General features: G+C 40.7%; 1 protein-coding gene across 3 annotated transcripts; it reads left to right on the top strand.

Moving 5' to 3' along the window:
• The first annotated feature begins 48,657 nt into the window (after nt 1-48,657).
• Nucleotides 48,658-275,991, top strand: SYNDIG1 (synapse differentiation inducing 1). 3 transcript variants are annotated; one of them, XM_075862937.1, is made up of 5 exons: nt 48,661-49,201; nt 153,077-153,643; nt 194,641-194,778; nt 248,611-248,716; nt 272,437-272,525. In XM_075862937.1, exons 2-4 carry the CDS (start codon nt 153,164-153,166, stop codon nt 248,680-248,682), a joined length of 690 nt encoding a protein of 229 aa, XP_075719052.1. In that variant the 5' UTR covers nt 48,661-49,201; nt 153,077-153,163; the 3' UTR covers nt 248,683-248,716; nt 272,437-272,525. The 3 variants fall into 3 exon arrangements, with proteins under 3 accessions (XP_075719049.1, XP_075719052.1, XP_075719051.1); XM_075862934.1 differs by lacking the exon at nt 248,611-248,716 and having other exon boundaries at nt 48,658-49,201; nt 272,437-275,991; XM_075862936.1 differs by lacking the exon at nt 272,437-272,525 and having other exon boundaries at nt 48,662-49,201; nt 248,611-251,040.
• The last annotated feature ends 12,367 nt before the right edge of the window (nt 275,992-288,358 follow it).

Raw genomic sequence — 288,358 nt, 5'->3', positions numbered from 1 at the left:
TAATACTACATTACTCTAATAATATTACATTACTATAATAATACTACATTATTAGAACAATACTACACTACTATAATAATACTACATTACTATAATAATACTACATTACTATAATGCTACATAACTATAACAATACTACATTACTATAATACTACATTACTATAATACTACATTACTCTAATAATATTACATTACTATAAGAATACTACATTACTATAACAATACTACATTACTATAATAATACTACATTACTATAACAATGCTACATTACTATAATAATGCTATATTACTATAACAATAATGCTACCATACTATAATAATACTACATTACTCTAATAAATATTACATTACTATTAAATATTTCATTTCTATAATAATAGCGCTAGGTTTAAACTTAACGGAAATTTGCAAAATTTCTCCACGTGCTTATTTCAACAATCCAGTTTTAAAGTTTAAGTGTCGCTAAATGCAGTCCGGTGGCTCAGTTGGCAGCGTTTGGCAGACACACAAATGTGAAGATTAGGCAGCCCCTTTTTAGATAGTGCCACAGAGCCCTGTGTATATAATGCCACAGTGCCCTCTGTAGATTCTACCACAGTGACCACTGTAGATACTGCCACAGTGCCTTCTGCAGATACTGCCACAGTGCCCTCTGTAGATAATGCCACCGTACCCTCTGTAGATAATGCCACTGTGCCCTCTGTAGATAATGCCACACACCCCTAGATAATGCCACAGTGTCCTCTGTAGATACTGCCACACACCTGTAGATAATGCCACAGTGCCCTCTGTAGATAATTCCACAGTGGCCTCTGTAGATACTGCCATAGTGCCCTCTGTAGATACTGCCACAGTGCCCTTTGTCCAATGTTGTATGTATCAAAACATGATACCAATCTACAGGTCGCCCTGCAAAAAATAATCCCTCACATGGCTCAATCGACGGAAAAATAAAAAAGATATGGCTCTATTAATAAAAAGTTTTTTGTTTTTTTTAATCAAATCGTTTTTTCCCTCGTAATAGCAGTTAAAGATGAAAAACTTTGGGGGCGTGGCTTGGCGCGCAAGGGGAGCAGTCGCATGACTTAGGAGCTCCGCTGTGGTCCCGTGCTATATTGATCCTGCTAGCATCCTAATCGTTCCCTTACCCTCACCATTACGTCCCAGAGATCCAGGCAGCAGTCGGGTGGTAGGAGCGGTGTTATGGGCCCCACGAGAGGCCAAACGGCCACGGAAAAGCTGCAGAGGGCCGGTGAGAAACCCAAGATGGCGGCCATGCTTCCCTGCAGCAGCGTTCAAAGGGCAGTGAGATACTTGGAGGGACGGCTTCCTCTTCAGCGGTGGTGGAGGAGACGGAGCCGGAACCTACCCCGTCTGAGGTGATGAATAAACTCCTGGCAGCCATATCAGAATGCAAGACCTCACTGACCGGTAAGATGGAGGAGGTGAAAATTGATATATCAGGCAGGATATGCAGGCCTTGAGAAAACGTGTGACGCATGTGAAAGATAGAGTGTCGGGGGTGGAAGACAGGACGGCGGCCATGCCACGTGCTATTTCTGACCTGGAATCCATGACTGAGCTTTTAAAACAGAAAAATAACGACCTGGAAAATAGGTTGCGCCAAAATAATATTCGGATAATTGGAATGCCTGAGAAGTTGGAGGGCGAATTTATATCTAAATGGCTGAAAGAGATATTGCCGGACGTACCTTATTCACAGGCTTTTGTGGTGGAAAGGGCGCACAGGGTGCCTGCAAGACCGCCCCCGCCTGGGGCCCCTCCGAGGCCGAAGCTGGCCCGTTTGCTCAATTGTAACGACAGGGATATGATCCTGCGTCACGCCCGCCGACTACAAGGGATTACATACAATGGCGTTGCTATCTCCATATTTCCAGATTTTTCTGCAGATCTACAGAAGCGTAGAGCTACGTTTATGGCTGTGAAAAGGAGGCTACGAGATCTTAATATACCATACTCCATGGCGTATCCTGCACGGCTGTGCGTAGTGGAAAACGACCGCTCTATCTTTTTCAATTCACCGGTGGAGGCAGACGACTGGGTGAGAGGAAGGAGATCGCCCCGCCGCGTGTGAGTGCTTTGGCCGGTGAGAATGAAACGTACCGGAATGTGAAGATGCCGTTGGATTACCTCCTGTATTGTACCAGATGTACGCCAATGCACCTGGTTTGTTTTTATTGCGCCCAAGGAAGGCTGCCACTGTTATGGTGCACCCAGGTTGGAGGATATACCCTGCAGTTTGATCGTTCTGGAGGCCTTGAAAGGGTTATTCTCATCCTTCTCATCTATAATGGATGGACTGCCAGGATCTGTCTTTCGGGGAGAGGAGAGCGCCAATCCGGTCTCACCTTGCTTGAGGAACTTATCCTGTACCGGAAAGGAGTGAGTCGGCTAGTGTGAAGAATGGGCCTCAGCTGAGGGAACTCGGGACTGATCCTGGTACCTGCCCGATACGCATTTTGTGGTTGATTACTGCTGATTTATGGCTTATACTGATGTTTGAGTCATAGCTATTCTCTGCAAGTTTTGGAAGAGGCTCATGATGTAATGTGGTATGTAGGGCTGCAGATAGGGAAAGATACTCTAATACTACCTAATGGCACGGGGCCTTCCCCGTTACTCTTTAGTGCCACAAGAAGGGCATGTTTCAGCAATGGCCTATGTGTCATCTTGCATTGTCGATGCAGTTCACTGTTTATGTGTTAGTTCTGTCGTTTTTGTTTTCAATGCCGTATGTAGGCGGAATTATACTCATTTATGAATGCAAATGTCTAAGGGATTGCATAGTACAACGAGGTGTGATAAAGGTCACTAGAGACCATATATTTGTCCTATCCGGGAGTCGGGAGACAACCTCTCTCCGATGTAGATTTAGTTTCCGGTACCGATATTGACGTCTATACCGATCATGTCATGGAACGTACGGGGCCTGGGCACTCCGCGGAAAAGGCCATGTTTGCATGTGTCCGTAAATTTAATCCTTCCATTATATGTATGCAAGAGACGCACTTAGTCCCAGATAAAGTAAGGTTATTACACAGGCCATGGATCCAATGGTCTTTTCACTCCTTTCATACGTCTTATTCCCAGGGGGTCTCTGTACTGGTTCACAAATCTCTAAGGTGGGAAGTGGTCAAAATTAATGTGGATAAAGAGGGCAGATATGTGTTTATATATGCATACATTGAAACTATACCCTTTGTATTACTGGGATTATATGTTCCGCCCCCGGCGAATGTACAAATTTTACATGCGGCGTCTGCATTTGCTGCTGCATATCAGTAGGCTACGGTACTGGGTCTGGGGGACCTCAATATGGTTTTGGATCCCAGTCATGATAGATTCAGGGGGGATGCAGACTCTGGCTCTGCGCCAGTGGCCCCGTCGTCGTTGAGCCTGCTGTTTCAGGAAATGGGATGGATGGATATATTCAGGTGTAGGCATCCAAATGCAAAAGTATACTCATGTCACTCTCTTGGTAGAAACTCTCTGTCCCGTATAGATTATATATTCGGGAATGCCCTAATGGTCCCTATGGTAACCGGTATGTCTTATGAGACTAGAGGGGTATCGGACCATTCTCCGGTGGTAGCATGTTTCAATCTTCCAGGGCCCGTGAGACCTGGCAACTGGAAAATTCACCCATTTTGGGTTACCCTGATAGGGCCGCAAGATCGCATACCGGATCAATTGGAGGTATTCCAAGACACTAATGGCTCGTGTGAGAATTTAAATATTTTGTGGAATACCCTAAAGGCCTATCTGAGAGGGTGCTTGCGATCTACAATATCTTATATAAAACGTGAAGCGGCGAGGGAAGAGGGTCAGTTGGCGCAGCAATGTAAAGCTCTGGAGGACGGCTACATAGCGAACCCCTCGGAGGCAAATAGGAATGCATGGCTAACGGTGGGCCGCAGATATTTATTATTGTTACAAGAAAGATAGGAAACTATTTTTTGCGAGGCAAACATACTTTGAATTGGGTAACAAATCTAGCAAATTGTTAGCTCATTTAATTCACCACAAATCCCAAAGTTCAGCTATACTAAAGATTAAGGATGATCAGGGACGTGACTTGAATGATACTCCCAGAATAGCGGCCCGTTTCACTCAATTCTACCGGGACTTATATTCCTCCCAGTCTGCATATGAATGGTCCGAGTGTATGACATATATGAATGACCTGAGCTTCCCGCAGCTTCATGAGGCAGGAAGGGACACTCTGGAACTAGACATTACGGGAGACGAGGTTATACAGGCGTTGAAGGATATGTCAAAGGGAAAGGCCTCTGGCACGGACGGGGTTCCACTGGAGGTGTACCTTCGTTATTCTGACCAGCTCATTCCCCCGCTCTGCTCCATGTATTCCACGCTCTGAGGGAGGGTAAACTGCCGGACAGTTTCTATGACGCCACGATTGTAGTTTTGCTAAAACCTGACAAAGACCCTAGTGAGTGTAGTTCTTACTGTCCTATCTCACTACTGAACCTTGATTACAAGCTACTCGCGAAGGTACTGGCAACTAGATTGAATGAAGTAATATTACAAATCATCCATCCGGACCAGGCGGGCTTTATGCTCGGGAGGTCCACTTCTGATAATATACGCAAGGTTCACATTTTAGCTAAAATTGGTGAGGCACTAAAGGAGGACTGGGCTATGGCATCCCTTGATGCGGCCAAGGCCTTCGATTCCGTTGAGTGGGCATATTTGTTTGAAACGCTACAGAGGTTTGGTTTTGGCCCGACTTTCATTAAATGGATAACAATTCTGTACAAAGATCCGAGGGCGCAAATTTTGATTAATGGAATAATGTCCCCTTATTGTCATCTACGTAGAGGTACCAGGCAGGGGTGCCCTCTCTCCCCGCTATTGTTTGCTGTAACTATCGAACCTTTGGCGATTCACATCAGAACGCACCCAGAATATCAGGGTATAGCGTTGGGGGGTAGGGAGGAGAGGATCAGCTTGTACGCGGATGATATGATATTGTACATGTCATACCCGAGGGATACTCTGGGGCTAGCTATTGAAGTCCTGAATCAGTTTGGAAGGTTTTCTGGTCTACATGTTAACTGGAACAAATCCTTTTTCATGCCTTTAAAGGTGGAGTGTTGGTCGGATGCTGAATATGGATTACAGATGGTGTCGTCATTCAAATATCTGGGCATTATTATAAACAGAGAACATAGGCAGGACCGAGTCACCAATATACTCCCTCTGCTGGAATACATTAGACTTAAATTTAGAGTGTGGGGTACCCTTCCATTGGCAGTGACGGGCCGAGTAAATTTAATTAAAATGGTTATTCTTCTAAAATGTTTGTATGTCCTAGAGCACGCCGCCACACCAGTATATAAGGCCTTTTTTAAATCCCTTCATGCCTTATTCCCAACCTTTATTTGGGGATCCAATAGATCCAAACTTAGTTTGTCTACCCTGCAGAGACCTAAGCACATGGGAGGGGTGGCACTACCGGACCTGTACATGTACTATCTAGCGGGGCAGCTGCGGTACTTACAGCTATGGACCGGGCCAGACCCGTTACCAACACGGGAACAACACTTTGCTGCGTATTTACAGCTCACACACCTATGGAAAGTTCTCCGGGAACCTATAAGGAACTGCTTCCAATACATAGGGTGGCAGTGCAGGCCTGGGTGGCTGCCAAACAAATTTACGCATATGCGGATATACAGGTGGACATGCCGCTGTGGGACAATACCCTTCTTCCTCATCTATTGGAACGGCAAGCTCCCCCTTTCTGGAGCGGATTTGAGGTGCACAATATTGGGGATGTTTATGTTAATGATGCCTTTAAGTCCTTTACACAAATGCAAGAGGACTTTCAAATCCCTAGAGAGAGTTTCTATAGATATTTGCAACTGCGACATGCTCTCACGATTCCCTCTGATTGGAGTTTTTAGATCACAGGGCCCACGCGGGTTGATCTCTGCTATTTACACTGCTCTTATACAAGCTAAATTGGCCAGTGTTTCGTTACCGGTGAAGGATAAGTGGGAGGGCTCGATACCGGATTTGACGGGGGAGGAATGGGCGGACATACTCTCATCCCCTCTCTCGGTCTCACCGGCGGCAAACAATAAAATGATTCAACTATCCATAGTTCATCAGAGCTATCTCACTCCGGTGAGACTGTATAGAATGGGCAGATACCCTAGCACTGAATGCCATAGATGCCGTTTTCCCAGATCTGATTTCTGGCATATGATTTGGGACTTTCCAATGGTGGCCTCCTTTTGGGGGGACGTGATAAAAATGGTTGAAGAAGTGGTGAGGCAGCCGGTCCCTCTTTCGCCTAAGGTCTGTCTATTTGGGGTGTTACCTGAAGATCAGTGGCCATACCACCTGCGAATACTTCTGTAAGAGGTATTGTTTATGGCAAGGAAAACCATTGCACTCAGGTGGATGGACCAGCGACCACCTAAGGTGACGAAATGGAAATCGCTGATCAACTCCATTATCCCATACGAGCAAGTTTTATATAAGAAAAGAGGGTGTATTAGTAAATTCTATAAAATATGGCAGATTTGGTGTGATTCACCATGCACTCTGTATACTCCGCACAGATTTGCTGATCTAAGGAACCATTTGTTGCAACCTTGACGAGAGCTGCTGGAATGACTGTAGTTATTTGCAGGACTTCTATATCTTGTTTGGAATAATGTACAGTGCCCGATGGGATGTCATTATTGCAGATTACTATGTGACCTACTATGTCATGACCTGTTACTATGTTACTATGTTCATGTAATGTACTATTGCCTAAATGTATTTCATTGCTGTTCTTTACCCAAGACATTTGTATTGTGACTTTTTTCAATAAAACGAGTTTAAAAAAAAAGATGAAAAACTTTACACCTGAAAAACCGCCATACTGCATGTTGCATTTGACAAAAAATTTCCACTAACCACAAAATTGCCTCAAAAATGGCACACATCAAAACAGTTATATGTAGTGCATTTTATATTTTACTATAGACTTTAAAGGGTTTGTCTGGTAGCCTTAGATTTTGTTGATCAGAGTTGTGAGGATTTGGAGTTGCAGATTTATTTGCACCAGGGGTTTAATCATTAACCGCTTCACTGCTTAAAGAGGCTCTGTCACCAGATTTTCAAACCCCTATCTCCTATTGCAGCAGATCGGCGCTGCAATGTAGATAACAGTAAAGTTTTTCTTTTTAAAAAACGAGCATTTTTGGCCAAGTTATAAGCATTTTTATATTTATGCAAATGAGCCTTTCTTATGGACAACTGGGCGTTTTTAATCTTATTTCCAACTGGGCTTGTATTGTGTTCGTTACATCTGGGTGTGTTTACTTGTTTTACTAGCTGGGTGTTGTGAATGGGAGAGTATGATGCTGACGAATCAACATCATCCACTTCTCTTCGTTACCACCCAGCTTCTGGCAGTGCACAGACACACAGCGTGTCCTCGCGAGATCACGCTGTGATCACTCACTTCCTCCCACAGGAACTTCATCGGGTCGGACGAGCGAGGACACCCAGATGTAACGAACACAATACACGCCCAGTTGGAAATAAGATTGAAAACGCCCAGTTGTCCATAAGAAAGGCTCATTTGCATAAATATAAAAATGCTCATAACTTGGCCAAAAATGCTCGTTTTTGAAAAAGAAAAACGTTACTGTTATCTACATTGCAGCGCCGATCACATGCAATAGGAGATAGGGGTTTGAAAATCTGGTGACAGAGCCTCTTTAAGACAACCAGGGGTTTAATAATTTACCCCTTCACCACCTTAGCCCTAGAGGAATGTCTCCATTAACCTCTTCCCTTACCTCAACAGCCAGGTATGTCACCATTAAAACGTTCATTAACCTAGACCACAAAGTATAGTCACTATTAAAACCTTTACTACCCTAGATGAAAATTAAACCCTAAAACCACTCAGTATTTTTTAGGGGTGTACGGTGGTATAATTTTGGAGTTGTATTGTAGTATTATATAAGAATTTGTTGCATTATTATATGGGAATATTACATTATAAGGAATATTTTTTTGATACTGCATTTTATTTGAATACTATATAGTGGTAGTATGTGGGCTGCATATGGAGTGTTATGTGGACAATGTATGGTAGTAGTATTTTCTATTTTATGGTGTTATTAATTTGGGCACTGAATGGCCGTATTTTTTGAACATTGTATAGAAATATGTTTTTGGGCATTGTAAGACAGTATTCATATGGGTACAAACGTCATATGTATCCCTGCTTTATATATGTATATACATATATATATATATATATATATATATATATATATATATATATATATATATATATATCATATGCCCTGGAGACAAGGATTTGCTAAAGTGGCAGAGGACATGGTGTGCCTGGTCTAATGTAAACCACCACATCAAACATGCAAGGTGCTCATTGATATTTTGAAGTTTTCCTCTAGCCGGGCAGGATGCCTATATTACCTGTTTCCTCAAATACATTGCTCTTGCATAACGTGTGAGTTTTATAATCATAAATATTTAAAATAAAAACACAAACTTTCAGAGCTGCTTTTAATACCAAAACTTAATGAACAAAAATACCCAGGAGACTGCTTGCCATATGTTTATTCTTCAATATCCAAGGAGATTGCTCTATCTGCATTTACTATTTATAATTTAATGAATCATCACAATAAATTTCCATTTACCAATGTTATAAATCTTTACTGTAATTAGAGTTCAGAACAAACAACAAATATAAATGATAAACAAGAATTTGGCACAGCAGGTTTTGTGTAGAAAAGCAGGGATCTAATATGGAAACTCTCCTTATGTACTATTGCTGTCAGTCTAATAAATTGTCTGTTAATATGTCTTAATGCAGAAGACTTTAATTGAGGGACAAACACAGGATGAATTCATAAAAGTTTTAATAAATCAACTCATTGAAGATCCCCAAGTGAGCATAAATTTTCTATGAAAAGAATAAAGAATCAGTATAGTTGCAGCAGATTCTTTCACAAAAGATGACACATTGTATATATTATGTTGTTACTTATTAAATATGTATCTCTCATTTTATTAAATATGTATCTCCCATGTTCAGTTCTCAAACGGTTAAATGTGTACATTACAAATTGCAGCCTTATGTGACTCAGTTTCAAGGGCGCTACATTGCTCTCAAAGGGTTTCATGATACTTTTTTCTCTATGTTTGAATATTAATCACTATCATAAGTAACAGGCCTTCAAATGCCAATCATACCAGCTAAGACGCGTTTGAGGCTCCATTAAGAGCTTCCATCTTGACGGAAACCCGACGGAGCCCATTAAAGTCAATGGGTTTCATTCGACGCCATTGGTATGCGTCATTACCTCAATAAGGTGCTGGTAGGTATCTCAGGTATCAGGAGCCATGCTGACTGCAGTGCATCCCACATTTGCTGGAGGGTGCGTGGGGGAGGATTCATAGAGTGAACAAGACGATTGAGGTGGTCCCACAGATGCTTAATTAGGTTCATATCTGGAGAATTAGATGGCCAGGGAAGTACTTGGAACTGTTGGTCGTGCTCTTCCAACCACTGTCGGACATTTCTAGCCGTGTGACATGTCGCATTGTCTTGCTGGAAGATTCCATCTGCCCCAGGGAAGACAAACAGCGTGTATGGCTGGACATGATCTACAACGATGGATTCATACACAAATGAGTTCAGAGTGCTTTCCACATGGATGAGTGGACCCAGAGAATGTCATGAAGAAATTCCCCAGACCATAAGGCTGCCATCAACAGTTTCTGTTCTTCCAGCAATTGTTGCAGGGTGTTTGTTCTCTGATGTTTCTCGTCTGACAGGCCAACGTCCATCCGTTCGATGAAGTAGAAAACTTGACTCATCAAAGAAGGCAACCCTTTGCCAATAATCGGTGGTCCACTTCCGATACAGCCGTGCAAATTGAAGCCTTTTTCTCCAATGAACATCCGTCTGCTTCGGAGCCCCATACGGTTTGCTGAACTGTTGTTTTAGACACACGTCTGGTAGCCCCGTGGTTGATTTTCATGGTGAGCTACTCCACTGTAGCGTGTCGTTCAGCCCTCATTCACCATCATAGCCGACATTCACCTCTCACATCAATGGCACGTGGTGAGAAAAGCGAAAATAGAGAGAGTTTATCTAGACACGTTTCAACCATAGTCCGTAAATTTTACTATGTATTTTTTAAAGTCACAATTTCTGGACACATTATCCACCTGCATACAAAAATGCAGAGACACGTCCGAGGTCTCTGCTCACTATTTTCATGTATGTCAACTTTGTATATCTTACTCCCATAGTCAAATCCCTGGGGCACCTTTAGTATTAGTATACAAATGTAAGGCAATCCTTAACTGAGGTAGAAACATCTACTTGACAGCCCACGTATCCTGGCAGCTAGCAATTCTTTTTACTCATTAAGACGGAGAGCATAGCCTTGGAGAAAACCTGTAAAATATGGTAGGACATGCAATTTTAAAATGATAACTATAGTGTTTTAATAGGATACCCTGAGACACACTTTTGCAAAGGTAACTAGAAATTTACTTCAATATTCATCCTTTGCATGTTTTCTTCTTTTAATCTTTTCCCTTTCCTATCTTATATTTCCAAAGCAAATTTAATTAGTAATACTTTTAAGAGTCACACTGTTCATCATTGTGAGCATTAAAGTGGAACTAAATCTAAAAATGAAATTTTACTGAGTAAATATGGCTTATTGGAATCACTTTCATCTAATAATATGTAAACTTACAATATTAAAGGTTTACTTGATGGACTATTCATACAAAGAAGGATTGGCTTTATTTATAGAAAACTAGGAAACTCCATTATCTCCATGTAAGGAGGGCCTCCGAGATAGTAAGGGCCAATGAAGGTGTGTTGTGGTACAAATACAGGAGAATTCTTGCAACTCAACTTTACTAGGTAGATGTTGAGGGCACAACTGGCCACAACACTTCTCAATACTAGGGGCACAGTACAGCGCCACAGCTCAGGCATCAGGATTTGGCACCTGCCCACACTGCCAAAGAACCAATACCTGGTTTAATAACCACAGTATCGCTGTGCTTTATTGGGCAGCAAACTCGCCTGATCTAAACCCCATAGAGTATTGTCAAGAGGAAGATGAGACACCAGACCCAACAATGCGTGTAAAGTGTATCTCCAGTTTGGAGGTGCAGTGCAGATATATATATCTGTACTCAGAAAGTTATGACTGTGTTATCTGTGGTGTTGCATAGGACTGCAGGTAACATCCACCACATTATCTATACTCAGAGAGTTATCACTGTGTGTTATATGTGGTGTTACATAGGACTGCAGGTAACATCTACTACATTATCTGTGTCACGTTGGGTTCGTGGACCCACAGGGCTATACCGCCTTGACCGTATGGCAGCTGGCCAACAGGGCACAGGTAACAGTCTATAGTTCGTATAGGGTACCTGTGGCAGCTTGGACAGTAGCAAGGAAGGATCGGCTGGGACTAGGCAGCAGGCAGATGTCAGGCGTGGTGTAGCAGGACAGGCGTGGTATCCAGCACAGCACGACTACAGCTCAGCACGGCACTTGACCAGGATAGCACGGGGTACAGGATACAGGTACGGGAAACACTCGGAACTGGAAAAGACTAGGAGACCATTTGCATAGACAAACTTCGGGTATGACAACAATGCTCAGGCATCGGAGGAAGGTGCTGGGCCCTTCTTATAGTCCAGGGTACTCATGGGCTAATTTGACATTAAAGTCCGGTGCGCACGCTGCCCCTTTAAGAGCGGGCACGAGCGTGCGCGCGCACCCTACGGGACCCGGCCAAGGGCGAGCGGAAGTGAGGAGACTGGGGCTAGCACTTGCAGACCGATGGCTGCGGCCGTCAGGAGGTGACTGAGCCTGACGGCCCGCGGCAATGGACATGTGGCATCCAGGGGGGGGCCCCGGTCAGGAGTTTGCTATGGGGCCCAGTCTTTCCTAGTTACGCCCCTGCATATATGCTTAATTGGTAAAACTCAAGCTCTGCTTCAATCCATTGTGAACGCAGCAGCCAAGTTGATCTTTATGTCTAGTGCTGATATTAACGCCTCTGCTTTATGTCGCTCATTACACTGGTTATAGAGTCATAGACTCTATTGAAAACAGCTCCAAAAACGGCCATAAAAAACGCAGCGAAAATGCTGCGAAATAAGCGAGTTGCTCAAAAAACGTCTGAAAATCACGGGCTGTTTTCCATTGTTTTTGCATGTGAATATACCTTAATACATCCTCTCTCTGCCACCTGCAGGACTTCTCCTGTGCTACACTTATTCTGTGTCCATGGTCCATACACAACTTGACATGGCCACAGATATTTCCACTCCACTCTACTATGTACTCAACCAGCTGCCCTTGAAGCATCACTTTGCCGTTTATATAATACTAGCTTTTATACCCGGCGTTGCTCGGGAGGTTGACTTACGGTATGGATAGAGTAAAAGCTCACTATTTAAATACCTCTCAGTATGAATTTAATTGCTACCTTTCGATATGAATTTAATTGCTAGAGAGTGTAAATAATGTTATTGGAGGCATAAAAGAAATGAAATGAAGCAATATTTTCTCATACACACGAACGTAAAAACGCCGTAATTACGGCCCATAATTATGGGCCCATAGACTTCTATTGGCCACGGGTACCTTCCTGTTTGGTTACGGGAAAGTGCCCGGGTCGTTGAAAAACATGTCCTATTTCAGGCCGTAATTATTCCATGGGCAGACCCATACAGGTCTATGGGGCTCCCGTAATTACGGGTGGCTACATGTGTGCACCCGTAATTACGGGAGCGTTGCTAGGCGACGTCAGGGGATAGTCACTGTCCAGGGTGCTGAAAGAGTTAACTGATCGGCAGTAACTCTTTCAGCACCCAGGACAGTGACTACCACTGGGGTTAAAAATATTAAAAGTTAACTTACCCAGAACTCCTGCTTCTTCCTCCAGTCCGGCCTCCCAGGATGACGTTTCATCCCATGTGACCGCTGCAGCCAATCACAGGCCAATCACAGGCTGCAGTGATCACATGGACTGCTTTTAAACCAATGAAAAATCGGGCTTCAAACAAACTTTTGAAAATATATATTGGTGGTGTCTCAGATACTGGCTGGGTGGTTGATTCATGCAGCAGCGAATGGAACTGGTCCCTGTGGACAAAATTAACACAATGTACTTCTTATGTCACTATTCCATTAAATTTACATTATAGGCTCTTATGGACCTCTGTCCTTTTGCCTTATTGTTTGTTAATTTATTTTGATTACTTATTATATTACTTGTTTGATACTTCCCCAAATGTAAAGCTATATAAAGGTTGTTATCATTTTTATCACTATTGTTATCAAAGGGATATCACTTGTAATGACTTTACACTATATACTTGACTTTTCTGAAATATATCCAATGATTCTTCCACCTTCTATCATTAAGAATTAGCATTATGTTGAAAAATCTCCTCTACAACAGTGCAGGAAATTGGCAAATTTTGCTATATGATAGAAATAAGTTAAAATAATTAAAAATATGCATGAATACATATAGAAAAATTAAAAGGCAATGTATCTTCAGAAAATTACATATTATTTAAATCAGGTTTTTATTTGAAACATATACATATATTTTGGTAGTTTTTCTTTTTATGTGACTAGCCACATAACAAAATCTTGAGATATTCCAGTTTTCACATTGGCCATAAGAGCAATTACAATAGGTTAACGTCCTGTTTTTTTATAGCTCACTTGTCAGCTTTCCTGTATGGACTGGGACAGAATGAGCAGAGTCATCTCATTATTATTAGAGAGCATGGGATTTAATGGCAGTTGTATTGTACTGCTGGAGGCCTAGATAAGACAAGATAGTAACAAAACTGCATTTAATAAATAGAATAAACATGTTATTTTTCTTCTACACACTTACGTCCAATTAATGAAAATTAAATACATGAGACATTCCTTTTAAATATTACTAATAGGTTAACAGCGTCATGATCTTAGGGAGGTAGATAAGAAGAGACGTCAGCTTCCACTAAATGAGAAATAAAAAATGTTTTTACATGACAACTAATTATATGCTAGAGGTCACTTTTCGGTTGCAGAAAATTGCTGTTACCTAAAAAGAAATGTAGATATATATATAGATATATGCTGTAGTATATACTGTAGTATCTATCTAAATAGATATATATCTATCTATATGTATAAATATATATAGATATAGATATCTATATATGTTGGCACAATAAAAAAAATGGTTGCATAAGTACACAGCCTTTAGGCTGAAATAAAAAAAAACACCTCTATCCAGTATACTCTGTTATTGACCTGTATGGAAAAAAACATTAAAGATATACATACGGTAAGATAATGGGGTTTCTAGTTTGATACTATAGAACAAGGTCAATATAGACTACTGTATTTTTTAAAGTAGGCTCTTGAGCTAAGCAGTATAATAAAACCAAATCATCATAACTGCACAGTCCTTAGATTCTCATAGACACAGATCTTAAAGTGACACTTTGACATAAATGCCATAGAAAACATATGTAATGCATTTTTCTGTAGATACAAAGCTTAAATTTGATGACTCACGCATAAAACTTGTAGTTCTTTCACAGAAAGCAATTTTCAGCAAGTACAAAGAAAATGACAGCACTGCTTGACTTATCGATGTCACTGCCAATTTATGGACATTCTATAAAATGCACTCATATTGTGAAGTTAACCTTATTATTACGATAATGTGTTGTTTTCTTTCATGGAAAAGTTATTTTACAAAGGACAATTATGAAAAACCAAACCATGCATTACCATTTAATCAAATGTAAGGAGTCCATGTGTAAATAAGATATTTGTTAAGCCTCTATATTATATTATGAGGTGACACATACAAAATTATGTACTATTATCGTACCAAAAAGCAGAAAGATGAATAAACTGGTAGCTAGGCTTTCCCTCACCTGCGGCAAAGATTCAGTTTAGTTCACTGGCAAAGCAGAGTAGTTTTTTGGTGACCCTTAAACACCCAGGGCACAGGCACTGCCAGCCCCCCCTAGGTATGCCCTTGCATCTTCCTAAGCACTATAGTGTTTTTGCATTGTTCCTGTACACAGATGCATAACGTGAAGCTCCTGGGCCCCAGTACAAAATCTGTAATGCCCCCCACCTCCAACTATCACAGGTGATTTATAATACAGATGTCTTCATATGTACGGTATTAGCGACCTTTAAGGCTCCCTCAGGCTCCAGGGCCTAAGTGCGACCGCAACATCTACACCACCTATAGTTACACTCCTGCCTGTACATACTTTCTAACACAAGATTTGTGTGATGCTGCGTGAGGTGGTGGAATGTGTGCGTCAGTCAGTCCCTTTGTCATCTTTCTCCTATCCTATTTGAAAGTTAATTTTTTCACAACCGTTTTCTCTCCCGTATGACATTTCACACAAAATACAGGGAAAGCTTACCTGGATGCTGATGTTATTTAATGCATTTGGCAGAGCAGTTGGAAACCAGGCAGAGGAGCTGGAGAGCAGGTCAGAGGCATACAGATGGGGTAGCATTCGGACAAGTTTAGGAGCAGCAGGCAACATCTTCAAGGGTGTTTCAACTCCGCTGCAGGGGCTACCAGTTTGTGGACCCCAGGATGGCTTCTAGTAGGCGGTGGCTAACTGAAAAATGGTCAGGCAAGCCGAGTTAATCAATAGTACCAGATCAGCAGACTCGTAATCCAGGAATGAAAACCAAAGATCAATAACACGGTTGGCGCAAATTAGAATGAGAAAGGCAGGCAAACAGCAGAATCCAAGAATCAAACGGGGGTCAAACACTGGAGAACAAACAAAATTTGAGCAAACACCAGAAAATCTGCAATAATGGCATGAAAATCAATGAATAACCTGCAAGTGGAGTGTAGTGACTGTAGTGACATCATCAGGCTGCAACTCATTGGCTCCTAGTGTTAGTGTTGACCAGGCGTTGTGACTCTGGCAGTGGCGGATCATCATTCAGGCGGCCACCTGGGGTCCGAGGCTTCCAGAGTGCCCATGGTTGCCCGAACCGCACATGATCGCACATGCCCCCTCATGCCCAGTGGCGTCGCTAGCACCGGAGGGGGCCCGGTGTTAGCGACAGCCACATTCACTTGTATTTGCGTCCGCAGGAGGCAGATACAAATGAATACTATAGGCTTGAGGCCACGATAGGCCTGCAGCCTATAAGGCACTGGGAAGACTCCCTGCGCAGGTCGGCATCATGACATCACTGCATCACGCTGGTCTGTGCATGCATCCCGCCCGGAGGATGTGTAGCGCTCCGTTCGTCACAGAAACGGGGCAAGGTAAGTACAATATTTTTTATTTGTTTTGTTTTTTTGGGGGGAAGCGCTGTGTAGCACTATATAAAAGGGGGGGAGCTGAGTAGCACTCTATGCAACGGAGGGGGAAGCGCTGTGTAGCACTATAAATAAGGGGGGAGGTCACTGTGTAGCCCTATATACAAGGGAGAGGGGAAGCGCTTTGTAGCACTATATACAAGGGAGGGGGAAGCACTGTGTAGCACTTTATACAAGTGAGGGGGAAGCGCTGTGTAGCACTATATACAAGGAGAGGAAGCACTGTATAGTACTATATACAAGGAGGGGAGCGCTGTGTATCTCTATATACATGGGGAAGCACTGTGTATCAATATATACAAGGGGGAGCGCTGTGTGACACTATATACAAGGGGGAAAGTACTGTATAACACTATATACAAGGGGGAAGCTCTGTGTAGCACTATATACAAGGGGGAGCGCTGTGTAGCACTATATACAAGGGGGAGCGCTGTGTGACACTATATACAAGGGGGCGCTGTGTAGCACTATATACAAGGGGGGAAGCGCTGTGTGACACTATATACAAGGGGGGAAATGCTGTTAGGCACTATATACAGGGGGCAGTGCTGTGTGGCACTATATACAAGGGGGGCGCTGTGTAGCACTATATACAAGGGGGGTGGAGTGTAGCACTATATACAAGGGAGGAACGCTGTGTGACACCATATAAAAAGAGGAGAAGCGCTATGTAGCACTATATATAAGGGGGGGAAGTGCTATGTCGCACAACTAACAAGTGGGAAGCACCGTGTAGCACTATATACAAGGGGAGAAGTGCTGTGTGTCACTATATACAAGGGGGAGGGCTGTGTGACACTATAAACAAGGGGGAGCGCTGTGTAACACTATATGCAATGGTGGTGAGCGCTGTGTAGCACTATATACAAGAAAGGGTAGCACTGAGTGGCACTATATACAAGGGGGAGCGCTGTGTGGCACTGTACACAAGGGGGAGCGCTGTGTGACACTATATACGAGGGGGGAAGCGCTGTGTTGCACTATATACAAGGGGGGAAGCACTGTGGTGAACTATATACAAGGGGGAGTGCTGTGTAGCGCTATATACAAGGGGGAGCACTGTGTGACACTATATACAAGGGGGCGTTGTGTAGCACTATATACAAGGGGGAACGCTGTGTGGCACTACAGTGAAGGAAATAAGTATTTGATCCCTTGCTGATTTTGTAAGTTTGCCCACTGTCAAAGTCATGAACAGTCTAGAATTTTTAGGCTAGGTTAATTTTACCAGTGAGAGATAGATTATATAAAAAAAAAAACTGAAAATCACATAGTAAAAATTATATATATTTATTTGCATTGTGCACAGAGAAATAAGTATTTGATCCCCTACCAACCATTAAGAGTTCAGCCTCCTCCAGACCAGTTACACACTCCAAATCAACTTGGTGCCTGCATTAAAGACAGCTGTCTTAAATGGTCACCTGTATAAAAGACTCCTGTCCACAGACTCAATTAATCAGTCTGACTCTAACCTCTACAACATGGGCAAGACCAAAGAGCTTTCTAAGGAGGTCAGGGACAAGATCATAGACCTGCACAAGGCTGGAATGGGCTATAAAACCATAAGTAAGACGCTGGGTGAGAAGGAGACAACTGTTTGTGCAATAGTAAGAAAATGGAAGACATACAAAATGACTGTCAATCGACATCGATCTGGGGCTCCATGCAAAATCTCACCTCGTGGGGTATCCTTGATCCTGAGGAAGGTGAGAGCTCAGCCGAAAACTACACGGGGGGAACTTGTTAATGATCTCAAGGCAGCTGGGACCATAGTCACCAAGAAAACCATTGGTAACACATTACACCGTAATGGATTAAAATCCTGAAGTGCCCGCAAGGTCCCCCTGCTCAAGAAGGCACATGTATAGGCCCGTCTGAAGTTTGCAAATGAACATCTGGATGATTCTGAGAGTGATTGGGAGAAGGTGCTGTGGTCAGATGAGACTAAAATTGAGCTCTTTGGCATTAACTCAACTCGCCGTGTTTGGAGGAAGAGAAATGCTGCCTATGACCCAAAGAACACCGTCCCCACTGTCAAGCATGGAGGTGGAAACATTATGTTTTGGGGGTGTTTATCTGCTAAGGGCACAGGACTACTTCACCGCATCAATGGGAGAATGGATGGAGCCATGTACCGTCAAATCCTGAGTGACAACCTCCTTCCCTCCACCAGGACATTAAAAATGGCTCGTGGCTGGGTCTTTCAGCACGACAATGACTCGAAACATACAGCCAGGGCAACAAAGGAGTGGATCAAAAAGAAGCACATTAAGGTCATGGAGTGGCCTAGCCAGTCTCCAGACCTTAATCCCATCGAAAACTTATGGAGGGAGCTGAAGATCCGAGTTGCCAAGCGACAGCCTCGAAATCTTAATGATTTACAGATGATCTGCAAAGAGGAGTGGGCCAAAATTCCATCTAACATGTGTGCAAACCTCATCATCAACTACAAAAGCTTGCCAACAAGGGTTTTACCACCAAGTATTAAGTCTTGTTTGCCAAAGGGATCAAATACTTATTTCTCTGTGCACAATGCAAATAAATATATATAATTTTGACTATGTGATTTTCTTTTTTTTTTTTTATATAATCTATCTCTCACTGGTAAAAGTAACCTAGCCTAAAAATTCTAGACTGTTCATGTCTTTGACAGTGGGCAAAGTTACAAAATCAGCAAGGGATCAAATACTTATTTCCTTCACTGTATATACAAGTAAGAGCGCCGTGTAGCACTATATACAATGGGGGTGAGCGCCGTGTAGCACTATATATAAGGGGGGGAGGTCACTGTGTAGCCCTATATACAAGGGAGGGAGAAGTGCTGTGTAGCACTATATACAAGGGAGAGGGGAAGCGCTTTGTAGCACTATATACAAGGGAGGGGGGAAGCACTGTGTAGCACTATATACAAGGAGGGGAGCGCTGTGTATCTCTATATACATGGGGAAGCACTGTGTAGCAATTTATACAATGGGGAGCGCTGTGTGACACTATATACAAGGGGGAAAGTACTGTATAACACTATATACAAGGGGGGAAGCGCTGTGTAGCACTATATACAAGGGGGAGCGCTGTGTAGCACTATATACAAGGGGAGCGCTTTGTGACACTATATACAAGGGGGCGCTGTGTAGCACTATATACAAGGGGGGAAGCGCTGTGTGACACTATATACAAGGGAGGAAATGCTGTTTGGCACTATATACAGGGGGCAGTGCTGTGTGGCACTATATACAAGGGGGGCGCTGTGTAGCACTATATACAAGGGGGCGGAGTGTAGCACTATATACAAGGGAGGAACGCTGTGTGATACTATATAAAAAGAGGAGAAGCGCTATGTAGCACTATATACAAATGGGGGAAGTGCTATGTCACACAATTTACAAGTGGGAAGCACCGTGTAGCACTATATACAAGGGGAGAAGCGCTGTGTGTCACTATATACAAGGGGGAGCGCTGTGTGACACTATAAACAAGGGGGAGCGCTGTGTAGCACTATATGCAATGGTGGTGAGCGCTGTGTAGCACTATATAAAAGAAAGGGTAGCACTGAGTGGCACTATATACAAGGGGGAGCGCTGTGTGGCACTGTACACATGGGGGAGCGCTGTGTAACACTATCTACGAGGGGGGAAGCGCTGTGTTGCACTATATACAAGGGGGGAAGCACTGTGGTGAACTATATACAAGGGGGAGTGTGGTGTAGCGCTATATACAAGGGGGAGCACTATGTGACACTATATACAAGGGGGCGCTGTGTAGCACTATATACAAGGGGGAGCGCTGTGTGACACTATATACAAGGCAAGAGCGCCGTGTAGCACTATATACAATAGAGGTGAGCGCCATCTAGCACTATATACAAGGAGGGTAGCGCTGTGTGGCACTATATACAAGGGGGAGCGCTGTGTAGCACTATATACAATGGGGGGAGCTGTGTAGCATAAACAAGGGGGAAGCTCTATGTAGCACTATATACAAGGGGGGAGGCACTGTGTGGCTCTATAAACAAGGGGGAAGCGCTGGGTGACACTATATACAAGGGGGAAGAGCTGTGTAGCACTACATACAAGGGGGAAGCGCTTTGTGACACTATATACAAGGGGGGAAGCTCTGTGTAGCACAATATACAAGGGGGTAGGCGCTATGTGGCTCTAGATACAAGGGGGAAGCACTGTGTGACACTATATACAAGAGGGGAAGCACTGTGTAGCACTATATACAAGGGGGAGTGCTTTGTGCCTGGATGGAGACGAAAAGAGGAAAACAAACTACTAGAATCTGAGACGTCGTCATCGGTGAGTCACTAGATTTATTGAGAATCTGTCACCTCTCCTGACTATAGGAAATCCTTGTATTTCATAAAAAGTCTTTGTGCAGTCCAGGACTGATAGACAAATTGGTGTTACCATTCACCTTGTCAGGAGGATGTGTCCCTGCACAATGTGATACTGTCAGTATTTAGGGACGCAGCCCTTTGACAAGGGGAATTGTAACACCCATTTGTTAATTTTTGCACAAAAGGTAGTGTTAACAATAGTTATGGCGCGGCAGGGCGGCGGTGGAGAAGGGGTCCCAAGTTTGGGTAACAGCCCAGAGCCTATGGTCTACTTAATCCGCCACTGGTCTCTGGCTGTGTGCGCTGTCTTCCCAGGTGTTGCTGTTCTCTGGGTAATGCAATGGTGATACTACATATTCCTGTTTCCCATTAGCAGCAGTGCGGTGGAGCAAGCCAACACATCCGTGACATTACAATCCAAAAGACCAAGTCTTCAATTTGAGTCCTAAGAGAACTTCATTTTGTCCATTCTAATGCTAGTGCATGTGACACACTTTATTTGTAAAAAGGATTGGGGCTAAAGGCCTTTTTACAAGGGTCAATTATCGGGTGCCCTGTGTCAACAGGGCAGCGATCAGCCGTTTGCTGGCTGATCGGATCTTTTATGCGGCGAGAAAAATGGTCACTGGTTGGCATTATATCTTCCTGCACAAGATGAAAATGTATGGGGAAAAATATTCTTATTAATGATCGCTCGTCCCCATACATTGTTTAACAGGCAGAATATCTGCTTTGTTTCTGACTAGGATGCTGCTTGCTACAGCAGAATATTACCCAACTAATCTGTCTGCAAAGATGCGCTCCAACCTTCTGTAGATCTCTTGTCAAAAATGTAGAGGATGAGTAGATGGACGCTGTTTTCTACAACACTGTTTTGTTCAGGAGCTTGCAGAAAAATTGCTATCATTTTGCTTTCTCCATTTTTCTAGGTTTAGTTTACTTTTTAGCACTGAGAATTCTTTCTTTACAAGGATGTCACGCTGCAGATCTCTCACATTAGTTTTCAATCTAAAAGCATCTTGTCAGATTTTCATCATTGGTTCCAGTTATATTTTGCCTTTTTTAGGATTGGATTTTTTTTTTTTTTTTTTTATAGTAGTTTTTATGTATCATTTTCTACAAGGGTTTGGACACAATTGAAATAGGATTTCCTTTAAGTTACATGTGAAGGCAGCATTCAGTAGGCCTCAGGACATACAAACAGATATACTAGTGGAGGCAAGGGTTTATACATTCCTACTAAAACGTAATCCTTAGGTAAAGAAATCAAATGTTCGCTTGAAGATCTTAGCTATGATAGACATTTCACCACACTTAACTGCAAGAAAAAGGAAGCTTTTCATCTCTAGCAGCGTCTGGATAAAGGGTCAGTGATCCTATTGTTGTCCTAAGGAAAGGTTGGATTTGAAAGCCTTTAGTAAATTTTAACTCAGCCCTTTAAGGACAGGATCACACACACAGTTTTGATGCAGTTTTTGATTCAGCTTTTGGCTAAGTTTTTTTTTTTTAGCCAAACACAGAAATAAACACCAAAGAAAGTAGATGCATCAGTCTTTTCTTTATACCTTTACTTCATTTTGGATCCACTTCTGGCTTTTGCTAAAAAAAAACCCTGATCCAAACACTGTCAAAAAACTGCATCAAAACTGTGTGTGTGATCCTGTCCTTAACCAAGCTAACCTTTATTTTCTATTCTGTGTTTGAGAGATCCTCTATCCCGTACTTGTTTTTTGATCAAAAAGAAATATAGGATCTTATCCAATTCTATTTGGATACACGAGAGCAGATTTCCCAAACATAATGTGCAAAGGGTCTAATGGTACTACTTAGCATTACATGTACCCTGCAATCCCTAAAAAAGGTGTCTCTATAGTCAGTCAAATGATATTGTGATATTTTGGGGATTTTATTTATGTATTTATTAAATGTTATGTATTACACTAGTTTACTTTTCAGTAATTTCGTTTTTCAAGCAGACCTACTGTAAGTGAAGGGTTTATCTAGGGAGGAAATGCGTTAACTTTTTTGTACAGTAAAGAATAGATTGAAATTTGCCATTATTTATCCGGCTTTAGCCAGCATATCTGAAATAGATATCTCCAATGGCACTGTCTATCCTTTTGAGGACTTTATTAAAAAAAAAATATATGCCTCTGTTCACTAGGCTAAATTTGTAATACGCTGAAAACATCATATTTCTGACTACTGAAATTTTTTTCCTGAAATACCTCTTGGAAATTGCAGATGAATGTTCTCAACCTGTTCTGATTTCTTCTCTGTAATCTGTCTCACTGTTGTGCTGGTTGACTAGGGGTGTGAATGGCCTTATCTCTCTCCATCTCCTTTTACTATAGAAAGTGGTAAGTGCACCCTTCTAGCCTATTTTATTGTCCCTCCTCTATCTCCGTTGTTCTCTTTGCTTCTTTTGATGTGTTTGCAGGCAGCCAAGTGACCAGACACTATACTCTCCCCCGGACTCCTTAAAGTGGATTGGTCTGAGGACAGCATAAAGAAGTAACATACGCTCTGATTTCAGAGTGCAGTCACTTATTAGTAAATGTTAAAGGCTATGTACACCTTTAAAATCGTGTTGTTTTTTTAAAGTGTGATTGGAGCAACTTTCAAAATACTTCTTATTAAAAACTATTTTTACTTTTTGAGATGCAGCTGCTTTGTATCCTCTAGACAGAGCAGCTGTATCTTGCACTAAGACCTGAATCCGTTAGGTCAGCGGCACTGACGGGTTCAGTGTCAGTGGGTCCTGTGTGTCCATGACACGCATGATCCACCTGTAATCGATCACATCTAAGTTACGAACAGAGACACGCAGGACCCGCTGTCACTGAACCCATCAGTCCCGCGGATAGACTTTTATTTTAAAAAAAAAGCAACAATTTCAAAGTTGTACATAGCCTTTAAGTAGTATAGGAGAATTTAGAACCTATACTTGTGGTGCGCGGCCAGTGACACAATTATGAGTCAATTTATATTTAGAGATTCACGATTCATATAGTTAATGTTTAGTAGTTTTAGAAAAATTAAGAACTAATATTTGCTGCGCACGGCCAGCACCGCAAGTATCAGTTCAAGTAAATTCATATATTTTCTCTCGCCTTCCAGCCACCGATTGACACTTTTCTCCCTATGTACAGTAATAGGAAAGAAAGTGTCAATCAGCGTTTGGAGGCCGGGAAAAATATATGAATTTACTTGAAATGATACTTGCGGTGCTGGCCGAGCACAGCAAATACTAGTTTGGAATTTTTCCTAAAACTGCTAAACATTAACTAATAAGCGACAGCACTTGATCCACAGTCCTGTAATGTTAAGAAAATAGAAACTAAGACAGCACTCCTTGTCAACGATCCCTTATTCACCAAACCGCTTCAGAAAAGCTGCTGTGTAACCTGGAACGCCGCATGGGTGAATAAAGGCCTTAGTTTCCCTTAGTCAGCAATGGCACTCAAACTGGTCGTGTAATGGCAGGAGGAAGGTGAAGGGAAAGTGAGCCCTAATCTACCCACCGCCCTGTCCCTGCCTACTTGCAACGACCCGCCCTAGGCGACGGGGTACAACTGGGCGGCGGTCCCTACGCTGTCTAAGTGCACGGGAGAACAAACAGGGGACACGCAAGGGAAGGGGCAGTAGCCCACGGAACGCCGCGAGGAAACGGAGCGGTGAATGAGTAGTCAGGACCAGGATGAAGTGGAGTATACCAACGTGAGCACGGAGAAGGAAGCAAGCCAGGGGCAAAGCGAAGCAGGTTAAGCGGAACTGCAGCAAGGCAGAAGCACGGCAGAAGCAGGCTGGAGCAAGCAGCAGTGGGGCCAGGAATCCAGAAGAATTACAAGCACTGAGGAAGAGAACACGGCAGGTAATAAAGGACAGGGGGCGGAGCTAACTCCGACTGACCAGGCCGCGATAGGCTCTCTCACTCCTGAGCCTGCCACCCTGGTTGGTGGGAGACGGTGTCAGTCTAACAGGTCTGGCCTCAGGTGTGGATTGATTAATCCCAGGAGTATACCTAGACGTAGTACCTGGCAGATCCCTAACAGTACTCCCCCTTTTATGAGGGGCCACCGGACCCTTACTAAGAGGACCCGGTTTAGTAGGGAAGAGAAGGTGGAACCTCCTGATCAATACCCCAGCGTGAACATCACGGGCAGGTACCCAAGTCCTCTCCTCCGGCCCGTATCCTCTCCAATGGACCAGGTACTGGAGGGAGCCCTGGACCATCCTACTGTCCATAATCTTGGCCACCTCGAATTCCACCCCCTCAGGGGTGAGAACGGGAACAGGAGGTTTCCTCGAGGGGGACCAGGACGGGGAGCAGCGTTTAAGGAGGGAGGCATGGAAGACGTCATGTATGCGAAAGGATGGGGGCAGCTCCAGACGGAAGGATACAGGGTTGAGGACTTCAATGATCTTATAAGGTCCAATAAATCGGGGAGCAAACTTCCTGGACGGGACCTTAAGGCGCAAATTCCTGGACGACAACCAGACCAAATCCCAGACGACAAACAGGGGGTTAGCAGAACGTCTACTATCAGCCTGAATCTTTTGTGCGCTCTGGGACGCCTCTAGGTTCTTCTGAACCTGGGCCCAGACTGTGCACAGTTCCCGATGAACATCCTCTACCTCAGGATTATTGGAACAACCAGGGGAAACGGAGGAGAACCTTGGGTTAAACCCGAAATTACAGAAAAACGGGGAGACCCCTGACGAGTTACTGACCCGGTTATTCAGGGAAAATTCAGCAAGGGGAAGGAATGAGACCCAATCGAATTGACAGTCAGAGATGAAACACCTTAAATATTGTTCCAGGGATTGGTTAGTCCTTTCCGTTTGGCCATTAGTTTCGGGATGGAAGGCGGAGGAGAAGGACAGATCAATCTCCAACTTTTTACAAAAAGCTCTCCAAAATAAGGAAACAAATTGTACCCCTCTGTCAGAAACGATATTGACTGGGGCCCCATGGAGACGCAGGATGTGTTTCACAAACAAAGAAGCTAACGTCTTGGCGTTAGGTAGCTTCTTAAGGGGCACAAAGTGGCACATCTTGCTGAAGCGGTCTACTACCACCCACACCACCGACTTGCCCTGAGATGGGGGCAAATCGGTGATAAAATCCATGGAGATATGGGTCCAAGGTCTCTGGGGAATGGGCAAGGAACGTAGTAGGCCCGCAGGTCGGGACCAAGGGGTTTTGGACCTAGCGCAAACCTCACAAGCGGCGACGTAAGCCCTAACGTCTTTAGGCAACCCAGGCCACCAATAGTTTCTGGTAATGAGGTGTTTGGTGCCCAAGATGCCAGGATGACCAGATAGAGCGGAGTCATGGTTTTCCCTGAGTACCCTTAGCCGGTATTGCAGGGGAACAAACAGTTTGTCCTCAGGGACGTTCCCGGGAGCTGAACCCTGATCAGCCGCAATATCAGAAGCTAAATCAGAATCCGTGGCAGAAACGATTATACCAGGGGGTAAAATACAAGCAGGATCCTTCTCGGAAGGAGGATTGGCCATGAAACTACGTGACAGAGCATCAGCCTTAATATTCTTGGACCCAGCCCTATAGGTAACCAAGAAATTAAATCTGGTAAAGAATAGTGCCCACCGAGCTTGTCTAGGATTAAGCCTCCGGGCCGATTCTAGGAAAACCAGATTCTTGTGATCCGTAAGGACCGTTACCTGGTGTCTGGCCCCCTCCAGGAAATGCCGCCACTCTTCAAAAGCCCATTTAATGGCTAGAAGTTCGCGGTTGCCAATATCATAGTTACTCTCCGTGGGTGAAAACTTCCTAGAGAAGTAAGCACAGGGGCGGAGATGGGTGAGGGAGCTGGTACCCTGGGACAAGACGGCCCCCACTCCCACCTCGGATGCGTCAACCTCCACAATAAATGGCTCCTCCTGGTTGGGCTGAATCAGCAAGGGGACCGAGATAAAGCACTTCTTGAGGGTCTCAAAGGCCTGGACGGCCTCAGGGGGCCAATGGAGGACATCAGCACCCTTGCGAGTAAGGTCCGTAAGAGGCTTAGCGACGACCGAGAAGTTGGCAATAAATCTCCTGTAATAGTTGGCGAACCCTAAAAAACACTGTAACGCCTTAATAAAGTACCTGGCAGATCCCTAACAGGTCGTCTGCTGTTATACCTATCTGTACTAAGAAACGACTAGTTGTGTGTTGTAATTTTTTTTTTAATGTGCAATACCTGTTTGTCGGAATGATTCTTGAATCCTCCCCTGACCCCTTTAGTCGAGGAGTTGTTGACGACCCCACAAGGCTGTCAGTTTTTTTTTAAATACTGGACCCCGCTAGTCCAGCACTTATAACAATGCCTTGTTTAAATCACTCAGATCGCTCAATTTCCCATTCTAATGTGGATTCATATTGAAACTGATCCATGGAATTTATGCTGGACAAAAATGGCACTCAGTATACATGTGCTGAAGGCAGTCAGGAAGAAAAATACAGGGTTGGGGTGTATTAAGGGGGGTTAAAGGGTAACTAAACGTCTACAAACTCCTGACATGTCATAGTGACATGTCATAAGCATTGATTGGTGGGGGCCTGAGCACAGAGACCCACACCAATCGCTAAAACCAAGCGGCAGAAGTGCTCATGTGAGCGCTCAGCCGCTTAGTTTCTGTTCGGCTTTTTCCGGAAAGCCGATGTATCGGAGTACGTGCTCATAGACTTTCTATTGAGCCTATACACCGATACATTGATTTCCGAAAAAGGCCGAACAGAAACGAAGCTCGTGAGTGCTCACACGAGCGCTTCTGCCACTTCATTTTAGCGATTGGTGGGGACCCCCACTAATCAAAACTTCTGACATGTCACTATGACACGTCAGAAGTTTGTTGAACGTTTAGTTACCCTTTAACGTTTTTATTTGCTTGCAATAAAAAGAAACTAAACCTAGAGAAAATTCTATCTATATTGCTGTGCAGTTGAATGCAATCTGTTATTGATTGTACACAGCCATTTCAGTCTAAGAAGAGGCTAACAGGTTGTGTTTTACAATGGAGACATTTTGAAAAATGTCTACTCCAATAATCTCCTATTTATATCAAATTTCTCTAGTTCTGCAAACCTCCAGGAAAATGTACATATGTGTCTAACCTTACCTTGAATTTGGTTAAGGACTCAATTTATCATGAAACAAATTCAATACAAAATCACGACATGCTAGCAAAACCCTCGATAGTCTGCAATTCACATCACAACCACTGGGTGGCCACACATAGAGACATATAGAATAGACATCTTGTGACAGAATATGGCAAAATCATGTGTTTTCTTTTTCAAAGCTGCTCATCTCGCACTACACGTCTCAGGATATGTTGAGATGAGAGGAAAAGGTAAAGAAGGACACATCTGTACATATTTGTGAATGATATTAGCAGCTCTTTTTATAAGCTGCACTTTTATAAGCTTTTTCTATAAGATTTGTGCTCCTTTAATTTTGTGCTCATAAAATATAAATAACAATTCTGCTTTTTAGCTTGTAAATATGCACATAAATAGAAATGTCATAATATATTCCTCTGATTTCTGTTTTCTATAGAAAAAGTTTAAAGAAATACTCAACTGCCTTCTAGACCCATTAGCCAAGCTTGTGATGCTGATTGCTGGAGGGTCATCTCAGAAACATAGCAGGAACCCGTATTTTATTGATTACCATTCTATTTCAGTGGTTCCTTAATGAGCAGCGAACGTATGCATTTCACGGCTTGTTTATTCCACAAATGCTGACTCAAAATTACACTGCTGATTATGCTTGGAAGTCGATGTAATGATAACGCCATAATAAGTGTAATAATAGCTCTTTTCATCGTAAAAACAGAGAAGGGTCAATGCCCGAATGTCAGAGAAAGCAAGTTGTATAATATTATTCTCATGAAGTGGTCTAGTGTCTTTTTCGATGGACATATGACGAGACAGTTGTATGATGGGTAGCTTAAGTTACACAACTACAATTCAGTTTCGCCTATATTAATAAGGGACATTGCTTGCTTAGGGTTTTCAAAAATGTATTTATAAGCTCTGTCACACTAGCGTCGTGGCTTCTGTAAAAGATGGATACCGTCAAATCCAATGGGGTCCGTTACAGTTGTTACAGTTACAGTTTGTGTATCTTTGATTACAAAAATAGCATTTTAGACTGCGCTATTCATTTCATCAAAAATACCAGGAAGCCGACGGAACTCCCGATGGGTCCCATTAAACCAAGTGTATATAGAACATTAACCCCTTTCCATCGTAAACAATTTTCAGATTTTCATTTTAATTTTTTCCTCCCCACCTTCCAAAAGCCATCATTTTTTTATTTTTCCGTCGATATAGTCCTATGGGAGCTTGATTTTTGTGAAACGAGTTGTAGTTTTTCGTAGCGCCATTTATTGTGCCATATAATGTATTAGGTAACGGGGGGAAAATTATTTGTGGGGTGGAAAATGAAAAAACAACAGCGATTCCTCCATTGTTTTTTGCACTTTTAACAGAATTCACTGTGCAATTAAAACAACATGTTAACTTTATTCTGTGGGTCAATACGATTACGATGATACCAAATATATATAGATTTTTTCTATATTTTACTACTTTTAGGCTGGATTCACACGACCATGTTACGTCCGTAATGGACGGAACGTATTTCGGGCGCAAGTCCCGGACCGAACACACTGCAGGGAGCCGGGTTCCTAGCATCATAGTTATGTACGACGCTAGGAGTCCCTGCCTCGCTGCCGGACATCTGTCCTGTACTGTAATCATGTTTTCAGTACGGGACAGTTGTCCGGCAGCGAGGCAGGGACTCCTAGCGTCGTACATAACTATGATGCTAGGAGCCCGGCTCCCTGCACTGTATTCGGTCCGGGACTTCCATTATGGACAGTGGCGGATTAAGTAAACCATGGGCCCTGGGCTGTTCCACAAGCTTGGGCCCCCTTGTCCACCACCGCCCTGCCACGTCATGTCTATATTAAACACCACCTTTCTGTGTGAGCATTGACAAATGAGTGCTACGATTCCCCTTGTCAAAGGGCTGTGTCCCTACACACTGACAGTCTTCAACCATCGCTGACAGTATCACACTGTGTAGGGACACATCCTCCTGACAAGGGGAATGGTAACACACATTTGTCTATTAGTCCTGGGTACACAAAGACTTTATGTGGAATACAAGGATTTCCGATAACAGACATGTCAGGAGAGGTGACAGATAAATGCAATGACTCACAGGTGATGTCTTCACTGATAGGTCGTTCTCTTTTCTTCTCCATCTGACACAGACCGCTATGGCGACTTCTCCTGATGACTGCAGTTTCCTGATGAGAAATCTTTTCCCCTTGATTCTGTAGCCATTTTCAGCGTCTATAGCAACATAAAAATTCAGACATAAACACCATAAATTGTCTTATACCCCAGACCCCTAAGCAAATTAAGACCCAGGCCCATACATTAACTCAAATCAATAAATTCAGTCCCCAAGAGGTAACTAAACTTTTAAAAAACATTTGGCGTGTCATAGTGAGAGTGATATGTCAGAAGTTTTGATTGATGGGGGTCCCAGCATTGAGACCACCACCGATCACTAAAACAAAGCAGCAGGAGTGCTCGGGTGAGCGCTGTTCCACTTAATTTCTGATTGTCTTTCCTCGTCGCGGTGTACGGACTCATAGACTTTCTGTTGTGCCCATAGACCGCATGCTCGGCTATCAGAGGAAAGACGATCAGAAACAAAGTGGCTCCTCACTCACCTGAGCGCTTCTGCCACTTTGTTTCAGCCATTGGTGGGGTCTCAGTGCCCGGACCCCCACCGATTAGAACATTTGACATGTCACTATGACATGTAATTTTTTTTAAAAAGTTTCGTTAGTTACCCTTTAAGCAGTCAGACACCCCTCCCCAGTGCATCTGACTGACTGCTGAGTGCCCTATGGGAGGGTCTAAGTGTCTGACACTTAGGGCGGATTTACACGAGCGTGTGCGTTTTGCGCACACAAAAAATGCGGCGTTTTGCGCGCGCAAAAGGCACTTAACAGCTCCGTGTGTCATCACCATATGATGCGCAGCTGCGTGCCTTTCGCGCACCCGCCATCATTATGACACTCTGTTTGTATGTTTGTAGCACCTGGTGCTTTTCTGTTTGCAATCATAGTTTTACTGCTGTTGAGCAAATCACGCACGTCCCACGGAGGTGCCTCCGTGTGGCATGCGTGATTTTCACGCATTCATTGACTTCAATGGGTGCGTGATGCGCAAAAAACGCAGAAATATAGGACATGTCGTCAGTTTTACGCAGCAGACTCACGCTGCGCAAAAATCACTGACAGTCTGCACTGCCCCATATACTTGCATAGGTCCGTGCGAGGCGCGTGAAAAGCACGCGCGTTGCACGGACAAATTACACGTTCGTGTAAATCCGCCCTTATGGCTCTTGGGGGGGGGGGAAGGAGTTATTCCCCTATAGAACCCTGAACAGTCAATCAAACGCTCTGACCCCCCCCTGCAGAATAATAACTACTGAGGGCTCCATGGGGGAGATTATACTGCAGGGGGGGGTTCTGAGCATCTGACTTACTGCAGAGGGCTCTATGGGTGGGAAATTATTTTGCACACAAAAAATGTGAGATTAAACACCCTATATACAATTCACATGAACACCACACACTATATATTCAAACCACACACACTATATAGACTTACATTATAGACACTATAAACACGGCACACACTATATACACAGCACACACTATATACACAGCACACACTATATACACAGCACACACTATATAGACTTACATTATGACACTATATACACAGCACACACTATATAGACTTACATTATGACACACACACACACACACACACACACACACTACATAGACTTACATTATAGACACTATATACACAGCACACACTATATTCACAGCACACACTATATAGACTTACATTATGACACACACACACACTACATAGACTTACATTATAGACACTATATACACAGCACACACTATATAGACTTACATTATGACACACACACACACACACACACACACACACTACATAGACTTACATTATAGACACTATATACACAGCACACACTATATACACAGCACACACTATATACACAGCACACACTATATACACAGCACACACTATATACACAGCACACACTATATAGACTTACATTATGACACTATATACACAGCACACACTATATAGACTTACATTATGACACACACACACACACACACACACTACATAGACTTACATTATAGACACTATATACACAGCACACACTATATAGACTTACATTAAAGGGGTTGTCCGAGATATATTTTTATTTAAAAGTTAAACACACAATACACACATTAACTATTCCCTAATATACTTACCTGTGCAATCTTGCTTCTGTTCTCCGTTCTGGCAGCTCTTTTCTGCCGATCACATGTCTTCTGACGTCACGTTTTCTTCCTCCTCCACTGTCGTGTCGTGTCCCGATCACATGGTCTCGCCCCAGCGAGACCTCGGATGGGACACGACACGTCACTGGAGATGTGTCGTTTCTGCGGGTGCCCGCCCAGCCTATGCAGCTTTTTTTCACTGTGAGCGCGCCTATGCGTGTTCACAGTGAAAAAAGTGAAGAGGGACGGCACCCGCGGACTAGAGAGGTACAGTGACCTCTGTACTTTTAGTTCTTCCCCTATCAAAGCCTACACATAGTAGGCTTTGATAGGGGATCAGACAACTCGATGCAGTACACGGGTCGCATGCAGCCCTTGAGGCTGTTATCTGCGGCCCGCGGGACACCGTTGCGCCGTAGCACCGAGCAGGCCCAAGGAGGAGCCGCACTACGCTATTATAGGCTCTGCTACGATGTCAGGAGTCCCGGAGCAGAGCGTATAATATTAAACTGTAAAAGATCTTCTGGGGTCCTGTATCTAAGCCTACATTGTTAGGCTTAGATACAGTGGCTAAAAAAAATTGTCACACATGGAGCCTGTATCTAAGCCTAACACAATGTATGCTTAGATACAGGACCCCAGATGACATTCTTTTTATTCCTGTATAAGATTTGTGTTTTGGGGCCCTGTATCTAAGCCTAACATGTATTCTTAGATACATGGCCCATGTGTGACACTGTCTGCTTGGGTAATGTATCTAAGGCTACCTTGTGGTAGGCTTAGATACATGGTCAAACAGACAGTATCACACATGAGCAGTGTATCTAAGCATCACTTTTTTTTTCTTAGTTATGTGTTTTTTACAGTTCAAGGACTACTTCAATGACACCCTTTTTTATTTTTAATAAAATCGTTAACCAGTGTTGTGTGTGTTATTTCATTACAATATTTTTTCTATGTCCTCATTTAGTTTAAAATGTATTACTAGTTCATTACTGTCTAACAGCGTCCATTAGTAAGGCTTCATGCACACGAGCGTGTGTATTTTACACGCGTGAAAAACTTGCGTCAATCATGTCTGTGTGTGTGCGTTACGGCGGATTTACACGAACGTGCTATACGTCCGTGCAACCCGCGTGGTTTTCACGCGGGTCGCACGGACCTATGCAAGTCTATGGGGGCATGCAGACTGTCCGTGAGTTTTGCCCAGCGTAAGTACGCTACGTAAAACTCGCGACATGTTCTATATTTCTGCGTTTTTCGAGCATCACGCACCCATTGAAGTCAATGGGTGCGTAAAAATCACGCGCACCACACAGAAGCACTTCCGTGGGACACGCGTGATTCACGCAACAGCAGTAAAAAGTATGAATGTAAACAGGAAAGCACCACATGCTTTTCTGTTTACAAACATCCAAACGTAGTGTCATAATGATGGTGGCTGCGCGAAAAGCACGCAGCTGCGCACCATATGAACATGACACGGAGCTGTCAAGTGCATTTTGTGCACGCAAAACGCCACTGTATTTGCGTGCGCAAAACGCACACGCTCGTGTAAATCCGCCCTTATGCATCAGTGTGCTTTTCGATTGTCATGTGTTATTCACGCACTCACAAAGCCAGCACATTTTTTTCATCTAACAAATTGTGTAAATCACGCACCAAACACGTGTGTGCGGTGCGTGGTTTTCACGCATGCATTGACTTCAATGTGAGTGTAGGTGCAGGATAACGCACCAATAGAGGACATGCAGTATGTTTCACGCAGCGGACTCTCGCTGCGTGAAAAGTCACGCATGTGTCAACGGCCCCATTGAAATAAATGGGTCGCGTGTGTTGTGCGTTTTTTCAAAGCACAGCACACGGACGTGATTCACGCTTGTGTAAATCGTGCCTAAGGCCCCATTCTCAACAGGGTGAATCTCGCCCGTGTGCTGATTGTGAAAACCACGCACAGCACACGCGACCCATTATTTTAAATTGGCCTGTTTTCATATGCGTTTCTCACGGGCGTCAATCTTACACGCAAGTGTGCATGAGGCATAAGACGGGGCTGGACGAACGCAAAAAAAGCCGCAAACAACGCCGCAAAAAACAATAAAAAAACAACGCCAAAAAGGCTACGATAAACGCGGGGAAAAACATTAAAAAAAAAACGTGAAAAAAACAGCAAACAAAGAGGCAAAGAACGCCACGAAAAACGACAGGGAAAACGCCACGAAAGACGCAACGAAAAACGCAGAAATAAAAAACCCCCCAAAAATACGCGAAAAGCGTAGAAAAAAAGGCTATGATAAACGACACGCAAAACGACGAAAAAAATATAGTGGAAAATGACGCGAAAAAAGCCGCAAACAAAGAGGCAAAGAAGGCTGCGAAAAAAAACGGGGAAAACCACACGAAAGACGCAACGAAAAACGCATAAAAAATTTCCGACAACAACGACGCAAAAAAAGAAACGATAAACGACGCGAAAAAAAGGATACGATAAACGAAACGGAAAACACATTCAAAAACATCGCAAAAAAAGACGCAAACAAACAAGCAAAAAACGCCAAGATAAAGTAAGCGAACAACGCCCCGAAAAAAATCGGCAAAGAAAAACGCAAACAGCGCACAAAAAACGCCGGGAAAAACGACGCAAAAAACAGCGTGCAGGGAGAGGTAAATCTGCCGCAATCTTCAAGACGGAATTTTGAGGCAGATATTGTTCCTGCCAAAAAACTCTGTGTGAACATAGCCTTAGTGGAGAGAGACATGAGATAGAGGAGGGCGGACAAGGGTTAGGGTATGTTCACACGAGGGCGTCCGTAACGGCTGAAATTACGGGGATGTTTCAGCCTGAAAACATCACCGTAATTTCAGCCATAACGGCATGTGCAGGCGCTTGAACGCCGCGTCCATTAGGGGCGTAATTGGCGCTGCTATTCATTGGAGTCAATGAGTAATGGCTCCAATTATGCCCAAAGAAGTGACAGGTCACTTCTTTGACGCGGGCGTCTATTTACGCGCCGTCATTTGACAGCGGCGCATAAATATACGCCTCGTGTGAACAGACAAACGTCTGCCCATTGCTTTCAATGGGCAGATGTTTGTCAACGCTATTGAGGCGCTATTTTCGGACGTAATTCGGGGCAAAAACGCCCGAATTATGTCCGTAATTAGTGCGTGTGAACATACCCTTAGGGTAGACACGAAGAGGTGAAAAGAGAAATAAAACATAAATGTGAAAAACATAATGGGGGGGAGAACATTTGCTCATCATCCTTCAAGAATGTCATCAAGAAGACAAGTGCAGTGAAGGAGGTCAGCGGGAGGAGCAAGGACAGCTCACATGAACTCTTGGAAGGTACGTGCACGCTCATTGCAGCCTGCAATGAGCGTGCACGTGAAAAAAGTTTCATCACAAGGAAAGATCAACAAACCAGAGCTGAACTGCATGTAAACAAACTGTGCTGAATTCAAAGAAGAAATGTGTTAAGTAGAATTTTTTTAAAAAATAATGCTTTATTTAGGTTGTCTGTATAAGGGGTAATGTATGACAGAGTTTTTGAAAAAATGTTGGGATCTCGGACAACCCCTTTAACTAACACACACACACTTACCAGTCTCTTCCTCTGCGGTGCTTGTCTCTGGCAGCCTCCAGGACCTTAATCATGTGACTGTGACGTCACCACAGGTCCTTCACCCTCTAGTTTCAGTTTTGCCGTTATCAGGCAGCTGCTGGAGGTTTAGACAGGAGGGACAGTGCACAGCAGCACAGAGGAGCAGACTGTCAGGGAGACTCCAGCACCTGCCCATCACAATCTCTGACAGTCTGCTCTCTACAGCTGATGTGCTGTGCCCCTGTTCCCTGGCCGTAATTGACTCCCCCTGCACATTCCCCCCGCCTCTAGAATGCGGCCGGCAGCAGCAGCCCTGGAGAGTTTTGTTTCACTTGTGTGCGGTGTGGGAAGCTATGGGCCCCCCTGCAAGCCTTGGGCCCCGGGCGACCGCCCGAAACGCCCATATGGGGATCCGCCACTGGTAACATGGTCGTGCGAATCCAGCCTTACAAATAAAAATCTAAGTGTAAAAAAATAACATTTATTTTGTGTCGCCAAATTCCGAGAGCCATAACTTTTTTATTTTCCCGGCGATTAACTGGTATGAGGGCTTATTTTTTGCGGGATAAGCTGTAGTTTTTAATGCTACCATTTTGGGGTACATGCAACATTTTGATCACTTTTAATTCCATATTTTTGTGGGAGATGAGGTGACCAAAAAATAGAGATTCTGGTGTTTAAATTTTTTTTTTTTTTTAGGCCGTACACCGTGCGGGTTCAATTATTATATATTGTAATAGTTCAGACTTTTACGGAGGTGGTGATACTAATTAAGTTTATGTATTTATTTTTTTACAATGCTTTAGGGGGAAAATGGAAAAAGGCTTTTTTTTTTAACTTTTAATATTTTTATTTTTTTACATAAAAAACCCCTTTATTTTATTTCATCCAGTGATTGTTGGATTGCTTGCACTATATAATGCAATACTAATGTATTGCAGTATATCGTCTTTCTGACAGGCTTAGGGCTTAATAGGAGTACAAAGATGTGAGACCTGGGGGCCTCCATTAGGCCCCCAGGCAGCCATAGCAACCATCGCCACCCCACGATTCCATTGCAGGGGGGAGCGATGAGCTGCTAAAGGGGGTCGCCCCCCTCTTTCTAATGATTTAAATGCTGAGGACGCTATTGATCGCGGCATTTAACGGGCTAAATGTGCGGGATCACCGACACCCGACACCCGCATTGTATGGGGCGGGCTCACAGATCCCATTAATGCAAGTGTGAACAGAGCCTTAAACAGTGATTTCCTTCCACTCTCCAGCTATTGGGAAACTATAATCTCCCACCATGCCCTTTCAGTCTGTATTTTCCCCCCAACAAGCCCCATTAATGTAAGTGTGAACATGCCCTGATATCTGGGTGGTGTAGTTTCCTAAGGTTCACACAACCTATTTTCAGACGTAATGGAGGCGTTTTACACCTCGAATTACTTCTGAAAAAAACGGCTCCAATACGTCGGCAAACATCTGCCCATGACTTTCAATGGGCTTTACGATGTACTGTGCCGACGACCTGTCATTTTACGCGTCGCTGTCAAAAGATGGCGCGTAAAATTACAGCCTCGTCAAAAGAAGTGCAGGACACTTCTTGGGACGTAATTGGAGCCGTTTTTCATTGACTCCAATGAAGAACAGCTCCAAATTACGTCCGTAAAAGATGCCCCCGCAAAACTCGAGTACATGCAATTACGTCTGAAATTCAGGAGCTGTTTTCTCCTGAAAACAGCTCTGTAATTTCAGACGTAATTGCAGTTATCGTGTGCACATACCCTAACTGTTGGAGAGCCAAAAGTTGGAGACCACTGATGTAAATGTGTTCACAACTGCGTTAATTTTTCCGTTATGCTGTTTCATCATATCAACAGCATAATGAAAATAAAAAATATGCCAGATCCATAAAATGATGGACACCAACAGCAACATTGGAAGTCATTGACTTTAACGGGTTCTGTCAAATTTCCATCATGGTTAACGGAATTTTGCGAAAAATTTATGAATACTGCACTATATGTCCGGCCAATATGACGGAATCTACAAAAGAGGCTCCTAACAGAGCCTACAAAATAGATGTGAACTAATCAAAAATATATGAAATAACAATTGCAAAATATGAGAAAATATTTCCATACATTTTGCTAATAATCATTCCACTTTCTATGTTTTTTTGGACCTTTTAGGAGACCTGAGTAGTATTCCACCTGTCTGCAGAAGTGGTAGGAGGGTATGTTCACACACGGGAAGATGACGATTAAATTATGTCTTATATTGTGTAAATTCAAAGTAAATGAAATAAATAAAGCAGACTTTGTAGATGACATAAAAACCTAAAATATATTCCAAAAAAAGGTAGATTCTTTATGTCTGCTTCTGCAACATTCTATATTTTGAGAGAATATGACTTTCTGGCTAGACCAGCAGCTCTGCCGCCCTCTTAAACTCAGATGAATGAAGAAGCCATTTGAAAAGACAGCGGCCCTGTCACACAAAGCTGATGCAGCATGTGCAGTTTTTTTTAGCAAGCAGTAAAGAAAAGTAGAGATAAGCGAATAGCTGAGTTTAAGTACATCATTAAAAGAAATTTAAATAACCCACTTAAAGTGAACTAATTTTCAATTCGGAACATTTCCGCTTTCTTTATCTAAAGGCTTTAAGATCTATAAGATTGGGAAACTGAAAAGACTATGAAACTCTTCACCATTTGATTGACAGGTCATGTGCACATTTTGATGGCTTGCAATGATCAAGTAGGATTCCGCACTTCCATACAGCTCCCTATCCATGTGCATAAGCCTTAGGCCTCATGCCCACCTCAGTTTTTTTCATCAGGGTGCTATCCGGTTTTTTTTAACCGATAGCACCCTAACACATTCATTTCAATGGGGCCATGTACACTTCCGTTGTTTTAACGGAACCGTGCGGCCATTCCGTCAAAAATAGGACAGGTCTCAGCCTTTTCATTGATTTGGTCTGTGAAACAACGGACTGCGCACGAAAGCCATCCGTGTGCGGTCCGTGTTTCACGGAACCGTCATTAGCGGGCGTACAACGACCGACGGAATTGTGCATGAGGCTTTAAAGAGGAGCTGTCATCTCTCCTGTCATGTCTGTTTTTGTAAATACTTGTATTCCCCATGAAATAACAATTCTGGAGCATCTCGTCTTAGAACTTTGCATTGTGCAGCTCCTTGGTTATTCTTTTTAGAAATGTATTGACATCTGGGTGTTACCATTCCCCTTGCCAAAGGGGTGTGTCCCTACAAAGTCTTCACATGCTGAGTAAAAAAACGTCTGAAAATACGGAGCTGTTTTCAGGCGTAAACAGCTCCTGATTTTCAAACGTTTTTGTAGCAACTTGCGTTTTTCGCTGCGTATTTTACGGCCGTTAGTGGAGCTGTTTTTCAATGGAGTCGATGAAAAACGCCTCCAAAAACGTCCCAAGAAGTGACATGCACTTCTTTTGAGTGGGCATTTTTTCCGCGCCATATTTTGACAGCGATGCGTAAAATTACACCTCGTGGGAACAGAACACCGTAAAACCCATTGAAAGCAATGGGCAGATGTTTGTAGGCATAATGTAGCCGTTTTTCCAGGCATAATTCGAGGTGTAAAACGCCCGAATTATGTCTGAAAACACTGCGTGTGAACATACCCTTAGACTGATTGGAAAATGGAAGGGTATGTTCAGACGGAGTGTTTTCAGGCGTATTTCGGGGCGTTTACGCCTCGAAAAACGCCTGAAAAAATAGAAGCAGAACGCCTCCAAACATCTGCCCATTGATTTCAATGGGAAATACTGCGTTCTGTTCCAACGGGGCGTTTTTTTTTACGCCTCGTTTTCCAAAAACGGCACGTAAAAAGAAACCCGCGAAAAAGAAGTGCATATCACTTCTTGGGACATTTTTTGAGCCATTTTTCATTGACTCTATAGAAAAATGGCTCCAAAAACGGCCGTAAAAAAACGCAGCGAAAATCGCAAGTGGCTTAAAAAACTTCTGAAAATTAGGAGCTGTTTTCCCTTGAAAACAGCTTTGTATTTTCAGACGTTTTTGGTTAAGCGTGTGAACATACCCTAAGGCCTGATTTAGACGAGCGTGTGCATTCTGCGCACACAAAAAACGCAGCGTTTTGCGTGCGCAAAAGGCACTTAACAGCTCTGTGTGTCATCAGCGTATGATGTGCGGCTGCGAGATTTTCTTGCAGCCGCCATCATTATGACACTCCGTTCGGATGTTTGTAAACAGAAAAGCACGTGGTGCTTTTCTGTTTACATTCAGAGTTTGACAGCTGTTGCGCGAATCACGCAGTTCGCACGGAAGTGCTTCCGTGCGGCATGTGTGGTTTTCACGCACCCATTGACTTCAATGGGTGAGTGATGCGCGAACAGCGCACAAAGATAGGACATATCGTGAGTTTTTTTCAGCGGACTCACGCTGAGCAAAACTCACGGACTGTCTGCATGCCCCCATAGACTAATATAGGTGCGTACGACACAAGTGAAAAGCACGAGCGTCGCACACACATATATCACGCTCGTGTAAACGAGGCCTTAGTCTGTGTAGGGACACACCCCAACTGGTAACCCCCAGTTGTCAATTTATTCCTAAATTTGAAGGAGGAATAACAGAGGAACGGTGCAACACTGATTTATAAGCAAAGATGCTCTAGAAACATTATTTTATGGGGAAATAAAGTGTTTACTAAAACAGACATGTCAGAAGAGGTCCTCTTTAATGTTAACTGATCTGGCATACTTCTGGAGCAGAAACACTGTCCGCAACGCTGCCTATTCCGCTTCAGAAGTCACTGACTTCATTGTATCCATATATGGACAGTGAAGTCAGGAACTTCTCCTGTAGCGGAATCCCCAATCTCCTGCCACAGCAAAAAAATACCCTCCTCCTCCTCACATACACTGTGGGGAGGAGGAGGAGAGAGCGAGCGACGGAAGAGACGGCCGACACTCGGAATATATTCGAGTGATGGCCGTGTATTACCCGGCCCCATAGACTTCTATGGGAGGCGGGCAGCCGGGAGAACAGCCGAAAATAGGGCATGTCCCATTTTTTCCCCGGGCCATCAAAAAATCAGTTGTGTGAATAGCCCCATTTGGGGTCTATTGTTCCTACTGCGGCCGTGTGACAGACATTATTTGAACGGCCATCATACGGCCGGGAAACCCTGTCGTGTGAATAGGGCCTAAGAAGAATGAACCAATGATATGCTGTGGGATTTGTAAATATTATTGTTCTACAGGTCTACTCATTATAAGGCCTTGTTCCCACTGAGTTTTTTGAAGGCAGATTTTGATCTGCCTGCACGCCGTTTGCCGCGTTTTTTGCGGTGCTTTTCGCTCGCGCCCATTGACCGCCACGGGTTAAAATGCCACGAAAAATACGCTTTCTCTGCCTCCCATTGATGTCAATGGGAGGTCAGAGACGTAAACGCATGAAGATAGGGCATGTCGTTTCTTTTTCCCGCGAGCGTTCTTTTCCGCTCGCGGGAGGCATTTTCGGACGTTTTTGTCGCGTTTTCCCACGCGGTTTTCGCGTCAAAAGTGTTTAAACTCCGTGTGAACAGGGCCTAACAGATGAATAAACAAAGAGAACAAAAACCTGTCCTGCAAATCAAGTAATAATAAATAATATCAGCGGAGTAAGTAGGTACAGGTATAGGTGAAAATGTTCTTACTGAATTCCCGTTAAGGTGGCCATAGATCTATTTCCACTCAATATAAGCAAATCAGCATGCAGGAGAATGTACACAGTGCCACATAGCAGAAAAATATAAAATATGGGCCCTCTGCAGTAGTGCTGCTTCATATCCTTATATTTATCATCTGTGGAGAGGAGGGCATTTCATACAGGAAGACCCAGCTCATAGGAAAAGGGCATAGGGCTTATCTCTATGGGCCCCACAGCAGACAGGCCCTTGATTTACTGAATAAGAATTAAGGTATGTTCACATGCGAAACAAAAAACGGACCCATTCACTTTAGCGGGTGAATCGGGTCCGTGAAAAATTATCCGTGTCTCCGATCTGTGGAAAGATAGAACATGTTCTTTCTTTCCTCGGATCACTGACCGGACTCGGACGGCGCACACGGTCGTGTGCATGAGGCGTTAGGGCACTTTAAGGGCAGATTTACACAAGCGTGTGCGTTTTTGCGCATGCAAAAAATGCTGCGTTTTGCGTGCGCAAAAGGCACTTAACAGCTCCGTGAGTCGTCACATAGGATGCGCGGCTGCGTGATTTTCGTGCAGCCGCCATCATTATGACACTCTGTTTGGATGTTTATAAACAGAAAAGCACGTGGTGCTTTTCTGTTTGCAAACATACTTTTAACTGCTGTTGCGCGAATCACGCGCGTCCCACGGAAGTGCATAACTATGATGCTAGGAGCCCGGCTCCCTGCAGTGTGTTCGGTCCGGGACTTGCGGCCGAAATACGTTCCGTCCATTACGGACGTAATGTGCTCGTGTGAATCCAGCCTTAAACTATATAATTAAAAACTCATTTAATAGCACCAATAATTGTACAAGCTATCTGTGTGTATTCTGCCTATAGGGAAGAGTATGGTGACATTATCATTAACCTATATGCTACAATGTAAGGCTATGTTCACACAGGGCATAAACGCTGTGTAAAGATACACAGCGTATCCGCCCTGGCGCCAGCAGCCAATTCCAGCCGAAAAAACGCACCAAATTGTGGTGCAGTTTTTCATCCAAAATGTCCGCTGCGGAAAACTGCACATTTAAGAAAAACAAAAAAACACATACTTAACCAATGACATCCTGCAGACCGGCCTCCTGAGATGACGTTTTATTCCATGTTACCGCTGCAGCCAATCAAAGGCTGCAGTGGGCACATGGGATAAAACGTCATCTATGGAGGTCGGCCTGGATGAAGAAGCACAGAATTCTGGGTAAGTATAAGATTTTTTTTTTACTAAGTTGCGTTCTTTTGCAGTGGAATCGTAGCTTTTCCGCCACAAAAACATGAAATATCTGCTATTTGTTGTGGGTTTTACCTCCCCATTAAATTCAAAGGGGAAAACCTGCTACACAAAAGCGATTACGCAAATACAATTGACATTCTGCGGACTAAAGAACTGCACCGCAGGTCAATTTCTGAGCAGTTTTTCTTATTATTTATGCAGCGTGTGGATGAGATTTGATCAAATCTCAGACTCTGCTGCTACTGTATTATGCTGCGGTTTTTCCGCAACTAAATCCGTTTTCAGTATTTACGCTACGTGTGAACTTACCCTAACATTTAGAGGATCCCTATAAAATTTATTGTAATACGTAAAGTATATGAACGCAGTATAGTGTAGATGGGTATCACAGGAATGGTAGCATGTTAAATGCAATGCATTTTTGACCAATTTTGAAATAAATAATAAAAGTAAACATAAGATAAAGTTGCCCGCACTGTGTATCACTGCAGAATTTTCTGAAGATCCTCAAATAAACAGTTTTGTAAACATTTTACAGAGAATAGAGGGGCTAATTTCCCCTTGATTTCTTCCATTTTCAAGTAGCAGACTGTTGAGGGGCAAGGCATAGCGAAAAATGGGGCACAGTGCTTCTGGTCTCTTATTGCATACAGAGCAGTGGGGAGAGGCTTTTACTGCAGCCAGTTGTCTCAAAGCTACGCACAAGATTGTGAGAAGGAGGAGGGGGTGGGGGGAATGATTTCTGGGACATATATAGAAGAAATCTTTATATATTTCTCCCTTTTTTATTGCAATATAAGTCAGAATATGATTAAAGAGGAGGAAGATTCAAAGAGGAGGCAATTTTAATATTGTTTATTTTCTATATTTAACGTTTTTAAAAGCAGTTTTTTTTGTTTTTTTTTACAATGTGGTTTTACTAAATAAAAATTATGCTTATTACGAAAATAACTGATGATTTGGCAAGAAAGTTTACAAATTAGGCTTTGTTCAGATCTGCATTGGGACTCTGTTCATGGGTTCTGTCTGACCATTCCGTCTGACCATTCCGTCAGGGGAACCAACGAACGGAATCCAAATGGAAACCATAGGTTTCCGTTTGCATCACTATTGATTTCAATGGTGACGGATCACGAGCAAATGATTTCCATTTGTCACCGCTGTGTAAGGGTTTCCATCGTTTTGACGGAATCAATGCCGTAGTTGTCTGCTCTATTGATTCCATTAAAACGACGGAACCCTAAAACAACGGTGACAAACAGAAACCATTGGCACTGGATCTGTCACCATTGAAACCTATGGTTTCCGTTTGATTCAGTTTGGATTCTGTTCATGGAAATCTCTTTAATATTTTATTTTACATAACTGACTGCTCTGCGTCCATGGTTTATTAATAATAATAATAATAATAATAATAAAAACATCACTATGTTGATCATCAAAGTTTTTAAAGCCCTTCCTCCCCATCTTACAATTGTTTCTGTGATGTGTCCTCCCTATCCTCTCCAAATTACAATTGTCGCAGATTTTAGTATTTATTTATTTTAAGGATATTTCTCACATTTCCCTATGAAAAAAAAGCATCATAAACCAAATGTAAATTGCTATAGAATATGTCAGCGCTATATAAATGATTATAAACAGTTTGTGTCTAGTGATAGGCAAATGGAAGGTTGTAGGGAATATAAATTCCTCTGGGCTTCCCTGGTCTGACTCTCATAATACTGTATATTAGGACATTGATATTCATGCAGGTCCTTAGTAAGCCCGTTGTAAGCTGAAAGTATAGTCAATGTTGTTTTCCTTCAAATTGATTATTCACTTATATAATAATTTCTTGGCTTTTTTGACACTGATCAACTGGGGAAAAGGAATAAATCTTTAATGTATATTTTTACAACCAAACAACATTTTACAGTCTCTCTATTGATGTATTCCACATAGGAAGTCTCTGTAAATACATTACATTACTTAGCGTGTACTGATCCCGAGTTACATCTTATATTACAGTCCAGAGCTGCATTCACAATTCCGCTACATTGTTGTCATTACAACAAACATGACAAGAAAGGCCCCATGCACCTGACCGTAGATTTCATCCGTAATTGCGGACTGTAATTTACGGTCCGCAGTTACAGACCCATTCATTTCTATTGACCACTGACACCTTTCCGTATATTTGCGGGAAGGTGTCCGGGCCATAGAAAGCCTCCGCAAAAGACAGGACATGTCCTATCTTTTGCTTTTTACGGACCGTGCTCCCATACTTTATATGGGAGCACGGGCCGAAAATGCGGGTGGCTGCACGCATCCACCGGCCATGCCGTAATCACGGACCGTGATTACGGGCACGTCCGTGCGCATGAGGCCTAACAGTTTAGCTGAGCCATTCCTCCAAACTTTTGAACTCGGAAAAGAGGGACATTTTAAGCCACGCCCCTAATCACGCCCAATATCCCGCATAAACACATCAAATCACGGCCAGATCCTTCTGCAAATAACAAGCGCACATTGTCACTGCGGATCTCTAGACTGTCTGGATATCACCAATATTAGGGATCAGGTTATATCGTCTTTATGTTACTTTTCCTATCTTGAGTATAACATTTGCTCATCACGGCAGCAGCTGCAGGACAAACCAAAAGGCTGAGAACAATGAAAGACCCTGTGGTGAATGACTTTTCAATTGACAGGTAGCAGAGTTACATGATGGGGATTTTTTTTTTCCAGTTGTGTAAATCTGCTACCGGTCAATGAAAAAAATCATCCACCAGAGCCCCCCTGTAGATTAATCCACACACAGCCCCCTGTACATAGCGCCAGACAGCCCACATGTAGATAGCTCCACACACAGCCCCCCTGTAGATAGCTCCACACACAGCCCCCCTGTAGATAGCTCCACACACAGCCCCCTGTAGATAGCTACACACACATCCCCCTGTACATAGCGCCAGACAGCCCACATGTAGATAGCTCCACACACAGCCCCCCTGTAGATAGCTCCACACACAGCCCCCCTGTAGATAGCTCCACACACAGCCCCCCTGTAGATAGCTACACACACAGCCCCCTGTACATAGCGCCAGACAGCCCACATGTAGATAGCTCCACACACAGCCCCCTGTAGATAGCTCCACACACAGCCCCCCTGTAGATAGCTACACACACATCCCCCTGTAGATAGTGCCAGACACAGCCCCCCTGTAGATAGCGCCAGATACAGTCCCCCTGTAGATAGCTCCAGATACAGCCCCCCTGTAGATAGCTCCAGATACAGACCCCTGTAGATAGCGTCAGACACAGCCCCCCTGTAGATAGCGCCAGACACAGCCTCCCTGTACATAGCACCTGATACAGCCCCCCTGTACATAGCGCCAGATACAGCCCCATCGGCTGATTTTGACCTGTTTTGCATCTGTTTTTTCCCTGTCCGTTTTAAAATCGGATGAATTTCATTTAAATTTGTTGCCACACACAGCCCTCTGTAGATTATGCCACAGCCCCCTGGTAGGTAATGCCACACAGCCCCCTGTAGGTAATGCTACCCAGCCCCCTGTAGGTAACGCCACCCAGCCCACTGCAGGTAATGCCACCCAGCCCCCTGTAGGTAATGCCACCCAGCCCCCTGTAGGTTGCACCCATCCCCCCCGCCTTCCAGGAGAAGTCACTGACTTCAATGTCCATATATGGACAGTGTAGTCACTGACTTCTCCTGGAGAGGAATCCCCGGCCACAGGGTCGGGGATTCCGCTTCAGAAGTGAGTGACGTCACTGTGTCCATACATGGACAGTGTGATCACTCACTTCTGCAGCGGAATCCCCGGCCACAGGGTCGGGGATTCCGCTTCACAAGTGAGTGACGTCACTGTGTCCATATATGGACAGTGTAGTCACTCACTTCCCCTGTAGCAGAATCCACGGCCACAGGGTCGGGGATTCCGCTTCAGAAGTGAGTGACTTCGCTGTGTCCATATATGGACAGTGTAGTCACTCACCTCTCCTGTAGCGGAATCCCCAATTCCCGGCCGGGGATTGTGGATTCCGATTCATACAGGGAGCAAAAAAAGATCCTGGTCCTCACATGCACTCTGCACTGTGAGGAGGAGGAGAGAGAGCGCGAGCCACGGAAGACACGGCCGTCACTCGGGACACGTCACTCACCGTCAGAAGAAGGCAGGAGTCTTGCAGCGGCGTTCTCACTGGTGTCGATGCCGGTCCGGGAGTGAACCAGTCCAGTCACCTGACCGGTGAGGTCAGGTGACAGGCCAGGTGACAGGACTGGTCCACTCACGGGCCGGCATCGATCCCAGACAGAACACCGCCGCAGGACTCCTGCCTTCTTCTGATCGCTGCTGCAGTCAACAACGATCAGCTGTTCTAATGCAGCGCCCAGCGGGACATTTACAGACCACCTGGGACGGCGGGACAGCGGTGAGAAACCGGGACTGTCCTGCCGGATCCGGGACGGTTGGGAGGTATGGCTGAGCTTCTATATATAATGCATTGAGAAAATTACTGTACAGCATCTGGCGTAGAGACCACATTTTCCAGAATACAAATCACTAGTCTAGATCACCCTGTGCAAACATTGAGCCAGCATAGAATGCAGGGAGATTTCAGCTCTGAAGCCTGAATAATTGTGAATTCAACTCTGGGCTATAATACAGGCTGTAACTCAGGATCAGTATAAGATAAGTAATGCAATGTATTTACAAAGTTACTAAATGTCTTGTGTAGAATAATACTATATGTAAATCCTTAACTGGTGTTCAAAGATAAACAAACTCTTCAAGGTGAACCCAAGCATCCAGGCACCCAAAACAAATGCCCTGCCAGCCCCTCCCTAGCTAGGCTCTCGCTCAGATATAGTTTTTTTTCTTTATGATCTGTGTTCCTTTGAAAAAAATATATTTCTTGTAAATGGAAGTCTGTAGTCTGCTGATAGATTTGCAGGGAGTGGTAGATTTTTTATTATAATTATATTAATAAATTAGGGAATTTCCATTTTTATATTAATATTTATCTTTCAACATGTCATTGAGAAACGTCAGAAGATATGTCTGGGCTCTGAGACCCCAACCGATCTCTAGAACAAAGGGGCTGAAGAGCATTGTGCCCTTTCTCTGCTTCTTGGGGGGAGACGTTGTTGGGGCATCATATCCTCTAGTGATTGTTGGGGTTCTCAGCACCTGAATCCTCACTGATACCCTCTATGACAAATCAGAAGATACATTTTTGTGCACATTCCCTTTAAGTGTCAATCTACTTGCGCAATTACCCTTCAATTAGATTCATGTCAGCGCTAGGACATTTGTAGTGACCAGTGACAGGTAATCACAACATGAATGCTATTCCAAGTTTTGTGCCCAGACACCTCTGATAAAAATTCAGACAGATGGCAAACTGCCCACCTTAGAATACAAATTCTCATTCCCCAGATAATATGATTGGAAATGAGCAGTCAAGACAGTATTTATCTCATCCCAGATAAGGACAATGACAACTATTTTAAGTGGCCTCTTATATGCTGTAAAGTGCACTGGAGAAATGACAGCAGCAGAACAAGTCACCCTGACAATACATTCACCTCTCACAATGTGCACCTTCTCTATTGCGCCCTGCACACTATATACATGGGGATGATTCCTCCTGCTCTGATGAATTTATTTGCAGGACAGCAACATTAAAGGTGGAACGTGCAGTGACTGTGGAATCTCCTCCTGATCACTGGCAGCAGGGGCCACATACTGTAGACTATACATAATGCAGTGGCATAAAACACTTATGACAGAGATCACTGTATCCAAGGGTGAAATATCTCCCATTCTCTTTCACAAAGAGCAGGCGAATGAGATCAGTTGCAGACCAGCTCCCTTTAGGACCAAGAAGGATCCTCCTCCCTCCATGTCTGTCTACCTCTTCTGTGCAGAGGCTGTAAATTACTGTCAGCCTAGCAGTGGCTGCTGCCCTTATCTCCCACCTCATCCAGCCTCTCCCTCATTCTACACATTTATTTCTTCCTCCCTCTGCTGAGCTTTATGAAAAGATGCAAATGTATTAAACAGTCAAGCAGGCTGCTGCAGTAGAAAAGTTGGCCCCATCCACCTTGTATATCCCTATCCCATTCATTGCAGTTCGCAGTGAAGGATCTGCAAAGCCTTCTTTTTGGTGTGTATGGACCTCTCCCCTCCCACCTCTAGCCAGTTCAGGTTCATCCCCAGCTCTCGTTAGCTGCTGTGCATTGGGGTCCACTGCTGATCATTGCTGATCATTACTGATCGTTCCTGTGCATTTGGGCTGATTGCCGCATCCTCGACCAACAAGTCTAAGACTGACTCACATCACTTCCATGGATCGGATGGAGCAGCTAGTCCACAATTAGCAGAACTTTTATCACTGCTCGGAGGTGCTTCACCTTGCTAAGGTAAGGTCCCTTTTATTGAGTGGCCATTGAGACATTTACTTGCACTGTGACAATTGCTGGGGCACTGTATGCCCCATTGTACCTGTATGCTGCAGTCTACTTGTGATGGATCAGGGCTTCATGCTATTGACAATGCAGCACATAGGTTGTTTATTAGAGAGAAGTTAATATGCTGGCTGCATCTGTGCAGGGGAATGTAATGCCAGGCAGCTAGTAGCTAGAGGACTGTGGATCAATGTCTGTGACCACTCAGGATTCCCTCTATGTGACTATTGCAGGTTGTAAACAACATCACTGCATAAGGGTGTTACTACTTGGCTTTCATTGGCATCTATTATTATTTTACATACATGGTTACTTATTACAATAATAGATCTTTGGATTGTGGTTGAGTCATTATATATAGTAATATACAGTAACTATTACAGAACATTTTTTTTATTATACCCATAGGAAAACTTTTATGTTACAGTTGGGAAATGAACATTATTGAAGGATCAAAAATATGTCAATATATAATTCAGCTGTATTGTGAATGATTTTTTTATTTTTTTGGAAAGTAGTTTTTGAATAATGTAACAGTGGATAATCCAATGTGCACCTGTAGACTTAGTTACTGCAGGGATGGTGCAGGTGTCAGAATGGCTCCCCGAAATGAAGCTCCTTTTAACCGATTTAAATTTTCTGCTGCATTTTGTACCTTCTTAATTGTTGGGCTGTGATGTGCTTTCTCCGAAGTGTAATACTCAACCTAAGAAATCCTTCCTTGCACAGCAGGTTACAATGAGCTGGATTATAGTGTCATATACAGTAATGACTAATAGTAAAGTTTTGTACATTTCTTCTTTACTTTTTTAGATTTTAAGCTCCAATGGGCAAGGATTACTCCTGTTGCATTTCGGAAGTAATTTTGCTTTGATAATTGTACTATTAAATGTTTGTTTTTTGTTCTATTTTTGTGTTCTCTTTTATGTTTTGTAACATTGTACAGCATATGACGGTGCTGTATGAATAACATTTATGGATTCTCTATAAATAGACTGTGCACTTTATTCCTTACATTATGACATGTAAACTGTTTACTAACTCTGGTAACAATACAAAGAGTATATTATAATATCAGTAATATTTTTAAAGATAGGAAAATATATAAAACATATATAATAGTATAGAAATTCCTTCTGTATTTTGTGAGTGCTGCTATAACAATGGTTTAAGCTTCCAACATATTGCATGTTTTCAGAGGGTTTATGAAAATGTTAATGTGAGTTCTGATCTGTGGGGTGGGATTTCTACAATATATCTTTATTATACATAAAAAGAGGCATGTACAAAGGCACATTGTTCTTTTGCATAATTGCCTGTTACCCTATTTCTTGGAGAATGTCGACAATCTTCCCATGTTCCCGGGGGAAATCATTGTAACAAAATCCATTCACTCCATCATTTACTAGAAAGACAAACCTGCCACAATGTTTTGGGTTATGACAGCCATGTATGACTCTTTCTTGTGGGAAAGCTAGTTATGATGTAATCAACAATTTAAAGGCACTCCATGGCCACCATTATTTTCTGAATAAAAGAAAAATTAAATGTTCATAGTTCTTTCTCAAATCTCCCTCCTTTTTTCCTCCAAATTTCTAAAACTCAGCATGAAGAAAAGAGAATTCATATTTTTCCCCAAACTCACTCAATCCCCTTACCAGAACTATCAATTATTTAACGTCTCCACACTTTTCCCAGTCTCACAAGTCCAGGATAACCTTTTCAAAACGCACATCTAAGACCTTACCACCTCTTGATGCTGCCTCCACCTCAAAAACATTTCTTGATTTAATACTTTCCTCAACCTTAAAGAGGCTCTGTCACCACATTATAAGTGCCCTATCTTGTACATAATGTGATTGGCGCTGTAATGTAGATAACAGCAGTGGTTTTTATTTAGAAAAACTATCAATTTTCACCAAGTTATGGCCTATTTTAGATTTATGCTAATGACTTTCTTAATGCCCAACTGGGCGTGTTTTTACTTTTTGACCAAGTGGGCGTTGTACAGAGGAGTGTATGACGCTGACCAATCAGTGACTAATCAGCGTCATACACTTCTCTCCATTCATTTACTCAGCACATAGTGATCTTGCTAGATCAGTGTGTGCAGTCACTTACTCACACATTAACGTTACTGAAGTGTCCTGACAGTGAATAGACATCGCTTTCAGCCAGTACACATTGTTTATTCACAATCCCGACACTTCGGTAACGTTTGTGTGGGACTTAATGACAGCAAGCGTGATCTCGCGAGGATTAGGGGCCCGGTCGCTGTTGGGTCCGTTGCAACCCCTATAGCCATCTAAAACTCTTGCACCCCTCCAATCCAACCTCAACTCTGCTGCCTGATTTATCTACCTCTCCACTCATTCCACGTCTGCCTCTCCCTCTGCCGATCCCTTCACTGGCTACCCATTGCCCAGCAAATTCAGTTTAAAATATTAATGATTTTCTCCAACATTTCTCCTGTACATCCCCCATATTCTCTACCCCAACACATCAGACTCTCTCCCACCATCGAAACCTTCAAAAGCAACCTAAAAACTCTTACAATCTTCAAAAACCCTGCCATCACTACACTACCGGATAAACAGCTTGCACTCCAGTCTACCGTCTCGTTCCCCTTTTCCTCGTAGATTGTTAGCTGTTTCTAATAGGGTCACCTCTCCTTCTCTACCAGTCTGTCATTCACGAAGTTCAGGTGTATTGTACTTATATTTATTTTCGCATGTTGTGTACTTTATATGAACAGCACTCTGGATATGATGGAGCATTAAAATGAATAATAATAAGGGATATCTGGTATACAAAGCCATTTTCAAATATCCTAACAAATTCTGAGTTAATTTAACTATTATTAGCCAGAGTGGAGAGCGGTTACAAAGAGCATTTCTTGCTTTAAAAGCCCTGGCACATCCAAGCATAACACAGGTAGGCTATGGATTTCTTTAGGCATTGTGTAATGCTTAATTTGTCCTGTGGTGGCACTGCATGGGAAATGTACACTTGCTGCTGGTTCCCCCTAGAGATTACAACTGATCGCTGTGGATCCTAGCAGTGGGACACCCTGGGTTCTGCATATCAAACAAAAAGTGGATAACCCTCTGATGATGTAGAAAAACTGGATGAAATAACTATATTATTTTAAATGAAGGCATCATGCATAACAAACCTTAAAAATATCTGTGTATTGAATAGCACCTACTGAATGCTTCCCCTCTGAAGCTTGCACATGAGCGGTATATAAAGCAGCACGTCCCGCTCTGCTGATTTTCCAAGAGTGACAGGAACGACTTCACAACTTGCGATCAACCAAGAAAGACAAACTTCCTTTTGCCTCTATTAACTTAACGTTATTAAAACTTAGTGCTATTAAAAATCCTTATTTAAAGATATCTATCATGACAGATTACAAAATTTTGCTTAGAATACAGTGCTATTCGATATTTCTTCTCCACAGATTGTCTGGATTTTATAAGGTTGTATATTTCTGGTAAATTCTACACTAGTGTACAAAAAACCCATTACAGGGATTTCTGCCAGAGCACGACTCTAGTTATTTCCTTTAAAATGGTTTAAGTAAGTATTAAAAGGTTGTCTCCAAATGTATTTAGTCATGTATGACAAAACATTTCCAAAGGCAAACAGCACAGCAGACAATGGTTTATATACTTCAGATGTTACTCTTTACTCACAGCATTTAAAGGGAATCATCAGAAATTAACATATTGTTGAAGTTTGGGCTTTCACAAATTTTTCTCTGGGAGAGGGCGGCACCCCCATCCTGGAGACTGTATCCGTGTATTGAAACTTTTATTACCGTTCATTCCCATTCATTGCAGCTGGCATAAAGCACAGAATCCCTGCTGAACTCTCTATGAAAACAATGCAGGCAGAATGTGTGTGTTTCCAATATGGCCACCCCCAGGGAAGTTTGAATGAATGAATCTCAAAACTAAACTAAAAATTAAATACATGAGACATTCACTTTAATCCAAACTATAGCACCGAGCCATAGAATTTACTAAAAAAAAACAAAAAAACTAACATTTTCACATCCTATTTTAATGGTTTTATTTGTATAGAGAGCTGAAGATTATGCTGCAACATATTTCCATAAGTTTTCTGGATGGACTTATGTATTTTTGAATTTAAATGTAAAATAACATTGAGCAGTTACATGTGTAAAAGGGATAGAGACATAATGAGCACCACTAAGGGTCAAAGTACCGTAGTCTGAAATCTGTGGTCTATAGTTAAAGGGATTGTTTGGTTAAGAAAATCTATTTTCAAATCCCTTATTAGAGCATCATATATAATAGTATTTGAGGTTGAAAAAAGACATATAGTAAGTCCATCCAGTTCAGCCTATTAACCTGCAATGTAGATCCAGAGGAAGGCAAAAACTCCTATGAGGCAAAATACATTTTTCCTCATCTTAGGAAAAAAAATTCCGTCCCGACTCCAATAAGGCAATCAGAATAATTAGCTTGTAGTATACTCAAGAAAGAACTTCCTCTGGCAGAGATTTCCATAGTCTCACTGCACTTACAGTAAAGTATCCCCTTCTACAGTGAAGGAAATAAGTATTTGATCCCTTCCTGATTTTGTAAGTTTGCCCACTGTCAAAGACATGAACAGTCTAGTATTTTTAGGCTAGGTTAATTTTACCAGTGAGAGATAGATTATATAAAAAAAAAAAAAAAGAAAATCACATTGTCAAAATTATATATATTTATTTGCATTGTGCACAGAGAAATAAGTATTTGATCCCCTACCAACCATTAAGAGTTCAGCCTCCTCCAGACCAGTTACACGCTCCAAATCAACTTGGTGCCTGCATTTAAGACAGCTGTCTTAAATGGTCACCTGTATAAAAGACTCCTGTCCACAGACTCAATTAATCAGTCTGACTCTAACCTCTACAACATGGGCAAGACCAAAGAGCTTTCTAAGGATGTCAGGGACAAGATCATAGACCTGCACAAGGCTGGAATGGGCTACAAAACCATAAGTAAGACGCTGGGTGAGAAGGAGACAACTGTTGGTGCAATAGTAAGAAAATGGAAGACATACAAAATGACTGTCAATCGACATCGATCTGGGGCTCCATGCAAAATCTCACCTCGTGGGGTATCCTTGATCCTGAGGAAGGTGAGAGCTCAGCCGAAAACTACACGGGGGGAACTTGTTAATGATCTCAAGGCAGCTGGGACCACAGTCACCAAGAAAACCATTGGTAACACATTACGACGTAATGGATTAAAATCCTGCAGTGCCCGCAAGGTCCCCCTGCTCAAGAAAGCACATGTACAGGCCCGTCTGAAGTTTGCAAATGAACATCTGGATGATTCTGAGAGTGATTGGGAGAAGGTGCTGTGGTCAGATGAGACTAAAATTGAGCTCTTTGGCATTAACTCAACTCGCCGTGTTTGGAGGAAGAGAAATGCTGCCTATGACCCAAAGAACACCGTCCCCACTGTCAAGCATGGAGGTGGAAACATTATGTTTTGGGGGTGTTTCTCTGCTAAGGGCACAGGACTACTTCACCGCATCAATGGGAGAATGGATGGAGCCATGTACCGTCAAATCCTGAGTGACAACCTCCTTCCCTCCACCAGGACATTAAAAATGGCTCGTGGCTGGGTCTTCCAGCACGACAATGACCCGAAACTTACAGCCAAGGCAACAAAGGAGTGGCTCAAAAAGGAGCACATTAAGGTCATGGAGTGGCCTAGCCAGTATCCAGACCTTAATCCCATCGAAAACTTATGGAGGGAGCTGAAGATCCGAGTTGCCAAGCGACAGCCTCGAAATCTTAATGATTTACAGATGATCTGCAAAGAGGAGTGGGCCAAAATTCCATCTAACATGTGTGCAAACCTCATCATCAACTACAAAAACCGTCTGACTGCTGTGCTTGCCAACAAGGGTTTTGCCACCAAGTATTAAGTCTTGTTTGCCAAAGGGATAAAATAATTATTTCTCTGTGCACAATGCAAATAAATATATATAATTTTATATAATCTATCTCTCACTGGTAAAATTAACCTAGTCTAAAAATTCTAGACTGTTCATGTCTTTGACAGTTTGCAAACTTACAAAATCAGCAAGGGATCAAATACTTATTTCCTTCACTGTATGTTGGTGTAAAAACCTTCTTTCCTCTTGATTTAGAGGGTGCCGTTGTTAGGCCCTTTTCACACAGAGTTTTTTGCAGGCAGAAAAATATGCCTCAAAATTCGGTCTGGAAACGCCCGAATGTTGCTTCTTTGTCCCGCGAGCATTTTTTTCAGCTCGCGTGAAAAAAACGCCTCCGTCTCCCATTGATATCAATAAGGCTTTATTCAGACGAACGGGATATACGCGCGTGCAACCTATATTAGTCTATGGGGCCATGCAGACATGTGCGTGATTTTTACGCATCGTTGGTCCCTTGCGCAAAAGTCACGACATGTCCGTTCTTTGTGCGTTTTTCACGCATCACGCACCCATTGAAGTCAATGGGTGCGTGAAAACAACGCATGCCACACGGAAGCACTTCCGTACGCACAGCGTTTTTCATGCAACACTTGTTAACTCTATGTAAATGAGTTGAGACAACAGGTCCAAACAAGCAGCAACCAGGATGTGGATTTTCACTTGTTGGGCACATGCTTCATTTTCCCACCGACATCTGCTGCAATGCCTCATGCGTGTGATGTGGAGAAGATGATCTGCCTGATCCAGGAGAGGCCACTGTTGTGGGACACGTGTGCGGAGGCCTACCACGACCGCAGGGGCAAGGAGGTCACGTGGGATGAGGTCGCGCAGACCCTCTTCAGTGACGAGTGGGCTAAAGGCAACACACGAGACCGCAAGAGCATTGGTAAGTACATTGGTTTATCTATGCCCTGTAAAACCCACATGCTGTAGTGTATCCTTGTGTTAACATGTTCCCAATGGCCAACGTTACGGCTGTGTCCCAGCATCAGTCAGCTTGTAGATCATGTATATTGGTGTGTAAGGGAATGGCAACGTTTACAACAAGTGCATATTTCGGGTATGGCACCTGGTGACAGTAGCATTTTGTTGTTTTGTTCCATTCTACAGTTGATGATATAAAAACCCGGTGGAGAAGCTGCCGGGATCAATTCCGCCGTGAAAATGGCGCTAGAGGCCGCAGTGGTGATGGGGCCACAAAAAAGAGGCGATACATTTACACTCAGCAGCTAATGTTCCTGAAGGACATTATGGAAATGCGGCCGTAAGTAATGACTGTGCCTTGAAAACATGTCTGTGTTCACATGTCATGCCCCCATAATTGATGGTTTGTCCCTTGCGGCAATGTTACGAAGACGTGAACATTTTTGATTACAGATGCAGTGACAATCTTCTGGACACATAAGAGGAGCCTGCCCATGAGGAGGCGCAGGCGCCACCAGAAGAAAATCCTGTGCTGCCCTTAACCCCTGAGACGACAGCACCAGAACCTGCCCCACAGGCGTCTGGCCAACCCCAGGTGCCTCGTGACGTTCCGGCTGAAACCACCGCAGCAGGCAGGCGCAGGCAGATCGGATCCGCAGCTGCCCAAGTGGACTCCTGGGTACTTGAGTACCTGTGTCGCTGTGGCGACGAGGACGGCTGTGACGCTTTTGGCCGAAGCATTGCCCCGCTTCTCCGGCGAGTACCCACTGACTGTATGGTGCGCCTCCAAGGCACGATCCTCAGCCTCATCGACGCGGCCACACCTCCGAACAACCCACGCCAGAACTTCCAGGCAATGGAGCATTGGCGTGTATTGGCGGAGACAGCGGTGCCGTGCAATGCACCTGTCCCTTCTCAGGCTACCCCCCCTTGGCCCGGACAAACTTCCAATGCCCATTGCCGGCCCGCATGTCACCTGGTCCAGCGCCAATGCGGAACTGGCCTGTTCCAGCCTACAGCGGACCCATGGTAAACGTTCCACACGGTCCACATGTAGGCTACCACACGCAGCATCAGCACCACTATGCTGTTGAGGAACATCCTCGGCAGGGCCATGCGCAGCATAGTGGTGCTGAAATGGACAGCTACAACTCCCCACCCCACCATTATCAGGAGTTGTAGTGCCGGTGACGCCGCACAGTTTTGCTGCCTAATTTCGTCCTTATTTGGGCCAAGGTTTCCACATTGTGCATCATGTTGGTGCGTTTGTTTGTTGTTTTGTTGTCCTTTGTTTTAGGCTTTTTTTTTGGCCCCATTACCCAATAAAGTGTGGTTTTGTGGAGCAACCAAAGTTTCTGTGTTTCTCTCGATATATGTATTGTAACATGCTTTCCCAAACATGTCCCAAGGTAACGTTGCAACATGCTGCCCGTGGCCCAAGGTAGTTGCATGTCATTCTTGAGATCTTAGTTGATCTTTTGCGGTTTAGTTCGAAACAGCAACGACTTCTCCATCCGCGCTCCCAAAATCGCTGAGAAACCATCCAGCATAGCAGCACACGGCCCAGCGGAGTCGGCGCCATAATTTGGCTTTTAGACGTCAACAAGGCAAGAAACACAATAAACTCCCCAAAATATTTTGCAAGGTGCAAAAAGGATGAGAACATGTGCTCACATCCAGCAGGTGTTTGAGAAGGGTGCTTTTGTAGGCTGCCCTCTCCATTACTCCACGCTGCGTTTTATTTACACGCGTGAAAAACGCATTGCATACGCGCGTAAAAAACGCAGCCATGCAGCCATAACGCATGACACAGGCAACAACAACGCATGCAAAACGTCGCGTTTTTTACGCGCGCAAAAACGCAACGCTCGTGTGAATCCAGCCTAAGAGGCGATTTCGGACTTTTTTGCAGTGGTTTCCGCCTTATAGTTACAGTCCTGGGTATAAACAGATCATGATCAAAATCTCTCTATTGACCTTTCATATATTTATACATAGTTATAAGGTCACCCCTAAGCCGTCTTTTTTTTTTTTTTTTTTTAAACTAAACAACCTTCATTTTGATTACATTTAGTAATGGTGACCTGTATTTTCCCTTCCCAAGTGCATAACCTTACAATTACCAGTGTTTAGACCTCATTTGAGGTTTAAACCTTCTTTGCCCAAGCCTCCAACTTATCTAGCTCCATGTGTAATAGAATACTATACTCCTTTGTGTTAATTACTTTACACAGTTTATTATCATCAAAAATTTTAATTTTCCTGTGAAATCCCTCTCTAAAGTCATTAATAAATATCTTAAACAGAATGGGGCCCAGTACTAACCCCTGGTGTATCCCACTAGTAACGGGAGAATTATTAAAGGTGGGCTCCCTCATTTGAAATCTCAATTAATTATCTGGAAAAGAGAGAAGCTACAAAGAGCGTCCCTGTCTTTGGAGGGTCATTAATTTTGATGGACACCATGTAATACCTCATTTCCCCTCTGGTGTTGCTGTAGGGAAATGTTGTTCTGATGTTCATATAAGCTTTGATTGCGGTTCCTCTTTAATGCCTCTTTTAACAAGAGCAGTGAAGTAGTGATTGAAAGAAGAAGAGAGGGTGAATCATGTCTGTTTTCTTATAACCGTTTTGTATTATCAGAATATGATAATTTTATATGTTTTCCATTGCTTTGATATTTTATTATTTGGAATTCACAGTTTACCTATTACCCTCAATATCTTTGCTACAAAAACTTTGTAAAAACTTTTCTATAACAGGAGAAGTAATTTTCTGTTCACATCTATATCCCTCGTAGCATTCATCACATTTGACGTAAAAAAAATAGCCCAGCATGCAGTGCTGTTTTTCCAGTAAAATTACGGACACAACAACCGAATCTGGCGGACCACATAATAAGTTTATCGAGTACGTCAGCCGTTATTAGTGTCTGTCGTGCGACGGATCTGGCACTCTGTCATCAAAGAGCTGAAAAATGAAATTGACAAAGGCAAATATGAATTTAATTTAATTTACAATTTTCAAGTCCTCCCATTGGGGGGGGGGAGCGGGGGATTCTGGATAAAAAAAAACACAACGCTCTGCCTTTAAATTTTTTGAACAACCTATTGGACGACTGTGTCTGAACTGCTGATACTGTTTCAGGTGGTACGGGATATGACCGGCATTTACTATTAGTACAGTGCTTATTAAACTATGAGACGGCCCTCACTGATGAGGCACTTCCCAGTTGTTGGTGAGGCGCAGCTGGGGAGGCAGTTTTGACAGAAGGGATCATATATTGCACAGGCCTGTCTATGGTTTCACCAATCTCTGATTTAGACACATATCTGACTCCTTTTGTGCTTATTTTAATGTTATTCTGGGTACTGAGACACATTTTAAGATAAAATAGACTACAACGAATGGTGAGGCCTGCACACCATGTTCTAGCCGATGAGGCGCCAGTAAAGAAAGATTAATAAGCACTGCTTTAGTACATTCGAAAGGGAACAGTACTTTGTGTAGAAGGAAAAAAAATAGAACAAATAGGTGCTATATAGGTCTCATGTACTTGAAAAAGGGCTACTAGATCCTTGAAACCCGTTTTGTTTGGAGACTATTTATTTGTGAAATAAGGACCAACATCCTTTGACAATATGTCCTGGAAGTCTTGCCCCTGGGAGGTGTCTTTTTTTGCGGTGTATTGCAGATCTGGTCTCCTTTAAGGGCGGGTTCACACATGGCGGAATTCCACTTAAATTCCGCTGCGGACACTCCGCAGCGTTAATCCGCAGCGGAGCCGTTTCTCCATTGACTTTCACTTTAAATTAGCAGTGTTCGTTTACACGATGCGTACAATTCCGCTGCGGAGCATAGGCTGCGGAGCGGAATGTGGTGTCCGCAGCATGCTCTGTCTGTTGCGGAGCAGTGGCGGACTCATGGCGGAATTTCTCCATTGACTTCAATGGAGATTCAAAGTTCCGCAATGAAGTCCGCAGCTGTCATGCACATGTCATGTGTGCTGCGGATGCGTCTTGCTTTTTTAACTTGACATTTCTTCATTCTGGCTGGACCTATGTATTTCTAGGTCTACAGCCAGACTGAGGAAGTCAATGGGGCTCCCGTAATGACGGGAGCGTTGCTAGGAGACGTCTGTAAATAGTCACTGTCCAGGGTGCTGAAAGAGTTAAGCGATCGGCAGTAACTGTTTCTGCACCCGGGACAGTGACTACCGATCCCAATATAGATGTATCTGTAAAAAAAAATGAAGTTCCTACTTACCGAGAACTCCCTGTTTCTGTCTCCAGTCCGGCCTCCCAGGATGACGTTTCAGTGTAAGTGACGGCTGCAGCCAATCACAGGCCAAGCACAGGCTGCAGCGGTCACATGGACTGGCGCGTCATCCAGGGAGGTCGGGCTGGATGCCGAAGGAGGGACGCGTCATAAAGACAACGGGCGGTAAGTATGAATTTCTTTTACTATCACTAGGGAAAGTGCTGTCCCTTCTCTCTATCCTGCACTGATAGGGAGAAGGGAAGCACTTTTCCCGCAGTCCGCAGCAGCTAGTCCGCATCAATTTACTGCACATTTTGTGCAGATCCGCAGCCGTAATCCGCAACCCGGATTAGGTGCGGCATTGATGCGGACAGTTGCGGAGGAATTCCGCCATGTGTGGTCATGCCCTAATACAGATTCGGCAGGAGCCAGCGAGCCATACTACAGATACGTGGTAGGGTGACCCTGCATTGGGTACTGCTTGTGTGGAGGGGCTGAGGTGGAGGGAAATATTGAGTATTTATTCATACTATGAATAAAAATGCTAAAGATTCGGGGCTATTAAATGAATGATTTTCCATCCAATTGTTTTTATGCAGATCTTTTTTTATAGGAATGAGCAAAAAATGTAATTATAACTAAAAAAAAATTGATGTTTTTTTTTTTTTAGTTCTCCAAACAACAAATTACATACAATATTAAATATATCTTAGACCTGATGACTTACTTTAAAAATACAAGTCAGAATGGCTGTATTCTTTTTTTAAAGTTTCCCTGTCTGATATTAAAATGAACATTTTAGGAGTTCAGGACTTTATAGATAACACTGAAGAAGGTTTTTGAAGTATGTTAAAGATACTCTTATGTACTTCCTATGGCCTGCACAGAAGGATTTTTAAGGCGGCTTGACAACTTATCCTGTATGTGTCTGTAGACATGGGGAGCTGTCAATCACTGTGTGGGCGGGGGAAGCTGGTATTCGCTTTGGGTGATGGCAGCATTTGAACAGCTTTTAACATGCAAATACTGAATCAAATCCTAGGAAATTATATACCTCCTAGCTCAGCAGCTCCCGTTCTGTCCTTTGCTGGCCTTAGATAGGGTAGCATAGGAGACCTGACCAAGCCTACAGAATATATCGATGTAATTACTGTTTAGACCAGTATGAAAACAGTGGATGCCTTTAATACCCAGAAACATGTAAAAAAATTAAATATAGAATTCTAAATTTTTCAAAAAATGAAAAGTCGAATATCTTGCGGTTCTAAGTTGGGGTAGGGCATAGCTTTATATCTGTATCAGTTTAACACTATCAATAAGAAGTTGCAATCTGTTTATTTAATGTTAGTTAGGTAGACCTCCATTCACATTTACATTTAGGGAATATAGTTGAGGCATACGTTTGTTTTTTTTCAATTATATGACAATACAGTATCATACATCTGCCATTGACTTTCATTGTAAAATAATGTATACTAGAGCACAGGGGTGCACAATCTTTTCTGGTCCGAGTGCCACATTGTAAGATTGTACCATTTCCAAGGGTCACAATAAAACTGAATGGAGTATTCCCATCTGAGATATCAATAGCATATCGACAGTATATTCCATAAATGTCTGACAGGTTTTTGGATTCCCATCTATCGGAGAACACGGAAATAACTGATCGTTTCGCAACTCCCATAAACTGCAATGGAAGGAGCAGCATGCGTGGCCACTTTTTCCCCTCATCTCCTCCTCTCTGGAGTACTCAGCGTGGGATCAGAAGACCCCCATTCTCTCGCTATGAGTGTCACAGAGATGAAACCCCTATCTATCAGCTTTTTCAATACTGTTAACAAACATACAATTGTGATGAAACCCCTAACATGAGGCCTTACAGACTGCCAACGTACCAGAACAGGTTATTAGGCAGCATGCCACTTACGTTTGCAACCATATTCGAATAAAAGTTAGTTTCGTAGTGTTGTTAATGTAAATGTCAGACGAGCGACATTTACATTTACTGATACCACTAAGGATGATTTTTATCTAAGCACAGTCAATTTTGATCCACAATAAACTTTAGTTTTATTGTTGATATTTTTGTGCGTGTAGACTAGACTAATGATTAACACGTAGCTTAAGACATTAAGAAGAAATGTAATAATCCACCCTCATCCTAAAGCATACTTGTAATTCTCTCATAACTCTATTAGAATTTACATGGACATGGCGATTTTTGTTATCAGTTGTATTACTTCAGTTTATTGGAAAGACACCAGCCCAGACATGATAAGTCGATTTAATATGGAGAGAGTCATGCAAATGAAAAGATATACTCAGTAAAATTAATACATTCTTTTTCATTTGAGCATCAAACAGCAGGGCTTCAAAGGCATACTTATTGCTACATGCATTCGCCCGGGGTCACGTGTCACATTTACCATGAAGATGTCAAGCATGGGTAATTGATTATTTATTTACATAATTTTCATTGGATTATTTTTTATGGTTTCCGTAGCAGTAACGTATTTTTTAAAAGATGCAACCATACCCTTACACTGGATGGTTTTAATGAGACTGGTAATTGCTTGTCTCCCTGGCATTCCCCCGTCATTTTTCTACGTGGAAATATATTGTGCAAGCCATCGAATAAATATAGAGGAATGTAGAACTATACCATTGATGTTTGTAAGGGCTTCTTAATCTTTTTCTACTAGGGCCTCCCCAGCCTGAACATGGTGATGCCCCAACCTCACCAATGACCCCAATTTATTATACGACTTACAACTGAACCCAGTATTAATAAGCACAAAAGGAGTTAGTAATATTGCTAAACCAGAGATTGGTGCAGTCAGAGACCGGCCTGTGCAATATATAATGACTTCTGACAAAACTGCCTCCCTAGCTGCGCCTTTATCAACAACTGTGGGGCACCTCACTAGCGTGGTCCACCTCACAGTTTGGGAAATACTGTTTTAGAAGATTAAGGGGTAAATCACAGGCAGAATAAACAGGTGTCTATGAAAAGATTCTTGTTTTGGGGTTTTCCTTGCACATGTGAACCTCACTATTTATTAACATTGGGTCTATAGTCCAGATCTGTTACTCTAAGGGCATGTTCAGACGTGGCAGAATATTTCCGCTGCAAATGTTGGTGCAGATTTGGGGCAATTACACAACGAATCTGCATCAACATTTGCATATTTGACAGGTAATTCAGACGTTGCAGATATCACAGCGGACTTGCCACAGATTTCAGTTTTTGCATTGCAAAGGCTGAAATCCGCAGTGAAATTCCACTTCTTCTCCGTAATGTAATGAGCATGCTGCGGAGGGAAAAATCTGCAACGTCTGAACTAACTTTCCTAAAAATGTATAGAAAGAAATGAAAAAAACGGCTGCTGCAGAATTCCACTGCGGACTGTCTGCAGCGGAATTCAACAGCAATTCCGCCACGTCTGTATGTTCCCTAAGGAGACACATTCAGACGTGTCCGCAGTGGAATTCTGCAGTAGCCGTTTTTTACATTTGTTTCTATACATTTTTAGGAAACTTAGTTCAGATGTTGCGGAAAATAACTGTGCGGACATTAGGCTGCGGTGTAGAATTCCCCCTCCGCAGCAGGCTCATTATGTTGCGGAGAAGAAGAATTTCACTGCGGATTTCAGCCTTTGCAATGCAAAAACTGAAATCTGTGGCACGTCCGCTGTGATATCTGCAACGTCTGAATTACCTGTCAAATATGCAAATGTTGGTGCAGATTCGTTGCGTAATTGCCCCGAATCTGCACCATTTGCAGCGGAAATATTCTGCCACGTCTGAACATGGCCTTAGGCTTCCTTCTCACAGATTTTTTTTCGAGCGGTTTAAATTGAATTAAATAACTGTAACAGCTGTAAATGCATTTTTTTCTAGTGCTTTTGAAGTTCTACAGTATATAGAAGCGTAAAATGCCAGGAAAAAAACCGCCATGTCCAGAGTATGCTACATTTTGAAATAAAACTACACTGACCACAAAAACGCCAAAAAAAAAACAACAAAAAGCAGTGTATGTAGAGCTTTTATACAATTAATTATAGACTTTAATGTAACATCTGGCTGCACCAAAAAAAAACACTCAAGAAACGTGACAGAAAATGCAACAAAATTCTGTGTTAATCCAAAATTATGGTTACAATCACACTTGTGTTTTTTTGCTCTAGAACTGATGTGTTAAGATTAAAAACTGATTTCAAATTTAGGTCTTCTGGCATCCGTTTTCCAAGGGTGGCACATCCAGTTATTAGGTTCAAGGGGCCAATAGCTTTTTCACATGGGTGATATAGATTTTGAATAAATCTTTATCCTCACTAAATAGAATAATCATTTAAAAGCTATATTTTGAGTTTACTCATGTTGTCTTTTTCTTATATTAACCCCTTAAGAACACGAGCGAGCTGTAGTTTTTATAGATACCATTTTGGGATACATGCAACATTTTGATCACTTTCTATTAAAAAATTTTTGGAGAGCCAAAGTGACCAAAAAACAGCAATTTGGGTGTATATATACATATATATATATATATATATATATATATATATATATATATATATATATATAATTACTATTTTTTTACGCAGGTTAAATAATGCTATATTGAAATATGTTGGACTTTTACGGACGCGGCGATTCCAGTTATTTTAGCCTTTATATATTTTTTAACATTGCTTTAGGGAAAAAATTTTAAAAAAGTGTTGTTTTTTATTAGTCCCTCTAGAGTACTTGAAGCAGCGATCATTGGAACGCTTGCATGATATACTGCAATACCAATGTATTGCAGTATATGGCTATATTGACAGCCTCCTTTGAAGTCCTGCCAGAAGAGAACAAAGATGGCAGACCTAGGGTCCTTCATTAGGCCCCCAGGCTGCCATGATGACAAACGACACCTTGCCATTCCGTCATGGGGGGGTTGATGGCCCCTTGGAGGGGGCCGCTCCCCTGATTCTAATGATTTAAATGCTGCAGTCATAATTGACCGCGGCATTTAAGGGGTTAACGGGCGTAATCAAGAGCCGCCACCCGCTAAGTATGGAGCGAGCTCAATCTGTGAGCCCGCTCGATACTTCTCCTTAACGACTGTCACGTAGATGTACGTGGCATGTAGTTAAGGGGTTACAATTAGTTGGATGATCTGAAACATTTAAATCTGAGAAATTAGCAATAGAAAAAATGGAGGAGCTGAAACTTTTTCCACAGCACTGTACAGTTGTGAATGGTGTGGAGTGGGTCTGATTTGCGTCTTAAATGTTAAAAAGCATCTGTCACCAGACAGAGCCCAGCTTGTTAGGGTATCTGCACCCACCAAAACAATACTTGGGGGCCAATTAAATTGCCAATATGCAGACCAGACCCCCTTCGGCTAAATCCGAGATGGATCATACAGTTCCCACAAGTGATGATCATTTTAATGACATTTCACAGAAATAAAATGTTGGGGCTAAATACAGTGACCCTAACACTTTATGAAATATTACCTTCTATAAAAGGTATACAGATACATAAATTAAACCACGTAAATGCCTTTACTGCCGTGGCTTTAATGTTTCTTTTTAAAATTCAATGCCTTGCAATAAGATCGAAAAACAAAGCCAATGCACTGGACAGGCATGCTTACATTTTATAGAATAAAGTCTTGTTGTTTATCTTCAATTGCAACTTGAGTCCCATGGATTGGCATTCTTTTTGGTTGTGTCGCTGGAGTTGGTGCAACCTGGAGTCAAAATTGCATGGAAAATCCACAACTGGTGCTAAGAGATACAAGTGAATTGAGTGCCTTACAATAGGGGTAGTGGCTTAAAATGTGTACATTGTCTCTTTTGCACTGGAATATATCAAAAATATTGGGTAATGTGCAACATTTTCGAAGTTATGCCTTTTTTCTCTGCATGCACGTATATCAGTGGAATAAAATCAATAGCATATACTGTATAAACCAATATAATACATTCTATGTAAATCACAATTTTGATAAAACTAGGGTGAAACTCAATATTTATCCCAGCATGTACAAACACTAATCTCACCAGTTGAATATGAGCTCATGGGCGTCAAATTGGGCTTCCTGTCGACTTCATCCTCGGCTTCACAAATAAAGTATGCTATGTATCCATTTACCAAGTTCACCATTGGGCCCCTTAAGCTCAGTTAGTCTTGGTATCTGCTCAGGTCTGCCTAATGTTAACTTCAGTTCTGGCTCCCATCTCCATGCCCTGCTCAGAATGGTAAGTGCCATGCTGGCACATAAAGTCAATGTCGCCAGTGCAAGATGAATGTGCTGATGTTGAGTTCAATTCAGACTGACTGCCTGCCTGGCGGTCAGCTTTCATGTTTTTGAAGGGGGGACACACACCTATGTGTACTAAGTTATTTCTAGAACCAGGTATAAAACTCTGAGCTGTATTTGTTTCTAGATATACACAGCAAAACATTATCTCTCATGATTGTTCTGAAGGAAGAATAATAGCGTGCCCAAAGGATTTGGAAGCAGTGGCAGAGAATTGAAAGAGGCAACTACTGAGAATTATTTCTGCACAATAGGTGATTGAATGGGTAAAGTGAAGTGCAGGCATGTTTTTTTCCTTCTTTTTTTTTCCATTTGACCACTTTTTGTACTAGTCTGTTACATACTCTTTCCATGTATCTAACCTGCATTGAACAGAATATTGCTTGAATTAAATAATTTAACTAGAATTAAAGTGATGCTAGTAGATACCAAATTTCAAGTCTATTTTGATTTGTTACAGTATGCAGATTTATATGTCATATAGAGTCTGTCGAAATCTAGTTGAAAACCCCCTATGTGCACTCTCATGTCTGTCATCAGTAGTTGCCATTTGTAAATCCAATATCATTTAGGTCAAATAAGTCAGAAATAACTGAATAGAATAGTAAATAGTAAAATGGCATAGTAAAATACTTTTTCTTTAGGGGGAATGTTTTTTTATTACCTTGTTCACATTTGGCAGTAGTGGTGTGACAGAAATCCACACTAGTACTACATCTAAAAGCAGCAATTGGCAGCAACAATGTTTCTAGAATTTTTTTAAAATATACTTGCTAAACCCCTTGGATTGTCTGGGCGTTACCTAAAAAAAAGTTGGGGAGCTCACAGGCTCATAGAAGAGTAGGCTACCCAAAGCCAAGCCAAAGCCAAATCCTACCCAAATCCAAGAAAGATTTAACAATCAATAGCTGACCATCTTGCCAAACAGAACACTTCGTCAGTCTGAGAACACACTGGCTATTTTTATTTCCGCGTCAAAAAAAAGCGCCAAAAACCTCTGTGTGAACAGGGCATTAGATAGGGCAGAGGAACAAGGAATTTGGAACTTGGTAGGGAGGGGAGGTTTCTCAGAGCTGCCAGGAGCGATTTGATAGGTGATGATGTCATCCTCTAGTTCACAGGAAGTCAGACACTCAGGAGAAATGACCTCATGTCTACACATGAGAGCATGGTCTAGTCTGGTGGTCAGAGTGAGATCACATGACACAGTTGCCTGTAATGAAAGGGTTCAAAATGTAAAGATTCAACTGAGCTGGGAAGAAACAAATGACACTGCTAGAATATTGCTAGTGAGCTAGCATGATACCGTATGTGCAAAAAAAAATATGTTTTCATTTTCTTTAATCAGAAGATTTTCATCACAACATCTCTGCTAAGTCTTCTGGTTCTGGTCTTGTTAAAGTCAAATGCTGGCAGAATATCTAGATTATCAGATGCCGGATTAAATAAATGTCACTGTTATTCAAAATATCAAAACTATCATGGATATGCTGTATTGGGCAGGATTAAAATTGAGTGTATGGTAGACATATTCTACCAATTGTGAAGACTATTGCCTTGCAAAGTAAACTTTTCAGATGAGTTTACACGTAGCGTAAATACTGCAGATTTTACGAACGGATTTAGATGCGGAAAATCCGCAGCATGATGTAGTAGCAGCAGAGTGGATGAGATTTGAACAAATCTCATCCACACGCTGCGTAAGTGCCGAGCTGAAAAAACGCTCAGAAATTCACCTGTGGTGCGTTCTTTTTAATCCGCAGCATGTCATTGTATTTGCGTAATAGCTGCTTTCTTGTTGCTGGTTTCCAAAGTTGAATTGAATGGGAGGTAAAACACGCAGAAAAAAATATCAAATGTTGCGATTTATGCGGTGAAAAGCTGCGGTTCCACCGCAAAAATTGCAACTAATAAAAACCTAAACTTATACTTACCCAGAATTCTGTGCTTGTTCATTCAGGGCAGGCCTCCTGGGATGACGTTTTATTCCATGTGACCATTGCAGTCAATCACAGGCTGCAGTGGGCACACAGGATGAAACATCATCCCAGGAGGCCGGGCTGTACTATGTCAGAGGGTAAGTACGAATAAGTAAGTTCATTTTTTTTACGTGCAATTTCCTGCAGCGGACATTCCGGCCGAAAAACTGCACCACAATTTGGTGCGGTTTTTCGGCTGGAATTCCCTGCAGCGACCAAGGCTAGGGCTAAGTTCACACGTTCCATAAATATTGCAAGTTCACACGGGGCTAGGGCTAAGTTCACACGTAAAATAAACACTGCAAAATTTCTGACAAATATCATCCATACGCTGCGAAAAAAATTAGAAGAAAAGACATGCAGAACTGATTCTCAATCTGCAGCTTGAAAATTTATCTTGCAATAACGCTGCAGAATTTCCGCATGGAAATTCCGGATGGAAATTCTGCGGTATTTACGCTACCTGTAAACTTAGGGTATGTTCACACGTGGCAGATTTGTTGCAGAAATTTCTGCAACTGAAAATCAGTTGCATCTTCTATTTTTCGGCCAGATTCTAGTACTTTCCCCAAAGCGTTTAAAATAGTGGCTTCTCTGAAGTATGAGGTTGCCACGGTAACCAAAAACCCTGGGAATAATCACGTTGTGATCCTACAGTAAAAGCTCACGTAGATGGTTGTCGGCGTGTGATCTTCATGAGGTACATGGGTCAAACTCTGATGAATTGGAGTCATAAACCACATTGGACCCTGGAGACGTATGCATCACTTGTCATGGAAGACTAATATTTCACATGCACTAATATGATTATATCCTCCATTTTCGGCCTTAACATTGAAAAACATGCATTACGCCATTAGATTAATCACTATAATATAAAATACTTGCACCTGCTACAAAAGGAATATGGAGAAGAAAGGACAAATTGATCAAATTCTTTTATAGCCAGGTGCTCATGAGGGCGCAGAAAAGGAGGACGTCAAGGACAAGGTCCCGGCATTTACACTGCCATCATGCTCTACCAGCATAAAATTTAATTAAAGCAAAACCTGTATGGTTGATCACATTTTGAGGACAAGTTCACATGTGGTGGTGGTGAAGCAGCAGGAACGCAAACGTTTTAGGACCAATGCACACAGCCCTATTACAGCTTTGTAAAAGCGAGTTGTACGAAGCCGTAATATGGCACCTATAAAATTCCGATTCCATATGGAGACAAATTATATGGATTTCAACAAAAAGTATAATTGTGCCATGTTGCATTGTGCCATCAGATGGCATCCCCTAGAATAATTTCTCAATCCCTCCATTGCAGAAAATATCCAGAGTCCCATAAAAAATGAAAGGGATCCATCGGATGTTATGTTTTTATCAAAAATTTATCAAAAACATCAGTTCTCTCCTCTTTGGCTGTTTTACGTAGTCTCAGTCTGCCATAATCTGTGTGTTTTTTGTTTTTTTAATTAAAGAGGCTCTGTCACCACATTATAAGTGGCCTATATTGTACACGATGTGATCAGCGCTGTAATGTAGATTACAGCAGTGTTTTTTATTTAGAAAAACAATAAATTTTGACGGAGTTATGACCTATTATAGATTTATGCTAATGACTTTCTTAATGCCCAACTGGGCGTGTTTTTACTTTTTGATCAAGTGGGCATTGTGGAGAGAAGTGTATGACGCTGACCAATCAGTGACCAATCAGCGTCATACACTTCTCTCCATTCATTTATTCAGCACATACTGATCTTGCTAGATCATGATGTTCAATCACATACTCGCACATTAACGTTACTGAAGTGTCTTGAGAGTTAATAGACATCGCTTCCAGCCAGGACGCGATGTCTATTCACAATCCCCACACTTCGGTAACGTTTGTGTGTGACTTACAGCACAGCAAGCGTAATCTCGCGAGATCCCGCTGTAAATGACAACACATTTGCAACACATTTATTAAGAAGCGAACGCCTTTTAAAAAATGTGTTGCATCATTCGTCCGACCGTGCACCACAATTATGGTGCCACGACAGTGACCTTATATGCGACGCAGCACCCATCAGTTCTGAGTCACATACAACGTCCTGAGGCTGCCCGGCTTAAGGACCTTGTATGAGCTGCAGCATGCTGAGGAAGCTTGGGGAGACCATCAGTGGAGAAGAGGAGCGGTGCGCATTCTTTTTTTTTTACTATCCAATAATAGGGGGTAGTGTGACTGGGGGGTACAAAGCCCAGCACAGGCCTTTGTCTTTCTACACCGAACATAGAAAAATCTACTCTACTTGGAAGCTGGTGCAGATTTTCACTATCATTAACGCCAGTTTTCTGGTGTAAATTATAATAAAATTATCGGGCCGCTGTGGTCCTGCTCTCTTTTCACAAACTGGCTTGGGCGGAGTAAAAAGGCCAAAACTTTAGGGCCCTTTTGCGTTTTTCACCGCCAGAAAACTGACATAGAAAGATTGATAAATTCTCCCTATATGTTTGTAAAGTATAAAACAGACTTAAGAATAAGATTACCATAAAACCTAATTACCAAATCTAGTTGATGAATTTTATGAAGTGGCACGTTTCCATGATTCTTAATGGCCCCAGACTCCATAAATTGACAGTGTTGGACCTGAGGGATTTACTACACATTAGAAGAGTCCAAAACTCGTAGTCTTCTTAGTGTGCATGGTTATTTCTATATCTTTGTGCATCTCCATAAGCAAAGAGCTTCTGGACAATGTTTACTTCCCATTCTTAATGATCTATGTGAGGAGATATAGATATATACACACACACATATATATATATATATATATATATATATATATATACACACACATATATATATATATACACATGCACGCACGCACGCACGCACATCATGATCTATGCGAGGAGATATAGCTATACATGCACACACACGCGCACACGCACACGCGCACACGCACACGCGCACACACACCATGATCTATGTGAGGAGATATAGATATATATGCATATATGTATGTGCTGGGGTAGCTGCGACTTACAATTGTACCTCTGTCAATATGTCTATCACTCACCAGTCTCAAAAGCTTCCAAAAATCATTTACAAAGAATGACTAGAAAAACACTAAAGAAATAAGCTAAGAATCTAAGAAGTTTTTCTATAGTAACTGTTAAATTTGGTCAATTACTTATCATTTGCAATGCGCCAGAATGGAATAGAGTAATTTTCGATGATTGCATGTTATTTACTAAAGGTTAGAAAGCAACAATCTTCCCATTAACCCACTATTATGATGATGTTACTGTGTGTTGCATTACAAGTCTTTATACCAATGTGAGGTATATGTTTACAGCAACCATTATTCATGCATTCTTCATGATAAGGAAAATATTATTATTATTATTATTATTATTTTTAGAAAAAGAGAACGTAAATGGCAACATACAAAATACATAAATGTCCTACAATTACTACAATTGTTAAATAGATTTTTTTTAACATTTTGATGTTATCAGCCCTGGTTTGCTTCCTTGCAGTACTGGGATGGTGATTGTGACCAGTGCAACAGTTGCATGGAGTTTATATATTCTAAGCAGAATGTAAAAACTTGCGGCCCTCATCTATCCTTAAAATTAGTCCATTTATTCAGTCATATTAAAATACAGGCGTGGTGGATACAATCTGAATACATCGTGGTCGCAATGGTACTGCCCAGACAAAGTATACTTATACCTCACCTTAAAAGCACAATAAAAAAACTAAGAACAGACCCCTAGAAATTGACAGCAAGCAGTACACAGAATACATAACACAAATGACAATATCATAAATAAGAACTTAAATCATTTCAGTCATTCAAATCCAAGGGCCCTTCTGTCTCCCTCTTAAAAATCCATTGCTCCTCCCGTTGCAGTAAATAGGTACGTTTATCAAGGGAATCCGGGACATCGGTTGCCCGTTCAATAGCCGCAAAGCTTAATGTGCCGGGATTCCCCCTGTGAGCCTCCTGAAAGTGTTGAATGATTTTTGGGTATACATCATTAGTAAAAAGTGAGCGGATGTGCTCTCGGATTCTCCTATACAGGTAACGAGTAGTTTACCCTATCTATGAGAAGCCGCAAGGGCAGAAGGGGCTATAAACCACAAAGTCAGATCTACATGTGATAAAATCATGAATACAATATACGATCGCCCCAAACCTCAGCCATCCACTCTTATTTATATGTGTATATAAAAAAATTGGATAGCACTCCTGGTAGAGATGTTGAGGTGCTGTGAGGGTTCGGGTTTGGCAAACCCACAATAGTCATTCAGCAAATAACCCAAGCACTCAAACGTATGAATGAATAAGATTCGTTTAATTCTTGTATTATTTAATTTTCAATTTGTTCTTCCCTGAAATAAAACTTCACAAAATTTCAGTAATTGCTAACAAGCGATTGTAAATCTTCAGTGATTGCTGACAAGCGATTGTAAATCTCAGTGATTGCTGACAGACACACATGCAGAGCGTCTGGTAGACGCCTCGTTACACAGTTCCACAGCTCCATTCAGTTTAAGCGATTTTGAAAAAGGCCAGAGTTGGCCGAAATGTCGATTTACAATCGCTTGTCAGCAATCACTGAGATTTACAATCGCTTGTCAGCAATCACTGAAGATTTACAATCGCTTGTTAGCAATTACTGAAATTTTGTGAAGTTTTATTTCAGTGAAGAACAAACTGAAAATTAAATAATACAAGAATTAAACAAATCTTATTTATATGTGAACAGTAGGAGTAGTTTCCGCATTCGAAGTTACCCTGCGGTATGGCATCTTTCAACCAAGTATGACCACTCTTTTGGAATTTACCATTTACCCAATGATCTTTGAAATTTAGTGCGAAACTGACGTTTCCTATGTATCAAGTTCGTATCTACCAGGCCTGTATTTTAAAATGAATAAACTGAAAAAAAGGATTGATTTAAAAAATTGGTGAGTGCTGCAAGTTTCTACATTCTACTTTGCTTATGATTGACTATAACGTGCAGTTACTGAGCAACTAGAGGAATACTTATGGTCGATGTGTGCTGGTGGATTTTACTTCCTGTACAGTTTATATATTCTAGCCATGAATATATACACACTTAATAAATATTACTGTCGGGTTTTTTTCTTCATATAAAACACATTTTAAAGTTTTTTTTAGACTACTGCATGTGATAGACTTGTCCTAAAGGCGGTACTGCCATCTTATACATGCTATGCCATAAATGCATGACAGATGTGAGTCTCACCTCTAGTGATCCCTGTTTACCGTTTTCTCAAAAGAATTTAATGGAGACGAGGCTGCGCATGAAGTATATGGGCGTTATAAAAAAAGCTGAGCAAGCAGAGTTGCATTAATTTTTTTCAAGACAGTGGCCTCATAGAATCGGAGACTGGGGATCACGGGACTCCTCTTTTCCCTATCAGTGAGGGTCCCAGAGGTTACATCTGAGATGACATCTGAGGGATTGGAGTACAAAAATTGGTTAATAAAGAGTCGGCTGCAATCTCAGCCAATTAGAACAGGAAGAGTTGTCATTGTGAACCCTAAGACCTGTTCTTGACTTTAGTAAAATTGTGGCTCTGCAGGATCTGGCACACAATATTAATTTTTCGAAAATCAGTTACATATCTGGTAGATAAGTAAAGCTTGCCATAGACAGATGATGCCTCGCCGACATGGCTTCCGGCCATTCTAGGAACTTGTAATCCCTGATTGACTCATGATACCCGCAGGATAGTGAGGGTAGTTTCTTTATACTTTTTTGCATGTAAAGAGAAGGATCTTTTACATTGCCTAAAGATTTACAACATGTTAGCAGTCCCCTACATGATCCAATTTTTAACAATTAGTCATAATGGACAAAACGATCAGGACATCATACACAGTGTTCTCTCCTTCTGAGCTTCCACACGATAAAACCAAACTTAAAAGGGGTTTTCCGAGCTTATGAAAAACACAGAAAGGTACCTATGTGCTTCTGCATGGTCAGAAGATGATGCCACCGTAGCTCAGAAGTAGTTATTTTTTCATTTTTAATAACTTGCCCAGCTCTCTGCACCACTATTGTTTTCATTTTGCTAGTGCTTGCTATGGGTGGGATTACCATGTGAAGGACTACAGTTCTATTTTCACTGATTTAGGAATTAAAAATAAAATACATGTTTGGGTATGCATTAAAATATTGCCCCAGCGTTTAACTTCAAATTGTTTAACAGGTTCCCCATTGTAAAGTCCTGTTTGTTTGTACTCCAAACTGGAGACATGTTACCACTATGGCTGTTTAGTAGTAACAAGTCTCTGCTATAGGTTTACATGTTCTATGACCTTAACTAAAAGGAGACACCGTGAGAGGAAGTGTCCCTAATTTGGGTCTCTGCCCTATTTTCCCAGTATTATACACAACCTGGTATATAGCTGACTAGCTCACTTATTATTGAACTACCTCTATAGCTAGTCAACCTTTGGCTTAAAGAGGCTCTGTCACTAGTTTATAACTGCCCTATCTCCTACCTAATCTAATAGGCTCTTTAGAGTAGATAACAACAGTTTAAAAAAAAACAACGCTTATTTTTCACCAAGTTATGCTAATTTGTTCTAAATGCCCAACTGGGTGATTTTTTTTACTTTTCACCAGGTGGGCGTTGTAAAGAAAAGTGTATGATGCTGACCAATCAGAGTCATACACGTCTCTTCATTCATGCCGCAAGACGTGCTAAAAAACGGCCGAAAATGGCTCTCATTGATTTCTATGGGAGGCAAAGGCGTTTTTTTTCCCGAGGGGAAATACCGGGTCGCCGGAAAAAGAAGGGACATGCCCTATCTTCGGGCGTTTACGCCCCTGACCTCCCATTGACATCAATGGGAGACAGAGAAAGCGTATTTTGCGAAAATCGGCGCGCCAGCAAAGGAAAAACCGCCTCAAAATTCCAAACGGAATTTTGAGACAGATTTTCCTCCTGCAAAAAACTCTGTGTGAACCCAGCCTTAAAGAGCCCATTAGATCAGGTAGAAGATATTGCAGTTATAAACTGATGACAGAGCCACTTTAAAAAGGAGAGTGCTACATGAGCTACTACTTTGTCCTTATTACTGCAGAGGCGTAGTTAGGTTCTCCTGCACCCTGGGCAAAGATTCAGATTGGCGCCCCCCCCAACTTATTTTCCGACATCTCCTTCCCCCTACCAATCAATGAGATGTAATTTTTTTTTCACCATTTTTTTTAATGTAACTCAAGTATAAAAGCATTTCTACATTTTACAAGCGATATAGTTCTATAATGTAATTAACATAAAAATAAATTAAAAGAAAGTAAATTAAAGAGGCCACACACAGCCCCCTGTAGATAGCGCCACACAGCCCCTCTCTTGGAGATAGTGCCACACACAGCCCCCTGTAGATAGTGCCACACAAAGCCCCCCTTGTGGATAGTGCCACACACAGCCCGCCTCCCCCCTACTAGATAGCGGCACTTCCCCCCCCTTGTAGATAGTGCCACACACAGCCGGCTTCCCCCCTTGTAGATAGCGCCACACACAGCCGGCTTCCCCCCTTGTAGATAGCAGCACACTCCCCCTCCTTGTAGATAGTGCCACACACAGCCGGCTTCCCCCCTTGTAGATAGCAGCACACTCCCCCTCCTTGTAGCTAGTGCCACACACAGCCCGCTGCCCCTTTGTAAATAGCGCCACACTCCCCCCCTTGTAAATAGCGCCACACTCTCACCCCTTGTACTTAGCGCCACACTGTGAACATAGCGGTAAGCGGTAGCCTACCGCTACCACTCTCCGCACTGCCTGGTGTGACTTACCGGAGGAGCCGAGGAGGTCATGCGGCGCAGGCAGCGGCAGAGTTTCTTCTGACTAGGGTCGGTGACAGCCAGGGCCGGCCTTAGGTTGGATGGCGCCCTGTGCGGGACTCTCTATTGCCGCCCCCTACACAAACCAAAAATTAACCACATATATGGAGATGCTGGAACATATATACTGTACATAAATAAAGATAGATATTTACACATACAGGCATTCTGGAATACATACATACAGGTAAATATATAGACGTACAGTCACATATACGCACATACACCGGCAGATAAATACACAGACAGGGACATATACAAATACATAAAAGGCACAAAGACGCATTCACAAACAGACCCATAAATACCCACACAGGCACATATGTACACAGCACAGATAATGTAGTAGATGTTACCTGCAGTCCTATGTAACACCACAGATAACACAGAGATAACTCTCTAAATACAGATAGTAGTGTTACCTGCAGTCCTATGTAACACCACAGATAACACAGTGATAACTCTCTGAGTACAGATAATGTAGTAGCTGTTGCCTGCAGTCCTATGTAACACCACAGATAACACATTGTAGCAGAGCTGAGATTGTAATTTAGCACAATGTGTTATCTGTGGTGTTACATAGGACTGCAGGCAGCAGCTACTATATTATCTGTAATCAGAGTTATCACAGTGTTATCTGTGGTTTTACATAGGACTGCAGGTAACACTACTACATTATCTGTACTCAGAGAGTTATCACTGTGTTATCTGTGGTGTTACATAGGACTGCAGGTAAGAACTACTACATTATCTGTACTCAGAGAGTTATCACTGTGTGTGTTATCTGTGGTGTTACATAGGACTGCAGGTAACACTACTATCTGTATTTAGAGAGTTATCTCTGTGTTATCTGTGGTGTTACATAGGACTGCAGGTAACATCTACTACATTATCTGTACTGTGTAGCAGAGCTGAGATTGTAATTTAGCACACAGTACAGATAATGTAGTAGATGTTACCTGCAGTCCTATGTAATACCACCGATAACACAGAGATAACTCTCTGAGTGTGTGGGCGGAGCTTCCTCTCTGCTTCTCGTCGTGTGTGTAGAGCACAGAGTAGAGGCAGATGCTGCAGCACGGGAGTGGACCTGCCCCTGACCTGAGTCATCTGACCTCATGTCACTGACGTGAGGTCAGGTGACTGGACTGGTCCACTCCCTGGCCGTCACAGACCCCAGTCAGAACGCCGTAATGTCCTGGCTCTTCCTAAGCTGCTGCAGGTGTCCGACATACGGGGCGCCTATCAGCAGCGATCAGCTGCTCTTCGGCGCCTCCCCTTCCCTACAACCGGGTTGCACCCGGGGCACATGCCCCGCCTGCCCCCCCCCCCTAGCTATGCCCCTGATCACTGTCAAGCTTGAAAAAGGCTCTATTGAAGAGCTGAAATGTTACTGTTTTTGATTGATGGAATAAAGCACCTTTTCTAATTTTGCTCTTTGAGTGCTGCCTGCTTTTTGGAAAAATATATTTACATATAGAGATTTAAGAGCAAGCACAAGTGTGAAAGCCCTGATAAGGGCTCTGCTGTAGTACTCTCAAAAGCGATGTGCCGAGAACAGCCGAATAGGACAGCTCTCCGGCTACTTCCCATGCCCGGGAGCCGTTCCTATTCACTTCTATTGCAGAGGGGAATGGGAGGGGGAGGCTGGGCTGGGAGCTGAATAGGACAGCTCTTTGGCTACTTCACATGCCCAGGAGCCGCTTCTATTCATTTCTATTGTAAAGAAGAGAGGTGTCCGGGCCAGGAGTTTCTGCGCAAGCGAGATCAATGTGCACTCCTGAGAACCCGAACAGACAAATAGAAAGATACAGAGGCGCATCTGCGCAAGCACGACCGCTGCTGCAGGATCCTGGTGATGGTCGCATCTGTTGGAAACAGACAATATACAAAGGAGGGGGACATCAGATCCAAGAAGAGGAGTATATCAGAAACGGTGAAAAAAATAAGGTTACTTGCTAAGTTTGATTAATTTGCATGAGGAACCTATTGAAGTATGATCTTCAAGATGGGAATACCCCTTTAACACTAGGTGCACGTCATGTTACTGTATGTGAGACTGGCTTGCAGAGGCATTTCAGCTACAGACAGAACATTAGTAAGTGACTAATCTTACGTTAAACCATCTGCACATAACTTTTAAAGAACACAAAACCCCTTTAATAAACCTTTTTTATTTTAGTGAGGTTACCTCCTAATTATCAGTATTACTATGAAACCGCATTCGCTTATAAAAATAAATATACAGAGCATCTTTTACATCGCATATGAGACAATTCCAGGCAAAAGAAGCTACAGACATCTAGGCTAATTCTGTATTTATCTCCTTAGTTCACATGTTAAATCATTATTGTATATCACAAAAGAGTGCTTATTATGGAACTGTTTTTTTTGTCTGCATATATTCTGCTCATTGTATCGAAACATTTGAAAAGGTTTCTAAGATTTCCATTTTTATCACAGACAAACAGAAAAAATCCTTCCCATTTTACAAACACGCCTCATAGCAGACAGCCGCCACTTGAGCAGAAATGAAATTCAGAAGACCAGCATCTCATATATTACAGTAATTGGTTGCCACTAATCTACTTAATCAAGAATTTCATCACACAGGGAATGGATTGTTTGAGAGATAATGACTAGGATAGCAGTCCATTATCAAGAGAAAAGGACTCTCTTCTGCATTATAATTTAAATGCTGCAATTACATATCCTACTTAGTACACAGGCGAATGATGTAGCAATTTCAGTAAATATGTAAGGACACCTGTAAGCCCAAAGCGCTATAATGTGAATAGGAAATGTTTTGATTTTATTTTACGGTTTAAATTAATATACATGGTTGAATTGTAAAGAAAAGTTGTGATTACATTTCCAGAAACTTTAAGTGGATAGATACCAAGAGTCACTTACAAACCGCATACGTTCTATATTAGTTCAGGAAATAACTTTATAGTTACAACTCTTCTGGTTCTAGCCGTGAAAGTAAATGTGCATGAAGATTGTAAGTCGACTGCGCATTGATTCCGTCAAAACAACGGAATCCTTTAACAACGGTGACAAACGGAAACCATTAGCGAAGTTTCCGTTACCATTGAGATCAATGGTGATGCAAACAGAAGTTAAGGTTTCCGATTGCCTTTATATTGAGGGTTCTCTCGACGGAAAGCTCAGACGGAACCCCTCAACAAAAAGCAACGTTGATGTGAACAGGCCCTAAGATTAGAGAAAATGGTAATTTGGGCTTTGTCTAGTATTGCAGCTCATTCCCATTCACGTGATTGGTGCTGTGCTGCATTACCAAGTTTCTGGGGAAAAAAACACTGATCCATTTTTCTAATTTCTTATAAACATTTAATGGTTATCAGGTTCTTCTGACATCGTTTGTTACCTTTCAAATATTGATTGGTATTGTCAATTGGTGGTCATAATGGAGATAGACACTTCTTTTCTGTATTGTATGTATAGACAGTACAACAGGAGTGTACGTGCTTTATGGCAGCTAAAATTAATGAGTCAATTGACAAATGACAGATTATTACAGTCTACTGAGATGACTCTGCTTATTCTGTCCCAAGCTGACAAGTAAGGCTGTGTTCACGTCTGCGTTGGGGTCCCGTTCTGACGTTCCATCTGAGCTTTCCGTCAGAACGGGACTCTGAACAGACACAAACTGACACAGACGGAAACCAGAGGTTTCCGTTTCCATCACCATTTATTTCAATGATGACGGATCCGTTGCCCGTGGTTGCCTGAGCGTTGTTTGTATTTCCCATGTTAGTCTTAGCAAATGCTCCCTCAGTGTTATCCTGTTCCCAAGTGTTCCCGTGCCCTACTACCTGTTCCTGTATCCTGTGCTGTGTTGGTTTCTGAGCCCTACCGAGTGTTGGAGTCATGTTCTGCCATTGGTCACGCCTGCTGTCATACACCACATCTGGTGTCATCTGCCACGCCTGTTATCCTCTGCCACGTGTGTCATCCTCTGTTGTCAAAGGTCCATCTGTGCCTAGCCACTGCGACTTTCTGGACTATTCAGGTACCCTTGTGCTGGACTTTGTATTGATTGGGTACTCTGTTGTTTGGCTAGCTGCCTCCCCGGTGCGGTGCGGCCTAGTGGGTCCACATACCCACAGATCGTGACAATGATCATTCGCAATGTATAACATGCAATATTTTTTCAGTTTGATACCAAGTCCCTGAAATCCTGATAGTCCAATTAACACTTAATGTAGTCCCAGGATAAAGGTTAATATTATATCTTTGATGGCCTAATTTAATATCCAGCAGCAGTAGCAAAAAATAATTGTGTATCTTTGTTGAGTGGTTGGAAACCTCTTTAGAGTTGACATTAATTGACTTGTGCTGGATTTATGTAAACAGTTGGGGATTAGACCCTAGATTATATTTTATTTTTAATTACTATCTGCTGATCTGAAAGCTTTCATTTACTCAATTTACAATATAAGAATTCACTAACATTATGATTCAGGTCTACATTTGAGTTATATGTTTTGCTTTTTTCTTCTTAGAAAAGTATACTCAACTGTATTCAATAAACTATTTGCATTTAATGTCATTGTGAAAAAAATACAACATAGCATATATATTTATTGTCGGTATTGGACAGTGTAGCAGGCCATACTTTATTATATCAAAAGTATTCAGATGTTAAACTGTGATACATATGGCAAAAGACATTGGGGAAGATTTACTATTCAAAATGCGCTGGAATTCTGGCTCACATTAACCCTTTCCCTTGTGTCTACGGTCCTCAATGTTGCCCATTTATTTGTGCTTCTTTAAAAGAGCTTGAACAGCACATCTTAAAATGCCAGTCTGCATTGAAATCTTTGCCTGGGAGAGACCTTGCTGATGCAGTATAGTAGCTACCTTGTTTCTTGTTGCTGTGCTCAGTCTTGTCATGGTGGATCTGTGACATGAAACGGTCTTCCACAACCTAACCTTTGTAGCAGAGTTTGGCTGTCCCTCACCCAGTTTTAAGCCTCCTACACAGCTGTTTCTGTTACAGTTAATGACTGTGTTTCAACCTACATATGAAAATTATGATCATTATCACCTATTTGGTATAATTTGTTAATCATACACCTGACTATAATCCTACAAAATCCTTGACTTTGTACAATAATTGATGCTGTTTTGAAGGCAAAGGTTGGTCACACCAAATATTGATTTGATTTAGATTTTTCTTCTGTTCATTCACTTTGTATTTTGTTGATTGAAAAAAAACAAAACTATTAACACTTCTAATTTTTAAAGCATACATAAAAAGTGACAAAATAGCAAGTCCATACATAAAGTAATCTAATAAAAGTACTATACAATGTCTAAATAATACTGTTATACAAAGTAATGCTATGATTTATTGTGGTTGCATACCTCAATTGCCAGACCATCTATAGCTTGCTTTTTCAGCATGAGCGGCAGGTCGAACACATCTTAACCTTCTTAAAGTAAGAATCTCTTGTGATCCTCTGGATTGCACTGGAAACATGGTAAACAATGACAATAGGGAGGCCATAGAGTTCAGTTCTTTATCAATTTACCAATTAATGGAGCAGCAAAATCCATTCAGCAGTACTCAACAAAAGCCCATTAATATCAATAATGTTTTGCCTACAATGGTTTGTCAGAGATTTCCAGTAAATTTAAAGGAGTTGGCTCATTTGTAGAATATGGGAATATCCTACTGTACCTTTTTCTACTAAAGTGCTTCTCTTAGTACTAAAGCAGCATCAAGTCTGTATGAGTTACCAGGGTAACTATATGAATCGTTTCAGAAAAATAGCTTTTTAAAATTGCAGGAAAAATATGTAATGTGTAATGTATTCAGCCTACAAGACCCAAACATTGCACGATTTTACAACGCATTTTAATTTTAATGGCCTTGAGCTAAGGCAATAAAGGACAATTCTATCTGAAACATGAAAATGTATAAAGGTTACTGAATAGGCTGTCAAATAAATTGCATTTATTTCTTAATATATCTGCATGGAGGAAAATATAATGTATAGAGTTTATTATTTGTGACCTGCTTTTTAGGATGTGTTTTATTTAGGATATAAAGAACTCCAGCCAAATAAACATAAATGTTCATGACATTAGTTTAAGTTCCACAGTATTGCTCTTGCTTTCGTCTCCTCTTCATCCTCCCTTCCCTTGACACTGTAATGACTTTGGTTCTCTGCTAATATAAGTATGTTTGATCATGGAGATACTGACACTGTAAAACTAGAGATCCACAAGGGGCTATTGGATAGTACATTGGTATGAGGAAATGAACTGATCCTCACAGCACTTTGTCAGACTCTGTTTCTTGGGGTCATGTCGAATGAATCTGTACTTACAGTATATCTAATTTCACCACAAGTAAAAAGAGAATACAAAAGAATATAAAAAATTCATATCGTAATTAATTTTATATTTTTTCTATAGAAATTTCAAAGAAACAGTATTGACAAAATAAAGTTGTGGAAAAATTACATCATAGCGCACATTCAACACTACATGAAAACACAGAAAATAAAACAAATACAAGCGACAAAAGGGGGAGATAAGGGTGTGGTGCAGTAAAGCGTTCGTGGATGAGCTTCGCAATCCTATGTCTGAATATAAATCTTTACACTTAATAAAGCTGAAATATGACTGGAGCAATCCTGTCTCATAACCCATGTCAAGACATTACAATTCCTCTGAAGTCAGCCCAAGGCTTCCACATCATAAGGAAGTGGTAGTGAGTCCTGGGCCAGTTCCTCCATTCTAAAAATCTGGTCACATTTGTTTAGCCATTGAGATAAAGTAGGAAGCTCAGTAGACTTCCAATAGGTGGGAATAAGAATCCTTGCTGGAGCTAGTAGTATCAGCATCCGTTTTTGTGAGTTAGCACCCTTTACATTTGATAGAAGAAGACCTAATAGACCATAGACCTGTGGATGGGCTACATGACATGGGCAATTTAAACATATCAGAGATATTTTGGAGTATCTCTGACCAAATATATCTGATCGAAAGGTAGAACATTTGTGGCAAGACCACCAAATATGCATAAGATTTCCCATTATGGATAAACATCTCCAACACTTATAGCTAACCTTAGGATACATATTATGGAGTCTCATTGGGGTACCAACTACTGAGCACTCTGTACAAGTTTTCTTGCAATTTGACACATTTAGAGTAAGGTGCCAGTGTGCAAAGCTGTGAAAGCTTTTGCATGATCGGTTCAGAGGTCATTCCAAGGTCCTGTTCCCATAATTTAATGTAAGACAGGGTGAAAATAGGCCTTTCCTCAATCAATATGTGTGTAATTTTGAGACACACTTAGAAGGATGTGGTACCTGCAACACCAGTGTCTCAATGGCTGTGTTCTGGACAGTGACGTTCAAAAACTGGAGATTTTTACATAGGAAAGAAACAATAGAAACAATTTACATAGAAACAATATGGTAGTAATGAATAAACAGCAGATGGGAGAGTTTATGGATATGAGAGGTTTCCCTGTGGGATTTAATTGCCCCTTGATCCACTATTCTAGTCCAAGATGTATTTGTACCCCTAAGAGATGTAGGGATTGTTCGAGTAAAATGCGGTGAAGCATCGAATAGAACATCCAGTGATTGAATACACGGGGAAAGTGGCCGATTAAGTTTAGTCTGGAGGTTAAATAAATGCCAGGTCTGAATTGTGGCAGACATTATGGGAACAGTATAATGTAATTCTTTTATATTTTTCTCAAGGATAAATGGAATAGAATGTAATGGGACAGGGAAAATGTAATTCTCAATTTGTGTATCTAAATGGTCTGTCGATTGTCCAAGCTGCTGAATAATCTTAGTGCAGTGAATCAGCTTATAATAATTAAAAAGTCGGGAACGCAAATCCCTTCAGTTTTGGAGGTACAGATTAGAATCTTATATTCTATTCTGGGCTTGACTTTCCTCCAGATAAAATACATAACAATACTTTTAATAGTGTCGATAAAATATAGTGGCAATTTAATGGTCAGGGTCTGCATCGTATAAGGGAGTTTAGGAAGAATAACTGTTTTGATCAGAGTCTTCTTTCCAAGCCAGAAAGGAAAAGGAATATTCCAGGAGCCTAACAGCTTTTTGATCATGTTTGGGAAATGTTAAAAGTTCTCTTTAAATAAGAACCGGGTTTCTGCGTATACATTTATGCCTAAATATTTGTGCACATTGTTTTAACAAGGCAAAATATGAAAGAAAAATAGATGTTTATGGCAGAAGCATGACTTCATGCTCTGGCTTTAGTTTACCCTTCATCTTGTCCTGGAAATGAGAGTAATACATTTTCCTACAAAAACAATGAGAATGATGAGATATTCTGCAAAGAGATGAGATATTCTGCAAAGGAGCAGATAAGATGACTGTAAAGTTGAAAGAGAGATGAAATGTTCTGCGCAGGTTGGAAGAATATGTGACTTACTGCTAATGGGAAAATACAAATGTCCTAAAAAAGGGTACAATAAATTGTATAGCTGTCACGGTCTAGGGTCAGGATCAAAGTCCAGTTGCTGTAAAAGTTTAGGGTGGCAACAGGAAGAGGTCAGAAACAGTACACAGGAAGGCCAAGGACGATACACAGGCATCATCAATAGAGGGATTAGACAAAGCGTGGTCAGTATTTAGCCAGGGTTTGGTACACCGGTAAGCACAGCCATGTTGGTAAAGGAGACAGAAGCGTAGTCAATACTTAGCCAACGGTCGGTACACAAGTAATGGCAGCAGTAAGTCCCAGAGGATGGCAGCAAAGTAACCATAAGCTAGACTAAAGGCAGTAGGCACATCTGTCAAAAAGAAACATCTAAACATTTGTCAAAAAGGAAGAGCAAGGGCAAGGCTTATATAGGAAGACTAAAGGGCGGGGGTAATCTGCCAAACAAGGCAAGAATCAGGCAATAAATGTAATTATTGATGAAGAGGAATTAGTACCCATTACATGAAAGAAAAGTCATCTTGGCTACTGGCAGTCTGCACCATCATAAGGCAAAGTGAGTATTTTGTTAGGTCACCTCCCTTTCCTGACTGCAGGTGGACATTATTTTGGTAGGTATGCTGCACGACAATAAGTCGTTTTTATATTAGGCTGTATATTACGTGGGTGCTCTTAGTATTCAGGCCCTTTCACTTTTTTCACATTTCATTATGTTGAGGCCTTTTCCTCATTATTCTGCACTCAATACCCCATAATGACAAAGTGAAAACCGAATTTTTAGACATTTTTGCAAATTTATTAAAAATGAAAAACCCAAATTTTGCATGGACATAAGTATTCAGATCCTTTGCTGACACTTAAAATTTAGGTCTAGGGAATTTTACATATGTTACTAGAAGTTACTATCCGCATAGTTGTGATTCTTCTGTATAACAAGTCAGATATGGTTCAATAAATATCTATCTGCATTGTTCTGTACTTTTCCCCCTTCCTTCCCTTTCCCCTATTGTACATGCTATTATGTTTGTACACTTTTGTGTCCTTGTTCTTCTGCAATTGTATTGTTTTGACAAGTACCTGTATTTCCTGTAATATTCACAAGATATGTTAGAGATGCTCACAGGAATGTATGTAAATTCATCATGTTGCATATGGTATATTGTTTATTTCTTCTTGTCTGTACTTTTATTGAATAAAAACAGATTTGACAAAAAAAATAAATTAGTTATAGGGGCCTCCCATTTCTCTAGATCATCTTTGAAATGTTTCTACACCTTGATTGGAGTCCAACTGTGGTAAAATAATTTGATTGGACATAATTTGGAAATACACACCAATCCCCTGTCTATGTAAGGTCTCACAGCTGGCAATGCATATCTGAGCAAAAACCAAGCCATGAGGAGGAAAGAAGTGCTTGTAGAGCTCAGAGACAGGATTGTGTGAAGGCACAGATCTGGAGAAGGGTGCAAAAAAAATTCTGCTGCACTGAAAGATCCCAAGGGCACAGTGGTCCCCATAATTCTTAAATGGAAGAAGTTTGGGACAACAGGGACACTTCCTAGAACTGGCCGCTCCACCAAACGAAACAATCGGGGGAGAAGGGCCTTGTAAGAGAGGTGACCAAGAACCCAATGATCACTCTGGCTGAGCTCCAAAGATCCTGTGTGGAGATTTGGAGAAACTTCCAGAAGGTCAACTATCACTGCAGCACCCCACCAATCTGGGCTTTATGTCAGAGTGGCCAGAAAGAAGCCTCTCCTCAGTAAAAGACACATGAAAGCCCATCTGGAGTTTGCAAAAAAGCACCTAGCAACACTCAGACTATGAGAAACAAGATTCTGTGGTCTAATGAAACCAAAATGAAAGTTTTTGGCCTCAATTCTAAGCATCATGTCTGGAGGAAACCAGATACTACTCATCACCTGCCCAATACTATTCATACAGTGACGCATGGTGGTGGCAGCATCGTGATGTGGGGGTGTTTTTCAGCGGCTGGGACAGGGAGACTGGTCAGGGTTGAGGGAAATATGAATAGAGCAAAGTACAGAGATATTTTTAATGAAAACCTGATCCAAATTGCTCAGGACCACAGACTGGGCTGAAGGTTCACCTTCCAACAAGACAATGCACCTAAGCACACAGCCAGGAGTGGCTTAAGGACAACTGTGAATGACCTTGAGTGGCGCAGCCAGAGCCCTGACTTGAACCTAATTGAACATCTCTGGAGAGACCTGAAAATGGCTGCCCACCGACGGTCCCCATCCAACCTGACAACTTGAAAGGATCTGCAGAGAAGAAATCGCAGAAAATCCCCAAATCCAGGTGTGCAAACCTTGTGGCATCATAACCAAGAAGACTGGAGGCTGTTATCGCTGCCAAAGGTGCTTCAACTAAGTCCTGAGTAAAGGGTCTGAATACTTATGTCAATGCAATATTTTAGTTTTTCCTTTTCAATAAATTAGCAGAGATTACTAACATTCTGTTTCCACTTTGTCATTATGGGGTATTGAGTCCAGAATGATGGAGAAAAACTTTTTTTTTAATTTTTAGCACAAGGCTTCAACAAAACAAAATGTGAAAAATGTAAATGTTCTGCAGACTTTTCGAATGCATTGTATTGCTAGGCTATGGGGCCCCCACAGATTCTGAGAATGATTGAACTGTAGCGCTGAATTAGTGCTGCAGTCTTGTCACAGCAATGCCACTGACCTTCGGCTGTGCAGGGAGCTCCAGCATAGCCTCTTTTAAAGGGAATGTGTCGCTAGAAATGTTTTTTTTTTTTAGTTAAACAGTTAGTGTATAAATGATTAAACATTGTTCTAATTTTTTTAATTTTTTCACGAGTCAGGATATATTATAAATTAGATTCTGATTTATAACATTTCCCTGTGCTGGTCACTAGTGGGAGCAATTCCCAAAATTGCAGCATTGGCATGTGGTAAAGCAACCACATAGCTTTATGCTGCAAAATTTGAGAAGACACACTCGCTCTAGCGTCCTCAAACAATCCCCCCTCCTTTATCCTGGCTAGTGCCAGGAGAAAGGAGGGGATTGAATGTTCAAACCTCCTATACTGTGTGTCGCCATTTTTTGAGCGAACACACAGTGTAGTAGGCTTACATACAGTAGTAAACACACAGTAAAACACGAACAAACACAGACATAACTTACCTGCTCCTGCTGCCGCCACTCCCTCCCGTCCGTCCGCTCCGTCTGCTCCCTCCGTTCCTGGTGCTTGCTTCAGAACACATGTTCGGAAGCCGCGACCGGAAGTAGTCTTCTTACTGTGCGGCTGCGGCTTCCGGTCCACAAGAAAATGGCGCCGGATGACGCTCGGCCGAAGACCTTCCATTTGGACCGTGTGGGAGCGGCGCATGCGCCGTTCCCACACAGACGGCATACAGCATAGTGAACGGAACGGCTCCCGTTCGCATTCTCTATGGGGCTGTATGTGCCGTATTCCATGTCTGTATGTGTCGTTAATCGACACATACAGAGATGGAAAAAAAAATGGCAGCCCCCACAGAGAAGAAAAAGTTAGAAAATAAAAAAAAAGCAAAACACAAACACACAAATATTTTTTTTTTTTTAAATAAAACACTAAAAGCAAATTGATATAAATTTTTTTTGTTCGCGACACCCTTCCTTTAAGTAAATAAGGCAGTGCTGCAGTTCCCTGGACATCCTGTGACCGGGAGCGCTGTTGTGCAGATAAAATAACTTTCAAGGGGATACAGTGCTAAACTAGCGCTGTGGCACCTCAATTCTCAGGATCTTTGGGGGTCCCAGAGGTCGGACCCGCACCAATCAGAAAGTGGTGGCATAGCCTAGCAATATGCCATCACTTTCTAAGAAGGGAATGACCCTTTAACATGTGGTTTTTTTTTTAGTGTGATACAATGATTTTAATACAGGGCAGGAAACCCTTGGTCTTAGTAAACACTCTTCTCTTTTATGGTCTAAAAGCAAGCAGTAGACATGCTGTACTTATGTGAGCAACATGGAATATTTAGTGCACAAATGCTGCCCCAGTTTCAATTCTGTTCAGTAAATATATGCCAACTCTGCTTTCGAATAGGTATTATCGAAGAATAACCTTGCCGGTTGATTTAGGATTTTATTTGACATTAACACATTTCAAGTTAAAACTAATAAGGTTGTTCAAAGTAGCTACAGGATCTAATAAATGGTGCAAACAAATATGAGGATAATATTTCCTTTTATCACATTATACACAGAGCTTCATGGAAAAAAACTATGGAACAAACTTAATATTTTGTAGAGCAGACCCATCTGCTGAAGTATTAGGCGAATACAGGGAGCAGTTTAGAAGCCTCAGGTGCTCCACGGGACATTTGCCTTCCTCTTCACATAGGATGACGCACTACTGGCAAATTTATCCTGTGTTTGGAGGTCACAAGATTACCGGAAAATACCTGGGATTTCGAACCAAGGAAATAATGTTGAGTAAATGTATAAGTGGTCATCATTAGCTGGAGTATGATGGATAGATACATATACATTAGAAAAAAAGTTCACACTTTTGTATCATACTATAAATTCTATTTACTCAAGTGAATGAATAGCACCGGATGCTGCACTACTTCTCGCTTCTCGGGTTCTGGAGCTGTGGCTTGCACTTCTGGTCTTTCTTGTATTCATTGCTGTGCAGCATGTACGGCATAACTGATATACAAATTGCATGAGTTATGTCAATCACTTGTGTTAAAATACTGTGCGATGTTCTAAAGAACGGATAAAGATACCCTATGAAGTCATTACATATGGTAGTATTAATGGTTTGCCTCTGTCTGATGGTCAATAGCGCTCTCCCGAAAGTTCGGAGCTTCATTAGTTGAGAAAGGTATTTATCTTCTACTCTATACAAAAAACATCAATGTGTATTGGAACTGCGTATTTCAGCATCTTTATTGTATGTGGGTATTTTACGCGTACCTCCAATGTTGCATGTATGGTTTGCAGCTTGTAGATATAAACAAGAATATTTTCATTCATTGATGGCAAATAAAATCTTGAAATGGTGAGAAATGGAAAAACAAAATATATTAGAAAGTTGTAGAACTTTTTATCAATACAGTGATTTAAGCGTTATTTACATACAACCAGAATACTCATTTTTCATATTGAGCAATGACCTGCAAATATAGTGTAAACCTTCGTAAACTTTACAGGGATCTAATGCCAACCTCATGTACAAGTTCATTGCACAGCTTTTATGTCCACCCCAATCCTTATTTTTAATTCACACCATCCCATGCTATGAACAAACCCTCCCAATTTACCATAGAATAAGGACTTTATGCATTTCACAATGTTTCAGGAGAAAGGCTTTTCTAGAACTATAAGTTACCTGGGAATGAGACAGGTTTGGCGCAGAAACGCATTGCACTGGAATTAGTTGCGGGAAAATCCACAGCAAATACAGTAGCAGCAAAGTGGATGAGATAAAAGAAATCTCATCCACACACTTCGCAAATACTGAGCGGAAAAAAACTCTCCGAAATTGACCAGCGGAGCGGAATTTTATCCCACAGTATGTCAGTTGTATTTGTGTAAACGCTGCTTATTTGTTGAGGGTTTTCCAAATTGAATTCAATGGGGGGGTAAAACCCGCAACAAATAGCAGTTGTTGCGTTTTTTGCGGCAGCTATCAGGCTGGCTAAGTGCTGCAGTTTTCCACAGCGGACATTCCCGGCGGAAAATTGCACCACAGTTTGGTGCGGTTTTTCGCCCGGAATTCCCTTCGGCGCATAGGGCGGCTTTGCTGCGTGCTTTTACACAGCGTATCTGCCCCGTGTGAACTCAGCTTTAGGGTATGTTCACACACAAACTCAAAAACGTCTGAAAATACGGAGCTGTTTTTCTCAGCTTTTTTTTACGGCCGTTTTTGGAGCTGTTTTCAATAGAGTCTATGAAAAACGGCTCCAAAAACGTCCCAAGAAGTGACCTGCACTTCTTTTTCGTGGCCGTTTTTTTTATGCGGCCGTTTATCAAATTGGCCGCGCAAAAAAAACGGCCCATCGGAACAGAACGCAGTTTTTCCCAAATCAATGGACAGATGTTTGGAGGCATTCTGCTTCCGATTTTTCGGCCATTTTTCGACAGTTTACAGCCCGAAATACGGACGAAAATAGGCCATGTGAACATACCCTTAGGGCATGGCCAGACGTGGCGTATTTCTGCCGACACCGTCCGCATCAATACCGCACTTAATCTGCGCTGCAGATTCTGTTGCGGCTTTGCCTAAAATGTGCAGGAAATTGATGCGGATTAGCCGTTGTGTATTCAGGTGAAGAGTACTTCCGGCTGTCTTTTAAAACATTTCATCTGTCTGGCTATAGACCTAGAAATACATAGGTCCAGCCAAAATGAAGAAATGTTTTTTCTTAAAACCAATACGCAACGCAACACACATAAAATCTGCAGATTTCATTGCGGAATTTTCAATCTCCATTGAAGCCTATGGTCTGCAGCGGAGTTTTCCGTCACGTGTGCACGAACCTAACTAAAAAGCTGTGGAAACAAATGGAGAAAATGTCCGCTGCGGATTTCCGCAGCGCACTGGCCGCAGCGGCATTCCAGAGCAATTCTGCCACGTCTGGCCATGTCCTTACAGTATAGACGCTATTCAACTAGATCAATTCTCTGCCTGTTTCCTAGTTTTCCTACAGCAAAGCTGATTCAGGTCTGGGCTTTCCTTTTGCTAGTGAGACCCACCAAACTCTGAACAGGTGAATGTTCTTTTGCAGTAACTTTCTGAATCAAACTCTGAAAACCTTGACTGGGGAAGATATGGAATAAAAGGAGAAGCATGTCATGTCATTTACATTTCTCTGGAAGCTCCTTTTCCTTCAGTGGAAACACTCTAATTCTTCAAGTAGAAAGTTATTGTTTAAAAGCATTTAGCCTGACACAAATAGTCTCTAGATATCTTCAATTAATGTTGTTTTTGTGTTGCTTAATGATTTTTTCCAGGCAGAATTCCCAGTATTTCTGCTTTTGTTTCATTCATAGTTGTCTGAATTTAATTTAGGTGAGAAATTACGTTTAATAGATAAAAGAATTCATTAGAATTTAATTTGTAATGTCTATTATGTGTGAACTAAAGATTGCTTTTTATATAGATGTTATTTGAAGCTGCTATTTAAGTATCACAAGTCTGTTCTTGTTCACACAGTGCAGCTTTGATGCCATTTGATGCCCCTTTTTTCAGCCAAAACCAGCAAAGAAGTACAAGGGTGCACTCACACGAGGCGTATGTCCCCCGAATTTTCACAGAATAAAAATACACTGTGGAACAATCTAATGTACTGTATGTCAATGGGAAAAATATTCCACAATTTAGACAGATTTCTCTAGTTCTTGCGTTGCTGAATATCTTTCCAATAGGCTTACATTGTAATGCGTATGTGGAAATATGAAGAAAGTACGCCACGTGTGACTGCATGTCATTCCTTCTTTTAGGCTGGATTCACGCACATTTAGAGATTTACTCTGCAAAATGTGCCAGAATTCTGGTGAAAATTGCCCCAAAAAACTGGCGTGCATGCCATAACTGGCGTATTATGTGTTTTATACACTTTTCACACCTCTTTTGATAGTTTAAAAAAAGAGGCGCCATATAGCTGCAGACAGAGTGCCTACTGCCCACGTGTCAGTGCCATGTGGATACAGCCATAATATAGCACACATAGAAGTCCATAGCACCCTACTATACCTCCGTATGCCTCTAATTTTATACACCTCCGTAGTAATGATATGCAGGAACTCTATCTTGTGAAAGATGGAAGCAGTGCACTAGTGCCAGGTCACATACAGTTATTAACAATGCACTAGTGAAAAATTATATTTTGTATAAATAATATTCAATTTAAAAAGCCATTTCATCCAAAAAATAAAGCTGGCCATATATTATTAATCATAAATTAGAGCAAGTTTTAATAACATATATTTTTTTATTTTGTTCTTTTTTTTATTTTTCTCATTGAATTCAACGAGAGAGAGCTCCACATCTAGAGCCTTAAACCTAAATAACATATTGTGTAGTAAATGGAGAATCATATTTCCTCCTGACATACAACTAACATCTGGCTACTGTAGTGTATTGATTGAGTTGAGCCGCCATTTAACCCTTCAGTAATTAATATGAAGCTCCATACACTGGTGTCATATGATCTAAAAATTACCTCCCACAATTTATTTGTTAAAAAGTAGTAATAATTCTTATTCACCTTGGTTATTGATATCACAGTGTTGGACACGCTCCTTTAGAGTACGCTGGATTTAACAATGGAGATGTGAAGCAAAAAAGAACATTCTGATAAATATTCAAACCACACTTTCTATCTTGCATGATACAAGAAATGCTATGGTAACTGAGACTTGCAGTTTATCATTTGATTTACTGCTCCTACGTGATTCCCATTTGGTTATTGTTCTGCCTTCATTTACATATAATAGTGCATGTACGGTTATAGTCTATGTCGTGCTAACAAGGTAAACTATGTCACGATTCTTCCTGTACTTTCTTGGAAGACTTTGTAAGAACAAAGATACAATAATTAAGTATGTGTTACAGAACTATTTTAGTTCATTCGCCATTTCATCATGTCACTCGTATCCCACCCGTATTATACGGGCACGTTTTTGGCTGCAAAATTGCACTGCACTAATCGGCAGCCCTTCTCTCTACCAGTGCAGGATAGAGAGAAGGGGCAGCCCTTTTCGTAATAAAAGTAAAAGAAATTCATACTTACCCGGCCGTTGTCTTGGTGACGCGTCCCTCTCTTGACATCCAGTCCGACCTCCCTGGATGACGCGGCAGTCCATGTGACCGCTGCAGCCAGTGATTGGCCTGTGATTGGCTGCAGCGGTCACATGGGCTATAACGTCATCCCAGGAGGCCGGACTGGAGGAAGAAGCAGGGAGTTCTGGGTAAGTATGAACGTCTTTTTTTTTTACAGCTTTATCAATATTGTGATCGGTATTTACTGTAATTACGGGAGTTTTTACGGTCGTGTGCATGGGGCCTAAAGTAGTGTAGTTATGTTTAGATTCCCCCAATTCAATAATTTAGTGGGGAATTAATGCTGTGATCTGGGACAATTCTATTCTTTCTGCTACCTGAGACGTAATGGAAAATTACTCCCACACCCATCCCAAAAATGAAATGCCAGTCTCCATGGCCATATAAACATACTAGTCAATACCTAAGCATACGGATGTAGCCATCTTTATCTTGACTCTGAAAACTTGCTGCAGTGTGATATCACACAACAAAAGCCATTGAAAAGTCATTGAAAAAGTCAAGATAAGAGATCTAGCCACTGTTTATTTAATGCGTTAAAAGTCAAGGTAAAGATGGCTACATCTGTACTTACCTAATCCATACTAATGCGTTACCCCCTTATGGTTGTCTACCAGAAAATCAGAGACCTCCAATTTGCAACTCGAATCCATCGCTATCCAGGAGTAACAGCTGCTGGACGGTGAGCAGAGGAGTGGGCTATCTGAGATTGGCAGGTATTATAACCTGCGATCTAGAGCAGCCTAACCTTTCTATCATGGCTTACAGATCCGTGCCCTCCAAAACTCTAAAATGTAATAAGAAATAAGTTAACCCCTTTCCCACATTATATACAGTACATCTGTAAACTGCAGCAAATGCGCCTTTTTGAGTACTCCCCAGAGTCCTCATAACTGTGGCAGCCACAGTGCCGCCATAATAGTGCTTCCACTGTGGACCCCATAAGAGACAACTAGCACCCCCATTGTTCCAGTCAGTTATCCCATAAGTGATGGGCACAATATCCATACAAGTTCTAGTGCCCTAATGTCCCCATAACAGGGACATCATAGGGGATAGCAGAGGTTTCTTGACAGATCTGACACAGAACTCTTACTACTTCCACTGCATCCTTTGCTATCCCCTGTTGTTGAGATTTTAATTTAGGAAAGGGGGCCTCATGGATGATGCACCCCTTGGACTTGTTGGTATATGTAGTAACCGTAGTGTTTCAAATGATAGTCCAGAAAGTTCGTTGTTTACAAATATTTTTCAGCGCATTAATAGGTGTCCTGCACTTCTTTGACGCGGCTGTAATTTTATGCGCCGTCTTTTGACAGCAACGCGTAAAATTACAGCTCGTCTGCACAGACCATCGTAAGACCTATTGAAAGCAATGGGCAGATGTTTGCCGACGTATTGGAGCCGTCTTTTCAGGTGTAATTCGAGGCGTAAAATGCCTCCATTACGTCTGAAAAGAGGTCGTGTGAACATGCCCTTAATTTCTATAACACAGAACAGAAGGGAGTTATAATTGCCACGGTTTTACCATAAGATAAAGTCGCTTGAATTCAATGAAAAACATTATAGTCATTTACATAATAGAAGAAATCCCCCCGTATCCTCAGATTTACATTTCTATATGATAGTAATTGAAGAAAAGTGTATATATATATATATATATATATATATATATATATATATATATACTCTGTGAAGATTACAGCTGTGTTATTGAAGAAGACAGGCCAGCAAAAAGTAAAAGACATGTCCGTGCGGGATGGAGAGTGTGCTTAAAAAAGAAAACATGAAAGGTAGGATGAGAACTGTTTTATTTCTTCACCCTTGGCGGAATTTTAGCAGGTCATGTCACTCTGAAGTGGCGATACTTTTGTTTTCCGCCATCAGGGTTACCCTGTCACAGTGCTGCATTATAATGAGCTTTTTGTCCATTTACAATTTACTATAAGAAGAAATATGGAATATTTTCTGCTGAATAAGATGATGATGATTGTTTACAATTTATTTATCAATTAACCCCTTACTGCCCAACCTGCAAAAATTAACAAGCTAATGGAGTGGTTCCTCCTGTCAGTAGGCCATTAACCCCTTAAAGACCGCCCACCATCTTTTGACGGCAGGTGGTGCATGTGCTTATTCTACAGCGACGTCTTTTGGCACCAATGTAGAAGAGACTGAGGAGCGCTCCTCCTCTAAGCAGGAGCTGTAACTTACTGCTCCTGAACTTAGAGCAGCCTGCTGAATGCAGCTAGGATAAGAAAACATTCCGAACCCAGATTTTTAACCCTTTGATCTCCGTGGTCCGTGACCGCGGCATGATCAACGTGAACTCTCCTCTTTGAATGCGTCACCTGAAACCCGGTGACACGATCAAAAACCGCGAAATCCCTCTGCAGTCAGCCCTGGGGACCTAGAAAGGACCCCAGGGCTGTCTATTTAGTAAGCCTGCTTTAAGCGCACACTATTAGCTGCCCTAACAGAAGCCTGTGTCATAGAGACAGTGTAATATATCATACAAGAGTATGCGAATACATAAGTAAAGAATAAAAGCTGTAAATAAAGTTATTCCTTAATAGGATGTAAAACGAAAGTAACAGAAAAAACAAAGTCCCCACCCAAAAAAAATATATATTTTATTGCCTCTACATTACATAAAATCCAAAAAACCTACACGTATTCGGTATCTACATGACCGTAATAACCTGAAAAATTAATTTAACAGGTTATTTAGCGTGAAAAAGATAAAAAAAAATTCAGAGAATTACTTTTTCCTATAATCACACCGTAAAAATGTATTATATAACTTACACAGTGAAATTATTCTACCCCAAAATTGTGCAAAAAGGGACAAAAACTGAAAATGAGATGCTCATTAAAGAGGCTCTGTCACCAGATTCTCAAACCCCTATCTCCTATTGCATGTGATCGGCGCGGCAATGTAGATAACAGCAACGTTTTTATTTTTAAAAAAACTTTCATTTTTGGCCAAGTTATGAGCTATTTTATATTTATGCAAATGAGCTTTGAAATGGACAACTGGGCGTTTTTTTTTTCGTTATGTCCAACTGGGCATGTATTGTGTTTTTAACTGGGCGTGTTTATGTGTATGACGCTGACCAATCAGTGACCAGTCAGCGTCATACACTCCTCAACATCTGCACGCTCCTCTCCTGAAATATTCTGTGCTGCTGTGAACTCTGCTCTTACCATTACGTAGCTCTCAGTCTGTTACCTCTCACCCACCACCAATTAGTGACTACTCTAGGGACCACAACTTAGGAATATAACCAGTAAAGACCATTTAAACTTGCGGGGTTCTAGAGCAAAGAACAGGGAAAATCCTTAGACTTTGCTCCTCAGTTTAGCCTGTGCCAAACCAATTGCAGTATAAGAATCCACTTCTCCAGTCCGAGTCGATCTCTGACAGACTTGGTCCATCTATGTTTTAAATAGATGACCATCCATATTAATGACCGCCATGTAATACTACATTTCCCCTGCATCTGTATGGCCAGTCGATATTTTTATTGGGATCTGGGGAGCTGGACCTTATATTTAGGGCTGATCTTTAACAAAACAATCCCTCTAAATTAGCGTTGTTTAGATCAGTAGGGATCTGCAATGTAAATATAGTGGTAGAAGAAAATATTTCATGTATTTAAAAGAAGCTACTAAATGTGGAAATGTATTTTTGTCTAAGTGATAGTTGGCAGCATTTTTTCTTTCTTTTTTTTTTTTTGCCATATGTTGTTTCATTTTATTTTTCTGTTTGCGTTAACACTTTATCTGTCTCCAAAGACTTAGTTTGTATATATTTTCTGGAAATAAATTGTAGAACCAAGTGATGCAAAACACATTATCAGCAATTTCTCTGTCACATGAGGTGTGCTTTGTGCACTTCAAATAATATAAATCTATTTAAAGATCATATCCACATTTTATCCACAGCAGATGTATTTCAGAAGAATACACCAATAATGTACCGGATCAATTGTTTTTACAATACTTTTCCCTTTTGCCTCTTTGGTGCTGTTTACCATTCTATATGAAATGAGAACTCTACAGGTATCAGCACAACGTGCATGACCAATACAACTATCATGGTGGTATTAGAATTGCATTTCTGTACTATTCTCAAATGAACAGATGGAAAACCGGCATTCCAATACATTCCAATATGCCAATAGTACAGCTGCGTCTTTCCAAGTAGGACTATGTGTATAAAATGTCTCCTTGAAGTCCCCGCGATGGGTAGAATACAATGCTCTGTCAACAACAATGTAACACAATTTGGAAATAGTTTCACTCATGCTGCCACCACATTAAAAGGATATCTGGTGCCTCTTGAAGATATACTAATATGAAAAGGCCATTGGAAGTTCGGATATGTTCACATCTGTATCGGAGGCTTCATCAGGACCCACTATCACATTTTCCGCCACGTTTACAGGAAAAATAGCACATGGAACACAATATATTCCAGCAAAACGACGGATACCATGACAGAACCCGACAGACCCAGTTATAAATTAATGGGGTCCATCGTGCGTCGCTGGTGTCCGTAATGATGCAAATGATCCGGTGCTGCATAGTGGTTTCCGCTTTTAACAGAAACCATAGCGCAGTTGTGAATTAAGCCTAAGTGCACCTCTAGTCTGCAGTTGTGCTGCATTATACCTTAAGCACACTGTTTAGTGGAACTGGTACACACCATACTATATAATCATATCATATAATGCCAAAATATCACCATGCAGAGCCCAAATAATACTATTATATTAATACCCAAATAATACAGATACTGTTTGATTTTGAGTGCTAAAATGTTCTCACATAAAAGTTCCATTCAGTGCTCATATAATACTGCTATGCAGTGCCATAGTAAATTCACCATATAGTTCCAAAATGAATACTGAAATACGATGTTAAAACACTATTACAATTGTGTAGCTAAATAACAGTGTCATGCACTGTCCACATAATACCACCAAACAGTGTCCACATAGTGCCATACAGTCCCACATAATAATAACTTAAAGGGCTTAAAGGGAAAGTGTCAGCCACTGTATGCTGTCATATCTGTGCCTCTCTGGCAGCCTGTGTTCTATGTGTAAGGCCCCATGTACACGAACATGTTTTTTCGGACGCAATTCTGCAGGTGAATTGTGGTCCTATTCATTTCTATGGGTCCATGCACACGACCGTGGTTTCCATAGGTACATAGCCCAGGAACCCGGACCACAAAAAGATAGGACATGTCTTATTACGCCCGTGTTTTGCGGTCCAGGCTCATAGAAATGAATGCATGCGGTCATGTTCACAGCTTTCTCTTTATGCACAGTAATAGGGAGAAAGCTGTCAATCACGCTGCAACGAATAAACTGTAAGTTATACATAACTAAAATGCATTCACACATAAGTGACACACTGCTGAAATCAGCGTGACAGTCACTACTTTTTGCTGTCCTCGGGAAGGACAGCATAAATCGGATATGTTCCCTTTAAATAACAGGAGCATGCAGTGCCCATGTAACTTTGCAATACAGTGTCCAAATAATATTATACAGTGCCCAGGCTCCTATACATCTTATTTTTATTTGGGGATTTTATAATTTCACTCTCATGTTTCAGTGTATGGTGAGCTTTAAATTCAGGATGGCCAGCTGCAGACAAGCCTGGTTTTCTGCAATCAGTAGAGACAAAGGTTAAATTCACACATGCAAAATTTATTGCGGACGTTTTTGCTACTGTCCCATTCATCTGAAAGAAATCTATGCTGCAGAAACAACCCCATTAAAGGATGGGTGTCGCGAAAAAAAAATAATATTTATATTCATTTGCTTTTAGTGTTTTATTAAAATAAATTTTATTTATTTGTGTGTTTGTGTTTTACTTTTTTTTTTCTAACTTTTACTTCTCTATGGGGGCTGCCATTTTTTTTCATCTCTGTATGTGTCAATTAACGAGACATACAGAAATGGAATACAGCACATACATCCCCATAGAGAATGCGAACGGGAGCCGTTCGCATTCACTATGGTGTACGCCGTCTGTATGGGAACGGCGCATGTGCCGCTCCCACACAGTCCAAATGGAAGGTCTTCGGCCGAGCGACATCCGGCGCCATTTTCTTGTGGACCGGAAGCCGCGGCCGGACAGTAATATGACTACTTCCGGTCGCGGCTTCCGGACATGTGATTAGAAGCAAGCACTAGGAGCAGACGGACCGGCGGCAGCGGCGGCGGCAGGAGCAGGAGCAGGTAAGTTATGTCTGTGTATGTTCGTGTTTTAGTGTGTGATTACCACTGTATGTAAGCCTATTACACTGTGTATTCACTCAAAAAATGGCGGCACACAGTGTAGGAGGTTTGAACATTCAATCCCCTCCTTTCTCCTGGCACTAGCCAGGATAAAGGAGGGTGGATTGTTTGTGGACGCTAGAGCGAGTGTGTCTTCTCTAATTTTGCAGCATAAAGCAATGTGGTTGCTTTACCACATGCCAATGCTGCAATTTTTGGAATTGCTCCCTCTAGTGACCAGCACAGGGAAATGTTATAAATTAGAATTTAATTTATAATATTTCCTGACTTGTGAAACATTTTTAAAAATTAGAACAATGTCTAATCATGTATATAATAACTGTTTAACTAAAAAAAAAAATTTCTAGCGACACATTCCCTTTAAGATGTATGAAATTAGTCTTTCAGTCACAGAAGTCTCTGCAACGAATCTTCTGTGTGTTATAAAACCCTAATATTGGTGGCTTCTGGCAGCCAGATTACTAAGTCTATGCAGGGTGTTTGGAGCTCTGTATATAAAAAAAAATGGTATAAAGATATATTGAGAAAATAATAAGCACAGTCTTGAACCTAAAAATAACATGATGTTAAAAGGTGGAAATTGATTTTAAGATGACCCTGTGTTTGATTGAGGGGCTTTGGTCCCCTCTGGCCACAGATCCTCAGACACTACCATTTAGATGCCTAAATTCTCAGCCTTCCCTTACATGAAAGACAAATCAGAGGGTATTGTTTCAAGTTAATAATTTGACTTTAGGAGAATTTGCATTAAATATGAAATATGGTTAAAGTTGGGAACAGGTTTGTAGGAAGTATTACACACGTTACTGTCATATGCTAATAATGTTTTTAGAGAGAGAGATATCACAAGACCCGGTTAGGCTCTGTTTACATCTGTGTCAAAGGCTCCGCATGGAACATCGAGTGCAGATTCAAATTACGAGGCATGCAGCAGGGATGTTATTTATACATTAAAACGACGGAGCCCATTTCAAGTCAATGGGGTCTGCCATGTGCCTATGGTATCCATCATACAACTGCATTGCGTCCTGTACTACGTCCTGGTTTTCATTATAAATGGAAACCAGAAAGAAGATGTGAACTGAGTGTTACAGACTTTACATCAGTCATTTTATTTTTGGTGTTATATTATGTACTCCTCTTTATGCTGTAAAATAATGCAAGGTTGGATTATTACAAAGAGTCATTGAAAGTTCATTTTTACACAGTTCATTTTGTCTTACAAATATTTTTATAGATCTGCATTTCAAGCATCATATACTTTGGAGAAGCGCTGTAGGGTAGGTGACCTAACAAGATACAGACACACAATACACTCCAGCGGTCGGCTGAGCATCCGAAGCTAAGTGTTCACCTTCCCATGGCCTGTAAATTCAAATTACAGTGATGATTAAAGTAAATACTTTATTACTTTATATTTTAAAGTGCATCTCTAAACTTAGAGCTTCATCAGAAAGCTCTGTGGCTATTAACATTATATACTTAAAAGGGATAAATTATCAAAAAATTATCTTTTGTTTAAGTCAAGGTTTCATGTTAAACATCGTTTTTGGCCCTGACCTTTTTCTAATTTTCTTTGTCATTATGTGTATTCAAAAATGATCCTAAAATCTTGCAGTTTTCACTCTGGCCACTGAGCGTCACAATAGACTGACACTTCCTGTTCTGCATTGATCACGTCTCAGCAATTATCTCATTATTATCACAGGCAGGATTACAATAAAAGGTAACAGGATTACATTAAAAAGGTAACACCTATATATAGATAACACATGATCCAACATTGACAATTGGTGATGGACAAAGCTCCCCTCCAAGCCCTTCCTCCACAATTACTTCGGACAGGTCACAAAACATGTCTAGAAAACTCCTCCAGAGAAGTCAACGGGTTATCTCCAGACTACAGTTTCCTATGGTCAATGTGGCAGCTGTAAAGCATATCTCTAAACGCTGTCAACAGCAGCTCAGGCAAGTTGGCTGCCCACATAATCATGTACAGAAAATAGAATAGAAAAATCTACAAACAAAAAGTAAAAACAGATTACAAAAAAGATTATGCTTCAATATCTGGTTTTAATGATGAAAAAAATATTGGTGATATTATCCCTTTAAGCAATTGCCAGGCTTTTTTTTTTTGTCTCAAGGACCAGAGGCGGTTTTATTTTTTTCGTCTAGTGTTTTGCAAGACATATGCTTGTACTTTTTATTGATACTGTTTTGGGGTATGTATACGCTTGCATTTAATTACTTTTTTTTCTTCATCCCGTTCATCACTGGCCCAAAGGAAATGTATATATTTAAAGTTTAGGTTTTTACACACATGAAGATGCCAAATATTTTTTTTTCTTATGTTACATGCATTTTATGAAAATAAATATATATTTTATTTAAAATAAATGTGGTTCTTTTCTTTTTTATTTTATGTATGCAAAACTTAATTTGTATTTATTTTTGTCCCATATAGAGTCTTTAACATTCGGCTATATTCACAGTGGAAAAAAAATGGCCATTATAAACTGATCTACTGTCAGTTTTTCATGGCCATTTTGCATCAGTGTGTCTCCAAATTTTCATCCATTTCAAGTCCATCTTTTCATGGCCATTAACAAAATGGATGTATTTTATTTGTCAGGGTTTTTTTTGTCCAAACCCCCTGAAAACACCACAGTGCCCATGTAGATAGTGCTACAATGCCCCTATAGATAGTGCCACAGTGCCCACTGTACAGGGGTTGGATTCAAATTTTTAACAACCGATTCCCTGTTTTGCTGACAAAGACATACGCGCGGGGGTGGTGTGTCACGGTGTTTTGTGTTGTATTGCGCCATGGGAAATTATTATAATAGTCAAATAAAACGATTACAATATTCCATATACACCCTATATTAAAGTGGACTCTAAATAAAGAAATTCCCGTCCAGAACTGGATTGCCACACTGTGTATATAATTACATAAGCATACATACCTACCAACCTACCTACCCACACATTATATTAAACTCACCCATTACGTATAGACCTATTTGCGCACATTCAATATCCTAAGCATGCTCAGCACATTTAGTTAGGCTGTGCACTGTGAGCAGGGTGGAGGCAGTGTGGTGTGCACAGTAAGCCACGACAAATCTCCCGGCTAATTCACAGATAGGGTGCCAGAACCAAGCTCCGTACATAATACAACACCAGAAAAAAAGCTCAGTACATATCTACAGCATCAGAACCAAGCTCAGTACATAAATACAGCACCAAAACCAAGCTCCGTACATATATGGAATATTGTAATTGTTTTATTTGACTATTATACGTGTTCCTATTGCCTTGGTAATGTTTCTATACAGTACATAAATATAGCATCAGAACCAAGTTCAGTACATACTGTAAATACAGCACCAGAACAAAGCTCAGTACATATATACATCACGAGAACCAAGCTCAGTACATAAATGCAGCACCAGAACGAAGCTCAGTACATAAATTCAGAACCAGAACAAAGCTCAGTACATAAATACAGAACCAGAATCAGTTTAACCCCATATAATTTTGTACAACATAAAAATACAGCTCCCAGTATGGCCTGAACAATGGTCAGGATATGCTGGGAGTTGCTGTTTTACAAAAAAGTACAATACACCCATCATATCGCTGCAGATCATACAGTGACTACAGTACTGACCAGTAACATGGAGAATAAACATTTATATTTAGTGACTCACAGGTGATGTCTTCTCAGATTGGAGTCGTTCTTTTTCTCTTTACTTTTACATCTGGTCCAAATCTCCATACGCTACCTCCTGGCCATGACCCATTTCTGCATAGTTTGCCACCCAGATGTCTTCGGCTGCTCACTTTTCCAACGTTTCCGCACCTATAAATGAAAATAAAATTCTCATGGTGCCACTCTCTATGCCCCTGAATATAATACTATTATACACTGTGCTCCTGAATATAATAGTGCTACACACTGTGCCCCTGAATATAAAAGGTACCATATACTGTGCCCCTGAATATAATCGTACCATACACTATGCCCATGAATAAAATTGTGTCAAATGCTGTAAATTACCACACACACAGTGCCCCATGTAGATAGTGCCACTTACAATGTCCCCTGTAGATCGGGCCCCTCATAGGCCCGCCTTTAGATAGTACCCCTCAGAGAGCCGACTGTAGATGGTGTCTCTCATAGAACCCCCTGTACATAGTGCCCACTGTAAAGTTTGCTTTGGATAGTGCCCCCTTTAGAGACCCTTTTGATAGGGTCCCCGGTAGATAGTGCTCCATTTAGATAGTGCCCCCTGTAGTCTACAGGCTGTAAATAGTACCTCCTGTAGATAGTACTCCGTGTAGTCTCTTGTAGATAGGGCCCCTATAGAGTTCCGTGTAGATAACACCCCCTGTAGAGTCCCCTGTAGATTTTAGTAGTTAAGAGGTTTACTGTCGGGATCAAAGCTTTCTCCCATCTTGGTAGTTGCAGCAGGAGTACCCTGTGTATTTCAGTACAACTTCCACTGTCTAATCTCGCGGGTACACCGGCAGTCGCTGCGAGATCATCGTAATGAAAATGTTATAGTGACTGCTGCCCATTATATACATTTTGTCATGGGGTGGAAAGGTCTTAACGGGGCTATCCGAGTTATTTGAAACAAGGTCAATGTAGAAGGGATGTAAAAAAAAAAGAGCCATTGCTCAACTCATGAATTCCTGTCGTTTCAGCGCCGTCCCTTCCATTCCTCCCCGCCGCTGTGTATTGACAAAGCTGCAGCGATGATATACCCGTATACCCACATGATCGCTACAGCCAAGCACCGGCCTCAGCGATACTGTGCAGCTTACCCACTGGGGTCAGTACTTGGCTGCAGCGATCATGTGGGTATACAAACACACCATCACTGCAGCTATGTCAATACACAGTGGCAAGGAAAGACGGAAACAGCGGTGCTGGAATGATGGGGATCTGTGAGTTGAACAATGGCTCTTTTTTTTTTTGCATCCCTCCTACCTTGGCCAATTTTTTAAATAACTCGGAAAACCCCTTTAAACCCAAATAATAAAACAATATGCTAAAAGCACCTGGACTTCCTCTAGTGGTGGCTAAAAACAGCCAGAATTTAATCTTTAACTATGTAGGAAATTATCCACTCCAGTTCTCACAGAGAGAGGGATATCTCCAAATATTATAGCACATATCTATAGCCTTGCTAAATGAAAGTTTAAAGTGTTATTAAGGTTTTCACAGACTTGTCCTCTGCATGAACTTGCATATTCCATACTGTGAATTTCCATAAAATGTAACCATACTATTCATACTACTGTCAGTCTTTTTATTTTTAATGATACTTTGATTTTTATACACATTAGTACACTATTAATGGTACCCCTGGAGTAGAAATGTATGTCTACTCATTATACACCACAGTCATGAAACAGAAATTGAATGATCTTATTAGTCCACTTACTTGGCGGGTTTTTCTATAGCCATTTTTATAGCTTAACCGTCTTAATCAATCTTCATCAAGTCCACTCAAAAAAGTCACAATGTTTGCAATAAGATAGCAATGAAAACACGTCATAAGAGCTCTCGACATATAAAGTAGCAGGTGCATGATTGAATTAACAATGTATATTACTACAAAAAGACTTGTTAATGGACTATTTCATATACAACTTACCCAGCTTCTTCACAGATCTTCTTTCTGTTAAATTTTTGCTATTCCTTATTAAGGTACTCAGGCTTTGTGACTATTCTGTGCCAGATGCCGTGTTACATAGGAAAACATACACAGCCTATATACAGTATTCAGCCATAACTTTAAAAGCACTGGCAGGTGAAGTAGTTAACATTCATTAGCTGTCAGGTTTTGGGATATATGAAGCCGGGCTCACATGTTGCAATCAAAATGCGTTTGTTGCCGCGGACTGTGGTATAACCGCATCATTTTGCTGTAATTTTGAGAAAATTTCATTAAGAAAAACTAATTTTGACCACAACATGTGAACCCAGCTTCAGCAAATAAACATTCAGTTCTTGAAGCTGATGTGTTGGAAGCAGAAAAAATGGCCAAGCGACTTTGACAAGGGCCAAATTGTGATGGGTCAGAGCATCTAAAAAAAGGCAGGTGTTGTGGGGGTTCACGGTATTCAGTCGTTAATACCTACCAAAAGTGGCGCAAGTAAGGACAACCGATGAACTGGCAACGGGGTCATGGGGACCCAAGGCTCATTGATGCATGTGAGTAGCAAGGGCTAGCCCGTCTGGTCCGATACCGCAGAGGAGCTACTCTAGCCCAAATTTCTGAAAAAATTACTTATGAGTCTGATATAAAGATGTCAGAACACACAGTGCATTGCAGCTTTCATCGTGTGCAGTGGTGGAAGCAGGTGGCCTGGTCTCATGAATCACGTTCTCTTTTACATCATATGGATGCACAGGTGCATGTGCGTCGCGTTACCTGGGGAACAGATGGCACCAGGATGCACTATGGGAACAGCTACCAGTTAGGGCGGATTCAGACGAACGTGTTTTGCACCGCCCAGAGTGAAAAGAACGAGTCACCTCCCGTTGGGTAAGTATAGCCACATTAATATATTTAGAAAAATGCTCATAACTTTGCAAATAATAAACGTTATTGAAAAAAAAATCACTGTAGTTATCAGCTTCATATCGCCTATTAGATTAGTTAGGAGATTGGACATTAATAAACTGCTGACAGATCCTCTTTAATGTAGTTTACCCTTGATATGTATAAAATTTGTATAGCGTCTTTGACTCTCGTTAATAAAGGATTGGCCCGACTAGGACAACTGCTGTCCATATAGCCTATTAGGGCCTACGGTTGACATGTGTAGAGGCTCCACGTCAGGATTCCCTCTATTAGCCAGAGCAGATAACTGAAACTAAGCGTAAGAGTAAAAGAGTCTCCCACTCTGGAGGACTCAGTTGAGCCATGTACTACATTGGTGCCATAATTTGAATGCACACCATGTAATATCACATTTCTCCTGCAGTGGCTACAGGAAAAGTATACAGCCGTAGTTCAGCTGATCACCAGGAGGTCCTGATGGGACAAACACTTTATTTTTATTTTTTTTAAAAAGCAAACATGATATTCTAGTAGTAATTTAACCTGTATTTATCAAAATTTTAACTTGAAAAATAATTTTGGGATATTTTATCTAGTAACCATAATAAAATTAGTAAAAAAAAAAAAAGAACTGACTACATCAGTAATAAAGCTTTAAGACTAGATCATTGATGAACTTCCTACATAATTTGTCATCATCCATTCCGTAATAGATTTCCAATAATTCCATCTGCCGGTGAACTTTGTAGGATTGGACATTACTGGACTGTGACTAGAAGAGGAGTATATTACACTTGTCTGCATTTGTCTAAAGCTGGTGCTGCAGAAGGGCAATAAAAATGACAGATGATGATGTTGCGGCACTATACAGGGCCCAGGATTTACTGCAGAGTGTCTCATCATCTACTTTACAATATACTAAAAAATATATATGTCAAGTAACTTCTTTTCATGTCAAGTAAATTCATTGGAACTATCCTTACATTTTTTTTTCTATTTTCCAACTTCGTGACCTAAATACATTTTTTATTTCATGTTTATATTTGTTTATATATTTTGTGATGAGCTGTTTTACTTCAGGACTTTAAAAGGGGGCCTTGCTTTGTATCAGTAATTAGATTTTATTGTAATTAGTTGTATTATCGGTGCTGTACGTGAAGCCACGTTACCATGTGTATATCGACTAGCAGTCTTTATCGCTGGGTACGGCATTTTAAATGTAGGTTCTTTATAGATGCAAATATAGTTGCAATTCTCTTTTATAATGTAATTTGTCATTATTAAAATAACTGAAATACAGAAGAAGAGAAGGGCGTGCGAGGGTTATTTTAAGTATCCTTCCTGTGATGATTCTAATGCTCATAGCGTCCCCTGCAGAACAGGAGTAGTCATTGAAGCAGGAGACCCTTGTATTGCATTTAAATGCCCTTCAACTATATGTGTTAAAATTACATCCTAAGATCCCCATTTTTGTGCGTGTTTTTTACAAAGAACAGCAAAGAACCCTGGTAAAAACACCACGTGTGAACATACCCTAAGGCTTTATTCACACAATCGTATCCGATTTACATCCATATAAATGTCTGTGTTGCGTCAGTGTGGTTTTCGTGTGTTATCCTTTTTTCTCGTCCCTTTTTCTTCTTTGCAAGCACTTTTTCTTTTCTGCATTTCTTTGGCAACTGATCCGTTAAAAACATACAGCACATGGATGTTGTCTGTGTGCTGTCTGTTTTTTTCACGCAGCCATAGACTTTAATGAGCGAGTCTTATCCGCAAAAACGGACTAGAATAGGACATGCTGCTAGTTTCTTGCAACGGACAAACGCTCCGTGATAAAAAAAAACTAATGTGTGAATAGCCCTATTAAATTGCATGGGTCAATGTGCTGTCCATTGTCAAAATGGCCAACACACTGATGAGGTACATGTTCGTGTAAGTAAGCCCTGATTCTGATATTATGCCGGAATTAATACTGTAGTGTAGTTAAATGGCGCACTCACAGATGAAAAGAACCTGAAAACCTTACAAAAACGAAACCAGTTTGTAAATTGATCAATGTGTTTTTACGGAGGTTCTGCCTTAAATACATTGAAAATTATAAAGTCACTTTTTCTGGCACATTAAAATGTATCTGGAGAAGTAAGCGATTTTAAGCGACTCATTTATTAACAATACCTTCCATGTTTCTTAGTAGGAAACTGGCAGAAAACAACACATGGTCCGAACGAGTGTTGTTTTTTACCCCATGCCACATTTATAAAGAGGGCATGCACCCTGATGATAAATATGGCAATGGCTTCACAGAGGAGACCGGCACACCTCTCGCTCAGTGCACTTATATTATTTAATCTCCCCCAAAGTGTTCATTATTTTTGCACCAGACAGAGCTCTTACCCAGCACACAGAGAGGCAAATCTATGACATGAAATATATTCCAATCCCAGTACCTCTGAACATCACACACTAATATCTACCACCAGAAAAGTGACAGGTTCTTTTTAAAGTGACTCCAATTTTCAAAGGAGCGTACTATTCTATTAATGCTTGAGACATGCCTGTGACATGTAGCTATGGTGTGAATGTCATAGAAAATCCTCAAAGATATTTAGAAGAACATTTGGGGAGAAAGGTTTATATGTTTGTTGTCAGTGTTGGATATATGACAAGCTATTAACCCCATCCCGCAGTAGCCATATTTGTTTTTTTTATCTCTACCTTCCAAGAACCGTAATTTTTTTATTTTTGCCAATGAGGGCTTGTTTTTTGTCAGACAAGTTGTAGTTTTTAATGCCACCATTTAATGTACTGTATAATGTACTTATTTTGTAGGGTGGAATGGGAAAAAAAACCAGCAATTCCTCCATTGTTTTTTGGGTTTCATTCTTAGGACGTTCACCATGAGATGAAAATAGTATGTTAACTTTTTTCTACAGCGATACCAAATTTCTATAGATTTTTAATATGTTTTACTACTTTTCCAAAATAAAAACAAATTGTTCAAATTAAATTTGTTGCCAATTTCTAAATCCCATAACTTTTTTTTCATTTTCCCATCAATGGGGCTGTGTGATAGCTTATTTTTTGCAGGACAAGCCGTAGTTTTCAGTGGTTCCGGTTTGGGGTACATACAAATTTTTTATCACTTTTCATTCTAATTTTGGCATTTTTTAATTTTTGATGGCGTTCACCGTGTGGGATAAATAAAGTTATATTTTAATAGTTCAAAACGTAATGTTTTACTATAAATTTTATATATATATATATATATATATATATATATATATATATATATATATATATATTGTTGAAAACTTTATTAAACTTATTTCAACATCTTTTTTTAGTCCCACTAGGGGATTTGAACATGCGACCAATTGATTGCTCATGCAATACACGTATTGCCTTTTTCTGTACTCTCCTATCGAGCCTCTGGCAGGGCTTAATAATCAAGCACAGAAGGCAGACCTGTAAGCCTTAACTAGGCACCCAGCTGCCATGGCAATACAATACAATATACTGATTTACTTATGAATTGCGCTGTATAGTATTGCCTTCTCTTATAGTAGGGCTGACTTGGCAGATCTAGGCTGCCATCACAACATATCAGCACCATACCATTGCAGTACGGGGGGAGAGAGGTGATGGGGTGACAGAGGCAGCCCTCCTCCATTGTCTAACGGCTTAAATGCTACTCCAGGTAGTTAGAGCAGGGTGTATGCTATAATGTACAGCCAACACCAGCTGCGTATGGAGCGGGCTCAGTTCCTGAGCCCGCTACATACTTCCCCTTCTGACTTCTATCATACATTTACGGTGGATGCCGGGAATGGGCTAATGGCGCCTAAAAGTACAGGCTGCTGATTTAGTTCGACTTTACAGTAACTGCGCTTCAAACCTCTCTTTTTCTTTCTTGGGTTCATTGAGCTCCATTTCTACATTCCTTATAATTACAGTCACTGTGTATACATCCACAGCAAAATGCTCATCAGTCATGCAAATTATGTTAATGTGCGTCTCTCAAGAGAGATCAAACTAGAAACAGTAGTTAATTTAAGAACGATCTTCAGCTGCAAGGAAACCATTTGTCTTTACAGGTTAAGAGATGTTGTCAGGACATATTTCCAGAGTACGTTATACTCTTGTGAAGGTGAAGTAGTGATTTTCTAAACTATGAATAATAATTATTTTGATATATAGTATCCTTATACGTTTCCAGCTTGGAGCCACTTTGTTGCCAAGTAGCCATCTGCATTTACGTTGGAGAACGCTAGTTTTGGATAGTTTGCATCAGCCATCTGCCAGCCTCCAAATTTCATTTTAGAGATGACCTTCTCTATATTGAAATGGCAAAAGAGAAACAACTTATTGTAAAAATAAATTGTTACATAGTTTGTACGGTTGAAAAAAGACACGTCCATCAAGTTCAACCAAGGGATGGGAAAAGGGAAGTTAAACATTTCTACACATAGCAGCTAATATTTTTTTGTTCAAGGAAATTATTTAAGCCTTTTTTAAAGCCATTTACTGTCCATGCTGTGACCAGCTCCTGCGGTGACTATTCCATAGATTCACAGTTCTCACTGTAAAGAAGGCTTGTCGCCTCTGCAGGTTGAACCTCTTTTTTCTCCAGACGGAGGGAGTGCCCCCTTGTTTTTTGAGGGGGTTTCACATGGAACAGGATTTCACCATATTTTTTGTATGTGCCATCAATATATTTATATAAATTCATCATGTCCCCCCTTAGTCGTCTTTTTTCAAGGCTAAAAGGTTTAATTATTTTAATCTTTCCTCATAACTTAGATTCTCCATGCCCCTTATTAGCTTCGTAGCTCTTCTTTGTATTTTTTCTAACTCCAGGGCATCATTTCTATGAACTGGAGCCCAGAACTGGACTGCATATTCTAGATGAGGCCTCACTAATGCTTTGTAAAGTGGCAATAATATATCCCTGACCCGCGAGTCCATGCCTCTTTTAATACGAGACATATCTTACTGTCCTTAGTTGCAGCTGATTGACATTGCATGCTGTTATTTAGTTTATGATTTACAAGTACACCCAGATCCTTCTCAACAAGTGAATCCGCCAGTATAGCTCACCTAGGACATATGATGCATGCAGGTTGTTGGTACCCAGGTGCATAGCTTTACATTTATCTACGTTAAACTTTGTTTGCCAAGTGGACGCCCAAACACTTAGTTTGTTTAAATCCGCTTGCAATTCACGAACATCTTCCATAGACTGAACTATATTACATAGCTTGGTGTCATCTGCAAAAATAGAAATAATGCTATTAATCCCATCCTCTATATCATTAATAAATAAGTTGAATAATAGTGGTCCCAGCACGGAACCTTAGGGTACACGACATATAACCGGGGACCATTGAGAGTAGGAATCATTGACCACAACTCTCTGGATACGGTCCTTGAGCCAATTCTCAATACAATTACAAACTATACTTTCTAAACCTATAGTCCTTAATTTACCCATTAGACGTCTATGAGGGACAGTGTCAAATGCCTTTGCAAAGTCCAAAAACACTATATCCACAGCGGCCCTGTATATAGTCCCTCAATAGCCCCTCAAACATTTTCCCCACGATGGATGTTAAGTTTACTGGTCTATAATTACCCGAGGAAAACCTAGAGCCCTTTTTTAAAATAGGCACCACATTTGCCCTGCGCTCTATACCGGTCACTAGAGAATCTCTAAATATTATGAAGAGGGGGACAGAAATAACTGAACTAAGCTCTTTAAGAACTCTAGGGTGTAACCCATCTGGTCCCAGGCCTTGTGTACATTTATTTGATTTAATTTAGCTTGGACCATATCTACATTCATCCAATTCAGTATATCAACTGATATATTAACAGCACCGGCACCGGCTACATCAGCTGCTCTTTCTTCTGTTGTATTTACAGAGCTAAAGAACCCATTTAGTAACTCTGCCTTCTCTTGATCCCCTGTGACCAACTCCCCATTACCATTATCTAGGGGTCCTACATGTTCAGACTTTGGCTTTTTTGCATTTATATACTTGAAGAATTGTTTGGGATTTGTTTTACTGTCCTTGGCCACCTGCCTTTCATTTTGTATTTTTACTGATTTTATTACGCTCTTTATAATTTACAAAGGCTACAGATGTACCCTCAGATTTGTATTTTTTAAATGCCCTTTTTTTGTCATGTATTGCCCTTTTTACAGAAGGTGTAAGCAATGTGGGGTTTAATTTTAGTCGTTTATACTTGTTACCTATAGGAATAAATTTTGCACTATAATTACCCAAGGTAGGTTTGAAAATCTCCCATTTATCATTTGTTCTATTCACATAATCGACTCAAGTATATTATGGTATTACTGTCCTTTGCTATATTTTTTACATACTTAAAGAGGTATTACAGTTTCTTAAAATAGTTATTCTTTGTAAAAAAAAGACTCCCAGTTTTTGCCTTTGCATCTTATCAGCAACATACACTTACATATGCAGTTGGAAGAGTTGGACCTATGATAGTATTAGGACATGTCACTTTGCGTTTCCCCTGCACATTTGATGTAGGCATCGAAAGCTTCATTTGGCCCCGGTATATGTTTGGGATACTGTTATTGTGCTGGATAGAATAGCATAGCCGATTACACTATAACTTCCAGAGGTATTCTGCAACAAAAACGTATGCCACATCCGTTTCTTTTAATATGGAAGTATATGGGTGACGGATGCCTGTGATGGATGACTAACAATGGAATATGTCACCCATAGGCTATAGTGGTATCTGTTTAAAGGGAATCTGTTATCTATATTTTTTTCCTAATTAAAACCAGATAGTCAAAGATAAAAAAAATTGTAATCCGTTTTTTTTATTGTGGTTTTCTATTCTATTTTCTGTACATGATTATGGGGGCAGCCATCTTGCCTGAGCTGCTATAAACAGCATTTAGAGATATGCTTTACAGCAGCCACATTGACCATATGAACCTGTGAACAGGAGGGGACCCATTGACTTTTATGGGAGAGTTTTCTAGTAATGCTCTGTGACCTGTGCAGAGGTTATTGTGGAGGAAGGGATAGGAGGGGAGCTGTGTCCATCACCTATTGTCAATGGGGGATCCTGTGTTATCTGCATGCATGCAGGTTGTTGGTACCCAGGTGCATAGCTTTACATTTATCTACGTTAAACTAACTACGTTAGAGGTGTTACCTGTCATTATAATTCTGTCTGTGATGATAATGAGATGACTGCTGATGAATGATTGTAAGATAAATATTATAATGTACCTGTGGTCCCCCGTAAATCCTTGCTTTAACATCTTGGTAAAGTTACAATTGTCAGACCTGTTTGAGGTGTTGACACATATCTCCAATCAAACCCAATTCAAGCCAATTTTTCTGCATTACTAAGGCTTCGTTCACATCTACATTGATCCGGCAGGGATTACCGGAGACTTCCAGAGACAGTAGCGCAGAATGGTGCAGCAAGCTGCGCTATTGTGGTAAAATCATGGACACCTGGACGTAAAGCCGACGGAACCCATTGAAGTCAATGGGTTCCGTCGGCCGCCAGCAATATCCGTTGTGCAATAGAACCGTTGCTTCCGTTATTCCCTTGTTCTACTACTCTGGCGGAGCACAACAACGCAAAGAGTGTCACAACGCAGGTGTGTAAATAGCCTAAGTGATAATTACAGCTTATATATCATAGAACAGGGCAGGCACATATGTGTGTTGAATTAACCCTTAAACAATCCTACATCTAATGCTAAATTATAAATGCACCATTCCTATCTTGTTCCAGTCCATACAAACATGTTAAAGTACATTGTTATTTCCCTAACAACAAATATCAAAGGTCTCTGGAGCTACAAAGAGAATCAGTTACTGGATGTTCACAACATAGCTTAGAGCTTAGGAAGTCTTTTGAGGTTTAGAAAGATTGTATTGTGTTGATCCTAAACCTGCAACTGTTACAATTAATTCTTCGGTTTGATTTTCTAAACAATTTTGCTGCACTGCAGGGTGTTTCAGACCTTTAGTAAGTGCCCAGATCATCCTGAGGCAGCTTCAAGTGCAGTTCATGGAGGAACTTCTCCTTCTGCAGTCATATTACCATCTGTTTTATGATACCAAAAGAATTTGCTTTTTAAGTCATTTTAGTTTTAATCCTTTGTAGATATTTTAATGTTCATTTTTCTTTCTCTACATTAAGATGCGAGAATTAAACATCCAGCATATATTCAGTTAAATATTTGATACCACAGCATTTATTATGTTTACCTTGAAAACCCTCCTTCCTTCCTTCCTTCCTTCCTTCCTTCCTTCCTTCCTTCCTTCCTTCCTTCCTTCCGTCTGTCCTTCCTTTCTTCCTTCCTTCCTGTCTTCCTTCCTTCCTTTCGTCCTTCCTTCCTTCCGTCTGTCCTTCCTTCCTTCCTTCTTTCATTTTCTTCATTCCTTCCTCGTTAAATATCCACATTTCAAAATATGAGATATCCTTGGTCACATTAATAGTAGTTGAGATGTACAAAACTGAAGACAATCTCCTTCAAACAGTTTACCTCACATTTTACCGTGGATGCCCTCTTTTGATATGTACATTCTACTTCTCAGTTACCAGTTGCACAAAATATAATGTTGTAGCATTTATTCACTAATGCCACAGCCACCCCAATGTACAGTACATGCCAATAGTGGTTTGTGCTACATTTACCTAATTTGCATGTATAGGTGACAATGGGCTATTTACTAAATTTAAGAAAGCATAGTTTAAGAATGCAGATCATTTGGTTTTTAATAGCATGGATGCCCTAATAGACTGAACCTAATGGATGCATCTCCGCACAATAAACATCTTTCTGATGCAGGGACGTATTGTGGAGGGCTGCCAGGGCATGTTCTTAGGTGCTAGGTGCCAACAAGTCACTCTAGTTTGGCTAAGGTATTTAGATAGTCGGTTTAGGCCACAAAAAAACTCTTTGCCCGGGTGACTGAAAGCTTGGCTACTATTTTGCTCTAAAGTGCAATTTTGGAGAGGGGAGTGAAAGAAAGTGCATTCCCTGAACCTCCATAAGGAAGTCGTTCATTGAGTATAGATGCAGGCAAAAAGAAAAAGGCAGCACTTCCAAAACAAGTGGGAACTTTATTCACCCCATGCAACGTTTCAGTCCAACAGGACCTTCCTTATGCATGCTGAGAAAGGTCCTGTTGGACTGAAACGTCACATGGGGTGAATAAAGCTTCCACTTGTTTTGGAAGTGCTCCTTGCTTCTTGCCTAATCTAAGGGTCTTTGGATCAATTTCTGTTGAGGGGGTGCACCAATATCTTATCCAGTACTGTGATATTTTGTTTATTGAGTATAGATGCAGACACTTTGTTCTTTCTATTAAGCTATGTGCACACAGGGTGGATACGCTGCGTAAAAGTACAGGGAATTCTGGCCAAAAAACGGCACCAGATTGTCGTGCAGTTTTTCTGCCGGAATGTCCGCTGTGAAAAACAGCAGGTAAAAAAAGCCTATACTTACCCGTAGTCATGGCAACACGTCCCTTTGACGTCCTGCAGCCCGGCCTCCTGGAATGACGTTTCATCCTATGTGACTACTGCAGCCTGTGATTGACTGCAGCAGTCACATGGAATGAAACGTCATACCTGGAGGCCGGGCTGGACCCAGAAGCATAGAGATCTAGGTAAGTATATTCTTTTTTTTTTTTTTTTTAAATTGCGATTTTTGCAGTGGAATTGCAGCTTTTCCGCCACAAAAATCTCAACATCTGCTATTTGTTGTGGGTTTTACTTCCCCATTGAATTCAATGGGGAAAACCTGCAACAGAAAACAAGAGATTCCGCAGCATGTCAATTTATTATTCAAAATCCGCACCGCAGGTCAATTTATGAACGTTTTTTTCGGCTGATATTTCATTTCAGTGTATGGATGAGATTTGTTCAAATCTCATCCACTCTGCTGCTACTGTATTACGCTGCGGATTATCCACAATGAAATGCGTTTTTGTAAAATCCACAATATTTACGCTACGTGTGAACATACCCTTATAGAACCTTCCACATACCCTAAATTAATAGATTTTGTGTGGTGACGGAATCCAGATTTATTCTCTCTTTTTATTCACCCGTATCTTGTATTTTATTTTCAGCTGTTGTTTGGCATTGAGTGATGCTAACTAGTTTCCAATATACCAAAGCCTTTATCATGTTCAGTTTTTCCCATTTTTATTCAATTTAATGTATAGGCATGTATAATGTATTGATTTTTTTGTAATATTTCACAGTTAGGGTATGCGCACACACAAAATCAAAAACGTCTGAAAATACAGAGCTGTTTCAAAGGGAAAACAGCTCCTCATTTTCAGACTTTTTTTTTAGCAACTCGCATTTTTTGCGGCGTTTTTTATGGCCGTTTTTGGAGCTGTTTTTCTATAGAGTCAATAGAAAACTGCTTCAAAAAAGTCCCAAGAAGTGACATGCACTTCTTTTGCGCGGGCGTCTTTTCACGTGCCGTTTTTGGAAAACAGCCGAAAATAAGCCGTGTGAACTTACCCTCAAACTGAGTTGTTTTTTCATAATCAGATTTTTGTTTACAGATTTTCAAGTACAAAAGAAAAGAACAGATACATACAAATCAATATATACTAAGTAATTACAGTATTGAACTAGTACGATTATTCAAAAGAAGAGTATAAACAATGCAGCACACAAATCAGCACATCAGAGTATCTTGTTATCTTGGCAGCATGAGAAAATTCAATATAAATTATCCAAAGTAAGTAGAAAAGAATGAGGTAAGAATACCCAAATAATAAAAATAACATAAGTTAGAAAGAAATTAAGAATGAGTTTTAAGTATTCTATATAATGTTGTGTTATCAGTAGAGGGAAATCTTAAAAATGTACAAGTTTAGTGCTTACCCCTGACGTCAAAACTGCATTTGACATATAATGGAAGTTTAACCCCTTAATGACCGTGCCATTTTACACGTTGTTTTTTCAGGGTCGCATTCCAAGAGTCATAACTTTTTTTTTATTCGGTCGACATAGCCGTATAAGGGCTTTTTCTTTGCGGGACGAGTTGTATTTTGTAATTGTACCATTTTTAAATGCTTATAATATATTGATTAACTTTTATTAACTTTATTTTAGGAGAGAATTGAAAATAAGCAGCTATTCCAGCATTAATTTTCACGTTATAAATTTACGCCGTTTACTATGCAGCGTAAATAACATGTTAACTTTATTCTATGGGTCGGCACGATTACGGGGATACCAAATATGTAAAGGTTTTATATGTTTTCCTACGTTTGCACAATAAAAAGCCTTTTAGAAAAAAATTACTTGTTTCTGCATCGTCGCATTCCAAAAGCCGTAATTTTTTTATTTTTCCGTCGATGTGGCTGTATGTGGGCTTGATTTTTGCGGGCCAAGGTGTAGTTTTTATTAGTACTATTTTGGGGTACATAGGACTTATAGATGAACTTTTATTTAATTTTTTATGGGGGGAATGGGAGAAAAGAGAGAATTTTGCCATTGTTTTTTGCGTTTTGTTTGGACGCCGTTCATCCGGCGGTTTAATTAATGTGTTCATTTTATTGGTCAAGTTGTTACGATCGCGGGGATACCATATTTGTGCATGTGTTATTTGTTTTGAAACTTTTACTAAATAAAACCACTTTTTGGGCAAAAAAAGTAGTTTTATTTGATTTTGACTGTCATTTTTTTTAATTTTTTTTTCACAAACTTTATTTAACTGATTTACATTTTTTTTTAAGTCCCACCAGGGGACTTCACTATGCGATCTGCTGATCGCATATATAATGCTTTGGTATACTTAGTATACCAAAGCATTATTGCCTGTCAGTGTAAAGCTGACAGGCAATCTATTATGCCATGCCTCTGGCACGGCATGATAGGCATACAGCCAGGGCAGGCTTGGGGGTCTTTGTTAGACACCCGGTTGCCATGGCAACCCATTGGTGGCCGGAGATCGCATTCACGCATGTCAATAGATTTAAATGCTGCGGTCGCTATTGACTGCAGTATTTAATGGGTTAAACGGCTGAGATTGAAGAAATCTTCAATCTCGACAGTTGCAGTGGGAGCCCAGCTGTCAGTCACAGCTTCTGTGCCCACGCGATCTCCATCACGTACATGCACGTGGGAATGCACGAACAGGCTGCATTCCCCGACGTGCATGTACGTGAAAATGCAGGAAGGGGTTAAAGTGCACCTAACTTTTCAGGAGATTTTCAGAATAAGCTGGCATATGAGTGTACATGAGGAATAACACTATTTCTGGCCATTATATGACTTGTACATGACATTATTTAGCAGTTTTCCCCTCTGCAGGATCTATCTCGAATTGTTAGTTGTCTCTGAGCTAGTGGGCAGAGCATGATATCATGTCTTCTATACACTGCACACATAGAAGAGGAGAATCCTGCTCTTCTATCTCTATCTACCGCATATATATATATATAAATGCAGCGTGTGTTTACTGACTCACTCAATCTCTCACTCTCTCTTTCTGCTCTCTCCTCCTGCTCCCCCTACCCCCTCCATAGACTTGAATAGTAGGCATTGTAGTGACACACCCCCACCTTCTGAAGTCCATCAATTCTGCTCTGTAACCAAGGACAGACAATGCTTGTCATCAGGGGGTGGACAGCAGATTACAGGAAGGAAGACACCTAGTGGCAGCAACTTAAATCAGAATTTGCATGGATAAAAACAACAACATTTTAACAGCAAGTAAATTAAAAAGTTGTTTTATATCAGATGTACTATTAGATCAGCATAAGTTGTTTGAAAAGTTATCGCCCTATTACACCAGCCAATTGATCGGCTCTCGTTTGCTCCTGTCACAAGGAGCTATGTATGGGGACGAGCAGCTGTTACTCCGATCGCTCGTCCCCATACATTATTATAATTTCAGCAAGGTGTCTTCCTGTTTACACAGGTAGATGTGCTACCGACAACGATTATACTTCAGCTTTTTAAAACGATATGATCAGCAGATGATCGAGTGTTTGCTCGTTTATCTGCTGATCACTGCCCTGTTAACACAGGGCAATTATCGGAAACTAGCTTGTCTGCCTGATAATTCCCAAGTGTAAAAGGGCCTTCAGTGACCATTTAAAGACTCCTATTTGAGCAATTTAGCCATTATATTAAATTCATTTTCTCAATAAAGACATTGATGGTATTTGTCTTGGAAATGCCATCAGGATCTAATCAGTGGGGTCTGACTGCTGTGGCCCGACTGATTGCTAGAACAAATTGTCTGAGCCAAATGGGGCAAATAGCAGATGAAGTGGCTTAAAGCTCTCCTAGCGGCACTGCCTAGGGCCACTGCAATCATACTCCCAATCAACCAGGTATTGATGTCATAGCCTAGTCATATATCAGTAAAGTGTTCCTGTAAAGTTTTTAAACTTTTCATTGCTGTTTTCTATTTGAAAATATAAGCATATTCATAATGCAAAGTTATTACTGATATCCTATGGTTTTCCTCCTGTTGTCCTATCTTCACTTCTATCTCCTTCTGGTTTGCCTGCTGTTACTTGAGCTCTGCACGCTCGTTGTCAAGAAGAATCCATACCCAGCTCTAACAGATGCCGGATACGGATTCCAAGGAGAACAGATGCATCTTGGGAGCGTTGCAGGAAGCATGCATGCTCCCGATGCAGGCTTGTGTTAGTATAGAATAGCGGCTGTTGCCACTGAGAAACAGATATAGAAGCAGGAGCTTCTGAACGCTGATTGGATGTGCGTTTATAAACAGTCGCGCTCGGCAGCATCCCTTAGTTCACGTCAGGACCCGGAAGTAACTGCCCATTTACACAGCCAACTATAACTGAATGAACATCTATGGCTGGAAAAGGACTTTGTGGAAAACTACGAACAGGAGTAAGGTAGAAGCACAATTTATATAGCGTTAATTTGTATTTCCAAGTAGGATTAAGCTATGCATTTTATTCTTTATGGGCAAAACTTAGAAGGTACACTTTAATGTCTTTACTGAGACAACCCATTTCAAAGTGTCACACCTGGGATATGTGGACCGACTAGGCCGCTCCGCCGTAGCTGGCCAAACAACAGTCAATGAAAGTCTTTAGAACAAGAGCACCTGTATAGAAGTTCTGACAGACACGTGGCGTAGCAGACACTTTAGCGTAGCAGACTACTTGGCGAGGCAGATGACACTAGGCGTGGCAGATTATACTAGGCGTGGCAGTTGACACTAGGCATGGCAGATGACACTAGGCATGGCAGATGACACTAGGCGTGGCAAATGACACATGGCACAGAGGATGGACTCGACTCCAACACTAGACTTCGCTCAGGAACAAACAATTATTGGATACGGCATACAGGAAACAGGATACGGGAACACTGGGAACAGGATACACCTAAGGGACCATTTGCTAAACGAACATGGGTAGACACAACAATGCTCAGGCACAGGAAGGAGGGCAGAACAGATTTAAGTAGGGCAGGATGCACAGGGATAGGATAGGGAAGGTTATAGTGGTGCCCGCGCTGGCCCTTTAAGAGGTTACCAGGGCACGCGCGCGCATTCTAGGGGAGCGAGCCACGGGCGGGAGCAGTACATGCCGGCATCCCCGGGGAGGAGGGGGAAGACGCCGGCACAAAGGTAAACGATGCTGGCGGCTGCTGGAGGACGGCGGACAGCAGCGAACAGCGGCCACCAGCACTACACAAAGATACAGATGTACTGTAGTTCCATAACATTAATTAGCAAAATTCACTCACAGGCGAACCGACCAACACCTGTACTATTACCCAATATCCAGATAAAAGTCACAGCTGTATCTCAGCATACAGAATACATATATTAAATTGACTACAGAATCCAGGATTACATCATCATATAAATATTTGGCAAGGACATGGTGTCCGAGGCACAGTTTGCTCCGCCCACATCCCGACCTGCAAGAAGCCTGTGAGGAAAGAGATGTGAGTTCTCAGTCTGTCTGTTGTTTGTGCCTCTATTTGTCTGTGTGTCTGTGTTTGTGTGTGTATAAGTTCCAGTATGTGTGTATGTGTGTCTTTGTGTGTATGGGTGCCTATATATGTATCTGTACAGTTGCGTAGTTATAGGGGTCGCAACGGTCGCAGCCTGGTGGATTCTCCACCCATTGTGGGAACGGAGATTGGTAAGTAATTATGTTATTATTTTTCTTTCAGGTACGTACATATGGGGGCATTATACTGGGTATGGGAGGGGGGGCTCATATGGTAGCGGCTGAGGGGGCATTATACTATATGGGGGGCATTATACTGTATAGGACAGCAAAGGGGGGCATTATACTGTATGGGGGGCATTATATTGTATGGAACAGCTATGGGGGCATTATACTGCATGGGGCATTTTATTGTATGGGGCATTATACTGTATGTGGCAGCTATGGAGGGCATTATACTGTATGTGGGCATTATACTGTATGGGACAGCTATGGGGGGCATTATACTGTATGGGGGCATTATACTGTATGGGACAGCTATGAGGGGCTTTATGCCGTATGGGGGCATTATACTGTATGTGGCAGCTATGGAGGGCATTATACTGTATGTGGGCATTATACTGTATGGGACAGCTATGGGGGGCATTATACTGTATGGGGGCATTATACTGTATGGGACAGCTATGAGGGGCTTTATGGCGTATGGGGGCATTATACTGTATGTGGCAGCTATGGGGGGCATTATACTGTGTGGGGCATTATACAGTATGGGACAGCTATGGTGGGAATTATACTGTGTGGGGCATTATACTGTATAGGACAGCCATACTATACTGTATGGGGCAGCTGTGGAGGCATACTGTATGGGACATTATAGTGTATGGTGCAGCTATGGGGGCATTATACTGTATGGGACATTATAGTGTATGGTGCAGCTATGGGGGCATTATACTGTATGTGGCAGCTATGGGGGGGTATTATAATGTATGGGGGCATTATACTGTATGGGGCATCTATGGGTGGCAATATACTGTGGGGGCAGCTATGGTGGGCATTATACTGTGGGGGCAACTATGGGGGGTCATTATACTGTATGGGGGCAGCTATGAGGCATTATACTGTGGGGTCAGCTATGGGGAGCATTATACTCTGGAGGCATTTTTGGGGTCTGTCGGGCAAAGCGGCTGGGCATAGGCGTGCGCAGGGGTCTGGTGATGTTAGGGAGAGGTAGGGTTGCCCAAACTGAATTCTTGCACCAGGGCATATGAGTCTTTAGCTACGCCCCTGTATCTGTATGTGTATATATTTCTGTGTGTGCATCTACTACATTATCTGTACTCAGAGTTATCATTGTGTGTAGGGCTGGGCGATATTGGAAAAAAATAAAATCTAGATTTTTGTCAACCCTATGGACGATTTTTGATTTGATTCACAATTTTCTTATTTTTAGGAGTAATTAAGGAATTACTGTGCATGCTATTCCCTTATCTCAAAAAAAATACCAAGACACAATTATTTTACATAAGAGAATTGCAGGCATAGTTATCCAATAATATATATTGATTATCAGGATTGTCCCTTAGCTGCTACGTGTGATCACGCTCACTTATAAAAAGAACAATGCTGATAATCATCATATACAGTATATATTTGGCTCAGAGAATAAGAAGAGCAACTATGAGTGCAGAAGGACACCAGGAACAACGAGAAACCAATTCCCAAAACAAGGCAAAACCCTGAAGTAAGACAAGCCTGTAATGAACAACATCGTTCTCAAAGAGCACGATTATAAATAATTATCGTGTAACAGGTTTTCTATACTAGTAATCATATGACAGAAAAGGATTTGCCTAAAAAAAAATCCTCAAAAATCTTACCGTACCTTTTGTTTGAATTCAGCATGTCTGTAAACCATTTTATCTTCTAGCTTTTTTATTCTTATACTCCAAGAGATAATTCATAGACACAGGGCCAGCCTGAAGTTGGATGGCACCCTGTGTGGGATTTTCTATTGCTGCCCTCCACAAATAAAAAAATATCCACAATTATACACACGTACATACTGGAACATGAATACTGTACATACATAAAAACATATTTAGAGATACAGGCAAATATACAGTATACACCGTGTTCCAAATTATTATGCACATTGGATTTAAGTGTCATAAACATTTAATTATTCGTTTTTCAATTAAACTCATGGATGGTATTGTGTCTTAGGGCTCTTTGGATCATTGTAATCAATCTCAGACACCTGTGATAATTAGTTTACCAGGTGTGCCCAATCAAAGGAAAACTACTTAAGAAGGACGTTCCACATTATTAAGCAGGCCACAGGTTTCAAGCAATATGGGAAAGAAAAAGGATCTCTCTGCTGCCGAAAAGCGTGAATTAGTGCAATACCTTGGACAAGGTATGAAAACATTGGATATTTCAAGAAAACTTAAAGAAAACCATTGGTAACACATTACGCCGATATGGATTAAAATCCTGCAGTGCCCGCAAGGTCCCCCTGCTCAAGAAGGCACATGTACAGGCCCGTCTGAAGTTTGCAAATGAACATCTGGATGATTCTGAGAGTGATTGGTAGAAGGTGCTGTGGTCAGATGAGACTAAAATTGAGCTCTTTGGCAGTAACTCAACTCGCCGTGTTTGGAGGAAGAGAAATGCTGCCTATGACCCAAAGAACACCGTCCCCACTGTCAAGCATGGAGGTGGAAACATTATGTTTTGGGGGTGTTTCTCTGCTAAGGGCACAGGACTACTTCACCGCATCAATGGGAGAATGGATGGAGTCATGTACCGTCAAATCCTGAGTGACAACCTCCTTCCCTCCACCAGGACATTAAAAATGGCTCGTGGCTGGGTCTTCCAGCACGACAATGACCCGAAACATACAGCCAAGGCAACAAAGGAGTGGCTCAAAAAGAAGCACATTAAGGCCATGGAGTGGCCTAGCCAGTCTCCAGACCTTAATCCCATCAAAAACTTATGGAGGGAGCTGAAGATCCAAGTTGCCAAGCGACAGCCTCGAAATCTTAATGATTTACAGATGATCTGCAAAGAGGAGTGGGCCAAAATTCCATCTAACATGTGTGCAAACCTCAATATCAACTACAAAAAAACATCTGACTGCTGTGCTTGCCAACAAGGGTTTTGCCACCAAGTATTAAGTCTTGTTTGCCAAAGGGATCAAATACTTATTTCTCTGTGCACAATGCAAATAAATATATATAATTTTGACAATGTGATTTTCTGTTTTTTTTTTTAAATCTAATCTATCTCTCACTTGTAAAATTAACCTAGCCTAAAAATTCTAGACTGTTCATGTCTTTGACAGTGGGCAAACTTACAAAATCAGCAAGGGATCAAATACTTATTTCCTTCACTGTATGTCAGCATCTTATGTCAGCATCATACACTTCTATTCACAACGCCCAGCTAGTAAAACAAGTAAACACGCCCAGATGTTACAAACACAATACACGCCCAGTTGGAAATAAGAGAAAACACACTCCCAGTTGTCCATTAGAAAGGCTCATTTGCATAAATATAAAATTGCTCATAACTTGGCCAAAAATGATAGTTTTCTTTAAAAAAAAAAACACGTTACTGTTATCTACATTGCAGCGCCGATCACATGCAATAGGAGATAGGGATTTGATAATCTGGTGACAGAGCCTCTTTAAGCGTGATCATCGTACTGTGAAAAGATTTGTGGCTGATTCAGAGCACAGACGGGTTTGTTCAGATAAAGGCATAATGAGGAAGGTTTCTGCCAGACAAATTAATAGGATTAGGAGAACAGCTGCTAAATTGCCATTGCAAAACAGCAAACAGGTATTTGAAGCCGCTGGTGCCTGTGGAGTCCCGCGAACCTCAAGGTGTAGGATCCTCCAGAAGTTTGCAAGTGTGCATAAAGCTATTATTCAGCCACCCCTAAACAATGCTCACAAGCAGAAACGGTTGCAGTGGGCTCAGAAATACATGAAGACTAATTTTCAAACCGTGTTGTTTACTGATGAGTGCCGTGCAACCCTGGATGGTCCAGATGGATGGAGTAGTGGATGGTTGGTGAATGGCCACCATGTACCAACAAGGCTGTGACGTCAGCAAGGAGGTGGCGGAGTCATGTTTTGGGCTGGAATTATGGGGAGAGAGCTGGTAAGCCCCTTTAGGGTCCCTGATGGTGTGAAAATGACCTCTGCAAAGTACGTAGAGTTTATGGCTGACCACTTTCTTCCGTGGTACAAAAAGAAGAACCGTGCCTTCCGTAGCAAAATTATCTTCATGCATGACAATGCACCATCTCATGCTGCAAAGAATACCTCTGTGTCATTGGCTGCTATGGGCATAAAAGGAGAGAAACTCATGGTGTGGCCCCCATGTTCCCCTGACCTCAACCCTATTGAGAACCTTTGGAGTATCCTCAAGCAAAATATCTATGAGGGTGGGAGGCAGTTCACATCAAAACAGAAGCTCTGGAAAGCTATTCTGACATCCTGCAAAGATATTCAAGCAGAAACTGTCCAAATACTCACAAATTCAATGGATGCAAGAATTGTGACGGTGATATCAAAGAAGGGGTCCTATGTTAACATGTAACTTGGCCTGCTAAGTTTTTTTTGATTGAAAGAGCTTTTGATTTCTGTAAATATGACCTCCTGATGCTGCAATTTCAACAAATTACCATTTTAGTTCTCTTTACAACCTTTAAAATGTTTTGATCTCTGTTGTGCATAATAATGTGAAACAGTGCATTTTGAGTTTTTCACTTCTAAAAAAAAATCTGTTATCATTAGGAGATTTGTTCAATAAAATTTGCATTATACTCCAATGGTTGATGGCTTGAAGATTATGCTGACTGTCATTTGCATCGACTATTTAGGAAAATCAGCGAAAAATAACATTTGCATAATAATTTGGAACGCGGTGTATACACACATACACATAGGTAAATATATAGAGATACAGACATACACACACACACATACACACACATATATACACACGTATATACACACACATATACACAGACACACACACACACACACACACAAACATACACAAAGGCACATATATTGACATACAGGCAAATATATATACACACACAGTCACATATATATACAAGCACAGAGAAACATATATACACACACCCACACACACACACACACACACACACACACACACAAACACACACACACAGACCCATATATACCCACACAGGCACACATATACACAGTACAGATAATGTAGTAGATATTACCTGCAGTCCTATGTAACACCACAGATAACACACAGTCATAACTCTTTGAGTACAGATAATGTAGATGATGTTGCCTACAGTTCTATATAACACCACAGAGATCACACTCTGATAACTATACCCACACAGGCACACACACATATATATATACACACAGACAGACACACACACAGAAAAATATACACATACACAGAGACATATATACACATATATAGACACGCAGGCACACATAACATACACATACATACGCAGACACATATACACACCGACACACATAGGCACTTACCATCTCTTCTTGCTTACAGGCTCACAGGTTTCTTGCAGGGCAGGCTGTGGGTGGAGCTTTCTTCCCCTCTTGCAGTCTCTGCTTCCTCTGTGTGTGTAAGGAGGAGCAGAGGATATAGAGATCAAACGGCCTGCCCAGTGGCATGCAGGGAGGCTACAGCACCCACAGGTCACACACCCCTATGGCCGACCCTGAATAGACTTATAGGGCCTCCAAGTCTACTGTAAGGATATTTGGTTTACCAATATTCTATACAAAAGGCATCTTAGATACACTATGGGGATTGTGGATCAATAGTGTTATTTGAGGAAATATGGCTTTTCATTGCAGTGCAAATTGGCATAGGCAAATTGATACATAAACTCCAAAATTTGCAGCATTTGAATGAGAACTGCAAAATAGGTCGTACATTGTGGATATCATTGTAGATGAAAAAGATCCCTGTGACACAATGTCTAAACAAGTCTATTGCATCGTTCTCAGTAAATGTGTTTTTATCGCTAATATACTCAGGAGACTTCGGCTATTTAAATATTTATTACTTCCTACGTTTTAATTAAACTTTATGTTTAAGCTAAGTTCCTCCTGGAACTCGGCAGGCAATTTAATAGGATTGCTACTAATACAATAAAAATGTTTATTCGTTCACAATGATTTATTTTGCTTGTTCAGATCTTATAATTCCAATGTCACCAATTTATTACAATCTACTTTCCCATCCATAAATATTAATTTCCCTGTAGTTATTTATTAAATTGTTTTCATGTTCATTTACATTGATTAATATTAATTAATTTTAATTCCTGAATATTCAGACTTGTCAAATAAATGGCTACCCAGAGCTCTCTCTTGATCCAGTAATTTTTTTTTTTTTATTATTAATGTAGAGATGTTCTATGGTATTATTTGTGTGCTAAATGGGGGATATCTACCTGCAATATATCCCTTTACCTACAAAAACTGAAGCAAGAGAATGTCCTTCTTATGAATTACATTTGAGATTAGCAGCAAATGTAGCTAGAGACCAAATGCATTTTATTCAGTTAATACAGTTTGTATATTAATGTGAATTAAATGTAATTATTATTATAAGTAAATAACTAAATATACTTTATTGATGGTAGATTTGTACAAAATAAATCAACTTTTTCTTTCACATTTGTCTAGATTGTCCATTCAGGGCTTATGGTCACTTCTGTATTTCGGCTCCATTTTGTACTTTGCCTCCGTATTTCATACAGAGGCATACAGAGGATTTTTTCTTTGGATTCCATATAAATCTGACCTGGAGAAAAAAGTGGCAAGTTCCATCTGACACTGTATGTATGAAGGTATTCTCCCCTAGAAGCATTGCATCTCCCTATACACTGAGTCCGATGGATGGATAAACTGCCGTACAGGCTTCCTGCTACTGGGCATGAGCCCTAAGGAATTATTTTGAAAGGAAATCTGATGAATTTAGAACTTCAAGATAATAAAGTCAAAGAGATATTCCCATCTTAAAGCGGCTCTGTCACCACATTGGTGAAAATAGATCGTTTTTCTAAATAAAAACCACTGCTGTTACCTACATTACAGCGCCGATCTCATTATGTAAGAGATAGTGCACTTATAATGTGGTGACAGAGCCTCTTTAAGTAGTAATGGCATATCACTAGGATTACTTTCTGATTGGTGGGAGTCTTACTGCCCTGACCTAGAGCTGGGGAATTATGACCTAAATCAAAATCACGATTAATTTAACTTGTAACCTTGATTACGATTATTGAATGATTATTTAGGCCACACCCATTTTGCATGCCACTCCCCTGTTTGCATGCTACGCCATTGAATTAATATTTAGCCCCTAAGCCTGCTGTATACTACTGTATATAATATACCTATACACACAAGAAACATAGTATAAAGCCAAGTATATATCAAAAGAATAACAAACATTCATGTTAAAAACAGACATGTTAAAAAGGTACATGAGTGGAGAGACTCTATATGGTATGGACACAGGTAAATAGGAAAACCAGGTGTATAGTATATTAAAGTCCCTATATTGGGGACATATGAATGGGGCAATGTGTTATCGTATATAACGTTAGTTGTTTGAGTGCAGACTGTTTAGTTAAGGACATGAAAGTCCAGAGAGTAGTTTCTAGAGTAAAAGTACTCCTAACATTAATGTAACCCATTTTATGTATAATGCCCCCCATAGCTGCCACCACACAGTATAATGTCCCCCCTAACTGTCCTCCCCACCGTATAATGCCCACCATAACTGCCCTTCACACAGTATAATGCCCCATAACTGCCCTCCCCACAGTATAATGCCCCCAAAGCTTCCTCTACACAGTATAATTGCCCCTATAACTGCCCTCCACACAGTATAATGCCCCCATAGCTGACTCTACATAGTATAATGCCCCCATGGCTGACTTCCATACAGTATAATGCCCCCATAGCTGCACTGGACACAGTATAAAGTCCCTCATAGCCACCCCCACGCTGTATAATGCCCCCATAGCTGCCCCCAATAGTGAGTGATAAAAATAATAATATACATACTAACCTAACCCCGTTCCACTGACGAGTGGAGGAGATCCCTCTGTCCCTCTGATCTGTGGAGCTCAGCGCAGACAGGCGCGATGACGTCACTGCCTCGCGTCCAGCGATACATAGTGAATGGTAGAGCAGGGACCTTAAGATGCAGATACAGTTTAGACCGGAAGGAAATAATTGATAAAACTGAAATTCGCAAGATGACATTGATTAATTGCGCTGAGTTTTAATTTTGATTATTTTTTGAGTAATTGCCCTACCCTGACCCTCACCCATCATCAAATATTTTTCCTGACATTGTCACTCCCATCCACTGAATGCGCAGGGATTGTAACACGGCCCCATTAATTAAAAAAAAAAAAGGTGTGTTGAAATTCCCTATACAACATGCGGGCGGGACATGCAGTGTGCAGGTAAATTGTCGAAGGAGCTTCTGCCCCTTTGTACTCAGGATCAGCCAGGGTCCCGGAGGTTCGGACCCTCATCTATCATGAAGTGATGACATATCCTAATGCTTTGCCATCACTACTTCTGGTGCAATTACCCCTTTAATATAAGTTCCAACAATTCACCTGATAGAAATTGTTAAATAATAGGGCTATACGCCTGCTAGGGGTCTCTATATAAATATTGTGATATATATTGTGTCCTATTAAAACTCAAAAATAATCTATACCTCAAATTGATTAAAAATAAACTGACCCCGACTATCCTAACTTTGTAGGTAATTCTAGTGTGTTGTAAACATCCTTGACCTGGCATTCAGTAGGAATATATAATCTCTATTTCTTAAAGGGTAACTAAACTTTCAAAAAACTTCTGCCATGTCATAGTGAAATATCAGAAGATTTGATCGGTGGGGTTCTGAGCACTGAGATACCTGAGACTGAAGCGTCAGAATTGCGGGTGAGCGCTGAGCCGCTTAGTTTCTGATTGGCTTTTAGAAAGTCCATTAGCCCCCCTTTCCGAAAAAAACCAATCAGAAACTAAGCGGCTCAGAGAAATATTGTCTCCATTCTACTCTGATGTTCTGTGCCCTGTTTTCCCTCTTTTGATGTGTTTGAGATCCCTGATGATTTTAGTAGGGTCTATGACTTTCAGGATTGGAAAATGAATAGGGATGGCAGGAAAGATAAAAACACTGTATATTGTATATACGTCTTATATATACAAAGTAGTTAACTGCCAAAATTTACATTGAAAACTAGAGCAAGTTACTCACATACACAAAGATTTGGTAAAAAAGGAGTTAAGAAGAGTCATTGTTTAACAAGGATTTTTTGGCATTTATCAAGCAGACATGGCCAAAATGAGGGTAAGTCATGCTCTTGCATTGAGAATTCATCAAAGGAAGGTATATTCCTGTATATATTAAAAAGGGGTTATCCGGTTCTTTAAAATTGATGGATAATACTAATGATAGGCCATTAATATTAGATCTGTGGGGGTCTAACTCTCACACCCCCACTGATCAGCTGTGTAAAGGGACTGCGGTCTCTTTCATTGTATACACAGCTCCATACTGCAGAGCTCAGCACTTTGGCAGGAAGAAAGTTGTGCAAAATTCCTTTATACAAATATTCATTGGATGCAAATGAAAAGAAATCAATATGAAAATGACCACAGAGGAAGTGAACACTACTATATAACTGGAGGTCTTGGAGGGAGAATATAGATTGCTGTTGTTATCAATTATTTATGGAAATGGAAGAATTATTTGCAAACTATATTTGTTTCTAATACTAACAATAGTGGAACTAAACAGAATCATAAGAATCAATGACATATGTAGGATTTTAATGAAGGGTTTCACAGACATGGATATATAGTAATCTTAAATGTAAAAAGGAATCAGGACTATTTTACTTATATTTCTCAATAGATGAGGCTTGAAGAAAAGTTTTCTTTTTGAGCAGTGAACCATCATGGCTTTCTTGAACATATAAATGTTTGATGGGACTCGCATAAGGTTGTAGGCTCCATACAAGTTGAATTGATTGAGTTTCTCTAATATACATATAATAGTTGTGCCATGCATTGTATAGAGGAGCGTTGGCGCTAAATTAAATGTCAGCCAAATGCCTGTTAATTAGAAACTGCAAAATAATGGCTGACTGACATGTAATTCAGCTGCGCTGCTCTTCTACAAACTTTGCAGGTGGCATCTATAGCCAGTTGGCAGCTCCTTATAGGAGCTGTTGTTCTGTCGGTGATGAAATGGGGCATGGGGGGGTGGGTTAGTTTGATAATGCTAAGAATTAATATTTTCACATCATTAAGTACTTGTGTAGACTATTTCTTACTATGGAAGAAAAAACAAAACCGTATTCTGTTTTTGGACAACAGATAACTGGCCAAGTTATTTCTCATGGACTATTATACATTCTAAAGGCTTAGACATTTACAAATTTATTTTCTATGAGATGTAAATAATTGACATTTTAAATATTTCTCCTTAAAGAAAAATCTTGCAAAATATTCTGGTAATTTGGAGACACAGCCCATTACTATTTTTAGTTTAAAAAGGTATTTATTGGTATATGCTGTTAAGAATGGGTAACATATTACAAGGGAAAAACAATCCCCACGCAGGAGGATAAAATAAGAAGAGCGTATACCAAATAGGGATATTTATACAGGGAAAAAGGGATGTGGAGGGACAAAGGGAAAATGCATAGAAGTTAAACATTTGAGCTTTAAACTGAAAGAGTACATATTAGTCACATATGTGTGGAGGAAGTACCTTATCTCTTTAGGAGATCACTTACAATGTAATGGTATATTGGAATTCAGGTGAGTATGAAGAGGAAAGCCATGGGTCCCACACCGCCCGATAGAGGTGGAGCGAATCAGTTCTCACCGCCTCCAGCTTTTCAAGGATAGCGATACAATTAACTATATTAATAACCATAGAGAAATCAAGATCCATTGTACGCCACTTTGAGGCTATATAAATTCGAGCTGCCAGAAATATAAACTCGGCAAGTTTAAATTTGGAATTAGCCATTCTAGGAGGGATATTCCCCAATAAACACGTGGGTAGCCGTTTCGGGACATTAAACTGGCAGACATTGGATATTAAAGTACAGACATCTGTCCAGAACGTGGAGACTCGGGGGCAAGACCACCAAGTGTGATACATAGTAATCTCAAGGCCACAACCTCTAAAACAACTGGCCGAAACCGTGGGATAGATGGCGTGAAGCTTCGACGGGACATAATAGGCTCTATGGAGCAACTTCGTGGACGTCTCCACCAGTGATACCTGCCAACTGCCCCTACTTATCGTGTCACATCATTGTCTCCACTGTGCAGGGGTAAGCATGGTACCCATGTCCTCCTCCCATTTCAACATGTACGGCAATTTGGTATCAGGATGAGGAGTATTAAAGATACTATATAACATTGATAATAAACCCATTCTAGAAGGTGAATAAAGTAGCATTTTTTCAATAACAGTGTAGGATGTGCTAAATTGGGCCGGGAGTAACTTGTGCAAATAGGAGAACATCTGAATAGTCCTGTACCATTATTATTTTTAGGCCAGCATGTGAAATCTGGTTCTGCATATGAGGAGTGAACTGTAGCTGTGCACATCACAATATCATTAATGTAAACCCAGGATTTCCATTTTATAGCGCAATACTTTGGAAACTGTGAATTCATAAGGAGCATGTGAAAATGATGATTGGTTTAAGACATTTGTGGTCTTATAAATGTATAGTGGGACATTTATGATGTGAATGTATATAATTGCTGGCCCATAGTTTTGTTTATTTTTCAAGAACCTAAAGGAAAATATTAGGGAACTGTCTGAAGAGTAATTACCTACCCTAGCATTGTCCGAATACAGACTGTCCTATATCACAAAGGCATCTTGAAAAATTCTGTTGATGGATTACATCAGCTGGGACCTTAACCAAATGGTAAATCAAAGGGATCCATTAGACTTGTAGCTTGGAAATCTCCATGTGTGCATGTATTAATTTCCTATTGATTTCTATGGCTTCCCGAACAACATTAGCGTGAAAATCTATGAGAAAAAAGCTGAAGGGACATCATATTTAGATAAACACCTCGGACTCTTTCTTTTAGCAATTCAGTGAAGTCCCTTGCTAACAGATGAAAACTTCTGTCAGTATTAAATGTCAGAAGTTTAATAAAGCTGGAGGAACACTGTAATCCTTTTAGAATGAATAACTTCCTTTTTTTAACTTTCCCAAGTGAAATTTTCCTGTTATGTTTGTAACATATTAAGAAATAGACTATTTTGTGTAAAAAAAAAAAAAAAAGGGATATTACTTTACTGCGAAGCAGAAACGTAAACAGGATTTTTCAGATGTTCTAAGTTCAAAGTCCAAATAAATGACTGTTGTCGATCAAAGAAGGAATGGTCGTCCGTCCCCACCGTAACAACAGATTTACCATAATTCACACAAGTTTTGGCGTATAATCTTAATAAATTTGGCAAAGTAAATTAGTAAATTAGTTTAAAACTGGCGTTTAAAAACGCCAGTCTTAATATATTGCCCCCAAAGTGTTAAATGATAACATTCTTGTTGCCTTCAGCCACCACTAGGGGGAACTTAGGAGTTTATTGCATACATGCTATTATTTATATCACACCCACATATTCAGCAATGCTGTTGCTTGTGTACAAAAAGTTATTACATTAATTTTCTGAATTATGAGGAATTTATTTATCTGGAAGTTATACTGGAGAACTTGGCCTGGAAATTGCCATTTTGTTTTTTACAGATATAAAATGTTGCAAAAGAAAACCATTGTTCTTCATGTAAAATTCTCCACCATCCCATAGAGCAGGTGTTACCTGAAATGAGTTGTGGTTTTAGAACTCTATTTAACTTTAGACGAACTACACTATTATATTCCTCTTAGTATTAGGGTCACTTTCACAAAGTCGACTGTTTCTAGGAGTCTGAGCAAGATAATTTAACTGTGAAGTGTGGACGATTATCAGATTTTGGCGATCCAAAAACTTGGCAAATACATTAAACTCTTTTAAATCACTGAATCCGTATCAGTTGGATGTTCATTGGTGTATTAATAATGAAATTCATCCAGCCAGAATCTGTTTCAAGGGCACAAGCAATGTCTTGTGATAGATCATTTAGTATTACTCAGAAGACATGTAGTGTACACCAGCTTTTCCATCTTGTATATCCCAAGGTCATTCCAACCTGGAAACATATGCACACATATATGACCTTGCATTCCGCATTTTAATTATAGTAACATTTGTTTATTAAAAATCTGGTGGTTACTGAAGAGATTGGTAAAACTCTATAATTAAAACATGCAAATATATCTAGTGGTAAGTAAACCGTATAAATTGTTAACGGTGCAATTTAATAAAGTTGTAAAAATTTTTCTCTTATTTCTATCATTTTAAAAATAAGAAAGTTATTATAAATGTATGAATTTATTCCTGCTTTTTCTGGAATGTAAATTTGAATTGTGAGAATATTAGTGTCTTGTGTTTAACCCTGAAGTGTTTGAAATAGGTCACAGTAAGTTAAATCCAAAATAGTGTCAACATATCCTGGAGAACTTTCTACCACAGGGGTCAGTACCCCATTGATTCTGATCGACACGTCGTGGGTGCCGAGTAGATCAAGGGCAGGAGTTCAGTCAGTAATACTTTATACGTTTATTCTGCAATACTGACTGAACACTGTCTGGGTTGCTATTGTTGGAGCCGTAGGGGTTTGACGCTCTGATGCTACAGCAAAGGAACTTTATTTCAACATTGTGAGAAACTAGACATGGACCGCACATCCACAATATATACGTTGATCTGAGCCGCTAGGCATAATTTATAAACATGAACATGAGGTTCTTTGTTAACATTTTGATCAAACTTTATAAGCCCACTTGCCACTTCATGGCAACCTCTTTCAAAGTGGGTCCCTACTCTATCGCTTGCAGCACCGCATGGTGGCCACTGACATCGCAGCACCGCTCCTGCAGAGGGAGCAACCAAGAGGCCCAAAAGCACCCATGCTATCAGGCTGTGCCAAGCCTCCTTGGCTCTGGGCCACGTCCCCCCACATGTGCAGCACTACAGCAACAGACACCACCCCACAGCACCACAACATGTGAACAGATGGAATGAGCTCACCTTACCATGCGCCCCCAGTGGCCAACTGAGAGCACAAGCAAGAGCAGAAACTCTTGGATTCAGCTGAGCCAATCACAAGTAAGACAAGGTTTCTCATGAAAATCACAAGTAAGACAAAGTTTCCCATGAGAGTCTTAGGCTGGGTTCACACAACCTATTTTCAGACGTAAACGAGGCGTATTATGCCTTGTTTTACGTCTGAAAATACGGCTCCAATACGTCGGCAAACATCTGCCCATTCATTTGAATGGGTTTTCCCGACGTACTGTGCAGACGACCTGTCATTTACGCGTCGTCGTTTGATAGCTGTCAAAAGACGACGCGTAAAATTACAGCCTCGTCAAAAGAAGTGCAGGACACTTCTTGGGACGTTTTTGGAGCCGTTTTCTCATAGACTCTATTGAAAACAGCTCCAAAAACGGACAAAAAAACGGCACGAAAACGCCATGAAAACGGCGCGAAAAACGCAGTGAAAAACGTGAGTTGCTCAAAAAACGTCTGAAAATCAGGTGCTGTTTTCCCTTGAAAACAGCTCCATATTTTCAGACGTTTTTAGCTCAGCGTGTGAACATACCCTTACAGTTGCAGTTCTCAGTAACTTAGCTAAGGAAAGGTAAACACATAATTTCCCAGGCATCCCCAGTATGAGTTTGATTTTACAGGGAACAGATACTTCAAGCTATAAAATGGATTCTTCATACAAAATGGAGTCACATAAACACACCACTTTACTCACTTTCACAGTGGATCATGATAAATCTGCTTTACAGGCAGATTGAAAATATGGATGGGATATGGGTGTTACCCAGAGCCTGGTCAGTGACAGGCCTTTATTTCTTCTTATCTTATGGTAATTGTTGAGAAAAGTAATTTTGTGTATGGGTATTATTATCTAATCCATATTTAAAAATTTAAGGGGTTCTGTGAGGGTATGTTCACACGGCCAAATTTCAGACGTAAACGAGGCGTATTATGCCTCGTTTTACGTCTGAAAATAGGGCTGCAATACGTCGGCAAACATCTGCCCATTCATTTGAATGGGTTTGCCGACGTACTGTGCAGACGACCTGTTATTTACGAGTCGTCGTTTGACAGCTGTCAAACGACGACCCGTAAATTTACTGCCTCGGCAAAGAAGTGCAGGACACTTCTTTGCCGCGTAATTTGAGCCGTTCTTCATTGAAATCAATGAAGCACGGCTCAAGGTTTACGAGCGTCTCAGACGCCTCGTAAATTACGAGGAGGAGCTTTTACGTGTGAAACGAGGCAGCTGTTAACAGTCTGTCTTTTCACACGTAACTGCCTCTCAGCGTGTGAACATACCCTGAGATAGAAAACAATGGCTGTTTTATTTAAGAATCAGTACAACTTTGTCCATGAGGTGTGTTTCGTATTGCTACTCAGTCCTGTTCAAGTCAGCTGAAATACCAAACACAGCCTACAGACAAGAGTGTTCCCAGAAGAATGCAGCCATTTTTTTAATATCACGGAACCCCTTTAAGCTTTGATATAAACATATGAGACTTTTTTTCCTACAGGGAACATCCGCATCTTTATATCTTAAAAGTACAACTTCATTTAGCTTTGGTCGATTACACGAGAAAGACATTACAATCTCTGCGGGAATTCTTTACTATAATCTCTTTGGCATTCCCGTTGTTTCAATCATAAAATGTGCACACTGGATTAACTATGGATAGGGAAACTTTGATATATATATGTATGCTGACCACACTGACCTTTATCCTAGTATCACACATGAGAGCACTGGCGGCATATTGAATAAGGTAGGGAACATAATGTGAATCGGTACAGTGATAACTGTAATAGAAATTCCTACTGTTTTCTCATTTCCCACTAACTTCTATACAGAGGTTAACAAGTTGTGCTTATTGTTATAGGGCTGGTGTAATAGTGGGGTTCACTGGCTCGTGTCTCCCACTACTACTACCTCATTTATATCAGGGTCACTAACTAGGGTTATGCCGAGTTCCCCTACCTTTCTCTTGTATTAACGTCAATCTAATCACTTTGCTGCTAAGTAAGTGTATACAACTGTATAGTAAGTAAAAGTAATATTTATTAATACAAAGAGTAATCACACTTCGATATAAAACACCACACACAGAACACAGTAAATATTCACATTATAGTATCAGTGTATCCCAATACACATAATAACTTAATATGTACTAAGTACACAAATACTACACGTGCCACAGTACCAGTACAATATATTACAATACTATACTAACACCCACCCACTTAACTAAACATACATACAAGTTACAGTGTACTCATGCTTCTGTGACCCACCCCCACCTGGCTCTAACTATCCCCGTAACTACACAATAAGGGGCTGTAGGGAAAGAGAAAAGACAAAGGGTGTTGTAGCTGAGAGGGTTGCTGTCCAGGGCCTGTAGAGTGAGTTCAGGCCTGCATGATGGGTTACCTGGGAAGGAAAATGGTTAGGGGTTAGATATGGTAGAAAGGTTTGAGGGGAAGAAGGATAGGAGAGAAAGAGAGAGAGAAGGGGACAATACTTAGCGGTGCATGTGGTCCTAGGTTGGTGAGTCAGGAACAAGAGAGCTGTTGGTGTCTGGTGGGGGAGGCAGGAGCAAAAGAAGGATCAGCATGCCTGTTTCCCTTCTTATACCTTGTCCATGCACGTCTGTATGACATCACATGCTCATGCACGTGCAAAGGGGGGCATGGGACTGTTTATGGCTCCCCCCAAGGAATCTTATTATCTGGCGAGGAGGGGAGGGCAGGCAGTGGGAATGCATTGGATGTGTCCACTGTCTCCTCCCTCCTCCGGAGGCTGGAGATACACACCTATCTTTGGAGGAATATCTGCACTCACATGTGTATATATATATATATATATATATATATATATATATATATATATATATATAATACTTCCCTTTACACTTATGAAAGTTTTGAAAGACGCAATAGTCACCATGTACCCAGGGCCTATTTGTACCAATGCTATGAGGTGTAGACAGTGTAAGACTGGATTCACACATGCATTCTTTGGTGCAGTTTTCAATGCAAAAGAATTTAAATATACATCATTCCTTTACATATTTCCATCCTTACATGTTGGTTCCGAAATTTAGACTTGCTGCAGAAACTGCCTGACACCTTAATAATATAATAATATAAATAATATAATACATGTACGACGAATATGCGTTACACTAATATGGCACGTGCTGAGCCCGTCTCATATGTGGCTAGTGCTGGCTGTTTTATACAGCTATCACCCACCTGCAATGGGCGGAATTGGGTGTTTAACCCCTTGGATGTTGCGGTCAATAGTGACTGCAGCATCTGAATGATTAGACAGAGGGAGTGGGCTCTGTCCCCTAATTTGCCCTGGTTGACATTTCAGCCATTGGCCTAGTGAAGGCTTCCAGGTCTACCTTCTTTGCTTGATTATTAAGCTCTGCCAGAGGCAGGGCCTATTAGTAGAACACAGAAAAAGGCAATGCACTGCAATACATAAGTCTTGCAGTGTATTGCATGAGTAATCAATCGATTGCAGGGTAAAGTCCCCTAGGGAGGCTACAAAAATAAATAAATGTTTAATAAAAATGTATAAAAAAGTAAAATTCTAAAAAAAAACTTTTCTAATTTTTTAACAAAAACAATTAAGCAATAAAAAAATAAGCATATAGTGAAACCTCTCCAAAAGATCACTTCTTTGAGAAGACCACCCCCTTATCTAGACCTGATTTCCTAACATATTTTCACATCCAACCTACACTATGTTTCCACCTATCTTCTTTGAGAAGACCACCCCCAAAGAAGACCAATTTTCATGATTGGTGTGGTCTTTTGAATATAAAGCACTGCATGTTGCGCTATTCTTGCTGTCAAGACAATGAACACGACCCTGAAAGATCCCAGTGTAAGTTAATGTGTGCCATTGGTATTCAACAAATAACGGATTTGAAACTGAGTCGTTGCTTCCATTATAAACAGAAGCTACAACGCAGATGTTAACATTGTCTTAAAGAGGTGTACACTGTGACCCTCTGTTTATTTCACCTACTTTCCTTCCCATTTTCTGTATGCAGTTGGCAAGCAAATGGCTGTATGGCACCAGGTATGCAGAATAGGTGTCACATAGTAATATACATTCCAACTACATAAGGAGGACAAAGATAAGAGATGTCAGCACCGTAGATTTAAAGTCAGGCTGCAGCCAGGACCAGAACATTGCAGCTTTGGATAGATTTTAGCTCGTATAGGTATACAGTAAACCTATCAATCAATAGAAAGAGGGTTTCACCAGCAACATTATTCATTGAAAAATAAAATATATCAAATTCTCCTCCATAGTATCTGATAATGGTCAATTCAGTAAATCAATTTAAAAGAAGCCTTGATTACCTGTCCCGAAAACAGAGATATCACTAGTTATCCGTAGTGTATCTTCTTGATATGGAAATTAATATGAATGTACCGTAGTCAGATTTATGTTCCTTTACATAGAGTCAGATTGGCATCGTTCTCACAGTAGATTTTTTTTTTGCTTATCTGGATGAACAAAGCATGAAAATAATGATTAAGCTTTATGACCCTTTCAGGGAAAATCCAGTGAAAATGTTCTTCTGATCTTTTAAAGAAACATTGGAAAAGTTTAAGTTGTTAAAGTCAATTGTTGGGCCTCTTCTGATTTCCAGAATTAATGAGCACTCAAACCCTCTTAAAATTGAGATTTCTGTAACTGAAAATTTGCCAAATATTCCAAGCAGACTGTCAGTCACCCATCCCCCATCCCGCCTCACAATGCTTGCTCAGCTGTTTTTATAACTCCCATAGAACAGAATGGAGAGAGTCGCACACATGAGGTGGATATGCCGTGATATGCCATAAATATCTAATGTGGGAATAAACCTTCAATTTTTGCAGTTGGTGGTGGTCCAACCTCCCAGACATCACCAATGTTGTTAAGCAGGTTCAACTAGATGGATGTATAACTTTTTCAACCTTACTAACTACGCAACTACTGTATGTAATGTTATTTTCTCACACTTATCTATGCAATAACAAATTATTATTTTGACTGGCTACAACAAATAAACAGAACTGATAAAATCCCCATGTTAAATTGCGCTTTATCACCAGAAGTTCAGCAAAATGAAAACAGTGCTTGAGATTGTGCTGGGACTTCCCTGCTTGGAGAGAGAGACACATATCTGTTCATTCAGTAAAATAGCATTAAAATAAAGAAAATAAAAGTAATTTTGTACGGGGTTCAGATTACAGAAGATCTCATACATAATACATAGAAAGGTCTTTGCAAATAGTTTTTGAGTTTACTACCCAATTAATTATGTAGCATTAAACCTGGTTTTGTCTAGAAGTGCAAATTCTCTCCAAGTTTATTTGCAGCTTTTCCTTTGAGGACAGTAGCTGTTTGTATGAAGGACAGATACATTTATTTAATTATAGATCAACAATCTATTACATTGACGTTCGTTTGGCTGAATTATTATTAAAGGAAACAGTATTTTCGGAGGATCTTCTTTGAGAGTCTCTTGTAACTATTTCTGTCATACTGTAATCTCCTCAGTCGAAAAAGAGAGAATTTCTGTTGCCATTGTATTGATTTTGTTTGAGGCAAGAGTGAAGGAGGAAGTGGTTTTATTAATGTCAGGCACAGCTTTCGATAACATTGACAAACAGTGTAATGTTTCAACAGCTGAAGGGGATTGGATTTGTGTTCCCGAAGAAAGGTGCTTTTTTTCTATACGGTATCCTGGGCAGAAATAAGATATGAATAAAAGCAATGTGCATATCTATACTTGTATTGGTATTACCTCATGTTTGTAATATGTCATGCGTCCAGATTATTATCCCTAATTATCTATGATTCAGTATATCACATAAGGCTAGATGCTTATTAAAGTTGATCTATTCCGACCCAAAAAAGTAAGTACTAAATAAGGATTCAGGAACAGAGCCGGTTTTCTTTCCTTTTTTTTTTTGAGGTAAGTTGACAGTGAATATAATCATTTGAACACCATTCCAGTTTAAATATAGATATTTTACATTAAAGGTTGAGTAACTTTGTAAATACATTATGTTAGTTATCTTCCTGTATTATAGTCCAGAGCTGTGTACTGTTTTTTTGTATGCATTAGTTTATCAGCCATAACAAATTTGTGACCAGTGCAGTTTTCTTTTTGTATAATTTTTATACACTTTGCAGCAGACCTACTAATGCTATGTCATTTTTAACGTAAACTTAGACAAGGCAGTCAGAACATGTGCCAAATTAATGAAAGTTGTGCATGCTGTATGATCTAGTGCATCTAGCTAGACATGCAATTTATTAGTTGGCCGTTTACGACAGTTTTTATTTTTGCGACCAAATTTTTGCCCATTTTGTAGCATGTTGTTGCATTTTAAGCCACATCTTTTCTGCTAGACCACACTCTCTTTCCTGCTAAGCCACACCGCCTTTTGAAACATGTAGAATAAAGTATCTATAACAGTTAATAAATGTGCCACACAGGATGTGCGTCAGAATTGTGGTGCATTTTGAATAGGAAATCTGCCAAGTGTGTTTGCTTTTAGTTTGAAATGTATTTTTTTTAAATTATTTTTTTTCTAAATGTTTAATTCAGTGTAAGGGTATGTTCACACGGCAGCCTCCATTACGCCTGAAATTACGGAGCTGTTTTCAGGAGAAAACAGCTCCGGAATTTCAGACGTAATGGCATGTGCAGGCGTTTTTCGCTACGTCCATTACGGACATAATTGGAGCTGTTACGTCTCACGTCTTTTGACAGCGGCGCGTAAAAAAAATGACCGTCGGTACAGTACATCGTAAAACCCATTCAAATGAATGGGCAGATGTGTGCCGACGCTTTGGTGCCGTATTTTCGGACGTAATTCGAGGCTAAAACGCCCAAATTACGTCCGTAAATAGGGTGTGTGAACCCAGCCTAACTGGGTCTGGGCTAGCACTAGGGCAATAATTGCAGTGGGGATTTTTAGGAGATTGGTTATTTTATGTGTATTTTTTTATTTTATTTATTTTAGGATACTGGAACGGCTTAGACCCACATCATAATTGTACATTGGCGCAGGTTTACGGACAGAAATCTTCATTGTAAATATACAGCGGGCGGTCTTTAAACAATTAAATCTACCAGTGTTCCTTTTCGACAGAAATTGTTCTGGTTATTTACGTTCTGGGAAGTGCAGTCTTTACACCAGGCAAAATACAGTGGCCCAATACATTACAGGAGCTCCAGGATGTGTTTTAGGATAAGCCTACCAGTTGTTTCCAGTGACAACCAGCAGAATTGTGGCAAGTTATGCAATGCATTTATGAAAATACTTGCTACGTGGAATATATATACATTTACCTTCAAAGAATATATATATATATATATATATACACAGTATAGTGTATGTGTATATATATAGTTCACCAAAGACATGAACACAGCACTCCTTAAAACACTGTAAATCAGGCCAGACATACTCTTTAAATATTCTTTGAAAGTAAATGTGTTGTGTTGTTCACAAATTTTTATCTTCTTCTGTCATTGAGGCATGTTAGAAGATAATATCCTTGGGGTCTGAATGCTGAGGTTCCCACCAATCACTAGAAGAAAGGCAAGGCAGCTGAAGCATGGCCGCTCTGCAGTCCTTTCATTCAGGATTTCCATAAAAATCTGAGTACCCAAACCCCATCCTCTGACCTGTCTCTGAAGATAGTAAGATACAACTTTCCGTTTCTGCATCTACATGAAGTTTGCATGTTTAGTAACAGTAATTTATAGTATTTCTTATACTATAAAGTTGCTGATATTAACTGCACTGTTGTGCCCTAAAGTTCTTTGTTCAAATCCCAATAAGGACAACATATGTTTGGAGTTTGTATGTTCTCTCTATGTTTACATAGGTTTCCTACAAATTCTATAATTTTCGCATAACTTAAAAATCATACTGAGAGATTAATGGAATTTCTATGAAATTGGCCCTGAGGTGTCAGAGATAGGGAAATTAGATTTTTATCAAATTAGGAAATAGGGACTGATGCAAATAATTAATATGTTTGTGCCTCACTGTGGAATATGTTGGTGCTGTATAAGCGACTGAAAAAAAAATATTTTATATATACATAAATTGACTTTCTAATAGAAATATCTATTTACACTTAGAGTACAATTTCTGTGTTTAGAATATTTAATACTTTAATGCTCAAGGATTAAACTCTTGCTTGACTGGGTGAGCGTGGCTCATAAGTGAAGTATGTACGGTACCATAGTCAGGCCAAATTATGAAGAAAATAGCATTTTTCAGGTAACATTTCATTATACCACAGATTAAAAGCATTGATCCATTAAAAAGGTTTAAGTTCCCTTTTATGTGGACTTTATATTGGACATGCCTGCTGATCACGAGCTCTTCTGCATTATGAAAATATGAAAATCCTTTATGGGTCAAATATTCTTCACTCGCTCAACTATATAGAAATGAAATGATAGAAATGCAGCCAGTAATATGCTTTAATTATATACTCCGAGTCATAATGCCTCATTCATCAGCTAGTCACATGTTTGCTTTAGAACAATGTGAAGAATAAAATGACATTGAGTTAAGCTGTTTTCGTAGACAGTGTAATTTCTTGCAGTTTACTCCACGGTGACCTTCCGAAAAGAGTCATGCATCACTGGTTGGCTTAGCAAATATCCACATACAACAGACTGACAGCCTCATAAAAGTAAAAAAATATACCATGCATGTGATATATTAAGGATGGCAGAGAACAATTTAGGTAGCTTTTATTTTTAGATGTCTCTTTTTATTTTTAAAATATAATAAACGTCCGATTATCTGGAATGCTCAGGACAACCAGATGCCTGATTAGATTTTTTTGTAGCTTTATTATATAAAAAGGTAAAAAAAAAAGAAATACGTGAACCTTTTGATGTAAAGATCTAGCAAGACGATGGGTTAGTTCTTATAGTATGCTATTGCCCTGTAAGGAAAATTAAAGGTTACGCCAATGAAAAATATAAAAAACATCCATTAGATATGCCATTAATGTCTGATTGGTGAGGGCAGAACAAGCACCATAGACAGTTTGAATAATTATCTGCGTATGGGCTTGTTCTGAACCCTACATAGAGAGCAGCGCGTGTAAGAGCCCACTGCTGGCTGCCCTTCATAGCTTCTCATACACAGGACACGGTTCTGTACTCAGGGGAGGAGCCACTTCTAGCACTTCTCTGATTCTGCTCAGGGGAGGCCTCTATGTTTTTAAAGGGGCTATCTCACAAAAAAAATACTTTACTGACCGCTATTCATGGAAACAATTCTATTTGCACTACAATAGTTGTTTTAAATATTATTAATTTTTACCCTTTATGGGCTGTTCCTTCTGCAGAGCAGTGTCTGTGGGCAGGCAGCAGTGTGACTCCACTCCTACTACAACTCCCAGTAGTGCATTGCATATGACTCTCAGTAGTTCTCCATCGCATCGCAGTGCTGTCTTCCTTCACAGCCCACCGAGAAAAGTAATCCCTGTTCTTATACACCCCCTCCCCACCACGTATTCTGTACTTGGATAATATAAATTGTTAGAACCCACTGCTGACTGGCACACACAGTTCTTCTCTGCTTGTCAGAGTAGGAGAATGGAGCTGCACTGCGCATGTTCCGATTCTCCGCTGACAATTACGTAGGAGATTAAAGAGGGCACTGACCGATTCACATACAGTTATCGCATGCTTTATAGTGATAAAGCATACAATATAACGTAAAATAAAATGCTGAAATTGCTATTTCTTCTGCATGTGTACTGCATGTCTACGAATGTGTATTGCAAAATTTCACCAAAATAACGACCATTTGTCTCACACAAACAAGAGACCATACAGCTACATCTACATAAAAATAAAAAAGTCATTGCTGTAAGAATGTGGAAAGGCAAAACACAAAAAAACTCTTTTCGCTATCTGAACAAGTACAGCACCCAAATTTCCAACATAGAAAAGGGTTCAATTGGAAGCTTTGCAGTAGCCTCTCTCCTACTTAGGGTATGTTCACACGTGTTATTTTTGCCGCATTTTCTCCCGTTCTTTAAAAAAAAAAACACACGCACAAAAAAAGGGATTAGGAGCTCTGTGTCAGAGAAACAAAGCTCCAACCATTAAAAGATATGATATATTAAGATATTAATCAGCACAATATTTTTTTTAAAAATGTATTTTTAAAATTGTGTTCCAGGGTGGTCAATAGGCCATATGACTGGGTCCACATGTTGCGGTCAAAATGCAATATTTTCGGTGGACTGTACCAAAACTGTGACATTTCTCCCAGATTTTTTGCTAAATTTATTTAGACAGTGACGCGTGAACGCAGCCTTAATATACAACGTAAGAACTCAATACTTGGCGCTGTGGTTGCAAGAAGTACATGGTTTGTGCCCACATGATCACCCACGGTTGGGCACTACCCAGTGATCCCGTCCATTTAACCCTTGTGATGCCACGGTCAACAGCAATCGCAGCATTACAAGGAAAGGGAATCTCTATTATAGCTAATCGTCAGCCCCAGCAATTTTAAGGGACAACCCTGGGGGTCTAACAGCGGCCCCCCCCCCCAAGGCTGTCCTGTGTAGTCCCCTGTTAGGGCATGCCTGGGTTATGCCCCAACAGCTGCCTGGGAATTTTACAGTAATGCATTGGAATACATACGCATTCCAATGCATTATAATGAAAAACTTTTATTGTAAAGTAAAAGTTCCCTTATGGAACAATGAAAAGTTAAAAATAATAATTATACAAAATAAATATATCCCGAAATGAGAAAAACATACAGCAATGTAAAAAAATAATAATAATAATTTAAAATAAATAAAATAAATAAATAGAAACGTATGGCTTGCGGAATGAATTGAGGCAAAAGCATAAAAATCTGCATCCTCAAGGCTTTTTTTTAAAGCAGCCCCCAGCTTGGACAACCCCTTTAAGGGGTTAAAGTATACCTATATTTTATCCTTTTGATTGGCTTCTGTAAATGTATTACTTTTCCTTGCATGCATTTTGACAGAGAGAGAGAAAGAGAAAGAGACAGATTTCTGAAAACAATGTTAATGATTTTTCGTTTTCCATTTGCTACCACTCTTTGCTATTCTGAATGGCACTTTCTACAACGTGTCTGATGAAGTATCTGCCATAAAAGGTGTTGCTGTAACAGTAGTAAATGTCATAATGATATGCCCTCCACCTAGAAAATTAGCAAAATTTCAGTAAGCCTGCAGTGTCCACCACATTTGGGATTTTTGCCGTTCTCCTTTATGAAGGCATAGCACATAATGAGAGACTTATTTGCATTTTACGTTACAAATATATTGTAGACAAACATCTTTTCTTCTTTACAGTTCTTGACAGTATAATGATTTTAGAAAAATCTTGTAACATTTTTTCCTACGATGGACTTGCAGAAATTACATTACAGATATTAGCTGTAATCCTTAGTGGAAGCCAAACCTGAGTGCAAAAAAAGCTAATCCGCAAATTACTCGCTTATACACAATGCATCCTGCTGCACATTCAATGTAAATCTCTACTATTCAGAATGCAGAATATCAGTCATTAATTCTTGACAGCTACTTGAATAAAGGCTTTGAAAAGATAAAAATATCTAGTAGCATTTACTGTATAATAAAGTTCATGTATAAACAAAAATACTCTTTTGGCATTCTTTTTTTAATGAAGCTTAATAAGTAACGTGTACAATGTTGGTTATTATGTAATTACGGAAAATAATTATTTTGTTATACAGATTATACATTAATTTGGTAGGTTTTATGTAAATGAAAACATTAGTAATGTGTTAGCCATCTATCATTTTGTTTTATTATAGAATTACTGATGATCTTCATGTTTATGCCATTCATTATTCTAGTTATTAAAATAAAATATTAGTTTATAATAAGTAGTACATTATTCTGATAATATAGAAATGTGTAAATTCTGGAAAACCAAAAACTACACCCATTAGTATTCTAATGAGAGATTTTATAATACACTCCTCAACATTGAAATTGCAACACCAAGAAGAAACGCACAGGATTGATAGACATGTTAATGATATGCAAATGCTAAAAAAAATGGAAAAAAAATATTCCAAAATCTTTATTTATTTAGTATCGAGTGTGAGCGCCACGCACAGAAATACACGCACTTACACGCTTGGCATTCTATCAATGAGGTTACTAATGGTTGTCTTAGGAATGTTATGCCACGCTGAATGCACTTGGACACGCAAATCATCAAGATTGGCTGTTGGCAGCTCCTTTTGCAATTGCCGACCAATGACGTCCTAGATGTGCTCGATGGGAGACAAGTCTGGAGACGTTGTAGGCCAAGGTAGCACGAGCAACATCCGGCCTGGCATTGCAAAATGACTTCTTGGACACTTTGGAGAAATGGCAGTACCACTGGATCCACAACCAAATCAATGTAACACCGAGCTGTTAGTGTAGCTGAAATGAAGACTAGAGGGGTCTGGCTATCGTACATTATGCCACCCAACACCATAATCCCGGGAGTAGGACTCGTGTGACGTTCCCTTGTAAAGGCCTCTTTATAGCGTTTCCCACGTGGTCTCCAGAGCAATCTTCGGATATCATTGCATCCAAGACCAAAGCGGGACTCATCACTGAAGAGGCTAGACCTCCTTTCCAGCCTCCATTGCCGTCTTGCTGTGCACCATGATAGCCTTTAAGAGCGGTGGCGTGTGGTCAATAGTGGCCAGAACTTAGTTATTCGGCCAGAACTTACAGTAGTTATTCTGAAACAGACCTGTAAATCTCCTGCTATGACAGAGGTAAATAATAAAATGTTGCTCACCTGCAGCCACCACTAGAGGGAGCTTCAGAGCCTACTGCACAGTGTGTTATTATTGAGATCAATACCTAAACAGTATACAGTAATTTCCGAAACTCCCTCTAGTCGCAGCTCCAGGCAGCTAGAATTTTAACATCATATATATATATATATATTAGGCGAGGACGTGGTGTCCGAGGCACAGTTGAGTTATTTTTTTACTCAGCTCTCTCCTACCAATTACAACCAAACTCTATGAAATGCTTCAAAGCTAATTTCTCTCCTTCTTTCCAATTCCTTATTATTATTTCATTTCGACGATAGAAGCAACAACAACAGGTAAGTTTTACTGGACGAGGTGGACAATCGAGTTGAAGCGTAGGATTTTCGAGTGGGAGTGGTGGACAATCGAGTTGGAGCGTAGTATTTTTGGGTGGGAGTGGTCAAGTGGTGGATATTTGTGTTGAAGCGTAGGATTTTCAAATGGGAGTGGTCGAGTGGTGGATATTCGAGTAGGAGTGGTCGAATGGTGGATATTAGAGTGGGAATGGTCGAGTGGTGGATAAGAGCGGGAGGGGGGAAAGCCCGAAAAGGCTAATAAACGCCCAAAGAGGCTAATAAAATTCCAAAGAGGCTACACTTATATTTTTTTATTATATTTTTAAAAAATATTTAGCATCATTCCTTTTGCTAGCAAACCCGTTTAACGGGTTTACTATACTAGTTTAACTATTGGTCTTTTCAGGGTATTTGAAGCTCTGTTTTATAAAACAGAAATGAATCTGCACAGAAGTTTGGACCTATTTAGATTTAAAGAACAAAAGGGTGTTTAATGGTGGATACTCATTTTAAGTTTTGAGGTCTACATTGCAGTAAGTCTACATTGTTTTTTGTTGTGTATTTATATATAGGTGTATTTTATTTTGAATATACTATTTTGATCTACATCTGGCTGTTGAACTTAGGCTCTGTTCACATTTCATTTTTTCCCTATGCTTGGCGTATGCATCGGGAAAGATCCCGACGCATATGCTGAACACATCCATGTGCCCAATGCGCGTGGTGTATGCCAAAAGAGTGGGCATGCTTTTTTTTCACTGTATAGAAAAGTGTAGTCTTCTGCGCTTTCCTATACTGAGAAACCGTAAAAAAAATATATATATTGCAGAATTTTTTTACAATGTGAGTTAATGGGTGATGACATGAGATGTGAACAGAGCCTGGCCGTTTCTGGATTCTCCATTTTAACGCGTCAAATGCCAGGTAATTTCTCTTCAGGTGGGTAGATTCTAACTATCACACCTTTTATATTAGCGTTTCTACTTCATTTATTTCTTTTTGGTACGTGCTCAATAGTAATAATGATCGCATATTTTATTATTTTAAAGTGCATTTCATGTCCTCCTTTGAATGGACTTACATGCCTTTCATGGAGAAGATCATCTAGAGACCAGTTGAAATATTGTGAACAAAGCATGTACATTGCATTTTCCGTTCATGTTTAAAATGATTGTAATGAGTTCAGGCAGAGTCACCTTCGTCTTTACTTCTGTAAATGGTTTTAAACTTTTACTGTCTGTTGTTCCCAATCATTGTGCTCAGTAATGATGATAAAAGATCTTTAGATTTTTCTCCTTTTCTCTTTTAAGACAGTATTTATAATAATCTTCTCTCCGGGTTATTCGAAGAGTAATGATTAGATTCTTCTCCACCCTTTACAGTCTTACCATTTTCATCTGTAACACAATTTTCAAGTCAATTACTGTTTTATGGTTTATATGTTCAATTTATTTTCTAACTTTTACGAATTGAAAGTATAATACATTGAGAGGTCATTTTTCTGTAAGTACTAAGAATTTTTTACGATTATTGGCATTCATCTAAAATTAATTTGAAAACGTAAAATATCTGTACATAGTGTAGATTCCAATTATACTCATAATATTTACTAATGCTTATTCTCTATCCGGAACTACAGTATATTTACTGTGGCATTAGTAAACTAGTAGTAGAGAACTAGAAGGGTCTTGCAACAACTTGATGTAAAGCCATGTCCGTTGGCAACTGCTATATACGAGCAACATGTTGTCAATGGGCCACCACGTGGTGCTTTGTACTGTTAACTTTGTACCTTGTGGTGGATGCAGTTAAAAATGTATTGGGGTAGATTTACTATTTTACTACTTACTGTGAGTTTGGCAAGTCTGTGACAAGGTGGTCGCGTTTTAGTTTGATTTTCTATTTTGACACACGGATACATATAAATGAAGTGCATCGGGATATGTGCCTCTTTGCGCCAAAATGCAGTGAAACCTTATAGTCTCAGTTTAGACCACAAATCTGTTGGTTTATTTTGTGCCACACATTAGCGCCTAAAACATTCTTAAAACACTAAGAAATGTGGTTGCGGTTGGGAGGGTTAGAATCAGTTCACACGTTGCGTAAATACCGCGGATTTCCACAAAGGAATTCTTTGTGGAAAATCCGCAGCATAATACAGTAGCAGCAACGTGGATGAGATAGAACAAATCTCATCCACACGGTGCATAAATAGTGAGCGGAAGAACCGCTCATAAATTTACATGTGGTGCAGAGTTTTATTCTGCAGCAGGTCACATAAATTTGCGTAAACACTGATATTTGTTGCGGGTTTTCCCCATTGAATTCAATGGGGCGGTAAAACCCACAACAAATAGCAGTTGTTGCGGTTATTACGGCGTAATCGCAGCAATTTCACCTAAAAAGCGGAACTCAGAAAAAAAAATGTGAAAAAAATTATACTTAACCAGAAGTCTGTGTTCTTCCTCCAGCCCGGCCTTCTGGGATGACGTTTCATCCCATGTGACCTCTGCAGCAGCAGTCACATGGGATGAAACATCATCCCAGGAGGCCGGCCTAGGCGACATTAGAGTGTCGGCCTCCTGGGTTGACGTTTCGACCAATGTGACCGCCGCTGCAGCCAATCACAGGCTGCAGCAGTCTGCTGGGATGAAATCCTAGGAGGCTGGCCTGCTAGCAGGCTGGCTAAATGCTCAGCAGTTTTCCGCAGTGGACATTCTGGCTGAAAAACTGCACCACAGTTTGGTGCTGTTTTTCGCCTGAAATTCCCTGCGGCCATCGGAGCAGATACCAGATACCGCGGCCTGGTACCAAATGATCCACAGTCCGGTATTGGTCCGCGGCCCGGTGGTTGGGCCCCTTTACAAGCAGCAATGTGTAATTCCTCCACTGTTCCTCCCTATCACCCGAATTACTCTCGCTAGTAAAGGGATCAATTTGGGAATGGATATATATTATGGAATTGTTGAAATTACAATTACCTAATATACACGTGACAGATTCATCCACTAGTGGTTGTATCATGGAGACAACACCTTTTACAACTGATGCCGGACCGGTGATCAACTGTTCTAGCCAAGAAAAGCTGTAGCTGGCCATATATTTCCCCTACAGCGGCCACTGTTGGTGAAATAAATTATTACATGCTGGCCTTTAAATGGGTAGGATGAGTCAGCCAGATGAAGAGTCGTCTTTTTGTTAGCAGTTCTACCTTCCAGCTCATAGAGGGAGGTTCCTAAGCTGGGAACCACCCGCTATGATATCCATATGCCCTAATAGGCATATGATTAGGTGCTATATTATCAAGACAACCCCTTTCATTATTTACACCGAACTAGAAGAGACAACCGTAATCCTATTCCAAAAACAATCTTCAGATATATTGAAGCGGGGGGAGGGAATGTGATTTGTTTTTTAAGTGCCTTGTGATTGCATGGTTTGTATTATTTCAATTTAAATAAACAATAATCCAGACCATTGTGCAACTGGCGTAATTAAATTTGGCATTCTGATCAATGGAAGTTTTGAGTGTCAGCCAATCCATGAGCTAATGACTTGTGAGTCAGCCATCATAGTCACTGAGCAGGAATTACATATTCAGTGTCAAATTTTCAGGAAATTGAAGCCCATTTTTCAGTTAACTTCTTCTTATTGAATTAATATGGAAATACCCAGAGCACCATGATTATGGTCCATAGTTGCATGAATTATAAACTACTGAGTTGTAGACTACTGATTAAAATGCAGCATGCATTATCAGGCATAATGACTAAATTACACAGAATAGTCAGATTATTCAATTTGGATGTCGCTGGCTTGCATTTCTGTTTTTCTTACATCATTTATTTTTACTGTTTTTAGGAAAATAAAAGCCATTAGGCAAATGTGACCTGTATTTTCCTCTACAACGGGAGCTACAGAAGCAAGCAAAACACACAAACTCAAAATATGGATGGTTTAATTGAACAGAACAGTGTGCTTATGCATAATAAAATCACAGAGGCCGGGAAAAGAAATGGCTTAATCAACACAAGAAATTTAATGGCGGAAAATAAAGATGGAATGGTCTCTGTTTATCCAACTCCTCAATATCAGAGTCACATTGTTGGAAGTATTTCATCTCAGACTGGCAAAGACAACATAAAAAATGACCCTGTTCAGCAACTCTTGGATCCTAACATGCTACAACAGACTGTGGAGTCTCACTATCGCCCCAACATCATTCTGTATTCTGAGAATGTCTTACGCTCTTGGGGCGAGAATGTCAGCACTGAGTGTTGTGAAACCACCTTTATTGAAGATAGATCACCAACCAAAGACAGTCTTGACTACCCGGATAGCAAGTTCATTGACCTTTCCTCAGAAGATATCAAAATTCATACTCTTTCTTATGATGTAGAAGAAGAGGAGGAATTCCAAGAATTAGAGGTTAGTTTATACAATTAATTACTGGGGGGAAAAAAAAGTTATTTTGTCCTTAATGTTGGATTTAAATAATAGATAGACATTTAATTTGAAATTATTATAGACTTTACATATCATCTTATTAACCCTTGCATGAGTGAGGTGTTCTGCGCTTTAATACCCAGAGCAAATTGACACTTTTTGGAATTATGCTTTCTAACAATGATATAGGGATATTTTATTGTTTTTAGATCTTTTTGTTATTTTGTAGGTTTTATGGAGGGGAAAAATAGGCCTAAACAACAAATTATTTCACATTTTTCACATTCTGTTAAAAGTTAGTTGGTTAAGTTAATAATATTTACCCCAAAAATAACTTCTACCATCATAGCGATGCCAAATATGTGTACATTATTTATATAATAACATTGCTATAGTGTTGAGAACTAACACCCATTTGAGCAGATCATGCATGGGTATAACAAAGAATGGTGGCAGAGGAGAATTTTTGTATATTTGTGGTAACACATATTTTGTCTGTGCTTTTAATTTGTAGGGTTAAACTTTTTAAATGTTTTCATTGTTTTATTAGTTTTGTAATTTAATTGTTGTTTTTTAATATTTAGATGTTACTTCATTTATTTATTCTTAATTTAATATTAATGTATTTATTTTACATCAGTGGTTTAGCAGGGAAAACACGACCTGTGTGATCCCTGCATGTCCCCACATACAGACCACTGATAACAGTGGATATGAGGGACAATGACTGCCAGCCCATCTACCAACAAGGATCTCATCAGTATTGACATTAAATTTCCCAAATAAAAAGTCACAGAAATGAAAAAAGTTAGAAAAGCTTATATTTTAATAAATTGAACAAAGAGTTACTGGCATGTGCAGATACTTTCTTGGGATTGGTAGGGGTCCCAGTAGCTGAACACCTCATGATCAGGGTTTTACGATATTTCGTATTGCCATGTCTTAAATCTCTTATTTGTGAAAACCCCTTAAATTGTTATATGACTACAGTGTCGGATTGACATCCTTTGTGCCCATCAGAGGAAACTATTCTGAAGGCGTACTGTTAACACATAGGCCATATAATTAATAAAGTTATCTGTGATTCATACTATAAGAATTGCCCCGAGCAGCAAGTGATGGGCTTCATATCAGCCTTAAATAGGGCTGCCTTCTGCTGGGCCTATGGGGCCAATTAATGTGTCAGAAGCTGGGCCCAACGGAGAATCCTCTGGTACTCCGGTGGGCCTGTCTGACCCTGTATGAATATTATTCTTAAATCTGTTCTCAAAAATGTTGATTGTAAAATTTTGCCTCATAATTTAATGATCCATTAATAAATCATATATATTTCTAATTCTATAGCAAGATGTTTCAAATATATATTATTGAAAGGTATTGTAGTGCATTTATGCAATGGTTTACTAATCATCACACAAGAAAAAATAATCATGAACTAATTAATTATAGAAACAGTATAAGATGCAGCATTAGGAAATGTCACTTCGAGTTCTCATCATTCATCACTTATCTCTTGTCACACTTGTTTAACTTTGGTAATTTAGAATACTTAATTCTGACAGCAGAATCATTCCAAAAATGATCATCCAACAGTAGAATACACAATCTTTTACATGCTAAGCATCCTGATGCCATCCCAATGCTGCTGCACACCTTTACCTATTTTCTTATTATCTTCTGCAATTAGACATATTTAGAATATGCACGAGACCCTGTATAACGCTCGATGACGATAATTGCCCAGTGTAAATGTAATGACGGGGTAGGGAGACAGACAGGTGAGCCCTAATCTACCCGCCACTCAGTCCCTGCCTACTTGCACAGCCTGTCCTAGGTGACGGCGTACAACTGGGCGACAGTCCCTATGCTCAATATGTGCACGACAGACAAACAGACAAGGGTACACAGAAGCTAAGGGAAATGGGGCAGTTGCCCACGGCAACACCGTGAGCTACAAGAGTAGTGAACAAGCCGAGTCAAACCAGGAGTGTACGAGGTACAAAACGCAGAGCAGGAGAGTAGTCAGTAAAGCCAGGGTCAATATGAAGCAGAGGTCAATAGTACAAGCAGCAGCAGCAGCAGAGCCAGGAAACAGGCAGAATCACAGGCAAAGGAGGAGCAGGAAGTGAAGGTATAAATAGACAGAGGGCGGGAGCTAGCTCCGTCTGGCCAGGCTGTGACAGGCTCTCCCACTTCTCAGCCTCCCAGCCCGAGTGGTAGATGATCGAGTCACTCTATCAGACTTAGGAGCAGGTGCAGACTGATTAACCACGGGTGTCGACACAGAAGCTGTGTCTGGCAGATCCTTTACAGTACCCCCCCTTTTATGAGGGGCCACTGGACCCTTTCTAGGTGGACCTGGCTTATTGGGGAACCGAAGATGGAACCTCCTAAGCAATACCCCAGCGTGAACATACCGGGCGGGTACCCAAGTCCTCTCCTCAGGCCCGTATCCTCTCCAATGAACCAGGTACTGGAGGGAGCCTTGGACCATCCTGCTGTCCACAATCTTGGCCACCTCGAATTCTACCCCTTCAGGGGTGAGAACAGGGACAGGAGGTTTCCTCGAGGTAGCCAAGGACGGGGAGCAGCGTTTCAGGAGGGAGGCATGAAACACGTCGTGTATTCGAAAAGACGGGGGTAACTCCAGTCGGAAGGAGACAGGGTTAAGGACTTCAATGACCTTGTACGGCCCTATATACCGGGGAGCAAATTTTTTGGACGGGACTTTAAGGCGCAAATTTTTTGAAGACAGCCACACCAGATCCCCGACCACAAACAAGGGGTTAGCAGAACGTCTTCTATCTGCCTGAGTCTTTTGTATGCTCTGGGACGCCTCTAGGTTCTTCTGAACCTGGGCCCAGACTGTGCACAGTTCCCGATGAACGACATCTACCTCGGGATTGTTGGAACCACCAGGTGAAACGGAGGTGAACCGTGGATTAAACCCAAAATTACAGAAAAAGGGGGAGACATCTGACGAGTTACTGACCCGGTTATTAAGGGAAAATTTCAGCGAGGGAAATGAAGAAGACCCAATCATATTGACAGTCAGAGATAAAACACCTTAAATATTGTTCTAGAGACTGATTAGTCCTCTCATTTTGGCCATTAGTTTCAGGATGGAAGGCCGAGGAGAAGGACATATCAATCTCCAACTTTTTACAGAAGGCTCTCCAAAACAATGAAACAAATTGTACCCCTCTGTCAGAAATTATATTGACAGGAACCCCATGGAGACGCAGGATGTGTTTGACAAGCAAGGTAGCTAACTTCTTAGCATTGGGTAGTTTCTTGAGGGGCACAAAGTGGCACATCTTACTGAAGCGGTCTACTACAACCCACACCACCGACTTGCCTTGAGATGGAGAAAGATCGGTGATAAAATCCATGGAGATATGGGTCCAAGGTCTCTGGGGAATGGGCAAAGAACATAGTAAGCCCGCTGGTCGGGTCCTGGGAGTCTTGGACCTAGCACAAATTTCACAAGTGGCGACTTAGGCCTTAACGTCTTTAGGCAACCCAGGCCACCAATAGTTTCTGCCAATGAGGTGCTTGGTACCCAGTATGCCTGGATGACCAGATAGTGCAGAGTCATGATTTTCCCTGAGTACCCCTAGCCGGAATTGCAGGGGAACAAACAGCTTGTTCTCAGGAAGTCATATTTACTCTCAATGGGCGAGAACTTCCTGGAGAATTAGGCACAGGGACGGAGATGGGTGAGGGACCTGGTACGCTGGGACAAGACAGCACCCACTCCCACCTCGGAGGCGTCAACCTCCACGATGAATGGCTCCATTTGGTTAGGCTGAATCAGCACTGGGGCCGAGATAAAGCACTTCTTAAGGACCTAAAAAGCCTGGACCGCCTCTGGAGGCCAGTGGAGGAGATCAGCACCTTTGCGAGTAAGATCCGTAAGAGGCTTAGCGATGACCGAGAAGTTAGCAATAAATCTCCTGTAATAATTAGCAAACCCCAGGAAGCACTGTAACGCCTTCACGGAGGCTGGTTGGACCCATTCAGCCACAGCCTGAACCTTGGCAGGGTCCATGCGGAATTCATGAGGAGTGAGGATTTGACCCAAAAATGGTATCTCCTGCACCCCAAACACACATTTTTCGGTTTTAGCAAACAGTATGTTTTCCCGAAGGGCCTGGAGCACCTTCCTGACATGCTCAATGTGGGAGGACCAGTCCTTGGAAAACACAAGTATGTCATCAAGGTACACTACAAGAAATACTCGAAGGTAGTCTCTTAAAATCTAATTTATGAAATTCTGGAAGACGGCGGGAGCATTACACAACCCAAAGGGCATGACGAGGTATTCGAAATGACCTTCGGGCGTGTTAAACGCAGTCTTCCACTCATCCCCCTCTCTGATGCGGATAAGGTTATAAGCCTCCCGTAGATCAAACTTAGAGAACAATTGGGCCCCCTGAACCTGATTGAAGAGATCAGGAATCAAAGGAAGGGGATACTGGTTCCTTACAGTGACCTTATTCAAGTTTCGGTAATCGATGCACGGCCTAAGACCACCATCCTTCTTCCCTACGAAGAAGCCAGCACCTACCGGAGAAGTAGAGGGGCGAATGTAACCCTTGGCCAGGCATTCCTGGATATACTCTCTCATGGCTTAACGTTCGGGACAAGAGAGATTAAATATCCTACCCTTAGGGAGCTTAGCCCCTGGTACCAAATCGATAGCGCAATCGTATTCTCTATGAGGAGGTATCTCTTTGGAGGCCTTTTTAGAAAAAACATCAGCGAAGTCCTGAATAAACTCAGGTAGAATGTTCACCTCCTCAGGGAGAGAAATAAAATTAACAGAAAAACATGACGTCATGCATTCATTACCCCATTTGGTAAGATCCCCAGTATTCCAGTTAAACGTGGGATTATGCATCTGCAACCAGGGAAGGCCTAAAATCAAATCGGACGATAATCCCTGCATCACCAGCACAGAGCACTGCTCCAAATGCATGGAGCCAACAAGGAGTTCAAAAACAGGGGTATGCTGCGTAAAATAACCATTAGCAAGTGGAGTGGAGTCGATACCCACTACCGGGACAGGTTTAGGCAAATCAATCAATGGCATAGCTAGAGACATAGCAAATTCCACAGACATAATATTAGCAGAAGACCCTGAATCCACGAAGGCACTGCCGGTAGCAGACCTACCCTCAAAAGAAACCTAAAAGGGAAGCAAGATCTTATTAGGTTTCATATTTACGGGAAATACCTGTGCGCCCAAGTGACCTACCCGATGATCACTTAGGCGCGGAAGTTCTTCCGGCTGCTTATTCTTTCGCCTAGGACAGTTGTTCACTTGATGCTTGTCATCCCCACAGTAGAAGCAGAGACCATTCTTCCTGCGGAGCTCTCTACGTTGTTGGGGAGACACGGAGGCCCCGAGTTGCATTGGTTCATCCGAGTTTTGCGTGGAAGAACGAAGCAACGGAACCTCGGCAGCCATCATGGGGGAGCCAGAGGAGAAAGCACAAAAACGTTAAAGTCGTCGTTCCCTGAGACGTCGGTCAAGACGTACCGCTAAAGCCATAACCTGATCTAGAGAGTCAGAAGAGGGATAGCTAACTAACAGGTCTTTCAGGGCGTTCGACAGACCCAATCTAAACTGGCACCTCAAGGTAGGGTCATTCCACCGAGAAGCTACACACCACTTCCTAAAGTCAGAACAGTACTCCTCAATGGGTCTCTTACCCTGACGTAAGGTCACCAGCTGACTCTTAACAGAGGAAAGTTCAGGGGCGTCAGGAGCCAAGGAGAAGACCCATTCTTGGGGCCCGTCCTGGAGCCGGGACATAATTATACCCTCTCGCTGGCTCTCAGAACCTGAGGAGTGGGGCCTTAGATGGAAATAGAGCCTACAACTCTCCCGAAAAAAGTCTTCCGGTCCCCTGAGAACCGGTCAGGCAACTTGAGGTGAGGTTCAAGAGGTGAGGTGGGGGGCACTACCAGGGTAGCAACATGCTGGTTGTCCCTCTGAGCCAGGGCTTAGACCTGTAGGGAGAGGCCCTGCACTTGCTGAGCCAGGGTCTCAGGGGGTCCATAGTTGTGTCAGGGACCAGGGTAGAAAAGGTATATGGGCCTGTGATTATGTAATGACGGGGTAGGGAGACAGACAGGTGAGCCCTAATCTACCCGCCACTCAGTCCCTGCCTACTTGCACGGCCCGTCCTAGGCGACGGCGTACAACTGGGCGACGGTCCCTACGCTCAATATGTGCACGACAGACAAACAGACAAGGTTACACAGAAGCTAAGGGAAATGGGGCAGTTGCCCACGGCAACACCGTGAGCAACAAGGGTAGTGAACAAGCCGAGTCAAACCAGGAGTGTACGAGGTACCAAACGCAGAGCAGAAGAGTAGTCAGTAAAGCCAGGGTCAATATGAAGCAGAGGTCAATAGTACAAGCAGCAGCAGCAGAGCCAGGAAACAGGCAGAATCACTGGTAAAGAAAGGAGGAGCAGGAAATGAAGGTATAAATAGACAGAGGGCGGGAGCTAGCTCCGTCTGGCCAGGCTGTGACAGGCTCTCCCACTTCTCAGCCTCCCAGCCCGAGTGGTAGATGATCGAGTCACTCTATCAGACTTAGGAGCAGGTGCAGACTGATTAACCACGGGCGTCGACACAGAAGCTGTGTCTGGCAGATCCTTTACAGTAAACAGGGGAACAATCAGCAGATGAACGAGCTCGATCATCTTCTGATCGTATTGTTTTTAACTAATAATAAATAATTGTGTTTTTTTATATTTTCTATTACTGTTATATTTATTCTATCTAGTGCTCTCATTTTAATTTATGCTATCCATAAATTTATTTAAGTACACCCTATACATAAAATCCTTAATTGATTAAATGGTTTTATAGATTTGAGTATTTTAAGTTTAAATAGTTAAGAGCATTTTTACTCTAATTTTGTACTATATAATGTCTTAAAGGGAATTTATGTATTTATTTTTAGTTCCAAAAATTAGCTTTAGGAATATCATATAGAAAAGAAATTAACTGTAAGTGTAATGACCGGGGGGTAGGGAAACGGACAAGTGAGCCCTAATCTACCCGCCACTCTGTCCCTGCCTACTTGCAACGACCCGCCCTAGGCGACGGGGTACAACTGGGCGGCGGTCCCTGCACTCAGTAAGTGCACGACAAACACGACAAACATACAAGGGAATACAAGCAAGGGAAAGGGGCAGTTGCCCACGGCAACACCTTGAGCAACCAGAGTGGTGAACGAGCCGAGTCAAGCCAGGAGTGTGCGAGGTACCAAACGAAGAGCAGAAGAGTAGTCAGTAAGCCAGGGTCTGTATGGAGCAGGAACAAAATAGATGGAGCTGTAGCTGGGCCAGGAAACCACACGAAAAAGAATAACAAGCAAGGAGGAACAGGAAATGCAGGTATAAATAGACAGAGGGCGGGAGCTAGCTGAGTCTGGCCAGGCTGCGATAGGCTCTCCCACTCCTAAGCCTGCCAGCCTGAGTGGTGGAAGCTGGAGTCAGTCTCAGGGATGTAGATTCAGGTGCTGACTGATTAATTAAGGGAGTTAACCCCGAAGCTGTGCCTGGCAGATCCTTTACAGTAAGATATTTATTTTTAAATATGTTCCTGGGGCAGCCATCTTGAAGACACATCTAAGGCCTCATGCACACGGCCATGTCCGTAATCACAGCCCGCGATTGCGGGCATGGCCGGCCGCTGACACCCGTGGGCCGTATTTTTGCGCCATGCTCCCATACAAAGTATGGGACCACGGCCCGCAAAAAAACAAAAGTATGGCATTCTCCATACTTCCTGGCACGGTTCTACGGCACGGACACCATTCCGTAACGACACGGAAAGGTGACCGCGGCTAATAGAATCGGGCTGGTCCGTAATTGCGGACCGTATTTCCGTCCGCAATTACGGAGTTTTTTTATGGTCGTGTGCATGAGGCCTTATCTTCAATGCAGCAGGCTGTGAGAACTTTAAGGCAGCTGCAATAAATGAAAGTTAATGGTCAGAATTTTTGGCAAAAGACGCCTTAATAAATATAGGTGCTCAGTGGAAGGATTCTCCAGCCTGTAATATAATGCAAAGAAATCTACAGCACTTAATTTGCATTGCTAAACTGTCTGTTTTATTAGTCAAATAGTCACTTTTGAGAGCAGAATATTCAAATTATACACAGAATTCAGATACTTTCTCCATTTTACAGCTTTTTTGTTTGCCCCACACTTTTCTCAAGTAGTATCTATATCTAAAATAATGAGTATGATTAATAAGCTATACGGGCGCAAGGAAACCTTTAAAAAACATACAATGGTCTTATAGCATAGACCCTACTGGGATGTAGAGAGAATAAAGTCACATATGACATACATTAATAAATGTGTTACCCAATATAATGTTAAAGAAGTTGTCCAGTTTGGGGACTGTTTTTTCTACTGATGACCTATCCACAGGACAGGTCATCGTTATATGATCGGTGGGGGTCCGACTCCCAGACTCTGCATCGATTAGCTGTCCTGGCTGCATCCAGGTGCCTGAAGCTGTGCAGAGGTCGGAAGCAGAAGGCTGACCACTGCAGGAGGCTCCGAGAACTGCAGCTCTGCTTCTATTCACTTGAACTGGAGCAGAGTAGCAGTACTGCAGCACAGTCACTATACAGTGGTCAGAGCCTTCTGCTTCCGGCATCGACCCCTGCATAGCTTCCACTTTGCAATAATACCACTCACAGTTGATTGTGGAATATCTAGGAGAGAAGAAATTTTATGAACTGACTTGTTGAAATGTTGGTATCCTATTACAGTACCACACTTGATTACGGTGAGCTCCTTAGAACGACCTATTTTTTCACAAGTGGGTGTAAGGGCAGACTGCATGTCTTGGTGCTGATTTTATACACCTGTGAGAATGGGACTGAATAAAATACCTGAATTCAATTAATAAGAGGTATGTCCCAGTACTTTTTTCCATATAGTGTATGTGTATAGACTCTAGGTAATATACCCCAAAGAGTTTAATATCCTAAGTATGTATAGAAAAATAACAAGTCAACAAATAGTCATTTTCCTTAAAATAAATCAGATTTCCTTCAGTATTTTATAGGTTGTTTTTTAACCCCCTCCCGCTGCAGCCACTTTTGACCTTACTGACAGAGCCTTATTTTTCAAATCTGACGTGTCACCTTATGTCGTAAAAACTTTGGAATGCTTTGGAATCCGAGATTGTTTTCTCGTGACACATTGTACTTTAAGTTAGTGGTAAAATTTGGTCGATACTTTCAGTATTTAATTGTGAAAAACACCAACATTTTGGGAAAGATTGCAAAAATTAGCATTTTTCTAATTTTAAATGTATCTGCTTGTTAAACAGATAGTAATACCACACAAAATAGTTGCTAATTAACATTTCCCATATGTATACTTCATATTGGCATTGTTTTTTGAACATCCTTTTCGTTTTCTAGGACGTTACAAGGCTTAGAACTTCATCAGAAATTTCTCACATTTTCAAGAAAATGTCAAAAGGCTATTTTTACAGGGACCAGTTCAGTTGTGAAGTCGCTTTGAGGGGCTTATACAATACAAATCCCCCTAAATCACCCAATTTTAAAAACTGCACCCCTCAAAGGTTCAAAACAGCATTTAGAATGTTTCTTAACCCTTTAGGCGTTTCACAAGAATTAAAACAAAGTAGAGCCGAATTTTACAAATTTCATTTTTTTTGCAGAAATTCATATTTAATCCATTTTTTTCAGTAACATAGGGCTTTACCAGAGAAATATTTATTGCCCAGATTCTGCAGTTTTTAGAACTATCCCACATGTGGCCCTAGTGCGCTAATGGACTGAAACAGGCCTCAGAAGCAAAGGAGCACCGAGTGGATTTTGGGGCCTTCGTTTTATTGGAATATATTTTAGGCACCATGTCAGGTTTGAAGAGGTCTTGTGGTGCCAAAACAAAGGAAACACACCAAAAAAGACCCCATTTTGGAAACTGAAACTACACCCACAAGAAATTCATGTATGGGGTGTAGTGAGAATTTTGACTCCACAGGTGTTCCATAGAGTTTATTAGAATTATGAAGAATTAGACGTGAAAATGAAAAATATTTTTTTTTTCCAGAGTACAGAAATACCCCATATGTGGTCATACACTGCTGTTTGGGCACACAGCAGGGCTCAGAACTGAAGGAGCGCCATTTGGCTTTTGGAGTACAGATTTTGCTGTATTGGTTTATTGGCACCATGTCGCTTTTTCAAAGCCCCTAAGGTACCAGTACAGTGGAAACAACCCAAAAGTGACTCCATTTACAAAACTACTCCACTTGAGGAATTCATCTAGGGACGTAGTGAGCATTTTGACCCCACAGGTGTTTCATCAAATTTATTAGAATTAGGAAGTGAAAATAAAATTTTTTTATTTTCTTTAATAAGACGTAGCTTTAGCTAAAAAAAATTCATTTTCTCAACAAATAAAGGAAAAAAAGAACCTGAACGTTTGTAAAACAATTTCTCCAGAGTACAGAAATACCCCATATGTGGACATAAACTGCTGTTTGGGCACACAGTAGGGCTTGAAAGGGAAGGAGCGCCATTTGGCTTTTGGAGTGCAGATTTTGCCGGATTGTTTTCTGGGCGCTATGTCGCATTTGCAAAGCCCCTGTGGGACCAAAACAGTGGAAACACCCCAGAAGTTAGCCCATTTTTTTTAAACTACACCCCTCAGGGTATTCACCTAGGGGTGTAGCAAGCATGTTAACCCTGCAGGTGTTTTCCAGACATTAGCGTGCACTCGATGTTGCAGAGTGAAAATTTAAATTATTTTACATAGATATGCCAATTTGTGGTGCCCAGCTTGTACCACCATGAACAGACAGCTCTCTAATTATTATGCTGTGTTTCTCGGTTTTAGAAACACCCTACATGTGGCCCTAATCTTTTGCCTGGACATTCGACCAGGCTCAGGAGTGAAAGAGTAGCATGCAAAATTGAGGCCTAATTTGGGAACTTACAAAGTATTGGTTCACAATTGCAGAGGCTCTGATGTGAAATAATAAAAGAAACCCCTGAGAAGTGACCCTATTTTGGAAACTACACCCCTCAAGGCATTAATTAAGGAGTGTAATGAGCATTTTCACCCCACAGGTCTTTTCCATAAATGAATGTGCTGCGGATGGTGTAAAGTAAACATTTTAATTTTTCCCTACATATGCCATTTCAGTGGCAAATATGTTGTGCCCAGCTTGTGTCACTGGAGACACACAGCACAAAAAATGTAAAAGGGTTCTCCCGGGTATTGCGATGCCATATATGTGGAAGTAAACTGCTGTTTCGGGACACTGTAGCGGTCAGAAGGGAGGGAGCGCCATTTGGCTTTTGGAGCATGGATTTTGCTTGGTAGTAGTTTTGTTTGAGTATTGCTGGTGTTTCCGTTTATAATGTGGGGGTAGATGTAACCTGTGCGGAGTGCATCAGGACATAATAAGAGGGTATAATAATGGGGTAAAAAAACAATAAAATAATCCACAGATCTGTATTACAGTGTGGAGGAATCCTTTATGCACAGGTGAGTGTCGCACTGATAAATGGTGTACTTTTTGTTATCTCCATTTTGGTACACACTCTGCACCTTTGCAGTTTGGGGAATTTTGCTGGGAAAGTGTTGTCCTGGTATAATACGGGCACCCTCGCTTCCAGAAGATATGTTTGAGTCCTACCCTTCCTGGTTCCCTAATTTTAGGGTCTTGATAAATCGCTTTTTGAAACGGTAGAAATGTTCCCCTCGGACCTGCACAGCGGCATATTTTTTATTTCCTGACTTATTGGAGCCTTAACTCATTTTATTTTTTCATAGACATAGTGGTAAGAGGGATTTTTTTTGTGGGACGAGCTATATTTATTATTGGTACCATTTCAGGGTATATGTGACATTTTGATCGCTTTTTATCCTATTTTTTGGGAGCCAAGGTGACCAAAAAACAGCAATTCTGGCATAGTTTCTTATTTTTTTTACAGAATTCACCATGCGTTATAAATTACATGTTAACTTTACTCTGCGGGTCAATACGATTCCAGTGCTACCAAATTTATAAATTTATAGCGCTTTTTTATGTTTTACAACTTTTTGCACAACAAAATTACCTTTGTAAAAAGAATGTATTTTTTCTGTTGCCAAGTCGTGAGAACCATAACTTTAACATTTTTGAGTTGACAGAGCTGTATGAGGGCTTGTTTTTTGCGAGACAAGCTATAGTTTTTATAGGTATCATTTTTGGATAAGTGCAACTTTTTGATCGCTTTTTGTTCGGATTTTTGTAGGGCAAAGTGCCCAAAAACCAGAAACTCTGGCATTGTTTATTAGTTGTTTTTTTTACCGCGTTCACCGCGTGAAATAAATAACACAATATTTTTATATTTCAGGCCGTTACGGTCGTGACGATACAAAATACGTATGGTTTATTTATTTTTTTAAATAATAAAGGACTTGATAAGGAAAAAATGGCTTTGCGTTTGATTTTATTACTTGGAAATTTTACTGTATTTTTTTACAGCTTTTTTATTTACACTTTTTAGTCCCACTAGGAAACTTGAAGGTCTGAACAGTCTGATTTATTTTCTAATGTACCTATGTAGTGCAATGTATTAGATCTGTCAGTCGTTCACTGACAGCAAGCCGATTAGGCTCCACCTCCGTGTGGCACCTTATTGGCTTCCGTAATGGCAGACCAGGAGGTCATTGTTAGGCCTCTTGTTGCCAAAGCAGCAGTCGGCAGCCCTGTGATCGCATGCAGGTCTGCCGATTTGCTACCAACCGCTAAGATGCAGCGATCGCTTCCAATCGCTGCAATAAGGCGTTAATGGCAGGGATCGGGGGTAGCTCCGGTTCCTGCCATTATAGGAGGGTGTCAGCTGTAACATATAGCTGACACGCAGCTGATGACACTGGCTCAGCTTCTGAGCCCGCGCCATGTTGCCGTCGTCTACGGAAGCCTTTTAGGCCCCACCTCTGAGAGGGGCCTGGAAGACTTCTGTACCGGGCAGACCGGGAGGCCAGTATTAGGCCTCTGGTTGCCATTGCAGCCACCGGCACCCCGGCGACTTCATTGCCGGGGTGACGATTAGCTGCAAATACCTTAAATGCATCGATCGCTTTCGAACGTTGCATTTAAATGGTTAATGGCGGGGATCAGAGCTAACTTCAGTCCTCGCCATTACAGCAGGTTGTCCACCATTTGTCATATGGATATGGCAAATTGTGGGTTTCATTTCAGGATTAAACAATAGATGTAGAATTAGTCTGTAACTGTACAATTAGGAGAGGAAATGCTTATACTATCCCATGGTTCTCATCCAAAAATTAGCAATTGTGTTTAAACCTGCAGGGAATCTGAGAATTAAGGGCCTTTTACACAGACAGACAATCAGCCAGTGCAGCGAACGCCGATCAACGAGACATCGTTGATCGGCGCTCGTTTGCTCCTGTCACATGGAGCTATGGAGCTGGTCGTTACTCCGATCGCTCGTCCCCATACATTATCATCATGTTGGCAGCGCATCTCCCTGTTTACACAGGGAGACGTGCTGCCGACAACTAAAATATTTCACTTTTTTAAAACTATACGATCAGCAGATGATCGAGCGTTTGCTCGTTCATCTGCTGATCGTTCCCCTGTTTACACTGGGCAATTATCGTCAACGAGCATTATATGAACGCTAGTCTGCATGACAATTGCCCAGTGTAAAAGGGCCTTTACACTTCTGTTTTACTGCCAGATATTAAAGAGTGAATCACAGTTTTCCTATTGTCATTTGTTGAGTGGGACTTTTATGCTTTGGCTTCCAGGACTAGTGGAACACAGTGGTGCTGATAAACGTCTTCTTTGAAATGAATGATCATTGCAGGAGGGAAAGCCTTAGGCAAGTCTTTTCTATTGTACCGCAAAATGAAAAGGTTTGATATAGAGGTTTTTTTTTAGTATAGTACAATCAGCAACAGTACATTACATTGCTGGGACTATAGTAATAATCTGAAAACCAGTTACGACAGCCTTATTGAGCAAAGAGTTTTCGTTTTGGCATTAAAAATGTTGGTTTAATACTCTTAGAAGATGGAAAATCTTCTGGATTAAAGGGCAAGTGTATAGTTTAAGACTGGAAAGAGGAAAATAGACCATAGGGCCGTGAAAGAACGATAGACTTGAAATGGAAATTGAACTAGTGCTGAATATCATTTTTTCAACAACCATTAACTAAGAATAATCAAAGTACAGTGGGACAGATATACTAAGGTTGTTCAAGATTTAGACAGTGTAAATTAGACACGGTAGTCAGAAGTTGCGCTAAATTTGTCACAGTTATGCATGCTGTATAATAAATTTAGTGCATCTTGCTTGACCTGTTAGACACTTTTCTCCTCCTTATACCACCTTGTTCACTTTGGCCCATTTTAAGCCACACCCCTTTTCACTAAGCCAAACCTCCTGTTTCGAGAAACTTTTTAAAAGTGTCTAGTGAGGTGCAAACATCTATTCTTAACTTAGTCTAAAATGAAATGTGTCAAATTTGGCATACATTTCGCCACATTCTAGATACAGAAACAATAGTAAAACTGCCCTAGTATGTGCTGTATTAAAACCTTATAGTGCACAGTCGAGCAGTATCATTTTATATATTGTGTAGTATACCAATTTTTTTCACATTTTTAAAAAAAAATTAAGGTGTAGTCTGAGGGTGATTAAGTAATTGATATTCTAGTGTTTTTTGTTTTTTCTTTAGTTTTCATCTTAATGTAAATTATTTTTATTTAGATGTTTGTAACCTTTTATTTAATTTATATTACTAATTTTCTTATTTATTAACTTACTTTTGGTACTTTTTTAAACTTCAATTCTTTATACATTTTTCACTTCAGAAATACTGCTTTTAAAATCATAAAAAATTGATAACTGTAATAAACTTCTGACAGTTGTTTTTTTGATGGCAAAAACAAACGTAAACTGAATAAAAACCTATTGGACCCAATGATAAATCAATGGGATGCATCAGGATTTTTAAGATCCATTTGAAAATCCTTCATAGCTGTCATGGCTCCCTTTTCAAACAACTTATGCTAATCTAATAGTATACCTAATATAGAAAAAAGCTGCAATTTACTTCCTGTTAAAATTAAGTTGTTTTATCCGTGCAGATTCTGTGTGAAATTACTGCTACTAAGTGTCCCCCTTCCTATAATCTGCTGTCACCCCCTGACGTCAATCATTATCTGTGCCTGGTTACAGACGGGCTTTAGAAGGTTGGGGTGTGTCTCTTTACTGCCTGTCTATACAAGTCTATGAAGAGGGGAGGGGGAGCAGGTGGAGGAAACAGGAGTAGAGTGAAAAAGACATCGGCTACTGGTAAGATTTCTATGTCACCCCAGTGCTGGATTCTCAGCTACACTTCTCGTTATTACTGTATAATCTCCTCTATGCTGCTGCTCCCTCTATATATGTGATATATAGAGATGGGGAGGTTAATTCTCCTTTTCTGTGTGTGTTTTACATAGAAGACATGATAGTCATTAGGCTCCGCCCACTAGCTCAGAGACAACGGGGAATTAGAGATAGAGCATGCAGAGGGGAAAAGTGCTAAAAAAAAAAAAGCAGAATACATGTTATACAATGGCTAGAAATAGTGTTATTCCTCATGTACACACATGACAGCTTATTCTGAACATCACCTGAAAAGTTAGGTACGATTTAAGAATGAAAGCCGTAACACTAAGGGCCTGTTTACATCAGCATTTAGGTTCCGTTCATCTGTTCCGTTTAACCTTTCCGTCAGAGGAACAGAAAGCTGAACGGAAACTATCGCTTCCATTTGCATTACCATTGTTTTCAATGGTAATGCTTTCATTTCAGTTTGTTTTAGTTTGTTTCTCTTTCGCAAAGTTTCAGTTTTTTGCACAGAAACAATAGCGTAACTAAAACAAACTGAAATGGAAGCATTACCTTTGAAATCAAAGGTAAGCAAATGGAATCTATAGTTGCCGTTTGGCTTTCCGTTCATCTATTCCTCTGGCAGAAAAGTTAAACGGAACAGATGAATCTAACCAGAACACTGATGTGAACAGGCCTTAAAGTGAACAGAGCCCTATTTGGTTTAATCAAAAACAATGGAAGAATGAAAAACAGACATTTCCTTCCCTAGTCCCCTCCATTAGTTCAGTAATAATAGAAAAAAGATTTACTTACTTTCAAATACGCGCAGGGTCAACCTTAGGATAGATGGCGCCACGTGCAAAAAAAAAATTTGGGCGCCCCATCCCCATCATAAAAAAATTCCCCATAAAACAGTATAATGCCCTTTATAGTGCTCCCACACAATATAATGCCCCATTAGTGCCCCCCACAAAGTATAATGACACCTAAATGCCCACACAAAGTATATTGCCCCCACACAGTATTATGCCACTTTAGTGCCCCCATACAGTATAATGCCCCTTTAGTGCCCCCATACAGTATAATGCCTCCATTGCTGCCACATACAGTATAATAATAATATTTAATAATATAATATATTATAACCCCTTTGAGAACACAGTATTTTGTCCTCTAAGTGTGCCCGCACATTATATTGCCCCCGTAGTGCCACACACAGCATATTGCCCCCTGTAGTGGCCCCCACAAGGTATAATGTCCCCTAAGTTCCCCCACACAATATAATGCCTCTTTTAGTGCCACCACAGTATAATGCCCCCTTTAGTGCCCACACAATATAATGTCCCCAAGTGCCCCAACACAGTACAATGCCCCTTTTAGTGCCCACACATACTATAATGTGCCCCAAGTGCCCCCACACAGTATAATGCCACCTTTAGTGCCCCCACAAAGTATAATGTCCCTTTTTAGTGCTTCAACACAGCATTATGCCTTTTAGTGCACACCACAGTATAATGCCCTATTGTGACCCCCATATAATATAAAAAAATGCCCCCTTATGCCACCCCACACACAATATAATAGCCACCTTATGCCCCCACTGTCAGCAGTATAATTATGCCCACCCCACACAGTATACAGCCCCCCAACAGCCTCTTATAGCCCCACTGTGTAATTTAATAATTATGTATAAATAATCGCTGCCTTGCAGCCTGGAGGCCCTGGAACTTAGCGGTGGTTAATTTTACTCACCACTTGAACGGGTCGCTCCTGAGTCCTCCTCTGTTTTGGCCCCGGGGCTGCACTGTGAGACACAAGATGCATTGTCACGTGACACATCAGGACGCGAGCCAGGGGCATAACTAGGAAACACTGGGCCCCATAGAAAACTTTTGACTGGACCCCCCTCCCCTTACCTGGATGCCACACACAGCCTAGCCTGAGTGACACACACAGCCGCACCTGGGTGCCACACACAGCCTCGCATTGGTGCCACACACAGCCTCGCCTGGGTGCCACACACAGCCCCCCTTGTAGATTGTGCAATACAGCCCCCTGTAGATTCTGCCATACAGCCCCTGACCTCCCCCGTGTAGACAGTGGCATACAGCCCCCCACGTAGATAGTACCATACAGCCCCCCACCTCTCCCTTGTAGATAGTGCCATACAGCTCCCCCTTCCCCATTGTAGACAGTGCCATACAGCTCCCACTTCCCCCTTGAAGACAGTGCCATAAAGCCTCCCAATTCCCCCTTGTAGACAGTGCCCTCCAGCTCCCCCTTGTAGATATTGCTATAAAGCCTCCACCTCCCCCTTGTAGACAGTGCCATATAGCCCCACCACCCCCTTGTAGACAGTGCCATACAGCCTCCAACCTCCCCATTGTAGATAGTACCATACAGCTCCTCACCTCCCCCTTGTAGACAGTGTTATACAACCCCCCACCTCCCCTTGTAGATAGTGCCATACAGCCCTCCACGTCCCCCTTGTAGGCAGTGCTCCCCACCTCCCCCTTGTAAACAGTGCCATGCAGCCCCACACACCCCTTTGTAGACAGTGCTCTCGAAACAAATAAAAAAATTATACTCACCTCTACTCCACAGCATCCTCAACGCCTATAGGATCCTTACGTAGTCCAGTGTGATCCAGTGAAGTCATCATGCCGGTCTGTGCAGTGATCCTGTCCCTGTGCATGATAGGCTGCAGGCCGAACGTGGCCTGTAGCCTAGTAAATGGCAGAGCAGGGAGATACCGCCCGGCTCTGCTATAGTGTTGAATAGTATCTGCGTCCTAAGAATGCAGATACTATTGAATGTAGCGTCGCTACAGCTGTAGAAGCCATTGCGGGCCCCGTACCAGCCGATATGGCTGCTACGGCAGTATTTACGCCATGAGAGCAGAGAAGGAGTGCCCAAGCGGAAAGGCAGCTATAGAGTCAATGGGCTCAGGCACTTCAGAATCACTATCAGGGGAAGTGAGCCAGGCAGCGCCCCCTTCCACCTGCTGGAGTGATGCGCCATGTGTGATGGCACAAGTCACACACCCCAATGGTCACTTAGCAAACAATGTGGCTCCAAGATTTATCACAAACCCTAAGAGATTCTTCAATGTGAATAATCATACTTGAAAACGTCAAATTTTTACCAGTTTCCCTTTAACTGTTATTAGCAGAAGTAGAAATTAAAATCCTTTTTTAAGGGTCTCATTGGACAAAATATGTTTTTATTTTGTGGCTCCGAAATTCAGTGCAATGAGTGATCGTATGTTTTTTGTGCCTGTTTTGTATATTGTATATTTAATTAAATACAATAAAACCCATTTAATCTAATAATGATTGGGCCTAATCGATGGCATATTCTAATAAATATTCTGTATTGTTACACTGTTATAGAAATGTACTGTTGTTTATTTGTTATTGAAGCGAATATAAGTAAAATAATAGCATAAAAATATGATTACCACCTTGATTTTTAATAAATGAATCATTAATTGTGTAATTCTCTCACTGCATTCAAACAATGGAATAGGCATGGCATAGATGAAGAAATATAATGTAAAAATCCTAGTTACAAATATTTTGTTTCTATTCCTTTTAATTAATTTTTTTTTACTTAAAATTAATTGATATACAAAAAAAAACTCTGTTCTTGAAAATTGTAACTCACCCTCACCGGGAATATATGATGCACAGCTACAATCTTTATTCTTGCATCTGGATCATCTGAACACATACATTGTTACTTTATTAATGTAATGGTTTTATCAGTCATAAAAAATGCATAAACTGTATAATACGTCTTTTTACAGATTTGTAGCACATCAAGCAAAGGGAACCGTACAATTACAATATTTCCTTACCTATCCATGTGAGAACAAACCATTTGCAGGTTTTAGTTTCTTGTAATTTAATTGACAGTGCATAATGGCTTGATGTGCATGCCCTGTGAATTATGAAATATAATATCAACTAAATCAATTTTACTTTTCTTAAGGGCATTAGTCTCAGCTCCTGAGTAAACATGATTTGGTTTCCGTCCTGCAATGCGATCCCTGCAGTTTTATGTGAATATAAAAACATTTTATACCACAGAAATGCCCACACTGACCAGCAAGTATCCTACATTTTTTAAGCTAAATATCTTCTCACAGCGTGAAGACTCTTTAGAATACCTATTTATATTTCTTCTCAACACACACTTATTGAAATTTTAGTTTGTAAATAGTGGTAGAATAACCAGTTTCTAGTCCAGAAGACCATGGAGTGTTCATATGAATAATACATTAGGCCAGATACAGGGTCGAAATGGCCAACCAGTGTAATAAAAGGATCCTCCGGTGAGCCTAGGCTATGACACAATAATGTGCCCCTAATACAACAGAGACCAAACGTTCCAGCAGCTGCACTTGGAGCTGAATTTGGAGGCATTTATTTGCAACTAGGATGTATTTCTTATGGATTGTTTCAATAATAAGCTTTATTAGATCTTATTGATGATGTGTCCTGTGTGTGCAATGATAACAATAACGTTTACGATGCAGTTAAATGTGGACATGCACATGTCTATGTCTTGTAGATGTGGGGTAGGCCATAAGAATCACCACCTATGGTAGGCCCAAGGTACTCAAGTCCAAAACTGGACATATATAAAAACAGGTACGAACAAAAAGTGGAGGTATTCCCCATAGCAACCAGATAAGATCATATTCCATTGTATTATATCTTTAGTACAGTACCATTTCATTAAAACTATTATATGTGGCCTGGCATGCATAGTCCAGCAAATATGTATAGACAAAACTGCAAATTTGCAGATATTGGTAACGATAAAAATAAATTCATAATTGCATATCTAAAGCAGTTAGCAGTATATTTGCTATTTGCCCACAACTGCAACCAAACAGCAAAGTGTAATAAGTATATACTTTCAATCCCAGAATTTAGATATTTTTACTGTATCAGCACTAATTACAGTATATTACTGCTGCCACACCCTATTGTCAAGAATATGGATCTGAAACACCAGTTGAACTTTTGTTTCAATAGTTTTTTAAGGAGATACTGTACAAAATAAGCTATGCTCATGAGTACAATACACTGCAGTATAACATAAGACAACAATCCAGATCAGACAAGGATCTACTCAAGGCGATAAAGACTTCAATATAAAAGAGTGCATTCAGATATTTTTATTTTTGTCCAAAAAAACAGAGGATAAGAGGTGTTAGGGTATGTTCACACGGCCTATTTACGGACGTAAATCGGGCGTTTTTGCCCCGAATTACGCCCGAAAATAGCGCCTCAATAGCGCTGACAAACATCTGCCCATTAAAAGCAATGGGCAGACGTTTGTCTGTTCACACGAGGCGTATATTTACGCGCCGCTGTCAAATGACGGCACGTAAATTGACGCCCGCATAGAAGAAGTGACCTGTCACTTCTTTGGCCGTAATTGGAGCCGCTATTCATTGACTCCAATGAATAGCAGCGCTAATTACGGCCGTAATTGACGCGGCGTTCAAGCGCCTGCACATGCCGGTACGGCTGAAATTACGGGGATGTTTTCAGGCTGAAACATCCCCGTAATTTCAGCCGTTACGGACCCCCGCCGTGTGAACATACCCTTAACTGGTTCCCGACTGCTAGCTGTGTTTTTACAGTGTTTAGGACGCGAATACAATTGATTACTATTGCGCTTGGAAGACAGGAACTATCAGTTCCCACCTCGCCATTCGCCGCTGTAACAATGACGCGGTCAGTATGATGACATCATCACGCTAACTGCGCCATTACCCCTGGATGATGCTGCCTGGTTACTGACTAATGTATTGTCGCTGGAGGATAGCATGGGAACGGGGACAGGTGAGAATGTTTTTTTTATCTTTCTTCTGTGGGCAACATTGGGGTCAATATCTACAGCGGGCACTATCTATGCTGGGCAATATCTACAGGGGGGCATTGTGACTGGCACTATCTACAGCAGGCATTCAGACTGGTATTATTTAAAGGGGGCACTATCTACACTGGGCAATATCTACAGGGGGCATTGTGACTGGCACTATCTACAGGGGGGCATTGTGGCTGGAATTATCTACAGCGGGCATTGTGACTGCCATTATCTACAGGGGGCATTGTGACTGCCACTATCTACAGGGTGCACTGTGACTGGCATGTACAGGGGGCATTGTGACTGGTATTATCTACAGGGGGCATTGTCACTGGTGCTATCTACAGGGGGTTGTGTGACTGGCGCTATCTACAGGGGGCAGTGTGACTGGCATTATCTACAGAGGGCATTGTGACTGGCATTATCTACTGAGGGCATTGAGACTGGCCCTATCTACAGGGGGCAGTGTGACTGGCATTATCTACAGAGGGCAGTGTGACTGGCATTATCTACATTATCTACAGAGGGCATTGTGACTGGCATCGTCTACAGAGAGCAGTGTGACTGGCATTATCTACAGGGGGCATTGTGATTGGCATTATCTACAGAGGGCAGTGTGACTTGCATTATCTACAGGTGGCATTGTGACTGGCGCTATCTACAGGTGGCATTGTGACTGGCACTATCTACAGGTGGCATTGTGACTGGCGCTATCTACAGGGAGCATTGTTCATGTGTGTGGTGTTTTTATTTACAGTGTTTGACACAATTTAATTCATGGGGACAGTGTATGGTACTATTATATTCAGCGACAAAGTGTGTCACACTATTATATTCAGGGACGCAGTGTTTGATACTATATTATTCAGGGGCATACAGTGTGGCCCCATGAGAATTTTATCTTCGTTGATAGTTGCGGAAATGTTGGAAAAGTGAGGAGCCGAAGACATTGAAGCGACAAACCCTGCAGAAATGGGCTGTGGCCAGGAGAAGTCATCATAGAGGCCTGGACCGGATGAAGAAGAAAAGATAAAAAGAATGAAAAAAAAATCTGAGGCGTCACCTGTGAGTCACTCAATGTAAGTGTTTATTCTCCATGTGACTGATTAGTACTGTAGTCACTGTATGATCTTCAGCGAGATGATGGGTGTATTGTTCTTTTTTGTGAAACAACAACTCCCAGCATATCCAGCATATCCTAAACACAGGCTATACTGGGAGCTGTCGTTTTATGTTGAACAAACTAATATATGGCAGGGGTTAAACTGAATTTGAAAATGATGTCTGTACAGAGCTGTATTTGTGCTGATGCTGTATATATGTACTGAGCTTTATTCTGGGGCTGTGTATATGTACTGAGCTTTGTCCTGGTGCTGTATATATGTACTGAGCTTGGTTCTGATGCTGTATTTATGTACTAAGCTTGGTTCTGCCTGCGGCACATGGTACCCTTAATCCGCCCCTGACGCTGCATAATACACATTAAAATCTTATTACGTGGCTGATCAAATAACAATATTCTAGGCAATACTAGGCATTAGGGAACAAATTCACCAAGTTTGAGATTAGATTTTGGTGAGTTTGTGAGAAAAATAGAGGAACTGATTTTCCCATTGTATTCTAAAGAGTAGCAAATCAACAAAATAACAATACAAACATATTGCTTCGCTCACCAATTCCATCAGAATGTGAAAAAAAGCCTCTGTATGCCTTGATCTGAAATTGTGGGGAAATTGTGGTACATTATGAGCCCATAGAATTCTATAGATACTGTATTACATTTCCATACAATATAGCCTGTGCATGGACCATAATTGTGATCACAGGGGGCTTCCTACTGTAATCAACTTGACTCAGGAAGCTGCACAAGGTTGTAGTCCACATCAGACAAACCTTTTACAAAAAATAATTTCATTATACCTGTTTAATTTTGTAAATTAGTATTATATATATAGATTGCCTAGATACTTGAAGAAAGAGCATACCATTTAATTGGTTACATGTTCACTATTGTATCATGCAAGCATTTTGCATCCAGCAGATCATTATTTTTTTTTTTAAAGAGTGATTTTTAAAACAAAATATGACCTAATAATTTTATTATTATAATTGGACATGGCATCTTCTTGCTAAGGTAGTCTTGTCTGTAGTAGAAATGTGTGACATCCAGAAAACAATATCTGCTATAATGTGATGTATAATAATTCACTCACCAGTAATGTAACATCATACTTCTCATAATGGAAAGCATGAAATGAGAAGGAAAGACAATTTATGACCATAAAACAGCAAGACTGTGACTCTCAGGAGCATATCTGGGTAGCATACACATATCAGCTACTATAGTTTATACAGTTACCAGTACTCTCTGTTCAGTTACAGAACATGGCCTTTATAGGAAAATCACATTTAATATACTAGCTTAATTTTTACTCAATAATTAGTCAATTCTTTCATGAATTAATGAATGTGTATCCTAAATATAAACCTTCATAATATCAAAATCGAAACAATATTTTTCCTATTGGCGTACCTATGAGACTATGAAAGAAAAGGCAGCTGCATACATTGAAATTCCCTCATACAATTTTGTCTAAATGCTCCCTAGATTGCTATTGTAGGATTTCCCTTCAATGGTACTAAGAGCAGGAGCTAAAACCATGAAACCAACCCCAGACTATTAGTTTACAGTTGGCGCTATGTAATTTGGCAGGAATTGTACTCCTAGCATCTACCAAATCCAGACAGCCAGATGGTGAAGTGTGATTCATTACTCCAAATTATCACATTGTATTCCATGTTACCGTCTAGGTTTAGCCTTACTCAGGGCTTCAGAATAGACCTAAAGGAGTTTCCTAGATTTATGTAAATAAAATCTGTCCTCAGAATGCTGTTTTTCTATCAATCGTTATAGAGTCATATCATGAATATATTTTACTCTTTGTGATAGTGATTATTTCCCAGTAACTATCACTGTTATGATTTATAGATAAAATGCAAGACAAACTGTCTGCTGATAAATGTCCATTAGGGGCAACACCCTTGTCTGGTCCTCTTAGAATACAGGATTTAACAGTAAATTTGTCAATCATGTGACCTTACATACTCCGCTGAACTACACTGAATCTGATTGGTCAGAGCCCTCATTGCAGCTCCAGCCTTTAGACTCAATTACACACAAAGCCGACCCTTTAGACTCATTGACTTCAAAGTGAAAGTTGCTGAAAAATGGCAAAAAGATGCACTAAAAAAGTTAAAGAGATCATGTCCACAAGGGAATATATCATACACAAACACTGATTACACCCCCAATTGGTGAACTATATACTTTAATGACTGCATTAAAAAGTTATACAACTTTCTAATCTACCTTGTGTTTCAATTTTTTCACCATATCCAAGATGTCTGATTGCTGTAAGTGGATGAAAATATTCTTGATTCCATTCAGAGGCTGAACACCCATATCGAATCCTGTTTACAGCTGAGCTGGATAAAATTGGACCCTGTCTGGATAAAACTCTGTGAGCTAAATAACATGAACTTCAGACTAATACATTTAGCAAATATTGTAGCAGAGATTTGTGTCGCTATTGATGTTTTTAGCTGACAGAAGATTTCCTAGACTTGAGATCTGTAACATAAACTACATTAGACTAAGGCTGCATAGAAATTATTGGTCACCTGCGAATAAAATTGTTCCATCTACATGACCTCAATTTACTGATCTTACATGAAGAGTGGTCACAAACGTGCAACCAATTTATTTGTAAGAAATTGGAACCTGGAACCTCTTCTGCAGGATCAGTGTGGGTCCTAAATATTAGACCGTCACGATCAGACATTTATGACATATTGATTGAGATGGCAAAAATTTGAATTGCGGAAAAACCTCTTTAAGTAATGAATGGAAAAAACTGATCAGAAGAATAAATCCATTGTAAACTATCGTTCCATCTGATGTGATGTGAGACAATAGAATAGAAACATGAAACCAGATTCACAATGTGAGACTGCTATATAAGACATCCTATCTAGTAGTGACAATTGACAAGGCTCAGAAAAGGCACATTGTGTCATTTGCTCAATGTTTGATCCAGGGGGATCCAAATAAATAACTCTCCAGGATTGCTGTGCTTAGGACTCACAAAACATGTTCAGAAAGTCTTACAAGTGAAAGTGAGAAATAATAAAACTGTCAAAGTGACTGACTGCCAGTCAAACTGTCAGCCTAATTATTTCATTATGCGACATATGTTGTAGGCAGTTTTATAAACATCTGTTCTATGTTTCTAATTTAATTTTTAAGTAAATTTACTGCCCATTAAAACAAACACTTCAGACTCATGGATCATCTCCTAAGACTAACCACAAAGTCAATTTTAAATTGCAGATATGACATTGGAGTTGAGATTGGTCTGTTATTCTTGTTTTCGATAACTAAGAGCTTTATATTTTTACAAAGCTTATAGGGGTTCTCCGCTTTGGGTAATATCTACTTGTTAGTAGGGTCCCTTTGCAATAAACAAATTAAAGTGTCCCCCCTGCTGAGCCCCCAGCGATCATGTTTAATCTGTAGGGAAAACTTGGCGGTAAGTGTCCAATTTGCCTGGAGGGAAACTCCAACAGGAGAAATAAGCATTACACAGTGCCCATGAATAGGAGAAGGCTGTAGTACTGTGAACCAAGTGCTACAAGTGTGTCAGCGTTTGACAGTCTTAAGCAGTAAAGTGGAAGCAGCACTCACACAACCGCCATATCTCCTTCAAATCAACTGATCGGCGAGAGTGCCGAGAGTTGGATTCCCACTGATCAGATAATGATGGTCTATCCTAAAGATAAGCCATGAATTTTCTCTCTCCTGAAAACACCTTTAAATCCATTGGTTTTGTGTGTAATACAGGACAGTACAGCAGGTCCTCCAGAGCGATAGATGCTCTTTGTAACAGCTCTACACTCTGGCCAAGAGATGAAGATCCTGACCATCATTTGTTTATTCCTTTTTTGGCTCTACCTAAGGACAGATAATAACAGTAACTTGCCATAAAATTATGTAGGAATTTTTGCAATTTACAGCAATTTACCTCACTATACTGTCACTGTTTAATCCTGGCCTTATTTATACCTTGGCACTCAAGAGAATTTCAAAGACAAAATGAATGCAAATGTAGGCCCATCCTCACAGAAAGGTTCTTCACCCCTTCACTAAGCCATTTATATGAAACTTTTTAATAGCAGGTTTTGTTGTATATAGTTCTCAAACTAATATTAGGACACTAATGAGAAATTGTGCTGTAAATATGAAGCTAGTCCAAGATAAACCACATAATTGAGCTTTTTGGATCCATATTGAGTTTGATGTGTTGGGATAGTGAGTTCCAGAGTATGGGGGATGAACAGGAGAAATCTTGGAGACGAACATGTGAGGAGCCGATAAGAGAACAGAGAAGGAGGAGGTCTTGTGAGGAGCAGGTATTACATGTGAGGAGATATCAGGAGATTAGGGCAGATATGTTTGGAGGGGATAGATTGTGCACAGCTTTGTATGTCCATGTAGATGGTCAGATTTAAACTGGAGTATTGCGCCTTAATTTAATAGTCCATATTATGGGGATGATACACAAACTCCCTACGATTTTCCTAAACCAAACTTAGGCTTCTATAGTGATTTAGTAGAACTATGCTGTATGGACCGTAAAATTAATCTGAGACAGACCTATATCTGTAAATGAAAAAACTTTTTCAGGAAGGCGGGGGCTGGTGGTGCATGTGCCTCGGGTGTTAAATGTATGGAGTAATAGGGACATCCGCCAGCAGAAGCAGTGCTGGGACAGTGAAGAATGATGATTGGACCACTGAACTGCAAGTCATGTATGCACATCAGCACATGTATTGATTTGTATGTATTACTTTGTGGGGGCAGGGGCACCGAACTAAATCTTTGCCCTGGTGTAAAAATAAAAGCTTTGTTTTGTCATTGATGTTGGATATCGCAGGGGGCAATAACCTGGCCCTGCCGATTTCATAGACAGGATTATTTAACAAAATTATTTTTGTAGCTTTTTATATTATTAGGAATATTTGTCTTTATAATTAATTTATAATGGTGCAGTATTTTAAAAAAATTACTCGACCTTTAGCTTTATTTTTTGAACGTTTTATAGTATTACATTAAAGCTTTTAGTCATCCCTCCACCACTTCAACCACCTCTCTTGAAAAATTCAAAGAAATAAAACCACAACTTAGCTGTTGGCAGAACATAGTGTAATGTTTGATATTTTACGCTCGTAGGATTTGTCACAGTATTTATAAGTTTTGCAGTTTCTGTAAGAATCCAAACTGCACCACTAAGGGCCAGGGAGACAGAAAGATGTCAGAATGTTTTTTGAAAAGATGGAGTTTAGCATTTCCCAAACCTCATTGGGCTCATCCATTTTCTACACCAACGTGGATAAAGCAACTACTGACAGAAACAATGCACCAAACCATCAATCATTGCAAAGTAGCAGATTTCATTTGTAAGTAAAATCCTTATGTGCGGGTCAGAGTGACAACAAATAAAAAACGGTGACATGGCTTCCTGATTGATTGAAAGCATCAAATAGGAACAAGAAGCTTTACTTTCTTGTTTCGAGTGAAATGATGTTGCCGGTACAAAGCCAATAGAACCCAAAGTTGTCCCTGTGCTATGGATTTGAAGCAAGGAATTAGCCATCTGAAACAGAACACTATGCTTGATTAATGTGACTTTGCTTCAGCCTCATCCCGGAGGTTCTAGCTTTGAAATGCTATGTGATCTTTATATTCGTGCTTTGTGAACCCACATTGCATGGTTCATGAGTAAAGTTGATCAAAATATAATCTCCTGATGTAAAAAAAGGCACCAAACTCCCGAATCAGCATAGAAATTACTGATTGTCTATTGCTCTGGCCATGCCAGCCACATCACTAGCTGCAATAATACATCACAGAACATTGTTTAACTAAATCCAACTTCTAGAAAGGTAGAAAACAGATGTTTCAAGTTCACTTAGAATTCAATTACTTTGAGAGAATTTATTCTTCCACAATTATAGCAATGATATTGAATTAAATTTTGCATAAAGAAACATTGGTAAAACGAGTTTACTAGTTTATAGCTATATGCCATTTCATGCTTTGTAAAGATATTTGATCCTTAAAGGCTATGCACTTCTTTGAAATAATTTGTTTTAAATAAAAATGTCTATCAGTGTGATTGGGGCAACTTTCAAAATACTTTTTATCAAAATTATTTTTACTTTTTGAGATACAGCTGCTTTGTATTCTGTATGCAGAGCAGCTGTATTGTGCACTTATACCCGAATCCGTCAGTGTCAGCGGGTCCTGCGTGTCTCTGATTATGAACTTAGATGTGATGGATAACAGGTGGATCCTGCCTTTAAGGAGCAAATATCTTTACAAAGCATGAAATGGCATATAACTATAAACTAGTAAACTCATTTTACCAATGTTTCTTTATGCAAAATTGAATTCAATATCATTGTTATAATTGTGGAAGAATAAGTTCTCTAAAGTAATTGAATTCTAAATGAACTTGAAACATCTGTTTTCTACCTTCCTTGAAGTTGGATTTACTATAACATTGTTCTGTGATATATTATTGCATCTAGGGTCATAGCTGGGTTGGCAAGATCAATAGACAATCAGACATTTTTATAAAAAAAAATAAAAAATGATTTCAAAGGTGTACATAGTCTTTAACTTCTACTTCAGGGACTTTCACAAACAAGAGTCCCTAATATACTTATTTTATTCAATTTGCTTCATATATCTTCCGGAGCGATCTTATAATAAAGAAAGTCAGGAGTAGATTTCTGCCTTTGCCCTTTTACACCATCAGCGAAATACAGGTTGCTTTTTATGGCAGTTTGTACTTTGCCTACGGCACGGCAGACCAGGGACATATCTAAAGCAGGGCTGGTAGGTGTGTGGGTGCTAGGTGTTAGAGGGGCCAAAAAAACACTGACTTGAAAGTGAGCTGAATTTTTGCCCTGTTTTGAAGGAAAGCCTAGCTACGACTCTGCATCAGACACAGACTTTCATAAATGAACTGTAGTAAATGTAATCTCATAGCCAACCTCGCTCTTTTATTAAATAGAGTAGGAAACTCTGTTAAAATGGGCAAATCGGTTTATTGCTATGTGTTTAGATCCAAACATAGCTTATTCGAGCTTCACCAAAGATGACTCTTCACCCTATGACCCGATAAGTGAACTTTCTACCAGACTACAGACACATACTGTATGTGTAAAGGATCTGCCAGGCACAGCTTCGGGGTTAACTCCCAGAACTAATCAGTCAGCACCTGAGAATACATCCCTGAGACTGACTCCTGCTTCCACCATTCAGGCTGGCAGGCTTAGGAGTGGGAGAGCCTATCGTAACCTGGCCAGACTCAGCTAGCTCCCGCCCTCGGTCTATTTAAGCCTGCACTTCCTGTCCCTCGGTGCTTGTGATTTTTTCCTTGTGGTTTCCTGGCCCAGCTACAGCTCCTGCTATTTTTGATCCTGCTCCGTACAGACCCTGGCTTACCGACTACTCTTCTGCTTTTCGTTTTGTACCTCGCACACTCCTGGCTTGACTCGGCTCGTTCACCACTCTGGTTGCTCACGGTGTTGCCGTGGGCAACGGCCCCTTTTCCTTGCTTGTGTTCCTTTGTATGTTTGTCGTGTTTGTCGTGCACTTACTGAGCGCAGGGACCGCCGCCCAGTTGTACCCCGTCGCCTAGGGCGGGTCGTTGCAAGTAGGCAGGGACAGAGTGGCGGGTAGATTAGGGCTCAGTTGTCCGTCCCCCTACCCCCTGCCATTACATAATCACAAGCCCCTGCGGTCTTCCAGAATTTCATATATGAGATTTTGAGAAATTACCTGGGGATTTTTCTGGTAGTGTACCTTGATGACATACTGGTGTTTTCCAAGGACTGGTCCTCCCACATTGAGCATGTCAGGAAGGTGCTCCAGGTCCTTCGGGAAAACAAACTGTTTGCCAAAACCGAAAAATGTGTGTTTGGGGTACAGGAGATTCCATTTTTGGGTCAAATCCTCACTCCTCATGAATTCCGCATGGACCCCGCCAAGGTTCAGGCTGTGGCGGAATGGGTCCAACCTGCCTCCCTGAAGGCGTTACAGTGTTTTTTGGGGTTCGCTAATTATTACAGGAGATTTATTGCTAACTTCTCGGTCATCGCTAAGCCCCTTACGGACCTCACTCGCAAAGGTGCTGATCTCCTCCACTGGCCTCCTGAGGCTGTCCAGGCTTTTGAGGTCCTTAAGAAGTGCTTTGTCTCGGCCCCGGTGCTGGTTCAGCCCAACCAAATGGAGCCATTTATCGTGGAAGTTGACGCATCTGAGGTGGGAGTGGGGGCTGTCTAGTCCCAGGGTACCAGGTCCCTCACCCATCTCCGCCCCTGTGCCTACTTCTCCAGGAAGTTTTCGCCAACTGAAAGTAACTATGATATTGGCAACCGCGAACTCTTAGCCATTAAATGGGCATTTGAAGAGTGGCGCCACTTCCTGGAGGGGGCTAGGCACCAGGTAACGGTCCTTACCGACCACAAGAATCTGGTTTTCCTAGAATCTGCCCGGAGGCTAAACCCGAGACAAGCTCGATGGGCGTTATTTTTTACCAGATTCAATTTTTTGGTTACCTATAGGGCTGGGTCTAAAAATATTAAGGCTGATGCACTGTCGCGTAGCTTCATGGCCAGCCCTCCTTCGGAGGAAGATCCTGCTTGTATTTTGCCTCCAGGTATAATCATTTCCTCGATCGATTCTGATTTAGTCTCTGATATTGCTGCTGATCAAGGTGCAGCTCCCGGGAACCTTCCTGAGAACAAGCTGTTTGTTCCCCTGCAATTCCGGCTAAGGGTACTTAGGGAAAATCATGACTCCGCACTATCTGGCCATCCAGGCATCCTGGGTACCAAACACCTCATTTCCAGAAATTATTGGTGGCCTGGGTTGCCTAAAGACGTTAAGGCCTACGTCGCCGCTTGTGAGGTTTGTGCTAGGTCCAAGACTCCCAGGTCCCGACCAGCGGGCTTACTGCGTTTGTTGCCCATTCCCCAGAGACCTTGGACACATATCTCCATGGATTTTATCACCGATTTGCCTCCATCCCAAGGCAAGTCGGTGGTGTGGGTGGTGGTGGACCGCTTCAGTAAGATGTGCCACTTTGTGCCCCTCAAGAAACTACCCAACGCTAAAACGTTGGCTACCTTGTTTGTCAAACACATCCTGCGTCTCCATGGGGTCCCTGTCAATATTGTTTCGGACAGAGGGGTACAATTTGTTTCATTGTTTTGGAGAGCCTTCTGTATGAAGTTGGGGATTGATCTGTCCTTCTCCTCTGCCTTCCATCCTGAAACCAATGGCCAAACGGAGAGGACTAATCAATCTCTAGAACAATACTTAAGGTGTTTTGTCTCTGACTGTCAATTTGATTGGGTCTCTTTCATTCCCCTCGCCGAATTTTCCCTTAATAACCGGGTCAGTAACTCGTCAGGGGTCTCTCCTTTTTTTTGTAATTTTGGGTTTAATCCACGGTTCTCCTCCGTTTCACCTGGTAGTTCCAACAATCCCGAGGTAGAGGTCGTTCATCGGGAACTGTGCACAGTCTGGGCCCAGGTTCAGAAAAACCTAGAGGTGTCCCAGAGCGTACAAAAAACTCAGGCTGATAAAAAACGTTCTGATAACCCCCTGTTTATGGTCGGGGATCTGGTGTGGTTGTCGTCTAGGAACTTGCGTCTCAAGGTTCCGTCCAAGAAGTTTGCTCCCCGGTTTACTGGGCCGTATAAGGTCATTGAGGTCCTCAATCCTGTCTCCTTCCGGCTGGAGTTACCCCCGACTTTTCGGATACACGACGTGTTTCATGCCTCCCTCCTCAAACGCTGCTCCCCGTCCTTGGCTCCCTCGAGGAGACCTCCTGTTCCCATCCTCACCCCTGAGGGGGTGGAATTCGAGGTGGCCAGGATTGTGGACAGCAAGATGGTCCAAGGCTCCCTCCAGTACCTGGTCCATTGGAGAGGATACGGGCCCGAGGAGAGGACTTGGGTACCCGCCCGGGATGTTCACGCTGGGGTATTGGTCAGGAGGTTCCACCTGCGTTTCCCCAGTAAGCCAGGTCCACTTAGAAAGGGTCCGGTGGCCCCTCATAAAAGGGGGGGTACTGTAAAGGATCTGCCAGGCACAGCTTCGGGGTTAACTCCCAGAACTAATCAGTCAGCACCTGAGAATACATCCCTGAGACTGACTCCTGCTTCCACCATTCAGGCTGGCAGGCTTAGGAGTGGAAGAGCCTATCGTAACCTGGCCAGACTCAGCTAGCTCCCGCCCTCGGTCTATTTAAGCCTGCACTTCCTGTCCCTCGGTGCTTGTGATTCTTTTCTTGTGGTTTCCTGGCCCAGCTACAGCTCCTGCTATTTTTGATCCTGCTCCATACAGACCCTGGCTTACCGACTACTCTTCTGCTTTTCGTTTTGTACCTCGCACACTCCTGGCTTGACTCGGCTCGTTCACCACTCTGGTTGCTCACGGTGTTGCCGTGGGCAACGGCCCCTTTTCCTTGCTTGTGTTCCTTTGTATGTTTGTCGTGTTTGTCGTGCACTTACTGAGCGCAGGGACCGCCGCCCAGTTGTACCCCGTCGCCTAGGGCGGGTCGTTGCAAGTAGGCAGGGACAGAGTGGCGGGTAGATTAGGACTCACTTGTCCGTCTCCCTACCCCCTGCCATTACAGTATGCTAATACAGAGAATACTACATTATTTTAAAAAATTGATTATTGCAATTTAGTTGGACATTTCTAATATCAGTGCTTTATTAAATTACTTTGGCCAACATATATGTGAAAAATTAGCATTACATTTACTTTTTATTAGGGCAAAGTTTGGCACTGTGTTCGCTGTATGGCACTGGCACTGTATGTTGACAGTGGCTCTGTGGAAATAGTATGGCAATTTGTAGGCACATAATGTGTGAGCACATTATGGCGCTATATAAGCAATATTTTATTCTATGTTGCACATTAAGAAACTCTGCAAACTGTTGTGTGTGCACTGTATGGCCCAATTTTGCCATTTTATGGCATTGTATATATAGTATATTGCTACATATTGGGCCAAGTGTTACATCACTTGGGAACAGTTTAACACTATGTATGCTTCTTTTGGCTCTATGTGTGAAAAGCATTTCATTGTGAGTATTATTTGGTCTTAAAATCACTATATGATATTATCTGGACAAAGTATGAAACTCTGGGCACTGTATGGCCACTGTATGCACTATTTGTCTGGGTACTGTGTGGCACTATTCATCCAAGAACTGTATAGTACTGTGACAGTATGTACATATATTACAATGTGGTTTTCACCGGGGTGAGGGCAGTGTCTGTAAAAATTTGGCATGCAGCACATTGCACCTTTCATCTGTTATACAATTGGGAGGTATGCTTGATATTACAGCTCTGGTGTCATGAAAATGCAGTGTGATGCCCAAACCTAAATAAGCTGAAAGTGGCTTCATTTTAGTTTACAATTTTATATGCATGCAAAGGTTAAGGCTTCCTGATTGGGTTTACAAAGAGCATATACGGTATTTTTCGGACTATAAGACGCAATTTTTAGCAAGAATAAATCTTGCTAAAAAGTCCCCGCGTCGTATAGTCGGCAGTTAGGGGACTCGGCAGTGCCGGGCCCCCTGACCGTTCTTTACTTAACCCCTTCTTGACTTGTGCTGTGCCAGCACATCATGGAGTGGGGAGGGGATGATGTATGGAGCAGGCTCACACACTGGGACCCGCATCTATCTCTAGAACGGGGCCCCGTTCTATCTTACCCAGCTCCGCTGTCTTCTGGCCACTTCCTGCTTACATGGTCGAGTTACGTAAACAGAGTAACTCGCTGAGCTATGCAGTTTCCGTAACTCCCATAGAACTGAATAGTAGTTACGGAAACAGCGTAGCTCACATTCTACGCTGCCTCTGTAATTGCCATTCACTACTATGGAAGTTACAGAAACAGCATAGCTCAGCGAGTTACACTGTTGCCGTAACTCATCCATGTATTGCAGTGTATTATACCAGCGATTTAATGATCGCTGGTTCAAGTCCCCTAGGGGAACTAATAAAATGTGTAAATAAAAAAAAGTTAAATACATTTTCAGAAGTGTAAGGAAAATGTAAAAGTTAAAAAAAGAAAAACTTTTCCCATTTTTCCCCAAGCGCAATGTAAAAATAAAAAAATTGGTATCGCTGCATCCGTAAAAGTCCGAAACTATTACAATATAGCATTATTTGACTCACACAGTGAACGGTGTAAAAAAATAAATTTAAAAGCCCAGAATCTTTGTCTTTTGATCACCACAGCGCAAAAAAGAATGAAATGAAAGTGATAAAAAAATCGTATGTACCAAAAAAACGGTGCTAATAAAAACTACAACTCGTCCCACAAAAAATAAGCCCTCACACCGCTCAAATGATGGAAATATATAAGTTATGGCTTTCAGAATGTGGTGAAACGGAACAAATTATTTTTTTTAACCAATAGTTTTTTTCTTTATAAAAGAAGTAAAATATGAAATTTTTTCCTATTTTCTGTTGTCTAAAACCTGGGTGTGTCTTATAGTCAGGTGCGTCTTATAGTCCGAAAAATACGGTAGTTGGTGTGCTGACATATCTGAGGGGCAAGAGTGGGGACATATGATTATCTAAATGCTTCTGAAGCTAAAGTAATTTCCTAATATATTTATAAGGGTATTACTATACCTTTTATATTCTGCAAAGTAATTGTAAATTTGGGGCTTTTCATCCTTGCCATCATTCTCAGCATTTGTATTATTTTTTTATTTGTATTCTGCTTAGTTTTAATATTTAGAATATGTTCGTATACACTAAATAATAATATTTCAAAGGTCCTGTTCACATCACGGTTTGAGTCTACGTTTGGTGTGTATGTTTAATATACAGGCAAAATACATGCTTCTGCGTACGTTTTTTATGTATTACTTGAACGTTTAGGTATACGTTTGTGTACATTTTTACAATAAAAAAAACATACAATTTGGGTGTAAGTAAACACTTTATTTTTTTGGTGCCATTAGAGAGGTGTGGGTCATAGGGGAGAGATAAAACTTTTTATTTTATTCTACAAAAAAGGAATTCAAAATGTATACATTTAATGCATGCAAAGGTAAAGCCTTATGTTTGCATGCATCACCAATTGACTTCTTTGGAGGACACAATAGTGTGCTAGTCTGCGCTATTTCGTTCTCCAAATATACAGTGTCTTGGTATAACAGGCCAAACATAATCAAAAGTATACTTCTGTGGACTACATTTCGTCCATTAATGTCTACGTTTAGGAATACGTTTTAATATCGTTAGATCATATTCAAAAGTATACACTCATTTTAGAACAGAAACGTGATGTGAACAGGTCACAGCCATTGATGTGACAATTGAAACACTAGGTTTGACATATTGAATTGTTTTACTGAAGTTGCCAAAGACCATGTTACAGAGCTATCAATCATTCCATTCCTTCTAAAACTTCCATACTATGCTTGGCATCATATAAGACAACTAGTCTATGCCACAACTTTGTTAAGCAAAGCGCGGATTGACAGGCACTTAGTTTGATTGCTTTCCTATTGCTAAAACACAGTTTGCTACTTCAGTTTCCTGACTCATCACACATTCCAGATTTCACTGAATATCCTACCCATCTCGTCTGGCAGCTTTCTGATTCAGCTGCCTTTTCTAAATGTCTATAAAACGACAATATACTCACTTAAAGAAATATTCTGAAAACTCAAACATACCCCTCCCTCTCCCTGCATCAATCTTAAAGCCCTGTATTCAATTTTGACAGTGCCTTGAAATATCTCAACACATGGTAGATAACACAGCATTTGACAGCATATGATTGCAGGACTATTTATAGATTTAGCGAATATTATAATTAACATACAAGTTAATACATGGTGTGTGTGCATTCTGGGAGATTATAATAATCCCAATTCTTACTCCTTAAGAGTAAATACTCTTATAGGAGACTGTGCTGCCCTGGATTAAGTATATTCTAAACCACAAAAAAACAGAAAGCAAGGGTGAACATGCTACAGAGGCAACTCATTTAATTGCTATGTGGTCCTTGGAGAGAGTGGACCCAGCCCTTGTTGATTCCATTCTCTTTGCTACTGGGTGGTGTAGCAAAGTAATATTGTGTGGCAAACAAGTGGGTGGGGAAATGGCCCACATATTATGGAAAGGACATGAAGTGGGAGACAAACACCAGGCACACTTGCCCTTCTGTTCCAGTTGGCAAAACCAATCACCATAATGGAAGGCCATTTTGATCTTTTTTTATGGAATTCCCTGTTTTCTATGTACAGCACTGACAGGAAGTCATTTTTCTGAGTGAAAGCAAAGTATTCACTTATATATACTGGATTATTGCAGTCCGTCTTTTAAAGGGGTTTTGCAGGATTAGAAAAACATGGCTTCTTTCTTCCAAAAAGAGCGCCACACCTTTCCATGCATTGTGTCTGGTATAGCAGCTCAGCTTCATTGAAGTAAATGGGGCTGAGCTGAAATACTACACACAACCTGTGTAGAGGTGGGGTGTTGTTTTTTGGAAGAAAGCAGCCATGTTTTTCTAATCCCGGACGACCCCTTTAAGTAGCAAAGATTTCCTGTCCAGGAGGGAGCCTTAGGCTCAAGGTAACCAGGTCCTATAGGCATAGGCGTAACTATAGCGACTTCTCAGAGAGACTAAAGGAGCCAAGTCAAGGGCAGAAATGCAATTCCTTTTTGTGGGAAGAAGATATGGTGGGGGCTTTCCTCTATGAAGCATTGAAATATGAATTCTCCCTTGAGGAGAATATCTACAATGTGACATTGCTATCCATCACTGGATTGTTGCTCAAGTAAAAGTAGTTATTTTGCTATTTGCAGTAATACAGGTCAGGTTATTAGCTGTGGGGAAATAAGTTTAGGGAGCTCCTTGCTAAATTTACTATGGGCCTCCATAAATTTTAGTTTTGCCCTTTCTACACAGGTTTACATAGAAACCTAATTTTTAACTTTGCATACTGTACATGGCTAAGGATAGCCCAAAGGCAGCCCGAGCAGCTGATCGGTGCGGGGTCTGGGTGTCGGACCCCCACCGACCATATACTGATGACCTATCCTGTAGATAGGTCATCAGTATGAAAAACTGGTCTGTGCCTGGACAACCCTTTTAAAGCTTTTTAGTTTTATGTTAATTAGGCTTAATCACGGATATACTGATACACTTTGTGTTGTCTCGTCAATGCTCTGTGGACTAAACATCGTGGACTCCAAACTGATTCATTGTAGCAAACTAGCAGAGATTTGTGCAGCTGCTGCAAATGTATTTACACTCAACATTGAAATTGCAACACCAAGAAGGACTAGCCGTAAGGTTATGCAAATTGACGAATTAGCAGGTGTCTCTAAGATCTGCAAATGATCAAATTTTCAAGCACCTAGCTCCAATCTGTGGAATGCGGGAGGGGAATAAAAGCAGATTGAAAGCAAAGTCTTTTAGCCACATGAAGCCTCAAAAATTGTATCAAGTGGTGTGGGATGATTGTGTGATGCCTCCTGTACGTCGACGTGCAAGTTATCGCCATTTGTCGCAAACTTAGAACTGAGAGACCTTGGTTTATCACAGATAAACTACGGGCTTAGGCTGAGATATCCGCACTGTTCAACGTTGTGTGACCCGGAGGTTGGGAGAACAACAACGTACGGGAATGACAGCAAGAGGTGCGCGGAGGTGAACCTCTGCATAGATGGAATATCTGACTGGAAGAATGGCACATAGTGATCTATTCTGTACTGCAAGTAAAATTGGACATCACATCCCAAGCTTAGGGTGGCAACAATTATCAACAAAAGTATTTAGAAGGAGTTTGCATGGGGCTACGAGCCAGACGTCATGCTACAAGTTTTCCATTGACCACACGCCACTGCTCTCAAAGGCTATCATGGTGCACAGCAAGACGGCAATGGAGGCTGAAATGGGGGTCTATCCTCTTCAGCGATAAATCCCGCTTTTGTCTCAGAGGCAATAATAGCTCGAGATTGGAGACCATGTGGGCAATGCCATGAAGACCCCTTCACAAGAGAATGTCACACCGGTCCTACTCCTGGGATTATGGCGGGGGGGGGGCATAATGTACAGTAGACCAAACCCCTCTAGCCTTTATTTCAGGTAAACTAACAGCTCAGCGTTACATTGATTTGGTAATGGAACCAGTGGTACGGCCATTTCTCCAAAGTATCCTAGAAGCCATTTTTCCAACAGGACAACACCAGGCCGCATGTTGCTTGTGCTACTGTGAGCAGGCTGTGTGGCCTAAATGTGCTACCATGGCCTGCAGCGTCTCCAGACTTGTCTCCCTTCGAGCACATCTGGGACGTCATTGGTCGGCAATTGCAAAGGGAGCTGCCAGCAGCCAATCTTGATGATTTACGTGCCAAAGTGCATTCAGCGTTGCATAACATTCCTCAGACAACCATTAGTAACCTCATTGATAGGATTCCAAGGCGTGTAAGTGCGTGTATTTCAGCATCCGGTGCACTTTCTCGATACTGAATAAATCAAGATGTTTGGAATATTTTGTTTCCATTATTTTATCATTTGCATATCATTAACATGTCTATCGATCCTTTGATTTCCACAATTCCAAAACTTTTTCTTCTTGGTGTTGCAATTTCAATGTTGAGAAGTTCACAGAGCATTGGCAAGACTGGATACAATTGTAGCAAACCGTCAGCTAATAGCAGGATTGGCCTCAGCGTTGTTGTGCCGTACATTAAGGCATCACTACTTAAGGCCAGTGATTGGCTGCAGTGGTCACTTGGACATCAGGCATGTCATTGCTGACAGCAAAGTAAATAAAAACAGGCTGGGACCCCGGAGCATCAGTGCTAGATTAGCGGGGGAATTAATAGCTGAGTAATTGTTATTTTTTTATTTTATCACATTTCCTGCTATTAGTCTATTATTATTTTTTTAAACTCCCGGACAAACCCCTATAAGCTGTCAGATCCGCTTTAAGAAAACAGCCTGGGGCTATGTTTTGTTTGAAACAAGCACATTGTGAGTCACAGTTAGGGACGGTATATGACTAGTTAGAGAATCTAGTGGGTTTGGGAAGCTAAGACTGTAAGAACTACAGACCACAGAAGAAAATTATGAGACACTGACATGACAAAGGCAATTTGGCAGGGTACACCTCGTGAGTTAAACAGATTTGTAATAGTATAGTTGTATTCGTATTAGTGAAAAAAATAAAATGGGCAGTGTTTGTTTTCGATTATTATAGTCATGAAAAGCCACCCTTGGCTGATCTACTGGACTATATTAAAATTTGCATAGAACCAGTCCTGAGAGAACTATCACCATTGTTCATTAATGGACAGAAATGCAGCTCTTTATACTCTGGGGCTGAGCATTTTCCCCACTATATTCAGTTCTGGCACCACTGCAAAGTGTGCAATAAAAAAAAGACTACACAGTTTCGACAACTATGGTGAACTGTTTGCTTTCCATTAACCCATCTGGTTCTTTTTTTATTTGTCAAATCTCTTTTTATTCAAATTCTGCATATTGCACCGTCAACCAAATTAAAAGTAAACCATTGGAGTAGTACTCGCACATCCACTATTTTCAAATACAAAAAATCATTGGAAGTGACAATGCGGAATCAGTGACCCATGTGTTGTGGTTCTACCTAATTTTCTCCATAGCCGAGTTGTTTCTATTGGCATATTTGCTAGTAAAGAGGGGATCAAAGACATTGTCAGTAAGGGAGAGAGTTTTCTTTCTCCGCCTTGGATTGTAATTCCTGCCATGCGCGTACAATCCCTTTCATAATAAGGCTTGTGAGCTGTGGCCTCTAGTGGGGCGAGGGATGTGTCACTTAGAGTGAGCCATTTTGCTAAGTGTACAGCCTTGTAATAAGTATATATGTCGGGCAATGCAAGACCACCAATATTTTTCTTTTGGACCACATATAAATGGCTATTCTAGGTTTTCTATGATATCATGGAATCGGGAAAAGATTTGTTTAAACCTATAGAACTAACTCCTGCGAATGGCAATAGGTACTGTTTGCAAATTATATAGGATCATTGGGAGTAAATACGTAGCTAAAATAAGAAATAATTAAGAACTTTTTGGAATAGATTCTCGAGTAAACTAAGATGTAATCTACATGATATGAAAGCTATATAGCTTTGCCCAAAATGCCCCCTAAAGTTTTATCTAAATTACATTCCTGTCTTCCTCTCCTCAACTTCTCTTTTTATAAGCATAGATTTATTAGAGGTTACGAGACTGAGTTATATACCACCTATTCGAGGGCAGAAACATAAAAAATAATGCAAAACTCCCGTTGTTTCTCTACAATGGTCCGCATACAGAATTTCTCTCAAGACATGCAGTTTTCCAACACACTCTACAAAAACCTTATATACTGGATTGGTAAATTCCCAATGTGTGTTAGCACACTTATATTACACTTTTCGTGCATAATATGCTTTTACTTTCTATCTCTTTCTATCTCTTTAATACATTTGCTGTTTGTTGTTTGTGTTCATGTAGAGCGACTATTCAAGTGACACAGAAAGTGAAGACAACTTCTTAATGATGCCACCAAGAGACCATCTTGGCCTCAGTGTATTTTCCATGCTGTGCTGCTTCTGGCCTTTGGGGATTGCTGCCTTTTATTTGTCACATGAGGTAAGTGTGAGCCTGATGACAATCGTTAACACATACTTGTCAAATACTCTGAATAATGAATCTCTGGATTGTACTGTGTCTCCAATAATCCTTTTTTCTTGCTCTATCGGATTAGCTTTTTTACAGTGGGGCAGCTTTCTCAAGGATAAATTATTCATGCATAAAACATTATGCCTATGATTGTAAGCCAGTATGTTGGCAGCCTGGGAAGGTTTTAAGAACTTTGTAATAGGCTTGTTATTAATTTACATTATTACCTGCATTTTCTTCATTTGTAGTTCTCAAAGAAATCACTTAAGTCGTTTGTGTCCTCTGAATAGCCAAAGAATAATTACACTGAATAGTGAATGAATTGCTGTTGTGTTTCCAATTGCTTTGGTCTTATGAAGGGATTTGTATTTGTGAAATGGATAGCAATTATCTCCTCAGATATATATATACATATCCCTCTTTCTCTCTATGTATGTATATATCTGTATCTATATATATATATATATATATATATATATATATATATATATATATATATTTATAGTTATATACATACATCCCTCTCTATGTGTATATATATATATATATATATATATATATATATATACATGCACATGTGTATATGTATATGCACACACATTTATCAAGGTGCTAATATATTGACAATGTTGGCAAACCTATTTGCAGTAATTCCAGTTTTGCAGATGTTTTCTATTCTACCTGTCTGCTTTTAAAGATATTTAGAAGAAATTCCAACATACAACCTTTCTAGGTTTTTACCATAGCTGTGAATGGCTTAAAGGGCATTTCCCCTGTCCATACAGTGAAACTTCTCCCACAGGAGCTCAATAGGGTTGAGGTATGGCAGTTGTGCTGGCCAGTCCATCAAAGCAGCGCTGCAGTTCCCTGTTTCTTCACCATTTCGTTTTAGCACAGCTTAGAAGTAATGTATGTTTCCGATTTTCTCTCTGCCGTATGAGGAAATTTGCACCAATTAAATGCTGCCCACAGGGGATGACATGACGTTGATAAATTGACTGGTAAACTTTCTGGTTCATTATTACTTGGATTCTGTGTATATCTACCCCCTTAACATCAACAAAGCTGCCTCATATCATGACATTTCCTCTACTATACTGGACAGAAGGAATCAAGAATGCCTCGAACATCCTTTCGTTTGCTCTACATTTTACATGTTCTCCACTTTGATCCAAAAACATCAGCCTTAGAATGATCGGTCCATAATGCACTATTTAAGTCATCCATGGTCCAGTGTCTGTTATTTTGCCCACTATCCTTTTAACCTGCTTGCTTAGTTTACAACTTTTTACAACTCTGCTTGTAAGACCGTCACCACAAAGTTGTCTTTTTACCGGGCACACAGATATTTGGCCTGTGTTATTTAAGGAACCTGCTAGCACACAACCTATAAGGAATCTGTGTCTAAAACTGGAGACTCTGATATACTCTGTTTCTATCCGTGTTTTGTCCTCTCAGTCGACAGTAGTGGATATTAGGACATTGAAGTAATGGCTACTAAAGCTATGGCTTTTCAGTCATATGTCATATTATTTCAAGTCAACTTTTAAGTCAATGTAATATATAAAAGTGTCAAGTAATAACTAAAAAGGTGTTGCCTATGAAGGTGACAAGAACATAATGTACCTAGAGAAGCTGTCACATCTTTTCCCTAAAATGGTGGCAATGTAGAAAAGAGTCTCTTAACAAAGAAAAAAGGCCAGCTCAGTTTAGAAGGTTGAATCTGAATCCACTCCAATGCCTCATGATATAGTAGTTTGGGAACAAGCAAAACCTTTAGAATGATTCAGAAATAATTCTTTATTCTATGTAAATAACATTGACGTTGAATTGTTGGCAAGTAAATACCCTTTATAAAGTGTAGTCTCAATTGAGAGACTTTTGACTTGGAGGTGTGCAGATAAGTGAGCCCCTATCTTTTTGTCTTTTTTAATTAAAATGTAAATGTAATTTTGCCATTTTAACCATATATTAGTTGCAATGCAATCCAATGTTAACCAGCTCTGAGTGGAAGAGCTCTTTAACCCCTTAACGACCGTTAATACGCCTTTTCACGGCGGCTGTTAAGGGTACTTATGCCGGAGCACCGCCTTTTCACGGCGCTCTGACATAAGCCTGGCACGGGTGTCCTGTGCTGGCTAAAGTGGGTGCCGGGCAGTCTAAAGACAGCCGGAAACCTGCACTAACGGATGGGATCGATTTCAACATCGATCTTACCCGTTTAACCCCTTAAATGCAGTGCTCAATAGCGAGCGCCACATCCAAGTGGTTTTGGAGGGAGGGAGCTCCCTCTCTCACCCCATCGGCACCCTGCAATTGCAATCGCAGGGTGCCAATGACTTCTATGGCAGCCGAGGGCCTAACAAAGGCCCCCAGGTCTTCCTGTAGTGGATGCCTGCTAAGCCATGCCTGAGGCATGACCTAGCAGGTGCCTGTGAGTTTTACACTGACTGGGAATAATACGCAGCAATACAGAAGTATTGCAGTGTATTATAAAAGCGATCAGAGGATCGCATAGTGAAGTCCCCTAGTGGGACTAAAAATAAAGTTATCAAAAAGTTAAATAAAGTTAATAATAAATAAATAAAAATCCCAAATAAAAAAAATTAAAAACCCCCTTTATCCCTTATAAAATACTTTAATATGCAAAAACAATTAAAACATTACACATATTTTGTATTTCTGCATTTGTAACGACCCCACCTATAAAGCGATTATGTTATTTAACCCGCACGGTGAATGCCGTAAAAAATTAAATAAAAAGCAATGCCAGAATTGCTGTTTTCTGTTCATCCTTCCTTCAAACAAATGTGATAAAAAGTGATCAAAAAGTCTCATGTACTCCAAAATACACCAATAAAAACTAGAAGTCGTCCCACAAAAACCAAGCCCTCATACAGCTGCATCGGCGTAAAAATAAAACAATTATGGCTCTTAAACCATAGCGAAAGAAAAACAAATAATTTTGAAAAAAAAGTGTTTTTACTGTGTAAAAGTAGTAAAACATCCAAAATGTATAGAAATTTGGTATCGCCACAATCATAATGACCCACTGAATAAAGTTATTATGTTATTTATACCACACAGTAAACAGCGTAAATCTAAGACGCAAAAAAAGAGTGGCGAAATGTATGGTTTTTTTTCCATTACCCCTCCAAAAAAGTAAATAAAAGTTAATCAATAAAGTATATGTACCCCAAAATGTTGCTAGTAAAAAAAATGCAACTTGTCCCGCAAAAAACAAGACCTTATACAGCTATGTCGACGCAAAAATAAAAAAGTTATAGCTCTTGGAATGCGAAGATGGAAAAAGGCAAGAAATAGCTTGGTTATTAACCCCTTCACGCTCCTTGACGTACTATTACGTCATGGCAGCTCTATCGTTCGCGCTCCATGCCGTAATAGTACGTCTTGCAGTTAGAACAGCGGTGCGCGCGCCCGGCGCGTTCATGCGCTGTGATAGCTGCTGTTTCTGACAGCAGGCTATCACGGCATAATGGGACGGGACCATTTACTATGGTCCCGCCTCGCCGATCGCCGCTATTGGCTAGTCAGTGAGTAACTAGCCAATAGCAGCGATCGGTCTCATTCAGCACAGCAGTGCTCGAGCCCGGCGTTCCTGAGCTGTGATAGCTGCTGTTTCTGACAGCATGCTATCACAGCATAATGGGCCGGGACCATTTACTATGGTCCCGCCTCGCCGATCGCCGCTATTGGCTAGTCAGTGAGTAACTAGCCAATAGCAGCGATCATTCTCGTCACTTCCTCTCTCTGACCTCACATCCTGCTGCAACCGCCCTGAACGCCCTGTTGGAGTTAGCGAGGCGTTGAGATCGGTTGTGAGCAGAGAGTCAGAGAGAAAAGAAGTGAAAAAAAGTGAAAAAAAGTTTCTAAAACAACGTTTTTTTTGCTTCCCACCACCCCATCCACTACCCACTCCTGTTCCCTTCCTCTTTGAGTTCTACCCACGTTTTTTGGTCAGTGATCTCCTATCACTGACCACTTTTCAGTCTTCAGGACCACATTTCTTGGTCCCTGGGGATTTTTTTTTCATTTTTTTCTATATAAAACATAAAACAAAAAAAAAAATATAAAAAGAAAAAAAAGAAACAAAAAAAAATAGTTAGTTTAGCCAATTTTGAAAATTTAACTGGTTAGTTTAGTATTAGCCCCTTCCCGCTCCTTGACGTACTATTACGTCATGGCAGCTCTATCGTTCGCGCTCCATGCCGTAATAGTACGTCTTGCAGTTAGAACAGCGGTGCGCGCGCCCGGCGCGTTCATGCGCTGTGATAGCTGCTGTTTCTGACAGCAGGCTATCACGGCATAATGGGACGGGACCATTTACTATGGTCCCGCCTCGCCGATCGCCGCTATTGGCTAGTCAGTGAGTAACTAGCCAATAGCAGCGATCGGTCTCATTCAGCACAGCAGTGCTCGAGCCCGGCGTTCCTGAGCTGTGATAGCTGCTGTTTCTGACAGCATGCTATCACAGCATAATGGGCCGGGACCATTTACTATGGTCCCGCCTCGCCGATCGCCGCTATTGGCTAGTCAGTGAGTAACTAGCCAATAGCAGCGATCATTCTCGTCACTTCCTCTCTCTGACCTCACATCCTGCTGCAACCGCCCTGAACGCCCTGTTGGAGTTAGCGAGGCGTTGAGATCGGTTGTGAGCAGAGAGTCAGAGAGAAAAGAAGTGAAAAAAAGTGAAAAAAAGTTTCTAAAACAACGTTTTTTTTGCTTCCCACCACCCCATCCACTACCCACTCCTGTTCCCTTCCTCTTTGAGTTCTACCCACGTTTTTTGGTCAGTGATCTCCTATCACTGACCACTTTTCAGTCTTCAGGACCACATTTCTTGGTCCCTGGGGATTTTTTTTTTCATTTTTTTCTATATAAAACATAAAACAAAAAAAAAAATATAAAAAGAAAAAAAAGAAACAAAAAAAAATAGTTAGTTTAGCCAATTTTGAAAATTTAACTGGTTAGTTTAGTATTAGGGTTAGTTAGTGTCAGGGAACCGTCAAAAAGCGTAGTTAGGTATAGTGTCAGGGAATTTAGCGTCAGGAATCGGTCACCGTAGATAGGCTTAGCGTTAGGGATCCATCACCGTAGTTAGGTTTAGCGTCAGGGAAGCTCGGAATAATTAGATAGGTTTAGTGTCAGGCACCCGTCACCGTAGTTAGGTTTAGTGTCAGGGAAGCTTGAAATAATCTAGATAGGTTTAGTGTCAGGGAATCGTCGCCGTAGTTAGGTTTAGCGTTAGGGAAGTCCACATAAAATTTAGTTAGGTTTAGTGTTAGGAACCCTCGCCCTAGTTAGCTTTAGTGTCAGGGAAGTCCACTTGCTCTCTAAAAACAAAACACACATTTGTGCTAGTTGTGCTATCCTATTGCTCCCAGTTAGGGATTTATTTTTTTGCAGTATATAAATTTTGTCTTCGCACAACAAGCATGTCCCAACGGACATTTACTGCTGAAGAGGCGTATGCATTTCTGGCCTCCGACACAGACTCGTCGGATGGCGATACACTATTTTATTTGTCTACCTCCTCATCCAGCGATGAAGAGGAGGGACCCCCTAGGAGACGCCCCAGGACCACCACCATAGTAGAAATCCCTGAGAGAAGTGACCCCACAACAAGTGATACCCCTGAGCGAAGTGACCCCATTTGGACGCCCACACCAGACCATTATGAACCCCAAATCCCTGAGTACACGGGCAGCCCAGGCATCAAATTTAACACGGCAGGGTTCAGTGAGATGGACTTTTTCAAGTTCTTCTTCACTGATAACTTTATAGAGCTAATGGTCACCCAGACTAATTTATATGCCCAACAGTATATCACCAAGAACCCCAACTCATTTTATGCCCAATCCCAGAGGTGGACTCCTGTAAACGCAGCAGAGTTGGGCAAGTTCTGGGGACTGCTCTTGAACATGGGGCTTCTAAAAAAGCCATCCATTAGGACCTACTGGAGCACGGACATCCTATACCACACCCCGATGTACCGTATGGCCATGTCCAGGATGCGTTATGAGGCAATACTTCGCTTCCTACATTATGCCGATAATGAGCAGTGCCCACCCCGAGATGACCCCAGTTTTGACCGTTTATATAAACTGAGACCCCTATTAGACCATTTCAGTGCCCGGTTTGCCCAAGCATACACCCCCGAGAAGTGTATTTCCATTGATGAGTCCCTGGTACATTTTAAAGGGAGGCTTCAATTCCGCCAATACCTGCCAAGTAAGAGGGCAAGGTATGGCGTGAAGTTGTATAAGCTGTGCGAGAGTGCATCAGGGTATACATATAAATTCAGGATATATGAAGGGAAGGACAGCAGTATTCAGCCCCCAGAATGCCCCCCCTTACTGGGAATTAACGCAAAAATTGTGTGGGATTTGGTGCACCCACTGCTGGACCAGGGTTACCACCTCTACCTGGATAATTTTTATACCAGCGTCCCGCTCTTCAAGTGCCTCGCTTCCAGAAGGACTGCGGCATGCGGCACTGCTAGAAAAAATCTTAGAGGCCTCCCTAAAACACTGCTTGGGCAAACACTCAGAAGGGGTGAGAGCAGGGCACATTCTAGTAGCAACATATTGTGTGTCAAGTACAAGGACAAGAGAGATGTCCTTGTATTGACAACAATACATGGCCACACCAGTACCCATGTACCTGTACGAGGTACCAGTACAGAGACCCCCAAACCAGATTGCATCCTGGACTACAATAGGTACATGGGAGGGGTGGACTTGTCAGATCAAGTCCTGAAGCCCTACAGCGCTACGCGGAAATCGAGGGTGTGGTATAAGAAGCTGGCCGTGCACATCATACAGATGGCATTGTACAATGCGTACGTGCTACGTCGATGTGCAGGCCAGAGGGGAACTTTCCTGGAATTTCAAGAGGTGGTTATAAAGAACCTAATTTTTGGCGACCAGGAAGGAGGGGCACCCAGTACTTCTGGAAGCGAGGCCACACGCATCGTACCAGGGCAACACTTTCCAGGAGAAGTTCCCCAAACTGGCAAGAAGGGAAAAAGTCAAAAGAGGTGCAAAGTGTGCTATAAGAGGGGGATAAGGAAGGACACAACATACCAATGCGACACGTGTCCCGAAAAACCAGGGCTCTGTATGAAAGATTGTTTTAAAATTTACCATACATCCCTTGATTTTTAATTTACCCTGATGCACTCCGCACAGCTTATCCCCCTCATCTTTCCCTTTTGAGCCCTGCCATGTGCCCAAGCAGCAAATAACAGCCACATGTAGGGTATTGCCGTACCCGGGAGAACCCACATTACAATTTATGGGGTGTATGTCTCCGGTGGCACATGCTGGGCACAATATATCGGACACTGAAATGGCATATATGTATAGGAAATTGCAAATCTCACTTTGCACCATCTACTGCGCATTACCTTTTACACAATAACTGTTGGGTCAAAATGCTCACTACACTCTAGATGAATGTCTTAAGGGGTGTAGTTTTTAAAATGGGTTCACTTCTCGGGGGTTTCAACTGTACTGGTACCTCAGGGGTTCTGCCTACATGACTTAGCACCAGAAAAGCTCCAGTAGGCTAAATGGTGGTCCTTCCCTTCTGAGCCCTGTCGTGTGCCCAGGCAGCTAATAACAGCCACATGTAGGGTATTGCCGTACCCGGGAGAACCCACATTACAATTTATGGGGTGTATGTCTCCAGTGGCACATGCTGGGCACAATATATCAGACACTGAAATGGCATATATGCATAGGAAATTGCAAATCTCACTTTGCACCATCTGCTGCGCATTACCTTTTACACAATAACTGTGGGGTCAAAATGCTCACTACACCACTAGATGAATGTCTTAAGGGGTGTAGTTTTTAAAATGGGGTCACTTCTCGGGGGTTTCAACTGTACTGGTACCTCAGGGGTTCTGCCTACATGACTTAGCACCAGAAAAGCTCCAGTAGGCTAAATGGTGGTCCTTCCCTTCTGAGCCCTGTCGTGTGCCCAGGCAGCTAATAACAGCCACATGTAGGGTATTGCCGTACCCGGGAGAACCCACATTACAATTTATGGGGTGTATGTCTCCAGTGGCACATGCTGGGCACAATATATCAGACACTGAAATGGCATATATGCATAGGAAATTGCAAATCTCACTTTGCACCATCTGCTGCGCATTACCTTTTACACAATAACTGTGGGGTCAAAATGCTCACTACACCACTAGATGAATGTCTTAAGGGGTGTAGTTTTTAAAATGGGGTCACTTCTCGGGGGTTTCAACTGTACTGGTACCTCAGGGGTTCTGCCTACATGACTTAGCACCAGAAAAGCTCCAGTAGGCTAAATGGTGGTCCTTCCCTTCTGAGCCCTGTCGTGTGCCCAGGCAGCTAATAACAGCCACATGTAGGGTATTGCCGTACCCGGGAGAACCCACATTACAATTTATGGGGTGTATGTCTCCAGTGGCACATGCTGGGCACAATATATCAGACACTGAAATGGCATATATGCATAGGAAATTGCAAATCTCACTTTGCACCATCTGCTGCGCATTACCTTTTACACAATAACTGTGGGGTCAAAATGCTCACTACACCACTAGATGAATGTCTTAAGGGGTGTAGTTTTTAAAATGGGGTCACTTCTCGGGGGTTTCAACTGTACTGGTACCTCAGGGGTTCTGCCTACATGACTTAGCACCAGAAAAGCTCCAGTAGGCTAAATGGTGGTCCTTCCCTTCTGAGCCCTGTCGTGTGCCCAGGCAGCTAATAACAGCCACATGTAGGGTATTGCCGTACCCGGGAGAACCCACATTACAATTTATGGGGTGTATGTCTCCAGTGGCACATGCTGGGCACAATATATCAGACACTGAAATGGCATATATGCATAGGAAATTGCAAATCTCACTTTGCACCATCTGCTGCGCATTACCTTTTACACAATAACTGTGGGGTCAAAATGCTCACTACACCACTAGATGAATGTCTTAAGGGGTGTAGTTTTTAAAATGGGGTCACTTCTCGGGGGTTTCAACTGTACTGGTACCTCAGGGGTTCTGCCTACATGACTTAGCACCAGAAAAGCTCCAGTAGGCTAAATGGTGGTCCTTCCCTTCTGAGCCCTGTCGTGTGCCCAGGCAGCTAATAACAGCCACATGTAGGGTATTGCCGTACCCGGGAGAACCCACATTACAATTTATGGGGTGTATGTCTCCAGTGGCACATGCTGGGCACAATATATCAGACACTGAAATGGCATATATGCATAGGAAATTGCAAATCTCACTTTGCACCATCTGCTGCGCATTACCTTTTACACAATAACTGTGGGGTCAAAATGCTCACTACACCACTAGATGAATGTCTTAAGGGGTGTAGTTTTTAAAATGGGGTCACTTCTCGGGGGTTTCAACTGTACTGGTACCTCAGGGGTTCTGCCTACATGACTTAGCACCAGAAAAGCTCCAGTAGGCTAAATGGTGGTCCTTCCCTTCTGAGCCCTGTCGTGTGCCCAGGCAGCTAATAACAGCCACATGTAGGGTATTGCCGTACCCGGGAGAACCCACATTACAATTTATGGGGTGTATGTCTCCAGTGGCACATGCTGGGCACAATATATCAGACACTGAAATGGCATATATGCATAGGAAATTGCAAATCTCACTTTGCACCATCTGCTGCGCATTACCTTTTACACAATAACTGTGGGGTCAAAATGCTCACTACACCACTAGATGAATGTCTTAAGGGGTGTAGTTTTTAAAATGGGGTCACTTCTCGGGGGTTTCAACTGTACTGGTACCTCAGGGGTTCTGCCTACATGACTTAGCACCAGAAAAGCTCCAGTAGGCTAAATGGTGGTCCTTCCCTTCTGAGCCCTGTCGTGTGCCCAGTCAGCTAATAACAGCCACATGTAGGGTATTGCCGTACCCGGGAGAACCCACATTACAATTTATGGGGTGTATGTCTCCAGTGGCACATGCTGGGCACAATATATCAGACACTGAAATGGCATATATGCATAGGAAATTGCAAATCTCACTTTGCACCATCTGCTGCGCATTACCTTTTACACAATAACTGTGGGGTCAAAATGCTCACTACACCACTAGATGAATGTCTTAAGGGGTGTAGTTTTTAAAATGGGGTCACTTCTCGGGGGTTTTAACTGTACTGGTACCTCAGGGGCTTCTGCCTACATGACTTAGCACAAGAAAAGCTCCAGTAGGCCAAATGGTGGTCCTTTCCTTCTGAGTCCTCCCATGGGCCCAAACATCAGTTTATCACCACAAATGGGGTATTGCCGCACTCAGGACAAATTGGGCAACAAAATGGGGTGTTTTATTCCTTGTGAAAATAAGAAATTTTGAACAAAAATTACATCTTAATGGAAAAAAATATCATTTTTTTAATTCACAGCCCAATTCAAATAGGTGCTGTGAAAAAACGGTGTGGTCAAAATGATAACAACAACCATAAATGAATTCCTTGAGGGGTCTAGTTTCCAAAATGGGGTCACTTCTGGTGGGTTTCCATTGCTTTCATACCTCTGGGGCTCTGCAAATGCGACATGGAACCCGAAAACCAATCCAGCAAAATCTGGACTCCAACAAACACATAGCGCTCCTTTCCTTCTGAGTCCTCCCATGGGCCCAAACGGCAGTTTATCACCACAAATGGGGTATTGCCGCACTAAGGACAAATTGGGCAACAAAATGGGGTGTTTTATTCCTTGTGAAAATAAGAAATTTTGAACAAAAATTACATCTTAATGGAAAAAATATCATTTTTTTAATTTCACAGCCCAATTCAAATAGGTGCTGTGAAAAAACGGTGTGGTCAAAATGATAACAACAACCATAAATGAATTCCTTGAGGGGTCTAGTTTCCAAAATGGGGTCACTTCTGGTGGGTTTCCATTGCTTTCATACCTCAACACCTCTTCAAACCTGGCATGCTGCCTAAAATATATTCTAATAAAAAAGAGGCCTCAAAATGCACTAGGTGCTCCTTTGTTTCTGAGGCTTGTGTTTTATTCCACGAGCGCACTAGAGCCACATGTGGGACATTTCTAAAAACTGCAGAATCTGGACAATACATATTTAGTAGTATTTCTCTGGTAAAATCTTCTGTGTTACAGAAAAAAATGGAATAATATTGAAATTCAGCAAGAAAAATGAAATTTGCAAATTTCACCTCCACATTGCTTTAATTCCTGTGAAATGCCTGAAGGGTTAAAAAACTTTCTAAATGCTGTTTTGAATACTTTGAGGGGTCTAGTTTTTAAAATGGGGTGTTTTATGGGGGTTTCTAATACATAGGCCCCTCAAAGCCACTTCAGAACTCAAGAGGTACCTTAAAAAAAAGGCTTTTGAAATTTTCTTAAAAATATGAGAAATTGCTGTTTATGTTCTAAGCCTTGTAACGTCCAAGAAAAATAAAAGAATGTTAAAAAAACGATGCCAATCTAAAGTAGACATATGGGAAATGTGAACTAGTAACTATTTTGGGTGGTATAACCGTCTGTTTTACAAGCAGATGCATTTAAATTCTGAAAAATGCAATTTTTTCAAAATTTTCTCTAAATTTTGCAATTTTTCACCAATAAACACTGAATATATCGACCAAATTTTACCACGAACATGAAGCCCAAAGTGTCACGAGAAAACAATCTCAGAATCGCTTGGATAGGTTTAAGCATTCCGACGTTATTACCACATAAAGTGAAATATGTCAGATTTGAAAAATGGGCTCTGAGCCTTAAGGCCCAAACTAGGCTGCGTCCTTAAGGGGTTAAGGTTTAAAATAGGCTGGTCATTGAGAGCTTTAAGAACAATTGACCCATTGTAATAATAATATATTCCAAAAATTGGTAAATTGGGTATACGTTTGAATTATTGAATATGAATTTAACTGCCTATATAAACATTTAAAAATAATTTTATTAGTACAAATCTTAAAGATTGGGCACTAATGCAAAGAATCTGAGTACAGGCGTTGGCAAAACAGATCATGAATCCTTAGGAGAGTGTCTGAAATATATTAGTAAAAGTTCGGTAAACTCATATATCAATGCGACACTAGACAAGAGTAGTAAATCACAATACTGGTCTATTTGCCATAGCGATACAAAATCACGAAGTCTTTATGAGATGTCTATGATACACTGGTAACAACCATGTACCACTTCAACACTCCAAAAAGGCCTTAAAGCGTCTCTGTCACCACATTACAAGTGCCCTATCTTGTACATAATGTGATTGGCGCTGTAATGTAGATTACAGTAGTGTTTTTTATTTAGAAAAACAATCATTTTTGACGGAGTTATGACCTATTTTAGCTTTATGCTAATGACTTTCTTAATGGGCATGTTTTACTTTTTGATCAAGTTGTAATAATAATGCATCAAACTCCTATTGCACAGACTATTAAGTCAAATACCATAAGAATATCAATTTGGATCCCTAAGGACAATAACTTTGGACAAGTCAATGTTTGAATATTGCAATATGGATCCAATTCTTCACAGAAGCTCATGTTCTTTCCTATTGATGAGTCGGTATTATTTATGCCTTATTCTAATTCAGATAAATTCCTAAAAATTTTACATAAATGGAGCGTTAACACAGCTGTTAAATGCATTGATTTAATTTGGTTAGTGCAACAAATAAACTATTTAGCAGTCGTAGAGAAACTCCTGTGGGTTTTATAATGTCCTTGATCTGTCTTGGAAATTAGTTTCAGTCTAGCAACTTTGAAATGTTCTCAGTTCTCTATATCGGGTAGGGAGTTGTTGCACCACAGTTCCAGAGCCATGGCAATTTTGAGTATGGGGCCTCTAATTTGGGGTCGGGGATAAGGCACAAAATGTATAAACATAATATTATAGTGCAGGTGACATGGTCATGATACAAAAATAATACATGTTAAGACTTTATATCATATAATATAACAGAGTAGGTTCCTAAATGCTGAGCTGCAATAAAACAATTTGTCAGCTTCCACTGTAACATCGGTTGTTACTCTACCTTATTTTATTTTAGTCATTCTATCCTTTATAGCCTTGAGTGAATTTTATAGTCTCACTTGTTTATCACCATCTGTACTTGTCAATCTCTTTTACTGCTATGACTGTTTTACACGCAAGAATGACAAAGTTATTTTAACTTAAAGGGTTTGTCCCAAGATTAAATATGAAATTTCTATATAAAAAAAATGCTCCTGTGCCTGGATATTGCTATTACATACTTGTTATGGCGCATATATGCTCTCCTGATTCCCTTTCAGAATGTCTACTTAATGGTGGAGGACATACATGCCCAGTAGCTCAGATCCACTGGCTGCATTCTCTTGTACATGGGCTGATTCCTGCTATTGTGAAGGCCAGTCAATAAAAATTGGCATACTAGAAGTGACATCTTCTCACGGCACTGAACACATTAGGCGGACGTTCTGGGAGGGTATATATCAAAATGCTAATTGAGTAAGAAAATAATAGCATAAATTTTAAGTTCTACCATTATTTCAAGGGTCATTAGGAAAACTAGTGAGAGGAAAATACACTCCAAACTCTTAGTAATGGTTATATGTGGTTGCTTTGGACTTCTGAGGCCTTGTGCCTATCACTCTGTGTATTTAACTACATGTTATATTATCTTGTTACATGTTCTTACAATGTGGTGAAGTCTTGTAGTGATTTTGTTATACTTGTTGTCTTGGAAAACCATGTAGCCATATTTAGACTTCTCTTTTGATTTTGATATATGGCTGGAAGAGTAAGTCTCGACAGTAGCGCTTCAATTCAGAAAAATATAAAATCAGATAGAGCATGTCTGTTGGCCGGATGCTTCACGAATTCTCAGTCCAAACTTTCATCGTTTTTTCAAATTCATACTTTTACAAGCAGCGTGTGGATTAACACTCCCTTGGACAGCACCTACTACATACATTTAATATTTAATATGGGACAAGCTCTACTGCTGCTCTTGAAAAAGCCATCTACGCGAAACGCGCGTTGGGGTTTCTCCACACTTGGGAGTCACTGCATCTGAGGAGCCACATGGGTTAGTAAATATGCAGGTTTTACTATAATCTAATGATTTGTAATGTCATTTACACTCTGTAAACTTCTATACGTTTATTTGAGACTCTGATAGGCTGAGCTGAATACTCAATGTCCTTTAGATATAACTAGTGTGGGTGAATAAATACTATCTTTACTTACTAATGTTGTCATCCTCCACTATATGTTATAAGATTCACTTGATTGGCGATATGATAGATCATCGGACATGTATATATGTATACTCTAGTTCTTGCCGTATATCTCGATTCAAAACTACCTTAGAGTGATTGACATACCTTCTTTTAGAGAACTTTCTCTTTCCTGTGCATGTACTTATAACCTTTGTGATTCCACTCCTCCTCCTATATATTTGGAGATATACAGTTGTTTGATTTGTAGTCTGTTTTAACCATGTACTTTGTATTGTCCAATAAAATGTATATATTTTTCTATGCCTTTGGCAATTTATATTTCAATAGTGCTTGAATTCTTTTTTCTCTTGTGCTTTATCAAAGCAGAAGTTCCAGAATCCAGTCCCCACAAATTCATTATGAGTGGTTTTGTAACAGGAAAGGTACTGGAGGTGGTGGTGTATATATTACTCAGTTTGTTAAGACTTTATTGGGGGAGATAAATGAATCCAGGAAACCCACTTTTCTGAGGCTTTTGTAAAATGTGTGTTCTGGGACTAAAGTTTTATGGAATGGCAAGAAGGATTGGTAGTGGGACCTGTCATACCCTTCCCCACTCCAGTACAAGCATTCCCATAGCTCAATTAGTTCAGGTGAAGCTACTGGGCTTGTTACTGAGCCAGAAAAGCTCTGTAGCTCATACAAAGAGGGTGAGAGCCTGGGAATCCACACAAGGATACTATGGAAAGCCTGATCCAACGAGCACTGGTTTATTATAGGTGAGGAAACCTGCTCTTTAGTTAGTGCCCAGATGAGCAAGCTGATTTTTTGCTTGTATGCTGCAAGTCTTATATGCTAGATAAGCACTTGTTTATTTTTTGGAATTCAATACATGAAGTAGGGACTTTAAACTTGAATAACATCTACATTTTCATTGCAAACCGCAACCCCCCCCCCCCCCCATACACATAGATCCCGAAAAAAAGAAAAAATATTTACAGTATATATCCACAAAAGTGTCATTCATTGGCATTCACTTTAAATTAAATCAGTAATATAACTTATCCCTAAGGGTGGGTGAAGAGACAAATATTTGATTCACAGTCCTTGCTTCATGAAGATAGTAGTTTATTTTTAACATTATACCTTTGACTCTAGACTGTATCTGGGAAGGTGGTTAGTTTAAAAATGTTTAGCCATTTCTAGAGTTCATTGTTATTGCGGATACACTGTGGATTTTCCAATTGGCAGGCTGGAAAATTTCCAGCAAAATACAGTAGCAGCAAAGTGGATGAGATTTTAACAAATCTCATCCACATGCAGAAAAAAATCTGCATGGAAATTGACATGCAATTCACAGTTTAAATCCGCAGCATGTCAATTTATGTTGCGGATTTTTGCCACAGATTTTATCCTTTGCAATGCACAGGATGAAATGTGCGACAAATTCGCAACAAAATTTCTATCAAAATCCGCAATTCCATTTTTCCATTGCAAACTTTGTCCAGTATTATACAGAGATATGTCCAACTATTTTAGTTTTAGATCAAGACTTAGGCTGGATTCACACGAGCGTGTTCAGTCCGTGATATACGGTCCGCAGGTCGGCCGCATTTCCCGAACTGAGCACACTGCAGGGAGCTGGGCTCCTAGCATCATCGTTATCTATGACGCTAGAAGTCGCTGCCTTGCTGCGGGAAAACTGTCACATACTGAAATCATGTTTTCAGTACAGGACAGTAGTTCCGCAGAGAGGCAGGGACTCCTAGCGTCATAGATAACGATGATGCTAGGAGCCCAGCTCCCTGCAGTGTGCTCAGTCCGGGAGATGCGGCCAACCTGCGGACCGTATATCACGGACCGAACACGCTCGTGTGAATCCGGCCTTATACTGTATTTATATTCTCAAAAGTGTATTTCCACTTCAGCTTCAAGAGACTACAAATTCATTGCACCCTTTAAGGTAAATCTGTCTTGAGAATATAATGTCTTAGGTCCAACTCGCTATTATACCAAGTGACAAATGGCAGCTGTCAATCATTGATGAGATGGGCAGAGGGAGGTATGGAGAGGTGGGGGGAGCACAGGACTCATCAATATGAAAGACTGACAAACCATTTGTTTCTGGAAATTTTATTCAACGGCACTGGAACAATTAATGGAAATGAGACTGAAACTCCAACAGATGGCACTGGCCAGTCCTTATTCGGCTATATTGGGTTGTAAGGGAGTGGTAGGTAAGTTTCGGCAACAAAGAGGGTTGTGCGAACTTCGCCTTCAGTGGTTTACCAAACTGGGGTCCAGCAAGGTGCTTACAATCCCGGCTGACCAAATGAACTGTGTTCCAACTGCTCCAAAAATGAATGAACTCAATTTTGGATAACAAAATCCATCAAAATGTCGTCCACACGTCTGTCACATTGAGATGCTGTCAGTCCGCTTTGGATAATTCACCAAGATTAACTAAACTCCCCCTGACTGGGCATGATACAATATTTGTAAACCAAGCGGGTTGGCATAGTCCCTTATTTTTAATCCACATGGCTTGGCAAATGCGATTTTTGTAACCCTCACAGCAGCCACCGCACTGTTTTGCAATCTGCCCACGTCCCTCGTCCTCTACACTCTAGGATGCAGTTTCTTTACGCCATGCGCTCTTCCAGGCCTGTCTCTTCTCCTGGTAGCCGGAGATTGGATAGCTTCCTGTCTCTCCTGTTGCAACTTCCGTAACCCGTTTTCGCCCTGGTGGTCATCACACTCACCAGAGACTACAAATACAGCAGACCCATAACCATAGTCTTTAAAGAGGCTCTGTCACCAGATTTTGCAACCCCTATCTGCTATTGCAGCAGATCGGCGCTGCAATGTAGATTACAGTAACGTTTTTATTTTTAAAAAACGAGCATTTTTGGCCAAGTTATGACCATTCTCGTATTTATGCAAATGAGGCTTGCAAAAGTACAACTGGGCGTGTTGAAAAGTAAAAGTCCAACTGGGCGTGTATTATGTGCGTACATCGGGGCGTGTTTACTACTTTTACTAGCTGGGCGTTCTGATGAGAAGTATCATCCACTGCTCTTCAGAACGCCCAGCTTCTGGCAGTGCAGATCTGTGACGTCACTCACAGGTCCTGCATCGTGTCGGCACCAGAGGCTACAGTTGATTCTGCAGCAGCATCAGTATTTGCAGGTAAGTAGCTACATCGACTTACCTGCAAACGCCGATGCTGCTGCAGAATCATCTGTAGCCTCTGGTGCCGATGTGTCCTCGCTCGTCTGACACGATGCAGGACCTGTGAGTGACGACACAGCGTGATCTCTGGAGAACACGGCTGTGTCTGCACTGCCAGAAGCTGGGCGTTGTGAAGAGAAGTGGATGATACTTCTATACACAACGCCCAGCTAGTAAAAGTAGTAAACACGCCCCGATGTACGCACATAATACACGCCCAGTTGTACTTTTACTTTTCAACACGCCCAGTTGTACTTTTGCAAGCCTCATTTGCATAAATACGAAAATGGTCATAACTTGGCCAAAAATGCTCGTTTTTTAAAAATAAAAACGTTACTGTAATCTACATTGCAGCGCCGATCTGCTGCAATAGCAGATAGGGGTTGCAAAATTTGGTGACAGAGCCTCTTTAAATTAAAAATATCATATAATTTTCTGTTCCCATATTAATAAAATGTGTGGATTTAATGTCCTTTACTGAGAAAAAAAAATCATACAGATCATGAAGGCTTAGTAAAAGCTTATGATTGAATCAAACAAATTAATTATTTTCTGTCTGTAGCCATTTCAGATAAGTGTATTATGACAAAAGACATCAATGTTTGACAGAGCGGAGCTGCATTTTATCTTGACATTTTTCTAGCTCAGAATGCAATTCATGAAGAGGAAGAAATCATTAATGCTCCAAAAAACTCCATACAAGCAAAAACACGAGTGATAAAGATAAGAAGATGCACATGTCACGTATGTGTGGATGTGAATGCATGTGTAGCATTGAATTAGACACATTAAAATGCATTCCATATACTGATTCCTTATTATAATGACATTTTTCTTGTATTTATAAAAAAAATTGAATTTGTATCTGAGATTTACATATGAGAGAGCATCTGCTATATAAAGCAGGCAAGTGTTTTTCTTGCTATATTAACCCCTTCCCACTTTGGCCACTTTTGACCTTCCTGACAGAGCCTCATTTTTCAAATCTGACATGTTTCACTTTATGTGGTAATAACTTCACAATGCTTTTACCTATCTAAGCGATTCTGAGATTGTTTTCTCGTGACACATTGGACTTTATGTTACTGTTAAAATTTGCTCGATACATTTAGTATTTAAAGTGTAGCTAAACGTTCGACAAACTTCTGACATGTCATAGTGACATGTCAGAAGTTTTGATTGGTGGGGGTCCGAGCACTGAGACCACCACCAATCGCTAGAACGAAGCAGCTGAAGCACTCGTGTGAGCGCTCAGCTGTTTCGTGCCTTTTTGGAAACGACACCCCTCAAGGCATTTATTAAGGGGTGTAGTGAGCATTTTCACCACACAGGTCTTTTCCATAAATGAATGTGCTGCGATGGTGCAAAGTAAAAATTTAATTTTTCTCCCAGATATGCCAATTCAGTGGCAAATATGTCATGCCCAGCTTGTGCCACTGGAGACACACACTCCAAAAATTGTTAAAAGGGTTCTCCTGGGTATGACGCTGCAATATATGTGGAAGTAAACTGCTGTTTGGGCACACACTGTAGGGCTCAGAGGGGAGGGAGCACCATTTGGCTTTTGAAGCGTAGATTTTGCTTGGTAGTAGTTTTGTTTGGAGTTTTACTGGTATTTCAGTTTATAATGTGGGGGGCATATGTACGCTGGGCAGAGTACATCAGGGGCATAGTCAGGTGGTCTAATAATGGGGTAAAATAATTCATAGATGTGTGTTACGCTGTGAAGCAATCCTTACTGCACAGGCCAGTGTCGCAGTGATAAATGTCCTTTCTTATCCCCCTTTTGGTCCACACTCCGCACCTTTGCAGTTTGGGGAATTTTGCTGGGAAGGTTTTGTCCTGCTATAATGCGGGCGCTGTTACTTCCATCAGATATGTTTGGGCCCTCCCCTTCCTGGTTCCCTAATTTTAGGGCCCCGATAAATCACCTCTTGAAACAGAGGAAATGTTCGCCTCGGGCCTGCACAACCGCATATTTTTATTTCCTGATTTATTGGAGCCTTAACTAAATTAATCTTTTCATAGATGTAGTGGTATAAGGGCTGTTTTGTTGCGGGACGAGCTGTAGTTATTATTGGTACCATTTTAGGGTACATGCAACATTTTGATCACTTTTTATACAATTTTTTGGGAGGCAAGGTGACCAAAAAACAGCAATTCTGGCATAGTTTTTTTGTTTTTTTTTATACAGCGTTCACCATGCGTTATAAATTACATGTTACCTTTATTCTGCGGGTCTGTACGATTCCGGCGATACCTAATTTATAGCACTTTTTTATGTTTTACAACTTTTTGCACAATAAAATAATTTTTGTAAAAATAATGTATTTTTTCTGTCCTCATGTTGTGAGAACCATTACTTTTTTTTATTTTTATGGATGGAGCTGTATAAGGGCTTGTTTTTTGCGAGACGAGCTATAGTTTTTATAGGTACCATATTTGGATACATGCGACTTTTTGATCACTTTTTATTTCAATTTTTGTAGGGCAAAGTGTCCAAAAAACAGAAATTCTGGCATTGTTTTTTAAGTTTTTTTTTTGCGCCGTTCACCACGTGGAATAAATAAAATTTTTATAGTTTAGGCCATTACGGTCACGCGATACAAAATATGTATGGTTTATTTTTATTTTTCAATAATAAAGGACTTGATAAGGGAAAAAGGGTGATTTTGTTTTATTTTACTACTTGAAACTTTTATTATATTTTTGACAACTTTTTTTTCACTTTTTTTGCACTTTTTTTTACACTTTTCTTTAATCCCACTAGGGGATTTGAAGGTCCAACGGTCAGATTTTTTTCTAATACATTGCACTACATGAGTAGTGCAATGTATTAGATTTGTCAGTAGTTCACTGACAGCAAGCCGATTAGGCTTTGCCTCTGGACGGGGCCTAATCGGCTTACGTAATGGCAGAGCAGAAGGCCATTCTTAGGTCTCCTGTTGCCATAGTAGCAGATGGCAGCTGTGCGATTGCAGGGCACAGGTGCCGATCTGCTTACAACCACAAAGATGCAGTGATCGCGTTTGATCGCTGCATCTAAGGGGTTAGTGGCAGGGATTGGAGCTAGCTCCGGTTCCTGGCGTTACAGGTGACATGCTGACATGCACCGCTGATGACGCCGGCTCATCTCTTGACCTGGCGCCATCTTGCCAGCGGCTACGGAAGCCTTTCAGGCCCTGCTTCCGGGTGGGGGCTGATAGATTTCCGTGCTAGGCGATTTCATTGCTGGGGTGTCGATGAGCTGCAAACACCTTAAATGCAGTGATCGCTTTTTACCACTGCATTTAAGGGCTTAATGGCGGCTTTTTGAACTTCTAATATTATTTTTGTTGTAACATTGAAAAAACTTAATTTAACTGGTTTTTAACTTTTTTTTAGCTTTGTTTAGTTTTTAATATATTGCAGTATATCGCTATACCGACATTCTCCTTTGAAGCCCTGCCAGAGGCAAGGCTTCAAAGGAGTATGAAGAAGGCGGACCTGGGAGCCTTCATTAGGCCCCCAGGCTGCCATGACAACCTTTGGCATCCCAGAACACGTTGTGGAGGGGCCAATGGCATGTCGTAGTGGGCCGCTGCCAAATTCTAACGATTTAAATGCTGCGGTCGCGATTGACCGCGGCATTTAAGGTGTTAAACGGGCGGAATCAAAGTGATCTTTGGTTCTGCCCGTTGCAGTGATCTGTCGGCTGTAGTATACAGCCGTAACCTGCTGAGTATGGAGCATGCACAGCCGTTGAGCCCGCTCGATACTTCCCCTTAACGGTTACCACGTACATGTACATGATATGTCGTTAAAGGGTTAAATTTCACCTACTGTTTTGTGTCTACACCTCCTTTACAGAGCTACGGGGGAGATTTTCTAAGCAAAATGCACCAATTTGCACCAAAAAAGTGGTATATATGATTTGCATTAAATTTATTACAGTTTTAAAAACTGTCTAGAAAAAGGGGCATGGCAAGATAAAATGTCTTGAATTTATTAAGGGTGTGAGTCTTTATTTTAGCATAAATTATTGGTGTAAGCAGGGGCGTAACTAGGAAAGACCATGCCCCATAGCAAATTTTTGACTGGGGCCCCCCTCCCCTGGGTATCACACAACCCCTCCTTGTAGATAGTGCCTCCCTATAGATTCCGCCACACAGCGCTCCCTATAGATAGCACCATACAGCTCCCTGTAGATTGCGCCATACACAGCCCCCTGTAGATAACGCCTTACAGCCCCCTGTAGATAACGCCATACAGCCCTCCCCTGTAGATAACGCCATACAGCCCCCCTGTAGATAACGCCATACAGCCCCCTGTAGATAACGGCATACAGCCCCCCTATAGATAACGCCATACACCCTCCCACTGTAGATATTGCCATACGGCCCCCTGTAGATAATGCCATACAGCCCCCCCTGTAGATAACGCCATACAGCCCCCCTGTAGATACCTGTAGATAACGACATACAGACCCCCTGTAGATAACGCCATACAGCCCCAAACCCCCCTGTAGATAACGCCATACAGCCCTAAACCCCCCCTGTAGGTAACGCCATACAGCCCCCAACACCCCCCCAAAAAAAAAAAACGGGCTATAGTTTTTCCTACAAAACAGATGTATCCCCTATCCACAGGATATGGGATACATGTGTGATCGCTGGCAGCGATAAGGAGAACGGGGGACCGAAAGTCCCTAGAAGTTCTCCATGAGAAACCTCGGACTTCCAGGGTCTGCACAGTTTAATAAAAATGAAAGGAGCGCTGGTCACGCATGCGCACACACGTAACCGGCGCACAATTCATTTCTATGGAGCTGCCGACAGACCCCGGAAGTTTGAGGTTTGTCATGGAGAACTTCGGGGGACTTTCGGTCCCCTGTTCTCCTTATTCCTAGGCGTCCCAGCGATCCCACATGTATCCCCTTTCCTGTGGATAGGGGATCAGTGGCGTAGCTATAGGGGTCGCAGCGGTCGCAATTGCGACCGGGCCCCTAAGCCTGGGGGGCCCACGGGCCCCCGTTGCCATACAGCATGTTTTCTAACTGAATCTTCTGTCCGTGAAGCCGGCACTTCCTGGTTACGGTCACATGGTACACTTAGTGTACCATGTGACCGTGTTGTCACGTGACACGGCTTTCAGACAGAGCAGAAGAGGCGGTGCGGAGGACTCCAGGTAAGCTTCAGTGTAATGTAATGTATATTGTAATGTAATGTGTTGTGTTGTAACGTTATGTATTGTAATGTAATGTGTTGTGATGCCTTGTAATGTATTGTGTTGTTTGCGGTGGAGAGGGGGGGGGGCGTTAAATCACAGCCCCCCCCCCGTTCCTCCACCGCAAACTGCACAATACAACACAATACAGTATAGTACACACGAGTGTATGAGAGCGGGGCTGCGGCTGTGTAATACAGTCACTGCCCCGCTCCTGAGTCCTGACATCTGCGCGCAGTCAGGATGATGTGATGCGGCCACCCCCATGTTCTGTCCTCAATGCCTGAACCGCCGCTCATTAGTGCAGCGCCGGCCGCATCTCCTCATGCTCACCGCGCGCGCACTCATATCAGGAGCGGGGCAATGGCTGTATTACACAGCCGCAGCCCTGCTCTATAACGGCGGAGATCAGAGAAACCGCTCATCTCCGCCGCTATTCTCCTGAATGCTACGATCAAAGCTGACAGCAGCATTCAGGGGAAAATGAGAAGGGGGGATGCCCCTGGATCGCGTCACAGGAAATTCCTGTGACGCGATTAAGGGACATCCCATATATGGGCAGACAGCCCAGGGTCTATTGAAGGACCCCAGGGCTGTCCTACCATATTTCCTGTTGTTAGGGCATACTGAGGTATGTCCTAACAACTGCCTGTGTACTATCCGTACACAGGCTAATGTACTAGCATATAGCTATAGGCCAGTACATTGAAGTTTTAAAATAAAGTAAAAACAAAGTAATGTTAAAAAAAAATACACATACACCTTTTTTATAATAAACATTAAAATAAGTCTCAATACATAAAACATACACATAATCGGTATTGGCGCGCCCGTAATAACCTGCACAACTATTTTTTGCATCATTTATGATGTGTACTCTGTAAAAAAATAAAATAAAAATTGCTTTCTATCACTTAGGCCCCATTCACACGACCGTGCCCGCAATCACGGCACGCGATTGCGGGCACGGCCGGCCGCCCACTGCCACACGCATTTTCGGGCCGTGCTCCCATACAAAGTATGGGAGAACGGCCCGCAAAATGCAAAAGGACGGACATGTTCCATAATTTTCGGAACATTTCTACGGCACGGACACCCATCCGTAGCGCTACGGAAATGTGTCCGCGCTCAATGAAAGTGAATGGAGGTTATTTACGGTCGTGTGCATGGGGCCTAATTATGAGGCACAAGGTGCGATGATGAATTTAACCTCCATGTGCCTCACATTAATAGTAATTAACTCCATCATGTACCTTACATATTAACCCATTATGACTGAGAAACATAATGGGGTTAATTACTATTAATGTGAGGCACATTCAAAATTCATAATCACACCTCCTGCCTCACATCAGAAAATGGAAGAACTTTTTTTTATTTTTATTACTGTTGGCAAAGTAAACGAAATATCGGTATCGAAGTCCAAATTTTGGTATCGTGACATCCCTACACTGTGGGTCGCGTCCCCCTGGGGGTTCGTGAGTCACTCACCGAGGTCCCGGTTCCAATCAATGCTGGAGCAAGGAGCTGACATCTCCTTGATCCAGCATTCCCTGTGCCGTGAGTGGCTCAACACAGGCAGGCAGGATGTGGCGAAATCATCGCGCCTGCCTGCTCTGAGTCACTCATAGTACACACCGGAGGAGGCGAAGGATCCTCCACTCAACGTGGGAACGGGGATAGGTAAGTAATTATGCACATATGGGGGCATTATACTGTATGGGGGGGCTGATATTGTGGGGGGGGGGCATTATACTGTATGGGGGGCTGATATGGGGAGCATTATACAGTATGGGGCTATTATGGGGGGGCAGTATACGTTATGGGGCATTATACTGTGTGGGGGCAGCTATGGGAGCATTAACTGTGTGGGGGCATTATACTATGGGGGCTGTTGGGCAAGGCATCTGGGCATAGGAGCGCGCAGGGGTCTGATGATGATGGTGGTGCTGGGGAGGGGTAGGGGGGCCCAAGCTGAATTCTTGCACCCGGGCCCATGAGCCTTTAGCTACGCCCCTGTAGGGGATGCATGTCTTTTGTAGGAACAATCCCTTCATTGGCGTCGCGCTGTAGCAGCCATAGCGACTGCTTGCGAAGCCTCCGGCCATGGGGGGGGGGCCGTGCCGGCGGGCAGCACGGGCCACCACATGCTGCGGACCCCGTAGCAGCCGCTATAGCTGCTACAGCAGTAGTTACGCCACTGGGTGTAAGGAAGAGAAAAGCTTCTAACACGTCTAGCCAAATTCATTATATAGTATGTGACATTGCAATAAATTTGGTCTAGTTTTTTCTTGCCATACTTTAAAGGGTAACTAAACGTTCAACAAACTTCTGACATGTCTTAGTGACATGTCAGAAGTTTGACTGCTGAGGGTCTGAGCACTGAGACCCCCACCAATCGCTAAAACGAATCGGCAGAAGTGTGTGAGCGCTGAGCTGCTTGCTTTCTGTTCGGCTTTTCTCGGAAAGCCGAGCAGTTGGTGTACAGACACAATATAAAGTCTAAGAAACTAAGCGGCTCAGCACTTCTGCTGCTTCGTTTTAACGATCGTTGGGGGTCTCAGTGCTCAGACCCCCACCGATCAAAACTTCTGACATGTCGCTATGACATGTCAGAAGTTTGCTGAACGTTTAGCTACCCTTTAAGACAGAATTAGGCACAACCGTTAGACTACTGTCAGAGGCGCTGTTAGTAGCCTCCGTAAGGAGTACCATCAGATTTGATGGGAATAATAGCACAGCACACAGCTATTCTTCTCGTCTAAATGGTATCAGTGTAGAAAAAGATCTGGCATAGCTGTCATGGCTCCATTATAAATAAAAGCCATGATCCTAGTTTGAACAGAGTCCTAACATGTTAAAACATACCAGTGTATTGCAGCAAAATACAATATTGTTTACATCCCCCTTTCTGCATCCCACTGTTCCTTCTCTTCTGAATTGATATGTATAGAGCTACTGCCTGCGCCTACCACTGCTTGCTCCCTATAGTATGTGCATATGCAGAGGAAACAGCTCATAATCATTGGGACCATTGAGTGTTAATATGTGAGCACTATCAGTGCTGGAACCGAGCATGTCCAACCATATTAGAGAACAGCAAAAATGGTCATAGCTATTGGCAAAGAGAGGAAAGAAGCATGGGGAGGAATTGGGGGGTAAGGGTATGTGCACACGCTAGCTGGCTTTTACGTCTGAAATTACAGACTGTTTTCAGGACAAAACAGCTGCGTCGTTTCAGACGTAAAAGCTCCTCCTTGCATTTTGCGAGGCGTCTTTGATGCCCGTAATCTTGAGCTGTTCTTCATTGACTTCATTGAAGAACGGCTCAAATTACGTTTCAAAGAAGTGTCCTGCACTTCTTTGATGAGGCAGTCCTTTTGCGCGTCGTCGTTTGACAGCTATCAAACGACGACGTGTAAATGACAGGTCGTCGGCACAGTACGTCGGCAAACCCATTCAAATGAATGGGCAGATGCTTGCCGACGTATTGTAGCCGTATTTTCAGGTGTAAATCGAGGCATAATACGCCTCGTTTACGCCTAAAAATAGGTCGTGTGAACCCAGCCTAAGGGTATGTTCACACGGCAGCGTCCGTTACGGCTTACATTACGGGGCTATTTTCAGGAGAAAACAGCTCCGTAATTTCAGCCGTCATGGCATGTTGAGGCGCTTTTTTGCTGCGTCAATTACGGACGTAAATGGAGCTGTTTTTCCATAGAGTCAATGGAAAACGGCTCCATTTAACGTCTGAAGAAGTGACAGGCACTTCTTTGACGCGGGCGTCTATTTACGCCCCGCATTTTGAAAGCAGGGCGTAAAAAAAATGACCGTCGGAACAGAACATCGTAAGACCCATTCAAATGAATGGGCAGATGTTTGCCAATGCTATCGAGCCGCATTTTCGAACGTAAATCGAGGCGGAAAACGCCCGAATTACGTCCGTAAATAAGCCGTGTGAACATACCCTAAGTGTTTTACGATCGTTATTTTTTATAAAAAATTGTGTTTTACCATTAGGAGCTGGTTTTTATAGGCATATAATTGTTGGACTACCCTTATAAATGTATATCCAGTAAAAAAACAACTATATATATATATATATATATATATATATATATAATTGAAATAAATCACCTTTATTTGCCATACCGGAGTGCTGCGGGATTTCTTTCTATATACATGTAAAGGATCTGCCAGGCACAACTTCTGTGTATACTCCCATAGGTAATCAGTCTGCACCTGAGTCTATGTCTCTGAGACTGACTCCATCTTCCACCACTCAGGATGGCAGGCTTAGGAGTGGGAGAGCCTATCGCAGCCTGGCCAGACGGAGCTAGCTCCCGCCCTCTGTCTATTTATACCTGCCTTTCCTGTTCCTCCTTTGCTTGTGATTCTTCTCGTGTGGTTTCCTGGCCCAGCTACAGCTTCTAACTATTTGATCCTGCTCCATACTGACCCTGGCTTACTGACTACTCTCCTGCTCTGCGTTTGGTACCTCGTGCACTCCTGGTTTGACTCGGCTCGTTCACCACTCTTGTTGCTCACGGTGTTGCCGCGGGCAACTGCCCCTTTCCCTTTGCTTTGTGTTCCCTTGTCTGTTTGTCTCGTGCACTTACTGAGCGTAGGGACCGCCGCCCAGTTGTACCCCGTCGCCTAGGGCGGGTCTTTGCAAGTAGGCAGGGACAGAGTGGCGGGTAGATTAAGGCTCACTTGTCCGTTTCCCTACCCCGTCATTACAATACATTCATTATCCTTGGTTCAGGATTACCTGCTGGGCACCCATATCCATTTTGGAGTTTATCTTTGAGTGCTGCTTTTTTCCATTACTATATGTATATATTGTATTGTTGAATATAGAATTGTTTTATATTTCTATATGCGTGGCATACAGTTACAGCACAGGTTTTGTTGACATTTTTATTACAGTTCGAAAATAAGTCATCGAGACACCATAGAGCGTTATCTATTGTCACATATTATCTAAGGGAGTAAAACAAAAACAAAAACAAGCCTGGTGAATGACCTCACTGTTGACTTATCACTGAATTGTTCTATAAAGAACCTATTTGTAGCTTACAGCTGCAGGACCTCTAGTTCTTAGTGCTCACATTTGGCCAAACATGAATGAGCTAAACTGTATTTTACAGATTGCCACTTCAGTAAAAGCCTTGAGGAAGAGAACCTACAGCGTGCAAATATATTACTCACAGCAATAAAGTGCCCCATGCCAGCGGCAAGCCGAGGAAGTCTAGAGGAGACGATCAAGTCATGCTGCCTCAAGTGAATAGAAGAAGCAGTGGACACTGGGAAGAAAGAGGCCTAATAATTCTGTCATCTCATGTTTAGAAAGTTTTTATGAGGAATATAAATATGTTTGGAAAATCCATTGATTTACAGAATCTGTGTTATCAAATCAAGTCTAATAAAAAGAAAACCCTAAAAGGAACTTTTTCTATAAATGCCTACATCAGCATAAAATGTAATTTGCTGCTCAAATGTGGGCAAATCATTCGTTTTATATGATGGGTTGAAGGAAAAAATGAAATTTACATTTCACCATTCTAAGGATTAAATGCTAGAAGCGCAAGTCTAATTTTGTAAAATTCTAAATAAAATTGTTCAATCTGAGGCTACTGGTTAGGGTACCCCGACATTTGGATGTGATGAGGTCCAAAATGCCAACATATAAGGGCATGTTCAGACATGGCGGAATTGCTGTGGAATTCTGCTGCGCACAGTCTGCAGTGGAAATCCGCAGCAGACGTTTTTTCCATTGGTTTCTATACCTTTTTAGGTAACTTAGTTCAGACGCTGCGGAAAATAACAGTGCGGAATTTAGGAACAAGTAGAAAAGATGCAATCCAGCGCTGATATGTTTTAAAAGGAAATAGTATTCCAACTTTATTTCAGATAATAATAAAATCCAATACTATTTCCTTTTAACCCCTTCCCGACATTTGAAGTATCCATACGCCAAAGTCGGGTAGGGGAAGTATGGAACGGGCTCACGGACTAAATCCGCTCCATACGATGCCGGTGTCGGCTGTATGTTACAGCCGACACTTCAGAGAAACGAGCGGGATCGTGTTCGAGCGCGGTCCCGCTCGTTTAACTCGTTAAATGCTGCGGTCAATAGCAACCGCAGCATTTAAATCGTTAGAAAGAGGGGGGCGACCCCCTCTAACATCTCATCGCGCCCCCCGCTATGCAATCGCGGGGGGGCGATGGTTGCTGTTGCTGCCTGGGGGTCTAATGAAGGCCCTCAGGTCCGCCATCTTTGTGCTCCTATTAAACGCTGCCTCCGGCAGGGCTTAATAGTTGCCTGTCAGAATCATGATATACTGCAATACATTAGTATTGCAGTATATCATGCAAGCGATCTAACGATCGCTGGTTGAAGTCCCCTAGGGGGACTTATAAAAAAAGTAAAAATTAGTAAAATAAAGGTTTTTTTTATGTAAAAAAAAATATAAAAAAATTAAAAGTTCAAAAAGTTCCCATTTTCCCCCCAAAGCATAGTAAAAAAATAAATACATAAATATAATTGGTATCGCCGCGTCCGTAAAAGTCTGAACTATTACAATATATCATTATTTAACCCGCACGGTGAACTCCGTAAAAAAAAAATTGGAAACGCCAGAATCTCTATTTTTTGGTCACCTCATCTCCCACAAAAAAATGAAATAAAAAGTGATCAAAACATTGCATGTACCCCAAAATGGTATTATTAAAAACTAGAGGTTATCCCGCAAAAAATAAGCCCTCATACCACTTAATCGACGGAAAACTAAAAAAGTTATGTCTCTCGGAATTTGGCGACACAAAATAAATTTTCTTTTTTACACTTAGGTTTTTATTTGTAAGGCTATGTTCACACAGAGTTTTTTGAAGAGTTATTTGACGCGGAAACCGCACCACAAAACTCGTCAAAAACGGTCCGAAAATGCCTCCCATTGAAATCAATGGGAGGCGGATGCATCTTTTCCCGCGAGCGGTAAAACCGGCTCGCGGTATAAAGAAGCGACATGCCCGATCTTTGGGCGTTTACGCCTCTGACCTCCCATTGACTTCAATGGGAGGCAGAGAAAGCGTATTTCGTGGCGTTTTAAAAATGCAGCGAAAGACAAAGCGAAAATCGGCGTGCAGGGAGAGGAAAATCTGCCTCAAACTTCCAAACGGAATTTTGAGGCAGAAATTCCACCTGCAAAAAACTCTGTGTGAACATAGCCTGTAAGTAGTAAAATATAGAAAAAAGTATATATATTTGGTATCGCCATAATCGGATTGACCCACAGAATAAAGTTAACATGTTGTTTTAATTGCGCAGTGAATTCCGTAAAAACGATGCGCAAAAAACAATGAAGTAATCGCTGTTTTTTTCTTTTTCTACCCCACAAATAATTTTTTTCCCGTTACCTAGTACATTATATGGCACAATAAATGGCACTACGAAAAACTACAACTCGTCCCGCAAAAATCAAGCCCCCATAGGACTATATAGACGGAAAAATAAAAACTTCATGGCTTTTGGAATGTGGGGAGGAAAAAACTAAAATGAAAATCTGAAAAAGGGCAGCGGCGGGAAGGGGTTAAATATATCTGCGCTGGATTGCATCCTTTCTACTTGTTCCGATAATCTCGTGTGCCGCCACGTGGATCCGTGCGCAGTCTGAACCTGGACATACAAACTGGTGAGCTGGAGGATTCATTCATCTTTTATTTATATTAGTGCGGAATTTAGGCTGCGGTGCAGATTTTCCCCTCCGCAGCATGCACATTATGTTGCGGAAAAGCAGGATATTTTCACTGCAGGTTTCAGCATTTGCAATGCAAAAACTGAAATCTGCGGCAAGTCCGCAGTGATATCCGCAACGTCTGAATTACCTGTCAGATATGCAAATGTTGCTGCATATTCGTTGTGGAATTTCCGCGAATTTGCAGCAACATTTGCAGCGGAAAAATTCCGCCACATCTGAATATGACCTTAACTGGTTGCCGACACAGGACGAGTATGCTCGTCCTGAGCGGCGAGCACTTTGCGCATTAGGACGAGCATACGTCTATGCGCGCGATCGAGAGCGGGGCAACGGCTGTAATACACAGCCATGGCCCCGCTCTGACAGCGGAGAGGAGAGAAACATCTTCTCTCCGCCGTTAACCCTTTGAACGCCGCGATGAAAGCAGATCGCGGCGTTCAAAGAGGGGGGACTGCACTTTGATCTCGTCACAGATAATAACTGTGACGCGATCAAAGCCCACAACTCGTATGGGCAGACAGCCCAGGGTCCATTGAAGGACCCCAGGGCTGTCTGAACATATTTCCTGTTGTTAGGGCATACTGAGGTATGCCCTAACAACTGCCTGTGTACAATCAGTACACAGGCTAATGTACTGCCATATAGATCTATGCCAGTACATTACAGTTACAAAATAAAAATCAAAATGATAAATCCCTTTATGGGATTAAAAAAAAAAGTTAAATGAATGTGAAAAAAAATTAATGATATATAAATAAATAAAAAGTAAAAAAAATACACAGAAACACACATTTTTTATAATAAATAAACTTTTTAAAATATAAATCCCAAAACATGAAATAATATAGACATATTTGGTATCGCCACGACCGTAACAACCTGTACAACAAATGTATAACATTATTTATGATGATCGATGTATGGTGTAAAAAAATAAATATTAAAACTGCAGCGGAACTGCTTTTTTTCTGCATTTTCGCCAAAATAAAAATGTATAGAAATTAAACGATAATGTATTTGTACCAAAAAACGGTACCTACATAAAGTACAACTCGTCCCGCAAAAAACAAAGTCTCATACAACTACATCGTACAAAAAATAAAAGAGTTATGAGCGTCGGGATGCAAAGAGGGGAAATGTAAAAAAATTGCTCTGTCCTCAAGGCCAAAATTGGCCGTGTCCTTAAGGGGTTAATCAGTGGTGAAAACATGATGCTAAATTTGGGCCTGGAAAAAGTGAGTGTGGGAAAAGGCATGTTGTCTTTTTCAAGAGCCTGAAACTGCATTACAGAAGCTTAGCTAAACTGTCAGGAGTGTGTCTGCTGACAAGCTATAAGACCAATAAGATTATGAATGCAGCTCATGACTAAATACAGGCTGTTACTCTGGATTAGTACAAGATAAGTAATATGATGTATTTACAAAGTTACTTAACTTTCTAACATAGATTAATTCTTTATATACACTGTAGACCGGTGTGCAGAGGCGGACGTATATTTTCAAAGGCAATACCTGTTCGAATATTATTTAACAACATATTTTTCATACAAAGGCAGGCCTTCTAAAACTCGGCACTGGCAGACCCCAAAACATGGAAAACAATGGACAGTCTATTGCTTTCTTTGAGTGCCCATGTCACATCTTGTGGCAGTAATAGGGTTATTCTTACTAAATTACCAATTTAATTGTATATAGAGTCATATAGAATGCACGTGTATTATGTTAGCAGATAAGAACTTCCTTGTAACGGGGTCATTGAGTCCAAATAATAGGATAACCAATAAGAGACTAGGCCCATGGGCGTAAATATAGCTGAAGCAGCCATAGCAGCTGATATGGGGCCCAGAAATTCAGGGTGCCCACTCAGGTGCAATAACATTATTCCTTTTTTGGGGGTAAATGATTCCTAAAAGAATATTATTATAACCAAAAGGATGATAACCACATTTTTTTATGTGCTTAGAGTGTTTTCAATCACAAACCAAATACACATAAAATTTACATTTATTTTAATCTGAGTTATGATGTAAATTATGAAATCTTAATGTTTAAAGTGTAGCTAAACGGTTGACAAACTTCTGACATGTCATAGAGACATGTCAGAAGTTTGGATTGGTGGGGGTCCGAGCACTGAGACCCCCACCAATCGCTAGAACGATGCAGCTGTAGCGCTCGTGTGAGCGCTCAGCCGCTTCGTGTCTGTTTGGCTATTTCTGTAAATAAATGTATTGGTGTACGGACTCAATAGAAAGTCTATGAGCCCGTACTCCGATACATCGGCTTTCCGGAAAAAGCCAAACAGACACGAAGCAGCTGAGCCTTCACACGAACGCTTCAGCTGCTTCGTTCTAGCGATTGGTGGGGTCTCAGTGCTCGGACCCCCCCCCCCACCAATCCAAACTTCTGACATGTCACTATGACATGTCAGAAGTTTGGCAAACGTTTAGCTACACTTTAAACTGGGAATTTCAGTTCTGCCATGTGTACAATAAAGAAATATACGCAACATGCTATCATTACTACTGCCGGAAGTTCCTCCTGCTTCATAAATATTTTAACAGGGATAATTGTACTTATACTTTCCAATAATTGGAAAGCCAAAGAAAACTGTCCCAGCATTGTAACTGGACATTATAGGTATGGTATAGGCTAGTGGTGACAAACAGAAGAAAGGGGGCAAAAGGAAAACTTATTTAAAATAGTCCACAATGTGTTTAAACCAGAACAGTCCAATGTGTAGGGTTGAACATTTTATAAAAAAAAAAAGTAGAATACGAATAGTGGCAGCAATAACTTGGGGAAGGATGAAGCAAGAAAACTACATTACCAGTTTTTGGCACCCATGTATTGACTAAATTAACTTTTAACTTTAAGATTTTTCTTTATTAGAATTTTTCTTTTGGAGAGGTTGAGAAATTATGGGTCTCTTGTCGTTTTTACCAAACATAGAAAACTAGATTGTTTGACTCCCAAAATATCATCGAAGAACATGAGATATTTATTAAAACAAAGAATCTTTGTTAGTAACAAATGAACTGCAGTGTATACATATAGCATGCAGGTAAGTTGTGTACTCCAACAAGCCAGTATTATTGGTTTCAGTTTGAAAAAGGAAAATTGTTATGCCACAGTTTTAATTTATACCATAATAATAAAATAAATCCTGTAATTATAACGGGTAATCCTAACATGTGCCTTAAATGTGTGCCGAATTTACAATGTTATAAGACATATGTGAATCTCCCAAAATTCGTTTGGGGACGAATTCGGTCAAACCGGCCATCAGATTCTATTTTAGTCGGAATAAATTCAATGCAAATCAAAAGTGCCCCGATTGCCCTGAAATTTAGTGTATAACACTCTGAGGTCTTCTAGGACTGTATCCAAAATCTTATTAGTAAAGTCAAAGTGACAGCAACATATATGGCTAACGGTAAATGGATGGTAGGCGATGGTAACAAAAGGCCTGTTTAAAAACACACAGCACTGTTGTATTCTTTTATGCATTTTAACATTTGAAAACTGTTCAATAGTTAGCCCTTTTTGGTGTTTATACACACAGTGGTATCTGAAGATGCAATTGCTTTTTATCAAGCGGTCAACAAATTAGCCTTTTTTGGGGGCAGATGCCTGCCAGTTTTTATACGCACACGGTGGTTTCAGACGAAGCAATTACTTTTTCACAAGCAGTCCAAAAAGTATTTTTTTTGGAGAGTAGAAGGTTTGGTGTTATGTTAAAGAATATATATATATATATATATATATATATATATATATATATAGAGAGAGAGAGAGAAGCGTAGAACACAGCAACGGCACCAGGACTTCAGAGTAGATGAAAGCAAAAAGTGGATTTATTCACCTCAGTAAAGCAACGTTTCGGTTCAACAGGAACCTTTCTCAAGCCGAAACGTTGCTTTACTGAGGTGAATAAATCCACTTTTTGCTTTCATCTACTCTGAAGTCCTGGTGCCGTTGCTGTGTTCTACGCTTCTCTCTATTCTTTTGGGGAATTGATTCACCCCCAGGTAACGAGCACATGGCCTGATTTTTTGGTAACCATTGGAGTGCTGTGTTCATCTACCATTGGACTGTATATATATATATATATATATATATATATATATATATATATATATATATATATATATATATATATATAAATATTATCTACCACTTCCACTGTACAACTTCATGTAACAGTGACAGTGTGCCCGATCATCCTGAAAAGTGAAGAAGCAATAGCTTTTTAATCTATTTATTTAAAAAATAAATTGTAACTTGGACACAGACTGATATTTAACGCCTCTGGATGACTGCTAGAGGCAGAATAATACGCCAATTTTTGGTGGCACCATTATTAGCAATTATATATATATGCAGAACAATGAGTGACATCATGTCCGAGACGTCTGTATTAGCAGACAGTGTCACGCTATAATCAGCAAGAATTCAATTTAAATGACAATCAATTTATTTATTTTTTTAAATTGGCCCTTTGTCACAGACATAGGGTATGTTCACACGAGGGCGTCCGTAACGGCTGAAATTACGGGGATGTTTCAGTCCGAAAACATCCCCGTAATTTCAGCCGTAACGGCATGTGCAGGCGCTTGAACGCCGCGTCAGTTACGGACGTAATTAGCGCTGCTATTCATTGGAGTCAATGAATAACGGCTCCAATTACGGCCAAAGAAGTGACAGGTCACTTCTTTGACGCGGGCGTCTATTTACGCGCCGTCTTTTGACAGCGGCGCGTAAATTATGCCTCGTGTGAACAGACAAACGTCTGCCCATTGCTTTCAATGGGCAGATGTTTGTCAGCGCTATTGAGGCGCTATTTTCGGACGTAATTCGGGGCAAAAACGCCCGAATTACGTCCGTAAATAGGCCGTGTGAACATACCCTTAGATATATGCAAAACAATGTGCGTCATCACTTCTGGAACGTCTGCATCAGCAGGCAGCGGCACACTATCAGCAACATGATTAATATTTTTGAAGAACACTTGAGAATGATGTAATAAAGAATTGTATAGCTGTAGCAGTAATCACTCGCAGCAATGGCTGTCTGTCTAACTACCACACCGACACTGATTGACTCCTATCTCTGTCTAAAATCTATCTTTCTATCAAATTATTGTAAATCAAAGTATTTGCTTCTCGTTACTGTTAAACACACTCACATACACTAATCCACTATCAATCTGCAGCAGCATTTTCTGGTTGGGCTGTGTATAGTGGCTAGGACTCATATGAATGTCATCCACTGAGTCGTCAGAGACTCACACCTATACCCCTCATGATTGGCTGTGCTAGAGGGAGGGCTACCTGCAAGTCTTTATGGAGCAGCCCGCTGGGCCGCCGCTGTGGTCAAGTGTTCCATCTACCGTCTTTTTGTCTTCCTCTGATCTGTAAAATGGCGTCCGCCATTTTGAGCGATTCTTGCGGGACAAATCCCAAAAGTTTAGGATTTCTCAAAAATCGGAAAACCTTCGGGAAATTCATAACTAATATGATTCATGTAGAATAGATTGGCTCATCTCCCTAAATATTATAATTATCACATCCTTTGTTTAAGAAGGCTTTATGATGTCCTATTAGGTTATGTTCTATAAAATATAGAATTCTACTAGCAAAGCTCCAAAAGATCCACTAGTGGGTAACAGAGCACTGATTTTGGGTGGACTTAGTTTAAAGGGTCCGGTGCTCAATAGTTTAGAAAAGCTATAAATTAAAAAAATATATATTTACATTTTATAGTGGATTGAGCAGATAATGTACATAATTATGAGCCTGATATAGTTTTGAGAGATTACAATTTTTTTTTTTTTTTAACTTTTACCTAAAGTCCAACAGTGAAAAGAATCCTATATCTCCTCTGGGAAACTTGATCTAAAATAATGAAACTATTTGTTTCTGGGAGAAACATGAGTCTTCACCCAACTATTTTACATTTTCCTCTTCAACACACCCAAAGTATCTGCACAGTTGTGTCATGATCAGCCCACCCTATAAATCAATAAATACTTCCTCTGCTAAACAATCCCTGGGAGTAATTATTTATTCAAAGGGGTGAGCAGATTATATGGTACTGCACAGTTGTCAATTTATTTATACATTTCCAGGAGGAATAACAGAGGAACTGCACAACAGAGTTCTAAGTAAAGATGCTTCAGAATTTTTATATTACGGTAAAAACAAGTATTTACTAAGTAAAAAAAAAAAACTGTCAGGAGAGCTGACGAGTCCTAACAGTTTTTGATGTACTCTTTATCGATCTTGATAAATGCTAAGATAAGGAAACTTTATAATCATCAATAAATAAAATAAAAAAGACAACAAGAGAACAAGAATTACTGCTTTATATGAATGCACAACAAGACTTACTGCTTTATATGAATGCTAGTGTCTCTCCTCTTTCATGAGAACTCTTGAGACTTCTACTTTATGGAACCCCAGGCGGTTTGAAGATGGGAGATGAAGCAAAACTTCACTTTAAAGGCTTTAATACATTTGATGTCTTGTTTTCCGTTCTGATTACGTCAAGGTGGCGTTTTTTACTTTCGTATTCTAGAATATATTTTACGCAGGCAGCAAAGTTCCACTTTTTCACATCTTGAAAAAGAAGCAAGAAACCAGAAAAAGATTGTGTAAAGATGAAGAAGGATAATGGAGAACCGGCATTACTTAGGTATATCATTATACGGTGCAATTATATGTTAAACTTGTGACAAAAAGGAACATAGGGAGAAATCCTCCAGCTCACCTGACACACTCCGGTGTGTCGTAGATAGCGCCCGGATCCTCGTGTCGGCACACGGATAACAAGTAGAAACAAGGAACAAAGGTAGGATCCAGCGCTGAAGAGCGTTAAAATGGAAGAACGTTTTCCAAGTTTAATGTTGTAGATTTACATTTACATTATGTTCAACAATAAAATAGAAATTTGCAACAAATACAAAATAATAAAAAAATATAAAAAAATTAAACAGCTAACAGATATATAACGAACATAGACATACATGGGACAATAATTGTACACAAAAAACACTCAAAATCTGAGAAACACAACCAGCTCCATGAGACCCAAAAAAAATAATTCCTTTCATAGATAATTCTATAAATATAATATACATTTATCAAAAATCTATCGAAAACAGTGATAGTTTGCAAACCTTCAATTATCACTACATACGATTATAAAATCTATCATGATAGGAATACTTACCGACATTCAATAAAGACATCCACGATCTTCCCGTGCATGATAAACTTGATAAGGAATTGTAACTGGGCCGGCGATTGTCTCTCGCTCTGTGTTCCAAAACGAGTCCTGGAACGCAACCCAACCAAACAAAAGTTAATAAATAGACAAATACGCAATCTGACATGTTTTCTAATACAAAAAACTATAAGTCTTAGAAATTCATCATTGGAATACAAAGCAGATTTTCGAACAAAAGTATGCAGTATACAGATACATACAAACATCCACAAAACATCAAGTCACGGTTACCTGACATTTATTTCCGGTGCTTGCGTTCCAAAAGCAATACAACCATGACACGCAATCATCATATACAAATCAGCTGTTCCAACCCACAAAGCATATATATGACAGCGCGCTCTTTTCAAAACTCACCACAGCCAAGTCTAAGGACGCAGTTGTCGTCCGAAACGCGTAGGCCCAAGAGGACACCGTCCCCCCACTTCATACACACCCAGGACCTAATACTACTGGACTTCCTTTTAAATCTACAACATTAAACTTGGAAAACGTTCTTCCATTTTAACGCTCTTCAGCGCTGGATCCTACCTTTGTTCCTTGTTTCTATATGTTAAACTCCCTATACACTGTGTCATCTTACAAGTTGTATATACATACAATGTGCATCAAAAATTTGCGTAAGTATGATGTGTTACTGAAGTTACTATTTTTCTGGTTGTTGCTGGAATTTGTTGGCAGTTTGTTGACAGGTTTACCCTTAACAGCTTATCTATACAACGCATTAGGGAAGAATATAGCATAATACCTGTCCAGACACTGAAAAAGCAGGAAGATTTGAACTTAGCATTGAGAAGACTGTCAATGCAGCAATGGAACAGAATGGGCTGTAAAACATGATGCAACTCAGTATCTATACAAGAGAAAGTTTTTTGCTCAACTTTTTATGTAGATTTTATTGCCAGTGCCAAAAATACATTATCCTTTAGGTCTAGTAACAAACAGCAGACGGCCAGGTAGCAGGACACCCCTTGTGATTAATTGCACTGCAACAGCATTGGGAAGAGAACATAATGGCATGTTTAGACGTGGCGGAATTTTCCCGCTGCAGATTTTGCCGCAAATTCAAGCCAATTAGGGCATGTTCAGACGTAGAATTTTTCCGCTGCAAATATTGCTGCAGATTCATTGCGAATTTGCAGCAACATTTTCATATTTGACAGGTAATTCAGATGTTGCGGATATGACCGTGGACTTGCCGCAAATTTCAGCCTTTTTATTGCAAAGGCTGAAATCCGTAGTGAAAATCCTTTGCTTCTCGGCTGACGGCCATGCTTCATGCGGAATGAAAATTCTGCACCGCAGCCTACTTTCCGCAACAGCCTTTTTCCGCAACATCTGAATTAAGTAAGGGCACATTCAGACGTGGCGGAATTTTTCCGCTGCAAATGTTGGTGCGGATTTGGGGCAATTACGCAACGAATCTGCACCAACATTTGCATATTTGACAGGTAATTCAGACGTTGCAGATATCACAGGGACTTGCCACAGATTTCAGTTTTTGCATTGCAAAGGCTGAAATCCGCAGTGAAATTCCGCTTCTTCTCCGAAATGGAATGAGCCTGCTGCGGAGGGGAAATTCTGCACAGCAGTCTAATTTCCACACAGTTATTTTCTGCAACGTCTGAACTAACTTTCCTAAAAATGTATAGAAAGAAATGAAAAAAACGGCTGCTGCAGAATTCCACTGCGGACTGTCCGCAGCGGAATTCAACAGCAATTCCGCCATGTCTGAATGTGCCCTAATGGAATAAAAGTCTGCTGCAGATTTCCACTGCGGACTGTCCAGAGAGGAATTCCACAGCAATTCCACTACGTCTGAACAAGCCCTCACAGTGGTCTGTTGAACACAGTGTCCGTATAGCTCAGATCAAAGAAAAAGGCAAAATAGTATAATTAGATTTCACTAAACTTTTCTAACTGGATCAGAACCTACTCTTGGTGGGAGAACAAGCAGGTTCTTATTGGAAATGTAATCTATGATAAAAGTGTACCTCTGGTCTTGTAAAACTTTTGGTGTAACATCGTATATTTAGCTGAGAGACATCTGAGGTAAAAAGACAAAGGAGCATGGCACTTGGAAGAGCAATGGATAACGTTACTTTTTTGTGATTGATGGAGGTGGCTGCTTAGTGAAGAACTCCGTCTCTGGGACATATCAGATGTTTCACAAATCTGGAGATTTTGTGACTATGTAAATTATTACAGTAAATGTATTTGACCAAAGTTTTGTAAACTTTTTGCTGTTATTGTCTGCAAATATGTGCATCTAATTCTTTACAATGCCAAATAGGTTAAAAGTTAATTTATTTATCATTAAAAAATGACATATATAAGTCCACACAAACAAGGGAGAAACACAGTGTATGGTATGCAAGGTATTGGCTCTCCTGATGTGTGTTTTCTGTTTTTTTTTACCACTATTGATCTCAATGGTGACGGAAACATCGCTAATGGTTTCCGTTCGTCACCATTCCGGCTGGTTTTCGGACGGAATCAATAGCGCAGTCGACTGCGCTAATGGTGACGGAAACGGAAGCTGTGCTATCACTTTCACTTTCCGTTGCGGGGTTCACCCGACAGAAACCTCAGACGGAACCCCGGAACGGAAGCGAACGGTGATGTGAACAGGCCCTAACACAAAAGTTTTGTATTTTTTTAAGCTGGTTCACAAAAAAAAAAATAATTCCAAATTCTACTGAACCAACTGCCTATTTAGAGACCGGCAGCAGCTCCAGGAGCGACATCATAAGGGACACACTAGGCGGATATGCGGAGTAAAACTACACAGCTTATCCGCCCCGGTAGCCGCAGGGAATTCTGCCAGCAAAACCGCACCAAATAGTGGCGCAGGTTTCGTGAGGCATGTCCGCTGCGGGAATCCTGCAGGGAAAAAAACGTTTAGACTTACCCCGGCCGTAGTTTAGGTGACGCATCTCTCTCTTCTGAACGTAGCCCCGCCTCCTGGGATGACGCTGTAGACCATGTGACCGCTGCAGCAGTCACATGGGATGAAACGTCATGACAGGAGGCCGGGCTGCGCTAAGAATAGAGGATCGCGTCACCAGGACTACGGCCGGGGTAAGTCTAAACTTTTTTATAAATTTAAAAAAGTGCCTTTTTTTTTCTTCTCATGTGTGATTTTTGCGGCAGAACCGCAGCATTTCCGCAACAGAGGAGCAGCGATTCCACAGAATACATTGACATTGACACGCTGCGGCTTAAAAAGCCAAAAAGCCACACTGCAGGTCCATTATTTTTGCAGCGTGTGGATGAGATTTGTTCATATCTGACCCCCTCTGCTGCGACTGTAATACGCTGCGGATTCTCCACAATAAAATGTGTTGCATAAAATCCGCAGCGTTCATGCCTAGTGTGTTCCTACCCTAAGGCCGGATTTACACGAGCGTGTGCGTGTGCTTTTTGCACGCGCAAAAAACGTGGCATTTTGCGCTTGCAAAAGGTCCATAACCGCTCCGTGTGTCAGCAGCGTATGATGCGCGGCTGTGTGATTTTCGCGCAGCCGCCATCATTATGACACTCTGTATGTTTGTAGCACGTGATGCTTTTCTGTTTTCATTCATAGTTTATACGGCTGCGGAAGTGCTGGGCGGGATTTTCACGCACCCATTGACTTCAATGGGTGCGTGATGCGCGAACAATGCACAAATATCGGACATGTCGTGAGTTTTACGCAGCGGACACACGGACACACGCTGCATGAAAATCACTGACAGTCTGCACGGCCCCATAGACTAACATAGGTCCGTGCGAGGCGCGTGAAAATCACGCACGTTGCACGGATGTATTACACGTTCGTCTGAATAAGCCCTAACAATAAGGCCCAGTTCACAGAGTTTTTGGGCCTTGATATTGACTCGGACGCTGCGTCAGAATCAGCACCAAACAACTTCCAAAACCGCCTCCCATTGATTTAATCTGAAATCAATGGGAGCCAGTCGCGGAAAAAAGAAAAAGCAGCACGTCCTTTCTTGCCGCGGTTCCGCCTCTGACCTGCCATCGAAATCAATGGGGGGCAGAAAATGCATTTTTCGCTGCGTTTTCTGTCTGCTGTCCTCAATCGCCGTGGGCAAAAAACGCGGCAAGATAGTGTGGGCAGGTCAAAATCTGCCTCAAAATTCGGTGCGCGGTTCCAGGCGGTCACCGGTGCGCATGCGCGGGAGTTTGTGGGTGCGCGTGATCGGTCGCACGGGCGGCGGTGTTTGACGGCCCCCATGCTACCCAGGGCCACCATCAGGGGGGGTATTAGGGGTACTGATGTGAGAGGCCCGGCCAAACCTAATTGAAAGGGGGGCCCGCAGCTCATGACATTCTTTTGGTGAAAAAAACGGGCCCCATTGCAGGGGCCTGTTTTTTTTCTACTAAAGGCAAGTCGCGGCAGTTTGCCGGGCCCCCCTTTCAATTAGGTTTGGCCGGGCCTCTCACATCAGTACCCATAATACCCCCCCTGATGGCGGCCCTGGGTACCATGATATAGTGCTGGACGGAGTACCGTTAACAGGCGGTGCCACGGTAGGGGGGCCCAGAAAATTTAGCTGTAGGGGGCCCTGAAATTCCTGATGGCGGCCCTGGGATTAGACCAGGCCCGGTAAAAGATTAGTTGGATAAAGTCCTTCTATCCCTGTCTGCCTTGGCTCTAAACATAGCCGAAAAGGAAAGCACTCTCTGGGAATGTCAGAATGTGCAGGTTGGAATCACAATCCTGGATCAGATGAGTATACCTGGGTATCTTCTGTTCTGATATATTACTCTGTATATACCATTGCTTTGGTTAAAGAACAGATTGTGCTGTGCTGCCAAAAAAAATATGCATATTTAAAAAGTGGCGTGGATGAAGATATCCGTAGCATCAAACCACTATAGACAACATTTAGACAAAGTGGATGTATTATCACTAGCTGATGGTCGGATTGTGTGGATCTATGCAGTGGAAATCTGTATGTCTCAAAACACAGGTGTGAACAAACCAAGCACTCTACATATAACTACTGTTGAAACGGGATAGACTATGCAGATCTACGAAAACCAGTTGCAGATGTGAATGAAGCTCGATGATTGTTTGGAAGGGAGTGAAAAATTATTTCATTCATTCCATTAATTTATACCCCTCCTCACATATATGAGTATATAAATGTCAAAAACCCTTAGATGGGTTAATGGTCTTATGTGTTTCTATATATATTCACTGTAGAACCTGGCCAGGTAATGTGCTCTGTTTTAAATTGTTATGTGTACGATTTTTTTAAACAGTATTACTTGTTTTTTCAAAAACTCTTTTTCTATAAATAATTTAATCAATTTAGAATAAATAAAAGTTAAATATTTTCTTATCCCTAAGAGTGCCTTGAATGTTTCTGGACTTTGTCTTTTTCTTTTTTGTTTTGTTGCATTTCTTCCGGAAATGGCACCGTGCAATATTTTTATTGTATTTTTTTAGGGATTTCTATTGGATATAATCAAAGCCACATATTTATAGTTATGTTGAAAATAGGCACGGGTCCACAGCATTCAGCTCATCATATTATAGTGTGTTGATCCAGAGAAAGATGCTAATAAAACCTAGTAGAGGCACATAAAACCGTCCAGCTAGAACAAGCAGACGTAAACCTACAACAAGGAATCTAATACCTATTGTTATTGCTTTCAGGAATAATATTTAAACGTGTTTTTAATTAATTTAATGACTGAACCATGTCCAATGGCTGAGATTTGTAATGTTTCGCGGCTTCTTAAAGTGAGCTACCAGAAGATTTTTAAAACTCTTGTAGCGTCGTTTAAAAATAAATAAATAAATGAGTGGTGGTTTTCTATTGGTTGCTATGAGGCAGGCCTAGTGTGCATATGACACTGATTTGCTGGAGGAGACGACATGTAAGCAACGAATGGAAATTTAAAGCAAGATATTTAATATTTTTCATATTTTTAAAACAAATTAAATATTGGATTTATGATAAATCTTCTAATAATTCCCTTTTAAAGTAAATTTCAAAAAATCCCCTTTTATGCCTATGGTGAAACCTCCTTAATGGCTCTCTTCACTTTCAGTAATCTGATCTTTGCCCTTCCATTTTTTTAAAGGCAAGGGGATAGAAAACATGTTGACTTAAATATGATCCACAGATGGTGTAGATCATCTACTACCGTTTTCTACATCATGCTTAGACATCCTTATAAAGATGAATGTTCCCTATATCAGTGTCTTTCCCCATCCACAGTCAATAAATATGATTTGGATCTTGAAATAAGTTGTTTACAGCCTCTTAATACATTCTTGTGAATGAAAAGAATGCAAGATTTGGAAATGCACTATATGGACAAAAGTATTGGGACACCTACACATTACACCTACAGGAGTTTTTATGACATCCCATTCTAAATCCATAAGCATTAATATGGAGTTGGTCCCACCCTTTGCAGCTAAAACAGCTTCCACTCTTCTGGGAAGACTTTCTACAAGATTTTGGAGTGTGTCTGTGGGAATTTTTGCCAATTCATCTTGAAGAGCATTTGTGAGGTCAGACACTGATGTTGGACGAGGGGGCCTGGCTCGCAGTCTCTGTTCTAGTTCATCCCAAAGGTGTATGATGGGGTTTAGGTCAGGGCTCTGTGCGGGCCAGATAAGTTCTTCCACACCAAACTTACCCAACCATAACTTTATGGACCTTGCTTTGTGCACTGGGCACAGCCATGCTGGAGCAGAAAAGGGCCTTCCCCAAACTGTTCCCACAAAGTTGGAGGCTACAATTGTCCAAAATGTCTTGGTATGCTGAACATTATAATTTCCCTTCACTGAAACAACTCCATAGCATTATCCCTCCTCCACCAAACATTACAGTTGGCACAATGCAGTCAGGCAGGTAACGTTCTCCTTGCATTCACCAAACCCAGACTTGTCCTTCAGATTGCCAGATAGAGAAGTTTCCAAGTTTAGAAGAACAAGGTTCCACTGCCTCAGAGTCCAGTAGCGGCACGCTTTACACCACTCTATCCAACGCTTGCCATTGTGCTTGGTGATATAACGCTTGCATGAAAATGCTTGGTCATGGAAACCCATCCCATGAAGCTTCCCGCACACAGTTTTTGTGCGCATGTTAATGCCAGTGGAGGTTCGATGGTGCTTAATTTTTTACAGAGGTTTTTATACAGAGGGTTGCTTTATTTATTACACCTGTGGCAATGGGACTGAAGGAAACGCCTGAATTCAATGATTAACTGGTTCCCGACCGCTGGCTGTGTTTTTACGGCCAGCGGTCAGGGTACTTAAAACCCGAGCCATAGACTTTTTACGGCTCGGGTTTTAACTTGCTGCCCGCGCGATTGGGCAGCTGAATGTCGGGTCTCCGGCTGTCAGTGACTGCCGGGGACCCTGAGGAGAAGATAGAAGCAGCTTTCGCTGCGTCTGTCTTCTCTGATGACTTGTACACAGCGCTCAATGAACGCTGTGTATAGGAATAGAGGCAGCGGCGTTCATGTGACTGGTCACATGATCGCCGAGTGCCATTACTGACAGACTGCTGCTGGGTCTTACTAGACCCAGCACAGCCCTATTAGTGACAATCGTCACTATGAGAGGGCTGATTTCCCCTGTAACTGGGGCTGCTGTGCAGCTCCAGTTACAGTGGAAAAGATGGTGTAAAAGAAAGAAAAAATATATATAAAGTTCCCCAAAGGTCTTTTTTGACCTTTGAGGGACAGACCATAGTAATAAAAAAATAAAAGTAACGTAAAGTGCAAAAAAAATTAATAATAAATACACATAAAATACCCATCACAAAAAAACGTTCCCCTCCCGCCAATCATTGTTGTAACGCTAGCGCTGACCAAATTACCCTAATATAGACATGTAATATATTCAAATTTACGGTAGACAATGACGATCACAAATAAAAGGTCTATTTTAGGGTAAAACTATGTTATTACCCCCAAAAAATAGCTGAAACGTAAAAAAGCTTATTTTTTTACTATTATTTTCAAACTTTATGAATAAAAATTCTAAAATACCAAAAAGGATGTGTATAAAAACGATAAAAAAAGAAACCTGCATTGTCTACGGAAAAAAACATCGCAAAAATCACGTCGTTAGCCGAACAAATAAAAAAGTTATAGCCATTTAACTAACACGTGCTAAAAATGGCTAAACGGTGTCTGGTCCTGAAGGCTCAAAATAGCCCGGTCCTGAACTGGTTAATCTCAGTATTTTTCTTATATGGCCCCAGAGCTTTTCTGCAGTAGAAAAAGTTACCAATAGAAATAATTTATTTTGTTCTACTACATCTAAATAAGAAAAGAAAAAAGTGTGATATATTTTATGTATTAACAAGTGTACCGTGTGTCAAAATCTAACACTTTCATTTCCTGCATTCTGACAATCCTGATAAAAAATTTCACCCGGTCCTTAAAAAAAAAAGGCAATATGCTAGTAAATGAGAAGTTAGAGACATAACAAAAGTTTGTTTATTTTTTACAATTTTATTTCCAGACATTGCCATTTACTTATTCCACTGTCGCTGCTAGTTTTGCAAAAGTGACAAAAGCATCTGCTGCCATATCAGTTGTCAATTTTGAAAGTGTTTGACTGTTTCCATATGACCTTCAATTGCATACTTGTAAGAACTATTTTTGTAAGGCTTGAGATGCAGCATCATTTCCATGCTGAGGAAGTCTTTTTGCTTTGTAAACCATGTCTACTAGAAACAGACAACACTGAAAAAGGGCCTCTACTAACTGCAATAAAAGTAACCCCTTTAAGGGTATGTTCACACGGGCTATTTTTGGAAGCAGAATGCATCCAAAGATCTGCCCATTGATAGCAATGGGAAAAAATTCGTTTTGTTCCAAAGGGCCGTTTTTTTACGTGGCCGTTTAAAAAAACGGCTGCGCAAAAGAAGTGCAGGTCGTTTTTGGAGCCGTTTTTCATTGACTCTATAGAAAACAGCTCCAAAATGGCCGCAAAAAGCGCAGCGAAAATCGCGAGTGGCTTAAAAAACGTCTGAAAATCAGGAGCTGTTTTCCCTTGAAAACAGCTCCGTGTTTTTAGTCTAGCGTGTGAACATACCCTAACAGTGCCATAAGAGAGCACTCTCATTAGCAGTTTGCCCCAATAAGCAATGCCAGAAAAGTGCACACATAGAAAAAGGTCAGCTGATTGCTCCCAAAAATAATAGCGCCAAAAAAGTGCTCCCTATAAACAATAATGCCAGTAAAATGCCCCCCCCCCCCCCATAAACTGTAGTTCCAGCAGAGTGCTCTACATGAATAGTGCCAGCAGTGTCAATATAGTTCTTACTTTCACAAAGTTATGTAATCAAATGATGAAAATTCTGGCTGCCTCCAAGTGCCACAAGAGGGAGCTCACTGCATACAGTACACATTTAGAAAGCACCCATGGTAGTCAATGGGAGCAGTATTAATGAGTATTCAGCAGGCTTCCCACAATGACCGTTACCAGCAGCATTTGCAGAAAACGTTCCTGCTCTGCAATTCAAGAGAGTAGGCAAGTATGCTGTACAAACAGCATCTCTATATGTTCCTGAAGTAGCGGTGTACCTATTCTTTGTGCTGCCTGAGGCGGATAGTTAAATGATGTTCTCCCCCATACAGTCAGGGAAAGGCCTACTGTCACTAACATTCATATGGATACTCATGAACAGCCATATAGTCACTAACACTAATATGGACAGTAATACAATCTCTCACATTTATATATACAGTACTTTCAGGGATAGGATTACATTCGTAACAAGCACAGACATAATGTATACATCAAATACACACGCACAAAGACTCACACACACCCTAATTGCCTATTTTTGAGTAGTGACATAAGGGAGATTGAGAGATGCAGTGTGATAAGCGTCACAAATAATTGAGTCATTTATGCCGCTTATTTACATAGGCCATGGCCCTAGCACCGCTAACCTAATGCATTTTAATCACAAGTAATCCATAAGTCGCCTTCATCGCACTCCAAAATAAATTCAGACCAATCCCCAACATAAGTACAGAACCCAGACCAGATCCAAAAATAAATACAGACCCCAGATCAGACCCTAAACACAACACACACACCTCATAGAGAAACTCACATAATCTTACTTTTAATAACCTTCCTGTGTGGAGCCTACAGCAATGCGATCTGGCTTCAGGGCATGAACTGATATAGTTATGTAACCATATCTTTACAGGTCTTTCTACAGGTCCTGCACAGCCCAGCACACATTTATGCCACTAGTGATTATTACACATTGCCGTTTTGATGCATTTGTTTTCTCTGCTGTAATTTGTGGCAAAGAGTTCTATAAGGCCTAATTCACATGACAGTGTCCGGTCCGTGATATACGGTCCGCATGTCGGCCGCATTTCCCAGACCGAACACACTGCAGGGAGCCGGGCTCTTAGCATCATAGTTATGTATGACGCTAGGTGTCCCTGCCTCCCCGTGGAACTACTGTCCCGTGCTGAAAACGTGATTACAGTTTGGGACAGTTTCCCGCAGCGAGGCAATGAGTCCCGGTATTCGTGTTAGGTCTGGGAAATACTGCCGACATGCGGACCGTATATCACGGACCGGACACTGTCATGTGAATTAGGCCGAAGGCTTCTTTCACACCAGCATTAGCATACATTTACCTCTCTTCCGTCAGAGGAAGAGAGGATCGATACATTAAACGGAAAGCAACGGTTCCGTTAGAATTACCATTGATTTCAATGGCAATTCTTTTGTATCAGTTCTTTCCGTTTGTCTCCATTCGCTAGGTTTTCATTTTGTTGAATTGAAACAAAAGTTCTCCAGACTGCACTTGTTTCCATTAAAAAAAACCAGAAACCTAGCGAACGGAGACAAACAGGAAGCAACTGATACAAAAGAATTACCATTGAAATCAATGGTATTTCTAACGGAAATGTTGCTTTCCATTTAATGTATCGATCCTCTCTTCCTCTGACAGATAGGAGAAAGAAAACACAGCGCCACATAGTGTAGATTACCCGGGCAATAGAGGTACAATATCCAAAAAATCCAATTAGGTGCTCACCTAGGATAAGAGGATAACGGACAGTTGAGAGAATAGTAGCTGCTGCTGCCAGGACTCAGTGCCGGTGTTCCAAGGAAAACCGCAGAAGGTATGCTGATATACAGAAAAAAGGAGTCTCCAAGGCGCTGCTGCACTAGGAAGGTAATAGGCATAAACGATATGTAATATTCAAGCGTTTTATTGAAAACAAGGCTACGCGTTTCAATGCCGCACCGGCATCTTCATCAGGCCATAAAAAAAGGAAATCAACTGCACAGTTTAAATACACGCTGAACACTGAAAAAACCCGCCAATGTGACCGGGGTCAAAGTGCTCAGATGACGTCACAAGTAAAAAGGAATGTAACCATTCACACGAGGCAGTAGATCGTATAATCAGCGATCAGGACCTTGGACAGCAGCATTGCAAACCATACGCAACTGAATCAGAGGAAACACATAGCAAAAAGAACAGCAATGGTACATAGTGCAGAAATTTGCATATTAAATATTTGAATATTATTAAAATACTCTGTTTAGGTCGGAACAATATAAATAAGAAAAATAAGAAAAATCAATACAAGAAATGATCCAAATATACAAGAATATATATATATATATATATATATATATATATATATACGGCAGTAAAATTACTTGAAAATAGAAGCATCCAAAGGGATGTTAAAACGACTGTATCTAAATCGAGGTAGAAGAAACAGAATGATATTAGCAAATTAATTTTAGAAACATCTAAACGTATGCTGAAAGTAATAACATCCAAAAGTGACATCCATATGGATGCTAAAATGACAGTGCACGTATGAACAGAAAGACGGGCATCAATTGAGTATGTACTTAAAAAGGGATAACACAATATAATACAATAAGATACCATTATGAAAAAATAATAAACAATTATGGAATATAGTTATATTGATGTAATACAATAGGGCATTAAATGAATTGTTAGTATAAAAACAAGATAGAAAAGAAGCTGGTGCGCGACAACCAGGCAAATAACTAATTATTAAAAATGAGGAATAAGGAGAATAAATTAGGGAATAGGGAAGATGACGTAGCGGTAAGGGAGTAGAACAATAATATCTATATGATTGGCAAAAAAGCCGCTAAATCGGATTAACCTGAATTACGAACTGAACGATTTCAAAAGAGTACATGAAGCTAGGTACTACAAACAAATGGCAAATGAGAGGAAAAAAGGACTCGATCAAACGAGCACATAAATTACTATTAAATGAATAAACATTATTGTGAAAATATAGAATATCAAGAAGATGTCGTAGCGATAAAGGAGTGACAGTAATAATATCTATGTAATTGGCAAAAAACCGCTAAATCGGAATGACCTGAATTATAAATTAAACGAATTGAAAGGATAGCATGGAACTGGGAACTAAAAAACAATGGCTAATGAGAGGAAAAAAAGGGACTCAATTAAACAAACACAGAAATTACTGTTGGATGGATAAACATTGTTGTGATATCAATAATCGGTATTACTCTAGGGAAGATTCAGAGAGATATTATTCAGACCATATGGTTGGAGAGTCCTCAATTTGAAAATCCAATAATTTTCACGTTGCTTGAGTTTACTAAATCTATTAGCAGTATTTAGTGAAATTTGTTCGATGGGTGTGACTGTTATTTCATTAAAAAGTTTATTATGAGTAGAGGCAAAGTGACGGGAAACACTATGTTTCATAAATCCTGAAGTTACATTGAACCTATGGCTATTAACTCTGGTTCGTAGGCATTGTGTCGTGCGGCCAATGTATTGCAGATGACAGGGGCATTCAAGCATATAGATGATAAATGAACTCCCACAATTCAGGAAACTATTAATCTTGAAAGATTCATCAGTCACTGTGGATGTATATTTTGTGGCTTTATGGGTGGCTTTATGACGGAAGAGAGGTAAGCTTATAGTAACGGTAGTGTGAAGTTTGCCTTAGGCTATTTGTTTCTGGAACATGCTGAAAATCCTGCAGACTGACAAACACTGTGGACAAGTTATTCTTCTGTTTACTTTTATCATTCACTTCTAGATTTAGTGTTCCTTCAAAGTCAATTGAGTCTACAAAATACATAAACAGGCCAGATTCTTCAGGGCAGGGCAGCACTGTCCAGGAGGCGAGATGAACAACTCGCCTCCGGTGGTGCTCGGTCTGAACTGCAGTAGTTTCCTCCTAAGGCTGGGTTCACACGTGGCGGAATTTCACTTAAATTCCGCTGCGGACACTCCGCAGCGTTAATCCGCAGCGGAGCCGTTTGTCCATTGACTTACACTTTAATTTAGCAGTGTTCGTTTAGACGAGGCGTAAAATTCCGCTGCGGAGCATAGGCTGCGGAGCGGAATTTGGTGTCCGCAGCATGCTCTGTCTGTTGCGGAGCAGTGGCGGACTCATGGCGGAATTTCTCCATTGACTTCAATGGAGATTCTAAGTTCCGCAATGAAGTCCGCAGCTGTCATGCACATGTTATGTGTGCTGCGGATGCCTTGCTTTTTGGACATGACATTTCTTCATTCTGGCTGGACCTATGTATTTCTAGGTCTACAGCCAGACTGAGGAAGTCAATGGGGCTCCCGTAATGACGGGAGCGTTGCTAGGAGACGTCTGTAAATAGTCACTGTCCAGGGTGCTGAAAGAGTTAAGCGATCGGCAGTAACTGTTTCTGCACCCTGGACAGTGACTACCGATCCCAATATACAGCAACCTGTAAAAAAATATAAGTTCATACTTACCGAGAACTCCCTGCTTCTGTCTCCAGTCCGGCCTCCCAGGATGACGTTTCAGTCTAAGTGACGGCTGCAGCCAATCACAGGCCAAGCACAGGCTGCAGCGGTCACATGGACTGGCGCGTCATCCAGGGAGGTCGGGCTGGATGCCGAAAGAGGGACGCGTCACCAAGACAACGGCCGGTAAGTATGAAAGTCGTTTACTTTCACTAGGGAAAGTGCTGTCCCTTCTCTCTATCCTGCACTGATAATAGGGAGAAGGGAAGCACTTTTCCCGCAGTCCGCAGCAGCTAGTCCGCATCAATTTTCTGCACATTTTGTGCAGATCCGCAGCCGTAATCCGCAACCCGGATTAGGTGCGGCATTGATGCGGACAGTTGTAGAGGAAATCCGCCACGTGTGGTCATGCCCTAAGCCTTCCTTAGAAAACAGCCAAAGGGGCAAGGTTTAGCAAAGTGGGTGGGGCTTAGAGTTCCTGGTCCCCTATTGTAGAGACAGCTGTAGGAGAAGACTCCTTCTGCAGCAAATTGTCTTATTGGCAAAAAAATGCAAATAGATTTTTTAAAATAGTTTTAAAATGTCATTTATTAAGTTTAAATGTCTGCAGACATATTTTAGTTAAAAGACTACAGTAAAATGTAAAAATGTCTACATACACAGCAGTTGGTTTGTGGTGTTTCGGTGGCATTTATGCGGTCCATAAATTCCTAAAAAAAAAATCATATATACAAGGAAAAATGCCATTAAAAATACATTTAAATACACTAATAAAAACAGATTTTTTTCACATGCATGTTAAAATTCTACCAAAAGACTTTAATGCGCCTGAATGATAGTACTTTGTGCTCAATGTTACTAATGATGTTGCTTGTAGATATATCTGCTTTACTTCACGCTGTGTGGTTATGAACAGTAGTGCAAGTAAAAGTTATCAACGTTTTTAAAGGGAAACATTTACATTACTTGAGAAGAAGGTATGATATTACCCAAAATTAAACCAAAAATTGTTAGAAGACAGATACATTCAATTATGGAATCCATACTCAAAAGAAAACAGTCAAAAATATAATACTGCCTATCACATAGAACTTGTATGTGTTCCCTAACTAAACATATGAAATAATTTGTTTTCACTGTATTCATTGGTGCAGAATAATTTCTACATTATATCAGCTCATGGCTGTTATCTCTATGAATTTTTTTTTCCATACCATAAAACGTGTCAATCATATGTTATGATCTTTCAGTTATTGGGCATGCGGTAATATAACAGCTAAGCATCTCCTCGGGTAGGAAACATATAAAAGATGGTAGCTAGAGATGATGAATCGTGTGACCTTACTGAATTTAAAAAAAATTAATAGGTTACAAGGGCCTTAAGACAATAAGCAGATCACGGAGCGTCGTTCTGCTGGGACCCCTAAGCAATCTGCTGTACAATGCAGAGGAATCTGACATCAAATATTCACTTCACCTGCAGCGCCACCACAGGGAAAGTTAAGCATTACGCAGTGCACTCTGAATTCAGCTGTCCATGTAATGCATGGGTCCTTTAGAGATAGAAAAGCTCTTTATAGCTGCTCTCTGCTATGCCTAATAGATAAGGGTTCTGAATGGAAAACCCCCTTTTATTAACTAGAAGCTACATAATAGGGTATTTAAATATGGGTTTTCTTAACCAGAGAAATCCTTTAAATGAAATTTAAAGGGTTTATCTGGTGTAAGAAAAGTATTTTCAAATACCCTAATAGGGCATGAAGACTTAATAGAGGGAATTTCCTCCTTAAGGACCCAAAGCTATAAGCCCAGGCAGAGAGCGGCTACAACAAGTGTATTTCTCTCTGGAGGACCCAGCATGTCCATGCATTACACAGACAGTACAATGAATTTAATTTGGCATTGTGTAATGCTTCACTTTTCCTGTGGTGGCACTGCAGCAGAATCAAACACTTTCTGCCAGGTTCCCCCACAGATTGCATCTTGTCACTGGGGGTCAAAGCTACAACCTGTGATCAGCTGATTTTCATTGGACTCTTCTAATGAGAAGGGATTATATAAACAGACATCTCTTTAAGGGATTTCCATTATAACGTTTCCAACGTATCAGCAGTGTCCTATAAAGTTTTAATCAATGTAAAATTATGGCATAACTGGAGGTTTTTTTAAATTAACTATGACGTAATGCAAAACCTAAAAATAGAAATTATATTTTATTCTGGTAGAATATTCATAGTGGAATGTGAATGTGACAATTGCTTTGTGATTGTTCTATTATTATTATGTAACTCCCACATGCATTTTCTTTTTCTTTTCTGTCTTCCAGAAAGAAGATGGATCGGCAGAAAAAATGCTTTTACTGAAACAAGAAAAAGAAAATAACTTATTGATTGTGTAGAGCTAGCTCTGTTCATGATCAATGGGACTGCATGGTGGGATTTTGTTCATTATCCTAATGTGCGCATGATTTTTTTTTCTTGGCTTTTGAATTGGGCTGTGGTGTAAAAGTAGTCAGATTCAATTGGAAATTAAATCCCAGTGTCGGAATAATGTTCTTTCATCATCATCATCGCTATTTGATACAGCAGACAATGACAAAATCATCACTTGTAAACATCCTTTGTTCTTATGTATGGGTATGGATACTAGTAGAACGTTTCATCGTATATAGTTCAATATTTTGGCGTTAAGTAATGTGGCATTACCTTTACTGAGTCATGGCAATGTCAAACTATTTTTTAAAACGATGTATCATTATGGATGATACTAACACATAGAGTACCACCAGTCAAGTACACAAAGTAGATGTCCGTCATTTTACCAGCTAATACAATAATCCAGTGTCAGAGACATGCTAAGACTAATACATTTCTATAAAAACGAATGCAATATAATTTGGTATATATTGAAGGCATTTTATACATAGTGGATCAACCCAATTAAATGGCTGCCACAACTATTAGATTGAAGACTGGTACCTTTATACCTACAGAAAAATGCTGTATATAGCTTGCTTCCATTTTTTACATGATGCATTATTTCACCCAAACGTTTTCCACTTACAGTAAAAAATGTATAGTGGCCAGTGGATTGAAATTAGTTGAAATTGATGGATATCCCACACTATTATACTAATTGAAGTGAGTCCAGGTCCCCTCTGAAGTACCAGTACCCCTTCTATTCTGCTCATACAGCCTTTGTCAACATACATTATGTGAGTCTTAATCATACAATGTAGGATTTTCAGTTACCCTGTGATTAGCTTAAAGGGGTTTGCCAGTTATTAGAAATTGATGGCCTATCCTCAGTATAGGTCATCAATATCTGATCGGTGAGTGTCCGACTCTCTGCACCCCCGCCGATTAGCTGCTTTGAAGGGACATTGCTTCCATTTCATTCCTTACCCGCTCCATACTGTGAATCGCCGACTCACTTGTATCAGCGGTTCACAGTATTATATTCTTCTCCCCTTCAATTTATTGACGAAAGACTGAAAAACTGTGTACCGCTACTGCAAGTGTATTGGCGATCCCCAGTAGAGGAATATCAGGAATGAAGGGGAAGCAGCGCTCGTATGATCGCCGTGGCCCCAGGAAAACAGCTGATCGGCGGGGGTGCCTGAAGTCAGACCCCCACCAATCAGATATTGGTAGCCTTTCCTGAGGATTGGCTATCACTTTTATATAACCAGAAAAACACCTAAATGTAGTGGGATACTTCTAACAAAAAAGATGATCCAAAGCAGACAACCCTTCTGACTTTCAGCTACCAGCCAATATACATTTTAAGTGATAAGCTGTTATCCATGGCAAAGCCATGGCCGGCCACATATTTATATTACAAATATAATGTTACATATCAGCCATTTCCCTCTATGAAATCCATACGCCCCAATAGGGCATATGGACAGGGATTGTCGGGGAGAGATAAACGCTTTAATTCAAAGCAACATATTAATTCTATTTGTCATTTTTCTAGAAGAGTTTAGACATTAATACCCAAATGTAACTTATTGCTGGGATCTACGGATCATTCCTGCACATGACAGCATCTATTCAAATAACAAAATATAAAATTACAAGATGCGCAAATCAGATAAATTAAAATACATTATTGTATAAAAATGTCACCATTGTGTTGATGCATTATAGTATGTTTTACTAACTGGGATTAAGAACTCGTTCACACTGGCGTATAAAAATCTGGATCAAATATGGTTGCTCTATACGGATAATTTTTTTTAAAAATGTGTTCCGTTTTTGTAATCTATTCGTTTTTGTCCAATATTGTGTTCTGAGTCGTCTGCTTTTCATCCGTATTTTTCAGTTTTTTGTCAAACGATTGACTATTTTTTTGTTTTTGTATTGTTGAACAATATTGAAGAGATATGGATGATAAAAAATGGAACAAATACGCACATGTGAACTATTCAAACATGGAACATGCATTTCTAAATTCAGCCTATTGACTTCTGTGGGCTTATAACGGTATCTATACGGATCAGTTGGAACATGCTGTGTATTGAAAAAAACAACATGCACATAAAAAAAATTCACGTATAAAAAACAGAAATGTGAATAAAACGATTAAAATGTATTGGTAACATTTAAAAAAACAAAAAAAAAAATGAAATTTATAGGGAACCGTAATAGACAATGCTGTTTGGTATAAATTCTCAAGGCTCACACTTTCAATAAACTACTGGATCCATTCTATACAATTTGTGAAAACAAAAGATTTGAATGACTGTATAAATGTGAATAAAATGATTTGTCATCTACGTCGTTGTTCTGCTTCCTTCATTTATTACTTGTTCCTTTTCCTAATACAGTAAAGATTGTATCACTGAAATGTCAGTACAATAAAAGTGTAGAGGTTAACAAAACCAAACAAATACCAGAAAATGGTGTAATTTACACCCACATATAAAAAAAACAAAAACATCATAAACATACCTACTAATAGGCATTAACCGCTCAGTGTTTTGTAATTGACTTCCCCTGGATCGACTTTGGTTTGTTTGTTTTGTACTTTATCCAGTGTGTCACTATGTATTTGGGATCTCCGCTATAAACGTTGACAACCACTGATGTAAAAACATTTTCGTGAGTTATCAAGATAATAAACTTTGTTTGTGACATTTATAATGTAGGTGAACCAATGCATTGAGGAGGTAGCATCATCTCCATATCATAGTGTACGTATTAGTTCATACTGGTATTATTGTGACATGCTTTACTTTAGTGGTGGAGTTGCATAACTGATTGATTTGTGCCTCATAGAAATTAGTCGTAAAGGAATTTTTTTTTTCTAAATATAATAGTGCTAAATGAGACTTTGAAATGAATATGTCATGAACATGTATTTATTTAGCCATTGTCTAGATCTGTAAAAATAACACATATATACTAATTATACCATCAAGTTTACAAGTTTAGGGCATTCCTGCTAAATACAGACTCCAATAATGAAGAGGAGAAAGGCGCATATGAACATAATATCTAAGGAGAGTCCCAGTGTCATGCATGTCACCATGTTAGCAAAAGTGGTGAAGGAGCAAGTATTGGGACAGGCACTGAAATAGTATTTCACCATGAAGTTTAGTTATAAGCATGTGAGTGTCTTTTTCTTTGCTGTTTTCTTTTAATAAAATATATGGGAGAACGTTAAAAAAGAAACTTAGTTGTTTAAAGAGGCTCTGTCACCAGATTTTGCAACCCCTATCTGCTATTGCAGCAGATCGGCGCTGCAATGTAGATTACAGTAACGTTTTTATTTTTAAAAAACGAGCATTTTTGGCCAAGATATGACCATTTTTGGATTTATGCAAATGAGGCTTGCAAAAGTACAACTGGGCGTGTTGAAAAGTAAAAGTACAACTGGGTGTGTATTATGTGCGTACATCGGGGCGTTTTTACTACTTTTACTAGCTGGGCGTTCTGACGAGAAGTATCATCCACTTCTCTTCAGAACGCCCAGCTTCTGGCAGATCACGCTGTGACGTCACTCACAGGTCCTGCATCGTGTCAGACGAGCGAGGACACATCGGCACCAGAGGCTACAGTTGCTTCTGCAGCAGCATCAGCGTTTGCAGGTAAGTAGCTACATCGACTTACCTGCAAACGCCGAAGCTGCTGCAGAATCATCTGTAGCCTCTGGTGCCGATGTGTCCTCGCTCGTCTGACACGATGCAGGACCGGGGGCGTTCTGAAGAGAAGTGGATGATACTTCTCGTCAGAACGCCCAGCTAGTAAAAGAAGTAAAAACGCCCCGATGTACGCACATAATACACGCCCAGTTGTACTTTTACTTTTCAACACGCCCAGTTGTACTTTTGCAAGCCTCATTTGCATAAATACAAAAATGGTCATATCTTGGCCAAAAATGCTCGTTTTTTAAAAATAAAAACGTTACTGTAATCTACATTGCAGCGCCTATCTGCTGCAATAGCAGATAGGGGTTGAAAAATCTGGTGACAGAGCCTCTTTAAGTAAAGCTTTGGATACATGCTGCAATCACATGCAAGGTCGGCTGATCCATGTAATGCCACATATCACACAAGAGTTTAACTAAAACAATGTCACAGACATAGTGTAAAGGATCTGCCAGGCACAGCTTCGGGGTTAACGCCCATAGATAATCTGTCTGCACCTGCTTCTATGTCTGTGAGACTGACTCCATCTTTCACCACTCAGGGTGGCAGGCTTAGGAGTGGGAGAACCTATCACAGCCTGGCCAGACGGAGCTAGCTCCCGCCCTCTGTCTATTTATACCTGCCTTTCCTGTTCCTCCTTTGCTTGTGATTTCTTCTCGTTTGGTTTCCTGGCCCTGCTGCAGCTTCTTGTACCATTGTCCTTGCTTCATATTGACCCCGGCTTGCTGACTACTCTCCTGCTCTGCGTTTGGTACCTCGTACACTCCTGTTTTGACTCGGCTTGTTTACTACTCTTCTGCTCTGCGTTTGGCACCTCGTACTCTCCTGGTTTGACTTGGCTTGTTCACTTCTCTTGTTGCTCACGGTGTTGCCGTGGGCAACTGCCCCTTTCTCCCCGTAGCTCTGTGTACCCTTGTCTGTTTGTCTGTCGTGCACTTATTGAGCGTAGGGACCGTCGCCCAGTTGTACCCCGTCGCCTAGGGCGGGTCGTTGCAAGTAGGCAGGGACTGAGTGGTGGGTAGATTGGGGCTCACTTGTCTGTCTCCCCACCCCCGTCATTACACATAGCAATTTTTTTTAAGCTGAAAAATGTTTTGGTTTTTTTTGTGACTGAGCTTAGTGTCCTCTATCAGTTTAACTTGTATGACATATCTGCTTGTTGGGCAACCTTTTTTCAGTGTAGACACATGGTTCCTTCAGATCCCAAAAAGGAACATACCGTAGGGGCGTCCCATGTACCTGTTGTGTGGCATAACCCGGCAGCATAATGAGGCCCCTCTTCTATGTATGTCACTGTCAGATCCATATTCGAAATGAATAAAATATTCATTGATTGCGTTCTCTAATACAGAGAATCTCCCATTTAAACAGTGGGTATATTGGCACAATAATTGGTAAATTGGCATCCAGTTAACTTCTGATAGCTGAACCATTAGAATTTCTGACATCAGTGTCAGAAAATGTGATACATACAGTATATGACTGTTGGACAGGTGGTCACAGAAGAAGAAAGTATCAGTGTAGAAGGTTGAGATGGGTTTGTGATCGGCATGATCTATTTTTCAGTCTAGTTTTCTATTTATTTTCACTATCAAGATTATTTTGAATACACTGTAAGAAATTGAAACTTAGTGTGACATATTTGCTAAAGGGCAGCATATGAAATTGATAATCCAAGCATGCACATCGTGACATTTACATCATTGTAGACCTCGAGGCGCAAATGATATAAAAGCCTTTTTATTTTACACAGCTATTCATTATATGACTACATGCTACAGTATATATTTTTTATAGACTATTTAAAGCGTATTTGTAGAGATTTGAACAAAGACAGGGTCTATGTCTAAGGATAACCAATAAAGTTGATAAATTTATACCAAATGGAACCCAAGTAGAAGCAGAAACTAGTTACTATTTTCTCCTTCATTCATACCACTACTTACCAACATTTCCCAGCATTACTTGGTTTTCTACTTGTTTATTAAAAACTAATAATAATAATAAATAAAACATTATAGGGTATAGAGATGAGTGAACTAATTTGTCACGAATCAAATTCTGTCCAAATTTCCCAGAAGTTTTTAATTCAAAAACTCAAAAAAAATTCAAAAATTCAAAACTTTTGAGGTTCATGGCACACAAATCGGCAAAATGGCAGCCGCAATTTTGCAGATTTGAGATAAAAACGAGGGCAGAAGAGATTTAAAAAAAATTATGGGTCATTTTGTTCCATGTGAACGCTGCAACCAATAACAAACTGCAGCGGTCACATGGGACAAAGCAATGTAATCTCAGGAGGGCTGCAGGTGAGATGACGTTGTTCGGTCCCATGTGACTGCTGCAGCCAATTACAGGTTGTAGCGGGCACTGGAACAAAACAGTGTCATCTCCAGAGGCCGGTAGGGATGTTTCGCTACGGAAGACCAGGGAAGCGTGAGTAGGGTATTTTTTATTTTAGTGGTGGAATCGCAAGTGCCCTGATCACCCTATCTGACTCTCTGATGTCTCCCAGGACTGTATCCAACTTGGATACAGTCCTAGAAGACATCAGAGTGTCAGACAGGACAATCAGGGCACTTGCTATTCATGGCAAATTTTTTTAGACTGAATCGTATTTTAGAACAGATTCGATAGAATCGGCCCCGAATTTTAGGAACTTCGCTCATCTTTAAAAGAGTATAATTCAAGACACTTTCACACAACAGTTTTTTAATCAGTATTTGTTAGCCAAAACAAGAAGTGGATCCAAACATGGAAGCAGTTCAATTCTTTCTATTATATTTTATCACTGTGTTTGTTCTACTCCTGGTTTTGAATTACTGTATAAATACTGATTCAAAATACTAACCCAAATACTGCCATGTGAAAGTGGTCTAAGGGTGAAGGGTCCAGTTTTGTCTTACCTACTCCTGATGATGGACTTACAAGCAATGTGTCACTGATACTACATTCAAATCAAGCATGTATCTGCATCGTGAGAGGGATGGAATAGCGAGACCTTTGTTTACTGTGATTGACTTCCAGTGAGAACTGAGAAAAGGAGGAGGGGCTGTCTGAGTGACCAGGTGACAATGAAATAAGCCCCATGAGAGCTAATATGGCTGACACGAAGTAGCTGCCATTGGTTTCTGCCCAGAAACTAAAGGTAGAATCATTGTGTAGAAAAACACCAGAGATTAAAGGAAAAATACAGTACATAGAGATGTTTTTCCATTGCAATATACAGCTTTCTCTAATAGGGCTCACAATCTAGTTTCCCTATCTCAGGCGCACGTACACTTGCCAACTTAACAAGAAGCCAATTAACCTGTCAGTTTTTGTAGAGTGGGAAGAAACTCGTGAACTAGTGTACTCAAAAGCGCAGTTACTATCATGACAATGGATATAGAGTTCAGGGCTGTTGTTTGCCAGTTAAAAGAACACTGTCAGTCAGCTGCTCTCGAGTCAGGGAGCCAGCAGAATGTGTCTTCTTTCTGAGGCAGTGACTAGCTCCCACCAACTTCTGTCATATAGATGCAATATCATGAGATATTGTGGCAATTTAAGCTTTCATTCTTGGCTAATGGTACAATTAAACAAGACTGTTGTTTTAACATTATTATCTGTTTTCATAGCTTGGTTTGGACTATACATATGTACATATGAAATTTTTTTTTTTCTTTATTGTTTATGGATAATACACCAGTAGTTATTGTGGTGATGTAAGTACATATATATATATATATATATATATATATATATATATATATATAAAGGTTATGAGCATTGTTGGAATGAATAGTTTACCATGTACAGTATTGGATGTTTTAAAAAATATAAGTGTTAAAAGTTTTTTTTTATCAATTAACAAAATACAAAGTGAATGAACAGAAGAGAAATCAAATCAATATTTGGTGTGACCACCCTTTGCCTTCAAGACAGCATCAATTCCTATAGGTACATTTGCACAGGTAATGGATTTTGGAGGATTATTGTCAGGTGTATGATGAACCTATTATACTAAACAGGTGATAGTGATCATCATTTACATATGTAGGTTGAAATACAGTCATTAACTGTAACAGAAACAGCTGTGTAGGAGGCCTAAAACTAGGTAAGTGTCTGCAGGCAGTAGTGAAGCATAGTGGAGGTTCCTTGCAAGTTTGGGGCTGCTTTCAGCAAATGGAGTTGGGGATTTGGTCAGGATTAATGGTGTAATCAAAGCTGAGAAATGCAGGCAGATATATACCCATCATGCAATACCAACAGGGAGGCGGCCGTTTGGATCCAAATGTATTCTGCAGCAGGACAATGGCCCCAAACATACATCCAATGTCATTAAGAAATTATTTCAGCCCAGCTCCCTAAACAGTGTTCTGTCCGGGAAATGCGGCCGACATGCGGACTGCATATCACGGACCGAACGTCATCATGTCAATAAGACCTTAACCCCTTAACGATGAGCGACGGATATATGCGTCACAAACAGGTGTTAGTACCTGCATAGTGGCGGATATATCCGTCACTCTGATCTCGTGGCTACTGTCAGTGTACCCACGAGATCAGTGGCAGGAGCATAGGCAGTGTTGGAATACCTGTTGAGGCACCCTTTAGGCCAGGTTAAATGCTTGTCAGAAGAGGTAAGATTTCAGTGAGCGTTTAAGGACTTGTTGCAAAGAATGAAGGAGGGACTTCCAGAAAAGAGGGGAAGCACGAGAGAAGTCCTGTATGCAAGAGTGTGAGGGGGTGATTAGAATGGTTGAAAGGAGGTTGTCATTAGCAGAGCGGAGGTTTCGCATGGAGTGGTGATGTAGAGAACAAATGTAGGAAAGAGCAGAACTGGATAGGGCTTTGCAGGCTATTATTGGATGGAAAAATATGTGATCTATGCCTTGTAATAATCAGCTAGTAACCTTTCTAATGCAAATGCCAAGTTTTAATTTCAGAGGGGGTGCTCCCTCTTTAACGTAAGAGATTGTATTTGTTAATTTATTGTTGTATTGTTTTATAATTTTATTTTAATGGGGGTTATTCTAAAAAATTATTAACTTAAATGTACAGTATTAAAAAGCCAAAATAAATACATTGCTTATAAAATAATTAGGTAAAATAAAATCAGTTAGTTTTTGACATTTGCTTTAAAGAAAATATTTTGTTTATGCAAAACAGCAGCTTAAACGACCTCCTTGTCATCGATGACTTTTGTGTAACAGAATTTGATTATATTACTAGAGCAGTAATAGGAAATGTTCTCACAGCTATAATGCTAATGGAATATTTTATGCAGTCCTTTAAGTGCCTCAGTCACCTCTACACTACATGATTTTGTCCTATGTGACAGGAAGGATTATTTATTTATAATGCATTTTAACAAAGATTTGACATCAGTAGTTTTTTTTTTTAGCATAATTGCTATCCTGATTAAAGAATATTATAATGATTGATTTGCATGATGTGTTCTGTTTTGTATCTTGGCTTTTCCTTGAAACCTGCCATAAATTCTGAAATGGTAAAAGTATCTCATAAACAAATTCTGAGTTCTGGGCGGCATACTAGATGTTCATCGTTATAACCAAGCTATGTATTTACTGTAAATTGAAAAAGAATGGAATAAAACCAATTTATATCAGTAGAGAATAGACCTACACATATGATTCCTAGGACCTCCATGCAACCCCGGATTCTATAAAGGCTATAATGATATGGTATTCCAGTCTACAAGAGTAAACACGCTCCTGGTTTTTAGGGTTTGATATTTTTTATGTTAAATAGGCATTTGTATAGACTGTATTATTAATATATGTTTTTATTATTTGGTAAATAATATTGTTATGTGCCTGATTATGCCGTCCTTGTAATCCATAGTGGTTGGGGACTTTGATGTCTGTTTAAAGTATTGTAGTTCACAAAAATATAATGGACAGGTTCTTGACAATATGATTGGAAAAACAGTCCATGAAAAAGAGATGGGTGGGCTACCCTGGCGTGAACCATACATCACTGTTCTTGTCAACAGTAACATTACCAAGGAGTGTTCAGATCCTGTTATTAATTTTAAGGCATCAGAAAGTGACAAGGTATGGGGTTTATAGTATAATATCCACTGGTTGTCACTGCTGCTTTGAAACAAAAGAGATCCCCATTCTTTTTTATCCAACTTATCTTGGCAGAGGCATAACTTAAAGCTCCTGGGCCCCCATGCAAAATCTGTAACAGGGCCCCCACTTACCTTGTGTTATTTATAATACTGTTCTCTCCTCATGTGGCAGAGTGCCCTTGGGATCCCCTCTGGCCCCAAAGCTCGGGTGTGACTGCAAAAAGTACACCTTCTATAACTAGACTCCTAACTGCATTTTAAATTCTAATGACTTGCCCTTGACCCTTAAGCTTCATGACTATAAATCTAGAACAGGCACTATGCTGTGAAAGAGTAAATTCCCCCCTTTTTTGCAGTGTGGAAGACGTACTGTTTAGTCCTATAATGAATTGTATTGCATTAAAAGATCACAGTTGTTAGTATGCCTATTTTATGCCGTGCAGACAGCAGAATTGAGAATGCAGCTCTGGATGCAAATTGGTTGGAGGACATGATGTAATTTAAAAGAAGAACATTATAAGTAAAGCAAATCTAATCCTACCTTTTATGGGGAGATTTATAAAAGCTAGGGCAAGTAAAATGGGAGTTGTTTCCCGGTAGTAACTAATCCTCTCCCAGATCCTACATCTCTGAGACCACTAGAACAATGAAAGCAGCAACATGATTCATAGCTAACAGTAACGTATTCACTTTTTCTTTATGCCTCGTTTTTATAAATTTCCCCTTTCTATAGCACATATAGGGTACTGCTCCCTATTATTTGCGATATCAATGACCCACACCAAAATTTATTGCTACGGAAATACTGTGCTAATTTATTCAGTGCTAGATTTTTTCAAATGTTCTTTCAATATCTACAGATTAGTACAGTCATCAGAGGAAAAAGCAATCATGTTATATTTATGGGAAAAGTCTAACAGATACAAATTGGTGTTTTGGACAGTGGAAAGATGAAAAGGAATGAAAATACTGTAAAAAGGATGTGTAATGTAATATCATGTTACCGCTTGTTAAGAGATTACATGGTAATGGAAAAAATAAGTTACATATGACAGAAATAGAATTGTTCTGAATAGTGTATAAAAAAGATGAGATACAGGGTTTATTAGTGAGTCTACACAAATCTAGATCTTTTCTGTTCATCATTGAGACCTGTATGGGTTATTTATGGTGAACAAGAGAAAATAGGGGATGTATACTGGATCTGTATTATTCCTCTTCTGTTTAGAATTATTTTAGTTTTATGATTAATTTATCTGGAAATGGTTAGTTTATATTGTTTATGTATAAACTTTGATAACCATTATCCTGTTCATTAAAAGGATTTTCCGGTTATTGCATAATATAGAGTTGTTACATTTTCTAATATTCTTTGAGTATCAATTCATCACAGTTTTCAAGATCACTTCTTGTAATTCTTTGGAAAACACCATTGTTTACTTCTAGAGGTTGAAAATCTGCCTGGGTCATACAGAGGGAGCTCTGATAAATGTTGTAATTTAACCAGCCCTTTTGTTTGCATACATCAAATGTGAAAATGTGTAAATGTAGTAAATGTAGTAAATGTGAATATATCTAATTTTGGAATATATCTTATTAAGGGAGAGTGTCTTTTTCCTCACCTTCCAGAAACTTGTGGTTTCCCTTTTCCTGACTGCAAGCTCCTCTGTCATTGATTATTAAAAAATATTTAAGAGTAAAACAGTAAATACTATACAAGGAGGAGGAGGAGGGGGATGCAGCTGCAGTATATCTTATTCAATATATGTTTGGGACTCTGCTGTGGAAGGGGAGAGGTAAAAGTGAGATCATGTTTCCGTCTCCATGCTTCAGTCTGTGTGTGAACGTGTTTTATGTTTAATTCATTTATATCTTCATGCGTGACAATGTATGTTAGATAGTCATAGGGCTGCAGTGGGGCTCCTAACAATGGAATGAAAAAATAAGGATGCATTGAGAATTATTGGGGCTATGTTCATGGAGAAAGGTTTGGAACAACTACAGTAAATTCTTCCATCAATCTCAGTTTATTTGATTAGTAAATCTAGGTGGACCACAAATTGAGGAGCATTTATTCCTGGGGTATCCTTCTTAAAACCACCCGATGCCCACTGCTATAATAGTAGAAAAGCACAACCCACCAGTTTGACACACACATCATCATCCACTTACTTTGGTTTGAGGCACCAGAGCTATTTTATTATTTTAGCGGTTTGTTTTTTAAATGAACAATAATAAAAAAGTTGTATTTTGTTTATTGAAAATGTTCTAACGAATGCTTCTTAGCTGTCCTACTAGCAGACAAGCTTAAACCTATCTGGTTCGTACAGATTATACAGATTATACCAGCTTAATAGGGAATGTTAACTTTCCAGGTTTCTTAAAGGTTTTTTAAATTGCTGACTGGAACCCAATGATACATTATTTTGATAAAACCAAATAAACTCACATAATCCACAGTGAACTTGCTGCTTTGAATTATTAAGGACATGTACGTTACTGTTTATGCATTCTTTTGCCCTAGTGAAGGGGAAAAAAATATTGTCTGCTAGACGCCATATTTCTTTAATTTAAATTATTTAGGTCCTTTTAATAAATTATAAAGTATATGAATGTAGTCATGGAATAAAAGTAGGTTTTACTAATCTCCTAAATGTATAAATTTTAGGAAAAAAAAGTATGAAATGTTAAATACTTTTGTGTCAAAAAAGACAAAAGTATAATAGGTATGATACCTTTATTGGCTAACCATAAAAGTTCTATATGCAAGCTTTCAGAGCACAGAGGTCCCTTCTTCAGGCAGTTTACAAATGAATGACTTAGAAAAAAGCACAACATTTAGATGTTACACAAAGACAATTAGTACATGAGGTGATACATCATTAAGATAAGCCGGGGCAATAAAACTGAGGTTATAGGGGTGATGACTTAGGAGTTAAGGGACCTGGAGTCAGTCTGATGGGGGACGTGACGTGTGTCCATGTAGTGGCTCATAAATCCTGGTGTTAGATTGAGGCCTTGTTTCAATGACTGGAATTTTATCATCATCTTGAATTCCCAAATTTTTCTTTCTCTGTTGTTTTTAAAATGACCCTTCAGAATGAGTACCTTTAAATCTGCCAAACTGTGATCAGGTCCAGAGAAGTGTTTTCCCACCGGTGTATCCACCTCCTGTTTTATTGTATGTCTGTAAAGATTCATCCTGGTTTGTAGTTTTTGTATTGTTTCTCCAATGTAGATTCCTTTATTGATTCACCTTGTACACAGGATCATGTAAACTACATTGGAGGATGTACAGGAGAACGTGCCAGTGATTTTATAGTCCTGCTGCGTGTTTGGTATCTGGATGGTGTTTGATGACCAGATGTTGGTACAGGTCTTGCATTTTCTACTGTTGCAAGGAAAAGTGCCAGTCTCTGATGGTGGTGAGAAGGCACTTCTGACCAGGAGATTCCTTAGGTTTGGTGGCTGTTTGTAGGCAAGGAGTGGTAAATCTGGGAATATTTCCTTCAGTTTATTGTCTTTGTTAAATATAGGTTGGAGATCAGCAGCAATTTTCCTCAAGATGTTCATTTGGGGGTTGTATATGACCACTAGGGGAACCCTGCTGTTGTCTTCCTTCTTTTTGTACTCCAGAAGATTGCTCCTTGGAATTCTTGTTGCTCTGTAGATCTGATCATCTATAATCCTTGGATGGTATCTCTGTTGTAAGAATGTATTCCTCAGTGATAGCAGGTGTTGTTTTGTGTCTTCACAGTCTGAACAGATCCGTATGTATCGCAGAGCCTGGCTGTAGATGATGGATTTCTTTATGTGTCTCGGATGGAAGCTGTTCCATCTTAGATATGCTGGATGGCCTGTAGGTTTATGGTAGATTGTTGTTTGTATGGTATTGTCTTTCATGTATATGGTCATGTCCAGAAAATGTATTTGAGATGTTGAGTAGTTGAGAGTGAGTTTGATGGTAGGATGGAACTTGTTGAAGTTTTTATGGAAAGAAAGCAGGTCATCAATGTACCGGAAATATGCCAGAGGTTTAGTTGCGCAGGTTGATAAAAACTCTTCCTCTAGTTTGGCCATGAACAGGTTAGCATATTGTGGTGACATTTTGCTACCCATAGCGCTTCCCATACATTGCAGATATATGTCTTTGTCAAATAAAAAATAATTGTGATGGAGTACGAACCTGATGAGTTGTAGGGCTGGCTCTGTCGCTAGATTGTTCTTTTGAAGAAAGTGTTGGCATGCGGCTATGCCATCCTCATGGGGGATGTTAGAATATAAAGATTCCACATCCATAGTTGCCAATATTGTTCCCTCTGGTAGTGGACCTAGGGCTGAGAGTTTGCAGAGGACGTCTGTGGTGTCCTGAACATAACTGGGTGTGCAACTCACCAAGGGCTTTAGAAGATTTTCCACCCAGCCAGAAATATTCTCAGTTAAAGTCCCAACACCTGAAATGATTGGTCTCCCTGGATTGCCTTCTTTATGTATTTTAGGTAACATGTAGAATGTTCCCATTCTGGGATTGTCCGGTATAAGGTCCATTAAACTGTCTGATACAGCGTTGAAATTATTGATGATACGGACAAGTTCTACTGTGTATTGTTTGGTGGGGTCTTCATTAAGCAGGGTGTAGTATTTTCTGTCTGAGAGTTGTCTGTGTGCCTCCTGGATATAATCGGATGTATTCAGAATCACTACAGCGCCTCCTTTATCAGCTGGTTTGATGATGATGTCTCTGTTGGATTTTAGTGATTTTGTTGCATTCCTTTCCTCCATGCTGAGATTGTGTGTTACTTTGTGTTGTTGGTCCAAGATCTCAGATTTAACTTTTTTTCTGAAGCAGTCTATGTAGTAATCCAGAGTTTGATTGTATCCAGGTTGTGGGGTCCAGTTTGTCGTCTTCTTCTTTCTTGATGTTTCTTTTCCCATCCCGGCTTGTGATGTCATATCTGTTTTGTCAGAAAATAATTCTTTCAGCCGCAATCTGCGGAAGTATTCCTCCACGTCACTGCAAAACTGGGCTCTGTCAAGTGGTTTAGTGGGACAAAATGTAAGTCCTTTAGATAGAACATTCATTTCCATTTTGCTAGGTTCATACTGAGAGAGATTTACAACAGAGGATGGTATATCCAAATGGTTATGTGGATTTTGCTTTCCTTCTTGTATTTTGAGACCCGATTTCTTCCTTAGTCTGTGGAGTTTCTTTTGTTTGCAGATGATAAGTTGATTTTGTAATTTATTGTAGAATTCCTTTAATACTTGCTTGGTTAGACTTGATCCAGGTCCTTGTAAAAAAAGTAGAATGCTTTCAAAGTAACCCAAGGACATTTTTTTTTTTACTGAGTTTCATATATTCGGGAAGTCTTGGACTTTAGATATGTGGCGTCATGCTACTTTGAAAGTTGTGCCACCGTCATGCAACAGCTGCATTAATAGGAATCCATAAATTTGCACAATTACTGACACTTTTCAAAAACGAAATGCATGATGCTCAGCAGTTCGAGAGATGAGAAAGATGATGGGTCAATTTGGTTTGGATAGATGTGGTAACAGTTAACTGCATTACAAACAGACAATATTATTCTATTGCTTATTGTATATCAGAGTTCAGCATCGGTGCCACAGCTGGCACCTGGCGTGGTTAGCTGGCACACTTCCCTCTATCAGTGTCCAGCGCCATTGTGTGCTTGGCGGAGCTAAACACAGGGAGAGCGGCACTTCATTATGCGATTGGTAGGAATGATCATCAGGAGACGGAGCAGTGCTTCATTGTGTTACTCACAAATGAACACTTGACAAGCATACAATGCAGCACCGCTCTCTCTCCCGGTGTTCAGTGCTGCCAAGCGCATAATGAAGCGCTGCTCTCTAGCGGCGATCAGCGCCTCAAGGACGGAGTTCAGTAACCGCTCTGTAAAAGAAAAAGTTACCAAAAGTTGGCAGCTTTCTCGCCTATGTGCACCCCCCCCCCCAAGCTGGTGTTCAGTAGCCGCGGTCTCTACTGTGTGCAGTTTCCTCTAGCTTGTGTTCAGTAGCCATGGTCTTTCCTATGTGCACCCCCCTGTCAGTAGCCTCGTATGAACCACAGATGGATCATCTTTGCAAAGAAAGTCAGGGACAAGGGTCACACTGAAATGTAAGTTTAACTAATGTATTAATTTAATATTATGTCACATACATGGTAACAGTTTGTCTTATATGACTTACATGTTAGCATGGCACACGGAGTAGTTCATCATTGATTTTTTGTTTTTTTTATATCCCAACGCTATACAAAAAAGGTTGCCTACCCCTGTTGTATATGTATGTGTTTATTCAGTAGCAGTATTAGTTTACAGCTAGCATATTACACTTGAGATGTTGTATAAAAGAATAGCATGTTTGAGCCTTTGAAAGTAAGTGGATGTGAAGTATAATGTATCCAATAAATCTTTGGTTGGCTGCTATGTATGACTAAAAGTGGTTGTATAATTAAAAAAAGGTCTGTTTTTTTTTCCAGAAACAGTGCCACCTTTGTCTATGGGCTGTGTCTGGTATTACAGCTTAGCTTCATTCAAATAAATAGAACTGAGCTCCTATGCCATACACAGAAAAATGTCAAACACACACAACCTTTTTAACCTTCTTGTCACCTGGTTTCTTCTGTCTACTTATTGAATTTGTAGGAATAGGGCTGCAAAGATAATTTAGTTACACAATGGGATAAGGGCGTCACTACAGTCATAGCAGCTACAAAAGTCATGGGGTCCAGAGGCTGACGTTAAAAGATGATGGTGGTTCTCTGCTACCATATCTGACACTTGATATGGGCTTCTGGGTTAAAAGATTGTGGCGGTTTTCTGCTATCTGCCACTTTATATGGGTTCTCTAAAATGCAGAAGATCTGATATATGACATTACTTTATATCCCTTGATTCCTGTACAAGTAAAAATAGTTCTATTGCTTTTTGCATTATTGCAATTCAGCTTACTGTCAGATATGTGGTGGGGAACAATTCCACACTTCTGCGATGGTATATGCATAGATTCTTATCATCACAATGCAACTAGCAAATGTTATATAATAATTTCCTGGGACATTTACTGCTGAGACGGTGTTTATAGGCCTATAGTGTGCAATATTGTAATAGACTTTTTAAAAATGAATAAAAAACAATAACTATAAAGCTTTTAATCTAAATTAATGAAAGAAGAAACACATTGAGTCATCTCCTTTAAGATTTTGTGACCAATATACCCCCTTAGGATGGCCATACACAAGAGATAACCCTCGCTTGGCCGACAGCTATTTTTCTCGACTTCACTATAAGCATGCATGTTTATTTCAATGGGGACGGAGAGTCATCGCCTTTAAGTTGTTGTGACCAATATACCCCCTTAAAATGGCCATAAACATGAGATAACTTTTGTTGGACGACAGCTATTTTTCTCAACTCCACCATATTCTGTACATGTACACTCGACTTGGTCAGGCGTGCGTGTTTATTTCATTGGGGAGAGGGCACTAAGCCACTGTCAGACCCTTTTGCCAGGGGCTTATCTCCCACAGTAGCAAAGTATCGGCATGTTGAAATCTAACATGCTCAATCCCACTTTCCCGCAACCACAGCCATAAGGGGATTGTCGACCAATGGCTAAATATAATTTTGAATAACTTGACAATGGAAAACACCATATTTAAAACATTTAAATCCCAAATCGCAGGATACACTGATTCTGAAAAGAACCCTTGAGCTCACCATATTTGCACAAATCAGGAGTTGAGGCAAACACAGTTTTGGTGGTATACAGTTTGCAAGAAGAATATGGAAAAAATATGACATAGAAAAGAGGCATTTTTGTGAAACTGGTCAGTAATAAGATAACAAGGACATTTCATAGGACAGGATAATTCCAAGGCAAATTATTGAGATTAGGGCAATTCACGATAATTGGGGAAAATTGGCAACTATTGTATTATGATATGGCAAAGTTACACACATAGTTAATTTAGAGTACAATATACGTCTGTACTGGATTGTATTGCTTTCGTTGTTTTCTTATTAAAACCTGCCAGGAATATTCCTTCTACTTGACTTGGTAAAATTCCATGTCTTTTTTAATTTGTAGTCTGATCACGAATTTTATCTTCAACTGTAACTCCTAGGTTTTAATATAAAATCAATTGGGCTGTACACTGAAGTTACACAACCAGATATAATCTGCTATAAATAATATGTAGAGCTTCTTATGTTAGAGAGTTACTTAAAGCAGAAAATAGTCTTACATATAAGGATACACCATATATATGTCTGCAATATTCTTCTGTACTTGTCATATTGCAAATCTTATATTGCAAGGCATGTAAGGATATAAAATGGGGAAATCAATGCAAGTGGTTTCTTGGTAACCCTATATATATATATATATATATATATATATATATATATATATATATATATATATACAGTGGAGGAAATAAGTATTTGATCCCTTGCTGATTTTGTAAGTTTGCCCACTGTCAAAGTCATGAACAGTCTAGAATTGTAGGCTAGGTTAATTTTACCAGTGAGAGATAGATTATATAAAAAAATAAGAGAAAATCACATAGTCAAAATTATATATATATTTATTTGCATTGTGCACAGAGAAATGACTGTCAATCGACATCGATCTGGGGCTCCATGCAAAATCCCACCTCGTGGAGTATCCTTGATCCTGAGGAAGGTGAGAGCTCAGCCGAAAACTACACGGGGGGAACTTGTTAATGATCTCAAGGCAGCTGGGACCACAGTCACCAAGAAAACCATTGGGAACACATTACGCCGTAATAGATTAAAATCCTGCAGTGCCCGCAAGGTCCCCCTGCTCCAGAAGGCACATGTACAGGCCCGTCTGAAGTTTGCAAATGAACATCTGGATGATTCTGAGAGTGATTGGGAGAAGGTGCTGTGGTCAGATGAGACTAAAATTGAGCTCTTTGGCATTAACTCTACTCGCCGTGTTTGGAGGAAGAGAAATGCTGCCTATCACCTAAAGAACACCGTTCCCACTGTCAAGCATGGAGGTGGAAACATTATGTTTTGGGGGTGTTTCTCTGCTAAGGGCACAGGACTACTTCACCGCATCAATGGGAGAATGGATGGAGCCATGTACCGTCAAATCCTGAGTGACAACCTCCTTCCCTCCACCAGGACATTAAAAATGGCTCGTGGCTGGGTCTTCCAGCATGACAATGACCCGAAACATACAGCCAAGGCAACAAAGCAGTGGCTCAAAAAGAAGCACATTAAGGTCATGGAGTGGCCTAGTCAGTCTCCAGACCTTAATCCCATCGAAAACTTATGGAGGGAGTTGAAGATCCGAGTTGCCAAGTGACAGCCTCGAAATCCTATTGATTTACAGATGATCTGCAAAGAGGAGTGGGCCAAAATTCCAACTAACATGTGTGCAAACCTCATCATCAACTACAAAAAAACGTCTGACTGCTGTGCTTGCCAACAAGGGTTTTGCCACCAAGTATTAAGTCTTGTTTGCCAAAGGGATCAAATACTTATTTCTCTGTGCACAATGCAAATAAATATATATCATTTTGACAATGTGATTTTTTTTTTTTTTTTTTTTAATATAATCTATCTCTCACCGGTAAAATTAACCTAGCCTAAAAATTCTAGGCTGTTCATGCCTTTGACAGTGGGCAAACTTACAAAATCAGCAAGGGATCAAATACTTATTTCCTCCACTGTATATATATATATATATATATATATATATATATATATATATATATATATATATATATATATAGGGTTACCAAGAAACCACTTGCATTGATTTCCCCATTTTATATCCTTACATGCCTTGCAATATAAGATTTGCAATATGACAAGTACAGAAGAATATTGCAGACATATATATGGTGTATCCTTATATGTAAGACTATTTTCTGCTTTAAGTAACTCTCTAACATAAGAAGCTCTACATATTATTTATAGCAGATTATATCTGGTTGTGTAACTTCAGTGTACAGCCCAATTGATTTTATATTAAAACCTAGGAGTTACAGTTGAAGATAAAATTCGTGATCAGACTACAAATTAAAAAAGACATGGAATTTTACCAAGTCAAGTAGAAGGAATATTCCTGGCAGGTTTTAATAAGAAAACAACGAAAGCAATACAATCCAGTACAGACGTATATTGTACTCTAAATTAACTATGTGTGTAACTTTGCCATATCATAATACAATAGTTGCCAATTTTCCCCAATTATCGTGAATTGCCCTAATCTCAATAATTTGCCTTGGAATTATCCTGTCCTATGAAATGTCCTTGTTATCTTATTACTGACCAGTTTCACAAAAATGCCTCTTTTCTATGTCATATTTTTTCCATATTCTTCTTGCAAACTGTATACCACCAAAACTGTGTTTGCCTCAACTCCTGATTTGTGCAAATATGGTGAGCTCAAGGGTTCTTTTCAGAATCAGTGTATCCTGCGATTTGGGATTTAAATGTTTTAAATATGGTGTTTTCCATTGTCAAGTTATTCAAAATTATATTTAGCCATTGGTCGACAATCCCCTTATGGCTGTGGTTGCGGGAAAGTGGGATTGAGCATGTTAGATTTCAACATGCTGATACTTTGCTACTGTGGGAGATAAGCCCCTGGCAAAAGGGTCTGACAGTGGCTTAGTGCCCTCTCCCCAATGAAATAAACACGCACGCCTGACCAAGTCGAGTGTACATGTACAGAATATGGTGGAGTTGAGAAAAATAGCTGTCGTCCAACAAAAGTTATCTCATGTTTATGGCCATTTTAAGGGGGTATATTGGTCACAACAACTTAAAGGCGATGACTCTCCGTCCCCATTGAAATAAACATGCATGCTTATAGTGAAGTCGAGAAAAATAGCTGTCGGCCAAGCGAGGGTTATCTCTTGTGTATGGCCATCCTAAGGGGGTATATTGGTCACAAAATCTTAAAGGAGATGACTCAATGTGTTTCTTCTTTCATTAATTTAGATTAAAAGCTTTATAGTTATTGTTTTTTATTCATTTTTAAAAAGTCTATTACAATATTGCACACTATAGGCCTATAAACACCGTCTCAGCAGTAAATGTCCCAGGAAATTATTATATAACATTTGCTAGTTGCATTGTGATGATAAGAATCTATGCATATACCATCGCAGAAGTGTGGAATTGTTCCCCACCACATATCTGACAGTAAGCTGAATTGCAATAATGCAAAAAGCAATAGAACTATTTTTACTTGTACAGGAATCAAGGGATATAAAGTAATGTCATATATCAGATCTTCTGCATTTTAGAGAACCCATATAAAGTGGCAGATAGCAGAAAACCGCCACAATCTTTTAACCCAGAAGCCCATATCAAGTGTCAGATATGGTAGCAGAGAACCACCATCATCTTTTAACGTCAGCCTCTGGACCCCATGACTTTTGTAGCTGCTATGACTGTAGTGACGCCCTTATCCCATTGTGTAACTAAATTATCTTTGCAGCCCTATTCCTACAAATTCAATAAGTAGACAGAAGAAACCAGGTGACAAGAAGGTTAAAAAGGTTGTGTGTGTTTGACATTTTTCTGTGTATGGCATAGGAGCTCAGTTCTATTTATTTGAATGAAGCTAAGCTGTAATACCAGACACAGCCCATAGACAAAGGTGGCACTGTTTCTGGAAAAAAAAACAGACCTTTTTTTAATTATACAACCACTTTTAGTCATACATAGCAGCCAACCAAAGATTTATTGGATACATTATACTTCACATCCACTTACTTTCAAAGGCTCAAACATGCTATTCTTTTATACAACATCTCAAGTGTAATATGCTAGCTGTAAACTAATACTGCTACTGAATAAACACATACATATACAACAGGGGTAGGCAACCTTTTTTGTATAGCGTTGGGATATAAAAAAAACAAAAAATCAATGATGAACTACTCCGTGTGCCATGCTAACATGTAAGTCATATAAGACAAACTGTTACCATGTATGTGACATAATATTAAATTAATACATTAGTTAAACTTACATTTCAGTGTAGTCAAGTAGTAAAATTAACCTAGCCTAAAAATTCTAGGCTGTTCATGTCTTTGACAGTGGGCAAACTTACAAAATCAGCAAGGGATCAAATACTTATTTCCTTCACTGTATATACATATATATATATATATATATATATATATATATATATATATATATATATATATATATATATATATATTCACATAAATAGTTTTAGCTTGCTTAGTCCCACTAAATTTGCAATGAATTTAGTTCAGCAGTCAGTAGAATACATTGTACCACATATTAAAGTGTGTATCCGGTTATCAAAGACTTTTTGCTAATAGCAGATACATGCACATTAGTTACAAGCAGATGTGACCGATGCAACCAATCAGAAGGTTCAGCGGTGACAATTCCTATCTCTGGTATAATGCCAGAAATGCAATACATGAATGCTGAGCCCTCTGATTGTCAGCAGTGGTCACATGCTACGTGCATGTAAACAATAACCCGGAGTAACGGCAGAGTTTCAGCGCTGGATGGCCAGGGGAAAGGTTAGGCGAGTTCTGCTTCTTTTGTTAATTCGTGTCATTCTTAGCCACCAGCAAAAAAAAATTCAGAATCTGGATAACCACTTCAGGACGAATTTAAAGTTGAAGCCATAGGCATTAAGTGTGCATAGTAAAGACCCTCAAAATCTCAGATTATGAGGTTTATAAGTAGTTATTGTGGACCAATGTTTTTAACTTCAATCTTCAAGTTAGGATTTCATAGATGAGATAATTATTGTCAGGGCATAAAGTATTGCCACAGGTTATCTCTCTATTGGATATCTTTAAATCATGACCTGTTAGAGGGCAGGAGTTGAGAAACTGGTTAAGAGTTTGAGAGTACTTACCTAACTAACTAACTAGTGCAGACCATGAGAGTGTGCTCCTTACCTGTAGTGAATCCACATTGTACCTGTCAATTCTAAATCTTGGACTGGTCACATCACAGTAAGTAGGTGTTTTCTAATTACAATATAACTAATGTTACATACTAAGGATGAAGCCTTGAACTTTTCCCCAATAAATATTGTCTTCAAAGTTGTATTTTATTTGAGTTACTACTATAAGGCCTTATTCACACGAACATGTCCGTTTTGCTCACGTAAAAAACGCAGTGTTTTTCCTGCATTGCAGTTCCGTGTGACATCAGTATATGGTGTGTGTCTGCGTTTTTTACGCTCATATGTCATCAGTATGTCACACGTTTCACATCAGCAAAATAAACTGAAGGAAGTGTTTTTCTTTTTCAAAATCATTTCTTTAGCAACTGTTGCGTGAATCACGCACAGCACACTGATGTGCGTCCGTGTGCTGTCCGTGATTTTCACGCACCCATTGACTTCAATGGGTGCGTGATGCGCAAAAAATGCACAAGTATAGGACATGCAGTAAGTTTCACGCCGCGGGCACACGCTGCCTGAAAAACACTGAATGTCTGAATGGCCCCATTGAATTGCATAGATCCTGGTGACGTGCGTTATTTTCACGCGCGTAACACGGACGTGAAATACGCTCGTGTGAATTAGGCCTAACTGTACCTGCTGACTCCCGTAAAATGTCTAACTAGATAAATGTTAAGTAGTGGCCATTATGTCACTTTTTTTCCAGCTTCACAAATATGGTTTCCATCTGCCTATCCACGTCAAACCATATGGTCATTTTTAATTATGGTCTATGTAGATTTCATTGTACCTGCATAGAAGTACCGCTGTGATATGCTTATTGTAAGTGACCAGAAGTTGTTTTTATTAACAGCCTTCATATTTTTCTAGCATAATGTAATTTTAGTCTTTATTTCCACATCCACATGACTAATTTGCATTTTTTATTATTTTTCTAATTTTAGACAAACAAAGCTGTGGCCAAAGGTGACTTTCATCAAGCAAGTTCCAGTTCCCGGAGAGCACTTTTCTTAGCGGTACTGTCGATCACCATAGGAACAGGAATATACGTTGGTGTGGCTGTAGCACTAATAGCGTACCTTTCCAAAAACAACCATTTATGAACATTACAAAGCTTATAGCTGACGAAACAGGACTTACTAGGAAAGAAAGGCACAAGACTGAACTTGCTGAAGTTATTAACTATACAGAAAGGAAGAGAGGACAAGAATCCCACTCTAATGAAATGTCACTGTTCAAAGTTGGGATCTGTTTATTCATTCTTGGATTCTTTTTCATTACGGGCTACTTTTTCCCATTTAAGTGTCTTGAAGTTGGTCCAAGCAACCAGTCAAAACTGCTTGGGAAGTTTGCTTTTCTAAGAGACATGGCAGATGGTGGCCAAGAAAGCCACCTTTTGTAAGTGTTTGCTATTGTGACATCACAACAGGTTAAAATAGCTCATTGTTTCCATTGTAAACCAGTGTTTCTGGCTTGTAAATCCTAAAGTATAGCAATATATTAATATGCACATGATTCATTCTCATGGGCGGATGGAATCAATTAATGTCTGCCCCGAGGCTCCTTCGTATCGAAACAACTTTTCATCCAGTAATTTAGCATGAGATCCTCTGCCCTTTTTTAACTTACTAGAAGCTGTCTTAGCTCCTTTAACATTGCCTTTGTTGAATGGTTTGAAGGAAAACAATATTGAGCATGTTCTGACACCATTATTTTTCAGTGCTATGTTATATTAAAAATACATTTGAAGAGAAATATAGGCAAGAAACAGCACTCTTTTTTTTTATCAGTTACCGAACTTACATCAAATTTGGGAAAGAATAACACTGCCACATTATAATTTTTAATAGAAGTCAAGGAAAACGTGTCAATATGAGTATTTCTTAAAGGGAACCTGTCATGTTGAATATGTGTGCTATTTGCGGGATACATGTTATAGAGCAGGTTGAGTGATGTATAGTTTTGTGGAAAAATATTCAGTGTAACATAAAATTTATTGATCTAAACCTCTGCTCTTTCTGGGTTTATGAGTCCAGTGGGCGGTCTCACTTCTTTCCTGTATGAGATAGCTGTAGAGTAGGACCGCCCACTGGACTCATAAGACCCGAAAAAGTAGGGAATAACTCAACACATATTAAGTTCTAGTTTATCTATTTTATCCAAAGCAGTTACAAAATTAATTTTGACAGCAAAAACAAATAGACAAGTTAAAAGCATTGTATATAAAAGTACAAACAGTGATCCACAATAAGATACACCGTGAAGCTACATGAGAAGCCTAAATAAGGATTCCACTTATGATCTAAAGAGCTACACAGCCAAGTCAACGCATGAGAGCGACTTACTTGTAAGCACTGTACAACTCTGCAGAAAACCTATTAGAAGGGATGGTCAAGAGGTAAATATATTTTGTGATTTTACAACTTTCACCTAAATTAAAACAAAATATTGTTTTGGGTGGTTATCTTTTAGGGGTTAAAATATAAATGATTCTGCAAAAATGTTTTAAGGCAGAACAAAATGTAACTTATCTGAGCCTTGAAAAATGTTTGCTTATTCCAATTTTGAATCTGTTGTTTAAACACATTGTAAATGCACAGAAATATCTTTATCATTTTTATTTTCATCAGTTCATTTTCATCAATTAAAATGTTGTGCCAAAAACACATTCTTTCAAGCTTGAATTCGATTATGAAGCTTTGGTGCTCAATATTTATTAATGCAGTCGTAATCTTTTCAGCTATCTTATGTGCCAAGGCATGCTTTCCACAGCTCTGCCATGTGCTAGACCCATCCTTTGCCAACTTTTCTATGTGCTAAACCACTCTTTCACAAGTTCTCTTATGTGCCCCACTCATTGCCCAAATCTGCTATGTGACTCCATCTTTTCCGGCTATCCTATGTGCCAAACCGCACCTCCTCCAACTCTACTACATGCAAGACCGCTCCTTCTCCCACTCTGCTCTGGGGTATCAACCAAACCCACTGCAGTCACAGGTGAATGGTTAGTCTATAACAATAAAACATTTTCAGTACAGATATGATCTTTGTAAAGGATGCCAAGTGGTATGTTAAATTGATTACTGATTACATTTCAGGCAGTCCTAAATATTAAGGAGGTGTAATAAAAAAAATTGTGTCCTGGATTCAACAGACCTGAGGCCAAAAAAATTGCAATTGAAGTACGACGCTGTATATATCTGCTAAACACAGCTACTGTATAGGTTACAATGAGTTTACTAATTTTGTCCATTGTAGTATGACATTCATTCTGGTGCTTGAAGCTTAAGTGACTATCTGGCTATAACTTCATATGGGCTGCTTAGGTCTGAATGTGCTAAACAGGCCAAGCCAATATATAAGTGTTTAACATGAAATTTGCAACACAAGAACAAGGTACTTGTCTAAATAATTCACTATTATATGCTATAAAACATCATATGGATGGTTTCTCCTTTTACAACTTGTTTTTTCATGTTAAGCCTGACCTAACCTTGCCGCTTGAAACCAAAAACATTATGTTTCATACACTTGACAAGGATGTCATATGGGGAATTGTCTGGTAGGATCTTCACACCAGAGAGCAGTCTGAGATGTCCATGCGCTGGACTGAAAAAACTTTTGGATCTTCAGGTTTAAAACGTCACAAATAAGTTTGTTTCTGCCCCTGCTGAGACACTATTTGGTTAGTCATGAATGGAAAAGATCCCTGGTGACTACTTTATGAATCCTTGCCAGTTCCAAAAGCAAAAGGAGAACTAAAACAGCTTCTTGGTGTATGGACCCTTCCAAAAAGCACTTGAGATCTCGGCTTTTTTTTTTTTTATAGCTATTTTGCTGATGTAGTACAAAAACATTTTTCATTTGGAACTGTCCCAAAGGGACAACGTTTTTGAGATATGGTGTATTTTTATATTTATTTCTCCCTCACTATCTCACAGTTATTAAATATATTTTCTTAATTGCATTTAATGAAATTGCCTCCGGTCAGGATAGGCTGAGAATAGTCCCTGAGTTAATGGATTGAGAGGTATCATGTTGTTGCTTAATCTACATACTTTATTCTAATCGGCAATCAATCAAAAAACACACGACACCACAACTTTATTCATGATGATTGATGACCTATTATTTATGTTCTTTCTGCTGACACAAATACCTATATTAAAATGTACATATCTGGGGTCATTTTCCACAAAGTCTTCTCTATTAAAAAAAAAAACTTTTTCATTGAAATATCCAAGACAAGAAATAAGCAAAAACTCTGAATAAATTTGCTGAAGTTCTTTTGTTGAGTGTAAACCTTAAAAACGATAAAAAAAATGTAAAAAATAATCCCTGAAAAGCATATGTATGTAATCAATGTTGAAATAAACGTACAGTAAAACCAAGTCAAGTTTAAAGAGGCTCTGTCACCAGATTTTGCAACCCCTATCTGCTATTGCAGCAGATAGGCGCTGCAATGTAGATTACAGTAACGTTTTTATTTTTAAAAAACGAGCATTTTTGGCCAAGTTATGGCCATTTTTGTATTTATGCAAATGAGGCTTGCAAAAGTACAACTGGGCGTGTTGAATAGTAAAAGTACAACTGGGCGTGTATTATGTGCGTACATCGGGGCGTGTTTACTACTTTTACTAGCTGGGCGTTCTGATGAGAAGTATCATCCTCTTCTCTTCAGAACGCCCAGCTTCTGACAGTGCAGATCTGTGACGTCACTCACAGGTCCTGCATCGTGTCGGCCACATCGGCACCAGAGGCTACAGTTGATTCTGCAGCAGCATCAGCGTTTGCAGGTAAGTAGCTACATCGATTTACCTGCAAGCGCCGATGCTGCTGCAGAATCATCTGTAGCCTCTGGTGCCGGCTCGTCTGACACGATGCAGGACCTGGGGAAGTGACGTCACAGCGTGATCTCTCGAGAACACGCTGTGTGTCTGTCACTGCCAGAAGCTGGGCGTTCTGAAAAGTGGATGATACTTCTCGTCAGAAAGCCCAGCTAGTAAAAGTAGTAAACACGCCCCGATGTACGCACATAATACACGCCCACTTGTACTTTTACTTTTCAACACGCCCAGTTGTACTTTTGCAAGCCTCAAGTTTATTGTACTTGTCTGAAAATAATTTGCTTTGGTTTCAAATCTGTGCCCAAAGGCAGTTTTACATATGTCTTCTAAGCATTTGTAGAGAATGCAAGGATGAATTAGAGTAGAATTATTTTTTTATTTATCAGTTGAAATTTATACAAGTTTTGCATTTCTTCCATAATCATCAATATCTATGTATGTAACAATGTGAATGTTTACAAAGTTCTGTAGAAAAGGTTTAGGCTATGTTCACACGGAGTATTTTGGGGGAGGAATATCTGCCTCAAAATTCCGTTTGGAACTTTGAGGCAGATATTCCTCTCCCTGCACGCCGATTTTCGGTGCAATTATCGCACCGTTTTTCGCCCGCGGCCATTGAGCGCCGCGGGCATAAAACAGCGAGAAATACGCTTTCTCCTGCCTCCCATTGAAGTCAATTGGAGGTCAGAGGCGGAAGCGCCCGAAGATAGGGCATGTCGCTTCTTTTTCCCGCGAGGCAGTTTTACTGCTCGCGGGAAAAAGACGCCGACGCCTCCCATTGAAATCAATGGGAGGCGTTCTCGGGCCGTTTTTGCCGAGTTTTGCGACGCGGTTTCCGCGTCAAAAAACTCGGCAAAATACCCCGTGTGAACATAGCCTTAACCTGACTTTGTTAATTTGCTTTGTTTTTGTAATTTTGGAAATTTTTCAAAAGTTTTGTTTTTAAATGCCTTGCAGTTAATTTCCCAGATACATTTTATGAATGAATAAATTAATGAATTAAATGTATTCATCAAATCATATATAATCTGAAGTTTTGTATTGTTATGTAAATACATTGGAGGAGATTTACAAAGCAAAAGACGCCATATTTCTCTCTCAATTTGCGCCAAAAAACTGGCGTACGTGCTTTACACCAGATTTAATATCTATTTAGACACTTTTTTTTTGCGACTGACTAAACATAAGTATCTAGAAAAAGGTGTGTGGCTTACCAAAAAGGGTGTGGATAAAAAAGCTACATTTTGGGTGCAAAATATTAGTCTAAGGCCTTATTCACACGAACGTGTGCGTTTTGCGCACACCTTTTTTGCAGTTCCGTGTGTCATAAGTGTTTGCTGCGTGGCTGCATGATTTTCACGCATATGCCAGCCTTATGACACCCAGTTTTGATGTTTAGAAAAAGAAATGAAGAATGTGGTTTTATTTTTCTCTTCATTTCTTGATCTACTGTTGCGCGAATCACGCACGACACACGGAAGTGCTTCCGTGTGCTGCGCGTGATTTTCACGCACCCATTGACTTAAAAAAAAAAGAAAAACACCCAAGTATAGGACGTCGTTAGTTTTACGCAGCGGACACATGCTGCGTGAAAATCACGGAATGTCTGAACGGCCCCATTGACTAACAGATCCGTGACACGCGCGTAATTTTCACGCGCGAATCACGGACGTTAAACACGTTCGTGTGAATAAAGCCTTAAGAACAAATGTAGCAGTTGTTATCTTAACTCTTAGGCCGGGATCACACACACAATTTGGATGCAGCTTTTGTTGCATTTTTCTGAGCCACACACAGGAGTGGACACAAAGGAAAGATGCATCATTCTTTTCTATACACCTTTTTCTTCTTGTGAACCCACTGCTGCCTTTGGCTCAAAAAACTGAGCCAAAAACTGCATCAAAACTGTGTGATCCTGACCTAGAAACATTACATACACAGTGGCAATAAACTTTACCTTGAATTTTTCAATGGGTTTTCAATGGCTTAAGTGGTAAGATACTAAAGCAACAAAAAGTTATCATAGAAAAGATAAGGACTGCTACACCTGTAAATCAACCAGGAGTCTACGCCACATAAGGAAGATAAAGTGCTTAAGGCCTCATGCCCACTTCAGTGTTTTTCTTCAGGGTGCTAGCCGCTTTTCTGACGGCTACCACCCTGACCCATTCATTTCAATGGGGCCATGCACACTTCAGTTTTTTTGACGGTCCCGTTGCTCCGTTCCAATCCAAAGTAGAGCATGTCCTACTTTGGTCCGAGATTCCATGACCGTGAGGCCCATGCAAGTCAATGGGGTCATCAAAAAAACTGAAGGCACACGGAAGGTATCCGTGTGCCATCTGTGTGTGACGGAGCCGTTGCCTAGCAACGGCCGGGCAGAAATACATTACAGAAATATTACACTAATCGGCAGCCACTTGTCTCTATCAATCACTGATAGAGAAAATAGGCTGCTGATTAAAAATAAAATAAAAAGCAGTTCATACGTACCCGGTCGTTGTCTTGGTGACGAGTCCCTCTTCTTTCTCCAGTCCGACCTTCCTTTCTGACGCGGCAGTCTGTGATTGGCTGTAGAGGCCGCTGCAGCCTGTGATTGGCTGCAGAGGCAGTCAAGTGGGATGAAGCGTCATCCCTGGAGGCCGGCCTTCTGACGTTATCCTGATGTGCGTGACCGCCACTATAGCCTGTGATTGGCTGCAGCGGTGACATGGATGAAACGTCATCGCTGGAGGCTGGACAGGAGGAAAGTAAGTATGAACTTATTTTTTCATTTTTTAAATTTAATTAAAATTGTATTTTCCGAGTGCCGAGCATGGTACTGTCCAGGGTGCTGAAAGAGTTACCGCCGATCAGTGCAGCCCATTAACTTTCAGCACCCTGGACAGTACCATGCTCGGCGCTCGGAAACGGAAACACGGCCGCTTAAACGGGCACACGGATCCGTAAAAAACAGCCGTGAAAACGGTTTCGGAAGTGTGCACGAGGCCTAACAAGTGTAACAAGATGCACCAAATTTATTATACAGCGTGTGTTACTGTGATAAATATGGTGCATCTTCTGACTGCCTGGTTTAGTTTTAAGCTGTCTTAGTTTAAGACAGTAATAATATTTCTGCCCTATTGAGTAAATCTCTGTTCACGTCCTCATTGGAGCCTCTTTTCGGCATGTATCGCTATTTTTCTTATAAAAATGACAGATACCTTAAAGAGGCTCTGTCACCACATTATAAGTGGCCTATCTTGTACATAATATGATCAGCGCTGTAATGTAGATTACACCAGTGTTTTTTATTTAGAAAAACGATAATTTTTGTTGGAGCTTTATGCTAATTAGTTTCTTAATGGACAACTGGGCTTGTTTTACTTTTTGGCATACTGGGGGTTGTGGAGAGAAGTGTATGACGCTGACCAATCAGTGACCAATCAGCGTCATACACTTCTCTCCATTCATTTACACAGCAAATAGCGATATAGCTATATCGCTATGTGCAGCCACATACACAAACACTAACATTACTGCAGTGTCCTGACAATGAATATACATCACTACCAGCCAGCACGTGATGTCTATTCTGAATCCTGACACTTCGCTAACACAATCCCGACACTACAGCACAGCAAGCGCAATCTCGCGGAATTACGCTGTAAACTATCATTTAAAACGAGATTACACTTGCTGTGCTGTAGTGTCAGAATTCTGAATAGACATCACGTCCTGGCTGGAGGTAATGTATATTCATTGTCAGGACACTGCAGTAATGTTAGTGTTTGTGTATGTGGCTGCACATAGCGATATAGCTATATCGCTAGTGCTGTATAAATTAATGGAGAGAAGTGCGTGACGCTGATTGGTCACTGATTGGTCAGCGTCATACACTCCTCTGTACAACGCCCACTTTGCCAAAAAGTAAAACACGCCCAGGTGTTCATTAAGAAACTCATTAGCATAAAGCTAAAATGGGTCATAACTCCGTCAAAAATTATCATTTTCCGAAATAAAAAACACTGCTGTAATCTACATTACAGCGCCGATCACATCATGTAGAATATAGGCCACTTATAATGTGGTGACAGAGCCTCTTTAAGGGCGCCAGTGGGATCTATCGTACGCTGGATCCATTTTGATTTCCATTTTAAACTGAAACTACAATGCAAATGTGAACAAAGCTCTAAATACTCTCAGTATTGCTGACAATGTACTGTAGCAGGTAAGGTATCATGCAAGAAATGTATGTTGACTAACTTACCTTTATCTATGGCAACGATTATAGGATTATTATATCAATCAGAATAGCTGTAAGAGCCCTGTATGGTGTTGAAGATTGAGTGTTGATTGAGCAAAAAAAAATAATAATTAAAAAAAATGAATATAACCTTTTCATGTTGAAAAGGGGGTGGAATCTAAAATGTAAAAATTCCAGCCACTGTCCTGTGGCATTGTTTGATATTTCTTTTTTGGCTTAATCCTGATAAGAATCTATTATAGAACATTTTGTGAAGTTGTGTAACAGCTATATAAATATATATATATATAAGTTATGATATAGTACTTGACAAATTCAAATAAACTTAAATGTTTTAATATTATTAATAAAAAAACAACTTTACTTGAGCTACGTACAATATATAGATGACAGGATTTAAGGTTAATGAAAAATCACCTTTTTTTCTAGGTCCCTTTTCTCATTGTCCCAGTTTTGGACTACAGTTCCTTGCGCCCACCAGAGGAAATGATTCTGAGGGTCCACCCTTCATTGCATTATAAAATTTGTTGTTATCATTGCACGCACAGGACACATCAATCAATTAGATCAAATAGGTTATTTGGGATTCAAGCCGTAAGAAAAATACATTAATATAGAGTAATAGAACTCCAAGTCAGCTCCAAACGGGGTTTTCTTCTGCTGGTCCACTGGGGCCCATTATTGTGTCAGAGCGGGGCCCACTGGAGGAGCTTCCTGTACCCTGGTGGGCTAGTCTGACCTTGATTATCTTAATAAGATATTGGTAAGACATTGATGCAGATGTATGTTAATAATATGTATTATCACGCTATAGGGAAAAAGGAAACAAAGTGCACATAGTGCATGAGCCTGTATTTTGTGAGAACAAAAGGAAAAAAGTGGTCAATTGTGCTGACCTGATGTTGTTATGCTCGGAGCATAACATCCCAAGGTGCGTGTCCAAGTTATACTTAGGTAGAGACAGTTGCAGCCCAAATTCCGGTTTGAAGATTGGTAAAAATCCACTATGTAGATCCAGGAGATAGGGAGATAAAAAATGGAATATCCGAGGGCGCAGCTGTACTGGAAATTGCTTTTATTTGTACAACAACAACAACAACAATGTGTTTCAAGGTCGTACCGGCCTCTTCGTCAGGTTAGGTACAAGTGTACCTAACCTGACGAAGAGGCCGGTACGGCCTTGAAACACGTTGTTGTTGTTGTACAAATAAAAGCAATTTCCAGTACAGCTGCGCCCTCGGATATAATAATATGTATTAAGTTGAGTGTAAAGTTGTCCAATAATATTTTGTCACAGATTGCTAACATAAACTTTATTCTAACAGTTTCACTATGGTTTCCTAAGACATCAAAACGGAGCGCCTTACCTGAGCCAGGGCTCCTGCCATTTTGATAGCTCGGTTGCTAAGAATTTTCAGATATTCTTTTCAACTGGGCACTAAAGCTTTACCTGGACCAAAAGTGGCTGACATCATAACACAAATTACTGATAGTAACATTATATCACAAAAAGACCTTTTGTTTTTATCCTCTATATAATGAACAGAAATGAGAGATTCACTTTAAATGGGCAGGATGAGATCATAGATTAGGCTCCCCTTTTTTCAGCTCCAACCTTGTCCACTTGGCTAAATTGCAATCCCAGAGACAGCTCATTGACATGTGTGGAGGGGTTTCTAATCTCATAAAAAACCCTTTAGCTTCAAGTGTCTAAAATATAATAAACATTAAAGGCATATTAAAACATCAATCTTCTTGTTATACCTAATCTTTGTGCTTGATAGTCAGAAGGTCATAAAATTCCTGATCTTTGATCACCAGACATGAGTCTACACACAGCATAAATAAAGCTAGAACCTTCCTCAGAGCCGTATCTAGGCTTTATTTCACCCAGGGGAAAGGTTTAGTTTGTTTACCCTATACCTGTATCTAAATATCCTAGCCAAGGCAAAGTGGCCTGCTGGCACCCAGCACTCGAGGCACACGGCGCGGTGTGTCCCCCTAGCTATTCTGCTGGCTTATTCCACCTAAGACATGAATTCAGATGACCTCAGACTCAATCCTGACCTGAACTCACAACCACATGGGACCAGGAAATCGATTTTTAGAATGCTCTTTTGTAGGGTCTACACACTGAAGCTTTTCCTGTGTTATGGAAGAAGAAAGTTAGTTACCAATAAATTTATTTTCCTGCAGAAATTAATAGTGGCTTTGCAGGGTTATACAAAATAGAACGCTATTTTGTTTGGCAAGAAAGGAAATTCACAGGTGATCCTCTATGTCACAGGTCATCAAGTGAACAGTTAAATGGTCTATGTGAGATTAGAAAAAAAGAGTTTTCCGTTTCCAAAAACAGCGCCGCCATTGGCAGTGTCTGGTATTGCCTAGTCCCATATCACAATATCAGACACATGCTATAGATAAGTAATATACTGTTTCAGTTTAAAAAAAATCCGGGTTTCGTTTTCGTATTTCATGAAACCTCTTGAAAGCTGTCAGAACCAAACAGCAACACAAATCCCAGCTTCCTGTACCATTGTGAGTATCATACCGAAGAAAGAATAGAGCATATAGTTGGAGTATATAAGAATATATCAGTTTTATTATTACAAAATAACATACATTTAAAAACACATCATTCGAAGACTCTAGTACTAGTACTATGGTACGTCATTCAGCACAGGAAGATATTATGTAACACAGACGAAATGGTGTATGCCGCAAACCAGTATATACTACCCACAAAAGTGATTATAATATATTACATCCATGTGGATTGTATACTGATCATCCGCAGTGTCCTCTCAATTATATAAGCATGAAGGATACTATTAAGTCAGGAGAGAGTCACACCGGGAGGATCAGTAATGAGAGTAGTGAGCAGTTATAACAGTGCAGTCTTACCCATTTCAAAGGAAAGTAAGGGATATCGATACACGTCCGTGCTGAGTCACCCACAGAAAAACCCCAACGCGCGTTTCACTGTTCTTAATCGCTTCCTCAGGGGGTACATTTCTTTTCATTTTTGAAATGTACCCCCTGAGGAAGCGATTAAGAACAGCGAAACGCGCGTTGGGGTTTTTCTGTGGGCGACTCAGCACGGACGTGTATCGATATCCCTTACTTTCCTTTGAAATGGGTAAGACTGCACTGTTATAACTGCTCACTACTCTCATTACTGATCCTCCCGGTGTGACTCTCTCCTGACTTAATAGTATCCTTCATACTTATATAACTGAGAGGACACTGCGGATGATCAGTATACAATCCACATGGATGTAATATATTATAATCACTTTTGTGGGTAGTATATACTGGTTTGCGGCATACACCATTTCGTCTGTGTTACATAATATCTTCCTGTGCTGAATGACGTAGCATAGTACTAGTACTAGAGTCTTCGAATGATGTGTTTTTAAATGTATGTTATTTTGTAATAATAAAACTGATATATTCTTATATACTCCGACTATATGCTCTATTCTTTCTTCGGTATGATTCTATATTACGGAGCAGTCTATCCGATGGGGGGAAGTTGGCCTTTTAAACTTTACCTAGCCTGTAACCAATATATGCTTGGAGTCTATTTATCATCAACCATTTTGAGTATGATGTAAGCTGTAACGTGAATATCCAGGTTTGTGTGTATTCAGGTTTAGTATTTCCTTCAGATAATACATTTTTTATTCTCCTTTCATATTCTGTACACTGCCCACTCCATGCCTATATTAGGGTACCATCTGTGCAGACTTTTTACAAGAAGATATCTTTGATCTAGATTGACAGCCCTATTGACATGACTAAAATAAACCATGTGCGCAGTCAATCTAGATGACTGCTAAGTGTTAGCCAAATTCTTCCCTGGTGCATTCTGTGATATCTAGGTTTGGCATTTACTGTACAATGTGTGACAAAATTCATGTATAAAGAATGTATATTAAAGATGTAATTGATTGTATCAGTGGAATGCAAGTCCCGTTCCTTGCCAGCAATAAAGGAAGGTGCAAGATGACATCTGTTAGATCTGCAAAAAGTAAATGATTCAGTCTCAATCTAAATACACAGGGGTTTCTAACAAATGGTAATCTTGAACCACAGATCTTCATGTCACTTATCCTTTTCTGAAGGCAACTTAAAACATCATATTTAATATCTACCTGAATGGGCGGCATGTTTTCTATCTCTAATGCATGTCCCTGTAGTAAATTGCTTTTGTAACTAAAGGAACAAAACCTGTATAAGACCAGCTTTAGACGAAGTACTTTCTCTACGGGAAAAATCCAACGTGGAGTTGACGGAAATCCGAGGGTCAGCCTCGAATTTCTGCCACGGTTTTGCAGTAAAAACGGACAAATTTCTGCACACAGATTAGCCTTGTTCAATGGGGCTTATCTGCGTGTATCTACCTGATGCTGTTTTTTGGGTGGAATATTTGGGTGGTCATGTCACCTCGTTTTTTAAGTGACTGCTACGTATGAGAGGCTTTTTATGAGGAAAATTTGTGCTGAATCGGACTTTGGAAACGTGTCGAAATCAGGGTAGATTTTGTGGCACATGAACATACCATAAGGCTGGGTTCCCAGGGGTCGGATAAGCTGCGTAAAAACTACACAGCATATCCGACCTGGAACCCGCAACACATTCCATATGAAAAACCACACGGTGGTGTGGTTTTTTTGTCCGGAATTTCCTCTGCGATAAGCCGTGTAGAAATAATTAAAAAAAACATCCATACTTACTTAGGCCATTGTCATGGTGACGCGTCCCTCCTTTGCCGTCCAGCCCGGCCTCCCTGGATGGCGCTACAGCCCATGTGACCGCTACAGGCTGTGATTGTCTGCAGCGGTCACATGGGATGAAACATCATCTCAGAAGGCTGGACTGGAGGAAGAAGCAGGGAGTTCTGGGTAAGTATAATTTTTTCTTTTATATTCTGCCGCAAAAGTCGCAAGACTTGGCTTTCTGTTGCAGGTTTTGCATCCCTATTGAATTCAATGGGGAAAACTTGCAACAGAAAAGTAACAAAAAGGCAGCATAAATTGACATTTACCGCACTGCAGGTCAATTTATGAATGTTTTCGCTAACGTGATTGTTAGGTTAGAGAACCACCAGGAAAACAGCCCAAAATAAACATTTTTAATCAGATTAAATTCCCAATTTGCTCTCTCTGCTCAGTGTCATGATCCTGAACCTGTGAAAATCCACAATATATTATCCAGTCTACAGGAAAGGATGGATTACAGTCCTCTCCTCCATAGACAAGGGAACAACAGGGGAGATACATACAGAGCCTTATCATTGTGTATAGTGTTACTAACCTACCTTATCTAGGCTTCCAGCAGTCATCTGTCACCCTCATGATAATGAGATGACTTTGCTCATTCTTTCCCAGTCATACAGCAAAGCTGACAAGTGAACAATGGAGAATAGGAATAGTCAGCCTTTTGTTTATGCTGTAGTGGGCATTGTGAAAGCTGGAATATTTCAGGAGTTTTTATGCGAATAGTCAGGAAAAATCCAAAAAAATTTAAAAAACAATGTTTATAATAAAAACCTGATTTCAATAATATGTCATTTTCTGATGATACGTTACCTTTAATGGTGTGTATAGGATTTTGTATTAATCAAAGTGTGATGGTGGGTGTCCCTCTGCCAGGGCCACCACTGATCAGCAGAACAAAGGCGGGCGGTGGTGTTCACTGGAGCATCACAAGCCCTTCGCTGCAGTATTTGACACAGCAACACACTTAACAACAATATTCCCTTGTTACTTGAATGGGCTGAGCTAGAGAACCAGATAGCAACATGTGAATGCAAGTCATGTCAGGTACTGCAGTGAACGACACTAGCTCTTTTGTGCTGCTGATCAGTGGGGGTCCTGGAAGTGGGACCCCCAATGATCATACATAATCTGAGAATGAGCTATCAGTGGAAAATCATGGAAAATGTGGAAAACCATTAATCAACATCCATTTTTTTTGGGCAAAAGTTACCCTATATTGAGATAGGGAGCACATATATATATATATATATATATATATATATATATATATATATATATACATATATATATATATATATATATATATATATATATATATCAGTAATCACTGGAAACAGCACAAAAATGTTTAATGTTAACCCTTTAATTCGTACCACACCTGTGTTCAACTAGATTTGTGCAATTTTGAATATTCTGCAAAATGGTGTAAAGAAAATGTCTTCATATTTACCTCTGTATCCATAGGGCATACAGTATATCTTGAAGTAAAAACTGTTCATGCTAAGGATTATAGTTGCCACAATATGGTCTATAGTTTGGATTTTACTCTGCACTTAAACATTCTCTATTTGTGTTGCTGCTGCCTCTAGATTGATACCCAACAAAAAGGCAAATTATTGGTCAGACGCATTTCCCAATGTCAGTGGGAATCCAGAATAATTAGCAACGCTAAAAAAAAAAAATCTACTAAGAACTAAATTACATGTTTCTCATGCATTAATAGCTGCAAAGAAACATATATTCCAGTAATTCACTTCTTCCTCTACTTGACATTTGTATACTACTACCCATATAAATGTATTTACAAAGAACTAACAATATTCTAATAGCATGACCACAAAAAACGTAAAAAACTAGTAATTATCCTCAAATTTATGCCTAAGAAGTTAACATTTATAGCGCACAATGCTATATGCCTAATATCCATTGGATTACAGTATATGCTAAACGTATGCTTGATGTCAATGTTTTAACTAAGGCAATCAATATTTCACATTCAAAGTACAATAAATATGAAATTAATTCAAATTCAAATTATTCATATATTCAGTATTTGCATATATCTAGGGGCCCGCAGGGTGCTGCAGCATTTCTGTGTTTGTTTGCTCATGCTGTCACAGCAGATTAGCGCCTGATCATTTATTTCACTTTATTAGGAGGGGCTGATTTTGGAGCATACTAGCCATGTTTTCCTAATTATGTACAGCCCCTTTAATTCTATCCAGGAGGAGCCCCTTGTATTGGCAGCCGGAATATGAATACCAACAAATGCCAACATAGATACAAAGAGCAGATACAAGGGTATCAAAATGAAGATTTCATGAAGACGGTGTAAAGGATCTGCCAGGCACAACTTCTGTGGATACTCCCATAGGTAATCAGTCTGCACCTGAGTCTATGTCTCTGAGACTGACTCCATCTTCCACCACTCAGGATGGCAGGCTTAGGAGCCTATCGCAGCCTGGCCAGACGGAGCTAGCTCCCGCCCTCTGTCTATTTATACCTGCCTTTCCTGTTCCTCCTTTGCTTGTGATTCTTCTCGTGTGGTTTCCTGGCCCAGCTACAGCTTCTAACTATTTGATCCTGCTCCATACTGACCCTGGCTTACTGACTACTCTCCTGCTCTGCGTTTGGTACCTCGTGCACTCCTGGTTTGACTCGGCTCGTTCACCACTCTTGTTGCTCACGGTGTAGCCGTGGGCAACTGCCCCTTTGCGTTTTGTTCCCTTATCGGTTTGTCTCGTGCACTTACTGAGCGTAGGGACCGCCGCCCAGTTGTACCCCGTCGCCTAGGGTGGGTCATTGCAAGTAGGCAGGGACAGAGTGGCGGGTAGATTAGGGCTCACTTGTCCGTTTCCCTACCCCCGTCATTACATAATCACAAGCCCGTATACCTAGTCTACCCTGCTCCCTGACACTACTATGGACCCCCTTGAGAACCTGGCCCAGCAAATGCAGGGTCTCTCCCTACAGGTCCAGGCCCTGGCTC

Source organism: Rhinoderma darwinii, chromosome 4 (assembly GCF_050947455.1).
Source record: "Rhinoderma darwinii isolate aRhiDar2 chromosome 4, aRhiDar2.hap1, whole genome shotgun sequence".
NCBI classification, from domain to species: Eukaryota; Metazoa; Chordata; class Amphibia; order Anura; family Rhinodermatidae; genus Rhinoderma; species Rhinoderma darwinii.
The sequence above is the reverse complement of the archived record's forward strand: the minus strand, read 5'-3'. Positions and strand labels throughout refer to the sequence as shown.

Bases quoted from the DNA above. Each gene is read 5' to 3' on its own strand.
- SYNDIG1 (XM_075862934.1), top strand. From the start codon at position 153,164: ATGGATGGTTTAATTGAACAGAACAGTGTGCTTATGCATAATAAAATC. The intron at 153,644-194,640 runs GTTAGTTTATAC...GTGTTCATGTAG, and splicing joins AGGAATTCCAAGAATTAGAG to AGCGACTATTCAAGTGACAC. The intron at 194,779-272,436 runs GTAAGTGTGAGC...TTCTAATTTTAG, and splicing joins CCTTTTATTTGTCACATGAG to ACAAACAAAGCTGTGGCCAA.